The sequence below is a fragment of the Choloepus didactylus genome, chromosome 13 (assembly GCF_015220235.1).
Source record: "Choloepus didactylus isolate mChoDid1 chromosome 13, mChoDid1.pri, whole genome shotgun sequence".
NCBI lineage: Eukaryota > Metazoa > Chordata > Mammalia > Pilosa > Megalonychidae > Choloepus > Choloepus didactylus.
This window is the reverse complement of record NC_051319.1, coordinates 49,155,522-49,443,879: the sequence shown is the minus strand read 5'-3', so window position 1 is coordinate 49,443,879 and position 288,358 is coordinate 49,155,522. Positions and strand designations below refer to the sequence as shown.

Sequence of the window (288,358 nt, the reverse complement as noted above, 5' to 3'; positions counted from 1 at the left end):
GTCTCAGGAAACTAGAAGGGACTTTTAGAGATTCCTGAATCCCATTTCCTTATTTTGAAGTTAAGATGAAATTACTTTCCCAAGAACACCTTACTCTGTTCTTATTAGAGAATCAGACTAGATGCACAAAAGTAAATCTTTCATCAAAAGAGATTAACCGAACACAGTGCATGGGGTCCTTGGTTTTTCAGTTTCATCAGCATGAGAACATGATTCTCTGCTCTCCACTGTTGTCTCAGGGTCTGGGTGTATCAAGATGTTCACTACAGCTGTCCTGCAGTGGTCAGTTCAGGAGCCTGTCCAGCTGCCATCTGCCACTGTGGTCACTGTTATTTCTCATGGGAAATCAGCTCTGATTTGAGAAGAGTTGCCATTTGTCAGGGGGGAAACACATCACCAATATTATTACATTAGAATCTTTAATTTTATTCAAAACTTGTGTTTAAACTCTAGCTTGAGGGTCAGAAGTTAATCCACACTTACGTGCATGAGCTTTATGACAACCAGTTTTCCTCACTTCTCAGAAACATGGAAGCAAAGAGAGTGGCCCCTGCAGATAGACCACCTGGATTGCTGGTTATATGGTCTTAGGCCAATATCTGTGACTCATGTGTGAGAAGGGGGCACTAATAATAGTACATGTGACATATGGTTATTGCAGGATATGAATTAGATAAAGCAAATAACACACTAGTATATGCAGGCACTAAATAAAGGAAAAGTAGTACCTCAAGGCTGGGGAGTAGACATACTCATTTAGTGTAATTATGTAAAAAGAGGAAACACTATGCTATCAGGAGGCTAACCTTTGTAATGCAAGGCATCTATTTATATTTTTTTAGATATTCCACTTTGAGGACAGACTTTCTCCCTCCTTCCAATCCCCTCATGATCTGAAATTCTCACTGGGAATTCATTTGCTCATGGTTTTGAGACCAAGAAAATGTCCAAACCAAGGCACCATCAGGGCAATGATTTTTCCCAAAGACCAGCTGCCAGCGATCCTTGGCTCCTCCGTCACATGGCAAGGCACATAGTGGTGTCTGCTGGTGTCTCCCTTCTCTTCCAGGTTTCGTTGATTTCAGCTTCTTGCTTCCTCTCCTTCTGTCTGAATTTCATTCTTTTATAAAGGACTCCAGTAATAGGATTAAGAACCATTCTGATTGAGGTGGGTCACACTTTAACTGAAGTAGCCTCATCAAAAGGTCCTACTTCCTTGAGAGGCATGTGGGCTTCTCCATATTTCACTTAGGACTGTGTGGCTGAGTTTCTGTATTGTAGCAGTTTGCAGCAGTGTGACTGCTGATCATTGTGCTTTCACTACAAATGTATACTCCTGATTTTGTGTGGCCTTAATTCATTTTGAATGTACTAATTTTATTTTGCAAGAGAACTCTCTTATGCCACCTAGCAAACAGAAAAAATGGTTGATTGGTTAATTGAAGCCAATTAATTTGGCTTTAAAGTTTTATAAGCAGCAAACTACTTTTTTTAAGTATACACATGTGGTTCAAATATTTTTTCCTTTGTAACTTTAAATGTTACATCTTTGAGTGGGCTTTTGCCAGTTGGATTTGCACGTTATATTTCTTAGATAAAGTGCAACCATACATCGCTTATTTCCAGATTCAGTTTCTTTAAAGTTGAAAGCACATTTATCCTAGATTTTTACCTTCTTTTCAATCATTTACAGGTGTCTCACCTGCTATTTTAACCTGAACTTTTAAAGTGCTTGCCTTTTTGCATTACTGAGTCTTTCCAGAGCATTCAACGTGTTTTTTTTTTTTTAATAACTCTCTGTTCTCACATATTTCATCGGTTTTTGTAATATCTAATTAAATCATATAACTAAAACCATAAGGACAATTGACTCATAGTAAGCATCCAGGCATAGGCTTAACTTAGGGGACAGAACAAGGTCATAATGCTGTGTGGCTGTTTTGGTTTGCTAAAGCTGGTGAAATGCAATATACCAGAAATGGGTTGGTTTTTACAATGTGGATTTATTAACTTTTAAGTTTACTATTCTGAGGCCATGAAAATGTCCAGATTAAGGCATCAACAAGATCACACTTTCTCCCCAAAGACTGGTTACCAGTGATCCTCAGGTCTTCTGCTGCATGGCCAGGCACATGGCAACATCTGCTGGTCCATCATTCCTGGGTTTCATTGCTTCCAGCTTCTGGCTTCAGTGGCTTCCTCTGTGAGCTTCTTTGTGTGTCCTTGTCCCTCAGCTTCTCTGGCTCTCTTGGTTTCTTTGGGGGTTTCTCTCTGTTTTCTACATGTCCTTTATCCTCTTATAATCCAGTAAGGGAATTAAGACCCACCTTGAATGAGGTGGGTCCCAGCTCAACTGAAATAACCTAATCAAAGTGTCTCACCCACAATAGATCTCCAGCCACAGGAATAGATTAAAAGAACATGATCTTTTCTGGGGTACATAACAACTTCACATTACCACAGCAGCCAACTGGCTATAAGCATTCACTGTGCCATGAGCATCAGTTATCATGCTTTAGAGAAGAAATGCAAAAGCATTGGTTAATTCCACGGGGAGCTGGATGCCTGTTAAATAGGTCATTAAGAAACCCCTTATTGTATTTACTTACTTTCTGCCAGCACAAAAAAAAAAAAAAAAAAAGATTTGTTACCCTCCAAGGATAAAATCATCCCTTCCAGTGATGAAGAATATCAATTCTCCACAAAATGCATGACTTATCAGAGAAACTAAACTTCGGAGTGGTGAGTCAGTCAACATGCCACAGCCAAGAGCCTGCTCTGTGCCAGGCAACGTTCTGGGCCCCGAGAGCACACAGCTGCCCCTGTAGACCTTACATCATGATGAGTCAGGCTCGTGAGCCTTACTTCCGTGCCCCAGTAGAGTCTGCAAAATATGTCTGCTTGACTCAATAAGTAAGGAATTAATTCAAGGCTGTCCTTTTTCTCTTCTGAGCGACTAGAAGGATGGAAAAGAAGAAGTTTTCTACCCTGTGTCGAGTTAAATGATGTTATCATTTGCCGCATGTACAACATGTTGCTTATGGCAGAGTCAATTGATTATGATGCCTGAAACCAAGTGATAGATGGGACATGGCTGTAGTAGCAGCAGAAAAACGAGGAAAAATAGCCATAATTAACATATGCAGGCATATTGGTACAATTTTGTGTGTTCTCTTATTTAAGCAATTTTCTAAATTTGAGATGATCCCTTTAATTAATCATAGAGCCAAGGTCTTTTGGTTTTCAGTTTTTATTTCTGCCTTTTTACTGAAAAGAACTGCAGTTGCCTTTAATAGAAAGAACCTTTTCTTAAGGCTCAAAAGGCACTGGGATATTTCTTCAAATATTTGAGTTAAAGAACATAGCTTGTGGATTCAAGTGTTGAACTCTGCATTCTCTACCCTCTTCATGGGTTCTGCTGGTCTCTCTGCCTGCAATCCACACTCGCTCTGTTTGGAACCCGTTCTTACAAGGCAGGTCATGCCCTCTGCAAACACACACACACCTCTGAGGCAAGCAGTGTCCTTACCAAGAGTGGCTTCCTCCTTCTCCCCGAGTTAAATCCCATGCTTTAACTAAATGCCAAAGCCAAGGCTCCCTTCCTTTAGTGATTTTGTGATTCTATCCCCGTTTCATAGATTCCTAATGTGCATTTCATGAATACTTTTTAGCAATGGCCAAGTTCAAACTCCCTCATTTTATAAATGAGAAAAGAGACTGTGAGAGGATGAATGTCACAGCCACTACCACATGGTAGAATTAGAGCAAATCCCAAGGTCTCCTCTCTCCCGGCTCAGTGCTCCTTTTACAATACTACACTCTCCTGTTTTTCATTGCTTTAGCACTTATTCAAGCAGCCTATGCAGTACTGCTCTGAACTTGCTTTCCACCAGGATCAGTGGATTCGGGTATATAGAGTGCACCCACCCAATTAGCAGGAAGGTTCTTGGAGGGGAGGGACTGTGCCTTTAATGACTTCCGTGTACACAGAGAAGACACTGACTGAAGGACAGATGAATTTAATTAGCTGAATTTCAGATCAGACGTCATCATATCCTTCCTCCCAGCAACTTCCCAGTCCCCCAATAATCTCAGCCAGCACATGTCTTCTGATTGCTCTTCCAGGCCCTCTTGTGCTTTTGATTAACTTCCGTATTTTTCTGCTTTTGCATTGCCGAAGCATACATTTTGTTTCCCCAAGTGGGACATAGAGCTGTAGGTAACAGGCAGTTAATAAGCTTAACAGGTAGGGACAGGGGCTCATTAATGGTTGCTCTGTGATTTGTGACTAGTTCCCTCAGCACCTAAATCTCGAAATAATTGTATTCAGAGACTCCGTTATCCCGGAAGAGGACATGGATCATTTTTCTTTCATTAACAATGGAGCCACTACAGCAACATTTTTATTTATATGCACATTTCCAAGACTAAAAGCTTGTCCCTTTAAACCTGCTGGCACTAAATTTTGATCAACCCTTGATGAAAGAAGACTTATGGATCGGAGACAACCTGGTAACCATCTGTGCCCAATGCATATTAAAGGAAATGTAAATTCACAAAAGGCTCCCCAGAATATATCAGCTTCTCTGCCTTGGGAAGACAGAAAATGATTAGATAATCTGGGACCAAATCTCCCAATTCAGGAGGGCCATGTTAATGAGGAGTTTTGCCAAAGTACACAGCAAGGAGGTGCCTTCATAAAAAGAAATTTCTAGATGAAGGGTGAGTTCACCTTTCCTCTCTATCTGGTTATCTAGTTGATGTGGTAAACAATTTGGAGGTGATATCCACCCCAAAACCACACACGCACCACACACACACACACACACACACACACACACGCACACACACGCCTCTGTGCTCTAAGCACAAGTGAATGTGGGTCCAGGCTGCCATGTTAAAATTCTGGGGTCCTCCAACCCCCTCACCCCGTGACCATAATGTTGGGGTCACTCTCAGACTGCTGAGCATATACTGTACTCAGAACTCAGGAAATCACCACATTCATCCCCTTTGAACCCTTTTGGCTGCTTCGACTTAATCTAAACTAATCAGATTCCTTTCTGTGAATTTGGAGTTGGCTCCAAAAGGACCAGCTCTAGTGTTGGCATGAACTGAGGGCTTTGTAAAATTGGGAGCTAAGAGACAGTCATCTTCTGCCATGTGCTTGAAGACATAGCAAAAATTGGTGCAGTGACAGAAAAATAAAGCATCTACAAAGTGAGAAGCAAAGAGCCTGGCAAGCCTCAGAGAGAGACAGAAGAGAAACTGTGTTGGTTTCTGAATATTTTCCAGGTGCTAGGCCCAGCCATTCCTGGACCTGAGCTCAGTCACATGTTCATGTCTTGGGGTTGGGGTTTCAGGGCATAGCCCCAATTTTTAGGATCACTTCTCTCTTCTGCTTGAGTTTGTAGGCAATCAAACGGAGCTTTCAGGAAGATGCCTGGCCCAAATGAGAGCAGGGCCCAGTCCCAACTCAAGAGTCACCCCTCAGCCCACAATTCCACAGGTCTTCTTTGCACCACTGAGTGGCTGGAGCCCTGACATCAGTCACCTGGCTTACTTCAGATTTGGATCTGGGAAAAATCATTACAAAATCTCTATCCTTGCCAGGAGCACTTGGAGTTGGAGGGCTAAGGCATCAAGAATGAAGGAGAGAGCCTCGGGCAAAAGAGCAAACCAGAGATTGCTGCTACAACTGCATCACCCCCTGGCTGTTCTCAAACTGTCACCTACCCAGGCTCCACTGAAGGGTCCCTGAGTTCGGCCCAGGGGTCGTGGGCAAAGAAGCAAGCACACATCACCAGCTGCTACCAGCAGTCGGGCATACCTGAAAGCTGCAGACTTGAGCCCATGTGGCTAGAAAGCAATCCTCCAGCCCAAAAGCCAGAAGGAAAGACAGATGAGTGGTTCCTTTCCTCTCCACCACATAGAAGACCTGCTCTTTTTTTCAAGGCTACGGGTACACTATTCCAATTTTAATAAAAATGATCAGTATCAACCTGGTCAAGCTCTCTTTCCTTGGCCCTAGCACATGCCTGAGGTATCTGATCACTCTCTGTTCCTGGAATGAAATCTGTGTTGAAAGAATTCCACCTCTCCCAAACAAAGCCAGAGCATGTCCACTCTACCCACAGCTCCCTCGGTCATGCTCTCTTCCTGCCCTTTCTTTCCCCATCATACTTCCTGATAAGCCTCCCCATTCATTCTTTAGGCTGCCTGAGCCAGGGGGAGTAATTTAGTACCGCACACAACACCTCATTCTGTTAGTGATAAATACAAGTTAAGACTCGTGACTCTTCAGCTCTAATCATGGACTAATTTCTCTGATAAAGCCACTGCAGCTTTCTGTTCAGCTCAGACCCTTGGCATAAAGCCTTGGAGCTGCTCTGGGCCCAGGCTGCCCGGCCATATCCTGTGATCTGAGCTAAGGCAGTCACCACCTTCCTCCCCCACAGAACCTCTTAACCTGCTTTGTTTTGATTCTTTTCAAATCCTGCCAAACCCATTAGGGCTAATGCCCAGTTTGAAATAAAAGCCACAACTTCCTGTCAACTGTTGGCCCTGAGGGAGTCATCAGTGATGAGGAAGAAGTTCAGGGTCTTCTCTGAGAGAGGACAGCACCCTTTGCTTTGAAAGGTGCAGGGGAGACTGTGAAGTTGAAGGTTCACCTCCCCCTCCAGCTCAAGTCTCAGTTCTTTGAAAGATTTGAGCAGCTGCAGAAGCAACTGTGGCTTCATGATTCAAAACAGTCCCACCAGCAGTTCTCTAAGTTTGTAGTCAAAACAAAAGCGCACCTGTGTTTTGGCAAGCTTCAAAGGGGTTATCAGTTGCAAGCAAATGCAAAGTGGTTAAGAGAGAAGTGCTTGGAGGCAATGGCTGCACAGATCACAACAGCCTTCTGGCACCAGGGCCTCCCAGCCAGGAACGTGACCTTGAGGAGTCATCAGGTGGCCCCTTGCTCATTGGACATTCACAGCTGATGGAATTTGCCCTTGAACAAGGGGCTTCCTCTGTGTCAGGGGCTCAATCTAGGGTTAAAGACCCTCACAGCCAGTCCTTTGTGTCTTAGCTTTGTTTTCTTTAACATTGAATAACGAGGTCCTGTCTCCATTCCTTCTCCCCACCCCACCCCCACCCCCAAAATGTCCTTCCATCCCCTATTCAAATATAACACATTCTTTAAGATCCAGCTCAAGTCACCTTTTCTCAAAGCATTTCTTGGTTGCCTCAGCCCTCGGAGCTCCTTCATAACCCTTTCAGTTAGTTGCACACAATTCTGCAGCCATTTTAGACTCCTTTATGCTGTTATCAGTTTTGATGTTGGTGTTAATTTTGTGTCCTTAAATATCCTAAGATCCTCAAGAAGAGTGCCCAAGTCATTTTAGCACACTCCTAATAGCCCTGCTAGATTACCTGACTGACTGGAAAGAAGGGGAAAAAAACAAACACAGTGAATAAGTACATCCCAGAACATGATTTCCCAGCTGCTCTCCCTTAGCATTCACACTCTGAGCCAAGAGAACGCGGACCTCTGTATTTCCCAAAGGCTAGAAAAGGTACTGTGGTCAGCCAGCAAAGGTCTCACAAATCATGTCCATCTGGAGGTTCCTGCTGTCTACTTCTGTGTAATCCCCCTTAGCAGGGTAGCCAGTGATGCAAATAGTGGCGGCTTTCACTCCATAATTGCTGCATCCCCGAGTGTGGAGCAGCTCCTGGGCCCTGCCCTGGCAGCCAAAGTTCCATCAGCCCCATCAACTGCAATAGGTATTGACAGAACCACAAGTCTCTTGCAGTTGGAAGACCAGGGGTGGCCTAGCAACCACCAGAAATGGCCACAAGAACTCAAGGGCTCTGCCTGTTTGCGTCACCTCAAGTATCCTTGGAGGACCAGGCCTGTTGGGAGAGTTGCTGGGGAAAGTGGAAATGAGTCTTTGTGATGAAACTGAGTAAAGCCCCTTTACTTTATTCTGAGGAGGAGAAACCAATCCCTAGAGGAAGCAGTTTTGAGGAAAAGGAACACAAGCATTAAGGAAAAAAAAAAAAAAAGCTGTAGAAAAAAAATTGAAACAATGCATCCAGAAATGCCTCAGAGACTTAAAAGAGTTTCTTGGCACCTACCTTGGACAGAACTACATTTGCCCTAAGGGGCCTAGCCCTGCCACAGCAATACTTTCCTAGTTCCTTCTTTTTCTTGGAAGCGTCCTGTTCTGTACTCACCATTTTCTTCACACCCGAGGACTTCCGTAGACCACTCAGTTCACTCACCACTTCCGTACTGGCCTAGCAGCTCCCAGGCTGTCAGAAGTGCCTGTAATCAGGCTTATTTGAGATTAAATTTAGTCATTATTTTAGAAGAGAGTTATCTCATGTTGACAAAATCCCTCAGAGTTCACTGTAGAGAACTTTAATTTCCACCTTCAAATGAGTCTTGAATTTTATCAGGCATCAGTTCAACACTGTGCGTTGCACAGCGACCTAACTTCTGAAGAAGGGACCCTGCCTTCTCATGCTTATGCAGCACTGAGAATTTTGTTTCCTTCTCAAACCATCATCTGAAGTTACATGTCAGACACAGAAATAATGGGCAAAATGTGTAGAATAATACATAGGGGTTTTGATAAAAGAGCCATAATGTTCTAAACTACAGGCTTACTTTCTTAGGTTAGTTCAGTCTCAATGAGGAGATCACCAGGTGGCAGTGAAGGGCAAAGGCTTTGGAATCAGACAGACCTGGGTTCAAATCTTAGCAGCAACACTCTTAGCCATGTCAACTTGGTCATTTAATTAACCTCTCCAGGCTCAGTTTCCTCATCTACAACATGGGGACTAATAATGAGATAATGAATATTAAAAGCATAGCACAGCACCTGACACAGAATAAGCACTCAGTAAATGGTAGCTGCCACTTAGCAGTACCTCTCTAAGGTATTAATCACTTTTGACATTTAGTTATTTGCTTGTTTCTTCAACCATCCAATATTGCTTGAGCAACTACCAGAATTTGAGAGAAAAACGGGGATAGAGAACTAAAAATATGTTGTCTCTACCTTTAAAGTGCGTATAGTTTGGGGCCAAGAAATGTTTTCTAGAAAACATTGGATTACAATATAATCATTTCCCTTATGGGACTGTGTATGCAAAGTGTTATGGGGATATAGGAGAAAGAACATCAAATTTGACTGAAGAAATCAAGGAAGGCTTTACAGAGGAAGTAGCTCTTGAGCTCAGATTTGAAGGATAAGCATTTTTTTCTTTTTTTAGCACACAGATGCAGGGAGGCCATTATAAGCAGAAGGAACAGCATATGCTGACATCCACAGACTTGAGAAATACAGTTCTTTGACGTGACTCCAAGCTGGTCCATCATGCTTGGTGAGGAATAGTAAGGGGAAATAAGAAGGAATGAGCAAAAGCTGGATAATAAAAGGCCATTGTAGGCTCCCTGCAAGAAACAAGAGAGAGATTTTAACAATTTTGTACAGTGAGGATAAGGCCCAGCTCTTATTCATTTGTACCCAGCTCAGAAAATTGCACAAAACTAGATGCTCAGTAAATGTCACTTGAAAATATAAATTAATAAATGAATGGAGCATCCTGAGGTTACAGTCTCACTTTCAGGAGTCAGATCAAATTTGGAGAGGAAAGGGATTGAAGAGGGGGAAATGGAAGTTCTGACATAAATCTGGTCCAAAGTCCTCTGTAGCTTCCATAGGGAGAGCCCCAAGATCCTTTTAATCATCTCACACATGTTGGACTGTAGGAAGTACCTGAACGCACCTTTCCAGCTCTGTGAGTATAAAGTGATCAGTTCATGCTCAGGTGAGATTGGCTTTCTCTGAACATCCTCATTTGTGCCTCTAAAGCAGGGATCACTGACTGTAGGGTTTAGGTATGAATCAGTATCTCTGGTAGAGCAATCCAAGCTCCTTTCAAAACAAAGGATTTAAACATATAGTCCAGGAATTCAGAAGAGCCAGAGTCAGTCCTCAAGTCTGCAAGCACATCTGAGGTGGGAGCAAAAGAAGGGTTGTACTGATGGATGAGAAATGGATCCACGAGGAAAGAAGGCTTCTTCCAATTTTGTTTTGTTTTTCGTTTTTTTTTTTTTCCTGGAGCAAGGGAAACAGAAGGAAGCCAGGTACTTTCCCTCATCTTCTAAGCTCAGCATTTCTTTCTTAATTATTTTGCTCTTATATTCACCATGTGCATTCCCTAGGGCAGACATATTATCTAAATTTATTTTCTGTACTTATTATTGGCACTCAAATAAATATTGAATAATGATAAAGATCTTGCACACATAGCACCATTCAGTTGGCTCTTAAAGGGGGAAACATTCCTGCCACACAGCAGGAAACTCGTGAAGCTCCCATTTTCAGGATTCAGCTATGCAAGATTACACAATAAATACAGTAAACCAGAAGGCACAGACAATGTGTTTTCCATAGTCATTGTTTTTGGTAAGCACTGAAAAGTAACTTTAGGACTTGGTAAAAGGGCAGGGTAAGGTGGCTGATTTCAAGAGGTCAGAGGAGTATAACCCTATTATGAGGGGAGAAGAGCAAGAATGCTTTGCTCGGTGGACTGTCCCGTGAAGGGTTTGTCAAAATCTCTTTACAAGAGAGAGCACAATTTGGATGCTATTTCCATTGATTTTATTTTGCGTTCTCTCAAAGCTCTGCTGTGAAAACGATTCTGAGAAGAAATTAACCTCCAAGGGAAAAGTAGCAACATTGGTACTAGATGGTTTTTAAACTACATTTATAGCCCATCCCTTCTCTTGACGGGGGAGAACAGCAGACAGAAGAAAAGTATTTTGAAAGCTAGAGTCTTTTGTTCTTCACATGAAAGCGTTAGTCCTGGATCTTCCAGGCCGCACAGGCCTGCCTGGGCTAGACTCAGACAACCAGTCTGTCTCTCTCAGAAATGACCATTTTTGCTACTCAATGAGACCCCCTTTTCCTCAGAAATGTCTCCCTGGCTCTGTAACCACAGATGTAGACTCTTATTCTCATGTGTTGGTCAAAACCACACTTGTTTAATTAGATTCCTTGGTGGCTGTGGTGATGGTCAAAATCACTTCGCATTTACCTCATTAACAACTTCACACTTGGAGTCAGGCTTCCAGGGAGTCACAGCTGCCTGGGGAGCGGGATGAGAAAGGCCCCACTCCCCTTGTCCAAAGATATCTGCACAACCCTGGAGCTGCAAGGCTAGACATTTTGCCCTTCTCATTTTGTTCTTTGCACTGTTAGCATAGCCCTTTCAGGGAGTTCTTTATTTTGCATTCAGCAAACATACAATAAGCATCCTCTAAGCACAGGCATTGTGGGAGATACAGGAATACATAAGATACAGGGATATCTATGCTATAGAGAGTCTATGTGGAAGATGGATATGTGTTGATAACCATAATCTAGGATAGAAAGCATGAATGACTTGAGAGTTTCAGATAAAATGGTTCTCGGAATTCAAAAAAGGAAGTTATTGACTACTTCTGACTTGGAGGATCATTTGGCATTTCAGCTGTGCCTTAAAGAGTAGATATCAATTGGGCTTATACGGAAGGCATTCCAGAGGTATTGAAAATCACAAAATTTTGTCTATCTTTCAACAGTAATACTCTAAAATAAATAAGTGATTTTACTTGTCGATAAATTTTCCCTGTGGCAAGAGCAGTCTCAGACAGCCCACCAAGTATACTTCAAACAGTGGGAAAGCACAAGAAAGAACAGTCAACTTTCCCTGATTCACCTTTTTACTTGCATCAGGCAAAATTTTGACTACCTCGGATTTCTAGTCAAACTAATGTTTCTCAGCAACTCCTTTGGGGGATATGTGAGCAATGTAGATACGGTCAAACCTCTGCCCGAAAGCAGCAGGGCACCCAAAGCCCTGTCTATGGCTGGGTTGGGGAGGGACTGCCCTGCAGGCTGTAGGCACAGACATGAATGGAGCCAGAAGACCTGCCTGCTGGAGCAGCCAATCCTCAGACAGTAGGTGTGAGACCGCAGAGCATGTGGGCACAAGATCAGATCTAGCAGCTCCCTGAGCCTCTGAGGCTGGTCATGGGACCGTAAATGTTGTGTCTGGAGGTGTGGGGAGGGAGCTATTAAAGGTGAGACTTGATTCAGACAAGAAAAAGTAGATGCATGCCAAAGACGAGGTGCAATTTCAGTCTTTTAATGTAACGATGGCTCCTTCAGCAAGCCAGCAAAATAAGACAAAAGGTACCAGGTCCCCACTCCCCTCTGAAGCCCCTGAGGTCTCCATGTACCCTCTGCAATCTGAAGTAGTTGTTCTGCAACTCAGTGAACAGCTTCACAGGTAAGGGCTGTGTGTGGCAGCATTGTGGAAGGGGACCGTGCTTCTCAAAAAAGCAACTACTAGGACAAGTGAAGGGGTAAAATGCCTAAACCCTCCCCAAAGGCTTGAAATCTGAGCAGGCAGCCATGCTGGTGGTATTTCCAAAGGAGTTGTAAGCAACGGGTGGCAATGAGAAAGACTGAAAGCATAGCCAGTTCCATCCTAAACCTAGAATAATCCATTGGTCAAAGGACCTTAAACTTTCTAAGTGACACTGGATAATACAATTAGCCCATCCTATTAGACTAAGAACTCTTAAGGGAGGCAGGTACTAAATATTTTTTTAAAACTTGGAAGAATATTTTTGATGTGGACAAACTGGTATTGAACCGTTTATCTGCCCCATTTAGAGAAATCCCCAGGATTCTGAATAGAAACTTCAGCCTACAGAAGCATGACTGAATATAGAATACTGAATATAGCTAAGGCCCTTCGTGGACGGCATCTCTAACTCACGGATCACACTGAAATTTCCCCTAAGAGTCACTCTTCCGTTAAATAAGCCACCAACTCCCAGCCAACTTGGAAACTCTGTCTACCCATGGCCACAGCGTCCAGATGCTGGGCTCCATCAGTGCAATCTGAAAACACAAGCATCTAAGCAATTCTTCTCCTGGCTCCTAATGATATTTTTGGATATGATTTGCTATTTAAAAGAGATGTTGTTGACTTACTTGGGACACATGCTGATGGTAGGTCAAATGGAATGTCATGCAAACTTCTCCAAGGAGTCCTGGGGGCAGAAAAAGAGCACTGAATGTAAGAACAGACTTTATAAACATTTACCTACATTAGAAATCTCTGTATAAAATTTCCAGACACTCTGGGAAATGATTTGCCTATTCCTCCAACCTCCAGTTTCCAATTCTGTTGCCCATGCTCCTATGCCAACGGTGAAGCACTAATTTCAGTGGTGACAATAAATACTGAAATAATAATAATATCAAAAAGAGGTGGTAATTCATTATTATTTTTTATGAACGGGACTCTTCTTTAATAGGAAATTTTTAAATATTCATTTTTCTTCCTGAAATTGTATTTTATTTCACCTCCCCTGCATTTTCTGCCCTTGTAATAGATTTTTTAAATTCAATTTTATTGAGATATATTCGCATGCCATACAATCATCCAAAGTGTACAATCAGTTGTTCACAGTACCATCGCATAGTTGTGCATTCATCACCCCAATCTATTTTTCGAACATTTTCCTTATACCAGAAAAAGTGAAAATAGAATAAAAAGTAAAAGTAATGAAGAAGACCCAAAACACCCCCTTACTCTATTTTTCATTTAGTTTTTTGTCCCCATTTTTCTACTCATCCATCCATACACTGGATAAAGGGAGTGTGATCCATAAGGTTTTCACAATCACACTGTCACCTCTTGTAAGCTACATTGCTATACAATCATCTTCAAGATCAAGGCTACTGAGTTGCAGTTTGATAGTTTCAGGTATTTGCTTCTAGCTATTCCAACACATTAAAACCTAAAAAAGGTTATCTATATAATGCATAAGAGTGCCCACCAGAGTGACCTCTCGGCTCCATTTGGAATCTCTCAGCCACTGAAACTTCATTTCGTTTCACATCCCCCTTTTGGTCAAGATGATGTCCTCAATCCCACGATGTCACATTCAGATTCATCCCTGGGTGTCATATTCCACGTAGCCAGGGAGATTTACACCCCTGGGAGTCAGGTCCCATATGGGGGGAGGTCAGTGATTTTACTTGCTGAGTTGGCTTAGCTAGAGAGAGAGGGCCACATCTGAGCAACAAAGAGGTACTCAGGGGGAGACTCTTAGGAACAATTATAAGCAGGTTTAGCTCTCCTTTGCAGTGATGCGCTTCATAAGGGCAAGTCCCGTGATAGAGGGCTCGGCACACCAAACTGCCAGTCCTCAGTGTTTGTGAGAACATCAGCAACAATCCAGGTGAGGAAGCCCAACACCTCTGCATTTTCCCCCAGCTCCTCAGGGAGGCCCTGCATATATACTTTTAAGCAATTCATTATTCTGAAGGAGAATACTTTTCCAAGTCTTCTCTTTTCTGTTTCCCCTTCCTTTTGTGTCCTAACCTCAATCAATTTCCATCATTTTTATCTTCTCTGAAATTAAACCAGGTTTATTTGGCTTAACAAAGATTTCTGGTGCAGCTAACATTTGTCAAGACAAAGAACTGTTTTGGATGCTAATCACACCAAGCTGTGAGCACTTTGAGGACATAGGATGGGTCTTAGAGCTTCTTATCTCCAGTGCCTAGCACAGAGCCTGGTAGATGGGGTCACTTAATAAATTCTTAAATAGTTAATTAAATTGAATGAAAAATGTGGATAATGCCCAGAAAGAATTATCTGAGGGACTCCCTGGGTGGACGTTTGTCTCACCTTCAAGGACTCTGCACCACTATTCTCCTCTCTTCTGCAGACAGCTAACTGCTCCACTGGCCCAGCTTTGTGATCACTTCTTTCAGCTTGCCATTGTCCATCAGTATCTTCCCACCTTCCAGCTCTGGGCCTCTTTTCTCTGCCTCGGAAACTCCAATGAAGCAACTTCATTATATCCAGAGTTCAGAGAGAGGTTGAGGCTGGAGACACAGGGCACAGATAATATTTAAATTGACGGGACTGGGTGGAATTACCTGAGCACCACGCTCTCAACGCTGTTCTCCTCCGTGTACTGGGGCCAACACCTGAGCTGGCTTACTGCTTCTCCAGCTCACTCTCCTCCATTCTTGACCTACTTGCCTCAACCCCCAGACCCTACACTGACACATTCGTCAAACAAAAGTATCCAGGTTTTTTACAGTTGAACAAAAAGCCAATTGCAGAGCACATACAATAGTGGTCATTTTCCCTTGTGGTATACGATACACTAACATATCTAGAACTTTTTAGTGGGAACAAACACAGGAGTGATAAGGAATCAGTCATTAAACAAACTCAACTACTAAACATCACCATAAGAATAAAGACTAAGACAGTGGAATCAGCCAATACAGCAGGCATCTTCTGACTACATAAAGAAGACCTGACCTCCTTATGCATCAAAAAGTTAAACATACCAAAGCAATTTTCAAAGAAATCTAAAAGGCATGGTGAACTAAAAAGATACAAAAAAAAAAAAAAGAAATCACTATTGAACCCCTGCTGTATGCTAGGCTTATTCTGGATAGTGAGGATACAACAAAAAATAAAACAAAGTCCCTCCCCTTATGGAGCTTACATTTATTTGGGAAGACAGAGAAAAACAAGGAAAAAAAACTAAAAGATATAATTTTATAGGCTAATAAATGCTCTGAAGAAAAAATAATCAGGTTGAGGGAGTGTGGTGAGACAGAGGGGAGCAGTGACTATTTTAGATTTTAGAGCAGGGCTCTTTCTGCAGACTGTCAAAGATCTAGAGGAGACACTCCATGCAGAGGGGAACAGTAATTGCAAAGCCCTGAGGAGGAAATAAGCCTGGTATGTTTGAGAAACCCAAGAAAGCCTTGGTGAGTTGAACAGAATCTGTAATGGGGAGAGAAAGAGAAATGAAATTAGAGGTAACTGGAAGCCAGGTTATATAGGACTTTGGGGCCATGATAAGGAATTTGGACTTTTTCATAGTTACGATAGGAACATATTGGACAATTTTCAAGGAAAAATGACAAGATCTGATTTAGGTTTTTAAAAGAACACGAGGCTCCTCTGTGGAGAACAGATTTGGGGCGGTCAAGTGTGGAAGCAAGAAGATCCCTTGGGAAGTTTTTGCATGATTCAAGTGAGAAATGATGTGATTTAATAGATGGTGGTCTTAAAATTGGTGATGAGTGGCGAGATTTGGTGTGTAATTTGAAGAATGGTCAGGATTTGCTGATAGATAGGGTGTAGGATGTGAAGGAAGAAGAGTCAAAAGTGACTCCTGTAATTTTAATCTGAGTAAATGAGCAGATGCACTGGAATGCTATATTTGAGAGGCATTCTTTATAACTCTATTAAACATTGGAAACTCCAGTGAAGCAACTTGATAAGTATCCAGAGTTCAGAAGAGAGGTTGAGGCTGGAGACATAGGGCATAGATAATATTTAAATTTCTGGGACTGGGTGGAATTACCTGAGGATGTAGGAAAGACAGAAATCTGAAAAGTATCCTCAGAGCATCCCCAAAATGGTGGTCAGAAAGAAGAGGAAAAACCAGCAGAGAAGCCTGAGAAGTAGTTGAGCATACAGAATGAATATCAGAAAATTGTGATGTCCTAGAAGCTGAGCAAAGAGTGTTTCAAGAAAACTAAAGGGAAAAATTGTGTCAAATGATGCCAAGAGTTCAAGAAAGGCAGGGGCTATAGGATGATCACTAGAATTGGCAACATGGAGGTCATTAGTGACTTTACCAGAATAGTTTCAAAGGAGTCGGTGAGGATAAAACCTGATGGAATGAGTTAAAAAGATGAGCAAAGATGAGCAAGTAGAAGAAGAATATAGACAACTCTACTTGGCATGTTTTGACATCAAGGGGAGCAGTGAGAGTGGGCCTTAGCTGGAGGAAGACATGAGACTTGGGATCAAGGGAGTTTTTTGTCTTTGTTGTTTTACGATGGGAGATAGTAAGAATATTTGTATGCCTGTGGGAATTATCCAGTAGAGGGAAGAAACTGATGATATACGATAAAATTAGAGAATTGCTGCAGTTAAGTAAGTAAAAGGGAATGAGCTCCAGTTCCTAACTAGATAGGAAATAGCACCAAGTTTTCTAATCTAAGTGCTTTAATTTCAGAATAAATGTACTAACCACTTTCATTTTTCCCCCTTTGATAAAGACAACCCCTGTGAGCTATATATATGGCAGATATTTCTTTCACCTTTTTACATTCCAGGAAGCTGAGACAGCATGGTTAAGTGACTCACCTGAAGTCACACAGCTAATATCCATATCAGAGCCAGGACTCATGTCCTAAACTTCTAATGCCCTCTTCATGGTTCTTTTTACTTTTCCACACAACACATGTCAGTGACATGCAATTGAAACGTTGCTCTCAGGGGACCTATTGAAAGCCACTGGTTTAGTATCTTGTGGAAATTAAATGAAGCAAACTTTTGACAAACTCATTCAAAATGAGTGTTTTAACTTCGATCTGCACCTGTCTTTTCCCCAATCAGCCTAGCCCAGAGACTCAGCGCTGACAGATGGTCTTTACAACTTATCAAGGGAACACTACTATCCCTTCTCTTCTGCCAGTCGTTCCAGATGCATTTCTTCGCAAATGGCAGTCTTATCGAGTATATAGTACATTCTGCTAGCAAATGGTCAGGGGACAGGCTAGAAACATGTTAGACAGCAGAGGGGAGATGGTTTAGAATTATCAATTTGCTGGTTCTAATGCTCAAATGGATAATTAAGAGTTGAAAATTGTTCTGGGTTGGACATAGTCCTGTGATAGTCAGATCAAAGCACAGTCTATGGTGCTTAAATCTGGGCATTTGAAATTCTTCTTCCCTTAATATAAATTAGGAAGTTGGAAGCTTTCTCACTCAAACAGATTTTTCTTTTTCTTCCTTTTTTTTTTCCTTCATCTTTCCCACCACCTACTTGCCCTTTAAAAATATGCTCAGATTCCTCCAGGGATAAAACCAGAGTGAGAGACAAAGAGAATATGAATCTGAGAGGTGGTCTTTGCTGTTTTGCCACATCTGTTCGAAATTCCACAGCTGGTGCTGAATCCTAGAGATTATCAGAATGACTAAGAATCACACAGTTCACAGTCTTAAATGTGCTTACGAAAATGTTCAGGGATTTGACCATAACTTTTCGACTTCAAGAACGAGAGGTGTGAGAGCTTCCAGACATCAGTTTGCTCATCTCTTGCTAGGTCTGGCTTTTTCCCTTCTGGATAAGGTTCTAGCAGATGCTTTAGCTCATCTTGTTTTAAATATCTTAAATGATGGCTCTCCCTCCCTTTCTGCTGAAAGGCTGTTTCACAGTCCAGTGGATCTTATCACCAGACTGTGTTTTCCAGAAAGTTAAAGTTGCCTGAAGTTCATCTTTTGTTAATTTCTTAACATAACTCACATTTATTCACTTTGGCAACCCGCCTGTAAGCAGCCTCTTTCTCTCATTGGAAATTAGGCAAGTGAGTCCACAAATGAGAGATCATCAGCCAATCCCCTCCCTCTATTCATTTTGCCTGCTGGATCAATCCAGCATGCCAAGAGGCTTTGGGCACTGAACATCCAGTGATTTTCTGTGCCTTTTCCTCTGTCTCTTCAATTACCACGTCATCACTCTCAGCCGCTGCATGGACCGTTCCCATCTACGGGGCTTGGAAGGGGACTCAGTCATCAACATGATGCAGTTATTCTCAGATTCCCTTCCTGGCCCCAACCCCACAAGGATTCTTAACAAATCTCAGTCTGTCACAGATCAGAAGGGGGACAGTCACCAGAGTGTACACACTGTGGAGAAAGTTGATGGAGAAGATTCCAGCCGTCTCTCTCAAGTGGCTCCACATTTCCCATGGTCCCTTGTCCATTCTTGTGCCAGTTCCTCTCTACTCACCCAAGAAACTAAAAACTTTCATTCAGTCCATCCTCCTCTGTCCAGTCACTACTCTTGGCCCTTTTGTGCCACCCCTCAAAATTTCCTCTCAACAGACTTCACTTGCTTATTCTACCTTACAACTCCCATTCGGACTCTTGCTATGTGTTTTCTCACCTGAGGCTTTGGCCATTGACTCCTCTATTTTTCTAGGAAGGTGCTGCTTAGCTAAACATGCTTATTCTTCATGCTCTAAGGAATCAACTTTCTAGCTTTCCTTTCTACAAGAATCGTGAGTCTCAGTCGTTATTTCTGAATGCTCAAGAACAAAGAACGGTTTCTGGCAAAGTTAAATCATCTTTTTTTTCCTTTACATTTAGGCCAAATGTGTTTCACTCTCCAAAAATGCTTATGTAATTTATACGATGAATGAAAAATAGTCTAATAGAATTTACATTTTGAATTTTTAAAAATCCCATTATGCTAAGGATTTTTAAAATAACTTTTATTTTGCTCAGTTCTGGCTTGAACTAAACACCCACCCAGCCACAAAGAAAAACTTCTGTCTTCATGAACTGATGTTACTTGAGTTGTTAAGCTTTAGAATGCACAGGACTAGATTGAAAAAATTCTAATTTTTCTAGCAGCAACTAGAAAGTAAACAAGCTGAGGGGAATGTGTCTAACATACCTGCAATAGTAGCTAATAAATCCCTTTGAATTTCCTACACAATATGAACTATGGTTTGCTTCAAGTTCTACACTGTATTTTAAGAATTTTTGCTTCACTACACTGGTTTAATTTCTAAAAAACATAGGATTTAACAGTTATGGCCAACTGCTTATCCCAGGCAAATTAAATTAAGCCCCTGGCATGCAACTAAAAGTTTGTTTCGCCTAATTGAGCAGCTAATGGATATGGATGAATTTGAAGTACAGATAAAAATATTGTTTTCAAAGAGCCTTTCTGATTAGCATGCTCTGAAATGGGCAAAGAAAAATATTTATGCAACCCTTTTTATAAGCATGCTCAAATCCATTTTTTAAGCCCCAGAGATTTCAGAGGGTTCTGTCCTGTTTTTACAAGAGGTGATCTGCTTATTGCTAAGAAAAACAAACAAACAAACAAAAAACAACAACAAAAAAAACAGCTAAAACCAAAGAATATTCTGTGCTATAAGGGTACTTGGTCATCTTGAATTTGTCTTAAAATGACCCCTTCCTGTTACCAACCTGTGTTCCACTCCAGGGCTGTGTGGGGCTCCTCTCTAAGGAAACACAGCGAATTTCCTCTGAGTCTCATCTAGTAAGCGCCCCTAATTATAGGACACTACCTCTGTGCCACTAAAGCAACTGTTTGTGGAATGGAGGACAGAAGAAACAAATAGCTGGGAAGGATTCACTGAAATATTAATGTTTTGGAACTTGCTTCATCAGTTACCTATCATTTTGTTGTTTTCACTTTTACAGTATTGAATGTCAGAGCAGATGGTCGTTTCTCCCTATGAATCTCCTTCTCCATCCCTGTGTCCTTTGTAATAAGCTTTCATTAACAATGACACACTAATATGTATTATTGCCCACATCTTACAGTCATAAAAGAAACACACACACAAATCACAATGCTCATCCAACTCATATGCCATTTTAAACTCAGTTAAGCAAATTTTAAAGACAGGTATTTTAAATGACAGTGAGCTCTGTGAAGGATTTACTGCAAATCCATCCATTGTTCTTAAGTATGTGAGTGTATGAGAGTTTGTATTTGTCTATTTGTTTGCTTTAGGTTTGTTTTCCTTGTTAGATCTCTCACCATTTGTCAGTGGAAGAATAAAGGAGATACTCTGGAGGTAGACTTAGGAGGTGAAAGCCTCCCAGATAACGTCCCAGAAGTTATACCCGCTGAAAGCTAGTTAGGTTGTTGTGAGGATAGTTCTCCAGTAAGTTGACCATCACAGAAGATGGTGCTCGACCAGTCATTTACATAGTTTAGTTCATAGATGAACTTGTGCCATCACATTTACAAGGACAAACAAACCCTAATGTTGCAAGTACTTCCTGAACCTTCAGTGAATTCCTATTAGAGGTTTTCTGTCTCCAAGTAATCTGTTTTCCATGGCTAGATACATATTAAATTCCTTTCTCTCTTCCCTCTCATTGCAGGTGAGAGCTTTACCTCTGCCCAGCAAATGATTGCCAGAAAGGAAGGTAGAAAGATGACCATCTTTACGTTAGTAAATTGGACTCTCTTTTCCTGGTCTAGGGGCATAGCTCCTGGAGGAGACCTTCAAGTTTCAGGCACTAATTTATTCATCCACTTACTAAGCTATTTAATAAAGAATAGAGTCTGACCTGAAAAAGGATTCCAGATCTACTCATGGAAATCCCTCACTCTGGCTATTGCATAATATTTTAAAAAGAAATTGTAATTTTTCAGATATAGTCCATCAGTTTGTCTGAGATTAAACTCTTTACTGGCTTGAGTTAGAAGATTTCTCCTTTGCTCCTTTCAGGCTGTAGAACTTTTCTTCCCACAAACTGCCTTAACTCAGCAGGTCACCTCCCTCCACACTGAGATCCAGGCTCCAATTGCATTCTCTTCTGGATGCAAAAGGAACAGAATGCACATCATTTAGTTTGTTGTTTACCTAATATGTCAGAAAGCATAACAAGTACAAGCACATAACATGCTTGTACCCATGAGGCATATGGATGTTTGCATACACATGAATACACTAGTCAGTCTAACTTTTCCCCTTTTCACAATTCTAATTTTGTCCCCTGGTGTGGTCCATCCTGGAGTTACAGGTAGAGCTCTCACCTGGAATGAGAGGGAAGAGAGAAAGGCACATGTATTTAGCATCTACTACATGCACATAAATTTAAAACACATATTACCTTATTTGATCTCCAAAACAACCCTGTGAAGTATGTATTATTACTTTTACAGATGAAGCAAAATGAAACTTAAAGCAGTAATTGTCACTCACATTGGAGTTCCCTGGCCGGGGCAGACACCTTCCTTTTTCCCCAAGTCTTCGCTGTGATCCCACCTACGCCCATCTACCCAGGCATTTTCCATTCCTTCCTCAAGAGAAGAAAACTTCTGAAAGGTCGAGAAAAAGGAGCGTTGTCCAGTCTTCCTGCCCACAGCTGTTTCCTCCTTGACAGTTTCCGTGACAAGGCCATTAATTGGGGCCGGAGCAGTCTAGGAGCACCTGGAGGCAGGAGAGTTTCTCTCCCTGCCTGTCAGGACTTCGCTCACATGCCATCCATCTCCCAGGCCCACGGAGTGTTTAATGAAGCCGATTTGGATCAGTGGAAATTGGTGTTTAGGCTGTTCTCCAAGACCTCTAAAATGACTGGGAAATGTGCCCAGTTTTGGCAAGGAGTCCAGTCCTCATTGTGGTTTTATTTTTAAATAAACTCCTTTAACATCTTTTTAGTTGAATTTTCTATTGAAAGCTCTTTCAATTATTCAAATCAATTCAATCAGAATTTGTTGAGATGTAGTCTGTGCCAGGCACAGCTGGAAGACACAGAGCTGGGTAAGATGCTCCTCCAGGAACTTGAGGAACTAAGAGGACATAATAAACACAAATAATGCCAATAGGCAGAATACAGGGATTAGAAAGGAGATACAGATAAATGCTGGAGGAATTTAGACAAAGGAAGACTTCACTTTTGGTTGGGAAAGATCAGAATAGATACTACAAATGAAGAGCTAGCATTTTATAAGACCTTTAAGAGTCCATTCATTCAGTCATTCAGTCAACAGATATTTAGTGCACATCACTATGTGCCTGGCATGTGCTGGGAATTGAAGCTACAAAAGGGGTGTAATCCCTGCCTCAAAGCATTTGTGTGCTGGTGAGGAGTTAAACAGTGAGCAAGCAAACAGATTAATTAGTTAATTATAGATTGTTATGGATACTATGAACTGAAAGAGCAGGATGCATTGATAGAAATAACCGTGGTGGGTGGTGAGGCAGCTACTTTGGAAAAGTGGTCAAAGAAGGTCTTGCTGAGGGAGCAATTAATTCATGGAAAGCTAAAGAATAAGGAAGAACCATCCATTTGAAAAGCAGGAGTAAGAATGTTGAAGTTACTGAGAACAGTAATTGAAAGGGTCCTAAAGAGTAAAAGAATTTGGAATTATCAAGAAAGCCTGAAAAGGTCACTGTGGTTGGAAAATGGAAACAATGGGCAGACTGGCATGAGACAAGGATTGGGAAGTAGGTGGGGGCCAGTTCTTGCAAGGCATTTGGTCATGGAATAAGTCTGGATTTTTCCCTAAATGTATGAGGATCTTTGAAGGGTTTTAAGCTGGGCAGTGGCATGAGGCCAATGTGCATTTTGAAAATAGAAATTGGAGTATCATGTGGAGAATGGGAGATGAATTAGTAGACTATAATTTTGGTCCATGTGTAAGAATATGTTTTGCACAAGGGTGAAGCTGGGAGAAAGAAAAGTAGATAAATTTGAGATGAATTTTGGAGGTAGAAACAACAGGAATTTGCTAGATTGAGGTGAAAGAGAGCTTTTAGGTAGAGAAAGCAACATAAGCAAAGATTCAGAGGAGAAAACTGATGGATCTCATGGGCTTCAGTGAGACTGCAGTCTTGTAACTCTTGCAACATTCCAAGCATCAGCACAGAGTTACTAATTTTGAGAAAAACCAATGAGTCTTTGATCCAAGACTTTGGCTGTAAACTGTTAGGAAAGAGAAAAATAAAATGGAAAAAAAACAAACAAAATACTTTTCTTTTCGAATTGGTTTACTGGTAGAATGTAGGGCAAGACCTACTGGGAACTACCATACGGAGAGGACCTGACTAAGAATGCAGCCCACGTAGAGGAGAAACAGAGCTGAGAGAGATGGATACGGAGAGAGAGAAAGAGAGGAAAGAGTAGCCAAGTCTTGTTGACAGGATTTGGTTTGAGCCCCTGGACTCAACTTCACCTGGATGTTATTAGTTGCAGTAGTTAACATGACTTAGTTACTTGAGTTCCATTTTGTACTTAAGTTGGTTTAAGATAGGTCCTTGTCTTTTGTAAGCAATGAGTCCTGACAGATGCTGTGAGCACATTATTTTAAAAGACAAGCCAAGGGAATAGGCCTCCCTTATCTGAGAAGCAGGGACCTGGCAGCTGGTAGCTCTGCTGTGAAGCGGTCCTTTCGAACTAAGTTACAGCATCACTGGAAGGAGATGAGTGAGCCAGACTTAGCTCTGCTAAGTCTGCTAAATCTACCAACTACTCATATCACACTATTAACTAAAAATGATTCTGAAATACCATCATTGTGACAATAAAAATCATCTTGAAGTGTTCAATATGAGCATACACTGTGTACTCTAGGGCTAGGATTGGACAGAGTGAGCAGAAGTAAAAATTCCATTCCTTCTGCTCTGGGTGATGGGAACACAATTTGGGACATGGGATGGTTCCAGGGATAAGTTAGAAACATGCTGGGAAGCCAGAGGCATCTGCCCATTAGTGCTAACTTCACACAAATCTGGGTTGATTGCTAGATTGCTTCCTTCTTTCCCTTCTTCCATTTTTCCCTTCCCTTTTTCTTCTTTTCTTCCACAAACTATTTTTTTAAGTTAAATTCAGTTTTATTGAGATATATTCACATCCCATACAATCATCCATGGTGTACAATCAAGTATTCATAGTACCATCATATAGTTAAAGCATTCATCACCACAATCTATTTTTGAACATTTTCCTTACACCAGAAAGAATCAGAATAAGAGTAAAAAAATAAAAGTAAAACAGAGCACCCCAAATCATCCCCCCATCCCACCCTATTTTTCATTTAGTTTTTGTCCCCATTTTTCTACTCATCCATCCACACACTGGATAAAGGGAATGTGATCCGCAAGGTTTTCACAATCACACTGTCATCCATTGTAAACTATATTGTTATACAATAGTCTTCAAGAGTCAAGGTTACTGGGTTGGAGTCTGATAGTTCCAGGTATTTACTTCCAGCTATTCTAATACATTAAAACCTAAAAAGGGATATCTATATGGTGTGTAAGAATGCCCACCTCAGTGACCTCTAGGCTCCATTTGGAATCTCTCAGCCACTGATACTTTATTTCATTTCATTTCACATCCCCCTTCTGGTCAAGAAGATGCTCTCAATCCCATAATGCCAGGTCCAGACTCATCCCCGGGAGTCATAACTTCCAGGGAGATTTACACCCCTGGGAGTCAGGTCCCACGATGGTGGGAAGGGCAAAGAGTTCACCTGCCCAGTTGGCCTAGCTAGAGAGAGAGGGCCACATGTGAGCAACAAAGAGGTACTCAGGGGAAGACGCTTAGGAACAATTATAAGCAGGTGTAGTCTCTCTTTTGCAGTAACAAGCTTCATATGGGCAAGCCCCAAGATAGAGGGCTTGGCATACCAAACCACCAGTCCTCAATGTTTCTTCCACAAACTATTTTTGAGCCTTCCATTATTTCAAGCGCTGGGCCAGGCACTAGGGCTATGAAGATAGGCACCAAAGAAGTTTACAGCCTGGGGCTGAGAAGACCATGGTGGTAGAGAGAGAGAAAAGCATATGCATCTCTACTGTAGTACAGTGCAGCGAGTGACGCCACAGACACAAAAGGCTATGGAAGTACAGGGAGCAGAGGATTCACTCTGCCAATTGTAGGCTTGCCACTAAAAATGTTTTTCACCACTTTTAGAGCTCCATACCAAGGGAACAATACTTCTGGAAAGATGATTTTTCGTATCTCATAATGGCTTTAGAATCTTGTAACTGGTCACGTTTTCTTCTTTGTTTTGACCATTAAGATACTAAGAACCAATATGTGGTCTATTCTTTAGTAAATCTAGTTCATTATGGTAATCATTTCATATGTTAACCTCATCCATGGATTGATTTTTTTAAATTCCTCATTTATTTTCATTGTGTCATGCTAAGCACATTTCTGTAAAATACCCCAAATTCTTTTGGTAATGAAGGGTGCATAAATAAACTATGTAGCTACATATCTTAATAAGTAAATCTTCCAATTACTTAAAACAAACAAGAATCTTTAAAATGATATAGTTAAAGCCTAGATAGTAGCTCTTTTACAGTAACCCTGTAATTCTTGTTTAAATAAATAAAGTAGTGTGTACTGGTTCAAAAAATTACAGGTATATTAATAGAACAAAACAAATAGTCAAGAAACCAACACTAGTATGCATAATAATTAAGTCTAAGATAAATGTAGTATCATAATTTAAGGGGGAAAAGAATGAACATTCAATAAAATAGTGCCGAGATAATTAGATCACTGTTCAGAAAAAAAAGTTCACCTTAAGTAAGTTAAAACTTTTGATGGCTTAAAAAGTGAGATGTTAAAAATTAGCTTCACATCATGGGATTGAGAAAGACTTGTGGACCAAAAGGGAGAAGAGAAATGAAACAAAATAAAGTTTCAGTGACTGAGAGATTGCAAATAGAGTCGAGAGGTCATTCTGGAGGTTGTTCTTAAACATTATATAGATATCCCTTTTTAGTTTTTAGAGTATTGGAATAGCTAGAAGGAAATACCTGAAATTGTTAAACTGCAACCCAGTAGCCTTTATTCTTGAAGACGATTGTGTGACTATATAGCTTACACAGTGTGACCACATAGTTACGAAAACCTTGTGGCTCCCACTCCCTTTATCCAGTGTATGGACAGATGAGTAGAAAAATGAGGACAAAAAGTAAATGAATAATAGGGATGGGGGATGGAATTTGGGGGTGTTCTTTTTTACTTTAATTTTTAAATCTTATTTATTTATTTATTGTGGTAACAAAAATGTTCAAACATTGATTGTGGTGATGAATGCACAACTATATGATGGTACCGTGAACAACTGATTGTACACCATGGATGATTGTATGGTATGTGAATATATCTCAATAAAATTGAATTTTAAAAAAATAATATATATAACTGAATTCTACTGTCATGGGGTTTATGGATCTAACAGAGAAGGCATTACACAAATAAATCCACAAATAAATGTAGAATTTCAAATGCAGTTAAGAACCTCAAAGGAGATGATCCTATAATGAGATCACATAACAAAAAGAACCCGATTCTAAGTGCAGGGGGTTGGGAAGACTTCCCTGCAGAAGTGAAATCTAAAAGACAAGCCGATCTTAAGTAAATGAAGTTGGGAGGAGGAAAAGAGGATTCCAGGAAGAGGAAATGGCCAGTGCAAATACCCTGTGGAGGGTGGGGAGTGAGGGGTGAGGAGCAAGGCACATTTAGAAACTGGAAAAGGCTGACGTGACTGAATCACAGAAAATGGGGGCAGGCAGGTATAAGAGAAAGCTTGAGGAAGAGTTAGAGGCCAGATAATGCAGAGTATTGTTCATCATGCTAAGGATTTTAGTCTTTATCATAAGAGCGATGGTTGTCAAGATCTGTCAAATCTGATTAAAAATCTGATTAGATGCCTTGGGGAGGAGGGGACAGATTGGATACAGAAACACTAATTTTTAAAGCACAGTAGATATGATGATATTTTGAGCTAAGATGGCGACTGTATTTAAACAATAAATGAAAGGCCTTTGAAAGATATTTTGGAAGTGATATCAATAAGGCTTGGATATGGACTGGATATCAGGATGGTGGAAAGGAAAGGGACATTGCCTAAGTTTCTGGCTTGATCAACTTAGTGGATATTGGTGTGATTCACTGCAATAAGGAATGAAGGAAGAGTACCAGGTTTAGGGACAATTATAAGTTCAGAGAGTTGGATGTATAAGTTTAGCTAAAGATTCAAATTAGCTAGTCTTGAGTTTATAATAATAATAACTGAAGTTGTGAATTTGGATGAGATTAAGAAAAAAATACAAACTGAGAAGAGGGGAGGGCCTAGGAGAAGAACACCAACATTCAGTTTCTGGGTAAAAGGAGAACTTTCCTCAAAGGAAACAGAAAAAGAATGGCCAAGGAGATAGGAGGAAAACCTAGAGAGGGTTGAAACATGCGCACTGCATTTAGTATCATTGAGGTTATTGGTGATCTTAGCAAGAGCTGTTTCAATGGAGCAATTAGGCAAAAGCCAGTTGCAGTAAATTGAAAAGAGAACAGGAAGTGAAGAAATAAAGATAGTGAATCTAGACAACTCTTTCAAGAAATTTGGTTATTGTGTTAATCAGCTTTTGCTGTGATAACAAACAATGCCAATATCACAGTAACTTATAACAACCTACATTCATTTCAGTGGGTTAGCAATGGTTCTACAGGGTTTCACTGGGCTTCACTCAACTATACATGTTTTCCTGTTCTAGAATCCATTGGATTACTCTTCGCTTCTAGTGGAGGATAAGAGCATGAGAACATGAGCTGAGCCATCCTATAGCATTTAAAGCTTCTGCTGAAATATGACAAATATGACATTGGCCCAAACATATCACCAAGGCAAGCCCAAAGTCAATGAGGCAAAGAAGAATACTCCTCCCACAAGAGGCACAGGGAAAGGTCCGTGGTGATGGTAAGGGATGCATAATGCCATTATTTATCACAGCTGTGAAAGAAAGGAGAGGGAGAAGGAGATGGCTAGAGAGAGACGAGGGGTCAAAGGAGGTTATTTGCTTTTTTGCTTCATTTGTTTGTTTTTAATATAGGAAAGATTTGAGCATGTTAAACATCATTGGAAATAATCCAGTTTAAAGGTAGCAGATAATTTGCTGGAGACAGAAGAGAACATTAAGGGCATAATTTTCTTGAGACTATAGTAAGCTATAGACACCAAAGCACAAGTCTGACCTTAGATATCTAGGGAATCTCTCCCCGTCTCTCTCCTTCTCTCTCCATATATAACCACACACACATGTGTAGTGTATTGTTAACATTTGCCTCTTCCCAAAGCAATATATATTATGTTGATTTATCCCATTTTTTTCTAACAACCGTGTCCATACATTAATTTAGCTTAATGGTAACCGTTCCTTTGTACATGAACAAAGGTTGTTCACAGTTTTGTAACTCTTACAATCAATTCTTCAAGGAACTTCCTTCCACATATATCTTTACTAAAGATATTTATAAATGAAGAAATTGGGAAAGCCTAAATGAATAATACGGAATTTTTAAATAACATTTTGGTAATCCATTTAATGAAATACCATGTAGCCATTTAAAATTATTTTGCATAAGACTGCTTAACAGCATACACTGCAAAATACCAAGCAATTTAAACATGACCATACATATATAGATAGGTAGATAGATGGGAAAAATTAGAATATGATAATCCAAATTTAATGGTGGTTGACTCTGCGTGGTTAGATATTTATTTGCTTCTTTAGGCTTTTCTGGATGTCTACTTTTGTTTTTTAAATGAACTCATGCCATTTTTTTAATCAAGGGAAAAGTGAATGTTACTCTTCACTAGATCAAAGAAGCACAAAGCAAAACAGTACAGCAGAGAGGCTGAGAGAACCAGCCCTACAATAACCCGGTGTGTGAACCTTAAATCTGGTCCGTATTGCAAGCATGATGTAAGGCCAGTTACACTTTCTCGGCCTCAACATTCCATAGCTATAAAATAGAAACAGTAATTTTTCCATAGGGTTTAGTCAGTATTAAAGGAAATATTATCCTTTAAATACTAAACCCAATACCTGGCAATAGTTCGTGCTTAAAAAATCTGAACTATTATTAAAAAAAGAGAAAAGATACTATTTTTCATGTTTCAGATTGGAAAGATATTTTTAAATGATCAGTGTTGGCAAAGGATGATATGAAAGAAGGTAGTTTTATGTACTGCTATGGATGTGGAGGTTGGTTCTCTCTTTCTGGAAAGTATCTGTGCAATATATTTATACTCTTATCTCTGTAATCTCAATTTTATGATTTTATCTAAGGAAACAGTCTGTGGGAGTCAAAGATTCATGTTACTAGGATTTGAATGGGGAATTATGTATAGTGGTGAAAGATGTCCTAAATGTTCAACAATAAAAGAACAAACTGAATAAATTTCAAAGATAATGTAGTAAAATTGGAAAAGACATATAGATATTTTTAAAAATAACTTTAAAAACCAATAACTTCAAAAACAACTTTAAAACTCTAAAAAGTATGATTCTAAGAGGATATAAGTAAATGTAGTACAATAACAGCTATCTACAGGTAGTAGGATTATAAATAATTTTTTCATTTATAAAATAGCTATCTTTTTTTTTCTCAGTTGTCTACAATAAGCATATGTTAATTTTACATACAGCACAAAATTTTAAAAATGGCCAAAGAGCTGAAATCATGTAGGGAAGAAATTTAAAAAGGAAAAAGAAAACTCATGTCTTTCGTATACTTCATCAATCTTCTGAGAGAAAGAGGAAGAGGGAAAAAAATACATATAAAGAGGAGTATTTTCAGTCTCTTGTCCCAACAGCAACCTCAGAAAAGATGGTCCTGCGGACTTCCATATCTTTTCAGGGAACAAAGCCATTGAATGGACTCTTACACAGCCTAAAAATAACCTGGGTCTCCCGCTCTTTGGGAGAGGTAAGGCACAGGGTAGTAACGGCCTTTTTCTTTGCACAAATCTGACTCCCCAGTCTTCTTGTAGCCTTTTCCAGCCAGGCCAACCTCACAGAATGAGGAAGGGCCAGAGGTTACTTCTACACTTGGTTCGACATCAGAGTACATGATAAGGGTTGGATAAATGTGGGCCTGGCTAACAGAGATGCTGCATGAGGTAGCGAAATAGCCTGCACTTTCGCATCTTAGAAGCTGTCTTGGCCCCCAGGTTCCACCCCTCCTTGTCTCCTAGTGGGGTGACCATAGCAACATTATATAAACTCTTTGAGCCTCAGTTAGAGGTTATAATCTCTCCTTCACCATGTTGTGGGCAGGACTTCTAACCAGGCAGCACACATTGGTATAGCTGTGTCGACTGCTAAGATATGGAAATACTTCATTGCAAGTTGGTGAATAACCAGTGCCCTAGCCACACCATGCTCCCATGATCACCTACTCATACCTCTCCGTATCATCTACTGGAGACACAGACAGGGCCTTCAGGTCCCTGCTCCACAACGATTGCCTGGTGCCATTTGAATCATCCAAGAAGGAGCCTAAGTAGTAGTTAAAGATTTTGGATATCATCCCTAGTTGTGGGAAGAAAATATGAATGAGGTAATTCACATAGGTACAAGTGTAGAATGGAGAGATTCACAGCTTTTTTTTTCAAGAAGCATATACCTGTAGTAATCTATCCAGGTCAAAGGGTTTTTTTTTCCCACCTTTGGGACCAACGTACTTCCCTTAAAAGGTGAGGAAGATGTGAGAAGAGGGTTAGAGAGCAGCAAGTGGAGTGAACCAAAAGCAGCTCTCTTGGCCTTCAGGCACTACCTCCACCGAGTCCTGAGGAGTGGGTAAGTTCAACCATTCATCAAGCCTTATTATGAAATCACCAGAGGTGACCTTCTGAGCATTATTACTTGCATATGAAGAATGGAGCTAGTTCTTTTACATTAAAAAGAGTTTTTCTGAAGAAAAAGTGCATGGCCTTATATTTTAATATATCATCTGAGAGTTTTTGGCAATGATATAGTTTAAAAGCTGAACTTCTGGCCTATATTACTTCCAGACTGGGTTGTCAATGACTCAGAAAACAGGGGCTGTAGGAAAAAACATCGTAATTTATTATTCTGGTCTTTTCCTGAGGGCATTGATTCCATTCTTTTAAAATGACATGCCTAGGAGAGTCTGCTCAGAGATAATTCATGGGAGTGATCACTGATTCTGGAAGACTCCCCCCCTTAAAGGATAATCAGCAAGCAGTGATATCCTTCTCCTCCAAATTAAAGTAATAATTTGACTTTGTATAGAGACGATATTGAGAAATCTTCTGGATGATGGAATCTATCACAGATTTGTTAAGAAAAAATATCAAATCTAGGTTTTCTAGAAATTTGCACATCAATGACTCTGAAGTGAATACAACTTACTCAAGAATTACTCCTTTCTTGTTCTTACCTAATGTGCTACAAAGAATAGCACATGGTATTAAATTGGGGCAGATTCCAGGGCAGCACTATTTGATTAGAGTGAGATTTTGCTAATCTGAGTGGCATTAAAATTGTATGGAGTTCAGATACTTTTTTTCATGTACTAGATTTCCTGTTAAAAATGTGACTGTCTTAAAACTACATGTTCTATTCCTTCTCCCAGTCCTTTCAAAGTCCTTGATGGGGTGGGGGGCAATCAAAATTCTTATACCTGTCTTTTTCTGGCTCTTGGTTTGTACACCTATTATCCCAGTTGGGAAACCTGTTACTCAGAAGGATAGCCTGACCAGGTTTCAGGGAAGATGGCAGAGTATGGAGCACCAGGACTCAGTCTTCCTGTCAAAAAAGCTATTAAACAGACATAAAATGTCTGAAATAACTATTTTGAAACCCCAGAGGCAAGAAGAAAGAATACTATAGCATCCAGGGAAGAGTGGTGAAAGAGGCTGATAAATTACAGTTAAGAATTGTAAATCACTCTCTCCATGTTTCACTTTGCTGAAGTGCCAGAATGCAATATACCAGAAATGGGTTGGTTTTTAACAATGGAGATGTATTAAATTAACAAGTTACAATTCTAAGGCCATGAAAATGTCCAAATTAAGGCACCAATAAGAGGATACCTTCTCTGAAGAAAGGCTGCTGGCATTTGGGTTTCCTCTGTCAGATAGCAAGGCACATGATGATGACTTCTGGACCTTCACTCCTGGGTTTTGTAGCTTTCAGTTTCTGATTCCAGTGGCTTTCTCTCTGAGCTTCTGTGAGTTCTCTCTTAGCATCACCAGGGAGTTTCTCTCTCTCTGCTCTCTCTCCAAATATCTCTGCCTTCTATCCTTTCACAAAGAACTCCAGTAAAGGATGAAGACCCACCTTGAGTGGGCTGGGTTACCTCTCAACTAACAACCTAATCAAAAGGCCCCACCCACAATAGGTCTGCCCTGACAAGGATGGATTAAAAGAAATAGGCAGCAAGATGGTGGCATAGAGAGGTGTGAAATTTAGTTAGCCCTCTAGGTCAACTAGTAAATAGCCAGGAACAACTAGTAAATAGTCTGGAATAACTGTTGGGGAACATTCATGACTAGACACACATCATACACCATCCTGGAGTGGGTGGAATGACTGAGATCACAGCATAGAACTGTAAGTAAAGCTCCCCAAACTACAGAACTGACACCCCTCCTCCACTGACATGGCACCCTGAATTGGAACACTTCCCTGTTGGAAAAAGAAGCATATTACTAGGAGCAAGGGAAGGTAACTCAACCAAGCTCCAACTGCAGTTTTAATTAACAAATATGGACTACTGAATGCAACCTATAAGCACAGATAAACCCAGAGAAAGCAGGAAAGGAAGCCTGAAGTCTCTTGTGGCAGAGAGGAGGTGGGGCTGACAGAAAATAAATAAATAAAAACAGAGGCTTTTGGAGACAGCTGAGCACAGAATACTGTAAAACAGCTGTGTCCCAGGAAGAGGAGCACAGAGAACTGGGTTCCAACTCCGGTTGGCCGGTGAGACTGAGGACTGGCTCTGAAAAGGGGCTTCCTTTCCTTTTCCTCTTTCTCTCTCATTCTAAGTAGCTCATTTGTGAAAACCTCAGGTATTTTCAATTGTCAGCAGTTAAGAGAGTCAGAGAAACAAGGAGGAATTCCAGTGTAGGAGAGAATTCCCTAAGGGCATATCTTCCCTAAGAAAAGGGGGTGGGGTCAAGCTCAAGTGGCTGCCCTCCCTCAGAGAATTCAGACTCCAGGGCTTAGGGGGAAAAAAAACAGAAACAACTTAAGCTTGGCTTCTGACCCCCTCTGCCCCTGGCCAGGACAGGAGCTCTTTACATCAGCAGGGAGCTGTGGGCTGACAAGTACACCTGCTGGACAGGATAGGAAAAGCACAGAGTTTAGAGGCCTCACAGGAAAGTCTGACAAGCTTCTGGGTCTCCTCTTCAGGGAAACTTGATACTGATTATACCTTCTTCCTGAGACCTGGGCCTGTCTGGTCCGGGAAAATCTGATTTGGGTAACCAAGAAAACAAGATGCCTAGACAACAAAAAAATTATGAGTCACATTAGAAAAAATGAAGATATGGCCCAGTCAAAGGAACAAACTTTCACTTCAAATGAGATACAGGAGCTGAAACAACTAATTAAATATGTTCAAGCAAATCTTGTAAATCAAATCAATGACGTAAAGGAAAATGTGGCAAAATAATGAAGGATATAAAGAAGACACTGGATGACCATAAAGAATAATTCATAAGCTTGAAAAAAAAATAAATGGCAGAACTTAGGGTAATGAAAGGCACAATAGAAGAGATGAAAAACACAATGGAGACATACAACAGCAGATTTGAAGAGGCAGAAGAAAGGATTCAGGAACTAGGGGACAGGGCATCTGAAATCCTACACACAAAAGAAAACATAGGGAAAAGAATGGAAAAATTTGAGCAGTGCCTCAGGGAATTGAATGACATGAAGCACATGAATATACATGTCATGGGTGTCCCAGAAGGAGAAGAGAAGGCAAAATGGGTAGAAAATATGGAGGAAATAGTCACTGAAAATTTCTCATCTCTTATGAAAGACATAAAATTACAGATCCAAGAAGCACAGCATACCCCAAACAGAATAGATCTGAATAGATCTATGCCAAGACACTTAGTAATCGATTATCAAATGTCAAAAACAAAGAGAGAATCCTGAAAGCAGCAAGAGAAAAGCAATCCATCACATACAAAGGAAGCTCAATAACCCTATGTGCAGATTTCTCTGCAGAAACCTTGGAGGCTGAGAAGACAGTGGTATGATATATTTGAGATACTGAAAGAGAAAAACTGCCAACCAAGAACTCTATATCCAGCAAAACTGACCTTCAAAAATGAGGAAGAGTTTAAAATATTCTCAGACAAACAGACACCAAGAGAGTCTGTGAACAAGATACCTGCTCTACAAGGAATACAAAAGGGAACAGTACAGGCAGATAGGAAAAAACAGGAGAGAGGTTTGGAGAAGAGTGTAGAAGTGAAAACTATCAGAAAGTGTAAAAAGAAAGAGAGAAAAAAATAAAAACAAATAAAATATGACATACAAAATCCAAAAGACAAAATAGACAGTAGACATTACATTGAGTGAGATTAGCCAGAAACAAAAGGACAAATGCTGTATGGTCTCATTAATATGAACAAATGTTATCGAGTGAACCTTCAAAGTCTGAGTTGAGAACACAGGTTATCAGGAGATTGAAAGAGGGTAGAGATCAGGCATCTGATACTGAAGCAGTACAGAATGTTCAAAAGGATTGATTATATAGATCCAGAAATAGTACAATACTGTGTGATGGTAGCACAATATTGTAAGTACTCTGAACAAAGATGAGTGTGAGTATGGGTGAAAGAGGAAGGCTAGGGGCATGTATGATACCAGAAAGAAAGATAGAAGATAAAGACTGGGATTATATAATTTAGTGAAACCTACAGTGGTCAATGATGGTGGTTACGTGTACTAATATAAGAATGTTTTAATGTGAGGGAGAATAAATGAATGACAACATTGCAAGGTGTTGAAAACTGGATGGTGCAGGGGGGAAAATACAATCAGTGTGCAAACTAGAGTCTATAGTTAACAGTAACAGTGTAATATTCTTCCATTAATTATAACAAAGGAAATATGCCAAAGCTAAAGGTCTATAAGAGGGGGATATAAGGGAGTGATATGGGATTCTTGGTGTTGTATGACCTTTTTGTTGTATTTTATTTTATTTTATTTTTTCTTCTATCTTTTTTATTCATTTTTTTCTCCTCTTCCTCTTTCATTACGGAAAAATAGAAATGTTTTCATATAGATCATGGTGGTAAATGCATAACTATGTGATTATACCAGGAGTCATTGGTTGTTTACTTAAGATGGATTGTATGGGGTGTGAATAAAACTGTTTAAAAACAAACAGAGAGATGCAAGTGCTGAAGAAATTGTGGAGCAAGGGATGTACCTATTCACTGTTGGTGGGGAAGTAGAATGGTGCAGCCCATCTGGAGGGCAAGACTCTCTTTCAAAAATGAGGGAGAGATTAAGACATTCTCAGATAAACAAAAGCTGAGGGAGCTCATCAGAACTAGACCTGCCCTAAAGGAATACTAAAAGAAATCTTCTGAGTGAAAAGAAAGGACATTAGACCTTTGGGAAAGTAACCATTTGGGTAGTTATAAATGCCAGTGTTATTGCATTGTATTGTTTGGTGAGTAACTCCACTTCTTACTTTCTACAGTTGCTAAAATGCAAATGCATAAAATGTAATGATAAATCTATGTTTCTGGAAATACAGTGTACAAATACATGTGGTAAGAAGTAAAAAAAAAATGATGGGGGGACAGAGAGCTATAGGAAAAAGTATATGTACATGATATTAGGTTAAATTGGTATCAAACCAAATATGATTGTTATATATTTAGGATGTTAAATTTTAACCCCATGGTAACTAAAAGAAAAACATGAAAATATATCCAGATAGAAATAGAAATATATCCAGATAGAAATGAGAAGTGTATGTGCATGCTATTAGGTTAAATTGGTATCAAACCAAATATGATTTTTATATATTTAGGATATTAAATTTTAACCCCATGGTAACTAAAAGAAAAACATATGAAAATATATCCAGATGGAAATGATAACTAAAAGAAAAACATATGAAAATTTACCCAGATAGAAGTGAGAAATGATTGTTGTACCAATCAATATGTTACAACACAGGAAAGCAAATAAATATAGAAGTAAACTTTTATGGATGGGAAGGACTAAAGGGCTCAAGACTTACAAAAGCTAAATACAAAATGACAGAAATCTTGTATTATTGGCATGACTTTAAATGTAAATGGATTAAACTCTCCTGTCAAAAGGCAGAGATTAGCAGAATGGATAAAATAATGTGACCTAATAATAATAGTCTGTCTGCAAGAGACTAACCATAAAGTAAAAGTAGCAAGTAGGTTGCGGGTAAAGGGATGGAATATATATATATATATATATATATATATATATATATATATATATACTATGAATGCAGTACCCTAAAGAGCTATCAGATAGAATAGACTTTAACTCAAAAGCAGTTATGAAGAAGGACAAAGATGGCCATTATATACTGATAAAGGGGACAATTCAATAGGGAGAAGTAACAATTATAACTATATACGCACCTAACAATAGACTCCCAAAATATATGAAGCATGTGCACATACTGACAGATCTGAAGGGAGAAATTGACAGTTTTACATTAATAATAGGAGACTTTAACACTTGACTCTCAATGAAAGATAGATTATCTAGTCAGAAAGATCAATAAGGAAGTATAATAGTACTTGAGTGATACACTAAACAAACTAGACTTAATAGAGATATATAGAACACTGCACCCAACAGAAACAGAATACACAATCATCTCGACTGCTCATGGATCATTCTCCGGAATAGACCATATGTTGGGTTGCAAAATAAGTCTCAATAAATTTAAAAATATTGAAATCATTTAATGTATATCCTCAACCACAATGGAATGAAGGTAGAAATCAATAATATATATACCAAAACTTACGGGATACAGCAAAGGCAGAGCTAGAAGAGAAATTTAGAGCTCTAAATGCTTACACTAAAAAAGAAGAAAGACTTCAAATCAGAAAACTAACCTAAAAACTAGAAGAAATAGAAAAAGAAAAGCAAACTAAATTCAAAGTGAGCAGAAAGAAGGAAATAACAAAGATCAGAGTGGAGATAAATGAAATAGAAAACAAGCAAACAAAAAACAATAGAAGCAACAAAACCAAAAGCTAGGTCTTTGAAAAGCTCAACAAACTTTTAACTAGACTGACAAAGAAAAAATAAGAGGATACAAATAAGGAAAATCAGAAATGCCAATAAATTAGATAACCTAGGTGAAATGCACAAATCTTAGAAACAAACATACTACCTTCATTGACTCAAGACAAAATAGAAGATCTCAACAAACCAATAACTAGCAACGAGAATGAATCAGTCATCAGAAACATCCCCATTTGTTGTCCTGGGCCCAGGGCCAGACGGCTTCATAGGGGAATTCTACCTAACATTCCAAGAAGACTTAACTCCAATTCTGCTCCAGCTCTTCCAAAAAAATGAAGAGCAGGGAATACTCCCTAACTCATTCTCAGAGGCCAATATCACCCTGATACCAAAGCCAATAAAGATTCCACATGAAAGGAAAACTACAGACCAATATCTCTCATGAATGTAGATGCAAAAATCCTCAGTGAAATACTAGCAAACCAAATCCAACAGCACATAAAAAGAATTATACACCATGATCTGCGGGATGTATCCCTGGTGGGCAAGGTTGGGTCAACATAAGAAAATCAATTAATGTAATACACCACGTTAACAGAATGAAGGGAAAAACCACACGATACCTATATTGATGCAGAAAAGGCATTTGACAAAATAAACACCTTTCTTGGCAAAAATAATTAGAACAATAGGAATAGAGGGACACTTCCTTAACATGATAAAAGGCATATATGAAAAGCCCACAGCTAATACCCTAGACTGAAAGCTTTCCCTCTATGATCAGGAAAAAGATAAGGATGCCACTATCACAACTGTTATTCAGTGTTGTACTGGAAGTTCTGACCAGAGCAATTAGTCATCCAAATTGGAAAGGAAGAAGTAAAATTTTCCTATTTATAGATAATATGATCCTATGCACAGAAAATCCTGAAAAATCCACAACAGAGCTCCCAGAGCTAATAAATGAATTCAGTAAAGGGGTGGGTACAAGATCAACATGCAAAACTCTCCAGTGTTTCTATATACAAGCAATGAACAATTGGAAGAAGAAATCAAGAAAGCACTCCATTTACAATAGCAACTAAATCAAATAACTAGGAATAAATCTGAAAAAGGATGCAAAGTACTTGTACAAGGCAACTATAAAACACTGCTAAAAGAAGTTAAAACCTAAGTAAACAGAAGGACATCCCATGTTCTTGGATCGGAAGACTAAATATTGTTAAGATGTCAGTCTTACTCAAAGTAATTTATTGATTCAATTTGATCCCAATCAAACTTCTAACAATCTTGTTTTCAGAAATGGAAAAGCCAATCATCAAATTCATATGGAAGGGTAAGGGACCCTGAATAACTAAAACCACCTTCAAAAAGAAGAATAAAGTTGAAGGACTCACATTTCCCTATCTTAAAACTTATTTCAAAGTCACTTTAATAAAAACAACATGGTACTGGCACAAGGAAAGACATATAGACCAATGGAATATAATTGAGAGCTCAGAAATCAAGCCTCAGTTTATGGCCAACAGATTTTTGACAAGGTGGCAAAGACCACTCAACTGGAAAAGAATAGTCAAAAAAAAAAAAAAAAGGAGGAAACGTATCTCACACAATATATATAAAAATCCACTCAAAATGGATGAAAAACCTTAATATAAGAGCTAGAACTATCATATCAAACACCTAGAAAAAAATGTAGGGAACATCTTCAAGATGTTGTCTTAGGCACTGGTTTCTTAGCCTTTACACCCAAAGCATAAGAAACAAAAGAAAAAAAGAGAAAAATGAGACCTCATTAAAATTAAAAATTTTCATTCCTGAAAGGAATTTATCATGAAAGTAAAATGATAATTTACACAATGGGAGAAAATATTTGGAAACCACATATCCAACAAAGATTTGATATCTAGAATATATAAAGAAATTCCTTCAACTTGACAAAAAGATAAACAACTCAATTAACAAATGGGCCAAAGCTTCCCCACCTCGATGGTTGCTGGTGTGCTCACAGACATAGGGGACTGGTGGTTTGATGGGCTGAGCCCTCTACCATGGGACTTGCCCTTTGGAAGACTGTTGCTGCAAAGGAGAGGCTAGGCCTCCCTGTAATTGTGCCTAAGAGCCTCCTCCCGAATGCCTCTTTGTTGCTCAGATGTGACCCTCTCTAGCTAAGCCAACTTGGGACAGATGAAATCACTGCCCTCCCCCCTACATGGGATCTGACACCCAGGGGAGTAAATCTCCCTGGCAACGTGGAATATGACTCCCGGTGAGGAATCTAGACCCAGCATCATGGGAGGGAGAACATCTTCTTGACCAAAAGGAGGACATGAAAGGAAATGAAATAAGCTTCAGTGGCAGAGAGATTCCAAAAGGAGCCGAGAGGTCACTCTGGTGGGCACTCTTATGCACAATATAGACAACCCTTTTTAGATTCTAATGAATTGGAATAACTAGAAGTAAATACTTAAAACTATCAAACTGCAGCCCAGAACCCTTGACTCTTGAAGACAATTGTATAAAAATGTAGCTTATGAGGTGACAATGTGATTGGGAAAGCCATATGGACCACACTCCCCTTTATCCAGTGTATGGATGGATAAGTACAAACATGAGGGCAAAAAAAAAAAAAGACACCCAGTGTTCTTTTTTACTTTAATTGTTCTTGTTCTTTTTCACTTTAATTTTTATTCTTATTATTTTTGTGTGTGCGGTAATGAAAATGTTCAAAAATTAATTTTGGTGATGAATGAACAACTATATAATGGCACTGTGAACAACTGAATGTATGCTTTGTATGACTGCATATGTGAATATATCTCAAAAAAATTGAATTAAAAAAAAAATGGGCCAAAGACTTGAACAGATATCTCTCAAAAGAAGATATACAGATGTCTAGAAAGCATGTGAAAAGGTGTTCAACATCATTAGCCATCAGGGAAATGCAAATCAAAATCACAATTAGATACCATTTCACCCACATTCGAATGGCTGCTATTAAAAAAAAAACAAAAAACAGAAAATAGGTGTTGGAGAGGATGCAGAGAAATAGGAACATTCATTCATTGGTGGTGGGAAAGTAAAATGGTGCAGCCACTGTGAAAGACAGACCAGTGATTCCTCATAAAACTAAATATAGAACTGCCATATATCCTGGCAATCCCACTACTAGGTATATACCAAAGGAATTGAAAGCAGGAAATCAAACAGATATTTGCAACTGATGTTCATGGAGGTACTATTTACAATTTCCAAAGGATGAAAGCATCCAAAGTGTGCATCAATTGATGAATGGATAAACAAATGTGTGATGCACATACTACGGAATATTATTGAGCCTTAAAAAGGAATGAAATCCTGATACATGTGACAACATAGATAAACCTTGAAGACATCATGTTGAGTGGCACAGATGGACAAATATTTTGTGATCTCACTGATTTGAAACAACTAGAATAAGCAAATCTATAGGGTCAGAATCTGGAATACAGGTTACTAGGTGTCAGAGTGTGTGCCAGTTTGAATATATTATGTCTCCCAAAACACCATTATCTTTGATGTAATCTTGGGTGGGCAGAGGTATCAGTGTTAACTAGATTGTAATTCTTGAATGTTTCCTTGGAGATGCACCCCACCCAACTGTGGGTGATGACTCTGGATAGTTTCCTTGGAGGTGTGGCCCCGCCCATTCATCATGGGCCTTGATGAGTTTACTGGAGCACTAGATAAGCCCAGGCAGAAGGAGCTGAACTTGCTACAGCCAAGAGGGACACTTTGAAGAATGCACGGGAGCAGAGAGAGGAACTGCAGTTTACAGAGACATTTTGGAGACGGCCTTTGAAAGCAGACTTTTGCTCTTGAGAAGTTAAGAGAGGACAAACGCACCAAGAGCAAGTGAGAGTGACATTTTATAGAGAAGCTGAAGCCTAGACAGGAACGTTCTGGGAGAACGCCATTCTGAAACCAGAACTTGGAGCAGATGCCAGCCACATGCCTTCCCAGCTAACAAAGGTTTTCTGGACACCATTGGCCATCCTCCAGTGAAGGTACCCAATTGCTGATGCGTTACCTTGGACACTTTATGGCCTTAAGACTGTAATTGTGTCTTTTTATAAAAGCCAATCCATTTCTGGTGTTTTGCATTCCAGCAGCATTAGCAAACTAGAACAGGGTGGGTATAGGGAATGGGAAGTTAAGGCTTAAAATGTACATAGTTGCTATTTAGAATGATGGAAATATTTAGGCAATGGCTGGTGGTGATGGTAGCACAGTATTGTGAACTCAATTAACAGCACTGAAATATATGTCTGAATGTAATTAAAACGGGAATTGTTAGATTGTGTATATGACAACAGAATAAAAAAAATATTTTTAAATCCATGGAACTACACTACATAGTAAGCCCTAAATTAAACCATGGACTTTAATTAATAGTACAATTAATAAAATCTGCTATCATCAATTGCAACAAATATTCCACACCATTGCAGGGTGTTGGTGATGGGGTGCATATAGGAATCCTGTATTTTATGCATGATTGTTCTATAAACCCACAACTTCTATAATAATAATAGTAAAAGGATTCTCTAAAGCCAGTTTTGTGAACTATTATTGTTTTTCTTCTGCAAGCATCAGAAAACATTGTGAATCACAAATCCAGAGCTTGGGTGAGGGCAACCCGTGCTTTTCACAGGTGTTCTTGTCTATGACAAAGGACAAATTAAGTCTCCAAAAAGACTCATCTGCTTGCTTTTTCCTGATGACTTCTATTTCAAGGTCTTCTCTCTCTAATTAGCCTCCCCAAATGGCCTGTTTAATGCATAACTAATCTTGAACTTGCTCTTTTCTCTGACTGAAGGGAAAATTGCACTTCCTTTTGTTGAGCTATGGTGCTTATGTTGCACATTTATCAATGAGTGATATTTTAGAATTCTAGATGGCAGCTGTTCAGAGTTTCCCCTTAGATTGGGGATTACTAATGGTGAATATATAAACCCTCTTTAATATGCAATCTAATCAAAAATTTTAAAAATATTTAGCTTCCTAAATTCTAATGATTTTCCAAAGTATGTTGGTCTAATGTGCACGAGAAACATTCTTTTTAAGATCTGGAGAAATGTTGAAAGCATTTATATAACATTTATCAGGTGGCCAGATAAATCATAGATAACACAACTTAATATCTTGATTTGAATGTCTTCCTAGCTCTGCTTCCACATTGTTTCAATCAATTTCCATTATTTTCTCTTTAACAGCAAGTAAAAAGTTCACAAAATTTTTAGCCTGAAAAAAAAAATGGCATGCTTGTTTTAATTGTGTTGATTCAGCAAAGTTTATTTTAAAAATTTATCATTGTTCTTCTGCCACAAGAAAATAAAAGGAACAAAGTAAGTACACACAAGCTGAAAGACAACTGGCAAATAGATTTCACAAGATGATTCCTTTCAGTTTTTGATACCACACTTATGAAAGCAACAAACAAAAGGGTCTTGTCCCTTTGTACACTAAGGAAGAGTTTCCTTGAAGAGAGCAGGAATCTGTGAATGGACTGGATGATGAAGCATTGATGATGAAGTAGTGGAAGGACCAAGGGCCCAGGATGTTGGAAAAACTTTCCTAATTTCCCTTTCTAAGAGTTGCAGCCTTACCTTTTTATAGGAGATTTGAATTGAGTAGACAGTAGAAGAGACAAGAAAAATTCCCAGGTTTGTGGGTGGGGAGATATAAAGCACAAAAATATCGTATTGGAAAGAGTCTTTACTGGATATGTGGTTTCTGAATATTTTCTTCCATTGTGTAGGTTGTCATTTTACTTTCATGATAAAGTCCTTTGAGGCACAAAATTTTTTTAACTTTGATGAGATCTCATTTATCTGTTTTTCCTTTTGTTGTTTATGCTTTGGGTACAAAGTCTAAGAAACCATTGCCTAACACCGGGTCCTGAAGACGCTTTCCTACATTTTCTTCTAGGGATTTGATAGTTCTAGACCTTATACTGAGGTATTTGATCCATTTTGAGTTACTTTTGAATAGGGTTTGAGGTGAGGGTCCTCCTCTTTTTTGCAAATGAAGATCCAGTTTTCCCAGCACCATTTGTTGAAAAGACTATTGCCAGAAAGCACAAGAAAAGATGCTCAACATCATTAGCCATCAGGGAAATGCCAATCAAAACCACAGTGAGATCCATTTTACCCCCATTAGAATGGCTGCTATTAAAAAAAGGGAAAGTCACAAGTGATGGAGAGGAGGCGGAGAAATAGGAACACTCATTCACTGCTAGTGGGAATGTAAAATGATGCAGTCACTGGAAGACAATTTGGTGGATCCTCAGAAAAAGAAGTCTAGAATTACCATATGACCTGGCAATGCCACTACTTGGTATATATCCCAAAGAATTGAAAGCAGGGACTGGAACAGATATTTGCACACCAATGTTCATAGCAGCATTATTCACAATTGCCAAAAGGTGGAAGCAACCGAAGTGACAATCAACCAACGAATGGATAAATAAAATGTGATGTGTACACCCATGGAATATTATTCAGCCTTAAAAAGGAATACAGTCCTGATACATGTGACAACATGGATGAACCTTGAAACATCATGTAGAATGAAACAAGGCAGACACAGAAGGCGAATATTTTGTGATCTCACTGATTTGAAACAAGTAGAAAAACAAAATTCATGGAGTCAGAATCTAGAATATAGGTTACCCAGGGACAGAGCTGGGATGAAGAATGGGAAGTTAAAGCTTAAAATGTACAGGGTTACTATTTGGAATGGCAGAAATGTTGAGGTAATGGATGGAGGTGATGGTAACACAACATTGTGAACATAATTAACTAACATCGAAATATATATCTGAATGTGATTAAAAGGGAAAATGTTAGATTGTATATCTGGTAACAGAATAAACATTTTTTAAAAATCCACAAATAGAGGAGTGGGATCAAAGGCCTCTGATAACAGCAACTGGAACCAACTGTTTCTTTCAAAAGAAATCATCTCTAGACTGAAAACTTAACTTTCTTTTCTTATGGAACATGAAATATGAGCCAACTACTGATAGGAATAAGCATTCTTCAGCCAAACCATCAAATTAGAAGGGAGTGACACTTGTGGATTGATAACTAGTCTTGGTTCTGGGGCCACAGGTACCTCCCATATAAAGCAGTCATGTGTGAGTTTGGGTAACAAGTCAGTTCTTCCAGAACCTTATCACTGGAATATGTCTACCACCAAAATTCCTGCATCTTTGGACTGAGAATCCGTACCCCCAGCTAAAATGTTTTACTGCCCTAGCCACATCCATCGGCACAATAGCTTCAGGAGGGCCATACAGGTAGTACAGTATGAGGGAGATTTCCTCCTTTACGCTTGCATTTTCTCACCTGAGGAATGATAGATTGGTCTAGTTCAGTGGAGCAAGGGACAGAAAACTAATCTCAAAGCTTATTTAAAGTGCAGACCCCAAGCCCATCACTAGAGATTTGTGATCCAGTAGATACAAGGGCAGGGGCCCAGAATCTGCATTTTAACACAGTTAGGATGGATGATTCTGATGCAGGCAATCCAGGGACCCCACACTGAGATACATTAAAATACATGACCGCTAAGATCTCTTGTAATTTTAATTCTCTCCTGTTCTAGTCTATCGCAAATATTTACCGAGCACGGACAGAATGTAGGGTGCCTTACAAAAAGAAGTACGTTCAATTAATATATTTTTATTTGAAATTTAGACTCACTGGGTGCTGGGATTAGGTAACAAGCCTTCTCATCATCATAGCACATCATGGTGTTCTGCTGACTGCACACTGTAGGCTTGTTTCTCCACTGGGAATGAAATGCTGTGAATCTGATTCCAGTTCCGTCATATCATTACATCCATCCTTATGAGTTGCCCGGTTTTCTCAGCTGTTTGGTGAAACATACACTGACATCTCCAGAAGGCCTTCAAGAAGTTCTCCATATGGTTAAGAATCCAGGTGTAGAGGGTTCAAAATTTACATACTGAGCAAAAATATAACTTTCTTTGTTCTCTGTCTATTCTTAGATGTCTTTGGTAGTTCAAAGGTGATCTCCCTCTAAATATTGCTCTGCCCTCTTCCCTTTACTTCATCCTTCCCAAGATGGTTTCTAGGCTTAGGGAGATGCTTATGTGCTATGAATACAGAAAACGAAAGGTCCTCAGGGTCAGTACTATCCTCTGGGCCCTTGCTGATCTCTGATACATTGTAGCTTGTCTGATCAGGTGCCCAGCTAACCACTGGCGGACCCACTGAAGTGTGACTCATTCTACCTGGTTCCTTCAATGCCGTGCTGGCACTCTCTGCTGAAGTCATAGCTTGAGTTGTCAGCTACACCTGTGACCCGTTCTTTCTAACCCTACACCTCTTCTAGCACACTGCTTCTTTCATTGCCCCACCCTGCCAGATGTGGCATATAGTAGGACATGAAGAAATGGGTTGATATCTAAACTCAGCTCTCTAGACAACTCCCTCAGCCATTTCTAAAATCCTGTCTGGCACCATGGTAAATACAGTGCCATGCCAACCATGGGGATTTTCTGAAATGTGTGGTAGGATAAGCTTGCTGTTCTGCAACGTTTCTACCACAAACTCCAAAATAGTTTGACCGCAAATGGGGCAATGAGCTGGAGTATTCATGTCTGGTCACTTGTTTTTCTTCTCCCCTCTCCTCCCAGTCACCTTCTCTCAGAAATATTAAGGACTTTCCCGATTTGTCTCAGGTGAAAATATCCCTTGTGGCATAAATGTCTTCTCTACACTGAGGTTTGTAATAAAATTCAGTGATCTAGCTTCCCTAGGCTTAACATTTGATATGTAAAAGGAATTTTGGCAAATTTAAACAACTTTTTTTCTCAGTAAAGCCTGGATTTCAACACTATGGTCTCACTGTTAATTTAAAAATACATGGTTATCCACTGACAGCCAAGAAATAACTTTTTTGTTTCAACCTCTCCTGAAATGATAAAGTCCATTGATTCAAAAGGTGCAGAGCCACATAGCAGTATGGTTTATAAGCATGAAAAATGTCAGGTTAATGTTTGTAAAACTTTTATTCCTATTACAAATAACAATCTAAGTATGCCTGCCTCCGCAAAACTGTAAGTTAAAGAAATAATGCATGCAAGTGTAAACATATGCATCTAGGGCCACACCTGGTAAACTGCTTAAGATCAAGTATTGGCGAATTTCCCCCCTTTTGAGTACCTTGCAGATGCTAGAATCACAGAAACATAGGGACCACGGGACCCTAGAGATCATTACAGCGAAATCTGGCACAATGAAGAGAGATGACTTCTTCTGGGAAAGAGATTAGATTAGTAGTCTCAATTCTTTCACAAACTGGCCCCAATTTAGCGCTACTACCTTATTTCCCACCCCTGGCATGTGCCAGCCAAACTTCTCTTCCAACCAGCCCATGGATCTTCAGATCCACCCATTTTATTCCTATATCTGTGTCTTCACGCTCACACCCTCGCAATGGGAATGTCACAGATTAGTGCTCTAAAGAGCAGTGCACAAATCCATGAGGATTCAGTGTCAGAATACTTGCCTCCTGTTTATACTTCCACCAAACAAGGGAATCCTGTGTTGTCACAAGAATGGAAGAAACAAATTTGGTTAGGTGCCTTTTAGGAAAAAAAAGTGGACCACAGTGGTATCTTACTTTGAGGGGAAAAGATTATGTCGATCACAACTTCCATTTCATAATTCGTCTCTGCCTCTCAAAAGGACTTCTGAGTGGGAGCCACAAAGCCGTGTTTGGCTCTGAGGAGAGGGAGAAAATGGGAGAATCAACATTGGAAGGAAGCAGAGAAACCACGGTTGTTACCATAGTGATGAACATCCAGGCCGGATGGTGCTGCTGCCGGCTTGTGTTAGTGAGTGGGAGAAAACCACCTTCCTTCTGGCCTGGTGGAGCTGAGGACAGAAAAATCTGAGAGGACCAAATTAACTCTCCATCTGACAACTTAAATTATTATCTTTGTAGATATAGCCACTGTTTGTTAAGCACCTATTAAGTGCTTGTCAATGTGCAGGGTGTATTAGAGGATTTAATGTGTGTGGACACAGAAAGTCAGGGAACAACATCCCCATTTTAAATATGATGCAGCTAAGGTTTAAAGAGGGTAAATAATTGGTTATTTAAAGACCTAGTTAGCAAAAACGCAGGCCAGGATTTAAATCCAGGTCTTTAATGCAATCTAATTTATCTTCAATGTAAACTTATTTCTACCCAGACACTACTATGACTGTCAAATGACATGGCATGAAAAGCCTATCACTATGAATAATGCACACTTAGGGATTCCATGGTGGTTACCCCAAACTCTTGACATTTTACAGTTTCCCCTGTCTAGCAAATTTCCAAAAAATAATTGATGGTAAAGGTTTCTTTCCTTCATTTATAAACTGAATGGGTTTTCTGATAACAGCTTAATTAATTGATTAGGAACTGATTTCAACTGACAGCTTTCAATGTATTTAGCGTTAATGTGACAGCATCACAATCTACTGATTGTAAACGTTGGCTTGTAGACCAGTAAAGATCATGGAATTTTATCTCATGCATTATTTTTCTTTCTAAATGGAGAAGCACCTTTGAATTTTTAGCAACAATCACTTATTCTCAGTAAACACAATAAACAATATCAAGGAATTAAAGGCCCCAATAGTTCTGTTTCTGTTGCCACCGCTAATCCCCAAATAAGAACCATTGTTTTCTCTCCTTTCCAGGTATTTCATGCATAGTGTGGCAGTTAAAAGAGTGGATTCAAATTTCAGCCTTGTCACTTACTAGCTGTATGATTAGGCAACTCAACTTTCTGAGCCCTCAATAATTTACCCATAAAATAGTGATAATGATATAATCTACCAATATGGATATTATAAAGAATAAATGAGATAATGAGATAATTTACGTATAGTGCTTAGCCCAGTACTAGCACACTGTAGCACTTTATAAATGGCAACATACATGTGCATGTCTCTCTCTACATATTGTTTCATAAATGGATCATGCTATATATATATATATATAGATCTAAAATCCTTACTCAAGAAAATATCTTAAGATCTATTTACATGTCTACATATAAGAATACATCCTATTAATCACTGAATAATATTCCATACTATGTATACAAAATTATTTTAACCAAATCTAATTGGTGGAAAATTAAGTTGTTTACAATTTTAATCTACTCTATAGGGGAAGGGTTAGTAAATTTTCTGTAAAAAGCCAGATAATAAATGTTAGGCTTCGGGGGCCATACAGTCTCCGTTGCAACTTTTCAACTCAGCCATTGTAATGCTAAAATAGCCATGGATGATACACAAATGAATGGGCATGGCTGTGTGCCAATAAAACTTTGTTTAAAAAACAGGGAGTGGCCTGCATTTGGACACATCTTGTAGTTTGCTGGTCCCTGATAAAGATGTTCTGATTGATACTGACATACATAAATCTTTTCGCACTTCTATTTTTTGCTTTTAACAAAATACATACATACACACCCACACGTTGAATAAAGTAAAAGGCTTTTACATTGTAAATGTAGGTACGTGTTGTCAGCTTTTCTACAATTTACACTCCCATCAAAGTGTGTGAGACTGACCAATTTCCTATAGCTCATCGGCAGGGATTTTCTTTTGTAACTCATTTTGTATTTGATAATTTGATAGGTAAAACATTATATCTGATTTTTATTTGCATGTATTTGGATTATTCATGATGATGAACATCTTGCCATGTTTCTTGAGAACTGCGTTTTTTCATTTGGGAATTGCCAGTGCAGATATTTTGTCAATTTTTCTATGTTAATAATTTTCTCATTGATTTCCATGAGTTTTTAATACATTAGAGATGTTAACCTTTGACCTACAATCCTTGTCTACATCATACCTTCTCACAGCATGCAGACCTTCACCTCTATAATAGCCATCATACCTGAAAGTACTCGTTCAGTGTGAGCTCCTCACCCACTAGATCGTAAGTTCCATGAGGTCAAGAATTATACTTGCCTTATTCAGTTTTGTTCCAAGCACTGACTAGTATCTGGCTCATAGTAGGTGCTTCAAAACTGTATTTTGAATAAATGAATGAATAGCACGTATATCGCAAATATTTACTACTGTTGGTTTTTTCTTTTAACTTTATGTATGTCATCTTTGGTCAAATCATTTTCAGTTTTTACAGTCAAATTTTCTATTTATGTTTACAGCTGTGACATTCACACCATGCTTAGAAAGGCCTTCTTCACTCCCAAATTATTAGAATATTGTCCTGTATGTTTTCTATTAATTGATAGTTTTAACTTTTATAGTTGAATCTTTAATCTGACATTTTTTTTTGCATGTTTGAGGTAGACATCCAATTTTATTTTTCTGTGAATGAAGACCATTTCATTGAATATTGATCTCTTTACCACCAATGTGAAATGTAATCCATATATACATATATAGCCATGTGATAAATCAAATCTCTATTTTTCTTCTTTAAAATTTTTTTTGCTGTTCTCATGCAAGGACATTTCTAGCTAAATATGGTATCAATTTGTCAAGTCCCTATTGGGTCCAGTCATTCCCTACAGAAGAGGCCAATGAGCAGAGCAATGGATCGAGGAAATTGTCTTTCAATCTGGCTTCATTAACAACTTGACTTTATGCTGCACAGCTTTAAAAGATCCATAATCATATCTGCCTGGCCTGCTTCACAGTCACTGTGAGATCAGAGAGTTCAAATGTATCTGCATATTAAAAGTTTGGCTCTAAAAATTAAAAAGTTAATAAGTGAAAATTATTCATATTCCCGATTAGTGACAAGTATACAGAGATTTCATTTTGAGATTTCACTTGAATTGATTGGAAGTAGAGAGTAACATCCTATGGTAAGGAGAAGCAAATCACTAAAGATAATCTTCCAGTTTTTATTTCAAGTTGTATTCCAAACTACCAGTGGATAAGGAATCCCCCAAAATGAATTGAATACCGAAGGGGCTCTTGTCTAGTTTGCTCCTCTGTCATCTTGGCACAGTTTTATGTTGTTCTCGAATCAACATGGTCACTCAGTCTTTCAATCCCTAACAGGATATGGTGGAGGCTGGGAAAGTCCTAGTGTGCTCTCTGCCAGGGCAGTGAGATGTAATAGATCCAATGTATTTTGTTGAACATGTAGAGAAACCAGATCCTTCTTTCATTACCAGTGGGGATGTAAACACGTACAGCCACTCTGTAAAAAAAGTTTGGCAGTTTATGAAATAAACAAAACATACACTTGACCACATGACCCAGCAATTGCACTCTTGGTTACTTATCATGGAGAAATGAAATCTTAGGTATGCACAAAAAGGTGTATACTAATGTCCACAGCAGCTTTATTTGTACAAGACTGGCAACAACCAAAATACCTGTCAATAACTGAATGGTTAAACTGTGGTATATCCATACCATGCTAAACTACTGAGCAATAAAAAAGGGAACAAACTATTGATACCTCTAACAACTTGGATGAATCTCAAGGTCATTATGCTGTGTGAAAAAAAGCCAATCACATAAAGCCACACGCTATATGATTCCATTTATGTAACATTCTTGAAATGACAAAATTATAGAAATCTAAAACAAATTAGTGGTTGCCAGAGATGAGGGATGGTGGGGACAGGAAGGGTGAATATAAACTGGTAGCAAAAGAGAGCTTTGTGGTGATGGAATAGTTCTGTATGTTGATTAAGATGGTGGTTACACAGAGGTACAAATGTGAGAAAATGATATAGAGCTCCCCGCACACATTGTACCAATGTCAAATTACTAGTTTTAATATTGCACTATAATTATGTAAGATTGAATCATTTGGGGGAAGTTCTGTACACAGAAAGGTACACAGGAACTATTTGTACTATCTTTGCAAAGTTTTATGCATCTACAATTATTTCAAAATAAAAACTGAAAAAGGGTTAAGTAAAAAATGTATTTTGAATAGTGCATTAGTTTCCTGAGGCTGCTGTAGAAATCATCACAAACTTGGCAGCTTAAAACAACAGAAATCTATTCTCTCAGAGTTTTGGAGACCGATGTCTGAACTCAAGGTGTCAGCTGGGCCACACAACCGCTGGAGGCCCTAGGGGAGCTTCTGGTGGCTGTCGGCATTCCTTGGCTTGTGGTCGCATCACTCCAATCTCTGCCCCAAAGACCACACAGCCGCCTCCTCTTCTTGTGTCCTCTCCTCCTCTTCTGTCTCTTATAAGGACATTGTCACTGGATTTAGGGTCCACCCAGATAATCCAGGATGATCTCATCTCAAAATCCCTACATTACTTACACCTGTAAAAGCCCTATTTCCCAATAAAGTAACAGACATACTCTTCATATGCCTATTTCTCCATGGAGGCTGAGGCTTTTCTGGAAACCTGAAAGATCGGAATCATTCTCATACAGCAGGAGCATATGTTTCTGAGGGTCACCATTCAACCCGCTTCAAGTGCCTTGTATTATAAGAATAGACAAATGCAAAGCAGCCTGATTACATGCAGTGGTTTATAACTTTGAGGCCACAGTTGAGATTAGCCAAATGGAAGATTAGCCAAATCCTCAAATGATGGACTTGAAGTTCTGACATTTTGCTGTTCCTAAAATATGCATATAACTTCTCTCAGAATCCAACTTGACTGAAGTTGATTTCAAAGAAGATATACCATTTACTAACCTCTTTCTGCATTTTATAATCTAAATAAAAAAGTCAAGACAAGATCACCAAACTAAAACCTGGATCCTGCCTCAAACCAGCATGATGCATCAGGAAACAAGTAAAGGTCCTGTCCCCTGCCTTCTCATCAAATCCCGTTTGTGTAAGGGATTGGCTCAGACACTTCTCATGAGGCAGCCTTTATTTTTTTCCTAAGCAGTCCTTTCCCTTAGTCTTTCAGAGCAAAGCTACACCAGGACTGATTTTTAACAATAGACAGCCAAGGACTAAGATTTCTTGAGGTCTGAAGTGATTTCTCATCTTAGTCCTTCAAGCTAAAGGAATATCCTCTGCCACAGGTCTCTGGACTGATCTGAAGCTCCCTGCATTTAGCAGCTGAGGGTACTGACTCATAGGTTGAAACTCAGTTGTTTTCACATAATCCTCTCAAGACTTTAAATACCCTTCAAATTCGGGCTTCAACTTCCCCAGTGAAAGCTTCAGGTATATTTTTTTCAGGGTTAGGTTGTTTCAGAAGAAAACCCTGGCATTCTCAAACACAAGACAAAACAGAATTCAGTATTTGCATCCAACAAATAATTTTATTCCGATCTCCAAACAACCATCTCCCAAAGGTGCGTTAACCAAAACATGAAGAAATAGGACTTCAAAATGTTATTTGCAAAGAGCTGCAAGCATTGCCACAGAGAACCAGTTAAAATGCATTTTATTTCATCTGCAAAAGTATCCTTCTTTTAAACCAGAAAAAAAGTGTTTAGGAAATCTTCTAATTTGGGAACTTGGCAGTGTGGCTTTAATTAGAAGATCAGGAAAATGATTTCTCAGAAGGTGGAGTGTCTTGTCTAAGGTCCCCCAGTTACTCTGTGGCAGAATTGAGACTAGAGTCCTGACTGCCAGACTCCCAGTGTAGTGCTCTTTCTACCACTGCTGCCACATCTTCCATTATCTTCTATAATTAAAATATTCCCTGACCTGACAATTCTAGGCATTCCATAAAAAGCCTAGACTCTACAATCAGAAAGAGAGAAGGTTGAGGAGGTTTTTCTCTAAAGAGCCAAATAGTAGAGTTTCTACTTTGTAGGCCATATGGTCACTGTTGCAACTCTTCAACTCTACTCCTGTGTGAGAAAACAGGTAGAGATAACATGTAAGCAAATGGTGTGACTGTGTTCCAATAAAACTTTATTTACAAAAACAGGCAGTGAGTTAGTTTTGGTCTGTGGATTGGAGTTTGCCAACCTATTGGATAGACCAAGGTTGGAGTCCAATGTCATTAATCTTCAGTTTCTTGTTCTGTAAAAGTGGCAATAATAGCCTGTTGTTTAGAAGGTAGCTATGAGGATTAAAAGACATAAGATATGCCATGTGTTTACAATGCCCGGCATGTGACACCCAGTAAATTTTGGCTGCAATTATTATTATTATTATTAACACTACCATTATTATTACCATTATTTTAATTCTGGCCACGCTTTCTGAAAAAAAGAAAAAAAAATTAACGTTTAGTGATCTTTTGCCCCTGCCCTCAGACCAATCAAGTTTTGCCCATTGCCAAGAGACCACTCCTTTAGAAATAATATCAAGTAGCTGATTGTCACAATCACATGCATGGTAAAACTCAGGCTCTAAGCTTGCACACATCCCAGGGTTGTATATGGCAGTAGCAGCGGAGTTTACATTCTATGTGGAGCCTTGGCAAATTCTGAATTCCTGTAACTTCCTGGCTCCTTGATACCAGGTCCTGAAATAGATAGTTTTCTTTTTAAATAGAGAACAGTTTTCATCTTCATTGTTTATTTCTAGAGATTATAATGAAGGGAGGTACGTGGTTTTCAGAGACCAGCCACTTTTGCTGGTGCCACCCTGACCTTTCAGTTCCCTTCCAGTTTGAAAACACTGTATTCCAAAGAATTTCACTTTTCCTATTCTTGTTAAGGCTCCGTGAACTGGGGCACACACCTATGTACTACAACTCTGTTGATACCTCACTCATCAGGCAAATGGAGAGGGACACGGATAAGGTGGCCTAAACTCTCATCTTACGTACTTTTTACTGAGTTATAAGACCTCATCATTCTTACGTACTTTTTACTGAGTTATAAGACCTCATCATTATTAAAGTTCAAGGAAACAGACTCAAGGGACTGCATTGTGACGAGGTTATACTAAATTTTCAAATAATAGAACTCTTTTAAAGTTAGTAAGTATTTTTAATATTGTGTCTCAATTCATTACCTCTTATCTGGGTGACAAATATTCCTGAGTTTATGGTTTACAAATTAAACCCTGTGGAGGGTCCTGAAGTAGATTGACTATGGACTAATAAGAGGAGCTAGTTATTTCAATACCTGTAAATTTGTTCTGTCCAAGATTAGATTAGACTCTACTATTTCAATTATAAGGTTTCATTGTATCACTACAGAGCTTTGGAGTCAACAGGCTCATATATAAGAAATTTGAATATCATAATTACTTTAATCAAGTATTACAAGGCTACCATGAAAAAATTACATATCCAGAGATATATCAGTCCTCTTCCTCACAATTATTGCACTAATACATAGTTATATCAAATTCCCCTGAAAACTACGTATTTGCTTCCTTCCTTTCACAGATTTAAATGTTTACAAATCAATATTAAGGCACACACTTCTATTTCTAGATACAGATTTTGGAGACTTTAAGCAGTTAACAGTTCCAGTCTAACTTCCAATAATTTTTTTCAAAGAACTTTTACCAGAAATGAGATTTCTTGTTGTTGTGCCTTTGGGGTAATGCCACTCCCCATCCCCACAGCTCCTTGGGGATACACTTATCCTTCCAGGATCAGCTCAAATCTTTCCTAAACCTTACCTTCCTTCCTTGTCATTCCAGATACAAGGAATGTCTTCTTCCTCTGTGCTCCCAAAGTATTTATTATTTGTGCCATTAACATGGCCCTCTTGATCTCTCATCTTATGGCACCTTAAATGTCTCTTACTAGACTGGGACAATAAAATTCTCATCCCTAAGAGCCTAGCACAGGTAACCTGCCCAAATGACAAAGTCTGTTAATGTTTATTAATTGAAAACATAATGCAAAATTTAAAAACAATTGATTGCTTTTGGGTGCTATTAAAATTACTCCCATAAATTCATTTACAATGGATTTGCAGATTTTACTTAAAGAAATAGATTTAACTTGAAGTGGTCTTTTTAACTGCACTTTAAAAAAATCCAGTTAGGAGGACTGCGGGAAGATGGTGGAGTAGGAGCTCCAGGACTCAGTCCTTCCACCAAAACAATTACTGAACAGGCAGGAACTGTCTGAAACAACTATTTGGAAACTCCAGAGGCCAGAAGAAAACAGCACAGCATCCAGGAAAAGCAGGATGAAGAGGTTGATAAATTACGGTAAAGGACAGTAAACTTCTCTCTCAGCACAGTAGCTACCAGCATCCACCTCGCCCTCTTGCAGCAGGTTGCCACGGGGTATGGCCCCTGGCTAGCTCGCTGTTGACGGAAAGGAACATAGAAATCTCCTTCCCCAAGAATGGCGGTGGGTAAGGCCGATCACTGATCATGGCTTTTGATTGGTGAATTCAGATCAGTGGGGCCCAGCTCTGAAGGCAGCTATTGTTTCAACCCACCCTGGACAAAGGTGGCAGCAGCCATTGCTAAAACCCTCCCTGGACAGGGGCTGTGGCTGTGGAGACCTAAAGATGCTGTGTGCTTCCTCAGGGCTGTGGGGCACAGTCAGTAGAAAGACTGCATTTGCTGGGCAGCCAGGAAATCTCAGTTTGGGACGCCACTGGAGGAGCTCTTGGTGCCCTTCCTGATCACCCCTCAGGTTACTTTCGAGTCTGTCTGCTCCCCCTTCCTGGGTCCCTGGACATGTTTTGGCTGAAAAAAAACTGACTTGGGAAAGCCCTCTCCAGTGTGCCCCTCCTCAGAAAATCTGCCCTCCAAAGAGGCAAAAGAAGCAGGAGATAACAAAAGGAGTGTAAGAAACTATAAAGGTGGACAGTCTGGGACAAAGTCCTTCCCTGGGAAAGTCCCTCTTCCCAGAGAAGAGGGAGGGCTGACCCCTGGGAAATAGAGGGGACAACCAAACTCATGTAAACAGGGAAACTCCAAAATCACCACCAAGTAAATGCCCAGGTCAAGACAGAGAGCCAGAAAGACAAGGAAAACCCTGCACACTGCTTTTGCCTTGGGCAGACCTATCTGACAGGAGGGCTAAAGCTCAAGAGAAGCAGTCTTTTCATCAACTGATTACAAAACCAATGACAGACATCCAAAATTAATATATTAAAATATTAAAATGTACAGTGTGCCACAAGAGTACAGGACAAAGAAATAGGAAATGATGGCCCATCCAAAGGAAGAGGATAAAGATACAGAAAACACCACTGAAGAAGACAAGAATGTGGAAGTAACAAACAAAACATTGTAAAAAATGATCTTAATGCTCACAGACAGCAAATAGTGAAAGGGGAACAATAATCTAATAAGAATAGATAAGTTACTGAGGGTAAGCTTAATGTTCTGGGAATACTCAGGAATGACTATAGTTTGTTAATTTCTGGGGGGTATGGCAGAAACAAGTTCACAGAAATGTAGTTATTTTAGGATATTTGTTTTTCTTATTCCTTTGTTGGGTTATAGTCTGTTTATTTTCTTGGGGTAGGGTAGGAACATGTTGGAGGCAATGTAGTTATTTTAGGTTATTTGTTTTTTCTTTTTCCTTTGTCTTGGTTTTGTTTGAAATGTTTTTTATTGTTTGCTTTTTAATTTTTGATAAAGTTAAAAAAATGAGTGTGGAAAAAAAGTAAATGAACAATGGGGGAGGAGAATGGAATGTTTTGGATGTTCTTTTTTATTCTAATTTTTATTTTATTTTTTGGAGTAACGAAAATGTTCAAAGATTGATTGTGGTGATCAATGACAACTATGAACAACTGACTGTACACTACGAAGGAGTGTATGTTATGTGAATATATCTCAATAAAATTGCATTAAAAAATGCTCATAGAGATGAAGGAAAGTACAGAGAAAGAACTAAAGGATATCAGGAAAACAATGAATGAGCAATATGGGAAACTTAGTAAAGAGACAGAAATTTTAAAAAGGAACCAACCAGAACTACTGGAGTTGAAGACCATAATAACAGAAATGAAAAATGCCCAGGAGGGTTGCAAGAGCAGATTGGAGATGGCAAAAGAAAGAATCAATGAACTTGAGGACAAGACATTTGAAATGAGTCAGACTGAGAAGCAGAAAGATAAAAGAAATATTAAAAAAGTAAAACAGCCTAAGAAAGCCATGGAACACCATCAGGTGCACCAAGATAAACATTATCGAACTCCCAAAAGGAGATGAAAGAGAGAAAGACTCAGAAGGAATATTCAAAGAAATAATGACAGAGAACTACCCTAAACTTAGCAAAAGACGTGAATATGCACATCCAAGAAGCTCAGAGAAAACCAAACAGAATAAACATGAAGATAAAGTACACTCCATCGTGTCTTGATCACACTATCAAATTGCAAAGGACAAGGAGAGAGTTCTGAAAGCTGCAAGAAAAAAGCAACGTGTTAGATACAAGAGAGTCCCAATTAATTGCGTGTAGATTTCTCATCAGAAACCATAAAGGCAAAAAGGAAGGGGTTAAAGAATTAAAGTGCTGATAGAAAACATTACCAACCAAGAATTTTATATCCAGAGAGAACTTCTTACAAAAAAGGAGGGAGAAAGTAAGATAATTCTCAGATAAACAAAAGCTGAGAGAGTTCATCACCACTAGACTTGCCCTGTAAGCAATGCTAAAGGAAGATCTTGAGACTGAAAGGCAAAAACACTAGAAAGTGGTTCAAACAAGCAAAAAGAAATAAGGACTGGTGGTAAGGTAACCTGTAAATGCCACTATTTTTGTAGTGTATTTTTGGTATGTAGCTCCACTTCTTACTTCCTACAGGTACTAAAATGCAAATGCATGAAAAGTAACAACAAATCTGTTTTTGGAAATATAATATGCAAAGATATAAGTGGCAAGAAGTGCAAAAAAATGGTGGTGGTGGGGGACCAGGGGTTATAGGAAAAGTGTATGTGCATGCTACTGAAGTCAAGTTGGTATCAAACCAAATACGATTGTTATATATGTAGGATGTTAAATTATAACTCCATGGTAACCACAAGGAAAATAGATGAAAAATATATCCAGATAGAAATGAGAAGGCACTCAATATAGTACAACACAAAAAATCAAATATGTATAAAAGTAGGCATTAACAGACATAAGGGACAAAAAAAGATATAAGATTTACAAAGGCTAAAGACCAAAATGGCAGAAGAAAGTCCTGTATTATCAGCAGTGACTTGAAACATAAATGGATTAAATTCTCCAGTCAAAAGGCAGAGACTGGCAGGATGGATAAAAAGCCAGGACCCAACTATATTCTGTCTGCAAGAGGCTCACCAGAAAGTAAAAGTAGCAAGTAGGTTGGAGGTGAAAGGATGGAAAATATATATATACCATGACAGTGGTAACCAAAAGAGAACTGAGGTAGCTATACTAATATCAGATAAAATAGACATTAAGTCAAAAACAGTTATGAGGGACAAAGATGGTCATTATATACTGATAATGGGGACAATTCAACAGGAAGTAACAATTATTTATAAAGACTTATGCACCTAACAGCAGAGCCCTAAAATATATGAAGCAAATACCAACAGGTCTGAAGGGATAAATTGATGGTTCTACACGAATAGTAGGAGAATTTAATACACCACTCTCAATAATGAATAGACCATCTAGTCAAAAGATTAGTAACAAAATACAGGAGTTGAATGATAGTCTAAACCAACTAGACCTAACAGCCATATACAGAACACTTCACTCAACAAAAACAGAATACACATTCTTCTCAAGTGCACATGAATGATTCCCCTGGACAGACCACATGTTGGGTCACAAAAGAAGTCTCAATCAATTCAAAATTATTAAAATCATACAATGGGAGGCGGGGCAAGATGGCGGAGTGGTGAGGAGCAGAATTTCGTCTCTCCCCTAGAGCAGCTGGCAATTACCCAAGAACTATATGAAACAGTGTTTTTGGGGTCTCCAGTAACCAGTCACACATTGTACACAAGTTTGGAATTGGAAGAAAAGCTGAGATCGCAGCGAACATTGTAAGTTCCCCGGACCAGGGGTCTGGCGCCCCTCCCCACCCAGACCTCACAGACTGTTGCTGCTGGCTCCCTGAAAGGGGGGAGGGGGGGACCCAAAAAACAGCAATCTGCTGAGGGCAAGAAGGGAGGCTCAACCCAGCCTCAACTGCAGAATTAATTAACAAATTAATTAACTAACTTTGGGAGCTGGGGTGCTAAAGAAGGGCTGGGCTCCGAGAAGTGGGGGCACGTAAAAGTGGGCACCCATTCCGACTCCAAAAAAGCCATTTTTTTCCCCCTACATTTTGTCCCTTCTGGCTTCTCACTGATCCCTTATCTTTTTGCATTTCAATAGCCCCTGGCAGGGGTGGAACTGAAGCTGTTGGAGAGTAATTATCAGACAATAGCCCAAAGCATATCTTTAAATGCTCTATTCTGACACTGACAAAACTTCCAGGCTGGGGAAAGACTTTTAAAAGAGACTCTGTTTTTTTTTCCTTTTCTTTTCCTTTTTTCTTTTTCTTGATTTCTTTTCTATTTTTTTTTTTAAATCTAAAAGTAATACATGTGGTTATTTTCTATTGGAAAGCCCAGGTTGAGGGACTAGGCTGGGCTTGGGGGAGACAGAGTACCCACAGTGTCTTTGAGTTCCGTATTCACTACTGAAAGCCTCCACCCCCATCTTTAATTGGCAACTCAGGCTGACCAAGGAATCTACCTGGAGAGGCCCCAAAGAGGAGAGGGGAGAAGGGAATAGTGCCCCTGAGAGACAACTGGAGTTCTGAGGACTGGGAGAGTGGAGGGAGGTCCAGCTCAACTGGCAGTCCTCCTTCTGGGAACTCAGACCCCAGGAGCTGGAATTCAGATTCCTGCTTCAGTCAGCCACGCCCCTGACAGGATCAGAGTCACCAGGAGAACTAAAGTCTCCACACCTCCTTACACTGGTGGGGGAGCTGTGGGCTGGCCAGCGCCACCTGCTGGACAGGAGAGGAAAAGCACCAATTCTAAAGGCCTCATAGGAGGGTCTCATTCTCAGTAAAACTCCACACCCTCCCAATGAGACCTGGGCCTCACTAGACTGGGAAAATCTGACTAGGGTCGACCATATCTGAGGAGACCCACTCACAAAAAGGTTACATAGAGGCAGAGCAAGAAACAGAAAAAACAAGAGGGGAAAAATTCTGATCAACTAAATAGAACCTAAGTTAGAGGTCTAGAATAAGTTGAACTGAATAACAGAGGCCAGAGAACAAAGCCAACCAACAAGAAAACCACAAGGTGAAAGACAGAAAACAAGCTCCAAAATAAACTAATCAAGAAAATCAGATGCCTAGACAACTTAAGATAACAAGCCATACCAGGAAACACGAAAACATGGACCAGCCAAAGGAACAAACTAATAGCTCAGCTGAGACACAGGAGTGGAGGCAACTAATGCTAAATAAATTTGATGAAATGAAGGAAGATATAGCAAAAGAGCTGAAGGATATAAAGAAGACACTGGCTGACCATAAAGAATTCATAAACTTAAAAAAACAAATGGCAGAACTCATGGGAATGAAGGCCACAATGGAGGAGATGAAAAACACAATGGAGGGACACAACAGTAGATTTGAACAGGCAGAAGAAAGGATCAATGAACTGGAAGACAGGTCATTTGAATTCATACACACAAAAGAACAGATGGTGAAAAAAATGGAAAAATATGAGCAGGGTCTTAGGGAGCTGAGTGACAACATAAAACGCACAAATATACGTGTTATGGGTATCCCAGAAGGAGAAGAGAGGAGAACAGGGGCAGAAAGAGTAATAGAAGACATTCACTGAAAATTTTCCAACTCTTATAAAATCATACAATGTATTTTCTCTGACTGTGGTAGTTTGGAGCTGTTATGTATCCCAGAAAAGGCCATGTTCTTTTGATCCTTTCCTGTGTGTGCAGACTATTGGGGGTGGGACCTTTTGGTTAGGTTATTTCAATTGAGATACAGCCCAGCCCATTCAAGGTGGTCTTAATCCTTTTACTGGAGACCTTTATGAAGGGATAAAAGACAGAAAAAGCCCAAAGAGAGTTTAGAGAAAAGCCATGGAGGAGCTAAGAGAGAACACACAGAAGCTGAAGTGGGGAGCCACTGAAACCATAAGCCCAATGCAATGAAACCCAGGAGAGAAGGACTAGTAGACGCTGACAATGTGCCTTTCCGTGTGACAGAGGAGTCCCAGATGCCAGCTGTCTTTCTTCAGAGAAGGCATCATCTGGTTGATGCCTTAATTTGGACATTTTCATGGTCTAAAAACTAAAAATTGTAAGTTAATAAATCCCCATTGTAAAAGCCAACCCGTTTCTGGCATATTGCATTTTGGCAGCTTTAGCAAACTGAAACACCAACCAAAATGGAATGAATATAGAAATCAGTAACAGAGGGAGAAACGGAACATTTCCACAACATTGTGGAAATTAAACATGTTCTTAAAGAACCAAGAGGTTAAAGAAGAAATAAAATGAAATTAGGAAATATTTTGAGGTGAATGAAAATGAAAATACAACATACCAAAACTTATTGGATGCAGTGAGGACCATGCTGACAGGGAAATTTACAGCTGTAAATGCTTACACTGAAAACAAAGAAAGACTTAAAATCAGAGACATAACCTTAAAAATGGAATAACTAGAAAAAGAAGAGCAAGCTAAACCCAAAGTGAGCAGAAGGAAGGAAATAACGAAGATTAGAATAGAGATAAGTGAAATAGAAAAAACAATAAAATCAACAAAACCAAAAGTTGGTTCTCTGAAAAGATCAACAAAATTGATAAACCTTTAGGTAGACTGACAAAGAAAAAAGAGAGGATACAAATAACGAAAATCAGAAATACAAAGGGGGACATTACTACCGACACTGCTGAAATAAAAAGGACTATAAGAGCAAATTATGAACAACTGTATGCCAATAAATTTTTTTTTATTTTTTATTTTTTTTTATTTTTTTTATTATAATTCAGTTTTAGCCAATAAATTTTATAGCCTAGATGAAATGAACAAATTCTTAGAAACAACTACCTAAATTGACTCAAAAGGAAATAGAAGATCTCAACAAACCAATTACTATTAAAGAGATTGAATCAGTCATCAAAAACCTGCCAACACATCAAGGCATTGAGAAAGCTTTCTTGACCAAAAAGGGGTTAGAAAAATGAAACAAAATAGTTTCAGTGGCTGGGAGATTTCAAATAGGGTTAAGAGGTCATTCTGGAGGTTATTCTTGTGGATTATATAGATATCCTTTTTTAGCCTTTAGTGTATTGGAATAGCTAGAAGGAAATACCTGAAACTGCTGACCTGCAATCTAGTAGCCTTGATTCTTGAAGACGACTGTGTAACTATATAGCTTATATGGCTGTGAAAACCTTGTGGCTCACACTCCCTTTATCCAGTGTATGGACAGATGAGTAGAAAAATGGGGACAAAAAGTAAATGAGTAATGGGGGGATGGGGGATATGGGATGCTTTGGGTGTTCTTTTTAAATTTCATTTATAATCTTGTTTTTATTTTCTTGGAGTGATGAATGTGTTCAAGGGCTGATTGTGATAATGAATGCATAACTCTATGATGATACTGTGAACAACTGATTGTACACTGTGGATGACTGTATGGCATGTGAATATATCTCAATAAAATTGCATGGGGAAAAAAACCTGCCAACAAAGAAAAGCTCAGGACCAGAAGGCTTCACAGGAGAACTCTACCAAGCATTCCAACAAGATTTAACTGCAATTCTGCTCAAACTCTTCCAGAAAACAGAAGAGGGAATACTCCCTAATTCATTCTACGAGCGAACATTACCCTTATACCAAAGGCAGATAAAGATACTACACAAAAAGAAAACCACAGACCAATACCTTTTATGAATACAGATGCACAAATCCTTAGTGAAATGCTAACAAACCAAATCCAACAGCATTTTAAAAGAATTATACATCATGATCTGTGGGATTTATCCCTGGTAGGCAAGGTTGGTTCAACATAAAAAAATCAATTAATGTAATATGCCACATTAACAGAATGTAGGGGGAAAAAAACAAATGATCATCTCAATTGATGCAGAAAGGCATTTGACAAAATCCAGCACCAACGCATGATAAAAACCCTTCAAACACTATGAACAGAAGGAAAATTCCTCAACATGATACAAAGCATATATGAAAGCCTACAGCTAACATCCTACTTAACGGTGTGAAAGACTGAAAGCTTTCCTCTAAGATAAGGGACAAGAAAAGGATGCCCATTATCACCACTGTTATTCAACATTGTTCGGGAAGTTCAGGCCAGAGCAATTAGGAAAGAAAAAGAAAAATAAAAGGCATCTAAATTGGAAAGGAAGAAGTAAAATTTTCACTATTTGCAGATGATATGATCTTACATACAGAAAATCCTGAAAAATCCACAACAAAGTTCTTAAAGTCAATGAATGCATTCAGCAGAGTGGTGGGGAACGACATCAACACCCCAAAATCTCTAGTGTTTCTATACACAAGCAATGAACGCTCGGAAAAAGAATTCAAGAAAAAAATTCCTTTCACAATAGCAACTAAAAGAATCAAATATCTGGGAATAAATCTAACCACAGATATAAAGGACTTGTACACAGAAAATTACAAAACACTGCTAATAGAAAATAAAGAAGACCTAAAATAAATGGAAGGACATTCTGTGCTTATGGATTGGAAGATTAAATTTTATTAAGATGTCTATCCTACCCAAATAGATTCAATGCAATCCCAGTCAAAATTCCAACAACTTTCTTTGCAGAAATGGAAAAGCTAATCATCCAATTTATATGGAAGGGCAAGGTGCTCCAAATAGCTAAAGCAATATTGCAAAAGAAGAATGAAGTTGGAAGACTCATGCTTCCTAATCTTAAAATTTATTACAAATCCACAGGAAGGAAAAAAAAAAAAAAAAAGCATAGTACTGACACAAGTAGAGACATAGAGACCAACAGAACTGAACTGATAGCTCAGAAGTTTACCTTCCCATTTATGCCCAACAGATTTTTGACAAGGGGGCAAAGACAACTCAATTTTTTCAACAAATAGTGCTGGGAAAACTGGATCTCCATTTGCAAAGAAAAAAAAGACTCCTACCTCATACCATGTACAAAAGTCAACTCAAGGTGAATCACTAAAGTGTGAACTATCAAACTATCAAGCTCCTAGAAGAGAACACGGGGAAGCATCATCAGGACCTTGTGTTAGGCACTGGTTTCTTAGACTTTACACCCAAAGAACAAACAACAAAAGAAAAAACAGATAAATGGAACCTCATCAAAATTAAAAACTTTGGTTCATCAAAGGACTTTATCATGAAAGTAAAATAACAACTTACATAATGGGAGAAAATATTTGGAAAACACATATTTGATAAATGTTTAACATCCAGAATATATAAAGAAATCCTTCAACTTGACAAAAAACAAATAACACAATTTAAAAAGGGGCAAAAGACTTGAATAGACAGCTCTCCAAAGAAGATACACAAATGGCCAGAAAGCACATGAAAAGATGCTCAACATCATTAGCCATCAGGGAAATGTAAATCAAAACCACAATGAGCTACCATTTCACCCCCATTAGAATGCTATTTAAAAATGGAAAATAACAAGTGTTGGAGAGGATGCAGAGAAAGAGGAACATTCATTCTTTGGTGGTGGGAATGTAAAATGGTGCAGCTGCTGTGGAAAATAGTTTGGCAGTTCCTCAGAAACTCATTTATAGCCCTTCAATAAAGCAAATCTATTTGAAAAAGGCTCAAAATATTTAGAGAGTTGGCTGAAACACTTCAAGGAAACAAGCCCTTACTGACTCATTGCTCCCACTCCCAACCCTTCTTCCTCTTCCTCTCTGCCTCCAGTTTTTGCTTGACACTCCAAAGGGTCATCCTACCACAGGAGACAGTCCAAATCCACATTTCACTTGAAATGCACACTATACCTGTATGTCAAAGCACTGTGCAATCCTCAGGCATTTTGCTAGATGTCCTTGATTCACTTTGTACTTTAAAAAATCTTTCTTCCCCCACTAATATTTAAAAAAAAAAATCTCCACATGATATAATTAATTAAGCAAAGTCATATTAAAACATTTTGAAGAAAATGTGCAAGGTGTAAGGGTTACCTGAGACACAAGAAGAGGCTCCGTTCTAAGAGACTGATTTTATGACCAAATCTTTGTTACTCAAGTACATCAAATGTACACATACCCACATACCACTTAGGCAAGGTATCCAAAGAAGAGAGTATGGTGCTGAGGCAGTGGTGTGGAGGGTATCAATTAAAATGCTTTCCAGCTGTTTGCAACATAACACCAAACCCAAAATGGCTTACATGGTAAAGTGATTTGCTATTTCCTATAACAAGGTTGGAGTTGGTTTATTCAGCAGCTCAACATCATTGAGGACACAGGCACTACTCATTTTTCTCTTAGCCATTGTCTTAGTTTGCCAGGGCTGCTGTAAAAAATACTATACAATATGTTGGTTTAACAAGAGGAATTTATTGTTTTATGGTTTTGGAAGCCATCTTGTTTACAAAATAGGATTAAGAACTACTCTAGAGGACCATGCACATGATAAGATTATCTTTTATTAGAGATCTTATATTACATATTCCCAAAAAGATATAAAATCTTCCAAGAGAAAATATCAAAACCTGTTGATTCAAGGGGATCAACATAAACAAAATGAAAGTGAAGATTTTTTTCCAGACAAAGGCATGTGAAAACATTTCGGCACAAATACAATAAAGACATGGAAAGATAATTACAATGTTGTACAACACATTTTTCTAGCTTCTTATTTTAATCAGTATTTGTAGAAAACAAGGATGCCGAGTTCTCAAACACTGCAGTTATGACCCCAAATCAAAATAATAATAATAAAAAAAAGACAAGAGAGAATAATGAACTATTTGGTCAACGGAACATCTGCGGTAATAAATGTAACAAAACTTAAGCAAACAAATATACTACCAAGACCACAACTGAAATGTATGGTTTTAGTATATGCTGGAGACACTAAATTATTTAGTCAGTTCTTGACCACAATCCAAAGCAAAAGCATCCTCTCTTCATTTCCCTGATGACAGATTCTAAAAATAACTTTTAAAAGCAGAAATCTGCAGGTTAAAGAGAATTTCTACTTTACCTTTGAACAGCCAGTGGTAACATACACTGAATAAGACCCTGACTGACATGGGACAGATATATCTCAACCAGAAGTGGCAAAACCAGAAGTGGCAAAACCACTATTATTGCAGCAAGATTTTTTTTATTTCAGCTGATCAGAATTTACGGAACAATTAAGCACACCCACTTAACCACAGGACACAGTTAACTCCCCTAGAAGGTTTTACACTTAAGAAGCAATGGAAATACCTGTACTATTCCTGGGATTTGCTTCTGGAAATTCTAACATCTGTAGATGTTCACAAAAAGGATGCTTTTTTCTTTTCATATTTTAGTTGTTTATCCCCCAAAAACTAGGAAGGAAACTTACAGTACATGTTTATTGCATGAAATTACCCTCTTGTAATATCTTCATCAACACTGGTATTATTTCCTTAGGTATTAAAGGCAAAAGGAGTTTACGAATTTAACATAACTTAACAAAATATCTTAGGGAGCTGCATTTTAAGTGAAAATCAAGATGATAATCAGACTACATGGTAAAATAGAAATTAGGCTTTGTCTATAAAGATGTTTGAATGACAGGAAGTAAATTGAAGTTTATAGCCGGATAAGACTAAATCTATTAGTTAACACAAAGAGAACTTTCAAAATTGCACATACTCAAAGGAGTCTTTCTATGCTTAAGCTGTGAATACTCTAAATGTTGCTAATGTTGCTATCACCTTAATGTTAAGGAAATACTGATCCCAAATACATTTTATTGAAAGTACTGCAATGGTACAAGGGCGTAGAACTTCACTTTGAGTTCAGCACATATAAAAGTTTGGAAATGAACAGACATATTTTTTAATAAGAGAAATCATAATGAGTTATGCATTACTGGGTTTCAAAACAGGCTCTATTTTAAAGCATTCTCTCTTCAACATGGTTTTCTACTGTGAAATGGAAACAGTATCTGGATTTTGCCTGCTACAAAATCCATACATCAAGTTGCAGTTTCCTTGGCAGCAGCATATTTTAATTAGCAATATTTTTCTTTCTTGTTTTGTTTTTTGACATCTCGGTACATTCAAATAGTCAAAATGTTTAGAGCAACATCAGCACAAATTTAATGAAATAGATCAGAATGTGGCCAGCATTGTCAGGCAAAAATTATACAATTTATGTATCATAGAAAGTCCCATCCCCCCCTCCTCACTCCCTCATCCTTCCCCCTCCCAGACAGCAATATGGACACCAAAAGATTTAACAAGACATATAAAAAAATAAGGCACATTTATTTTGATATGGTAATTTTAAAATAGAAAACCTCATCTCAGAACACCTGTATTCAAATAAGCTGTGTAAAAAGACACTTTGTGGTACCCAAAATAGGTTTTTGGTACCTATGGATTTCCTTCTTCTATTTTAGTGACAATGGAATAAATTGCACCTATCCCACATTGTCAAGTAATGAAAATATGCCTCTTTTTTTCTACTGCTGAATGAATGAAAATCTGATAGTTCCGGAACTACTTACAAAGGGTGTGAAAATCCACTTTGTATATTATAATGGTTGATGGATTGCACTTTTCCACATATTTCAACACGCAAATTTTCTAACTTGTATGAACAATTGCAACCATTTTGGCCATTAGCTATTACCCACCAGCTTTTTATTCCATTTAGGTCAGATGGGAATTTCCATAAAACAAAGCATCAGCAACATGAATACTTATAAGAACCTCTTCACAACCCCCAACACAGATATAATTAGTTAGCATTTAACCTGAGATACAATCTGTTGAGAGGTTGTCTTTAGACATTTCTTCTTTTATTTCATCAGATTATACTGATGGTAGTAGTTCAAGGAAGGAACTTAAAAACAACACTAAACACTGGTTTATACCATGGCTTTTATCACCCCCCCAAACTGTACTGGTTAAAAAAAAAAATCACAGAATTCATATTCTCACAGTAGCCAGAAGCTAAAATAATGTGCTTCCTTATTGCACGTCAAACCAAGAAGGTATAAAAACCAATGTTTCCCAATCCAAATTTGAAAGCCAGGTTCACCTCAAACGGATTCGGAATGTGCTGATTTCCATGGGACTCAAGTTGATTTCACTTATATTCCGGGCGTCTGGAGGTGAATGCATCAAGGATAATGATGAAGGTGTGAGACTTTCAACAGCAAACTTGTTAAAAAGTTTCTGTACCAACATCTAAAAAGTAAATGATAAAAATTTAAAATCATATTTAAAGTCAACTTTGAACAGAAATTTGTAGTACATCTCTACATTCAGTAAAAAGGATGGGAAAGAGTAAAATACTGTATGTTTAGGTTGTTCTCTTTAAGTAGGAAAAAAAAGGCAGGGGACATTATTTACACATATATGTGCTTGACCATGCAGACTATCCCTGGAGGGAAACATTAGAAACTGGTAATGGTGAGATAATGCCTTGTTCTCCATTCCTTTCTGTACTGTTTGGAAGTTTATCATATGCATGGGTTATTTTCTCAAAAAAGAAAGGTCATCTGTGGGCTGACAAGCTTAAAAAATATCCTTAATCTCTTTCAGCCAACATGTATCCCTCACAATAGTGGTTCTCAACTATTTTTCTCTCCTGTTCCAATACATGTGAGAGATAGGACACAGGCCCATCAGCAAAGGAAGCTCACTATGTTAGTTAGACCCAGAGAGCTGCGTAGGGTAAGGAGGTCATTTAGAAAACAGCCTCCCTCACCCCTGCTAGGTTATCCTAATGTGTTTCTCTTGAACTTATAACCCCTTTAAAGAAGCAATGCCTTAATGTCAGAATGTTAATGTTCACAGCCAAGAGTATTCAGATCATCGGTAATAAAGCAGAATGCAAATATAATGAAAAAAGTAAAGTATCAGTGCCTTCTTAGCAACATCTCCCTGGAGGGTGGGTGAAAGAATGGTAAGCTTTTCTATTTCCCATACCTGATTTTCCTTCTCTTCTTTTCGAGTCCTATGCACATACTATTAGTATGTACGTTTGGAACTAAGTCCTGAGCCTGGTCCATAGTGTGTCGAAGGGGCTTTGGAGGATGGCTTGATCCACTGAGTTACTTGGTGGGGCAGACCTGCCTGAGTGCTAGAACTGGCCTGACTCCCTTCTCTAAATTACAGCCTGCTCTGAGCCAGGGGCTGAAGACCAGAGGTTTGTTAACTTCCAGGGAGGCACTTGATGGAACTGCCAGCAAGACCAACTTACACAGAAATTTAAAAAAGGGCATCCTACAAGCAGTGTTCAGCCCGATGATCTGTTTGGCCTGCAGCACTGGCTCATGGGCAAATCTGGGGGACTGTGAAGATCCAGACTTGCATTTATTTCCCCTGAGGAAACAACTGACACTAAGTCCAGCTGCAACCTGGACTGTGGATGATTATGCCACTGGCCACAGTCTAAACACTCCGTATTGATCCCTTGTTATGGCACCCAACCCACTTCGGTCACCATGAAACTTGCCTTGGTCCCTATAGAACTTGGGTTTGCCATCGACGAACTAGATTGTATGTGAGTGTGTGTGGCTGGGGGAAGAGGACATGTGGGGAGTGGTGAGAAAATGCTCTGAAGATTAGAAATGGATGGCCTAGGAAATGATGAGAGAACTGCTTTCAAATGTTCACCTGCTCCAGCTATGAATTCCAGTGTTGACAAGGAGAGGAGACTGAAGGTCAAGAAAGCGTTTTCTTAAGATGGGGAGACTAGTAATTTGCAGGCTGAGGGGAACAAGCCACGGAAGGGGAAATAAAACATTATCTTGTTTTCAGGATTATCTGCAGAAAGTGAGGATTTCAAAGCACATTAACTTGACAAGCAAAAACAACTTACCTTTCCCTGAGTAGTGGAGCAAAGCAGCCCTGTGTTTCTGCTAGAGAACCGGCAATCAAACCCTTTTCTGTGGAGAATCAAGGCTGCCTCATCAGAATATCCAACGCTCACCTGAAAATGAGCAGAATGTCAATACGTTACAGAGACATTAAAGCAAGTATTTACAGTACTGCACATACCACTGTCTTGATTTTACCATCCCCAAACCTCAACCACTCATTTGTTTTGCAGTGAAGTTAGGCAAAGCCATTTGCCCCTCAGGTTGCATGTTCACTGTGCTCATCTACTTGCAGGTTATATGTCACCATGCTCGTCTACCTGCGACATGCCTGCCTCCCCCTTCTACCCTGGGCTCAGGAGATATCATGTTCCAAGGTTACTTATTAAGTACCCTCATCATTTTGTTTCCCTCTTGGTATCTGATGGCTTTGGTTTCTTCTTGTCCACAATATTGCAGATGGTCTTATCAAAGTTTCTTCAAATAAAGCGCTTCAATTTATTTTTGACACATACATCAGTTGAATAGAGTGTACCTGAGTTTAGTCCTTATCTGGTCACTGAATGGTATAACATCAATCTTAAGAATGAAACATGCTCCTTTATTAAAAACTAAATTTTGTAAATTGCATTAACATTGTTAATTTTTAATGTAGCTATTCATTATTTTTATACAAGAAACATATAAATTGAATTAGTTATGCTCATCATTTGCCAGGTCAATCCACATTTATTAGCTAGATGTATCATTTAAATTCACATCACAGAAGCTATTCTCCCTGTGTAGGCAAAAAGCAAAATACTAAACATGGCAAGTCAGCTATGGGTATCAGTATACACTTTCTTGCAGTACAAACTCTTGCATCCATTTAAATAATGATGTCATGTACGGTTCAGGTCTTTGAATATTTTAAATTACAATTATATTAATAAATTTTATATTTCATAAAGTGGAGAGATACTTATGATAATTAGCAAAATGAATTAAAAATCCTCAGGAGAATTAAGAAAAGCATAATTATTCAAAAGAGACATGTATGCTGCTTGGCACTGATTTGAGAATGAAAATGATCCGTTTCTCCTTTCTCTGGCCACAGATATTAATATGCCCAAGTTCTTGATCATCCTCACTAGGGGATAAGATTTCGTACTGTGCTATAGAGACATATTTTCTGAGTAGCTGCCAGCATCCCCACCACTGATTTGATTTTAATGTGCCTGAACAGTTTAAAGCTGTCCTTACCTCAGATTCTTGGCTGGAATAACCTATGCTAAGATGTTTCACACTGGTGTTTTGCAGTGGTAATGCTAAGATTTTGTTTGAAGGGAGAGAACAAAGTCATTTAAAGAATTCTGAGTCACCACAGGACTACTTAGGATACACACAGAAAGTATAAGTCATATGATAATGATTTCTGACACAATTTTAATAAATTTCACATACTACTAAAATAGCACAAAAGTAGCACATAAGAAAAATCCTTCATTTATTATCTATACAAGATCTCCAGAAGACTGACAAGAGAATTCTATCATGTGCCAATTGTGAAACCTTAGAATGGTCATTTATTCTTCCTGAGCTAATTAATACTGTCCACCTCCTTCATGGGATCACCGTGTGGGTTAACCCTTTGAAAATATTACTCTTAGGGGCAGAAGGTGCTGGTGCAAAAGCTGTAGAAATATGTGGTTCAGAGCCTGGGCTGGGAGTCAGGCAGCCTGTGATCTGGATCCTAGCTCTGCATTAACTAGCTGCTGACTTCAGCAAAACACAGTTTTCCTTTTCCATAAAAAGGAGATTAACTGAAATGAAATAACATAAGCAGCATTTTGCAGAGTGTCTGGTGAATAGTAAGCCCTCAGTAAATGTTAGCTATTATTATTTCTATCAGCATAATCCAACAAATAAATATTGGCAATTATTCTCATAATAGTTACAAATTATATATAATACTCTCATTTATGTTCTTATTCACAAATTTCCTTTCCTGTCATTATAACTTTGCAACTCAGCAGAGAACCCCCAAATTATATGTTTACGATTAGACATCAAAATCATATCAAAGTCCTGATTCAGTTTCACAGATTAGATTATCTCTTAATTAGACTCTTTTAAAAGCACTTATCACTATTCACCTATGGAATGTGGCCATTTGTTAATTGCCTGACCATCCTATAAAAGCCACTGATAGCACTCATCGCTGAAATTCCTGCAACACATTTACTCTCCGAATAAGGAACGTGTAAGGCCTTAGCAGACTTAAAGGGGACAAAAAATGTGGGAAAGGGAAATACCTTTGGAATCTTACCTTTGAATTCTACCAAGGGATTTACACCAACAATTCAAAAGTAGAGATTAAATTGTTAAAAACTTAACTTTCACTGAGGGAAAAAAATTATGCCCTTTTAAAAAACTGAAACTGCATTGTTTTTGTAAGGACTAAAACACTAACTGAAATAACAATCATCTTTTCCAAGTTTTTAAGAATCAAATATTCATGAAAGTCTCAGTTTTCATGGAAAAATACCTGAGGCAAAAGCAGCAGTTTTTCAGTTTCAAAGTCTGTCCAGACATTTTAATTCCAAGAAAACTGTTTTTCAAAGTAGGGAAACTGTGAATTTAACTTGAATATGCATGCAGGAAAACACACCTTTAAGCAGTCACACGGATAGAGTTTACTCTAGGATAGTAAACAGACTTTGGAAGAATGTTTTTCACATTCATTAACACATTAGTAGTATCTGGACCACAGAAAAGAAGGGGAAAAGACTACAATTTTTGAAATATGATCTAGTGTCCAAGCACTGTGCTGAGTGAACTTCTAATTAATTGTCTTTGTGAAAGAGGTCAGATTCCTCTTGAGGCTGAATCACTGGAGCAAGGCTGAGGTGTTCAAAAGTCACATAAGGAAAATCCACTGCAGAACTTATTTCAGGGGACAAAACCCATGTCCAGACAAAGTTGGGCCTGTGAGGCTTTTCCAGCAATTCGGTGGAGTGTGGGGAAGATGATTTGGCTTGCAGAAAAAAGCCATCAGGGCTTAGAGAAAAGCCGGATCAGAGGCAAGGTTTGGTTTCACCATGAAACAGTTATGTGACTTCGCGTAAATCACTGACCTCCGTAAATTTGGCGAACTAGGTTAGACTCATTAAGAGTCCCTTTGAGAACTGAGATATAACAAACTCTTAAAAAAGAAAACAACACAGTGACAATAACAGTAATTGAAGCACTTATCTAGCATTCGCTCAAAATGTTTTCAGGGATTAAATCATTTAATCTCACAACAACCTTTGAAATGGTTGAGGAGGTACACAAGTTTGTATTACTATATTTAAGTGTATAGGATACCTCTATCACAAAGCATTCTCACTTATACTCAACTAGCAATGATCACTAATGACCCTATATTAGTTCTTCATCATTTTTTCCCAATGGTTCACATTTGATATACTCTTCCGTGGGTGTCCCATAATTACTGAATAGACGAGAAAAATAGGCTATGTTCCCCAGATTCTTAGCACTATCCCTCCCCTGCTCCCACGCAAGAGGCCGTACAGGGATCTGGAGTCAGGCACACAGGGGTTTGCCTTCCATACATCCATTTACTGGTGTGTGACCTTGGACAAGTTACCATCCATGAGTCAGTTTCTTCTTCTGTAAAATGGGATAAAAATAGGGCTACCAATAAAATCTTGCTGTGATGGCTAAATAAGAATCACATAAAGGACTTAGCATAATGCCCAAGTTATAGACAATTGCACATATGTTGTTTACAACAATCTTAGAAATTAGAAATAAAGGGTATCTGGAAAACAGGTCAAAGTGGAATCAAGATTTACTTTGGAAATAAACTTTGACCTTTTCTATTTTATGAAAAATTGCAAACATTTGTATTTCTTTAATAGTAACAATCACAACTGCTGATGAACGGAACTATGACAGTTGAGAAACTTCATTCGTCAAGCACTCAGAGTGCTTACGTGTGCCACTGTTCTAGGTGCTTGATAAATGTTAACTCATTTAACTCTCGGAATATGTGTAAGGTGGGTACTATTATTATCCTCGAGTAACTAATGAGGAAACTGAGGCTCAGAGATTTAAGTGACTTGTTCTAAGTCACACGGCTAGCAAGTAGAGGAGCTGCATTCCAAACTGAGCAGTCTGGCTCCAAAGTCTGGGCTCTTAACAGCGTCGTTCTTTGCTCTGTCCATGGATTGGTGCCAATAGACAGCTAGTGAGTAGGGGAAAAAGAAAGATATTTTTGATATAACAAAATGTTGTAAACAAAAGGAGATTACTGTTCAAAAATAGATTAGGGTGTTGAATGCACAACTATATGATGGTACTGTGACCAGTTGATTGTACACCATGGATGACTGTATGGTATGTGAATATATCTCAGTAAAACTGAATTTAAAAAAATGAGATTAAACTTCTGACTTAAGCTTGGAGAAATGGAGTATTTGGTCAATGGTTCTGGCAGAGCTAAAATCCCAATTTTTCAAAATGTATTATTATGGAGAAAGCAAGATTTGGAAATTTTAAATTCTATACATCCACATCCCATCCACCCATCCATTTATCCCCTTTCAAGTAGGATTTAAGCCTTTCTGAAAATTATATACCTGTATATGACAGTCTCTCCTAAGGAAAGGAATAGACAAATATTCCTCCACCAAAGTGGATGAGAACTTAAAATGTGAGAGTTGTGCTATTCCTCTCTCATGTCAAAAGAAACTTGCTTTGCTTTTCAATAATGTGAGCCCCCCAACTCAGCAAACTTCTACAAACAGCAATGGACATTGTGTGTGCAATTTCTTTTCTGGGGAAGACAGGAACCACTGCTTTGAGCAGATTCCCCAGGAGGAGTGTGAGTACACCTCTCCCGTACTTCTACGGTGCACATAGATTACGGTGTGGCCAAACACCTGGTGGGAAAATTTCTTTATCCAGCCCAGATTCTTTGATGATGCCTAGCAATGCTCATTTTTAGTACATTCTGGAAGCTGGAAAGATTAGAAAATTGGACACCTAGCTATAAGTCCTGAGACAGGAAATAACCAGTGGAAAATCATTTTCCAGGGTACTCATTAAAATGTCTGATAACAGCTATCCTATTTTGATCAATGAGATGAGATAACAGAAAGGGAAGGCAAATGGTTATTCTTAGATAAGTACAACAAAGGAACATTTTTTCCACAATTTCCACCTTTTCTGAAGATAAGGAGATCAATAAAACTCTACTCAATTCTTATAAGAAAGGCAAAATAAAATAAAAACCTTAAACTGTCTCTTATAAAGAAAATAAGAGGTAGTGTAAACAAGTAGGGAAAGAAAATCTCATTCAGTAAGTGATGTTGGTGTTGAAATGATTGGCTAACTGCAAGAAACGGTTAATCATGAACCAAAATAAATTCCACAAGGAATAACGAGTTAAATGCTGCATGTTTTTTTTAATTAAATAAAAACATCTGAACTCAGGCTGCAAGAGGACTTGTTAAACAAAAAAGCAGAAGTAGTCAGAAAAAAAAATAGTTGTGCTATATATAATTTCTTAAAACATAAAAGTGGAATGGTTCTGTGAAGGTTAGCTTAATGGGTTAATCAAGTTCCTCCTTGCCAGTCCCCTGGCCCCTCTCTCTATTCCAGGCTGAAACTGCAGCTGTACTTTTCAGAACCCCAAGTCCTGATCTATCCCCCATGACAGTCTCCTAGAATCCTCTATACCAAGACCCCCTTCTGAAATGATTACCTCCTGATGGCCCAGCTTTCCCGTTTGGTGCCCTGGAGCGGTGCTCTTCCTGTATCAGAGTTTTCAGCCCCTATTGAAGCTTCTTTTTAATACCTCAAGTTCTTGATATTGCAGGAAAAGGGGGTGGCAAAGAGAAGAGAATTGGAGGATGGTCTACAGGATGAGAAGATCAACGGTAAAATTCCTAGAGAGGGGCTGGAACAGGCTGGAATGTGCTGGACCACGCAGCACGCTGTGTGAGGAGGGTTTCAAGAGATGTTTGATCCCCTCTTTATCTGACTTCTAAAATAAGACATACATTTTTTCCCCCCAAAAATATAATTTTTTTTATATACGCCTATATAAAAACATAATGTAAGCTTATCTACTAATATAGGACGATTCTGGAAAAATTAAACTTTTAGGAACCGACTTATTAACTCTCAAAAGTCAAACACTACCTCTGAGGTCATGTATAAGTAAGTCCTCAGATTCAGTCCTGGATGTGGTCCTGACTCTGCTGTTTACTTGCAGAATAACTTTTATTTTAATCATTTAATTTCTCTAACAATTACTTTCCCCATGTAGCATATTGAGATAATGCAGCAATTTCTGGAATCATAAGGAGAGTTTTTCAAATTAGCCATTCCTGGGCTTCCCACACCAGACCTACTGCATCAGAATCTCAGAGAATCTATATTAAATAATATAAAAATAATAATGATGACTATTATTATTATCTACTTTAGAATTTATATTTTAAAATTCTTCCCTGTGTGATTGGGACACAGTAAATCCGAGGATTGGTAGTTGGAACTGCTAACCCACCAAAGTGGGTTATCGCAGCCCCAGTCCCCACCCCTCCTCTCTCATTGTTCCTGGAGCCCACAACCCTTCTCTCCACCAGGAGTCAGGAGGAGAAACTGAGGTTTAGAATGGAAGAACCACCACATGGCAGCTTGGGGATGGGTGAGCAGGACAGGGCATCTGGCATCCCACTGTGAGAGAAGAGGCCTTATCACGGCAAGGAGGGACCCAGACATATTCATCACAGAAATACTGTCAGGTGGTCCACGAGGAAAAGACTTACTTAGGGCAAAGGAGGCTTCTCTGGTTTTGCTTAGAACCTGATCTCTATGTTGACATTATTTCAGTGGGAAAAATGAACTGCAGTCTCCAAATGAACAACACATTATTGTATGCTGGGAGTTGCATGCTTACAAAAATAGGAATACAATCCAAAATACTTAGGGTTGGCTTCTGGATTTAATCAGAGTTGTTTTTGTCTTCCTTGTAGTATAACCACAGAATTATCTTGACACCTTTTAAGCAACACACTTTCTTCGAATCAGTATCCATCACCTTCCTTCAATGATTACCTTTCTATTACCAGAGGTTAAGGGACAGAAAGCAATTCTTTAAAGAAGACATTTTGAATGCACCAATCCCTATGGATTACCATTGGGTTTTAGAAATATGTACTAAGAGTCAAAGGCTAAAAAGGGCTAAAAAGGCTAAAAGGGACCAACTGATATGATAATGCAAAACAGCCCCAAATATTTACTTCTGCTCATGTGCCAGCATGGTAGTTACTGACATGCACTAAAATTTCAGCCTTTACTCCTCATGGTCAAATCTCTACAATTTGAAACTACTCTCTATTCTCTCTGCCAAAAATCCCAACTTGCACCTGAGTTGGCATTTCTAAAGCATCATCAGGATAACAACGTATGTTTACAAAGCACCTCTGTTTGCAAAGGGCTTTCACAACATTATTGCACGTATTTCTCACAATAAACCCGACGCAGGCATAACTGACATTTGTCCCATTTTATAAATGGCAACTGAGTTGGCAGTCACTCAGTCAGCAGGCAGGGAAGGTGGCCCACCTGTCCAAAGGTGAGCAGAGGAGAGGGAAACAAGGCTGTGCGAGCGGGTGGAGGCCTCCCTGCAGAGGGCCTGAACACTAAAAGGTATGAATTGATTCAGTAGGCAGTGGGATTTTTACCCTGGGAAGTAACGAGATTTGTATCATAGGAAGATAGTAAACAGCAGAAAGAGGAATGTAAGGGGTTGGTAACCGCTAAGAAGAGGTGACCTGGGAAAACGTGCCAGCCTGGGTCTGCAGGAGGTAAAAGCCCACATCCACTGACTCCAGGCAGCTCGGGCCACTCACAGAAAATAATCATATTTCAAAGAGTCATGGGGGAAGAGTCATCTGGAAGTGAGGCTAAAGAACAGTGGCTGCCTCAGGTTCTACAGGTCACTAATGTTTTCCACCTTCTATGCTGGAAGGTGGTCATCTGAGGCCCAGGGTCTTTGCTGTCCTCTACTCCATCCTTTTTTCCCTTTTAGCTCATGAATTAATGACCTGTCACCTCAGGGAGGCTGCCCACCCCTAGTCTCTTCTTTCCATGAGTTGCAAAGTAGACCTGGAAAAGACCATAGCAGAATCTTATGTCATTGAGCCCCTACTTCGCACAGGCATCTCTCCAGGGAGGGGGATATGGCAATGAATGAAACAAAAGCCCTGATCTCATGGAGCTTACATTCTGACCATATCTCCTACCTCAGAGCCTTCAAGCTTGCTTTTAACTCCACCCAGAAATCTGTCTTTTATTTTGCTCTCCTTCAGATTTTACTCCATTATCACTATCTCTGCAACCTTCTCCAGCCATCCTATTCAAACTGGCAACACATTCTTTCCAATTGCCCTACTCTTCCTTTCCGCCCCCTCCGTGGCACTCATCACCATTTAACATACTATTTGTTTTTCTTATTTTTTCTTATTTAATTATTTGTCTCCTCCCACCAGACTCTAAGTTCCAGAATGGTAGGGACATTTTGTTTTGTTTTATTCACGACTGTATCTCTAGTGCCTGTAGCAGTAACCAGCACATAGCATGCTTATTCACATAATCAAACATACTTTTCAACACATTGAGATACATATGCAAGCCTCCAGTATTACTTGTATTATTACAAACCACATATATTTTCTTGCATGGCCAGACACAAGTTATTTACCTTGCACATATAGTTTTTAAAAGCCCTGAGTGACTTATTTTGTGGACATCTGTCCTTACTTTACTTGGTTCACTTTAGTTGTTTGTTCTTAAACTAAATATTTATCTCTTGTTATGTTGTCTTCAAACACAAGCATCCTCTTCTTGTCAACTGAGGCCGTTTACTATAAGATGTTTATCACAGAATCCACACCACTTACCAGTGCCAGCTAAATGTAGGTCAATTCACATTTCTATAAACTGTAAGAATTATGTGAAATGTCTAATCCTATTTTCAAATGCAAGTTCTTTGACTTTAAAAGTTGGCACATATGTAAACTAAAGCTTTCTAACTGAATTAAAATTCCATACCTAATAATACTGTCCCATGCTCTTCTTTCAATATATCTTTATACTTCCACTAAGCAGCTGGTTTCTCAATATGAAGTTTTGGGTGGCAGTGATTTTCAGAAGAATATAAAAATACAAAGCTTCTGTTGTAGAAATAATTAAGTACTATGCTTTCTATTTCTCTAACTCCTGGGAAATACTGCTAATAAGGAGGAATGAATGGAAACAGAAGAACTGATATTAAGCCCTGTTCTCCCATCTACTAAATATGTAACCTTCATTAGCATTTGCTTCGGTATCTGTGAAAAGAAGATAATATTCTTGATCTGCTCACTATGCAGAATTTTTCTGAAAATCAAATAAATTCATGTCAGGATATGCTCTAAACTATAGAGCAATCGTCAATGAAAGGCACAATGATTTTGCCTAAAGGTGGAGGCTGCTTCACCATTCCTTGAAGTATAAAAATGCTCACAGTATCTTTTTCCTCTCCCCACCCCCTCATACCAAGTATATTTTTTAAAAGTGATTTTTTTTTATAGATATGTTTTGGGATATACCTTTGACTGTATTGTCCTCAGATTCACTAGATGAATATCACAAGGCAAAGATGACAGTAATGGAGAGAATTCGTCCAGCAGCTCAGAAGTGGGTGAGGGGACTTTTTCTGTCATTGGAAGGACAGGATGATTCAGGAAAGAAGAAGTTATGTGGCTGAGGAGAGAAGGATAGCTGACTGAATTCTTTTCTTCTTCCTACCAAGAAAAAAGAGAACATTCAAGAGTTACTTATGTAATTGCAATTCTTGTCACATTAATTGAATTACTTGACAAGGCTTAAATGTAAAATAAATATAGAAAAACACAAAGACTTTTATTTTATTTTATTTTATAAATAACGTTCTTAGCATAGTAGATTACCAAGTTCGTTTCTAAGCAATACAGGACCACAAATAGTGTCCACCTAACTTGTTATGTTTTAAAAAATCTCTTTTCCATTGATTTAATACTAAAATTAATGACAACATTTTCCATAAACTCTTTAGGACCAGGCATAACTTTTCATGGAAGCTCTTTCTCAACCTGCCAGAAAACTCTTAAAAGTAGATGGTTTGGGATGTTCATATATCTTGCACATCATCAAATGTTATCTCTCTTTTCCCTCAGGTTTTATCCATCATATTCTCATGGTTCTATTTATACACTTAATAAGACTATAAAGGCAAGTTCTGATCCAAAGCTATAATCTATAAATGTTACAAAATGATAGAAGCTAAATTCTACCTAATTATAGGATTCACAGGTAGCATATCTAGATTATCTATTTCTTTAAATTTGCTAAATCATTGCCAACTGCTTAAATCCACTTTATCTCCCAAACAGGAAACATTATATATGTTAGAGGAATACCAACCACACATTTATATAATACAGGATGATTCAGTATAATTTAAAGGTACTTTATAGTCTTTGCTATGGTGTATAAATATACAAAAGCATTTCGATGCATGTTCAAACATTAAATGAGTTGACCAGGATTGGGGATATACATATGCTAGATGACATGCAAAGTTAATTAAATCAATGCTTAAGTAGAATTTTAACCAACATTGCCTGAAGAGTAAAAACAGACACAAAGAAGCACTGAGAAGAGAAAATAATGTATGCGGAAAGGTCCTCTGATCACTAGCTACATTTGAAGCAAATTTAATTTTGCATCATATTTTAAAAAATGACTATTTCAGTGGTTCTATTCTGATTTTGCATCCTTTCTGGTAATACCAGGTTCAAATAAAAGGCTTGGCTACTTATCTGTGAAAAGCAGGATTTATAGAAGATACAGAGCTAAAATTCAGAATGTCAGATTAGCATTGGACAGAAGGGTGCTACCAAAGAGTGAACTAGCATCTTGCCAGCAGCTACCCATAGATGTCATTACAATTCAGACCATGAAGGGAGAGAGGGAAAAAAAAATAAAAATAAAAGGCAGCAGAGGGACACTACAATATTAAGATGCTGACAAAAAGTATTAGGCCTGAAAGAGCTGTAAAAATTGCATCTATTCCATATTCTCTTTTTTAAGGAAAGATTAAGTAAAGCATATAAAATAATACTCTCCAACAACACTGAAATATAATGCAGCTTGTAGCATAACATGAATAGAGCAGCAACATTTTCAACAAAACACTATAAATTTACTCCTAGATCAAAGAACTTTACAATCTAGGTCAGGATTGCTGACAAAATAACTTTTTGAGTAAAAAAGAGAAAAGATTTCAACAGAAGAGAAAACACCCATCTTATCAGATTTAGGAAGCATTAGGTCCATTCTAGGACAGGAAACATTTAGGAAAAGCTCCCTGGCTTTGCTCTCTGCTCTTGGAGGAATTCCTGGATGCTTTCTGAGAGTAAGCTGAAAGCTCCTGGGTTCCCCGGGCTGGGAAACAGTAACGTGCGAATATACCACCACTTCCAACCCAAGTCACTTCTCCTGACCCTCAGTGCTACTCCAAATTGACTACACATCACAATGATTTGGGAAGCCTTTTATAAATACAGATTTCTTGGTTCTAATCCAAATCTACTGACTCTCAAATCTCTCCCAGGAACATGAAGTGTAAAAAGCCTCCCTAAGTCAATCTCAGGTAGGCAGCCCCATGCTGACCTGCAGTCCTGTGTCGAGAACCGCCACCCCAGAGCATCCTCCCAACCTTCTTAGAGGGACTGGATCCCTTTGGAAACAAACGTATAAGCCTCATCCTTTAACTACTTTGGGATTAAAAAAAATAAAAGATTCAGACTCAAAGACATTTTGAAGAGAACTCTCATAAAAAGGAAACAATGCCATGAATGTGAATACTTCAAGAATTCAAGAACTGTGCAGTATATTGTCCTTAGCAAAATAAGGAGGCGAAGTTTATACAACAGCTGTGGTTCAATGCTCTAAGAGTACCTTCCATAAAGAAGGCAGCTGGAAGCCAGCCAGCTGGGTGGGGCAGTCTCACCCAGGGTTAAGGGTTCCACCATTCAGTACTTTCTTATCCTTGTCACAGCAACAAAGGGCTCAAAGAGATATCTGCCTGCTGAACTATCAGTATTTTGATCAACTCCTAGAAAGGTAACCTTTTAATTGTAAGCCTTCTGATAAGCCCAAAGTTTGTAAAACATGTTGTAACTAATATATTACTATACACCTTGTTGATTGAAGGCTTCAGACTACATGAAGTCAAGCTTTTTCCCTACAGCCTCTCTGAAACTAAAGAGTTTCTGGCACATTCTGATCCAAATCACTCAAAATTGAGATCTCCAATGGGTTCTGGTCCTTATGCCAAAGTCAGAGCTTCTTGTTTGGCTCCTTGGTGCCCTTCATCAACTCTACTTGAGTTACCTGATCATCAAAGTCTTGCATTACATCTACCTCAAAACTTGCTAAATTATGTAGGATTTTAAGAGATTGTATTTTTAGTCACCTTTGTTTATTCAGTATGACCTGAGACATGGTGGGAACATGATCAATGTTTGTTGAACTTAATCTGTTAACTTTAAAGTAAATGCAATACAAATAAATGAGAGAAAATTACCACCTGGGGAAGGGCTGCGGAGAGAGAGAGTGAGAAAACGAATGAAAATATAAGTGAATCATAACATTTAGAAATAAAAATATTCAGAGTTGAAAACTGCTGGTCTCTGGACCAAATCTGGCCTATGGACACATTTTGGTAGATCTGTATGGTATTAAAAAGTTGTTTGTTTCTCAGCGGACCTTAAAAAAAAAATCAAGATATTTTACATTAAAAATAACAAAAAGAAATTTCTGGCTTAAAAAATAAAACAAACAAAACTCAAAAATCAAGCCACAGTGGGACTGCATTCTCACATGGAAACAATCAGCTGGAGCTGGGTTGTGGCCTCCTCCCAGGGGGGAAATGTGTCCTCTGGTTCACAGATCCTGTGGTCACCTAACGTAAGCATCTGCCCTTACACCTGGCCAACCTCCGTCATGCCATCACTTTCCTGACCCCTATAAGCATTTCAGTATTTAATCTGATCTCTCCCAAAGTCCTCTCCTTATAAGTAAAGAACTAGGATCCAGAGTTAAAATGGCACAATTTTAACACTTGAACTAAAACCTGAGGCTTCAAATGTCCTAGCTCAATGCCCCTTTTACCATACCCAATGCCAGCTAGAAGTGCGGGGTGGGTAACCAAAGAACAAATTCTAAAGGGGTCAATGCGAAGGAGACAATTCCTATTTCATTCTCCCTTGATCCTTGAGGAACATTTCCATGGATGACAGTCAACCTCATGCAGCCACAGGCTTCCCACTGGGCATCTGTACTTCTCCCAGGGAATGTCATTCTAATACTACTTCTCATGGCCTCTTGGCAGAACACTCTAGGAAGAGGACTCACTTCTATTTAGTCACCCAGGATTACTTCCCTGAGGTTCTGGCAGACTCAAGGCTTACCACTAAAATGCTTTCCTGTCCAGGAAGCCCTAAAGAGGCCTTACCTCCTATGTCAGTTTCCACCACCCGTGTGTTATAGAGTCTTAGTTGAAAATAAAAACACTTACTAGAAAAATTAAGTTACACAATATGTAACATTTCTTAATCAAATGTCTTTTTAATCAACCTCACTAGAAATTAAAATGCATTTTCTCTTCTCCAGTTTGTTATTTTATTCAAAAGAAACAATTGATTTAAACTTAAAAATCTATAGTTGAACAAAAGAAAAATTTAACAACATAGGAATACAAAAAATTAGATCAAATTTAAATCAATTACTATCCAAGCAGCTTTGAATGGGAATAAACAAATTGTTCAACTTCTAAGTGAAAGTTTTATAGAGCTGACATGAAAATTTTTATTGCCACAGTTAACAGAGGTTTGGTAGATTAGTGTCTCCAGAGACAGAAAATCAAGTAAGTCAGAAACATTTTCAAGAGAAGCAAATGACAGTAGTGGCTGCACTTAGACAATGATTTACCTATGTGGTATTAGTCCTAAAACTAAGCTATCTTGTCAATAATTAATTTAAACCACGAGTCCCAACAACTGGTATAAATCTGAATGTCTAAAGTGGATATTAAAATCTTTTTCCTAAAAGATTCTAGATACTGGGAGAAGTCTTTGCTTTAATCAGCTGTCATCACTTCATTCAATCAACCAGTATTTTATATTAGAATGTCTATCACAGGCAGGGAGGCACTATGGGGCACATGAAAATCAAGTAAACAAGTTACTGGCGTCTAGAAGGGGGAACAGAACATGCATATGATTTCCTGGAATATAAAGTAGTAAGCAGTAAGTGGGCTAAATACAATGGTGCAAAATGCTGTAATACCTCATTCATTTAGCACTTGTGTATTTATTCATTCAAACAACATATACTGGGTGCTTCCTTTACTGGAAAAATCCTAAGAGCAGAGAGACATAGTCTCTGCTTTCATGGAGTGTATCAGCCAGAAGAGGAGAAAGGCATTACTCACACATCTACATGAAGGAGAGATGCAGTTCTGGGAATAGAAAAAGGGCATTTGACCTGGCCAGGGTGAAGCAGCTGATGGAACGCTCTTCGATCTGAATGATTACTAAGAGTTCCCTAAGCAGACAGGAGGAAAGGGCTTTTGCAAACATACTGTGGTAGGAGAGCAAATGGGAATTACTTGAGATCAAAAAAAACAAAACAAAACATAACAAAAACAACAGTGGGCCTAGAACAGAGAAAGTGGGAGAGTCGTGCCAGATGAGGATGGGACACAGGCAGTGCCTATATCATGAGCGGCCCTGTGGCCAAGGTAAGGATTTTGGTTTCTATACTGACATCAGTAAGAAGCCATCAGAGGGTTAGCAAGGGGGCCATAAGGTCAGATTTAGTTTTGAAAAACACAAGGCCAGATTTAGTTCTGAAAGACACACTCTGTCTCCAGGGTAAAGAACAGATATGGCAAAAGGGAAGAGCAGAGCAGATGTGCATAGACTAGATCCAGCAAACATGTTAGTTTAGTCTAGGGTGGCAGAAGGAGATGAGATACACAGGCACTGGTGACTGCTGCAATGAGAAGAGGGCCAGAGCAGTGTTCAACATGGATGACTTCTATTACCCAGCTTGGCACTGATAGACGGTGTCAGAGAGAGAGAACACTAGGAAAGGGCCAGGACTGATGGGAAGAAAGACCTTAAGGTTGATTTTTGGATATGTTGAGTTTGAGGTGTCCTTGAGAGATGTAGAAAGAAATATCAGGAAGCAATAGGATAGGTGGGTCCTGGAGGTAAGAAGAAGACCTAGCTGAAGATATATACTTGTGGGGCAATCTGTGTAGAGAGGGTCACCAAAGCCATAGCAGTAGAAGAGACTGCCAAGGGAGAACATACAAAATGAAGGAAGGAGAAGGCCTGGGTCTGGGTACTGCGGGCTCCAGCATTTAATAGCTGGATAAAGAACGAGCAGAGAAATCGAGAAAGAACTGCTGGAGAGGGAGGAAGAAAACGTAAGTTAGTGTGGCACCATGGAAGCCCTGGCTAGGCAGCATTTTAAGAAACGACAATGGGCACTGTCCAATGCTGCTGAGAGGTTAAGATGCTGATTAAATATGCCCACTGGATCTAGTGACATTGGCGAGAGCTATCTCAGTGTAGGGCTACAGGTTAAAGCCAGAGTGAAATGACTTCAGTGTGAGTGGGAAGCGGTGAGATGAACTTATTTCACAAACTGGCTCTGCCGAGTAGGATGGATAGGACGGTGCTGTAGGGGAAATGGGAATAAAAGTCTGAGTAAGGGTTGTTTTCTATCTTTATTTTTAATAAGAGAAAATGAAACGTGTTTAAAAGCTAACAGAAAGGATCTCCTCGGGAAATGATGGCTGTGAGCGGGGAGTATAAGGATCCTGTGGAGGTGAAGGAGGTAGGTTCCAAGGAGAAGTACAGGGACTGGCCCAAGATGAAAGGAAGATCAACTTCTCTATTGTAAGAGGAGGGAAGAGGGAAAGGGTGGGAGTGGATGTTCGGTGTCTAGAACAGACAGCTCTGTCTAAAGGTTATCCTTTCTGAAAAACAGAAGGTGAGGTCACTGCCTGAAAAGAGTAGGAAAGATGTGAAATGGTTAGTGTGGAAGAGGGCGAGTGGAGTAAACGGAGAAACAGGGCAATGCTGAGGCCCTCTGAGGCTGGTAATCGTAATTTATGGAGGATTCAAGGATAGTTTTGCTGCTGCCTGAACAAGAGACTGTCAGGTTCATTCAGGTCTGGCTATGCTTTTCCCATACTGTTTAATACAGAATACTTGATTTTTGCTTTAAGGAATGAAAATCAAATGAAGTAGACAGAAAAATCCATTTTCAAGAGACGAATCTAAGAATAGAATAAGTACCTTTATGAAATAAACTTTTTTCAAATAAATTTCACTATCAAATTTATGCTAAGTATGTGATTAAATTCTACTCTTTGTCTTATTTAGCTCAATTCTTTAACTCTTATTTCTTTCAAAATAATTTCAAGAAAATGCACCCAAACTGATTCCTCGACATAGCTTATATCCACATAATAAGCACAAATAAAAACATAAAATGACCTAAATGAAAATCTTATAAGAAATATACAACTGAAGAAGTTCTATTTCTGTGAATGTGGGTTACATCTACCACAAAGATATCCTGAAATAGCAAATTGTAAAATAAAAAAGTAGGAAATCATAAATTCAAATTTTAAGAGTTAAACAACAACCAACATCAGAACATGCCAGTTATTTTTTCCTACCATATTAACAGCACTTCTTTTCTCTAGCAGTATTCGAAATAAATTAGCTGTAATCTTGTTGTCATGGACACCTTGCCCAAGGCCACGATTATCGTCTTGCATGAGTCTGCGATCCATGATGACTTCAATCTGACCTAAAACATAAACAAACAAAAAACTCACCACAGTTACTTAATACAATTGTTCACTGAAGATCAAATAAGTACAAGGCATATAGTCTCACTTTAGGAAGTGTCCTGTCCAGTCAAGGAGGCAGATCCAAACAACCCATTGTTCTATGGACTTTCTCTTGATAAAAGCTCAAAACAGATGGAATGAATTCATGAAACAGGATGGTATTTCTACTTTTCTTCATTCATGTCTAATCATATCTGATAGGACATTTTAAAATGTGACAGAACAGATTAAAATTAAAATTAATTTTTTCTTTAATCTGAAGAGCAAATTAAGTCCTCCAAAATTTTTAGTGGCAGCACTCAGAATTTTAAAAAGTTTGTAAGATTCATTAGGAAATGCACATCACATATGGAATAATGAGATAAATAAAACAGGCAGGAAGGATCTAAAAAGGATTTGCAAATAAAATTTAAGTATCTTGTATGTGGTAAATTTTCTGAGGAACCTCTAGAATCTGGAGACAACTACCATGCATTCTTTCCCTCTTTGATACTGTGTTAGTGACATCAACACTGTCCTCTCTTCTCTGGCTCAAAAGGAGTCATATTTGATTCCTTCTCTTGCTATAAAATAATTCCACATTTCCTCGAGTTTAAGTTGTAAGCTAATGATTAAATTACCAGTGATGGTTTGATTTTTCTTCATCAATCTCTCAACAATTTCGAACTCTTTTCTCCCTGCTTCCAAATGTTCCTCTGTAAAACACATAATGACACTTAATAATTCTCTGGATTATACTCAGATTGTTTTGATATTGTAGCTATTCAAATAGCTGGGCATTTTGTGTCTATGCATGGGCAGGGGAGCTTTATTTCTCAGCTTGTCCTAATCAGGCAAGTAGGATAATGCCACTTGGTTTGTTACTGCTTGGGTCCTGATGTCTAGTCTCCTATGTAGAGCACAATTTTGAGAATTTAAGGCAGGGTTTAAAACAGGTGCCTGAAGAGTCATACCCAGAACAAAGATGCTGCATGTCTTATCTACAGTGTGTTTTTTTTAAATTACGTCAATATTTACAGATTGGGTAACTCCACATAAACTTCTAGATTTCTGGGGTCTGAAAAACTGAAAAATTTAGCAAGACTGGGCCCATGGCCCCACAGTGACAATGAACTGTCACTACATAGTGGCTGTATGTGGGGAACACACTCTCAGTGTGCTCAACTCCCTCCCATTCCTTATTGTGTCCCTCAAGCAAGGCCCTCATTTTCTTTAATAACAGAATTCATATCTTTATGCTATGAGTTCTCATGATTTTGTCCAAAGCAGATCACAAAGACAAGTGAGAAGTTGTTTATTTTCTTGTTGAAGTACAGAATGCATGTAAATGCCTGATATAAAAAGTAGATTTGTGTCAAAGAATGCATCAAGCACCTTCATTTATTATTTCATTTACCATCTCCCTGGCTTCTTTGACATTTAACTTAGCAACTCTTAGGATGTAACGAAAAAAAGAGCAAATCGCAACAGGTAAATAATAACCAATTAAAAATATGTATTGTAAAGGATAAATGCCTCCCAACAGAAAGTTTTACAAAAATAGTGTCTACTGTCTATTCTCTCTCTCCTTTCTCAATCACTTTCTCAGGGAATTCCTAAAATCATGTCTGGCACCTCCTTATCCCCAAGTCTTTATCATCTCTACTCCCTTTCTTCTTTCAGTTAATGGTACAGTAGATGTGATGGTTAGGTTCAGGTGTCAACGTGGCCACATGATGGTGCCCAGGTGTCTGGTCAAGCAAGCACTGGCCTAACCATGACTGCAAGGACATTTGTGTCTGGTTAATAAACCAGAAGGCTGGTTTATTAAATCATCAAGTCAACTGGCTGCAGCTGTGACTGATTACATCAATGAAGGGCATGTCTTCCACAATGAGAGAATGTAATCAGCTGGATTTAATCCAATCAGCCGAAGAATTTTTTAAAAAAATTTTTTTACCAATTTTATTTAGATATATTCACATCTCATGTAATCAATACAAGGTCTGAAATAATTGTTTTGTTTTTTTTAAAATACATCCACAGAGTTGTGCATTATTCACCACAATCAATTTTGGAATATTACAATACTCCAAACCAAAAATCCCCATACCCCTTAGCAGTCATCTCTCAATCCCTCTATCATTCAGCATCCCTTCATAACTACTAATCCATTTATGTCTCTATAGATGCCACTATGAACAGTGGTGCACAAATCATCTGTTCATGCTTCTGCTTTCAATTTTTCTGAGTATATAAACCTAGTAGCAGGATTGCTGGGTAAGATGCTACTTCTATACCTAGCTCTCTGATGAAATCCCAAACTACTTTCCACAGCATCAGCTGAAGACTTTTAAGCAAGAAAGACAGAGGACCTTCACTTCTTCTTTGGCTGACCAGCGAAACATTTCTTGAGGAGTTCATCAAAGTTGCCAATTTATTTCCTAAGGAGTTCATTGAACACATTCATCGAAGTTGCCAGTTCACTGCCCGAGGAGTTCATCCAACACCTTCATTGGAGTTGCCAGTTTGCTGCCTGCCCTACGGAATCTGGACTCATGCATACCCACAGTTGCATGAGACACTTTTATAAAATCTTATAGATATCTCTTGTTGATTCTGTTTCCCTAGAGAATCCTAACTAATACAGTAGAAAAGACTGTGATTCAGAGAAAGATCTAAGTTTAGACCCTAACTTCCCACCTTTGCAAACTTAAGCAAGTTATCTCAACTCGGAGTCTGTTTCTTCATCTGTTAAATGATAGTGAAGACAGAGACCTCTGCAAGAAACTGGCTATCAGGAGAAGTAAAGTGTCTTTTAAAACAATAGGGTTTTAGGACCCCTTGTCTCCATCTGAAGATTATTTTCTGTTGTTTTCATAAAACCCATGATTTTACTGAAATGCTGATTCTCAAAAGAAAGCCAGAAAGAAGACAGGGAGGTTGTGACTGAGATGATAATTAAGACACTTAATCAGCACAAAATTACACACTTGGAACTGAAAGCTTTAAGAGCAAAAAATAATTTAAACATACATACCACTTTTCAAACTCGAAACCCCTAAAGACTGAGCAGAGAGAAGACTCAAGCGGTGTTTAGCATCCTGGATATATGCCATTGTTGTCATTGGATAGACATTTGCTTGAAGAGGCAATTTGCTCATTGTCATTCTAGATTGAATCTATAAAATCAAAGAATTCTTTTTTAAAAAAATGATATTTTACATATGTATTTTTTACAAATTAGTACTGATTACAGACAACTTTCCTTCTAAAGAGAAAGAAAAATTCAGATTCCTTTCTTGTTGAAGGGAAGAGCTAATTTAAAAATTAAAATATTCTTCAAAACAATTTTAAGAAAAATCATGAGGAACTTAGAAAACAATATTTAAAGTAAGAAAGGTGGAACTTATCCAGATTTTAAAAACAGCCATATGTATTTAAATTCAGAACAAAACTGCTTAACGAAAGTCCTCTAGCTCTCCAATATTTGCATAAAACAAATTATAAAGGTATTAAGTATTCATTTCTCATCTAAATCTAACATACTGCTTTTGTAAGAAATGTGAAGCATAATAGCTCTCTATTCTCTTTCAAGAAATATCTCACATTATACTTGAAAGAATCAGTTTTGGTAAACACCACAGATCTCCCCACCAAATCCTCTAATATAATGCATTACAGTCAAACGCATATTTGTATTTAAAAACCACTCAACGCTTGCTCTTCTTGTTCAGTTTCAAAGTAGATAGCCCTCTATTCCAATTTCTCTCTGTCTCGTGTCTGAATGTATAAAATCCAATTCTAACTTTACTTTTAGAGAAAGACTGATACAGTGCCCCAGAGCCTGTGACTAATTAACCCCAGGTGACTAACTAACCCCAGGAAGAGACTTCAAACAGAGACCCTGTTATCAGGGAACCTTATTTACACCACTTACAAATGCTATTTCTTCTTTTAATCTCAAGAAAGTTTAACATGGAACCCAAGAAATGGAGAGGTATGAAGTTAACATAATAGTTAATAAATACTGAGTGTCCATTATATGCAAGGCCAGTTCTGGATATTTCGACCAGTATGATCTTTAATCTTCACAAGAACCTTGGAGAATGTCCCATAACTTACTTTTGAAGAAACAACTTTAAAATGTTTTATAAAAAAGAAAAGCTATTTTAAAAGAATTCTTGCTTCTCTTTTCCAGTCCTGGTAACCCTCCCACCTCAATCAACTTATATAACTGACATTTAAATGAAAACAACCATAATGCTGCTACCTTCACCCATGACTATCTAGTTTTGTTCAAATACTTCTCTTTCAAAAGTTTAAAAAATGGCATATTTTAAATGTAGACATAATTAGATTGTAGACTTAAAAATACTATTTTCCTATTTATTCAAATAATCTTTGCAAAAGAGAATCACATTTTTAGTTATTCATTTTCATTGTTCATTCATGTATACACCCACATACACAAATAATTGCTTCTGCAGGATTTTAAGAAAATACTTTCTTTCTTGGACAGGGAAAATGGATCCCCAAAAAGTCAGGGTGTCATTTGAAAACCAAACAGCTGTAGTACAATTAACGTGCTAATTCAAAATGCTGTTGCAACTTTTATGTTTTGGGAAGGGTTTATATTTAACTTTTGGATGAAATCTTAGAAAAATTATCGCAATCCCTTCTACTCATCCCCATTTGAAAATCAGACAAGTAAAAGCCTTTGTTGTGGAATTGTGAAATTGTTTCTATTCATAGCCAGAAGTTTCTAAAATACTGTTTCAAAAACATGCTTTAGTATTATTATTTTAAAGACATGATGTCACACACAAAATCTGAATACTAAGATTTAGGTAACAATCAAGAGTTCTGTTAAATTAGAGAACTAACAATCTGAAAGAATTTTACAAATTAATTTTCTTATTAATTTCAAATAATTTCCTGAAACTTTTTACTAAATACATATCTATCCATATTTCTAAACAGAAATGTTTGTGTATATATTTATATATATATAAATATATAATGTATATTTATATATAATGTGTATGTATATATATGTGTGTATATATATGCATAAATGCACACACACATATGGGGGTATTTCTGAAATTTAAAACAGCACATTATTAGATCGTACATTTAAAAATATTCATGGAATAAACTAAATATTCATAGACTAATTCCTTATGAGGAAAAAAAAAGATATACTCTACCAATTCCTAATTATATTTCCTTTCTATTAGACAAATTCGTATTTTTTTTAGAATAAAGGTATTTAACATCTATAGTGGTCATTAAATCTTCCTTTAAAAAAATAAATTCCTATGAATAGATGTTCCATAAAGCGGTCTCTCAAATATATGTTCCAACTCTGGAAATTCTAGTTGAATACAGAACCTGCAATAGTATGCTCAATTCAGTTTTCTTTTAGAAATAATTTTCAACCTTAAACATTATTTTCAAAGGATTCAAAATTAACTGGCATATTACCATATAAAAATTACACAAGGATAACAACCATTCCTTAGACACTTTAAAGGAAAATTACCTGGTATCCATTTAGATCAGTATAAAATCTATTTTGGTTATTTATGCCAGAAGAAATTCTCATTGCAATCTCACGATTATATTCTTTTCTGATGTCCACAATATTTGCAACTTCCACAGACTGTCCTTCTATTCCTAAATTTAAAAGAATGTATACTTTGATAGAAAGAAATTAATTGGCCCTTTTCTCTTAAATATACCATACAAAGCTCCTTCCAAAACTTAAATAAATTTTCCTCATGTCTACTTTACATCTTTATCATCCTTTATATGCTAAATGTGACACAATTGACCTTTTTTAAAAAAAAAAACAAAAACATTACATGGTAGATAGCATTTATTCAGGGACACATATAATTCAACAGAAGGATGAAAAGGTTGGGATAAGATAAATGTAGATGGAAGATAACATGCAAATGACCTGCCATTAAGTTCTAGAGGGAGAGAGGACAAAAAATGAGAAAGAGTAAACACCAAAACAGGCCAGCCCACCTCTTACCTGTATCATCATTCCCCTATAGAGCCATTCTACCCCACTTCACCAGTCCCTCCTTACACACTAGAAATTAACCATCTAAAATTTCCACTCAATTGGTTTAAGAGATGGTGTATTATTGCCCACAATCTATGTCTAGGAAATGAGACAGGACAGCCAATGAGATGATTTATGGCTGAAATGGTTATTACCAGATTAGTGTTTATGGAGTATAATCTAGAGAGCTCCCCAGAAATTAAGTTAATTTTAATTGAGGGTGATATCTCTTAGGACCTTATTTTATGGAGTGACCCATTCTGCCCTTTCATATTTAAAGCAGAGGACAGTTTGAAAAGTTCCAGAAGGATCAAAAACAAATTTTTTTTTTTTTTGATAAGCCTAAGGTGTTTACTAGTTCCTGCTATTCTACCCTAGCTGTGTATTTTCGGGTCCTTGGTGAAGCCTTCAACTTATGAAGAAACCTAGCATTTTTAATACCGACAAGTATGTATAAGAGAACTTAGGGTACCTTCTAAGAAAGAGAAAAATTATGAGACTGGCCATGAGAAAGTTTGGTCCTACTTCATATAACTGAAGCTTTTTGAGAATCCGAGAACCTTGGGGATTTATCTATGTATTCTACTGTCATACATTTCTTCCTACTCTGCACACATGATCTGTAAATCTGTAGTTATAATCAATGCACCCTTTAAGCCAAGAGGGCTCTGTAAAGGAAAATGGAAGAAGGGAATAAGGAAGATGGTTTCTAGGAGCCAAGAAAAATCCTCAGAGTTTTCAGAAGGTGACAGCAAATATCTGAAGAAAAGAAGATTGAATTTGTGGAACTTGTGAAAAGGGCTGTTAAGTGCTGGTCCAGGTATTACATGCTGACGTGAAAAATACACCAGACATTTTAAAATACAGATATATGGTGATGAATAATACTAACTGGGCAGAAATCTCCACTAACAGAATTTTGGGGCTGCTCCCAGAACTTATTTCCTAGTACATGTTGCCCTTACAACTCAACAACCTAAACCAGAGCACTAAGCCAACTTCAGTTTCTTAGTATGTTCATAAAGCTATTATGAATGTGCTCTCCATGAGTGAGTGAGGGGGAAACACCTTTTCCTCTGTTTTGTGGCCACAGTCTGAACCACTTGCCAGTTAAACACAGACAAACATTTCCTTCTGAGAGTTACCAGAAATACCTGCCAAAATAGAGAATTCAAGTATCTTCACCACTTCTGGGAAGTTTAAACAACAAAAAAACACATAAGCTGATGACAGAACAATTATCACCTTCTTAAAACTAGGAAATTTATTATTCCAAAATGCAAACTTTCCATTCAGCATGCTTATGTTAACCAGAACATTTTTCTAAAGCCAAATGAAAAAGTACATGAAATTTTAACAGACAAGCTTCTACAAATGAAGCAAAGATGTTCACAACACAAAATGTAGCAGAAGGGAGAATAGCAGGTTTCGAAGTAGACTCTCATTCTACTGGAACATATTTGTAGGGGTTTTAGCATTGTTTTATGTTTTCTCCTCTCTGGATTGCATATTCTCTCAGGGGTCAACAGAAAACATGAAAAAAAATTTTAACAAGGGAGAACACCATTAATTTCAATTCCCCTCTCTCTGGAAAACATTTTAAAGAATATGCTTCAGGAAAAAATAATAATTTCATGTTACCTTTAGCGATAATAAATTATTTCAGTTGAGAAAATCATCTTTCTCAACTTTAGCACTCTGCTCCAGAGCTTGTTGTGGCAACAAATGCTTAAAGCTCTTTAAAAGGAGCCTCTTTGTTCATTCACAATTAAGCAAGACATTAATTTAAATTCTGTGCAAGGACAGACTTTTAAAATAAGATCAGACTTAATAGTCTTATTATGAACAAATCAAATAAAATAGTAATAAAAGGCACTATTCCTGAGTTTCTCAAAGTGAATTCATTATTTTCAAAGAACAATATGTATGAAGGAGATGGAGGTTTGTCAGCTTTTCCTACTCTATATCAAGAATTCCCTGAGGTGTGTCCTTCCCAAAGAGGTTCAAGCAATTAAAGGGAGAACTTTCTGACAAGCATGGATACAAGCCAGTGGCACCCAGCACTCTGCTGACTTTGTGTGGTATGTGGCATCACAAAAATGGTTCTACCTATTTTATAAGGAATCTGTGAATGTAACCTTATTTGGGAAAGCGTCTCTGCTTATATAATTAAGAATCTTGAGATGAGATCAGCTTGGGTTACCCAGGTGAGCTATAAATTCAGTGACAAGTGTACTAATAAGAGACAGGAGAGGGGAAGTCACAGATTAAAGAGAAGAAGGTCATGGGAAGATGGAGGCAGAAATTGAAATTATACAGCCACAAGTCAAGGAATGCCTGGAGCCACCAGTAGCTGGAAGAGGCACAGCTTTGCTGACAATTTGATTGTCTGAGCAACAACTGACAGCCTTTGAAGAATCCTACATCATTTCCTCTGCACAATCTACTTTCTTCATAGACAGATCTTTACAAAATGAGGATCTATCTGTAATAGCCTAATTCAAACCGGAACTGCAGAATCTTGATTTTGGACTTGAACCCGGAAGACAGAAGAGACAACACTGCTATGTGCGTTACCATGTGACAAAAAAGTCAAGGAACTCCAAAGACAGCCAACTAACAAAAGATACCGACCTCAGGGGGAAGCAAGCCTTCTAGCCTCTGAAACTGCGAGCCAATAAATTCCTGTTGTTACGCCAACCCAATGTACATTTGTTTTAGCAGCCGGGAAACTAAAATAGCATCGGCAATGTCTGAAATTTTTATCAACAGAGGGCATGTAAAAAGAGCAAATACTGTATGACCTCACTAGTACAAAATAATTAGAATAAGGAAACTCATAAAGTCAGAAACTAGAATATAGGTTACCAGGGGATGGGATGAGGTAGGGAATAGGGAGTTACTACTTAAATTGTGTAGTTTTTATTTGGGTTGATCATAAAGTTTTAGTAACAAATAGTAGTGATGGTAGCACAACATTGTGAATACAATTAACAACACTGAATCATATTATTTGAATGTGGTTAAAAGGGGAAATTTTAGGTTGTAATAATGTTACTAGAATAAATTTTTCTTAAAAATCTTCAGGCCATATAACACAGTGAACCCTATTGTAAACGATGGACAATAGTTAATAGCACAATTATAAAAATGTTCTTTCCTGAATTTCAACAAAAGTACCAAACTAATACAAGGTGCTAATAATAGGGTGGTATACAGGAACTTTGTATTTTATGCATGATTTTTTCTGTAAAGTTACAACTTCTATACTAAAAAAATAGAGGATGTGTATATATTATTTGTATTAGCATACATAAAATAATTTTAAACACTTTTAAGGGAAGAATATTTTCTAAAGGACATAAAAGAAATGAAACCAAAAGGGCAGGGGTGACTAATCAGGATTCCGGGCTGCGTCACAGCTGTGATGCTTCGGGAGTGTAGTGGCCTCAGGCTTACGGGGAGTCAGGGTCTCCTAGGAGCCTTCCCCCACTGGGTGGGTTAGCGGAGAAGATGGAAGGGCATCACCCTTCTATGGTGTGAGAACAGAAACCGGAGGGCAGCTCCAAAACCTCCCCTGAATCTGAAAGATGAGGTGGAGGAAACATTTGGGGGGTGTGTAGCTGTTTCTAAGGAATGCAGATGGAAAGCCTTGGGTAGCAGCTCTGAGCAACAACTGACACCCTTTGAAGAATCCTCCATTATTTCCTCTGCACAATCTACTTTCTTCATAGACAGATCTTTACAAAATAAGGATCTATCTGGAATAGCCTAATTCAATCCGGAACTGCGGAATTTTAAGAGTTAGCCCATTCCTCTCCACCTCTCCAGATCATCTTGTTCTAGGCAATTGTGAAATGCAATGTATACGTTGCAAGGAATGTACTCTCATAAATCATACACCACTCTCACAACACTCAAATGGTTATAGGACTGAGCAGCAACAGCTTGAGAGAAAGACAAGAGATTCACATTACAGTGCAAAGAGAACCCTCACTCATGCTCCAGCAAGACTCCAGTATCGTATCAGTGGCCTCCAATGTATGATTAGGACAAGTAATTAAAGCAAGAAGGGATAATATCACCTGGACCATACCCACCTAGGAAAATGGAAAGTGATGGAACACTAAAAGAGGTATTCAAGCCTTTAAAAAAGGACTTACTTCAAATATAACATTGATATCAAATCATATAAAATAAATCCTCAGAAAACTCAGCTAAGATGCAAAGCAAGGTTCTACTTTCATTGAAAGTTCTTAAACTATGGGCTCTCAGACAAAAATGGAACCTTCCTGTCTAATTGTTGTCTCACCCCTTCTCCTATAATCTGTGTCTTCTCAGAGAGGGTGACGAAGACATCACTTCATAGAAGAAATAGGACAATAATGGCTGACATGAAAAACCAGGGCTTCTGATTTTGAATACCTCCTTCCCCTCAATTTTGAGAGTATTTTGTTTCGCATTTAAGTCATCAAAAATATAAAAATGTATTTCCCATTATGCATTTACTTTTGTGACATTGTTTTGGTGAACTTTATCCAACTTAACTTGAAGGTGATGTACAAGGATAATAATTAACACACACTACTTAATTCAACAAATACACTTACATGACAATTGAAAAATTGAGTAAGTTGACATGGAGGTATTGTCTCTAAAAAGCAAATATTATCATAACTCTATTTCTTAAAAACTGTACTCATATTTGAAAGCACCAAGAAAAAAAAATGATAGTAATTCCCATGCCTGGATGACCTTTTTTCCATGTTGACTTACTCAATTTATCATCCATCAAACATTCTAATTTATCCTCTGAGGTACTGCTGATTTTCAGGTCTGTAAATGTTCACATGGATTATTCTGCCACAAGTGAAACATTTTAACATCTGCTTTCATGAATACAAATTTTAGTAAATTTCATTCAGTCTCAAATTTAAGAAAATGATGATGCATCACTTTGTTCTATTTATAAAGCACTAAATCAATAACTCCTATTACTTACTGAATACATTATCAGTTAGACACTATCCTATGCATTTTATATATTTCACTTTAATAATACTCACAAGAACGTCACAAAAGTAAATGCCTAATAGGAAAGGTACAGCCTTTTGATCATACGGATTGCAAATTTTGGTTAAAGATTATACAAGTTAAGCATGATATACTTGAAGAAGGCCTTTCAAAATATACAACAAAACTGGGAAGCCACCCCCCCCCCCACAATTAACAGTGATTTTATGAAACAATAGATTTTTTTTGGAAGCTCTTTTTTTTGGAGGAAATGTAACATCTACACCAGTAACAGAGTTTTCATCTTCAAAATGGGTAAGGTCTAACTAAAGCACTCCTGGGGGAGGCACATAAAACAGCTCTCAAATCTGGAGTTTTCTTGGTACCTTTCCCCCAATCCAGAGTATGTGGAACAGGGAGGGAAGAATGTTGGGAAAATCACCATGCTCTATCCATACCCTCAGCAATGACTGCCATTCTCAACTCACCTACTTCCTGTTCTCCCAAATGTGCTCCGTTCTCAGGAGACTTGGGCAGGATACTCAGATTCCATTTATTCTCTTTCCTAAAACCAATCTACCATGTTTTCTAAAAACACAGAGGCACGTGGTTCACCCTTTTCCATTTTCCATTACCCTTTCATGACTCCTTCTTTCATATAGGAAAAAAAAAAAAAAGGAGAAGCAGCATACCTCTCACTCACTGTGCTGGTTTGGATATACTACGTTCCCCCCAAAAGCCTTGTTCTTTAATGCAGTCTTGTGGGGGGCAGACTGATTAGTCTGCTGATTAGGGTGGAACCTCTGACTGAATTCTTTCCGTGGAAGTGTGGACTCCACCCATTCAGGGTTGGTCTTGATTAGTTCACTGGAGTACTCAAGAGAGCTCAAGAGCAGACCCAGAGGATGATGCTTGGAAATACCTGGAGATGCAGACAGAAGGATGTTTGGAGATGCTAAGCTAAGAAACCAAGTCCAGAGTTTGCCCTAGAGAAGCCAAGAGAGGACCCCCAGATGCTTAGAGAGAAACGCCCCTGGAGAAAGAAGCAAGAAAGCACAGGAGCTGAGAGAGAGGAGACCATAGACATTCCGGAAAAAGCATTTTGAAACATAGCCTGGTGTCAAAGGACCAGGAGACACCAGCCACGAGCCTTGCCAGCTGACAGAGGTGTTCTGGATGCCATCAGCCATTCTTCAGTGAAGGTATCATCTTGTTGATGCCTCAATCTAGACAGTTCTATGACTTTAGAACTGTAACTTTGTGACCTAATAAATCCCCTTTATAAAAGCCAATCCATTTCTGGTATTTTGTATAATGGCAGCATTTGCAAACCGAAACACTCACCCTAACTCTAGTGAAACTCTTGTGAAAACCTGTATGTTGCTGAAGAGAGACAATTTGAATACTGGTGTCTAATTGGACTTTTATGACTGGGTATCAAATAATTTTACAAACCAGGCAGTTCCCAATTGTTTGCTTCCAACAAAATTGAAGGCATACTAATTGAGTTGTCAGGCAGTAGGCTATTAAAACTAATTGATTAAAATTAATGCTTGATAATAGATCACTGTGAATTATGGTATATAACTCAGGAGGAGATCAAAGTATTGAATGACATTCCTGTAACAAAACTCCTTTTTTCCCACCTATTTATTAAAATGAATGACATTCCTTTGCACTTACATTTATAAAAACAAAAATTCAGAATAAAATTGATGCTGAAATCTATCTCATTGTAGCAATACATAACATTCATCAATGCATACATGAACTTATCAGGAATAAAAAGGGTCCAATCCATTTTACTGACAGAAATGTTTCCACTAAAATTAGACATTGTATAAAATGAATTATCAAAATGACATATCTTTAGGTTATTTTGATCAATTATACACTACCAATAATTTTTATAACACAATTCAGAAGAAATCTAGTACTTAGAGCCTTAGGATGACAGTTTTAAGATTTAAATTTACATATACATATGTGTATATGTAAAATATTTGCTTTGTTTCAGAGAAACAATGAAAAGTTGACCAATAAAAAGTCTCTCAAGTATAAAAACATCACATTAAGATAAAATTCAGTGGGGAAGGTAGTATGGAAATATGAGTTCAAGGAGAAAAGAATAATGTGAAAATTTCTGACTTAAGGAAGAGCTTGTGCAGACTTTTAAAAAATGCATGATTTGATATAAAATTGCTACCCATTTGATATGCTTATTTTTAAACATCAATATTTATGGAATATTGTTCTGGTTTGCTAGAGCTGCCATTATGCAAAATACCAAAAATGGATTGGCTTTTATAAAGGTAATTTATTAGGTTGCAAATTTACAGTTATAAAGCCACAAAAGTGTCCCAACTAAGGCATCAATAAGAGGATCCCTTCACTGAAGAAAGGCCAATGGCATCTAGAACACCTCTGTCAGCTGGGAAGGTGTGTGGCTGGCATCTGCTAGTCCTTTGCTCCTGGGATCTGGTTTCAAATGGCTTTCTGCAAAATGTTTCTGGGCTTCTGTCTCTCTCACCTTTTCTCTCTCAGCTCTGGTGCATCTATGCTTGTTCTCCCAAGGTGTTTCTCTCCCAAGCGTCTGGGGGTCCTCTATTAGCTTCTCCAGGGCAAACTGAGCTTCATCTCTTAGCATAGCATCTCCAAACGTCCTTCTGTCTGCATCTCCCATAGTCTCCAAAGGTCGGGTCTGTGTTAGCTCTTAGCTTCTCCAGGGGGCAAATTCTGGATTACATATCTTAGCTTCCCTCCAAAATGTCTCTTTCAGCTTCTCTGAGCTCCTTGTTTCCAAGAGCTCTCTTAAAGGACTCCAGTGATCTAACCAAGACCCGCCCAGAATGGGGGGGTTCACATCTCCATGGAAATAATTTAACCAAAGGTCAGAATGGGTGAGTCACATCTCCCTAGAAACACTCAATCAAAAGGTTCCACTCAGCAAGAAGGATTAACTGTTATGGGGTCCATAACAGTTTCAAACCAGCACAAACAACAAACATAAGAGTCTTTGCAATTACTTAAATCTATAATGAAAGTGAAAAACACTGATATAACAAACCCGACTTCATGCTTTGTGACATTCTTTTCATCCTTTCTGCCCATTCCAGCAAGATTTCTCTAATACCTGGCATCTCAACCACTTCTTTCCTTCACCAAATCTTCCCCAACCCCCCAACCCTCAAAGACCAGGCCCTCTCTTGTAACACTTATTGTCTAATTCTTTGGGCACTTTGTGTTAGCAGGCATTATTATTTTTACCTTGAGATTTCTTTTTCCTACCTCCTTAGAATGCAGGCCCACTCATTCCTGTACTCTGTGCCAGGCTTTATATACACACTCATTTAATATTCAGGACATCTTTATAAGGTAGACACTAATACTGTCACCATTTTCAGGATGACAAAACCGATGCCAGATCGGCAGTAATCTGCCCATGGTCAAACAGATAGTAAGTGGCAGATCTGGCAGGGGAGCTAGGAATGGAATCAGGCACATTGACTCTGGAGTCTTATCTGAGCTCTTAACCACTACACTTCCCCTTTGTTTGCCATCCTTGTGCCCTTTAACTGAGTTCAATGCAATACACATGTGTGGATGATGATATTTCCCTGCTAAGAGGCTGTGCCTTCAACACAGCAGCTGCTGCCAAACAGCCAAGATAACTTCTGAGTTCTGAATTTGTGTAACCAAATTGTGCTTAAAGTCCCTAAAAATAACCTCTTTCATGCCAGTAGGGAATAATCAGGTAGGAAACATAGCTATTTATTTTAATTTTTAAAAGTTCCAATTAATAGGAAAAAATCCTTACCAGTCAATTGCAGTTATGATATTCCAAAAATGTTTTAATTACTAAGTCTGCCTAACCATAACTTACTTAATGCTTTTTACTCTTAAATCAAACTAAATACGGAACATAGTCTTGGAAAAAAAAAAATGAGAGACTGATTGCAAACGGTTCTAATCCTCATGAATCTTTTTATGGATATAAAAACAACTTCAGGTGATGCGCTGAGGACTTGTTTACAAGTGGGGTAGTGGGGGTTCAAAAATCCTTAGGAAATGAATTTAGAAGCAGGGAGTTCAGAATGGGGATTTCATGGAATACTAAGTTTTGTGAAGATTATTTGACAGCTATACCTAATTGAACATCTAGTCTTTTTATAGATTAAGAAACTGAGCCCTTAAGAAATTAAAGGGAAAGCTCAAGATCACTCTAGTTTGCCTAGAGGGTAAACTAAGGATTCAGATCTCTAATATGTGTTTAACTACATGAAGTTCATTTTGACTCTCTAAAAGTTATAGGCCATATCATGAATCCATATAGGTTTATATATTCAAAATTACCCAGAGAAAAACCATGCAACCTCTCGCTGCAAAATATGCCTGTGATGGGTTGAAGCTGCATGTACCCCAGGAAAGTATGTTCTTCAAGTTAATCCATTCTTGTGGGCGTGAACAAATTATAAGTAGGACCTTTTGGTGAGTAGGATCTTAGGAGGTTGAGATGTGTCCCACCTCATTCAGGGTGGGCCTTAATCCTCTTCCTAGAGTCCTTTATAAGAGAATGAAACTCAAACAAAGAGTGATAAGGACATGGAAGCAAGAAGCTGAAAGCAATGAAACCCAGAAGAGAAGGGAGAGACCAGCAGACATTGCCATGTGCCAGGCCACGTGACAGAGGAGTCCAGGATCCCCAGAAGCCAGTCTTCAAGGAAAAAGCATCATCTGATGATGCCTTGATTTGGACACTTTTCTCAGCCTCAAAACCGTAAGTTTGTAGGCTAATAAATTCCCACAGCTACAAGTCAACCCATTTTATGGTATCTGCTTTTGGCAGTTTAGCAGACTAGAACAATACCCATGAAAGGAAATTATTCAGTCATTTCAACCAAAGAAAGTTGTTTTCTTCCATACTTTCTGACAGTAGTTCATTACATTTTACCTCCAGGCTGCTTGCTTTCTTTTAGCAACATCCATTACATATAGTACTTTTACAATATCTTGGTGGAAAATAGGGCAAAAGTATTTGCATTTAAGATTCTGCTCCTAAAGGTTGAAACATGGTTTACACACACCCTGACTCACAAACAGCAAGCTAGGAGAACATTGTCCTGGCTTAAAAAAAAAAAAAATACTTGAAGATACGTACTGTAACAGACCTGGGACCCGAACCTTGTTGGTGAAAATGTACATGACACACTGGCACCCCAAAGCAACCTAATTCTTCAAAGTAGCTGTTGAAGTCAGAAAACCAGGGCACCAAAATCTAATAATTACAACTCTGAAGACAAATGAAGGCACAGCCAGCAAATATAAATTACAGATCATTATGTCACTGCAAGGTATGCACTTAATGTGAAGATACAATATCAAATATAACACAAGGGGATACGGGGACTGTAGAAATTGTACTCAATCTTCTAATCCAAGATTAATGGAAAAAAGTTAAAATAGCCCTTTTGATAATATTTAAAGCATTAAGGAAAGATGATTATATTACAAGAAAAATTAATCCCTACCCCCCCACCATTTCCTCCATAAAAGTATTATTTTCTATAAATGAAATAAACTTGAAAAAAATAAAAAATAGTTCTATAAAGGACATTTCATTAAAATATGGCTACTATTAAAATGGATTTCTTATTTAACCTGACTCAAGGCAAAGGATTATATTTCATTAGAAATTTCCAAAATTACTCTGATCTTGTAGAACTTTTAAAGCTAGTGAGTACAAGATTTCCTCTAATTTAATATTTCCAGAAATCTTTTGAACAAGATGTGTGAAGCATAATATAAACAAAAACAGTGGGTTTTTTTTTAATGGCTTAAATAATGTTGAGAGAGACTTTAAACTGCACTTCTTATAGTTTTCAGAATATTGAAAGAACGCAAAGAAACTAAAGTTAAATACCAAACCAAGAACAAAACCAAAAGTGGATTGAGCAGAGTTCTCTCAACACAGATTGTTATGAAAACACAAATGGTCAAGTCATCTAATTTGGGAAGCGTTGTTTGACTTTTTTATCTTGATTTTGTTTTATAAGTACAAAAGAGTGAAAGAGCAACTAAATCAGAGATTAAGGAATTTAAGGTATTACTTTAGTTTTTTAAAAGAATATTTCAAGTATAAAATGAATTTGAAAGGTTTAATATAAGTTGAAAGATTTAATATAGACATTCGATAAAGAGATAATCTGTGATATTAACTCATTTTCTGTTTCTTTACCCTTTTTGCTGAGAGATAATAAAATCTTCTGTATAATTAACTGGGTTAGTAACCAAATACGATTACAGTATGTAATCATAAAATATTAATAATTCCTCTTTCCCAACCCCCATTTCTTTGTGGATTGTAAATTTGGAACTAACAACCAACAGGTTCTCTTCATTAATACTCACCCAAATAACTACATCAGGCCAGTTTAAAGGGGAGCAAAATTAGCATATATACAAAAATAGTTTAATATATTAAATTTAAGAACAGTTATTTTACTATTTTTAGAAATACTAACTAAAAGCTAATCCTACAAAAAGCATGAAAGTTGGCTGAAATTATCCTGGCACTTAGGAGCGGATGAAAAATCACATTTGACATTTGATCAATCATCCAGAACTGTGGTTTACATAAGCCAAAATTCGGAATTGAAGTTCTTTCAAGTATTTCTTAGTACAGACATTCTTTTAAGTATTCTAAGTACAAAGCTTTGGCACAATATAACCAAAACCCTGAAGACTGATTACTCTTTCAGGTAGTATGTAAAGATTCATATACCCTGAAGACTTCACATCTCTATCATAGGCCTTGATTAGTGATTTAATTAAAACTCCAGTGAACCACAAAGGCTACTAAGAAAAGGCTATCTCTACACAATTGAGCTTATATTTTTAGGGGAGTGAGACCGATTGAGAGCGACCAAAGTACAGTATTGTACAGAAGAAAATCTTTTGGGAAATTCAGTATCTCCATTTCCCAGCAACTACTTTCATTTTGAAAAATGAACTGTACTGTGCTAGAGGAAGGAAAAAGAAACATTCACATGTCACTTTGAATGTTTTTATATGTGCTGATTTCAGATTCAATCCAGACAAATACAGTTAAACTCATCTGGAGAGCATTTAGTTAACTCTGCATTATACTTAACTTATTTATCATTTCCCACAAACTTCTGAAGATTTCTGCATTCAAGCTACAAAAATCTAAAATGGGGGGAAAAAATGAATCAACCCAAGTTCATTCTATCCACTAAGAAATTCAGAGTCAATTTACGATTTGCATTTTTATTTTTAATTATGCTAATACTCTAAGTGTCCTACTCAGAACAACCTCTATTTTCTTAACTGACTAATTAAACTTTATTTTTTAAATACCTCAATTACCTAAAGGTCAGACTTCTGGCAATTTCAAGCACTAGAACACATTTTAACATTTTAAAATATTTCTCTAGCAATGAGTCAGCAGGCCATGAGCTCTAGGCAACAGTGAAAATAGGAGAGAACCAAAGATTTCAACGGTGGCTCAAGGTGCCAAGACTGGGCAGTCTGGTGGTAAGAAAGAGAGAGGCATCCATCCAACAGACAGTGCTCCTACAAGCTAAGCCTATGCACCAGAACACCAAGGAGAAAAAACACAACCTAGAAAGGAGCTATGAGAAAAGAAAATAAAAATATAAAGTGGAGAAAGGGGTAGAGATTAGAAACGGAGCTAAGTCAAGAGATGGAGAAATGCCAGGGTAGAGAGAGCCAGGCCTGCACCCTTGGAGGCCAGGAGCCAGTTCCATCTCAGTGACCCCTGTACTGCTGAAGGGCTATTAGTCAGCCACTGGGCGGTCCTTGGTGGTAAGGGGGAGAGGAGAAAAGACTTAGTTCTGATGAGTGTGTGTTGTTGGAATAAGTGAACGTGCAAGTCAGAGCCCATTAATTTCCATGACTGACTGCTGAGGAATGATGGCAAGCTCAGCTACAGTCGCCAGCAGGAGAAGAGGGCTGTTTACTCTACAGAAACTGTCTGTTGATACGGGATAAGAGGCCCTGGATGATCCCTTGAAAACACCATAGATGACAGAAGCAATTACACAAAAGCAAAAGCCAAAGGAATGAACAAATAAACCTGATTGAGCAGTGAGGATTTTCTGAATTAGTTGCTTCAACGTTTATTCTGAGATGCAGCCTATCCCTAAATTACCAACGAAGAACAACGGCACACCAAGATTGAGGACACAGTGTGTGCCATGCTGTAGTCAAGGAAGAACTTTTCCATTAGAAAACGGAGTTAAGCAAAATTAAAAACAGATAAGTGCACCCTATGCGTGATACAGCTGTTTTCCACCCAAAAAATGAAACCTTCACTGATAGCTGAAAAATGTAATTTTAGAGCTCTCAAGGGTATTGAACAATTGCTCAATCAAGGGTACAAGTGGATGGTCAAAAACACTGTTTCTGACTTACTAGAAGTTTGGGAAGACTCAATAAAAAATTATTTAAGAACTACAGGGCAGGCAACACCAACTACACACGCAAGCTTGGTACACCAATTGGACCCCACAAGACTCACTCCCCCACTCACCAAAAAGGCTTAACAGGGGAGAACTGGCTTGTGGAGAACAGGTGGCTCGTGGATGCCACCTGCTGGTTAGTTAGAGAAAGTGTACTCCACGAAGCTGTAGATCTGATAAATTAGAGATAAGGACTTCAATTGGTCTACAAATCCTAAAAGAACCCTGTCAAGTTCAGCAAATGCCACGAGGCCAAAAACAACAGAAAATTATAAAGCATATGAAAAAAACAGACGATATGGATAACCCAAGCCCAAGCACCCAAATCAAAAGACCAGAAGAGACACAGCACCTAGAGCAGCTACTCAAAGAACTAAAGATGAACAATGAGACCATAGTACGGGATACAAAGGAGATCAAGAACACACTAGAAGAGCATAAAGAAGACATTGCAAGACTAAATAAAAAAATGGATGATCTTATGGAAATTAAAGAAACTGTTGACCAAATTAAAAAGATTCTGGACACTCATAGTACAAGACTAGAGGAAGTTGAACAACGAATCAGTGACCTGGACGATGACAGAATGGAAAATGAAAGCATAAAAGAAAGAAAGGGGAAAAAAATTGAAAAAATCGAAATGGGCCTCAGGGATATGATAGATAATATGAAACGTACGAATATAAGACTCATTGGTGTTCCAGAAGGGGAAGAAAAGGGTAAAGGTCTAGGAAGAGTATTCAAAGAAATTGTTGGGGAAAACTTCCCAAATCTTCTAAACAACATAAATACACAAATCATAAATGCTCAGCGAACTCCAAATAGAATAAATCCAAATAAACCCACTCCGAGACATATACTGATCACACTGTCAAACACAGAAGAGAAGGAGCAAGCTCTGAAAGCAGCAAGAGAAAAGCAATTCCCCACATACAAAGGAAACAGCATAAGACTAAGTAGTGACTACTCAGCAGCCACCATGGAGGCGAGAAGGCAGTGGCACGATATATTTAAAATTCTGAGTGAGAAAAATTTCCAGCCAAGAATACTTTATCCAGCAAAGCTCTCCTTCAAATCTGAGGGAGAGCTTAAATTTTTCACAGACAAACAAATGATGAGAGAATTTGCTAACAAGAGACCTGCCCTACTGGAGATACTAAAGGGAGCCCTACACACAGAGAAACAAAGAAAGGACAGAGAGACCTGGAGAAAGGTTCAGTACTAAAGAGATTCGGCATGGGTACAATAAAGGATATTAATAGACAGAGGGGGAAAATATGACAAACATAAACCAAAGGATAAGATGGCTGATTCAAGAAATGCCTTCACGGTTATAACGTTGAATGTAAATGGATTAAACTCCCCAATTAAAAGATATAGATTCACAGAATGGATCAAAAAAAATGAACCATCAATATGTTGCATACAAGAGACTCATCTTAGACACAGGGACACAAAGAAACTGAAAGTGAAAGGATGGAAAAAAATATTTCATGCAAGCTACAACCAAAAGAAAGCAGGTGTAGCAATATTAATCTCAGATAAAATAGACTTCAAATGCAGGGATGTTTTGAGAGACAAAGAAGGCCACTACATACTAATAAAAGGGGCAATTCAACAAGAAGAAATAACAATCGTAAATGTCTATGCACCCAATCAAGGTGCCACAAAATACATGAGAGAAACACTGGCAAAACTAAAGGAAGCGATTGATGTTTCCACAATAATTGTGGGAGACTTCAACACATCACTCTCTCCTATAGATAGATCAACCAGACAGAAGACCAATAAGGAAATTGAAAACCTAAACAATCTGATAAATGAATTAGATTTAACAGACATATACAGGACATTACATCCCAAATCACCAGGATACACATACTTTTCTAGTGCTCATGGAACTTTCTCCAGAATAGATCATATGCTGGGACATAAAACAAGCCTCAATAAATTTAAAAAGATTGAAATTATTCAAAACACATTCTCTGACCACAATGGAATACAATTAGAAGTCAATAACCATCAGAGACTTAGAAAATTCACAAATACCTGGAGGTTAAACAACACACTCCTAAACAATCAGTGGGTTAAAGAAGAAATAGCAAGAGAAATTGCTAAATATATAGAGACGAATGAAAATGAGAACACAACATACCAAAACCTATGAGATGCAGCAAAAGCAGTGCTAAGGGGGAAATTTATAGCACTAAACGCATATATTAAAAAGGAAAAAAGAGCCAAAATCAAAGAACTAATGGATCAACTGAAGAAGCTAGAAAATGAACAACAAACCAATCCTAAACCAAGTAGAAGAAAAGAAATAACAAGGATTAAAGCAGAAATAAATGACATAGAGAACAAAAAAACAATAGAGAGGATAAATATCACCAAAAGTTGGTTCTTTGAGAAGATCAACAAGATTGACAAGCCCCTAGCTAGACTGACAAAATCAAAAAGAGAGAAGACCCATATAAACAAAATAATGAATGAAAAAGGTGACATAACTGCAGATCCTGAAGAAATTAAAAAAATTATAAGAGGATACTATGAACAAATGTATGGCAACAAACTGGATAATGTAGAGGAAATGGACAATTTCCTGGAAACATATGATCAACCTAGACTGACCAGAGAAGAAATAGAAGACCTCAACCAACCCATCACAAGCAAAGAGATCCAATCAGTCATCAAAAATCTTCCCACAAATAAATGCCCAGGGCCAGATGGCTTCACAGGGGAATTCTACCAAACTTTCCAGAAAGAACTGACACCAATCTTACTCAAACTCTTTCAAAACATTGAAGAAAATGGAACACTACCTAACTCATTTTATGAAGCTAACATCAATCTAATACCAAAACCAGGCAAAGATGCTACAAAAAAGGAAAACTACCGGCCAATCTCCCTAATGAATATAGATGCAAAAATCCTCAACAAAATACTTGCAAATCGAATCCAAAGACACATTAAAAAAATCATACACCATGACCAAGTGGGGTTTATTCCAGGCATGCAAGGATGGTTCAACGTAAGAAAATCAATCAATGTATTACAACACATTAACAAGTCAAAAGGGAAAAATCAATTGATCATCTCAATAGATGCTGAAAAAGCATTTGACAAAATCCAACATCCCTTTTTGATAAAAACACTTCAAAAGGTAGGAATTGAAGGAAACTTCCTCAACATGATAAAGAGCATATATGAAAAACCCACAGCCAGCATACTACTCAATGGTGAGAGACTGAAAGCCTTCCCTCTAAGATCAGGAACAAGACAAGGATGCCCGCTGTCACCACTGTTATTCAACATTGTGCTGGAAGTGCTAGCCAGGGCAATCCGGCAAGACAAAGAAATAAAAGGCATCCAAATTGGAAAAGAAGAAGTAAAACTGTCATTGTTTGCAGATGATATGATCTTATATCTAGAAAACCCTGAGAAATCGACGATACACCTACTAGAGCTAATAAACAAATTTAGCAAAGTAGCGGGATACAAGATCAATGCACATAAGTCAGTAATGTTTCTATATGCTACAAATGAACAAACTGAAGAGACACTCAAGGAAAAGATACCATTTTCAATAGCAACTAAAAAAATCAAGTACCTAGGAATCAACTTAACCAAAGATGTAAAAGACCTATACAAAGAAAACTACATAACTCTACTAAAAGAAATAGAAGGGGACCTTAAAAGATGGAAAAATATTCCATGTTCATGGATAGGAAGACTAAATGTCATTAAGATGTCAATTCTACCCAAACTCATCTACAGATTCAATGCAATCCCAATCAAAATTCCAACAACCTACTTTGCAGACTTGGAAAAGCTAGTTATTAAATTTATTTGGAAAGGGAAGATGCCTCGAATTGCTAAAGACTCTCTAAAAAAGAAAAACGAAGTGGGAGGACTTACACTCCCTGACTTTGAAGCTTATTATAAAGCCACAGTTGTCAAAACAGCATGGTACTGGCACAAAGATAGACATATAGATCAATGGAATCGAAATGAGAATTCAGAGATAGACCCTCAGATCTATGGCCGACTGATCTTTGATAAGGCCCCCAAAGTCACTGAACTGAGTCATAATGGTCTTTTCAACAAATGGGGCTGGGAGAGTTGGATATCCATATCCAAAAGAATGAAAGAGGACCCCTACCTCACCCCCTACACAAAAATTAACTCAAAATGGACCAAAGATCTCAATATAAAAGAAAGTACCATAAAACTCCTAGAAGATAATGTAGGAAAACATCTTCAAGACCTTGTATTAGGCGGCCACTTCCTAGACTTTACACCCAAAGCACAAGCAACAAAAGAGAAAATAGATAAATGGGAACTCCTCAAGCTTAGAAGTTTCTGCACCTCAAAGGAATTTCTCAAAAAGGTAAAGAGGCAGCCAACTCAATGGGAACAAATTTTTGGAAACCATGGATCTGACAAAAGACTGATATCTTGCATATATAAAGAAATCCTACAACTCAATGACAATAGTACAGACGGCCCAATTATAAAATGGGCAAAAGATATGAAAATACAATTCTCTGAAGAGGAAATACAAATGGCCAAGAAACACATGAAAAAATGTTCAGCTTCACTAGCTATTAGAGAGATGCAAATTAAGACCACAATGAGATACCATCTAACACCGGTTAGAATGGCTGCCATTAAACAAACAGGAAACTACAAATGCTGGAGGGGATGTGGAGAAATTGGAACTCTTATTCATTGCTGGTGGGACTGTATAATGGTTCAGCCACTCTGGAAGTCAGTCTGGCAGTTCCTTAGAAAACTAGATATAGAGTTACCATTCGATCCAGCGATTGCACTTCTCGGTATATACCCGGAAGATCGGAAAGCAGTGACACGAACAGATATCTGCACGCCAATGTTCATAGCAGCATTATTCACAATTGCCAAGAGATGGAAACAACCCAAATGTCCTTCAACAGATGAGTGGATAAATAAAATGTGGTATATACACACGATGGAATACTACACGGCAGTAAGAAGGAACGATCTCGTGAAACATGACAACATGGATGAACCTTGAAGACATAATGCTGAGCGAAACAAGCCAGGCACAAAAAGAGAAATATTATATGCTACCACTAATGTGAACTTTGAAAAATGTAAAACAAATGGTTTATAATGTAGAATGTAGGGGAACTAGCAATAGAGAGCAATTAAGGAAGGGGGAACAATAATCCAAGAAGAACAGATAAGCTATTTAACGTTCTGGGGATGCCCAGGAATGACTACAGTCTGTTAATTTCTGATGGATATAGTAGGAGCAAGTTCACAGAAATGTTGCTATATTAGGTAACTTTCTTCGGGTAAAGTAGGAACATGTTGGAAGTTAAGCAGTTATCTTAGGTTAGTTGTCTTTTTCTTACTCCCTTGTTATGGTCTCTTTGAAATGTTCTTTTATTGTATGTTTGTTTTCTTTTTAACTTTTTTTTCATACAGTTGATTTAAAAAAGAAGGGAAAGTTAAAAAAAAAAAAAAAAGAAAAGAAAAACAAGGAAAAAAAAAAAAAAGAACTATAGACCTTCCTGCAGATAGCAAAATGATTGCAGATAACTGCAGAAGTCACACTTAGGGTCTAAAGTTATTGTCTAGTATTATTTCTATCACCTTCCAGATTACCTTTTATTTCTTGATGCATCCTATGAATCATGGGTTATTTTGAAAGCATATTGTAGTATTACCTACGAAGTTGCACGAGAAAATTTGTCCACAGCTGAAATTCTAATGAAAAGCAAACACTAACGAAATCTGAAGTTTAAAAATGTTAAATAAAAGCAAAATAAAATTTAGACCCCGAAATTATAAAATCAAAGTGCAATGCATTCTATATTCAAGGTAGGCTGTGTGTGTGTGCGTGCATGCATGCACGTGTGTGTCACAACTAGTCAGTAGTTCATACCAATGGAAAGCCATATTTGACATAATTTCCATTTTATAAAAACAAACAAAAGCACTACACTATTTTTCAATCTTAGGAAAACTGTTTCTAGTTAATAAGCTTATGTCTAAGACAAACAATTACACTGAAAAGAGGAGGTATACACAGGAAAAGAACTTGTATATGCAGGGACCTAAATGTTTTACTATTTTTTTATTATCAAAGAGTAAATATCCAATCTTAAATCATATTAAAAGTATGATATCAAGTTTATAAAAATTAATATATTATCTTGAAAAACCAAATGCTAATTCATTAAAATGACACAATTAACAAAAGCAATAATTCAAGAACCAGTATACATGTTTCATAGCTATTGTTTCTGTTTTCTTACCCTGAACATTATATAGTCGCACTCTATGTGTAACATGTTCAAGAAAGCAAGTCACTTCCGAATAAATCCTTCCACGTGTCACTCTTACAAAGGTCAGTGCTGTGTAAACGTAAGGCTGAGAAGAAAATGACATTTTTAAGAAAAATATTTTGGCTTCCAAGCTTCTTCAAGAAACACTTATTATAGTTTCCAAAATGGCAAATATGTATCACCTGATATTTGCAATCTTAAATGAAAACCAAACCTTACAATGTATCAGAATGTGCACATGATGTAAAAAATTGAATATAAGATTATTTCTTAAATTGCTGAAAATAGAAAATAAAAATGTTTACACCCAGATTGACATAGATGATCTATAAATATTCCTCCCAGCTATAAAAATTTCCAATTAGAATTCTTCAATATTATCCATATGGTTATGTGGATCATTCTACAGCTGTGACATTTTCTCAGGCAAACATTTACTGAAACCGTGGCCCCCTAGTATTCAGGGGCCCGGCCAGACAGACAGGATGACCACAGAGAGTCATTCTAAGCAAACGGAAAGCAAGATTCAGAAACATATTTTAATCACAGTTAGGTTTACTAAGCTATAGAGCATACTGCCCTGCTACTTTAAAAAAAAAAGCTGAATTTTATAAGGCAAAATTACGAACTTGAAAAAACTACTTAGAAGTCACTTGTTTAACTTTCATTGTTTAGCATCTAAATTCAAGACAATATGACAATAAAGTACATAACTTATGTGATGTGGGAACAAATTTAAAACATTTATGAAGACTTTATTTCCTTAAGTATTAGAAGTCTTAAGAAGCTCAACAATAGCATAAAAAGGTCAGGCTTGCAAGGAGAACTATTTAAGTAGTATAATATTTTCAGAATTGTGTACTTTTCTTTCAAATTTACCTCTTTGGCTAGAGAAAAACATTCTGAAATTAAAATAATGCTTTATAGTTTATAAAGTGCTTGTACCTAACTACTGCATAGCAAGCGAGGGAATAGAAAGAGAGCCAGGGACGGTGATTACCCAGCCCCTGCCTTTTTACAATACCCCCTTCTGCCTCTTTCAATGATGTTTGCTTGTTTCCTCTTTGTAAATTTATAATAATTCGCTTTATCACTCTGACAGAGCTATTCAAAGATAAGTAGTATTACATAAATGAGTCCCTACTGTCCATGCATAATCTTCCAAAGCACAACTATTTAAAAAAAAGTCTAAGAAAATTCAATCACAACAAAATAGCTGTCCAATTACAAAAGCTGCTAAGTAAGAAAACACTGACACAGCTTACACTTAGGATCCACTGCCCATCCTGCAATGCCTACAATGAGCTACAGTTTGCATTTAATTCCTCACTGATTTAAAAACAAAACAACAAAAACAAACAAAAACTAGAGTCTTTGATGCGGTGTACATAATCCCCTACAATCTGATATTTGAAATTTTGGTTAGCAGGTTTGCCTAAATTGCAAAACGCCAGTAAGTTTTTCAGGATATATGTCTATATGCAATAAAAAAACAAGCTGAATATTTAACTGATCTTGTAGTGGGGAGGCCTATATGAATATGAAAGCAAAGGAAGAAACTCTGAAAAAAGAAATACAGAATTGATCAATCTCTAAATAGTGCTGTAACAGAAATATAAAATAAAAATAATAGAGAAATGAGGGAAAATTTTGCTACATATGGGAAAAAGGATTAATGCAATTACTATATAATAAAGACCACTTATGGATCAATAAGACATACCATTAGAAAAACAGCCCAAGAACTCAAATGGGCAACTCAGAGAAAGAAATATGAAATATAAATAAACATACAAAAAAGTTAAACCTCACCAGTAATCACACAAAAAAATCTTAACAGTAAAATATTTTTCATTTATTATGATTGGCAAAGCTTTTGATATGACAAATTCTCAGTGTTCACAAGGGTATTGCAGAGAGCTACTCTCGAAATGGTGGTGGGAGTGAAAATTTACATAGTCGTTCTGGAGGGAAGATAAATAGTATGCACCAAAAGCCTTAAAAGGCTTCATATAAGGGCACAAAGTGACTCTTCTATAAAGCTATTCTCAGGAAAACTGAGAACTGCATAAAAATAACGCTACAAAGAATGCTTACCACAATGTTATAATAGTGAAAAATTGGGGGAAAATATCCAACAGTGGGAAATTCTTAAATAAAGCATTTTAATAGTGTATGTTAAAATTGTATTTTGTTCTTTTAAAATTTAATTGAATTAATTTATTTTTTGCTGGGACACAGTTTATTTAACCTACAGGGCCAGGGTCATGAGAGGCTGGCAGGAATGGGTGCCAGGTGGTCAGCAGTGCTGGGTGGCCTTGGGAATCCGGGGCCCTTTTCCTGAATGTCAAAAGGAAGTCATGAGCACAGCTGGCCGAGAGACCTGGGTCCCTCGCCCTGGGCTCAGATATCGGGAACCCCCCTCTTCCAAGCAGAGAGGGAGAGGGGTCGCCCCGGGGTGGGATGGGGAAGGAGCCAGAGGAGCGAGACGGGGTAGGACTTCCCGGAGGGAACCTTGAGCTCTGTACTGACAAAGGGGCTGGAGACCAAGCAGGCTGGCAGTGGGGGGCTGGGAGAGGATCCCCCCCAGCCCAGGCCTCCTAGCTTGGTTTCAGGGAGGAAAAACTGTATTTTTAAATACACCATTAGATGGTGAGCATTTTCACAAATGTAAAATAAAATATGTAAACGCAGTAAGCCAAAACTTGGGAATCGGGGAGGGGGAAGGATAAGCATAATATAAAATACAATAAAAATACATCAAAATGTTGTCAGTGGTTTTCAGTGGGACATGGATTAGTTGGTAATTTTTATTGTTTTCATCAGTTTTCTGCATTTTCCAAATGTGCCAGAATTTGTATATACTACCTTAATATTCAAGAGTGGAGAAAAACCTCATAAGCTTCTGTTTCTTAAGTTCCAACAGTTAAGGAGCAAATAGGTCCAGTGGACAATTCATTTTTCCCATATGGCTAGATACTTTGTGTGTGTGTGTGCGTGTGTGTGTGTGTATACACACATAAAACACATATATACGACTGTGCTGCATACACATGTACAAACCATCACAACAGCACTCAAAGCCAAATCTATCTTTTTGCCCCTGAGAGCATTTGTTTACTGTAGCATCCTAGCTGAAATTCCACTCTGCAGAATTGTTTAATTTTCAATGACAAATTGCTAAGTCTCAAAAAAAGGAATGTAATATTGGACCCCAAAGTTCATCTATTCATAACAGTATATAAAATAATGAGACATTCTTATTTTTTATCCTCATACTCTTTCAACAAGTAGTTACTGACGTCTCATCTCATCAGCACTTACTTTGGCTTCCCCATCAGGTAAGAAGAGGTAGGCACCACTTTTGTCTTTTTTATTTGTAGTTCCATACCATGAAAATTCCACTTTTACCTTATGTTGTTTACCATCTTCTTTATTTATCATTTCCTAAGCATAAAAAAATTTGAAAGTCAACTCACTAATAAGAAATTAATTATGTTGTATCTGGTCTCAGATATATGATGATTTAAAATAAAATCACCTATCAGGATATACTGCAAAATGCTAAATTCGATACCTAATATTCAAAGTTCTTGGATGAACACCCAAAATTTTATACTTAGCCTTAGTATTTAAAACCTTCACAACGGGAACAAAAAGTCAGACAGCACTTCATCAAGGAAGAAAGAGATACACAGATTAGGAAATCTAGATCAGTGCCTCTCAAACATTCTGTCATAAAGAAGCAGGTTTATTTTTTATTTCCAATTTGCATGGGCCAATATCTTTGTAAGGAACAATAAAAACAAATTACTAGAAAACAGAAATATAAAGTGATATACCAAATACACGTCCAAATTTTTTATTACTAGATTCAATAGGCATAAATTTACTGTCAAATAGCTTTAAAAGTTTCTACAAACATTCACGATTTCCAAACTTACCTCGTGGACCAGTAACAACAGTTCATGAAGCAATGGCGGAGCACCCCCCACAGCCCACACTGTGAGTGGCCGTGGTCACTGTGACCAATTGGAAGGAATTCGTAGCTCCCCCATCCTTTCTCCCAGGGTAGGTGGTACAGTCCTACCTAAGTACAATTCCCCCCTTTTTGCATAAGTAATCTGAACATGTAATAAAAGTGGTAAAGCATCTATGACTTCAGAACTGTTTAGTTAACATACCTCCATAAGCCCAGCTTGACCAAACCGAAGTTTAATAAAGGAGTTCTCTAGAGTTACAGCTTCTTCAGCACTTTCTATAGTCTTTATGGTGAAAATTCCTTTATCTTCTGTTTTACCATTAAGCAGAGCATAATCAGCTAAGTGTGACTTTGAACTTGGTGATTCCAAAATCTTATACAGTTTCAGTCCCAATGGTGGTGTATGTGCTACAAAAGAGATCTTTAAATGACAGGGGAGGGCATTAATTAGAGACATGTAACCTACTGAGAAGATAACCATTTATACCATTACAACAACAAACTACCAAACTTTTTAAAAAGAGAATATAATATTATTCTACAAATATGTTTTGGGATAATTTATGGGTAGAGTATCCACATCTCAGTTTATCCTGAGAACCATGAAACCCCAAGCTGATAGGCCTATCAAGGGCTTTAATCGTTTCACCCAATGCATGAAATTATGGGACCATCCTCAGTTGTCCTACAGTGCCCTTAACGGACACCTCTAGGAGAAATTCTCCATCAAGGGAAGGGCTTATTTTGAACAATCATTTTTCCTAATTATTATAAATCTTTTTATCATATTATTATATTCAGAATATTAAAAACAAAAATGGTAAATGTGATATAAATATTTAAACACTACTGATTCAGTCAGCACCAGCCATCAAATGTCTGAGTTTAGCAGACACTGAACAAGGCATCAGACACAACCCCTGTCTCTTCCATGAGCTCCTATTCTGTTTTCCAAGTGAGATGTTCCTGGAAAATCTGACTAAAACATGCATTAAACTTTGCATTTGTACTCAAAGGATCATGCATTTATAACAGCAGTCAGCAATGGCTTTTAACAAGCAGAAGCAAGTCTCCTTCAGAGTTCCTAGTTTACGGCTACGTCTGCAGAAGTACAGTAAGTTAGACAAAACATTCAAAATTTATGAGTAATGATTACTTTACTACTTCAGAATAAGGTTACAATATACTCACTAACAAAGGTATACAATATACATACTAACAATACATAACAGACAACATATTACAAAATATGTATGATAGCATGCAATTTACATAATAACAAAGATATTATTATTTTGGGAAACATGGGATCTATTTTTCTTCAGCGTCATGTAGTAACTGGTCAGTTAAACCCTCTGGCATGTATAACTTTTAACAATCACATACACTAACATGATAGCCTAATGGGTCATGTGTATATAAATAAAATATATACTGACTGTGCTTCTTTAAATTCTGTAGTGACAACATACCTCATAGGCTGTTTGTGAAATAGTACTCGCTGTATTCCAAACTGCACTGACTTGAAGTTCCATGGGTTTTCCTGACAGGGAGAGCACCTGCACTGTGGGGGAACTCACATACACTGAGACCACTGAGTTCCGGTCTTGTTCTGAAGGATTATAGACCACAAGGTACCTGCAAAAACAGTGGCTTCACTATTGGGCTCTCAAACAATTTTTAGTTCTTTCACACTCTTTGTAAGACCCCAGTTCAAAACCAACCATCATAGAACTAACATATGGAGGACAATTATAAAGAATTATAAGGAATAATCTAGTAGAACTTTTCGAAAAAAGGCAATTTCATCCCAACAAATATCACACAGTATAAAGGGTAATGAAATAACAGATTTGAAAGCACTTTCTAAAGTGTAAAATGTTATACAAATGAAAGACGTTAATAGAACTGCAATCAAGCTATTTCTATATCCCAGAAAAATGACCTATGTAAATATGGTTTTACTAATCTGCCTAAAAGAGTCATCTCTGTATGACTGATACTCTAATCCCTGCCTAATCTCAACTGAATGTTAAATACATAATTTGCCTACTTGCAATTCAGCCATAATTAATTGCTACTAGCATTCATTCTAAACCATCAAAATGCAACAAAAATGTACTGCTATACATGCACGATCACATAATTCACATGTATACTTTACTGATATTCAGGGACCCTTATTATCCAAGCGAGTTGGTTCTGGAAAAAAGGATCCCTGAAAAGGAGTCAAAATTTTATAATAAATTGTAGTTGAAAAAGATTCAATTGGGCTCTAACTAGAAGATGGAAAATAAAACCATTAAAATAAGTTTCGGCATTATTTGCAACTTTATCTACATCTTAGAACAAACAAAAAATGAGTAAATTAGGATTTGGGGCAATATTTTTCCAATAATATTTTATACTAGCACATTATGACATCCTTCTCTTAACATTTAATTTTCACAGGATGGTTTTAAACATCTTATTTGTAAAAACTATTCAAGGACTTCATTTTTCTTAAAGGCCTCTCTCAATTCTTTGATTTTCAAATAATTCTCAGCTGAAACACCCAAGATCCTTGCTTTTTTCACTGGCATAACTCTTCCAGATCCTCATTTTTTCATGGCTTAGCCTGTAAGTAGAAATGTTCTAGAATATCATGTCATAGACTTCACAAAATTGGTATCTTTTGCAAGATTTATGAGTTTACTTTATAATCAATTTATACTGCATTATCTTCAAATAAATGGAGAGTCCAAGGATAAATCAAAGAATATTTGACTAATAGCATAACTCAATGATTCATTAGTGACTACATATGGAATATTTTGTTTTCCTATACAATTTTGTAACTGTAGAAACACTGAACTGAATAGTCAGCCAGTGAATCCTCACCACCCCCGCCGATGCACAGGAGCCAGATCGGCGATGGATGAATCCACATGGCATCAGAAAGCCTAGCAGCACTCTTTCAACCTACATATATATATATATCCTGTAAATTTTTGCTTTCAACTGCATTACAAACCATTCATTAAGAGAGAAAAATGAGTACATCCAGAAGCCAAAAATAAAGAGAGGGATAAGGAAAAAGAATGAAGGAAAAGAAAGAAGACATAGCATAAAATCTATTAAAAAGTTTTGACTTCTAAAATGTTTATTGGGAGAAGCATTTATGGTTTAAATAATATGCTGAAATACCAAAGGTGACAAGATGATCATACAATTGTCTCTAATTCCTATTAAGCTTATATTACAGACCAGCATAAGGAGAGCTAACTTATATCACTTATATTCATTGAGATATATGAAAAGTAGAGCAGAAAAAGCCAAGTAGTCACATGCATATTTCCAAAGGGCACTGAAACCTCTCAGTAGTAGATACAACCTCATTTTATCTACAGAAGCAATTCTTAAAGAGAATGAGGGTGATGCCCCTCGAGAGATGGGCTCAACAGACTTTCCTGAGGGATTTTTATTTGCACCTTCCCACTCCCCCTCCACCAGAGCTTCTGTTTTGCCTGGCTCTTCTCCCATTATGAACACACTTAGAGAATCACAGCTGCCAGGATTCACTGCTACCAGTAAGACTGAATTATATTCCTCAGGTGCGCTGAGGAAGAAAAACAATTGAAAACCACTCATCTTCAGCACCAAAGATGTTCAAACTAGCACCCCAGAAATCAGTGACTTATTACTGAATTCCAAAGACTCACAGACCTAGTATGTGAAGAAGTCTAGAAGACAGTGGCCTAAAGGGCCTTCAGAGACCCTCTAGACCAATCTTCTAATTCTGCTCGGAGAGCCCTAAGGCACACACAGGTGCCTGCAGCAAACTAAACCCAGAATCCCCACTGGTGAGTCCTTCGGCTGCTCCACTACACAGAGCTGGTCAGGAAGACTCTGATAATAAGATGCAATGTGTGCTCAAGCAATAAATTAGATAATAAGCACCCAGAACACTGATTCCTTTCCATGGAAAAAAACATGACTCACATTTAAAAAAAAATAATTTTAACCATATGTTTGGTTTTCTACAATATTAAATCTTTTTTTATAATAAGCAGTGAATTAGGTTCTGTTTTGTTTCGTTTACTAGCTAATTAGTATTTGACCATATTAATGTTTCTACTGTACCGAAAAATTATGTAATTATCATGCTAGGAATCTATTCAAAACCTAAATGTGTAGAGTATATAATGAGGATAATGCTGTACTAAGAAAACATTTTCTTAAACATAATTAGAGATTCACAGCATGTTCTTCAAGTGCATCACAGCACAAACTTATCTGACACATACACAAACATTTTTAGTAAGAGTACAGAGAAACTATGATCATATATAAATTTTATTTCCTTCAGAAATAAATACACTATCACAAATTAACCAAATTTTCATTGTCATGATCATGTTTGGTAGTGAAACATTTGCTATACTGCCAATATCCTGAAACTTGTGTCCTTCTAAGCTTTTCAGTTACCAGCAGGTTTCAATATCATACCATAATATCATACTAGCTTACTGAGAATTAATAGTATTTGATCTACCCTTACAAAAGAAAAGAGCAATATTTATGTCCTGAAAATGAGGAATGTTAATTTCTATTGCCTTGGAGGTAACTATATTGGAGGCAAAGAGCTTTTTTTTTTTCCCTCCAATTTCCCCCACATTACCATTAGCTTCCTACCTATCATCTGTCACCAAGTCACGTCCTGCCTGCTAGTTCTCATTGTAACATTAGACGCCCACACTTGGGTTTACAGACAATTATCTCAATTCTCTGTATACGTGCAAAACAGCACTCGTGTTACCTGTCAATCAAATTAGAGGGCAGAAGATGATCTGCTTTGGCCAAGGAGAAAAAAGAATGGAGAAAAACGAAAGGACATCTGTACGTTCATGTCAAATCAGGAATCACTTTACGGAATATTATGGATTAAATCATGTCTCCCACAAAGACATGTTCAAGTCTTAACCCTAGTCCTATGGGTGTCATCCCCTTTGTAAATAGTACCTTTAATGATGTTATTAGTTAAGGTGAGGCCAAACTCAATCAGGGTGGGACTTAATCCAATATGTCTGGATCCCTTATAAGCAAAGGAAATTTGGGCACAGTAGGTAGGAGTCAGGAGGTAGTAGGAGACAAAGGGGACAGATGGCCAGGTGAAAGAGGTAAGAGGAAACCACCAGAAAACAACAGACTTCATAGAAAGTGTGAGTCTGCTGACACCTTGATTTTGGACTTCTAGCATCCAAAACTGTGAGACAATAAATTCCTGTTCTTTAAGCCAGTCACTCTGCGGTATTTGTTACAGAAGAAGCCCTGGCAAACTAAGGCTTGGAAGAACTGGAAACTCATTCAAAAATTCTAAGCATGGTTTTGCCTTAAAGATTCTACTGAAGACAAGTAGATCACGACTCTCGTACTCCTTTTGTAGAAATGCTTCATGGCATGTTAAGAAAGACAACTGTGACAATACCTAAGTCCTCTCTTTGAGACAAATCTAATTGGTGCTCAATAAAATGTGAACAGTAGATGAGGACCCCATGGGCTTTCCTCCTAGGACACAGAGTGAAAGGAATGTGCTCCAGGTGTGAGGAACCTTGAGTTACCGTTCACAGAGTGCTCCCTGCAGGCCTGCTCCCTTCTCAGGCCTGTCCTTCCCACTAGGTTCGCTAAACCTACAACAGGGATTAGAACTCAGGTTTGCTAAACAAAGCCATCTTCTTAACCACTTTATGCTCATGCCAAGAGTCTAATGACTGTTTTGCCCCTAGTTCCAAATTCAAACATGAAGAATATTCTCCTCAACAATGCCTCAGGAAGCTCAGGATAAACAAAATAGTGATTCACATTTCTAGTATGTTGCAGTGGTGAAAAAACAAACTATAACTGAAAAAAAAGGTCTTTCAATATACTAAGATGCCCTATGACTTCATTGCAAGAGGTTAGCAAACACAATATTCAAGAAAACATTTCTAAAACACTATTTTTATAAAACACCATTTTTGCTGACTATTTTTATGACTGTGTAAGGAAGATTAAAAAAAAGTATATTCAAGTTCTTCCATAAATGCAGTTTAAAATCACCTAAACAAACACCAGAAGGTTATATGAAAACTAATCATAACTTCATGTGCAGAGCATAGTGCCTGGCACAGAATAATATTCAATAAATAGTTGATGAATGAGTAAAGCAGAAATATCCCATCAGAAGAATTGATCATTTATAAAGAATACCTACTTGTGTGGGTCTTTGTAGTTTTCTCAGAACATTTCATTTTGATTATGTTGATTCCTCAAAAAAAATGCTTAAGGTTGGCAAGGTAACTAATTAACGCCTTTGCAGAGATGGGGAAAATGACAGATTCAAGATCACAGACAACATTAAGAACAAAGCAAAGACTAGAGCTCAGTTTGTCAGATTCTTGATCAATGACAGCATATTAAAAAATTCATGTCAAACAAGAATATATTCATCTTCTCTAAGTAGCCTCATTAGCAGAATACAATCTAATCAAGAGTTGTGTTATACAGTATTCTGAATATGGAAATACATGGATTTATATGTTAAAGGTTGCAATTTCCAGAGATGAAGTTCTTTTGATTTATTCCACTTAGTTTCACTAGGTTTAAATGATGATACTGACCATATTAGTCATTAAAATAATCAAGATATTAAAAACAAAAGAAGCCTTTTGAGACATGTAAAATTTTCACAAATCACAGCTATGTGATTCATGGGCTCTGGAGTCAAACACATCCAAGCTCGAATTCCCACTGTGCCACTTAGAATTTGAGAGACTCTGAACAAGTTGTTTCGCTTCTTCAAGGCTTAATTTTCTCATCTATAAAATCAGGAAACAAGACTGTTGTTAGGGTTAAGTGATAAAACACTCAGAAAACTAACTAGCTCGGATGTGGCATAAAATACAATCTCAATAATAACATCTCATTTTTGGTTTATAAATACCCTCTTGGCTTCCTGACCAGAAGTGTATTCATAAGCCAAATAAAATGAGCAGCATGTGTATTAAAAATGACCAAACTGTACTAGGAAACATAAAAGATAAATACTTGAAGAGACATGTCATCCTTCTAGATGAGAAGACTAAGTATTTGGAAAGAGACCATTCAACCAAAATGAATTCACTAATCCTATACAGTGCTAACCAGAAACCTACTGAAATATTTTTGTTGGGAGAAGGAAAAGGATTGTGGGTTGGGCAAAGCAATTCCATAATATATCTATAGTAATAGATAAGTAAGACAAATGGTTAGGTATATGTATTAAAACAATATCCCAGTATAGATTCCAGATGAATTAAAATTTTAAAAATAAAAAATGACACAAAAAAATAGAAAATAAATATTTAATTTGTAGTGGAAAAGGCCTGTCTAATCATAATGAGAAAAAAACAGAAAAGTTAGAAGAATGGCAGATTTGATAAAAAATTATAGCTTTTTCTATCTTAAAAAATACTATTAGATAATTAAATAAAAAATAAAAAAGGGAATCAAACCAGGGAATCTTGTAAAGTAGCTTAACAAATTAAAAAAACAAGTAAAATTTTTCATTTATCAAATTGAAATTGGAAAATAAATGATGCTTCTACTTCCAGGAGGGATGGAGTAGCTGACAACGGACAAGAGCTCTCACTTCTACTGGCCAACTAGAAAAGTTGGACAAAATCCAATAATCATCTGCTTGAAGGCAACAGAGAACTGTTGAGGAAAAGCATTTTGGAGGGATAAATTGCTTTCTGTATCCACTCTCATCCTGGGATCTGCTGATTCTCAGCATGGGAGAGGATGAGAGTTCTGTGTAAAGCACAGTACAAAACCCAGAGTTAATTACTGGAGGGACAAAGGAACCAGCAGAGGGTTTAGTGGTGGCTTGGGAGGCTTCAAGGACACAGTTGGTTTTCTCATCAGGACATATGCCAGTAATGGGACTGCACAGAAATGGAAGTAGGGAGTGGGACCTAAGCAATACACCAAGCTATAAGCTGAAAACCTGGAGAGCTAGATGAACCAGAAGTTGAGTGAATCAGCTTCATTATTTCTGTGAGCAGAATAAGGGTAAACCCTTTCTACAGGAAGATATTTTCTGGCACCCCTAAAACTTTTATACACAATGTCTAGCATTCAAAAAACTTACTAGGCATCTCAAGAGACCTAGCCATATGACTAAACATGAAGAAAAAATAGGCAAAAGAAACAGACCCACTTGTGATCCAGACATTGGAGTCAGCTGATAAGACTTAAAATAAAGATTAATATGTCCACACAAAGAGGAAAACATGGACAAACTAAATGAAAATGCAGAGAATTCCACCACAGAATCTGAATACATTAAAAAAGAATCAAATGAAATTCTAAAAGGATAAATATTTGAAATTAAGAACTCAGCAGAAATATTTAACAACAGAGTAGACCCAGCAGAAGAGAAGTCAATTAAAAATATCTAAACCGAAGTAGAAAGACAAAAAGAATGAGGAATGTAGAAAAGGGTGATCATAGTGAAAACGTCTAACATATGTGGAATAAGATGTGCAGAAGGAGGCAAGAGAGAAAATGGCACAAAACCAAATATTTGAAGAGCTGAGAATTTTTTTCAAAACTAATGAGAGATCAACCCACAGAGCAAGTGAGTCTCAAACAAAGGGAAAAATAAAACATGGTGTCTCATGTTAAGTTTTCAAACTCAAAGACAAAACCTTAGAAGCAACCAGTAAAAATAAGACAATACTTTCAAAGGAATGACTATAAGATCATCAGCTGATCTACCAACAGAAATGAAGGAATCCAGAAGATAATGGAATGACATCTTTAAAATGGTTAAAAAAAAAAAAAAAAAAAAAAAAAAAAAGATTAACTGCCAACCTAGAAATCTGTATTTGGCAAAAAATTTCTTTTAAAAATTATAAAAATGGCTTCAGGCAAACAAAAACTGAGACTATTGGTTACCAGAAGTGTTATACTAAAAGAAATACTAAATCCTTCTGGCTGAAGGAACATAATCTCAAAGGGAAACATGGAATTGCAGGGAAATATGAGGGGCTAAAAATATGGAAAAATATAAATGAATATCAGCTACATAAATCAACATTTTTTGGAGTTTAAAATAAATGTAGAATTAAAATGCACAACAATGTAAAAGCAGGGCAGTAAGGGGATTGTATTCTAAGCTTGTAGCATTACTGGGGAAGTGGCAAAAGTAGTAACTTGAATTGGACTGTAATAATCATCCACGTATCTTTAAGGTAAACACTGAAAGAATAGTAAAATCTACAACTAGCAAGTTCAGAGGTTAAAAAAAAAAATGTAATAATAAAAAATAACTTTTCCCAAAGAAACGAAGGAAAGAATACACTTCAAAGGAGACTTCCTAAAATATTAGCAGTAGCTACTTTTATTGGTGGCATTCTAATTATTTTTTAATATTTTAGAAATTTTTTATATTTAAAATTTATAACTTTTTAATCAGAGAAAATATGATTTAAAAATAATTTCTGCCTTTTAATGAAATGCTTCATACTTTCAGAAATCTGTTGTAAGGAGATAAGTAGATAAGTAAGTAGAAAAACAAAAATATTCAAAATATTATATTTCATATTTAAACACCATAAATATCCAAACAAAAATATTCAAAACATTATATTTGATAGCTAGTCAATTTACTGATTTAGTGGAGGGAACACATTTAATAAAATTATACACATGGGTTGAAATAATAATAGCCATTAAATATTGAAGAATTTTTTTAAATACAAGAAAATATTTGTTATGATATTAAATAAAAAGAATATTTTGGATTATATGCAAAGAATTATCAATGAAGTACAAAAGTGTAAAAAATTCTAAAAGGAAAACAAACTGTTACAGAGAATCTTCCTCCAGGTTCCAGGATTATTAGTGATTATTCTGCAATTCCTTTTTCTACTTCTGGACATAAAACCCTATTCGATAAAAGAACGTCTTGTTTTAATAATCAGAAAACCACCACCAACAACAACAAATGACTTTTTAAAAAGAAAGGCAGAGGGAAGAAGGTAGCTAGGCAAAGGATATCAGGGAAATTTGCTCCAGGTAGAGGGCTGGTAAGAATAAAGGTACAGATGTATGAAAACGGATGTTATTTTCAGAATAAAGAGGCTGTTCAATACCATTAAAATTGATGTGACAAACTGCACCTATAAGATGCCAATATACAAAGCCAGAAAGAGGACAAATGCCAGGTCACATTGAGGAGTGGGTGTCTATAAGGCATTACAAGGGGCTTAGACCTGAGATGTGGGTAATAGGGAGTGACTGAAAGTGTAACATGGTCATACTGTCATTGTTAGTAGCTACTTCTAGTTGCCAAATGGAGGAAGGATTTAAGGGGTTACGGCTCAAACCATGACTACAAAGAAGATGGCTACCATAGCCCGGGTTGGAAAGGTGAAGACCTAAGTTAGAGCAGTGGTAGAAAGAGAAAAAGAGGAACAAATTTCAAAAGCACACAGGCTGTCATACCAGTGGGGTTTTTTTAATTCCTTGGAGAAGGCTGAGTGGTAAAAGAGAAGCAGCCCACCAAGACTCCTGGTTTCCAATTAGTGCGAGATGGAGATGGTAGTGACATTTATCAAGTTTGAACACCTAAAGATAGATACTGAGAGGTACAGATTTCAAGATGAAGGTGATGAATCCAGACTTAGACTTCTAGAATTTGAGTGCCTGAGGAACATTCATAGATCGAACCAGATTCTCCTAAATTGGTTACCTGAAACTCAGAATCCACTTTACCACTGGGAATATAAAAATTAGGTTTCCAGTTATGGCAGGCAGAATAATGCCCCCTCTCCCAAGATGTCCATGTCTGAATTCCCTAAATTTATGAATGTGTTACCTTACTTGGCAAAAGGGACTATGCAAATGTGACTAAGTTAAGGATCCTCAGATGGATCTGACAGGGACATTACTCCAGACCTAATGTAGTCACAAGGGTCCTTATAAGAGGGAGGTAGGGGACTCAAAGCCAGGAGAAGGGCTATGAAAACAGAAGCAAAGGCCTGGAGAAATGCAGGGAAGGGGCCGCAGGTCAAGGAATACAGATGACCCTCAGAAGACAAAAAAGGAAGGAAACGATTCTCCCCCCAGAGCCTCCAAAAGGAACTAGCTCCACCAACACCTTGACTTTGGCCCAGTAGGGCAGATCTTGTACTTCTGACCTCCAGAACCGTAAGATAATAAATTTGTGTTTTTGTAAGACATTAAGATTGTCGTGATTTCTTACAGCAGCAATAGGAAACGAATATACCAAGTTCTTGAAAATGGAAGCTAAGCTCCAGTTTCATACCACAAAGACCAAAGGCTTTTTACCACAAAAGAAAATCTTGAGCCTTGATTTTGCCACCTGGTGAGGTGGTCAAGGCTCAAGGAAAAGAGCTTGGGATGCTTTGAGCCCGCCCCAAAGACTGAAAGAAAGTGTATTGAGCTCTTGGGCCCTCTCTCCCACATAGTGCTCCCTCCCACTTCTTCACCCACTGATGACGGGCCACCTGATGTGACTCAGAAAACTCACACGTCCCAGTGCAGGTGTCCACAGCTAACTAGAAGGAGACAGCAGAAAAGAGAAAACCCAAACCTGTATTTTCCAAAGACCAAATGATTGATAGCCCTTTACTCTGACCAAAGTGGTTGTTCTTGACTTTGCAAAATTCTATTTATTTATTTTTCCTCTTTGAGTACCTTATGCAGGATTCCTTTCACTGGGGAAATGCACAAGATTTTTCATATATGTTCCAAGGCTTCCAGGTTTAAAAAACCCTTTCTATTCCTATAAAATAGGGCCTTCTTAAATAGGCCAACATTTAACCATTCTTCCATAAAAATCCCTCTAGAAACCATCCAATAATAATCTAGTCTATTTTAGATGACAAGAAATTGGAATTTATATTTCCAAGGGGGGAAATCATAAATGATGATTTTTTAGAAGCTTCCAGTTGATTAACAAATATGGTCTGTTCTAACAAGAAAAAAATTCAACAGTAAGGAACATAACATTCTCTTGTGACAATAAAAGTTAGGATTTTACTTGAATAGAGTAGTATTTAAATGTTACCTGACTTTTCCTAATACACGAACGTCTATGTCACCATTTTTTCTATATTTAGGAGAAATATCTTTCTTAAAATTCATTGACAAAATATTAAGAATCTATCATTCCAGGGAGAGCCATTTGTCCAAGGAAAAGATTGCAAAGGAAGGTAAACAAGTACACTGCATATGTGATCAAATCCAAATATAAACTACTCTTCACGAAACAATATGATAGCAGCACCCAAAACGTTCTGTTGTCAACTAAGTGTTTGATCTCTGCAAATACCTTATTCTCCCTAGATTCAAGAATTCCATAAAACGTTATTAGAAAAGTTCTTAATTTTGTTGAAAAATATGAGATTATTAAGTAAATATTCCAGAAATATTAGAAAATATTACTTTGGGTAGAAAACTATGTTTGTTTATAAAACTAATTGACAAAGCAGCAAATCAAATACATGTATCTCAAAGGGATATTTTTGCTACTTTTAACTCAGTTAATTTGACTTAGCAGATGGTAGAGAGTTTTTCAGATGTCATGGTAAAAATAACAATAATAGCAAAAGTAACATCAGTTGCCTTTAAAAAAAGTGCCTAGCCTTCAGTGTGTGCTTCACTTAACTCCCTTCAGCTTCATGACCACCCTATAAAGCAAGTCCTAACATCTTGCCCATCTTATACAGATACAGGGACGGGTTCAGAATTCTGCTCATGGTTATAAAGCCATTTCAGTGGTAGAGCCAGATTCAGACTTGAGCAATCAGCCATCCTGGAGGTAGGGAAGGAAGGTGGCCCTGCTCTTCTCCAGGAAGTAAGGAACTCAGGAAGCACAGCTGTGCATCTACAGCAGGCAAAAATCTCATCACCCTCCCCAAGCCTCTTTGATCTCTATTTCTTCAGACTTCTCCATATCACCCTAGCAAAGAACCTTCACTCTGAAAGCTTCCAACCACCTGCAGTGGCAGGACTGGGGAGAGATAATGTCTTTGCTGTGATGATGTTGAGGCTATCTTCCCTGGCCGTGATGACGACAACACAGGCAGTTCTTTCAGTAAATTCTTACTTTTTGTACAATATGGTCAGAAGGGAATTGTTTTATATTACGTCTTCATTTTGCAATATTGGGTGATATTCTGGAAAATAATTTCCTTACGCAGGTCAGGACTTGGTCATTTTCCAGAGTTGAGTGTTCTACCCAAAAATTCCCTTTGCTGGCCTTTATCCAACTGCATGCTTTATAAATGATTTATACTTTAACAGACCAAGAGAATCAAATGCCAATTGGAAGTGATCCTGGGGATCATCTACTTCCATCCTGGCAAGACACACAGCAAATGGAACTGAGGTTTCCAAAAACATGAAGCTGGCTAATGACAGAGACAGGACTAAAATCAGTCCCTTGACTCATCCTGGGGTTCCCTTCACAACACTAGTCTCTCTCCAGGCATCTCACAGTGAGATCTGCCCAAAGCGCAACGACATGGAAATAAAAAGTTACTATCATAAATATCAGATATTGTAGCTGCAAATGCAACTCAATACTATGAATTAAAGTGTTAATCCTCAAAATTTCAGGGCTTTCCCAGAATGGGAAAAGCATTTCTAAAAGCATAAAGGTAACCAAAGCAGAATCAACCTGTAATACTGCAGCTTGTATAAACAAAATAGGAGTAAAAAATCTTAGAACTACCTCCAGTGCATAACAGAAATGGAAGTCAATAAAAAGGATTAAAATATTCCTTTCTAACTATGCTAAAACGTTTGGTATTAAAGCAGTAAAAAGAAACAGATGCAAAAATTGTACATAACTTGGCTGACCCCAAGAGTCTTGTCACCAATTAAGTTGCTTTCGCTCTCAGAGTTTTGCCTAAAACAAAAATATCATCTGTTTTACCTAAAACATTAAAGTGTTCTATTTTCTTGTCAATTCAGAAATCTATAGCCATTTTCTGAAGACAGCAAAGGACATTATATTTATGGGTAACTGCACAAGGAATGATGTTCAATCAAAATGTAATTTCCATCTACTGGAAGAAAATTTCGTTTCTCCAACAAAAATAATGCTGTAACTTTGGAAGAACATGTAGGATATAAACAGGCTGATTTTTACAAATAAAAAAAAAAAGGACTGTAAAAGTTATTGTGGTAAGATAAAGTTATCTTGTTGTTAAAGACAGAACTGGCAAAATACGTTTCTATTTATTTTGTATATCTTTGTTGATAACTGAGATCTATCTTGCGTGAGATTACTAAGAGAACAGAAGAAAAAAACAACTTTTTATTGGTGCTATATCTCTTCATGCTAGCAAGCCATCTCATAAGTGGTATAAATATGAAAACAACAGAACTCAAACCACCTTCTATTTTGAAAACACTTACAGAAACAATATTGGTCCTGGGAAATTTGCTCTATTACAATCCAATGAACCAACTGAAGAAGATACAAAACACCAGAGAAAACATCACTCACGGTTAACGCAGTCACAATGTCACAAGGAAAAAGGAACACGTTTAGAAGAAAAATACACAGGCCAACCAACTACCTATAAGACTTTGAGTATATATTAAGAACCTACAACAAATCTGAGACCCACGTAGGTTTTAACTTGAGAAGTAAGTCCAATTTCACATATATTTTCTTGCCTAAAGAAAAATAAAATAAAATAATGCTACTCTCCAAATAAGGATAAAATAAATAAGTCCAAAGGCTCTATTTAAAATTTTTCTTTTACCACAAAGTTGTGAAGTGTTCTGAAGTCCAAGATGGGCTTGAAGCCCTCCCTGACTTTTTCAGGATCAGGATACCTTCACTAAAATCCTTTTCCTTGTTCCTCTGGTAGTGCACGCTTTATTAATCTGCATTTAGAAGGAGAAAAAATCTGGTTCAGAAGAATAGAAGACTTTGAAATATGCCACATCACTTCAGTCTATGCTCTGAACTGCTTTGAGTTAATTAGTTTTATATCAGCAATTTCAGAAGATATGATGGACAACTGGGAGGAAAAGAAGGTTGAGAGAGGGCAGAGGACTAAGTTTGCCAGAAACTAGAAACTATAAACTAAGGAATCTCTCTCATATCATCAATTCCCCCCACCCCAATACACACCACTTGAAAAATCACTCATATGACAAAAATCACTCATATTTATTTTACTTAACCACTTTCACAGTGAATTACGTAACTCAACTAATGGGGGAAGAAAACTTTGGTGTGACAACAATAACAAAACAGAATCATTCAAAATTTGCATTATCTGGCAGACATCAAGACTAATGTCAGCTGTTCACTGATACCATCTCATCAACTTCCCAAGTTTTTCTTAGGTTCTACAAATTTATGAATTCTCAAATATCTTAACTGGAAATTACTATAATCTTGTCTAGCTTTTAGATGGTAGTCCCCATGCTAATAATGCCTCATATTGTAAGGTATTATAATATCTCATCATAATCCTACATATGCAGGCACATATTTTTCCTCCCCATCTTGTGTATTTTCATGGTTATGGCCCTTGATGGGATAACTGCAGCATGTTGTCAGCAACAAGAAAAATCACTTTAATTTCATTAGACAAACCACACAACTAAAATACACTGTATAAACTTAATTCATTGTATAAATAACCTGACGACAATAAACTAGAACTGCACAGCTAGTTAAGAAAGTTTGATTTAAAGTATAAACAATAAAAAGGCAATTAAAACATAGACTAACCAGGAAATTTAGCAGGTGTTCAGTGAACACTTAACTACTTTGCCCCCGCTTTTCAAAAAATAAAACTTAAACCCATCATTTAAAATGCAGTCTGTTTTACCACTTCCACGAATAAAATTTAAAATAATTTGGTACGTCGGAGCAAAGTTACAGCAGACTAAGTTTAAGGATATGGGAAAAAAAGATTCTTTTCAAGTTCACACAAGATTGATGAAAATAATGATTTAAAATACCATGACATGAAAGCCTTAAGGAGGCAAACCCCGTGCTGCAAATCACTTAAAAATCGACATGTGAAATTGATAGTAGCCTAAAAACAAACATTTTCTTCAAACTTCTAAACTATGGTAAAAATATATACTTAATACACAGTTATATTTTTAAGGAAGTCTGTCATAAACTTGAAACTTCGTAACGCAAGAACTGTAAAAAGTGTTATTTCAGGGAGTTTAAGAATGAGATAAGAAATTAAAAAAAAAAAAAACAAAAAACAAAAAAAAAACAAAACCCTAATGCTGACAATCAAGAAGCTTGAAGTTCAGTTGAGAAGCTAGAACACTGAACAGGGTCAAGGTAAAGCCTCTTACAAAGAAATGTCAACACCAAGCAATTATTATCTATTTTACTTTATTATTACTCTATTACTTAATAGAGTGCAGTGCAGAGGTGTGAAGAGTCACCACTGCTCAACTACTAAAGATTTCTGAGCGATATCTTCTAACAGACTTTTGAAAGGGCTGGGAGTTGGGACAGAAAAGAAAAGCTAAGGCACCCAAGTGGTAGGATGGGCAAGGTGCAAGAAAAGAGCTTGGGCCCTTGATTCCCAGGCAAGGGATGCCCACGGAATAGTTCCAGCCAGTAAGTGGAGTCTAGTAAGTGGAGTTCCCCAGAAAGTTACTGTAGCACCAATTTAATGAAAGAAAACAGACTCAATTGGCACAGCTTTTGTCCCTTGTTCTCTCTTCCTCCTGCCTGGAACACAGATGCAATGTCTGGAGAGGCAGGAGCTATCTTGAGACCACGAGCACAACAGCCACAGGCTAAGGATGGCAGAGCTGAAAGGTAAAGGAGCCCGGAACGTCAATGACAACATGGAACACATCATGACTCTGAGACAACCTACCTCTGAACCTGTTCACAAGAAAAATAAAGTGCTTTCTTGTGAAGCTGTCATAATAGGATTCTGTTACTATGCAGCGGAATGCAATCCAAAGTGAAACATTATACATACAAGAAGTAATACTGGATAACATGAGGGCGACCTACAAAAACTGAACACTAACCTTAACATTAACTTTACAGGAAGATAACATTTAATGAAAGATTCCTCCTAAAGCAGAAATTTTCCCACAAAGATTCATCACTATAAACTTTTCCTTAAAGGGATGCTGTGCTGGTTTAGATGTATTATGTCCCCCAAAATGCCATGTTCTTTAATGAAATCTTGCGGGGGCAGATGTATTCGTGTTGATTAGGTTGGAATCGTTGGATTAGGTTGTCTCCATGGAGATGTGACCCACCCAACTGTGGGTAATACCTTTGATTTGATTATTTCCATGGAGGTGTGGCCCTGCCCATTCAGCATGGGTCTTGATTAGTTTACCAGAGCCCTATAAAAGCTCAGACAGGAGAGCAGAGTAGCTGCAGCTTAGAGAGACATTTTGGAGAATGCCATTTTGAAACACAACCTAGGAGCAAGCAGACGCCAGCCACGTGCCTTCCCAGCTAATAGAAGTTTTCCGGATGCCATCAGTGTTCTTCAGTGAAGGTGCCCTACCGTTGATGCCTTTGCTTGGACATCTGCATGGCCATAAGACTGTAACTTTGTAACTAAATAATCCCCTTTTATAAAAGCCAATCCATTTCTGGTATTTTGCATAATGGCAGCATTAGCACACCAGAAAAAATGCTTATTTAAAAATACATACGTTATTTAACTATCAAATATTACATGTAACTTCTTTCTCATAAACTCACCTTCTTCACTTGAAATTTTCAGCCGTTAATTTACAAAACACCTCATAAGTGCCAAGCATTTCGTTCTTATTTCACTCAACTATTCATAACTTCTCTAATTCAAACAAGTCAACTTCATTTTCTTCATGGAACTTTAAAGACAGATTTCATAAAAAACTTGAGCTAAAACCTCAGAATTTATCAATCCCATGCTGTCTCTGTTAAAAAAGGAAATGCTAATCTAGTAATCTTTTTTTAACTTTATATAAAATTTTATGAACATATAATATTTGTAAAATATTATATGGACAATGAGTGATAGTATCTTGTCGATATATTTTGAACATCTAAGTATCTTAAAATGTTTTGTCATATGATAAATAAAGCTGAGATGCATATCCTTGTCCACAGTTCTCTTCATCTCCTACGTGATAGACATTTCTTCTAATGCAATTACCTGGCATGCACCTGGCCCAGAGACTGCTGGGTGCTATGACAGAATGATGAACATGACCCAGCCCATGCCTTCAAGGAGTTCACTGCAAGTCTCTTGGGGGAAACATTTTACGTGTGATAAGTGGGACAGCAGTAAGCAAGCACACAATCCCATGGGAGCATACAAGAGAGACACCTAGCCCTGACTCAAGCAATCCGGCAACGTTTCCATAGGATGTGACATCAAGCTAAGTCCCTCAAGGTAATCAGGAATTAACCACACAAATTGTATATGTGTGTGTTTAGGGGTGGGGTGGAAGGGTTTTTATTTCTAGGCAGCAAAAGTCTAAAGATCAGAGAGAACATAACATGGTGGGGAATTAATAGTTGCTAAGGGGTTTGAGCACAGGCTGCCATGATGTGAGAGATGAGGCCAGAGACCAAAATACACACTTACAAGCTGTGTTAAAGGGTTCATAGTTTATTCTTAGGGCAATGGAGAAGAGAAGGGTTTTGAGTAGGGAAGTTCCATCATCACTGTTACATCGAGTGCCTACTCTGTGTTAGGTTCTACACTATGAAATGTATTTACATAATCACATTTAATTGCTCCAACAAATGCATGAGGCAGGGATTCATATGAAAAGGCTGTCACCATCATCTGGAGGAGAGAGAATAGCAGCCTGAAACAAGGAAGTGGCAGTGAAGATGGGGAGAACTGAACAAAAGTGAGATACATTTAGGAAGCAGAACAAAAAGACATGGTGCTTGTTTGGAAATAAGCTGAAAGTAAAAGAGAAGAAACAAAGATGCTCAGGGTGACGCTATCACTTATTGTCTAAACAGATCCACTTTGGAGAGTGAGAGGTTGCACTAAAGAAAAAGTAGGATATATGGTCACTCTAAAGTTGAGGCCCAGGTTTCTAGCCTCTATCTCTTCACTCTTTGCAGGGAAACTGGATAATGAGACTGAACATTTATTAAAGAGCTTGTGACCACAGAACAGTTCTAGAGAGGAAAAGAAACTTGCTTTTAAACACTTTGAGACGGAGGTATTTGTGGGCCATCCCAAGCTGTCCACCTGGCCATTGAACACTCAGGTTTAGAACTCAGTGACTTTTCTCAGCAGCGATATATGTATTTGGGGAGTCAAAAGTACATCAAGAGTAAATGAAGGCAATGGAATAGGAGAGATCACTCACACCAGAAGCTTCTCTCTTTTAAATTTTCCCAATACAAAATTATTATTTAAGATCTACACATGCCCCTGCCTTGCTCCCTCTTTCAGGTATTAGCACAATCTGAAATTCATTGTTAGTAAACTACGTTTACATTATAAAACTTCTGTCATACTTAGATGGACATTTCTACTTCCAATTTGGTAACCAAATCTACAATAATGATTTGGATTTGCTCATGCATTCCTCATTTTTGAATTCTTAATTTGATGCATCATCAGCCAGCTGAGCTAATTTCATCAAGTAGTTTTTAAATTTCTGTTTAAAAAGAAGGGAGTTAACTGTGGTATGTTTTTTAAGTGTTTTCATATTTAAAACTGTCTTTTTGTTGCATTCACATATGAAAGATCACTGTGAGTACATAATTTCTAAATTCCATAGTCTTGTCACAGAGAAGAAACCTGTCTAATGTTTGTTCTATATTTTGTTCCTATAGATGTCTTATTGCCTGGGCACCTTCACAATATTTCTTTTTTCCTCTGAAATGAATTAAGTGGCCAGGATGTACCAGAGGTGATTCTCTTTTCACTTATATTACCCAGAACTCAGGGCTTTTCATCTGTAAAGTGAGGTTGCCTCAACTCAGAAAACTTTTCATCAATTATATCTTCGATGATTGCCTCTGCTACGTTTTTTTTTCCTAAAAAAAAAAAAAATTCTTTTGTTGAAATCCTATCCTCCATACCTATCTTTTTTCTAATTGTTTCCATTCATCTTCTTTTATTCTGCATTCTTGAAAAGAATCTCGCTTTTGGTTTTCATGTCCCTTGTCAATATCACTAACGAAGATGTTCTATTATTGCCCCTCCAACAATCTTTCCTTATCACTCATCACGTTTTCATATCATCTTGTCATCTCTCCACCTCAATTTTTCACTTTGTTTCCTATTTCTTAGAGGCTGTAACTCTCTTGACTTTTTGAGAATTAAAGATAGTTTTTATTTTTCCTTTTTAATTTTATTCTTGTCTTTGTAATAAATCCTTTTAGGAGGTTAGTTCTTCTGAGTCTTCAGGACACCCAAAACTTTTTCTCATTCTACAGAGACTTTTTCGCAGGTTTCCTAGTGTCTACTTACTTATCCTAATGCAAGTAAACATCCATTCAGACCAGTGTTTGCCAAAAGATGGGTAAAGATTATCCTCGATCTTTTTTATTTTTGCATTGCTTAAAGCCCCTTCTCTTATCTAGAGTTAATTTTGATGAACACCTACAATATGCCAGGTATTCGCTAGGGGTTTCCAAACCAGACAAGTTCTCTACTCACATGGAGATTATACTTTAGCAAGGTAGATGGACAGCAAGGAAATAAGTGAGATAACTTGAGTCTGTTAATAATGCCATAACACATGCAATGACAAAGAAGAGAATGAGTGAATAACAAGCTCACATGCATAGATCCAGCCTGTTTCCCAAAGGCTTACATCCAGGGTGGCTGTGCCCAAGGGGGCTTTGCTCTTCTATACGAGGCTCTGATGCTCTGAACAAACAGAGGGCTTCAAGCTATGCATCTGGAAGAGACCATTACAGTACTCTTTTCGCACATCACCTCCAATAGCACTTGCCTGTGCAGCCATTTCCCCAGATGCAATTCTCCAGCATCCGCTCCCTACTTCCTCCTGCCTACTTTATTTTTAGAAGATTCCGTCTCTAAATTGGATATAAAATACAGAAACAGCATGATTTCATCAACATGATCAGGGCTGGCAATAGATCAGTTAACTGAAAGAGTTAAAACTGACTTTAAAGTTAAAGTAGTAAATCTTTAAGAGATATATGAACTATTTTTGATGTTTTATTTTACCATAATACATCCTAAACTACTGTTGTAAAAGCAGGGCCTTTGCTTTGACTATGTGACCACTAATTGGAGTTCCGTGTCATATTTTGTATATTACCATGCACATGTTAAATCATCTCTGATTTCTAGCTTAGGTTTCTCTAAAGTGGAACAAGGACTTAAACACTAAAAAAAATATTATGCAATCTGAGTATAGAATGCTTCTACATCTTTATGATTTCTCCCAAAATTTTTTCCAGTCATTCCAGCAATATTTATCGGTAACTCTCCTTTGTTGAGTATTTCCAAAGTAACATCATAAAAACAACTCTCTTTTTTGCATAACTCAGTTTAATAATAATTATGAAAGTAAAATAGCAAAAACAACTGGATTGGGAATAAATAACTGATTCATGATAACCACAACTCAATTGAAAGACTAGAGGGAGACGAGCACACCAGCCTGCTAGCTAGTATCATGTTAGTTGCAAGGTCCTGGGCATAGGAAGAGACCTGAGAGAGTCACTTGATCTAGTCTGTCAATTAAGTAGAGAGTGGTTAAATAGGTTTTTCTTATTGTGGAGGGGAGGGCATAGGCAGGGAGGAAAGACAAGACTAGCCTTCTAACTCTCTCCAAAAGTAGCCTTCCCTGTAGAAAAATATTTGTATTTTTCTAGGTGGTATAGTAACAGATTTTCTGAACCCTGGGGGCAGACAGTATAAAAAGGAAAAGGAATCTCCATGGTTGCTTTTAGGGGAACATGCTGCCTTTATTTCTAACTTTATCACTGGTCAGGGTTAATTGCATTTTTTCAGTACAGTCCATCAGCTTTGTAGTTTGTAGACATCTTAGATTCTGGTAAAAGGCTGACTGTGAAATCAGGGTTTTGGCAATCCTATGACTGTTCCTCACCTTCTCATGTTTTCACATGAGATTTAATAGGAAATTTACAGAAGTCAGTCTCAGGGATTCCCAGATAGCAATCATTTAAATTGGAAGTGTCAACTTTTTTTTTCTTTAATATAATAATAGATGCTATTTCATTTAAGTCAACATGAGATTGAAACAACATTTCAAAAACCAATACCCATCATTCCAGATATCAGACAAGAAATAGAGATGTCAGGGGTGGGGAGAACATTGTGGTAGGGGCGGGACGTTTTCTCCTCTCATTTCCTCCCTCAAAGACCTTCATATCTCTCTGAAAAATCAGGAAAATGCAATCCTGTGAACTACTGATTTAGAATGGCAAACACCAGCTAAGATTATTTTATGTTGCTAAACTGATATAATTTCTCCCAAAATAGTCCCAACCACTAGTTGATGAAAAAGCTTTAACATAAAATTAATGTATTGTGTTGAAGGCACCTTCAATTCCCAAAGAAACTTTTGGCTATTTAAACAATTCACTGTATACAACTCAGACAGACTTTTGCGCAAAACAACCCTTCTAAAAAAATACCAGAAGAAATAAACAGGATGAAACCTGTTTCTGGATAATCAGAGAATTGGTCAACCTAAATCTTGAAAAAGTCAACATTAACAAAACGCAGCTTCAGATAGAACTTTAGGTGAAAATACACAAACACCTTTTATAAGCAATTCATACTTAAACAGAAAAGCATCTTAGAGCAGAATTTATGAGTCCAATAATAAGAATAAATTCTTAAATACACCAATGTTAGTAATATCCAGATAGAACTAGACTAGAATAGAAAAGCTCAGTTTTTATTAAATTTAATAGTTTCCAATATTGTCAGTTAACAATTTCCATATCTAAAGAAAAACTGTACAGAAATGACATTCAGCTGCTCTCAGAATAATAGTGCCTATAGTGTGTCCAGGGTGTCACATCCGAGTCAAATCATGTATTCTATTTATTACCTTGAATTCCATTGGGATAATTTCAAAAGGTGGCCCACTATTTTTAAGAAAGGAAACCCTCAATCTTTCTGACATTATACTCTTATTTTTCTAACGCCTCACATTTCTGTACTAGTTTTCTAATACATGACAGGATTTGCACTTAAACCATTACAATACATAAGCAACGAGCATGGCTTTTACGCTAATTATCACTGCTAACCCTTTCCCATCTCTCCAAAAGAAAAATTTCAAGAACAAGGCAAAATCCATTTCGACATTTACAGCTCTCTCAACAGATACCAGTTTCTCAGGTGACGGAGTCTCAGTCCAGTCCATAAGCTACAAAAGCTTCTACTAAGAGTATATTATAATAAATAATATTTCCAGAATATGAGTGGGTTAGTAGTCTATGTCCCTAGAAAATCCATTTCTTAACAGTAAAAGTAAGAGTGTGAACTTGTTTTTTTCATTTAAGATTTATGTTTGAATAACTGATAGAGAAATTAGAAACTTTCCTAGGTACAATCTTACTTGGTATAGAAAATATATTGATGACCTATAGACAAATAAAAATGAACTAACTAAAGCCTTGAATCTGATTATGGTATTAGATACTGCAGTAATCTAATAGATAATTAGATTCTATAATATTAAAAGCACATACTCTATTTCAATAAAAATAAATTGCCATATGTAAAATCACATTTGATAAGGTCAACTCATTCAGATATTTGGGAATATCTTTTGAACCTACTCATTTTGAAGAGCCCTTTCCCCTACCCCCAAATGAAACTGCAACCAAATTAATTCCATAGGAATGCAATGATGCAGCGGTGCAGCCTAGAGTTTTTCAGATCTCATGGCATGAAACCCTAAAATCTCAAATGCGCACTTATCTAGACACGGAGCAAATTCAAAGTACTTTGAGTTATTTTTAATTTATTATTATTGGTAGTAGCATTTGTTTTAATAGGGAGCACTCTGGAATCCAACCTGCAAATATCAGATGAACGAACTTTCATCTGCATAGACTACATGCCAGGATATCACATTATCACATAGTATATCTGGCATCTAAAGCTTAGTATTCTTGTAAATCAACAATTAATGCATTTCAACGAATCTTTATTGAATTCTAACTATGTTGACTAGTGGAAACATGAAAGTGGAAATACATGAAAGAAATAGTTCCTACCCTCAAGGAGCTAACAATACAGTGGGATTAACATCGAATAAATATACTGACAGAAATAAGCCAGCAGTAACTGCCAGCCAAATAAGTGAGTCATTCTGGACTTGATTTAGATGAACTTTGTGAGCCAATACCATAATGGGATGAGACTTAGGGCACCTTGGGAGGAAGAGGAGCCTAGTTTTGTACATGGGAGGCATGAGAATTATGGTGTGCAACTGGTAAACAGTGGTAGTCCCAAAAGATGATTGCCATCATTCCCTTTGCTTCCTGTGTATGCTATTCACATCAAGAAATGGAGGATAATTCTGCTCCCTTTCAATCTTGGCTGACCTTAATGACTTGCTTGACTACTAGAATATAAAGGAAATCACCTTCTAGTGCTTCCAAAGCCAGATCCTAAGAAGCCTTGCAGTTTCCACCTGGACCTGCTGGAACTCTCACTTTTGGGACACTTTCTTGCAAACAGCAACCATGGTAAGAAAGCACAAGTCATGTGGGAAGTCCATAGATAGGCACTGACAGTCAACAGCCCCAAATGAACTAGCTCTCAGTCAACAGTCAGCAGCAAGTTCTAGCCATGTAAGTCAGCCCTCTTGGACATTCCGCCCAGTCAAGCCTTCGGGGAACCCCTGCGCCAGTCTCTGAATAACTGCAATGGTATGACAGACCCCAAGCAAGAACTGCCCAGCTGAACCCAGCCAACCCACAGAACCATGAGAGAGATAATAAACTATATTTTAAGGCACTCAGCTATGGGGTAGTTTGTTATAGGATAAGACTACTAAAACATTAGACCAACAGATCAGATTTCACTCAACAGGCAATCCAAATCTCTAAAGAATGTTGAGATTAGAAATAACTTTCTCAGAGGTGTGCCTTGGGTAGATGCCTCTAGCAAGTGCATGTGATGAGTTGGGGGATAAAGAAAATGAGGACAAGAGGGCAAGAAGCATTGCAGTAGTCCAAGCAAAACGTAAATGATGGCTGGGAACCAGAAAAGTAATAAGAAAAGAGGAGGGGATGGATAGCAGAGATGGATAGAGGAAGAATCCAAAAGACTCTCCAACTGATGAAATTTAGCAGTAAGAAAAAGTAGAAGTCAAAGATGGTTCTTCGGGTTCAGAACATAGACAACTAAAAGGAGAATGATACTATTAATCAAGATTATGATCCAGAGGAAAGCAGGTATGGAAAAAACTGGAGAAAATTAGAGGTGCTGGGAGGACATCTAGGGAGAACCACTCGGTAAGCATACTATGATATAGGTACAGAATGCCTTTTCTGGAATTAAGTGCTTTGTACCACCCAAGCCCAGAAAACATGAACTTCTTTTTAAATTATTAATGCCTTATTCTTCTGGCCAGAAGAAACAGATTAGGATTCCTTATCATTAAATAACTTGCTAAAAATTAAAAGCATTTAAAGGTAAATTTGTAATAGTGGTTCAAAGAAATTACTTTTAAACTAAAAATTTCTATGGGAAAAATTAAAATGTCAGATTTTCAGAGGTTATCTCAATATAATTTTGATTACATATCTGGTGGCATTTCTGTAACCGAGAAGTTAGGATTTAAGGGATGATTATGATTACTGAATCATTATTTAGATATTACTTTTTTTACTTTCCAGTATATTAGCATAGACAGAGGGAAATACCTGAAATCTCTGAACTGTAATCCAGCTGCCTTGATCTCTGATGATGATTGCATAGCCTTTATGCTGTACCTTTGTGATTGTAAAAGCCTTGTGACTGACCTTCACTTGTACCTATTTATCCTTTTCTTTTTTTTTTTTTTTTTTTACTTTACAGTCTTATAATCTACTAAAGACATGTTTATTAATGAAGGTCCTTGGATCAGTTCAGAACTAACCCACCCCAATTGCAAAGTTATCTTGATAACCAAAACTGGATCTAACCACAATGGGCCCACCTGACATGATTAATAGCTTAGACTTTAACTAGTAAGTAACCTATATCTCACTATAAGACTAAAAATCACACCTATCATCATTTTAAGGCCACCATTTGCTTATATACACTCTGTGACTAAGCATGTAATCAGTCTGGGGACAGTCAATAATTAGATCACTTCTAATTACAATGTCTAGAGCCACTGTGCTCATTATCCTAAAACCTGCCCATCTTTTGATACTATAAAACCACCAGAATTATTGAAGTTCAGGGAGATAGATTTTTAGGCCGACAGGCCATCTGATCTCTTGCTTCACGCCTAGGAACAAACTCTTTTTCTCTTTGAAACCCTGGTGCCTCAGGAATTGGTCATTTGAGCACAACAGGCAGAGAATCCACTGCTTTTGTCTGGTATCATTTCTAATTATCTGCCTTAAAAGAAAAGTACATTTTATACCTTGACAAATCATGAGCCCTCCTGTGGCAAAATTTGTTTCTTCTGCCTGAAAAGACAGAACGCAGAAGGAAGACTGGAATCTCTTTAGCTAGCTCAGACCCTTACCTGGCATCATCAGCACCTATCAAGTTCCTAATCCTCAAAGTCTTTGTATTAAATTCCTTTACAGTTAGTTTCCTCGAGCAATTATGAATGTAGCGAAAAACAAAAACGTGATTTCCATTTAAGGATTAAGGCCTTGTAAATTCATGACTTGCTAGGGTGCTGCAACTTCAAATCTTAATTATATCTGCTTTCTATTCAAAAACTTCGAATGCACACACTATATAGCTCACATAACCTAGTGAATTAAATTAGGTACATAGCATATACTATGCCTCTTTTAGCAGATTATTTACTACTTTTTAAACATTCACAAACTAAATTTTGGTAGGTTACAGATGTAACATGTTGTTACCAGCATGATCAAATTAAATATATTATTTAAATTCTATGGGTTTAGATCAGTGGTTCTCAACCTTTTGTTCCAGTATTGCCTCCCTAAAGAGGCTTTCTGAACCTTTTTTTTCCCTAATCAGCACCCCCATACAATTTTAACACAACAGAAAAACTCTATTTATTTATGTACTATATGTATAGCTTGCTTTATATATAAAAAAGAGAAAGATATTTTTCAAACTTCCTCCCAAGAACCAGTTTTCTCAACGTTAGGGGAATCTCTCCCTGTTGAGAACGCATGGTTTAGATTAATAATTTGTTGTTACTGAAACAGGAAATATGCTTATAATTAAAATAAAGCAAAGCCCTAGAGCATCACAGAAGACTCAATAAGAATATGATAAAGACTTATAGCTACATTTCTGAAAATTCCAATTTAAAGACTGAGAAGGGCAGACAATTATTTAACTTCCAGTACCTGCTAAATAAAACTCAAATTTTTCCACTGAAGGGCCAAGATCATTCTTTCATTCTTCACTGATTTTACTGAGAGATCAGCAACTCAGATAATTTGTGGCTAACAAGTAAAATATATTTTTAAAACCAAAATATAAGCAGTTGTATTCATGAGGCTCTAAAGTACAAAACGGATAATAACAATAACCGTAAGTATTTAACAATCAGAAAAACTCCCAATTTACCTAACTGTGGAACTAGAAGCACCGACATTTGATAGAAAGGAACTGCAAAGAATAATATTAAGATGAAGAACACTATTTCAATACAAACTGTTTGAAGAAAAATATCATAAATTTCATTAATAGCCTCAAAAATTCCATTCATGTTTCTTATAATTAAAACTCCTCAATATAAAAGCTGCGAAGCATTTTTCTTCCTAATTAATACACTTGTATCTGCTAACTTCCTTCCTTTAGCATTAGTAAGGCTATGATATCAGTTACTGCTGGTGAAGGCTGGGATACTATGGGAAGGAGGACAGCCACAGGACACATCTCTTCCTCTGACCCCTTATGTCCCCAGCCCCACACCCTCCCACCCACTCAGGCCACCCCATCCACTCCACCATGCACCCACAAGGGAATTAATGGTAGATTTTTAAGGCTACAAACGACAATAATAGGGTGACTATGGGATGAGGATGAGGCATGGGGGATGGGGATTTACTTATAGCCAACATGTTATTCTCATAATCAGCAAAAACAAAGCTCTTCCCCCACCCAAATTATAAACAAACAGACAAACAAAATAGTTGATAGAGAAGGATTGATTTACTGATACCATAGTTTGAATAGAGGCATACTATTTAAGGAACAGACATATAGCCCGAAATGCATCAAACCATTACTTATTTCAAGACAAAGAAAACCATAACATTTTTTAATTTTGCCATTGATTTTTCTTTCGGTGTAATTCTTTCATCCTATGATCTAGCTATTTGAAAGCCCGTAAGAGCAGAACATTACTGACAATTTAGCATTACTACAAAATACTTATCCTCTTGTTCTAAGGTGTAAGGTGTATGTGTCTTAAGTCTCTACTTACTGTTAGTCTATGCCCCAGCAAAATCCCAACTTTTCCAGCAACTGTAAATGTTTGCATTCTATAATATTTTGATTCCATGTATTTTTAAATAATTTTAATAAGGTATACCTAGTTAAAATCATAAATTGTTCTTATAATTTATAAGAATTATTTCTACAATTTGTAAGAGGTGATACTAAACTTCTCAATTTAACTTTAAAAAGTTAAATTAAAAAATACACTGGATGAACTGGAATAGCTAGAAGGAAATACCTGAAACTGTTGAACTGCGACCCAGTAGCCTTGATTATTGAAGATAATTGTTTAACTATGTAGCTTAAATGGTGTGACAGTGTGATTGTGAAAACCCTGTAGCTCACACTCCCTTTATCCAGGGTATGGAAGGATGGGTAGAAAAATGGGGACAAAAACTAAATGAAAAATAGGGTGGGATGGGGGAGATGAAATGATTTGGGTGCTCTTTTTTACTTTTATTTTTTATTCTTACTTAAATTCTTTTTGGAGTAATGAAAATGTTCAAAAATTGATTGTGGTGATGAATGCACAACTATGTGATGGTGCTGGGAACAGCTGATTGTGCACTATGGATGATTGTATGGTATGTGAATATATCTCAATAAAACTGAAAAAAATATATATATACTAGATATCTAAGTATACTGGTAACAACTGACTGATAATTAGTCATTCAAAATAGATGACTTGATGACTAAACAATTACCAATGAAAACATAAAACACTTCTTTGTAAATCAAAGGTAGCCACCAATTCAATGCTCTGCTTTTAGGTCAACTGAACTCTTTTCCAATTTACTTCCATATAAATCAATAGTGCTAAAACGAGCAATTGGTTGGACAAGCACAATAACACTATCTAGTGAACAATTTACAGTGGAAACCCTAATTAGTTTTCTTCCTTCATTTAAAAAAATAGGATCAGGGGTTAATAAAAACATGGTAACTAAATACAAAAGGTTATTCAACAAAGGATATAATCTAAAAACAAATATAATATTATGATAAAGGTTTTTTTTTTAATCATGAAACTACATGTGTACCACCTCATACCAAATATCTGTGAGAAATATTGCTATAATAGTTTATACAGCAATCAATGTACCAAGTACTATGTTAGCTATTAGCATTGAACATGACAGAATCCTTGCTCCCAAACTCATTCTGATGGAAGAAAAATCCATTTCTTCACAATTTTTTTTAAATTAATATGTTGATTAAACGAAATACTTTCCCCAAAATATATGCTGGCTAGAGAATAGAACCATTATAGGTTTATAGGAAATTAGGTATTTACCTTGGCTCTGCACTCAGTCTTATTATATTTTTTTGTGGCAGAGAATCCTGTGATTTTTGTTCCAAATCCTATAAAAATGAACAAGAATTTATTTTACTTTTAAAACTCAAGTTTCAAAATTAGGTATGCAATAGTACCTTAGAACAATCTTAAAGAAAGTCACAATAGGAGGGAAAAAAAAAAACCTCTTTCGGCCACATAAAGTCCATCAAAATTCAAAATAAATAACCTGTGTGCGTGTGTATTTAAACTGGGGTTAGATTCTGTAATGTGTAGTTCCAACTAGGATCCAAATAAATCAAAGTTCTGGGGACAATTCCACAAAAAGTTTACTATCTTACTTTTGTACCATATATTCCATATGCTTAAGAAATGCATGCCCATTTCATACATTATTTACTTGAATATGAACATTTGTAATCATGACTTAATTACAAACATCAGAATATGAAAATATGGAAACTATATCTCTGACTCCTGACGTGTCAATTAAAATCACATGTGAAATCCCAAAGCCTATCATTCACTATAGACTCTACAAATTTAAAATATCTGATTTGCCAAGTGGAAGTGTAAAGAGGGTTTGAATTAACTATTTGGTCAACGGTTCTTCCTTGCTGCAGATGAAACACTGAAGGACTAGCATGTTCTAACTTTCAAAGCACTTTCTGTTTTATTAGTTCACCTGTTCCTCCAACAACACAAGGAAAGGCAGAAATAATCATCCCATTTTACAGGTAAATGAATGAGGGCTCACAGATGCTAAGTAACTTTTTCAAGGCTCAGACAATCAGGTGCAGGGACTGAGGCTAATAGCTAGTTGAATAATTCTTCAATTATTAGAGCGTTTGCTCTATTGTTACACATATCTCAGCACTGCCATAGCACTCCAGGGATTCAGCCTGAAACCAGAAGACAATTTAACATCATTCAAATTCAAGTTTAGCAAGAATAGATTAAGGACTGACAGCAATTCAAATGCAAGGGGTTTCTAATTAAAGCCAAGCAAAATAACTAATTATCATGCTGAGCTTCCTGCCTTACAATATCATCTTAACAGTGTTCTGAAAGCCTATATGTTTCATACACCTTAAAATACGATTTTTGTTCTATTTTTCATGCTTAGATTTAGTCAGAAGAAAAACTCCATTTGAATTAGCCTGAACAAAATGTGTCATAAGTCAAATACAAACACACACTTACAGGAAAGGAGGACATACAGATAATTCATAGAGAGTGATACAAAACTTTTCAAATAATTTGCAAACAAATCATTTTATTTCAAAGTCTCTTTTCATTATGCTTCTCACTTCCTTCTACAGCCTAAGAACAAAAATATCACACATTTTATGGTAAATATAAAAGATATCAACTAACCATCTCTAGGAAGACATCAGAAAACTGATAGCTGTATTTGTCCTTCAAAATAAGAAGAAGTGCAGAATCTCCAATTATCTTCTTCAAATTCATGAATGAACGAAAAAGTCTGTGAACCAAAAATTTTACTCGGCTGAGACACAATTCAAAAATCTGCACACCACACTTTCAGTTTCTTTAATAATGGCCAAACCACCAAGGCCTTCATATTGTATTCACAAAGTGAAATCTATAATGAACCTATAATGAACTGGCTCTTTTTCTCCCAGAACTAAGTACTTGGGGCAAAAAGGTTAATCAGAACATATAACTGATAAGAATCCATTTAAAAGAGAAAATTTCCTAGACACCCCTAAAACAAATACACTTACTCAAATTTCTTATTATTTCTACCAAATAATAAGACTATCCAGCATGATCAACCCGATAGCTTTAAGGTGTTCAATATAATTTTTAAAAAAGTTTTGATTCTTCACAGAAATCTTTAACAAGGGTTGAAACAATAATGAAACAAGATACAAGATTTTACCTTCAGTTCACAAGAAAATTCAAATCATATACACCCCATTCCCCCCAAAATGAAACAGATATTTTGTTGTACTATTTCACATTCCTGTGCAAAAGAACTAGAAAAAACAGATATAGATAATGAAAGTTGCCTTCATCCTGTTTACTTTTCTTGGTCAAATTATTAACTGTATTCAAACTGGAATTTTATATCTGAAGAATCAAAGGATGTTTATGAATCAATTGATTCAAAATCAATTCTGCAATATAACCACAATATGTTCCTAGCTATTTATGAAGTACTAGCCATGAGAAAAGAACTTGCTTCAAGTTTATTCAAATTCAGTCTTTTTTTTTTAAGGCTTTACAGAGCAGGCATCTCTAAGTAAATTCACACCAGAGAAGTCTGTACAGAAACCTTGCTAACCATGTTTTCAACCATCAGAATGAATCTATTATGTTTATAGAATGATTATATTATTTTCTCCAACACAGAAAGAAACTCTGGATCTATGCCTTAAAGACAGTTGTATTGGCATGCAAAACGAAATTTGTAAATGAATTAGAAATAAATTCTTTTTGCAGAGCATTAAGATTTTCTTCAAAGATTTTAAATGATCATGATCAATAGACACTAATTAAACACATTTACACAACAATCTATAACTTCAGCTAAATAATCTATAAATTTAGCTAAATTTCTCAGTCTATTCAAATGTTTTCTTAGATGGGAATAAATGTTCTTACCAGATTAAAAGGCCATATGAATGAATACAGTTATGGAAACAAGTCCCTCAATCTAAGCCTCCTTTTATTTAACTACCTGGCTATCTTTATTCATTAGGCAGTCCAGATCTGCAGAATAAAGGTCATGTTTTTTACAAGCTAAAACCCTATATATATTACAGTATATTAAAGAGTCCTAATTACATATGTGTGAACCCCATGAATCAATGTTTGCACCCTAACAGCACGTAAGCAGTCTAAGACGAGCACCAAAGACTGCAGTACAGCATTCCCCAAAGGCTTTATTATGATGTAAAAATGCTTTTATTTAAAAAACAAAACACGGTAAAAAAAAAAAAAAGTCTGGGGAACATTTGGGTATTTAAAATGTTTCAAAACACTTCATCAATGCGGGATGACTCGGAGCCTCTAATATTCTAACATGCACTCTTATATGTAACATAGTTTAGGAAACATTACAATTTTCTAGTTTGTATCATTGCCGTTGTTTTAAGAAGTTGTTATCTCGGCTGTTAGTCAATAATTTGATCTATACGTTAGGTTCCTCATCTTCACCCTCTGTTCAGTTTCTCCAACCTATCTTAATTCCAATTTAGAAACTGGCAGATTTCTAGAGCCTTTCTCCAACTGATTTCATTGTCGTTTCTTCTTCCCTTCCAGATACTCCCCATTATCCACTTTTAAACTGAATGTCCAGTACAGTGTCCTACTCTAATTCATTTTTTTCACGTCATGATTAGAACTAACTTCCAAATATGCCATGATGTGTTTTTTTTTTTTTTAATTTTTTTTCAGGTACAACTTTTATTGCTTACATACATGGAAGTACTAATATTTTGAGCATAATCTCGTTTCTTTGCAAAATTGAATTATTGCAAAATTCTGCATTCAATATTTCCAGATCAATTCTCAATTCTACACTATTTAAGACATATTTTCAATAGGTCTCTTTCAAAATTTTGTACTCTTTGCTGGATTGTGTACAATACTTTGGAGGTGTTTTTTTATTGTTGTTGCTGTTGTTTACTTTTACAGTCTGGGTTTTCTGATGTGAAATCCAGCTGAAGGTTTTTCCACTGTGACTTTAGGATTGTTTTCTCCTCAGTGTAAGAATATTAATGCTGACTGAGGAGTAAGTCATCAATGAAGACTTTCCTCATTGATGACACTGAGAGTATAAGTCCTCACATGTCCCACAAGTGTTGCTGTATGAGTAATTTCTCACGATTTATCATTGAATAACTTCTCTAGCATGAATTATGAGGCACTCCTCCAAGAAGCTTCATCCTCATGATAAAGACTTTTTCCTCTGATTTCCTTTTTTAGAAGTTATTCCTGCACTGAGTTTTCTTGTGCACACCAAGGCTGATGTGTGGCTGAATAATAGTACACAGGGATTAAGACCAAAGGTTTCTCTATTTTTGAGGACATTCATTCTGTATAAAGGATAAATTATAAATTAAGGCATTTCAACATTGATTACAGGCAAAGAAGTTTCTCTCATATGTAATTTCTCAGGCTTGTTTATCAGTTAGAGGTGTGGATGCAAACTCTTCCCCATTCATTTCATTTATATTGTGAGTTCCCTCATGTTGTATATGGCCAGATCGACTAAAAGTTTTGCAACACAGATTCATACGGATTCTGTCCAGTATGAATTCACTTAAGTTGACTGAAGTAGTAAAGATGATTAAAGGCTCTTCCACACTGATTACATAATGTTTCTTCAGTGTTCATTCTCTGGTATGTTTAAAGATTAAAGCCATGGTTGAAGTCTCTTCCATATTAAAAATATTTATAGAACAGGTTTTTCTCATGTTGTCTAAGGTCATAACAGTGAAGGCTTTCTGACATACATGGCAGTCTTACAGTTTCTTGCCAGTGTGGGTTCTCTCATGTTGTCTAAGGGCAGAGCATCTACTGAAGGCTTTCACATAGATGACATTCATAGGGTTTCTCTCCAGTGTGAATTCTCTCATGTTGTTTAAAGTTAGAATGATTATTAAAGGATTTCCCACACATATGGCATGCATATGGTTTTTTTCCAGTGCAGGTTCTTGCATGTCATCTGAGGTCAGAACTTTTATTGAAGGTTTTCTCACATCGATAACATTCACATGGTTTCTCTTCTTTGTGAGATCCATTGTGTTGTCTAAGGCCAGAACTTTGAATAATGGCTTGACCACATGGATGACGTTCATATGATTTACTTCTACTGTGAATTTGCTTATTTTGATTAAAAAGTGACTGATTACTGACAGATTTTCAAATTGTTTGATGACATAGGGTTTCTTCCCCATGTCGGTTAACAGATGTTGGGTCATTGCAGATCTATGAGTGAAATCACTTTGCAAATCATTCCATTCAAAGGGATTCTCTCCAGTATGAGATATCAATCATATGATGACAGCTGTGTCCTTCCTGCAGGTATACTGCATAGGTATCATTTCTTCTTTTTTAAGGCCACTTTCCCTGCCTGCATTCTGGTTTTGGAGAAATCCTATTTCCTCCCTCCACAGTTCCTCTCCTTGCTCCAACTGGAAAAGCACAGTTATTATGAGGATATTCCACCAAGACCAGATGACTAACATTCTCCAGCACCACATCTTTGAAAAGCTTCTTCTGGGATGTGTCCAGCAGGGCCCACTCTTCCCAGCTGAAGTCTACAGCTACATCTTTGAAGTTACTGTCTCCAGTGGTTGTACTGTCAACAGTCCAGCTGACATAGCTCTTCCTCTAGGTTTTCATTCAGAACCAAACAAGCAACAGGTGGGCAAAAGCCCATGGCTCTAGGTCCGGGAGGGGCAGCCCACAAGATGGTGGGGTGGTACATGCACAGGACACTGTGGCCAGGGCCCACGTTCCAAGCGCTGCACATTAAACCCAGGACTACATCGACCGTCACCCCTCACGTCTACTGCTTCAAAATCTACGATGTGTTCTTGCTCTTCAGTTTATAATTATATCAACATTTTTTCTACTGTTGAGAGTATGACTCTAAAAGTCCCCCTTAGGTTGGCTCAGGAAAAAAGTAGATCACTCATGACATTTTGAAGCTGTCATACCTGAACAAGCTATCTGCAGACTTCTTTCATACAGAATAAAAATAAAAAGGATAAGATTTATTCTGTTTGAGATTGCTATTACTAGCAGCCCAAATGCAATCTCCTAACTCATTCACCTGTTAAAAAAGACATGCCAGCCAGTATCTGAATGAACAGTAGACAAGAGACCAAGTACTAGAGAGCTGCAAAGCCGGCTGCATCTGTTTATAATTCTCTAACTTGTGTTTTGAAATTTCCTACATAAGATGTCTGTGCTAATGACTTGATAATTGTTTGTGACTTTTCAATGAAGTGTGAAGTGCTCGCAAAGCAAATTTACAAATGTCAAGTACAATTTTAAAATTGTTTTTTTTTCTCTAAGATGTGATTTTGTACTAGGATGTTTTTATAAGTTGATAGCAATACAAAACATATGGAGGAACTAATGACAGACCTCCTGGAAAGGCCATCAGACAGAAAATTTCTGTAGCAAATACTCGATGACCTGTACCAAAACCTCTCAACGTGGCAGCCAGAGAACGAGCAAGTAGGCATGACTCCTCTGTTTCCTCCTAGGGGCTCGGTTCTGGTCTGATTCTAAGCAGCCACACATTTTAAACTTTCAATAAACCCAGAAGGCAGGAGCTGGTGAAAAGGAGAAATAGAGGATCTGGCCTTACTTTCAAAAATGCTTCCTATGGGAAAAAACATCAACATCATTCTCATCTAATGAGCATTCTCTACTTTAAGTACAGTTCAACCTCAATAGATGGATATCAAGTGCAGGTGCCACAGAAAACTGCTAGATACTACTTGGAATATATTTTTTAAGGATTCACTAACAAAATCTCAAGATTGTTTCTTTCCCTCCTTTCTAGAAAGGCAAGCAAAATCAGTAACTAAAAATTTAATTAATATTTATTACAATTAGTAATATCAATTGTGGATCAACTGTCTAATGTTGACTCTGTGCTATGTATACTATTCACATATAGGAGTACTTATGGGATTCACTATATAAATCCATATTATAAGAAATTCACAGCATATTTTTAATGACTTTAAAATATTCAAAGCATCACACTGTTGATAAGGGGGAAAATAGGCAGGAAGAAATAAACTGTAGCAAAACAATGGTCCAAATTCCTACCCCAATGTAGGAATCCCCTCTGCACTGATCCTAACTAATGATCACTCATACTGGCATGATAATGAAGGTCTCTTTTAACATAAAAGGCAAGGCTTTGCATTATTAAGAAGCACTGTTTATAAAGTCTCTATTTTGAGCCAAAGCCAAAACTCATTTCTAATCCTGCAATAATGGAAATAACTGAACTACTACTCCCATGTTCTTATGAGCAGTCCTTCAAAGAACTAAAAATAGCTTTGATAGCAAAACCAAGGCCATCCCTTTTTATTCTCCATTCCTTATATCATCCATACACGACAATTTTTCTAGCTCCTTCTTCCCGGCTAAGCTTCTTGGCTTGTTATTTTGTGTCAAAGTCCCTCTAAAAAATTCAGATATCCAAGAATGATTGGATATGAAATAGGATGAGATTAGGCTGGTATAGAGTGAAGTGGGGCTTTTATTCTCTGGATTATAACTTTAATTTCTTTGACGCAAATCATTGGTCAAGAAGGTAACTCCAATTACCACACTGTACTTATGAGAAAATAAGATCAACTTCAGAAAAACGTTTTACTACTCCATTTTCAGAAGTGCACTGCAGTAAAAAGTTGGGACAGTTAGCACTCTGTCAGCAGATTGCTTGAAACATGCTTTGAAAATTGCTGTTGTTTGCTATAGCAATACTCATAAGGGACACCATTATAAATGTGATCTGATACACATTAACTTCATCAAAAGATAGAGCTTATGATCCAATATTTTAAAAGCTCGCTTTTATTAAGATTACTTTTCAATAATTCCATACCTGGTACCATAATCCACCACTACCCAGTCTTTTGCAGTTCCTGTGATAGCATCATGATGTTGAAACAGTCCCAGATTCCTTCTGGCTTCTGTCAGTGCCACGTAATGCGATGACGAAAGAAATTTACTGATCTGGTATTTCTGAGCTTGTTTCAGGGCGAAATAGTAAAGAATTTCAGCAGCCCTAATGACATAAAACAGTCATTAATTTTCATTTCAAAACAAACATTTAAGTTTATCATCTAAAATATGTGGCACTGATATCTTTGAAAATGGGTTTCTTTTTTAATCCACAATTTTGGTACAATTTGTGAGAAAGATATTGATGATAAACATTTCTATGAAACCTTCAAGGCCTACACCTAATATCTGTAAACTGTCAATCATCGAGAACACCAAGTCTAGGCTGATATCGGTGGTCCTTATTCAACATGATGCTGGGGAAAGGCCAGCACCAGTTGGTAGCAAATAGGTTTATTTATGTACCTATGAATAAAAAGGTGAAAAAATATCTGAATACAGCAGGGAGAGGTGGATAAATCTCCATGTCCTTTCCTCTCTCCATGAACAGTGCAGACAGGTACCATGAACATCACAAGCAAGCCACTGGCTCCTCATCTGAACATTAAGAGAAGAGTTGTTGAGGAAATGCATGGTTATGTGAATGGGAGACTGAGAACAGAGAAGAGGCAGAAAACAATGGCCCAAGAGCTCAGTAACAAGGTTAGTTTTAAGTGTTGAATGATAACATGCAACATCTATATGCCAAACATGGTAAGGACAATGGAGAGAAAGTAAAAGAAGCTTGAAAATGTTTCATGGTACCAGGTAAGAGGAGAGACTGAAAGTGCCTTCTTATTTGGGGGGGGGGGGGGGGGGGGGGGGAGATGAATTCCAAATAACTTCCACTTTTAAATTCTAACACTTCATAAAATCATGGCATGAGACTCACTAAATCAGAATTAAGTAAATTGTGTATATGTGTTGCTAGCTATCCACAGCAAATATTCCTGGTTTTGAAAACAGTGTCTATATACAATATGTACAGACAAGCTAAAATGTCAAAAAGTTGATTTAAGTGAATTTTCAAATTATTTTCTTCTTTACACTTTTTTTATTCACATTTTTTGTACAGTAAACATGAGGATGATTACCATTATCAGACAATAAGCTCATTTTCAAATAAAATTATATTTCGAAATTTGTAATTATTTTGGTTTTTTCTTTTTGTTTTATTTTGCCTTAAAGCAGCAGAGCTTTCTAAATATATTACTAGCAATAACTACTTCATCTTAGGTATGTTCAATAAATTAAGATTGAGCCAACCTTTATAATTCTTTACCAATAAAAATAATCAAGACTTATGTATTACTAATGCAGTGGTCCCAAGAATCTCTGTATTATGTTAGCACTTGCTCCATTTTACAACAGAAAGTTTAGAATAACATAGAGATAAATGGTTGACATTTTATTAGTAAGTGTGCATAAATATCCATAATATATAAATACTATTTTATTATAAATAAAATAATATGTATTCACCTGGCATATCTGTGAATATCCCAAACCACAGCAAAAGGTTAGGCTTTTGAAATAATGATAATGAAATAATAATAATGACATGCACAATAACAGTAATAATAATACAAACACATACTATACCAAAGCGCAACTCCTGAAGAAATTCATAATTCCATAAAACCTTTCCAAAATATACTCAGTTTTCAATAGTACCCAGATAGGGACTGCCATACTCTTAATTTTTTTTTTTTTAAACACCAAGATTCATCATGAATCTGTCTCAGGCTATACACACACAGAAAAACCCTTTGGGAGTCCTAGGAATGGTTTATCTTTACTAAAAAGGAGTCAGACTCAGTTACTTAGAACTGTACTCTCCAATGTGGCTTTTTACATTTAATTAATTAAAATTAAATGAATTACATTTCAAGTGCTCAAAAGTCACAGGTAGCTAGTGGCTGCCATATTGAATAGTGCAGACAAAGAATATTTCTATCACTGCAGAAAGTTCTATTGGATAGTGGTTAAAATTTCTACTGGACAATGCTGGTTTAGGATGTTTTTATGTTTCCTATTGACTTTTCTGTCTTTTCATGTCAGTTTATTTTTTTAACCAATCACTCTGCCTGCTCTGTTTTCATTTCTTTCACATTTTATTCTTCTAAGCAGAAAAATCATACCTAGAGAAATGTTTTTTTCAAAGGAAATAAATAAGAACTGATATGGAGCCTCTACAGAGTTTCCATGAATAAAATATGTTAGTTTCGGAGTATGCACTTTGAGGTCCATACTTTGCTGCTGACAGGCCCTATTTGCTTCTTTTGATCCTTGCCTGTGTTTCTGACAATTAAGTTTCCCAGATTACTGACCTGAAGACACACATGATGACGTCACTGAATACTGTCATGGTGTGTGAATACAGGTAATTAATCAGAAATAGATAAAACACAAAGTACAATTCCCGAAAGAGCTAATTAGATAATCTGCTTTTCCTTTCAAGAATAAAAATCCATGTAATAATTAGACTATATTTGGAGACATATCCCTGATTGCATTAAAAGTTCACAGTTATGTTAAACACAACACTGCATAAATGTTGTATATTAGGCAAACCTCCGCAAAAATGCTATGATAACATAAAAGAAGTGAATAAATAAATTTAGCTATCTAAAGGCAAATGTACCTTAAATGAGATTCCATGAGTCTATCCATTCGTTTATAAAAGGGTCTTGACGTAAAGTAGCCACTCCAGTAATGATCATCTCGGTCAGCATAAGTGAAGAAATCCCCACTCAGAACAGGGAACACTGATTGGCTATTTCTACTGGCTGCATCTGCTTTATCCAGTGCATCAAAATAATCTGATAAAGTTCCAAACTGTATCTATTTAAAAAAAGTTATACATCAATCATTCATCTCTACTTTAAAATTATTCATCAATTTTTCATCTCTACTGAGATGGTTTGAAGCTGTATGTACCCCAGAAAAGATCATGCTCTTTTAATCTATTCCTGTAGACCTATTGTAGGTGAGACCTTTTGATTAGGTTATTTCAACTGAGATGTGACCCACCTCATTCAAGGTGGCTCTTAATCCTCTTACTGGAGTCCTTTATAAGAGGATAAAACATAGAAAAATATGCCCCCTCCCTCTCAGCACCCCCAGAGAATCTGAAAGAGACAAAAGCTAAAAGAGAGAAACTCAGAGAGGAAGCCACTGAAGTCAGAAGCTGGAAGCAACGAAACCTGGGAGAGAAGGATCCGCAGGCGTCGCCATGTGCCACGCTATCTGACTGAAGTGCCCAAGTTCACGGGTAACCTACCTTCAGAGAAAAACATCATCAGCTGATGCCTTAAGTTGGCCATATTCACAGCCCAAGAACTGTAAGCTTGTAAGTTAATAAATTCCCATTGTAAAAGCCAACCCAGTTCTGGTATATTGCATTTCATCAGCTTTAGAAAACTAAAACATCTACCTAAAATTCATCTTTACCTTAACTTGTGCTTCCAAGTTAAGTCAAACATATAACCCAGATAATATAAAAATCAGATGCAGGGGAAAATATTCAGTGACTTTCTTTTTGCTTGTATCAAGTACCAAGTAAATTAAAAGAAAACTTGTATACCTAAGCAATTATAAGGAGAGCTATTTAGAAATACACATTTGTGGGCATGGAGTCATCCAAAGATGGATGAAACCTGGGGGCAGCAGCAAAGCAAAAGACTCACATTTGGAACAAAATGTTCCAAAGTTTGAAAGAACTGTTTTGTTAGCCATAAAAATAAAGTACATCCATGGATGTGTAGCTACATACGTGAAGGATTCTGGGAGCTTCTGTGCTAAGAAGCAGGGGTGCTGCAGAGCATGTCCCTGTGGCCTCACCTAAAGGTTAATATACAACGCCTAAATAATAGAGGTCCATGGAAACATGTACATAAAGCTAAATGTTTCATATCCTTAGGAACAAGGCATCCTAAATAACATCAATAACATCATGAGGGAGTCTTGCCTTGGAGATGTGAGATCTGGCCATCTTCAACTTCAAGGGGACACTCTTAATTATGACAAATGTATTTTGGGCTTTAAAAGGGAAAGCGCCTCTTGGATTGTCTGAAGCCTTTGCCTGCAAGGTGGATGCAATTTGCATGGCTGGTGAATTTCCTTTCCGGGCTCCAAGGACCACTGTAGAGGGAGAGCTTCCTGGCATGCTGCTTTTTAAACCCATGGATGCTGCTGCCCAACTGGTGATGTATTCTAATTCTTTCTCTTTTGTTCTATTTCTATAATGTTTGAGCTAGTCATTTAATTCTAATCATTTAATTTAATATTTTCTTAATTTTGCTAATACCAGTAAAATTAGCTTTTGAATTCTAAAAGTAGTGTGAGAGTGTCTATTTCTTTCATTCGAATACAATCTTATCAATTAAGCAAAACAATGAACCATGTCATATTCAAAACCTTCCCCTCCTCCCAGTTTGAGTTCTTGTAAAGGAGGAAAGACTAGGAGGGCACTAGGTGATTAAAAAAAAGGACCTTCTCCACTAGCAAGTACACTGAGTAGAAATAAAACACACAGACTGACAAGAATTACAAGGTTGACTGCGCAAACAAAAAGGCCTTTCTGACTAATGATTTAAATTATCAGTTGTGCTGGTTTGGGACTGTTATGTACCCCAGAAAATGCCATGTTCTTTTGGTCCATTCCTGTGGGTGCAGACCTATTGTGGGTGGGACCTTTTGATTGTTTCAATTGAGATGTGACCCTCCCAATTCAAGGTGGGTCTTGATCCTTCACTAGAGTCCTTTATGAGGATAAAAGAAAAAGCCCAGAGAGCTCAGACAGAAATGCCCAGAGGGAGCTTAGAGAGAGAAAAGCCCTGGAGATGCTAAGAGAGAAGCCACAGAAGCTCAGAGAGGAGGCCACTGGAATCAGGAGCAGAAAGCAATGAAACTCAGGAGCGAAGGAGACGCCAACCATGTGTCTTGCTAACTGACCAAGGAACCCCTGATGCCAGCAGCTTTTCTTCAGAGAAGGTATCATCCTGTTGATGCCTTAATTGAGACATTTTCATAGCCTTAAAACTGTAAATTTGTATACTAATAAATCCCCATTGTAGAAGTCAATCCATTCTAGTATATTGCATTTTGGCAGCTTTAGCAAACCACCAGTACATAAATCCATTTTTATGAGTCCAAACTACTCTACAAATCAAAGGGAAAAAAATCATACCGGACCTTATAAACAGATATTAAAACCCAGTGTTGTCTAAAGTAAATAGATAATTTAACAGGGGCATGTTTTACTTTTAAGAATAAGATGCTATTACAGTTTTGTTTCTTATCATGTACAAATATACATACATACACACACGCTCAGATATTGAAAGACATTTTGACTCAATGTAGAGGAATAATAATTATGAATAGTTCAAAACAGTAGCATTCTAGCATAGTGGCTAAGAGCACAGACTCTGAATCAAGATGGCATGGGTTTGAATCCTATCCCTACCATTTACTTGGTGTGGTTTCGAGCATGTTACATAATGTCTATGTGCTTCAGTTTCCACAACTGTAAATTACAATTAACAGGGTTCTAAGTAAAATGCTTAGAACCATGATGGGCCACTAATGCTCTAAGTTTTAATTGCTATTTCTCCATTGCAAAGGCCAAGTTTCAAATGGAAAGAATTACAACAATGAGAGTAAGGGAAATACAAGCTATAATCTAATGTGTACTACAATAATTTTTGTTACAGCAAGATAGATGACTATTTCTAAATTTTATGTTTATATTAAAGACAAACAATTTTCAACTATATTATCTACCATCTTCATTTCACCACAGTGTGATCTTGGGCAAGTTATTTGAATTGTGATTCCATTTCCTCATCTATATTTGGGATAATTATAGTACCTACCAGAAAATGTTCAGAGAATAAAGTAAATTAAAGTAAAGCATTTTAAAAAGTTAATGACAAATAATAAGCATTTAGTACATGTTAGCTAATATTTAAGTATTATCACTCATTCAATACCATTACTAGGAAGCAGCATGCATTTATGCACATATAACCATACAAAAATGAAGGTCACAAATACAAGGAAACAAGGACATTAATTTTGTACCAACAAGTACAGATGAGTTCAGGAAGGTATATATAAGAGTAGTGACAAAATATTCAATGATCTCAATTCTCTGCATCTGCTTTCTTCACTGACATTATAAGGGATTTCAATTAGATAAAAAAAAAAATTACTTTCATTTGCAAATTTAGGAATCCATGGCATACTACAGAGTTAATAATGCAGTATACCCTTTAAAAATATTTCAATTAAATGTTGGTATTAACTGAATGAAAACATTTCCTTCTTGGCAATTTTCCAGAGCAAAGTTTATATACGTGGCCTAGTCGTCTGCCTTACAAACCTAATTCAGTCTTTAAGGACTAGAAAATATTAATTCATCTGTACTAGAACAGTTCCCCCTATAATTACTTAAAGTAATTTTTTCTGTAGAATTTCTTGGTAGCATAAAGAAGCACAAAGAAGAACCATATAAAAATATCTAAATGATTTTTCCATTAAAAATAAGATACTTCTATCAGAAAGACATATAATAAGCAATTAACAAATTTTAAATGTATAATGATCAATGGCAAACAGGCTTACTTGACTAATCCAATGCCAATTGCTTAGTAATCTAAACTCAATTATTACCTTTTGTTTTTTCTTCAATAAAAAGAGTATAATAAATGTTTGTTTCCATCTTTGACAGAGTAACTTTACCAAATCAAATGTTCTAATCTGTTTAAAGGTTATCAAAGGGCAACCAAAGCATTCAAAACTTGAGGGACAAAAATTCTGGAAAAAAAATGCATGAAGGTGAGCCCTACATTCTACCAATTTCACCTTAGGGCATTTGCTCAATCACTGCTCAAGGAATAAAAGGACTAACAGAAGGCAGTGCCCTAGACCTACTGGCAGCCTCATTGTACAGAGGAGACAAAAACTGGAAGCCAGGGCTACTGAGGTAGCCATAACTTGAGGGGTCAAGAGCCTGGGGAAAAAAAGAAAGTGCAGAAAAGGAAAGAAGATACCTTATGTACCATTTTTGCCTTGTTAAGCTGAACAAGGCAAGTATCTAAGAAGCTTATCAGGATGCTACTGCTTAGGATCTAAAAGCATAATAATAAGGACATACTTTTGTCACCTTGTGGTATTTGGAAAACAAAATTGAGTTCAGGGACTGGCAAAAAATAAAAGATCCTGGTAAACAACTCAGGCATTTACATGGGACTCCTGATAGTCTGAATGGGAAACATAAGGTCTTAGAAAGACTGAAACCCAGGCTCCAGGCACAAATCAGTTCATTTCCTATTGATTTAAATGATATGCCCCTAATATAACTTTGTCTACCAGAAGAAAATAAAATATGCTCTGGAGGAAGATAACATCATCCAGAACATACATAAATTTTCATACAAAATGTCTAGCATTCAGTAAAAAATTGTCAGATTGTCAGGTGGTAACACTAAATGACCCATAACAAAGGGAGAAAAACTGACTATATGCAGGGCCATAAAGAAAGTCAACAAATATCAAGGGATTCCAATAATACAGAATATGATTTATGACTGCACTAGAACTAAGCTAGAAATTAAATTAAAAAGTTAACATAACCATTATATCAAACCCTGACAAAGATATTACAAGAAAGGAAACTAGTAGACCAATATCCCTCCTGAACATAGATGCGACATTTCTAAATAAGACATTAGGAAGTCAAATCTAGCAATACACAAAAAGGATTTTACATCACAACCAAACTGGGTTTACTCCAGGAATGCAAAATTGGTTTAAAATTCAATGCAATTCACCACTTTACCAGAATAAAGAAGGAACAGTCATATAATAATCTCAATAGGGTCAGAAGAAACATTTGATAAAATTCAGCACCTGTCACAAAAAAAACCTCCGTGCAAACAAGGAATACAAGAAAATTTTCTTAATCTGATAAAGAGAATCTATAAAATCCTACAGCTAACATCATGGTTGATAATGAAATACTGAATGCTTTCCCTCTTAGCAAAGCATGTCTACCTTCACCACTTGTATTAAACATACTGGAAGATCCAGCCATTGCACAGAGCAAGAAAATGTACTGAAGGTTATAAGCTTTGGAAAGGAAAACATAGATATGCCATTATTCATACACAGAAAATTAAAAAAAAAAAAAAAATCCACAAATAAACTATTAGCATTAATAAGCAAAGTTAACAAGGTTACTAGATACAGATTTAAAACACAAAAGTCAACTGTAATTATATACAGGCTATAATGTTCATGACTTAGAAGGTCCACTATTTGTAAATACATCAATTCTACTCAGATTGGTCCATAGATTCAGTGTTATCCCAATCAAAATCCCACCAGTTTTTTCTATTTTTGTACAAGCTAACAGTTTGATCCTAAACTTATAAAGAAAAAAGGACCAAGAATAACCCACACAATCTTGAAAAGAACAAAATTGTAAGACATATACTATCAGATTTTATGTTCTATTTTAAGGCTGCAGTAATTAAGACAGCATGGTATTGTTATGAGACTAGTCAAATAGATCAATAAAACTGAATAGAGAAGCTAGACACTGACCCAAACAAATGTAGCCTCACAATTTATAAAAAAGGTGACACTGCAACACAGTGGGAAAACCATGAACTTTTCAATAAATGGTGCTGGGCATAAAAAGTATCATGACCCCTACCCCCCCACAATTCACAAAAATGAATTCCAGTTTTACTATAGATGTAAATGTTGGAAGTAAAACAAAGTTTCTACAGAGAATATCTACATAAGAAGTGTATCTTCATGACCTTTAGGGTAAACAAAAATTTCTTAAACAGGACTAAACACAATGGAAAATATCTATATTTAATTAAAACGAAGAATTTCTGTTCATCAAGACTGCACTGAGAATGAAAAGGTAAGCCACATTCCTGGAGGCAGTATCTGTATAATCTATAACTGAAACAAAAGGCACAATCCAAAATATATAAAAGAATTACAAGCAGTAAGAAAAAGACAGACAAACTAATATAATAAAAAATGAACAAAAAAGTTAAACAGGTACTTCATAAAAGAGGATAACCAAATGGCAATATACCTCATTATCACCAGAGAAGTACGAAATAGAACCATCACATATATCAAGAATGGATAAGAACGACGTTGGGGTGGGGGATGGATCTACTAAAGCTGAACATGTGCACACCCCATGATCAAAAAATTCCATCTCATTTCATACCCACGTAAACTCATATACGCACATACCAAAACATGCATAAAATCTTCAAAGCAGCTTTACTGGCAATAGACAAAAACAACCAAAATGTCCACCAACAGTAGAACAGATGAATTGTGGCATATTTATAAATGAGTACTAAAGACACTATACAGCATTATAAATGAAGGGACTACTGCTACAGGCAACAACATGGATGAATCCTGCAAACGTGAGTGGAACAAAAAAAGCCAGACACAAAAGTATACATACTTTATGATTACTTTCATGTAACATTCAAAAAAAACAGACAACACTAAATCATGGTAAAAGAACTGAAAACTGATTAGTTTTTCAGGGGTTAGTAATGACAAGGAGGGGATACTTTCAGGAGCGCTACAAATGTTCTACATCTTAATGTGGCTGGAGTTCCAGGGGAGTTTTTAAACTTGAAAAAAGTATCTGTAGACGTATGACTAGTGTACTTATATATTTTATACTTTAATTTTAAAAATCAAAAAATCATTCTCATGAGCGAAAAAAAAAGTAACAGGTAAAATACTAAAATCACGATCTAATTCTCCAGTTTTCAGGTATAAGATTCATCTTTGAGGAGAACCCAGAGATGATTTAAACATAGTACCTATGCTCAAAGTTCATAACCTTCTAGAAATTCAATTGTAAATATCTTGGAATACAACTGATATTTTATTTAAGTTTATTTGATGTTTACTTAAGTTCATTTAATAAACTTGAATGCTCACTACATAAAATGTAATCCATCATCAGCTTTCCAATTTCCTACAAGGTAACATTATGTCCTGTCTGCAGTCATTTCAAAGAACTTTCACTGTTTTACACGTTGGATAACTAATTTTCTGATATAGAGCCTATAAGATGCATTTTTAAAAATGCTTTAAAAGACTTATTGCACAAATGCAATATATGACTCTTGTTTGAATCCTGACTCTAACAAACCATTTGTCAAAAAATGTTTTTATGAAATGATCAGAAAAATTCTAATTTAACTGATCTTATATTATAGAATTGTTAATTTTTTAGATATGATAGCATTATGATTGTATTTTTAAACAGAATCCTTATCATTTACAGAAACATACTGAAATAGTTACAGCTGTAACTACATGATGTCTGGGATTTACTCCAAAATAATCCCAGGAAGAGGGGTGAGATGGCAGTAGGGCATAGCTGAAACAAGAGTTGCTCTGAGTCGTTGATTATTATAGTCCAGCCATGGATATGGGAAGAGGCTGTTCTTTGTGTTATCAGCACTGTAGGCAATGTTTTAAATTTTCCGAAAGAAAAGGTACAAAGTAAAAAGTTAAAAAAAAAAAAAACAAAGAGTAAGAAACACAGGGAAATGATTAATCTTAGAAGTCTTGCTTACCTAGAAAAAAATGCTAGTGTATTCTCTGGACACAAGATATTTGTTTGCAGAATTCATGACATGTTCATCTACAGCTGCCAGTCACACTACTAAATCACAAGGATGCAATTGTCAAATAAAAATAATAAACTTTCAATGCTGGTAGAAAAATAGGACATCACTGAAAAATGAAAAATCATAACTAAGTGCGTATTTTCAATGCTTCAGTAGGAAGGGGACAACTTTAGAAATGGAGCTATAGTACAAGATAATTATCTTCTTAATGAATTATAACTTTACCTAAGAACTACATAGTCTAAGAAATACTGGAAAGCAGGACAAGGAAACTAAAGATATTGTGTTTTAGCATCATTTACTAATGAAGGCTCAACTTCAAATATGAAATCATAAATAAATATTTTTATTATTACCTTAACATTTAAATGAGGTTGAAAATTCAAATAATCAAAAAGTTGTTGATAATTCTTGAACTGTTGATCCCACTCTGTGCGTTCACAGTAGCGGAAATCATCCCCTAGTGGGGCCAGGAGAACTTTAGTACGGAAAAGTTTTGACTTCTTTCGGTACTGATCTAGAAGCATCTGAGCCCTAGAAAAGATAAAGGGAAAATATGAATCTATGAAGAAAACAATAATGGTGCAACTCACTAAAAAGGAAATACCTAAATTTAAAATCATTAGATATTAAAGGAAATTACTGTTTATTTAACTATATACTAGGTTGTTTTTAAACTACCATACTAATTTTCATTATTCAGATAAACTTTTCATAAATCTTTATCAAAAATAATAACACTTGTTATTTTCCAGTAGTTCATCATCCTTAGAGAAAACAGTCACGTACCAACTTGGCATACGATTTGAGGGCATCAATGACCCCTAAAGAGCTTGGATCCTAGATTAACAGACCATATTTTTAAATAATTTAGACATACAAATTTCTAATCTATATGAACTTTGAAATCTACTTTGCCTTAATATTTCTTTCTCCCATTTAATCTAAAATGCCCGATTAAACCAGAAAACAAGAAGGTACAATATTTTGAACAAAATCAAAAAGAATAAATAAGTTTAAGCTATAACATTCTAGAGACCCATATTTTCTCTTCAAAAGGAAGAAAATCAATTTACTTAATATTTGCCAACAGTAATCTAAGTATTTGTCACAGCATCCTTTCCAATATTGATCACCAGATCAGGCTGAGAAGTTGAATTAGCTATTTCAGTTTCCACCTCCCTGTGCTCTAACCCATGAGACAAAAGGTCAGCTAAACACAATGTGCAGATGTGATGGAACTATATACCTCATATTCTTTACTCTGCAGAATACCCTTTGGGAAATGCTGGATTGGAGGGCAGTTTGAGGGAGTCTGGGAATACAAATGCTCTAAGTGGAAGGGCTTGTGAAAATAAAATGAGACAAGCATATGCACCCAGAGAAGTTCACAATGTTTATAATGCCAAAGAAATTAGTGATAAATGGCAAATATGCTCTTTAACCAGTACTCCAATTTCACTTCAAACATTACCCAGAAATAAATTCAAATCCACTCTATTAAAACTTATGAAGATATGTCAAAGAAAATCAATAACAGAAAGAGACATTTCATAGACATTACAAAAAAACATTTAACTAAAAAATTAGAATCTCCTATGGTCTTTTTAAATTGATAGTCTCTGAAATTCCTTTGCAGCTATCAAGCTATTGCTTAATTTAATGATGAGTCAAATATAACCATAATGTTCTTGAATAACATATAATGCTTAGTTTTCTGTGATTAGTAATCAGTAGAGTACTTAAATTTTACTAGTAATTTACTTATATCCCACATTTGTCAAAAACAAGCAAAAATATACGAGTTTAGCCACTTACAAATAGAATTGAGACCAAAAGAAATAAGAGAAAAAAACTAAAATGTAAATCACAAAATTAGGATATACCATGAGCATTTGACCTGATCCTCTAGGCAGCCAGCATAAAAAGATGTTTGGTAATTTAAATACAGCCCAAGGTTTACCACTAGATAATACTATATCTTATGTATTTATGTATAAAACACACAGAGGGAAGAAATCACAAACATTAATGGCATCCCTTTTTCCTTTGGCACTTATTCTAACTCACAAGCTCCTGCCCAGAAAGTGTCAACATTGGGAAAGCCAAGTGAATAATCTACGTCATGTGGCACAGGAGACAGACACTAAATATATGGTGAACTAATGACAAATGCATTGGCCAGCAACACATCTGAAGATACAAAGCTGCAATCTGCTCTTCACTTTTTCTACCAGGTAAGACATTTCAACTTAACTAGAACCAAGGGAAAAAAAAATTTCTGAAACATCAAATCAATTGAAATCCAACAGAAAAAGCCAGACTAGAATACTTCAACTTGACTGATAAAGAATGATGTTTCTTAATTTGCAAAGTAGAGGAACCTGCTGAATTGGGCACATCAAAGAATGTCACCTGCACATTACAGTTAAATCTCATTTTCTTCAGGGTATTAAAAAGTTCAGAGTTATACCCAAGCTGGAGTGGAAGTATTTGGTCTCCATTCATCAGCAGGTCAATAAAGAAGGTGATATCTGGATGTGAAGTAACCAGTAAAGATTTCTATTCTTATAATAAGTTTAAAAATAAGCCTACCCTCAGAGATTATTCCCTCATCTAAATTGCAGTCCACTTTCAGACATGCAAGGCTTTTGGCCTTTTCCTAGCCCAGTGTCCGCTTTCAGACATTCGGAGCTTTGGTAAGTCCCTGCTCTATCGTTTGTTAAGCCAGGGGACCTTCCGTGTCTCCACAGGTTGGAACCTATTGGTTCAGTATTTCCATGGAATTATGGCCATGCCCTTCCAGTGTGGGCCTTGATTGGTTTACTAGAGCCTTATATAAGCTCAGAGAGAAGGAGCTCACAGCTAGCTGTAACTGAGATAGACATTATGAAGACAGCCATTGGAAGCTGATGCAGACATTTTGGAGAATATCATTTTGAAATGCAACCTGAGAGCAAGTAAACATCAGCCATGTGCCTTCCCTGCTAACAGAGGTTTTCCAGATACCAATGGCCTTTCTCCAGTGAAGGTACTTTTGTACATGGATACTTTAAGGCCTTAAGACTGTAACCGTGCAACCAAATAAACCCCCTTAATAAAAGCCAGTCCATTTCTGGTGTTTTGCATTCTGGCAGCATTAGCAAACTGGAACATCTAGTGTTCTTCATGGAGGAGAATTTTGCTCTGTATCTCCTAATCTGTCATCTTGGACCATCCCACCTCTTGTAAATTGGAAAAAAGTTTTCTTAGACCACCCTTGGGTCAAAGAGGAAATAAAAACTAAAATTCCTCAAACCTAGGAAATACTGATAACAATATTTCTATTAGAACCTATGGGCCACAACTAATGCAGTTTTTTTTTTTAAAGCCTTAAATATCTATATTGATAAATAGGAAAGAATGAAAATAAATAAATCATTTCTCAATAAAAAGGTCATAAAAGGCACAACAAAATAAACCAAGGGAAAGAAGAAGGGAAAAATGAATAGGCAGCAACAAGATAAGGATGCCCAGTATCACTACTGTCATTTAACACTGCATGAGAGACACAAAGCTAATAAATTTAGACAAGAAAAAGAATTAGAGATACAAAAATTAGAGAAGAAGAGGTAAAACATAACAACAAAAATCTGGAAACAACCCAAGTGTAATCAATAAAAAAATAGATGAATAAATTGTGGTATATTAATAAAAAAAAAAAAAATAAGCCTACCTAAGTATTATAAAGACTCATTCATCCATGTGTCCCCAGGTGCCTAGAAACCACTTTCAGAATCACAGGAACTGATGGAGCATAAGTTACGTTTCTCGGGGGCAATCTTGAAAGAGTTAGATGATATAGCAAAAGATTATACAAAATGGCTTTCTTCCCAACAATGTGCCTCCAACAGGTGCTCTCAGTAGTAGCCAAAAAAAAAAAAAAAAAAAAGAGAAAGAGGGGCCTCACAATATCTCCAGTTGCACCAAGACGCCCCAGATGAAGCACTCAGCTAACCTTGCAGAAGTTCCCCACCCCTACCACCGGGGCCAAGAGAAGTAGGGTAAATAAATACTGGTTTCCATGACAGACGGCTATTTTTCAACTACACAGGCAAGATGTTCCCTCTTTCTTTCCCCTACACCTTCTGCCACATAATAATACTGGTTGATCCCCTTATGCCTATCTAGCAACTCTAAGTAACCCAAGTAAGCAAGCTGTTAGGTGTTCCTCACTGGTTCTCAGGACCTAGAATAAAACCAGGTTGCTCCCTAACCTTGCGCCAAGTTTTTCAAAACAACTGTGGATGCCAGACTTTGATAGAAGAGCCCAGATACATCAAGAGAGCCACCATGCTGAATTGCTTTTCTAAGTGCCACAGCGAGAGGCTCACACTGGAATATTTTCACAACCACAAGGATTCACTCAAGGCAAAGAGATCCACTCTCACCTTCCTCCTCACACACATTTTTTTAAAGCAATGGTTTTTTTGTTTTTTTTTTTTAACAAACAAATTTGGTAGTGGAAAGATCTTACTTTATTTAAAAGGCTGTACTATTTTTCCAGCAGTTTTGGTGTTTTTCTATTACAACACAATATTTTATTTTAATGCATTCTACCATGGCAATTTTTAAGTGAAAAATTAAATTTTAAAAGCACCCAAACTAGAAACTACAGGTAGCTTGGTTTAATGAGATGTTTTCAACATTAACACAGTTTTCTTCTAAAAAAAAAGATTCATTCTTTGATTTTTATTTTAATGCTCTTTAAATATATATATTCCTAATTAAACTTTTCTCTAAGTCAAAAACATCTGAAAGATGCAAAGATGAGTATTCATCAAGTTGGACAGCAATCACTATTATTGAAACTGTAATTAAGGGAACAGATAATTACACTCTTTATGTGTTCCATTTCAATGAATGTATTTTTGCAGTTGAGTTGCTTTTCTTACCATTTTTACAATAGGGACCAGAAGTTTTATTACCAACAAAAGTATAGAAAGTCAATCAAACACAGCAGAAGGCTTTTAATAATGAGGGCAAAGGAGATGGTAATAATAGTGTATTATAGGTTATCCATTGAATATTGATCTACTATAGTTGACATTTCATTAAATTATAATGCGTAAAAGGTATAGTCACAGCCCTGGTATGTTTAAGTTGCTTTAGATATGGTTTGAATGAATACCTTGATAATGTTGGATACTGTAGCCCATGTATTCAATCCTTCAGCAACCAGCAGTTGAGTAGCTACTTTGTTCAAGATATTGTCTTATGAAAGGCATAATCTCATACCTGTTTTGGACATTTCCAGAATATATTGTCTCTGGGGGGATTCCCCAGGGACAGCCAACTCTGCCTCCAGGAAGCCGTTTAAAATCAAACTGGCAGCATATTTTAGGATCAGGTCCACAAGTGTGAGGGATGTCATAGCTGTAGAAGGGCATCATGTGGCAAAAAATATCTGTGACAGATCCCAGATCTAAAATAAAGAGCCAACAGACAAAACTGCATTTGTAAAATCTGTTTTCCCCCAAAACTGTTCAAAATGCCAGTATTTTACACATACATAAATAAAAGGTATATCCCAAACCAACAATCCCTTTAGCTACCACTACCTACACACTAGCAGCATTTAATGGCCACCCAGTCCAAACGAGGATGCTCACGCATCTCAGTCTTTTATGTCTCCTATTGAAGCACAGCAGATACAGAGAAGCCCTGTCATAATCAACATCTGCTGACTTGGAAGGATACACACTGAGCAGAAGCAAAAGCTACAACTAGCTCAGCCATATCCAGCTACCAACTCCTGCCAAATCTGTTCCCCCCTCAGGGAGCAGGACATACTGAGAGAGACCCCTACATTAGCTGCAGAGCGGGTAAGAAGAGAGGAAAGGAGTGCAAAGCGGGACTGGAAGAACAAAGGAAGACAAGAGGTCTCATAAAACACTGGACAAATTCCTGTTCACTTCTTGTAGTCAGGAGAAGGGCGTTATTGGAGGCAACAACTAACAACTCTCTAACAACACAAGAGAGTTATTGGAGTGTCTCCCGTGTTCACCAATAAGAGCCAACGGGACTTTTCACCAAGAACAGAGCATAGGAAAAGAAAAAGTAACTTGTGAAAACAAAAGCAAAAATAAAAACAAAGCAAATTAAAAGATAGGAAAACGATCACTGATTTCTGATGCAGAATAGTTTTTAGTGAAAACCTTGAAGCCAGCATGTGTTAATATGACTGCCAACGAGGAGATTCAATAGCCGGCTACCAGGTGAGACTGCGTAGGATTAACAACTAGTTAACAGTATTAGCTTTGGGAGTGGGACCCTGACTTTAAATGCTCCCTCCTAGCACATTATTAAGTATGTAAAAGTGCTCAATAACTTCTTACTCACTGGATGATGTTTATGAGCAATTTGAATGAAGGCAATCATTTAAGTAGGGCTTCTTCAATTAACAATTATTTTTTTCAAATTAATATACTCCTTTGCATTTGATCAAAATATAAAGGATACAACCTCCTACAAGTCCTTATTTTCCCTATAGGTTTAATTTCCCAGAATAAAAAATTGTAATTGCTTTTCTTATTGAAAAAACAGCAGTACATATTCGAAAGCTACCATCTAGAATTACAAATGTGCTTTTTTTGAAAATCCTTAAGGGCTTCCAGATCACATAGAAAAGCAAATCTGATGTACTGCAGTAATTTCCAAACATCGTTTTAGCAAGGAAATCCTTTTTGCAGAAGAAATCTTACTGACAATTTAATGCTGGGAAGGTAGCATATTGTCAGAGATTAGGAGGCCTGGAATTCAGAACTGCACAGAACTGGATTCAAATCTCTACTCTGTATTTACTACCCATGTGACTTTTGGTAAATGGCTTCACACACCTAAGTCTCCATTTCCTCACTGTAAAAAAGGGATAATAATAGAACCTAATTTTAAGGGAAATCATGTAGACTAGATGAGAGAGTGGATATAAAGCAAATAACATAATGGATGGCCCATAATAAGGAATCAGTCAATCAATAAATAAAGTGTTCCAAATTAAACAAAGTACCACCCAGAAGGCCTAATCTTGCCTCCTCTCCCCAACAAAGAGCTACAGAATTCAAGTCCTTGAACCGAGGTGCCCACAAAACACAATGTGAAAACAAGTGACACAGGTAAGATGAGGTCTGTTCTGGGAGAACATAACTAAGGTTTGAAAAGGCAATTCCTACAAGATACAGAGGCAAGAGAGAAAGACAGAAGAACACAGGCTGAATATGAGATAATGACTGGCTATCAGTTCTAATACACGTTCAATTTTGTGTGAAAATGTGGCCTTTTCAAATAGAAACAAGTGAAAGCATTATTTGCAACATACTAATGCCTAACATTTGTTTACTTTCATTGGGCAAAAAAAGGATTTTATGGATAAATACCATCATCAATGCTTAAAAAAATCTTGACACAAATACAACACCTGAAAAATAATTATAAGAGTGTGTGTCTTTAGGCAACCTGATTTTCAAGGCTGACACGCTGAATAAAACCCCCAGTGTCATGAGTTCATAACCCTTGTGAATTAACTTTTAGGTCAAGTGAGAGCTTCAACTTTAATGAACTCCTACATACCCCAATTCTGTCTCCAAAAAAACTCCAGCGTCTTATGCAATGCAAAGTGTTTTTTAACTGCATAATGGACTCTCTGGATAAGCATGTGAGAAAATCCAGCACGTTTTAGAAGATAAGCCATTGTTGGTGAATGTCCAAAAGGATCAATAGACCAACCGGACCGAGGTTTCACTCCTGTCAATAAAGAAAACAAGTGCTATTTTTAAAAAATTGATAAATGAAATAAAAAGAAGTCACAACACATTCAGATCATCTGTGGTCTCCTGGGTTAAAAGACAAAGGAGATACCTGGCATTATCCTTTATCAAGCAGTCCCAAGAGGACTCTCTGAAGGAAGGAGAGTGTTCACTGAAGATTAATCACACTTTCTTTCGATGGTACTCAGCACATCATACTATTGTACACTTTATGCATTTAGCCATTTGGAGTTGAAATAAAGAGTTTTGTCATCTTACAGCCATTTTAAAGCTAATGTCATTCACTGGAGTTAAGAGTAACAAACAGAACCTGCCCTCAAGGATCTTCCACTCCAGTGATGTGTGGAGCTGGATAACACAGCAACTCTCTGTTAGGATATAAAAAATAACCCAACTCTTTCCAATTTGAACCCCCTATCCCCAACATGAGGCTGCCTTTTATACCTTTATGACCAAATCACTCTATAACACAGTAGCAGAACTGGCCCAAATTAAAAAAAAAAAACAGCTTTATTCATACACCATACAATCTATATGTATAATGACAAAGTTGTGTATTCATTACCACAATCAATTTGAGAACATTCTCATTGCTCCAAAAAAAAAAAAAAAAAAAAAAAAAAAAATCCCATATCCCTTATACTGCCCTTATTGACACAGCACTGGTATGGTACCCTTGTTACAGTTGATGAAAGAATATTACAATATTACTGTTAACTATAGCCCATAATTTGCATTAGTTGTATTTTTTCCCATATATCACACTATTATTAACACCTTGTAGTGATGTACATTTGCTCTAGTTCATAGAAGAATATTCTTATGTTTGTACTATTAGCCACATTCTTGTCCACAACAGGGTTCACTATGTTGTATCCTTTAGCTTTCCTTCTAAGGACATACACGACCCTAAACTTCCCCTTTCAACCACAATCACACCCATAATTCAGTGCTGTTAATTACACTCACAATAATGTGCTGTCATCACCTCTATCAATTTCCAAACATTTACAATTACTTTCTTAAAAATTCTGCACAAGTTAAGCAGAAGCTCCCATTCTTTACCCTCATTCTACCTAAGTAACCTAAACTCTAGATTTTAATTCCATGAGTTTGCCCATTATTATTAGTTCATATTAGTGAAATTATACAATATTTGTCCTTTTGTGTCTGGTTTATTTCACTCAATATGATGTCCTCAAGGTTCATCCATGTTGTCACATGCATCTGGACTTCATTGCTTTTTACAGCTCAATAATTTCCCATCATATGTATGTAGCACATTATGTTTATCCATTCATTGATTGGTGGACACTTGGGTTGTTTCCATCTTTTGGCAACTGTGAATAGTGCAAATGTCTGTTCTCATCCCTGCTTCAGTTCTTCTGAGTATATACCTAGTAGCAGAACTGCCGAATCATATGGTAGTTCTACACTTAGCTTCCTGAGGAACTGCCATACTGTCTTCCATAGCAGCTGCACCATTTTACATTCCCACCAGCAGTGAAGTGTTCCTATTTCTTCACATCCTCTCCAACACTTGTAATTTTCTGTTCTTTGAATGGTGTCCATTCTAGTAGGTGTGAAATGACATTTTCTTGTGGTTTTGACCAAATAAAAGACATTTTGATGCTGGCATTTTCTTTCTACCTAGAAGGAGTCAATGGAACTTCTTACACCTGGCTCATACCAATTACAAGGGGCATCGGTTAATGATATATCTCAATTTCAGAATAAAGTGTAAAAAAGTAAAAATAATAAATGCTCAGAAAACAAAGTCAAGAAAACTATTGTAATTTATGAGATGCAGCCAAAGCTACAATAAGAAGAAACTTCATATCCTTAAAGGTGTTTATTATCTTCAAAAAAAAAACAGAAAGAAAGAAACTAGGCCAGAGGATCTCCAGAGAAAAGTTCCCCAGGACCTGGCTTTTCTCAGCCTCCTGGAACATGCAGTTTAAAAAAAAAAATCATTTAAATGTTCAACAGGCTACTAACTAAATTAGTAGACATCTGTAGGCCTAAAATCATAAACAATTTTGTGATGATCTGTGTCAGTTAAGTGTATTCCACTATTTGGGATATGGAGCAGAGGGAAGCAGCTGGGGCCCTGTGAAGGGCCACGGGTACATGCCCTCAGCCTCCTGGATGGACAACACTGCTCTTCTCCAGGCAGCTCGGGGCAGTAGGAACCCTCTCTCCAGCTGACCCTGCCACACATCACAGCCCCATGCCTGGATGGCACAATCAGTGCCAACTCATTTTCTTGTATGTTTGTGCCCTCTCTCCTGCCATGAACGAGATGGATGGGCATGTTCTCTCACTAGAGGCCTCCTTTCCCCTCAACTCTGGTTTGTAGAAAGAGAAATAAATTGTACCAAAGTGTTTGTTATGTGTACACATATCCTCCTTACCAACTCCAAGAGGAGAAAAAAATAAGCAGAAGGAAAGAAGGAAGAAAATAAAGACAAGCCAGCATAAGGAAACACAAAAATAAGTGCATGCCTTTTTTTTCTTTTTTAAAGCTGCCTTTAAAAAATATATAAAGCAGACTAAAAGTCTATAAAAATGTCACACCAAAAGTTGGAAATGAGACGGATATAAGGGTTGTGGAGATTTTTTTAAAAGACTTTAAAAAATATATCTAGTAAAAAACAAAAACACAATTTACAAAACAAGTATGATACCCATTTTGTGGGGAAAAAAAGATTTATTCTTTCTGCTTTTTAAAGATACATATATGGGAAAATTGAAAATGCTATGTTATATATCACAAAAGTGGTTATATATGCTTGATAAGGATGGGAGATTTTTCCTTACTTTCCACTAGTATATATTATTTTTCCTATTTTTATATATTGAATGTATACTCTTTTGTGTAATAAAATACTCTTTAAGAATCCTATATACAATTTTTTTTATTTTCTGAATAATTAAAATCTTGGTAAGAAGGTTGGATTTCTGACTAAGGAATTTTTTTTTTTAACTTTATGTTTAAATATAAATCAGGAGAAAATTTTTAGGATTATCAAAAAATTTACTCCAATAAAAGACCCTGTAGGCATAGAGTTTTAGCAGAAAATACTTTCAAATGTCCACAAACCATTACAGGATACAATTTAATTATCACAAACCAATTAAAAATCATATAAATGTAGCACATTAAAAAGAGAAAACCAATCTCACTTATGAAAACAGACATAAAAATCATGAACAAAAAGCACTTAAATTGAATTCGATAGCACCAAAACCAAAAGGGATTTTTCCCAGGAATTCAATGAATTTTCAATTGAGCAAATTACCATCACATTCATAGAACTACTAAGAAAAACCATATGATATTAATAGATGTCTGAAAGGAGAAAAATAGTACAACCAGGTTGGAAAACACTTTAGCCGAACTTCCCATGAAGATAAACATGCATCTACCCCATGGCCCAACAGTTCTACTCCTAGTATTACCCAAGAGAAATGAAAACACATGTCCACAAAAAGATACATATATGGGATATAAATATTCATTGAAACATTATCCATAATAGCTAAAAACTGGAAGCAACACAAATGACCATCAATAGAGAACTGGATAAACAAGCTGTGATATATTCATACAATGGAATAGTACTCAACAATAAAAAGGAATGAACTCCTGCAAACATAACATAGATAAATCTCAAAAACATAATGCTGATGATAGGATATAAGATAAATATACAAACACCAATTGTGAGGTAGAAAGCCAGGAACTGCGTGGACTGGACACCACAGAGCAATCTCACTTTGGGCATACTTCATACAACATTCATGAAAATGCGGAACTGCTGAGATCAGCGAAATCTGTAAGTTTTTGCGGCCAGGGGACCCGCGCTCCTCCCTGCCAGGCTCAGTCCCGTGGGAGGAGGGGCTGTCAGCTCCGGGAAGGAGAAGGGAGAACTGCAGTGGCAGCCCTTATCGGAAACTCATTCTACTGATCCAAACTCCAACCATACATAGACTGAGACCAGACACCAGAGAATCTGAGAGCAGCCAGCCCAGCACAGAGGAGACAGGCATAGCAAAAAACAGCAAGAAAAACTCCAAAATAAAAGCGGAGGATTTTTGGAGTTCTGGTGAACATAGAAAGGGGAAGGGCAGAGCTCAGGCCCTCAGGCTCATATGCAAATCCTGAAGAAAAGCTGATCTCTCTGCCCTGTGGACCTTTCCTTAATGGCCCTAATTGCTTTCTCTCTTAGCATTTCAATAACCCATTAGATCTCTGAGGAGGGCCCTTTTTTTTTTTTTTTTAATCCTTTTTTCTTTTTCTAAAACAATTACTCTAAGAAGCCCAATACAGAAAGCTTCAAAGACTTGCAATTTGCGCAGGTCAAGACAAGAGCAGAACTAAGAGAGCTCTGAGACAAAAGGCAATAATCCAGTGGCTGAGAAATTTCACTAAACACCACAACTTCCCAAGAAAAGGGGGGTGTCCGCTCACAGCCATCATCCTGGTGGACAGGAAACACTCCTGCCCATCGCCAGCCCCATAGCCCAGAGCTGCCCCACACAACCCAGTGTGACGGAAGTGCTTCAAATAACAGGCACACACCACAAAACTGGGCATGGACATTAGCCTTCCCTGCAACCTCAGCTGATTGTCCCAGAGTGGGGAAGGTGGAGCAGTGTAAATTAACAAAGCCCCATTCAGCCATCATTTCAGCAGACTGGGAGCCTCCCTACACAGCCAAGCAGCCCAGAACCGCCCCGGTGGGACGGCACTCACCTGTGACATAGCACAGTCATCCCTCAACAGAGGACCTGGGGGTGCACAGCCTGGAAGAGAGGCCCACTTGCAAGTCTCAGGAGCCATACACCAATACCAAGGACTTGTGGGTCAGTGGCAGAGACAAACTGTGGCAGGACTGAACTGAAGGATTAGACTATTGCAGCAGCTTTAAAACTTCAGGATCACCAGGGAGATTTGATTGTTAGAGCCACCCCCACTCCCTGACTGCCCAGAAACACGCCCCATATACAGGGCGGGCAACACCAACTACACACGCAAGCTTGGTACACCAATTGGACCCCACAAGACTCACTCCCCCACTCACCACAAAGGCAAAGCAGGGGAGAACTGGCTTGTGGAGAAAAGGTGGCTCGTGGACGCCACCTGTTGGTTAGTTAGAGAAAGTGTACTCCACGAAGCTGTAGATCTGATAAATTAGAGATAAGGACTTCAATTGGTCTACACATCCTAAAAGAACCCTATCAAGTTCAGCAAATGCCAACAGGCCAAAACCAACAGAAAATTATACAGCATATGATAAAACCAGACGACATGGATAACCCAAGCCCAAGCACCCAAATCAAAAGATCAGAGGAGACACAGCACCTAGAGCAACTACTCAAAGAACTACAGATGAACAATGAGACCATAGTACAGAATACAAAGCATATCAAGAAGACCCTAGAAGAGCATAAAGAAGACATTGCAAGACTAAAAAAAAAACAATTGATGATCTTATGGAAATTAAAGAAACTGTTGACCAAATTAAAAAGATTCTGGACACTCATAGTACAAGATTAGAGGAAGTTGAACAACGAATCAGTGACCTGGAAGATGACAGAATGGAAAATGAAAGCATAAAAGAAAGAATGGGGAAAAAAATTGAAAAAATCGAAACGGACCTCAGGGATATGATAGATAATATAAAACGTCCTAATATAAGACATAGGGGACTGGTGGTTTGATGGGTTGAGCCCTCTACCATAGGTTTTACCCTTGGGAAGACGGTTGCTGCAAAGGAGAGCCTAGGCCTCCCTATGGTTGTGCCTAAGAGCCTCCTCCCAAATGCCTCTTTGTTGCTCAGATGTGGCCCTCTCTCTCTGGCTAAGCCAACTTGAAAGGTGAAATCACTGCCCTCCCCACTACGTGGGATCAGACACCCAGGGGAGTGAATCTCCCTGGCAACGTGGAATATGACTCCCGGGGAGGAATGTAGACCCGGCATCGTGGGACGGAGAACATCTTCTTGACCAAAAGGGGGATGTGAAAGGAAATGAAATAAGCTTCAGTGGTAGAGAGATTCCAAAAGGAGCTGAGAGGTCACTCTGGTGGGCACTCTTACGCACACTTTAGACAACCCTTTTTAGGTTCTAAAGAATTGGGGTAGCTGGTGGTGGATACCTGAAACGATCAAACTACAACCCAGAACCCATGAATCTTGAAGACAGTTGTATAAAAATGTAGCTTATGAGGGGTGACAATGGGATTGGGAAAGCCATAAGGACCATACTCCACTTTGTCTAGTTTATGGATGGATGAGTAGAAAAATAGGGGAAGGAAACAAACAGACAAAGGTACCCAGTGTTCTTTTTTACTTCAATTGCTCTTTTTCACTCTAATTATTATTCTTGTTATTTTTGTGTGTGTGCTAATGAAGGTGTCAGGGATTGATTTAGGTGATGAATGTACAACTATGTAATGGTACTGTAAACAATCGAAAGTACGATTTGTTGGTATGACTGCATGGTATGTGAATATATCTCAATAAAATGAAGAAAAAAAAAAGAAAATGAAAAAAAGTTCACCACTCAGAGGTAAAAAAAAAAAAAAAAAAAAAGACTCATTGGTGTTCCAGAAGGGGAAGAAAAGCGTAAAGGTCTAGGAAGAGTATTGAAAGAAATTGTTGGGGAAAACTTCCCAAATCTTCTAAACAGCATAAATACACAAATCATAAATGCTCAGAGAACTCCAAATAGAATAAATCCAAATGAACCCACTCCGAGACAAATTCTGATCACACTGTCAAACACGGAAGAGAAGGAGCAAGTTCTGAAAGCAGGAAGAGAAAAGCAATTCACCACATACAAAGGAAACAGCATAAGACTAAGTAGTGACTACTCAGCAGCCACTATGGAGGCGAGAAGGCAGTGGCATGATATATTTAAAATTCTGAGTGAGAAAAATTTCCAACCAAGGATACTTTATCCAGCAAAGCTCTCCTTCAAATTTGAGGGAGAGCTTAAATTTTTCACAGACAAACAAATGCTGAGAGAATTTGCTAACAAGAGACCTGCCCTACTGGAGATACTCAAGGGAGCCCTACAGACAGAGAAACAAAGAAAGGACAGAGAGACCTGGAGAAAGGTTCAGTACTAAAGAGATTCGGTATGGGTACAATAAAGGATATTAATAGAGAGACGGGGAAAATATATATGACAAACATAAACCAAAGGATAAGATGGCTGATTCAAGAAACGCCTTCACGGTTATAACATTGAATGTAAATGGATTAAACTCCCCAATTAAAAGATATAGATTCGCAGAATGGATCAAAAAAAAATGAACCATCAATATGTTGCATACAAGAGACTCATCGTAGACACAGGGACACAAAGAAATGGAAAGTGAAAGGATGGAAAAAAATATTTCATGCCAGCTACAGCCAAAAGAAAGCAGGTGTAGCAATATTAATCTCAGATAAAATAGACTTTAAATGCAGGGATGTTTTGAGAGACAAAGAAGGCCACTACATACTAATAAAAGGGGCAATTCAATAAGAAGAAATAACAATCGTAAATGTCTATGCACCCAATCAAGGTGCCACAAAATACATGAGAGAAACACTGGCAAAACTAAAGGAGGCAATTGATGTTTCCACAATAATTGTGGGAGACTTCAACACATCACTCTCTCCTATAGATAGACCAACCAGACAGAGGACCAATAAGGAAACTGAAAACCTAAACAATCTGATAAATGAATTAGATTTAACAGACATATACAGAACATTACATCCCAAATCACCAGGATACACATACTTTTCTAGTCCTCACGGAACTTTCTCCAGAATAGATCATATGCTGGGACATAAAACAAGCCTCAGTAAATTTAAAAAGATTGAAATTATTCAAAGCACATTCTCTGACCACAATGGAATACAATTAGAAGTCAATAACCATCAGAGACTTAGAAAATTCACAAATACCTGGAGGTTAAACAACAGACTCCTAAACAATCAGTGGGTTAAAGAAGAAATAGCAAGAGAAATTGCTAAATATATAGAGACGAAAAAAAAAAAATAAATAAATAAATAAATAAATAAATAAATAAATATATAGAGACGAATGAAAATGAGAACACAACATACCAAAACCTATGGGATGCAGCAAAAGCAGTGATGAGGGGGAAATTTATAGCACTAAACGCATATATTAAAAAGGAAGAAAGAGCCAAAATCAAAGAACTAATGGATCAAGTGAAGAAGCTAGAAAATGAACAACAAACCAATCCTAAACCAAGTAGAAGAAAAGAAATAACAAGGATTAAAGCAGAAATAAATGACATAGAGAAAAAAAAAAACAATAGAGAGGATAAATATCACCAAAAGTTGGTTCTTTGAGAAGATCAACAAGATTGACAAGCCCCTAGCTAGAATGACAAAATCAAAAAGAGAGAAGACCCATATAAACAAAATAATGAATGAAAAAGGTGACATAACTGCAGATCCTGAAGAAATTAACAAAATTATAAGAGGATACTATGAACAACTGTATCGCAACAAACTGGATAATGCAGAGGAAATGGACAATTTCCTGGAAACATATGAACAACCTAGACTGACCAGAGAAGAAACAGAAAACCTCAATCAACCCATCACAAGCAAAGAGATCCAATCAGTCATCAAAAATCTTCCCACAAATAAATGCCCAGGGCCAGATGGCTTCACTGGAGAATTCTACCAAACTTTCCAGAAAGAACTGACACCAATCTTACTCAAACTCTTTCAAAACACTGAAGAAAATGGAATACTACCTAACTCATTTTATGAAGCTAACATCAATCTAATACCAAAACCAGGCAAAGATGCTACAAAAAAGGAAAACTACCGGCCAATCTCCCTAATGAATATAGATGCAAAAATCCTCAACAAAATACTTGCAAATCGAATCCAAAGACACATTAAAAAAATCATACACCATGACCAACTGGGGTTCATTCCAGGCATGCAAGGATGGTTCAACATAAGAAAATCAATCAATGTATTACAACACATTAAAAATTCAAAAGGGAAAAATCAAATGATCATCTCAATATATGCTGAAAAAGCATTTGACAAAATCCAACATCCCTTTTTGATAAAAACACTTCAAAAGGTAGGAATTGAAGGAAACTTCCTCAACATGATAAAGAGCATATATGAAAAACCCACAGCCAGCATAGTACTCAATGGTGAGAGACTGAAAGCCTTCCCTCTAAGATCAGGAACAAGACAAGGATGTCCGCTGTCACCACTGTTATTCAACATTGTGCTGGAAGTGCTAGCCAGGGCAATCCGGCAAGACAAAGAAATAAAAGGCATCCAAATTGGAAAAGAAGAAGTAAAACTGTTATTGTTTGCAGATGATATGATCTTATATCTGGAAAACCCTGAGAAATCGACGATACAGCTACTAGAGCTAATAAACAAATTCAGCAAAGTAGCGGGATACAAGATTAATGCGCATAAATCAGTAATGTTTCTATATACTAGAAATGAACAAACTGAAGAGACACTCAAGAAAAAGATACCATTTTCAATAGCAACTAAAAAAATCAAGTACCTAGGAATAAACTTAACCAAAGATGTAAAAGATCTATACAAAGAAAACTACATAACTCTACTAAAAGAAGTAGAAGTGGACCTTAAAAGATGGAAAAATATTCCATGTTCATGGATAGGAAGGCTAAATGTCATTAAGATGTCAATTCTACCCAAACTCATCTACAGATTCAATGCAATCCCAATCAAAATTCCAACAACCTACTTTGCAGACTTGGAAAAGCTAGTTATCAAATTTATTTGGAAAGGGAAGATGCCTCGAATTGCTAAAGACACTCTAAAAAAGAAAAACGAAGTGGGAGGACTTACACTCCCTGACTTTGAAGCTTATTATAAAGCCACAGTTGTCAAAACAGCATGGTACTGGCACAAAGATAGACATATAGATCAATGGAATCGAATTGAGAATTCAGAGATAGACCCCCAGATCTATGGCTGACTGATCTTTGATAAGGCCCCCAAAGTCACTGAACTGAGCCATAATGGTCTATTCAACAAATGGGGCTGGGAGAGTTGGATATCCATATCCAAACGAATGAAAGAGGACCCCTACCTCACCCCCTACACAAAAATTAACTCAAAATGGACCAAAGATCTCAATAAAAAAGAAAGTACCATAAAACTCCTACAAGATAATGTAGGAAAACATCTTCAAGACCTTGTGTTAGGCGGCCACTTCCTAGACTTTACACCCAAAGCACAAGCAACAAAAGAAAAAACAGATAAATGGGAACTCCTCAAGCTTAGAAGTTTCTGCACCTCAAAGGAATTTCTCAAAAAGGTAAAGAGGCAGCCAACTCAATGGGAAAAAATTTTTGGAAGCCATGTATCTGACAAAAGACTGATATCTTGCATGTATAAAGAAATCCTACAACTCAATGACAATAGTACAGACAGCCCAATTATAAAATGGGCAAAAGATATGAAAAGACAGTTCTCTGAAGAGGAAATACAAATGGCCAAGAAACACATGAAAAAATGTTCAGCTTCACTAGCTATTAGAGAGATGCAAATTAAGACCACAATGAGATACCATCTCACACCGATTAGAATGGCTGCCATTAAACAAACAGGAAACTACAAATGCTGGAGGGGATGTGGAGAAATTGGAACTCTTATTCATTGTTGATGGGACTGTATAATGGTTCAGCCACTCAGGAAGTCAGTCTGGCAGTTCCTTAGAAAACTAGATATAGAGTTACCATTCGATCCAGCGATTGCACTTCTCGGTATATACCCGGAAGATCGGAAAGCAGTGACACGAACAGATATCTGCACGCCAATGTTCATAGCAGCATTATTCACAATTGCCAAGAGATGGAAACAACCCAAATGTCCTTCAACAGATGAGTGGATAAATAAAATGTGGTATATACACACGATGGAATACTACGCGGCAGTAAGAAGGAACGATCTCGTGAAACATATGACAACATGGATGAACCTTGAACACATAATGCTGAGCAAAATAAGCCAGGCACAAAAAGACAAATATTATACGCTACCACTAATGTGAACTTTGAAAAATGTAAAATGAATGGTTTATAATGTAGAATGTAGGGGAACTAGCAATAGAGAGCAATTAAGGAAGGGGGAACAGTAATCCAAGAAGAACAGATATGCTATTTAACGTTCTGGGGATGCCCAGGAATGACTATGGTCTGTTAATTTCTGATGGATATAGTAGGAACAAGATCACAGAAATGTTGCTATATTATGTAACTTTCTTGGGGTAAAGTAGGAACAGGTTGGAAGTAAAGCAGTTATCTTAAAAAAAAAAAAAAAAAAATTGTATTTCTATATGGTAGCAATGAACAATCTGAAAATGAAATTAAGAAATAATCCCAAAATACCTAGGAATATATTTAACAAAAGAAGTATACTGAAAGCTACAAAACACTGTTCAAAGAAATTTAAAGAAGATCTAATAAATGGAAAGACATCTCACATTCACGTACTGGAAGATTTAACACTGGTAAGATGGCTGTGGTGGTTTGAATCTGTGTGCGCCCCCAGAAAACCATGTTCCTAAATCTAATCCATTCCTGTGGGTGTAAATCCATCAAAAGTAGGACCTTTGATGAGACTACTTCAGTTAAGATATGTCCCACCTCAATCAGCTTGGGCTGTAATCCCATTACTGGAATCCTTTATAAGAGAATGAAATTCAGAAAGAGAGACAAAGCCACAGAAAGGAAGAAGCTGAAACGGAATCCGGAAGAGAAGGACGAGACCACAAGATGCCGTCATGTGTCTTGCCATGTGAGAAGCTAAGTAAGAAACAAGGGTTTCCAGCAGCCAGTCTCAGAATACCACAGTGTTAGGGAAAAAGCATCACCTTTATGACACCTTGATTTGGACATTTTCCTGGCCTCAAAACTGTAAGCTAATTAATTCCCATTGTTAAAGTCAACCTATTTCATGGCATATGCTTCAATGGCCTAGAAAACTAAAACAATAGCCATACTCTCCAAATTGATCTAAAGATTCGACACAGGCACTATCAAAAATCCTGCTGGTATACTGGAGAAATTGATAAGTTGATCCTAAAATTCATACGGAAATGCAAGCCAGGATAGCCCAAAAAAATGCTGAAAAAAAGAACAAATTTGGAGGATTCACACTTTCCGCAATTCCAAAACTACAAGTTATGGTAATCAAGACAATGTGGGACTAGCACAAAGATAGATACATAGGTCACTGGAATAGAACTGAGAGTCTATAAATATCTCTGATATTTATGGTAAACTAATTTTCAACAAAAGTGACAAGACAATTTGATGGTGCATGAATCATCTTGTCAACAAATATTACTGGCACAACTGGATATCCACTTGCAAAAGAATGAATCCGGACCCCCTACCTCGCATCATTCATAAAAAATTAACTCAAAATGTATCACAGATCTAAACATGCAAATGAAAAATATAAAATTCCTAGAAAAAAAATTAAGAGAATATCTTCATGACCTTGTGCTGTTTCTTACCTATGACATCAAAATCACAGGTGACAACACAAAAAATAGATTAACTGGACTTTCCTCATAAGCAAATCTTTTGTACATCAAAAGACAACATCAAAGAGTGACGTTATCAACATGGCAACTAAGACAAACTCTGGAACAGTCTCCCTAGGAATCAGAGAATAAAAGGACAAATTCTACTTGCTTGTAACTCTGGAGGTCAATAGAGACTGGAGAAGGATTCCAGATGCCGAAATGAAGAAAAAGAAAAGTAATCTCCAAGAACAGGCAGGAGATATGCTTCCTGAACTTCTCCCCCTCACTGAGTCCAGTGCAGATTGGGAGTCACACAGAGGAAGCACAGCCTGGGTCCTGTCTGCCCCTTCTGCCATGGACGCAGACCACAGAGCCACTCACAACAGAGTTAGAGCCCCACACAAACTCTGGGACAAGGACCCAGGTCTACAGAGACCCAGGGCAGGACACAATCAGCTGAGGAGTGCTGTATCAAAAGGGTCCCAGGAGTGCAAAAACAAACAAATGAATGAACAACAACAACAACAAACCATGAATGAATGACAACAACAACAAAAAAAACCCCAGACACACACAAAAAAGAGGCGGTGGGAGACTGGGGACACAGCAGAACTGCTGGAAAAAGTGCACATGCTCAATCCAGTTTCTGTTCGCTGGACTACCTCAAAACAAACAGACTTACTGAATTGAACCACCTTTCTGAATTGACACCATCAGGGTTCCTGGGATGGGATACCCTACCAGGGAAGAAAATGAAGGCAGAAAAGCCTCACAGGAAAAAAAGGGAAGGAAGCTGAACTACCGTAAGTAAGAATGGGTCCCAGAACTGAAAAGTATAAGGAAAAGGGAGCACTGAGTGAGGGAGAGAATGTAAACAAATCACAGAAACTGGGGAAAAAATTCTGTACCAAAACAAGCAGAAAAGACAAGATTCCTAGAAGGAAGAAAGGAAAGGAAGCTTCCTCCTTGAGGTGAAACAATTGCACAAAAAGTACAGTCTAAAAAATACATTTCTCCAAAGAGGATATACAAATGGCTCAAAAGCATGTGAAAAGATGCTCAAAATCATTAGCTATTAGGGAAATGCAAATCAAAACCACTAGATGCCATTTCCCACCCACCAGAATGGCTGCTATTAATAAAACAGAAAATTACAAGGGTTGGAGAGGATGTGAAGAAACAGGAATATTCATTCACTGCTGGTGGGAATGTAAAATGGTGCAGCCACCATGGAAGACAGTTTGGCAGTTCCTCAGAAAGCTAAATACAGCATTACCATATGACCCGGCAATCCCTCTACTACGTATATACACAAAAAAATTGAAAGCAGGAACTTGAACAGATATTTGTATACCAATGTTCATAGCAGCATTATTCACAACTGTCAAAAGATGGAAGCAGCCCACATGTCTAGCAACTGATGAATGGATAAACAAAATGTTTATTATTATTCAGCTATAAAAAAAGGAAGCCCTGATGCATACAATGACGTGGATGAACCCTGAAGACATCATGTTGCATTAAATAAGTCAGACACAAAAGGATAAACTTTATATGATCTCACTGAAATGAAATTAGAATAAGCAAACTCACAGAGTTAGAATCTAGAACATAGTTGACTAGGGGCTGGGTTGGGGGTAGGGAATGGGAAGTTAATGCTTAATTTACACAGAATTTCTATTTAGGTTGATAGTAAAGTTTTAGAAATGGACAGTAGTAGCACAATATATTAATTTTAATTAACACCACTAACTTATATATGTGAATGTGATTAAAAGGGGAAATTTTGGGTAACATATGTTACTAGAATAAAAATTAAAAGATACAATATAGGGCTGTACAACACAGTGAACCGTACTGTGAACATGGACTACAGACAATAATACAATTATAAAAATGTTCTTTCATGAATTAGAACAAATGCAACATACTTAAAAAAAAAATACCATCAAGCAAGTGAAAAGACAACCATAGACAGGGAGAAAACATCCAAAAACCATTATCTGACAAGAGGCTTGTATCCAGATTATACAAATAACACTTACAAGTCAACAATAAAAAGACATATAACCCCATTTTAAAATGGGCAAAGGATTTGAATAGATATTTCTCCAAAGAAGATAGATGAATGGCCATTGAACACATGAGAATGTGCTCAACATCATTCATTTTTAGGGAAATGCAAAACAAAGCCACGAGACATCATGTCACACACATAGCACGACAGCTAAAATAAAAAGTCAGACAATAACAAGTGTTGGTGAATATATAGAGAAATTAGAACCCTCTTACACTGCTGGTGGTATGGAAAAATGGTACAGCCACTTTGTAAAACAATTTGACATTTCCTCAAAATTCTAAATAGTAACCATATGACCATATGACCTAGCAATTCCACTCCTAGGTACAGAACCAAGAGAAATGGAACTATATATACACCCAAGGATGTTTACACAAATGTTCATAGCAGTATTCGCCATAGTAGCAAACAAGTGGAAACAGTCTAAATGCCCATCAAATGATGAATGGATAAAAAATATGATATAATCATAGCATGGAATATTATTCAGCAATTTTAAAAAGTGAAGTGCTGATACATGCTACAAAATGAACAAATCTTGAAAACACTATGCTAAGTGAAAAAAGTCAGTCACAAAAGACTATATATTATATGATGCCACTTATGTGAAATGTTTAGAATAGGCAAATCCATTCAAACAGAAAGTAAATTAATGGTAGCCTGGGGCTCAGGTGGGACCAAAGGGGAGAGGGAAAGACAGGTAAGAGGTATACACAGGAGGTATCTTTTGGGATGTTAAGAGTTCTAAATTAGATTGTGATGATGGTTGCACAACTCTGAATATACTTAAAATCACTTTACTGTACCCTTTAAATAAGTGAACTTTATAGTATGTGCAATACATCTTGATAAATTTATAAGAAAAAAATTATGCTGCGCAAAGGAAGTCAGATCCATGAGAGTACATATTACATGATTCATATATATGTAGTTCAGGAACAGGCAAAACTAACATATAGTGATAGAAACCAGAGAGCAGTTGGCTGCAGGGGGAGGGATGAGGATACGAAGGAACTTTCTAGAGTAATGAAAATGTGAGTTAAATGGGTAAATACATTTTGAAAACTCACTGAACTCCTAGAAAGGCCTTGTAAGAAGGAGAGCAGTCTCAAGCTGCTATGTTAACTCTTTTGCATTCAGGCTGGATGTCTACACTTACACTCAGTGGTTCAAACAAGAATAACAATAACAACAACAACATGGTTAGAGAATAAATAAAGCAAATATGTGACAAAATGTTAATAATTGGTGAATCCAGGTGAAGGGTTTATGGGAGTTCTTTGAATTATAATTTCATTTTTTCTTTACGTTTGAAATTATTTCAAAAGAAAAAGAAAAAAAAAATGAAGGCAGAAGAGATTTTATCCCTAAGAGCAAAAATTTTAAAAACAGTAACATATCTAGAAATAGCCTCAATTAAACATGGGTATCTTTATCACAAAGAAAACTACAGAATTGTATTGAGAGAGATGAAATATTTGAATAGTTACATACCATGTTGAAAAATGCAGACATTGGATATCAAAAGACTTCAATCAGTCCCAAGTTTTCATTATATTGGACTCTGATTTTACCAATCCAGTATCCTCTTCCCCATTCTCATGGTAACAGAATCCTTCTTCCCCATGGAGGTCAGGGGAGGCTGACCTTGTCTTTTACAATCCCCTCTACCCTACAATCACTTCCACCAAAATGACTAAGTCTTGATGCTTTCAGTTCCTAGCCTCTGGCCATAGTAACTTGCGCAGAGATAAGCACCTGACCTGGTCAAGCTAATCAGGTAAGGCATTAGGGAAAACCTTGCTCTTCCTTGCCAGACTGGGAAGATGACGGCCCTGGCTGCCTAGGGCCCATCTTAATCACCCTGTGGACAGAGCCTGGATGAAGACTGAAGCCAAGCAAAAACAAGTAGAGCCAACAGAGACAGTGCTCAGACAACATAATTTGAATCACCTGGATCCAGCCTTAACTGAAGCAAGCATATCCCTGGAATTTCCAATGGCATAGCTAATATCTTTCTTTTTCTTTTTTTTTTTTTTGCTTATATTAGTAAATCAGGTTTTTGGTTCTTATGCTCAAGAGTTCTAACTAATATATAAGGTAATCAAAATTTCACTGGAAAATTTTTAGAACTTAAAAAATTATTCTAAAATTAATTAAAATAATAGATAAAACAGAAAAAATAAAAGATGAGACAAGGTAGATGGCCCTAAAAGTGACCATAATATATCTGTGTAACTGAGTTTAAGACAAAATAAAAATGAGGAAAAGCTAAATTATTAAAATATAATCCATACTGAGAAAACTGGTTATTTGAAAAAATAAACTAGAGCCTCACCTGACATTCCCCAAAACTGACTGCCCAAAGTAGCCCAAATGAAGAGAAAAGAAATCAAATACATACCTAGATTTTTTTCCAGCCACTGATGTCCTTCAATTAGTTGGTCAATTAAGGCAAAATAATGTGGAGCAGCTTCATCAGGCATAACCCAGCCACCTGTCACAATTTCAAACTGACCATTTTCTATTAAACTAGGGAGAAAACAAGAATTTACATTAATAAATATAAGAAAAACTAAAATAAAAAATTAGACTACAATAAACATTTAGAGACAACCTTGAATCTAACCAGTATTTTTACTAGTTGTTAAAAATTATACATTTAAAACCAGTGAATTAATTTCAACTGAGGCCCCCGGATAAAGCACTCTTAGCAAAGGATGACCCCTTCTTCCCAAGGAAAAGCCATGCAGGAGACTTTGGAGGATTTTCCCCAGAAGGGCATAATCTCCCACACAGCGTCAAAGATTCTTGTCAGAAGTCACATCTGATTTATTTCTGAATCTTGCAGAACACCTAGCAAAGTGCTTTACTCAGAGTATAGGCTTGATGCGTGTTTATTGGAGGGCTGTCATTTTAAGCTAGATATTTACTTTAGCTTTTGTGACATTGATCAGTTAATCATGCAAACAAACTACCAGAAAATAATAACAATAAAAGTAAAGCTAGTAAATATCACATGCCTCTGGGAATTCAGAAAACATTATAAAGCACTTTGCTCCAGATTTCAGTGAAAATGCACACTATATAGTTTACTTCTCATTATTGTGTGAAAAGCCTTTAACATTAACATTATCTGTCCACTGGGTCCTCCTCTGACTTAATACCATTCAAGGTAACTAGATCTTAAATCCTATAAAATCGAATTGTTACAAGAAGATACCTTCCCCTGTGAAAGCAAAAAAAGAAAAGGTAAATTATCAAAAATTTGAAAAAGTGCCTTAGAAAGTATAAAAGTCAAGAATTCAAGCAAATATCATTAAGTACCACTGATTTGTAATAGTTTCCAACATGACAGTTTGGTCAATGGCATAAAATTACAGAAAGAAAAGAACCAGTTTTATGAGGTTATACATCACTGAATGCCTGCAGCTAATAAGTACCCAGCTGAGTTTAGCTGAAGCAGACCAGAGACACAAAGGATAGGTAAATATTCCCCAATGACTCATGTAACAACAAGCCATAGCATTAACATCTGACTTATTCAAACATATGCATGATCATATAACCAGTGACAGAGTCGATAATAGACACAATTTCTAATTATCAAAACAAAACAAAATTCTTTGAATAAAATAAAAAAGAAGTCATATGGAAAGCAAGATGACCTACTAAAGTGTCTAAAAAAAACCAAGTATCCAGTCAAATCTCAGAGTCTCACAGGCCCAAATCAAGAATCTGCAGTTAAGAAGCTGGAAATTTCTTTAAAAAGTGAATTTCTATTAGAACACAACTAAATCCAAGGCTACTGTGTCCTACTCTTGCTGCCAATCAGTATTTGCTTAGTTTGTTCTTTTTCTTATCTTTCTGGCTATAGCCTGGTTTAGCCACCCCTTTGGAAAATTTCAGAAATAAACTGGCCAAAACAAATTCTTTGTTGCTCTTGAAAAGAAATAGGAACCACAGATTAAGAAATCTGAAAAAGAAAGGGAAGAATCACTCCCATGAAGGAAATTTTTCTTTTTGTCGTCTACAGAAATCAGTTTTATTTTGCTACAGAATTCTTGTTCTTACTCATGAATGGTCTCCAAGAAACAACCAAGCAATCAAAGATTCATACACCTTCTATACAGCAGCTGATTTTCTCAGCCCTATTTGTGAACAATGCATCCCTTCCACGTGTCCGAGATGCTACTTTGATCATGTACTAAATTCATATCTATACACAATGGTGACTTTAAAGACTATCCCATAATTTTGGAAGGCATGAAAAGCCCCTTACTAAAATGTTTTCCAGCTTTCTCTTACCTCTTTTCTCCTCTCCTATCATCCCAACTTGGCTGGTACCAACTGCCTTGATGTCTCAACCCAAATATAATCTCCCCAGAGAAGTTTCCCTGACCACCCAACCTAAATCAATAAGCCCACTCCATCATGTCAGAGAATTTATCACAATCCAAAATGACCTTCTTCGTTTCCATGCTCCCTCTCTCTCCCTCCTCACTCTGACCCACCATTAGTTTGTTAGCTCCAAGGAAGCAGGGCCTAGGACACACTGTTCACTTTTACAGGACCAGCACTGAGAAGTTTGTTTGGCATATAATAGAAAAGCAAATATTTGTTAAATGAATGATGAATGAATGAATGAAACTGTCAGTTCAAAATGAGTATTTATATAAAGTTTTTATATTATATGAAACTCAGGCATGTGCAAAATAAATTGGATAGGGAAGAGTCAGTTAAAAAGGAGTTCCAATAATCTCTGTATGAGGTGATGTGATCCAGAATATGATACTAGTAGAAAACCTGCAGGAGGAAGAGGAAGGAGACATTTCAGGGAAAAGTATCAGGTGGAATTAACAAATAACTACAAGATGAAAGAAAGGGTTGAAGCAAACATGATTTGGGGTTTTAATTCCAGGTGTCTACTGGAGTGATAGCGTTACAATACATGGACAGTGCAGATGAGAAGTCACTTTACAGTAGTCTCTATGGATTTGAACAGGGTTATTTGATATGATGGCAGGATATCCAAAAGGAGCTAAATGAAAGAGAAAAATAAGCTTAAGAAAAAAGGAAAATGTAAAAACTAAGTTTGGTGGGGGGGAGGTGGGAACAAAAGAAAGCAGAAATGGAGAAGGATGAGAAGTCTAAAGGAAACAATCAAAAGGAGAGTCAAGGGCCAAGGAAAAGGTAAACATAAGAGGAAACAGAGGTGATGAGATGTTGAAGAAATGATAAAAAGAATAAATTAGTGAATACACTCTAAAACATTCTATAATAATGAGGGCAACAGCTCTTCCAGTCGACAAAAGGCATTAAAATGCTACCACATCTGAAATAGAGTGTGTGACTTCATAGAAATAGACAGATTAGTGGGCCACAATAGAATGCTAAGAAATAGATTTTCAAAACTTTATAGTATTAAAATAGCAATCAAATTAGTGTGGGGAAGTGAATTATTAAAGCTTCTTTAAACTTCAATCAGATTATTTAAAATGAATTGGTAAAAAAAAAGCCAGGAAATTACTTCATGGAAGCTAAGGGACTCATATTTTAAAACAGCATGCTCATATAGATTTTTAAGAAAAAGTACATGAGTAAGTCACAACAGGCCTAAATGACATCATAATAGCAGGCCAGAAAGGTATTTTTTAGCATAGTTTCTCTAATTGGGCAGAACAAAATACCCAGCGGAAAAAAACAGACAAAGTCACTTCAAATATGAAGCAACAGCCTAAGTAGTGTGACAATGACTGCATGACCGACAGAAAAATCAGGTTGGTGAGTACTATTTCATTGAACTGCCTGTTTTTCCTAGTCCATCACCCTTGAAACCATTCATAAAAATGGTAAAAACCAGATTACAAACCAGAAGTTTCTTAGAGGTAGCAAGGTTTGGTTTGAAATGAAATATTTTATTAGGCAAAAACACTTGCCACATGACTAATTTAACAACAAAAAAATCAGAAACTGAAGAAGTGTAAAAGTTCACTACATTTATCCCTTTAGTCTAGAACATATATGACAGGCACTTAGGACATTCCTGATACATGAAAGAAAAAACCAAGACGGTCCAAAAACCATGAGGAAAACAAGTGATCTAGTTATTGAGAAACATAACAATGATCACTATCATTTAGTGATAGGCACAAAAAAACAGGACTGACAATCTTAAAAGAACAACACTCCAGGAAATATTCAGTTGGAAAAATATTTATAAGCAATAACAGAAAAGCTATGTTAGCCTTAAAAAAAAAGTATGCTTAAACTGCTATTGTTAGTGATAAGGATAAAAATAAAATTAAGACAGACTGCAACTGTATATTCAAGACTAATTGTTCTTTTTTAAATCAAGTAAGTGATGAGAAATATCTTTATAGAAAAATTTACTTAGAACAAATACAGGCAATTCCAATTATTTCTATTGATTTTTGTGTTCAAAAAGCATCAATTGAGCTACTTCTCTGTGATAAGGAGGGAAACAGAAGAATCAAAAAGATATGCTCACCCCATGGGGCCTGCTGCTTAGTTTCTACTAAGAGACTTTCTGGTTTCTGGCAAACCTTTTTACATGTACACTTGACTTTTTTCCAATAAACTCAAGATCTAGAGGAAGAGACAGGTCATGGAGGCCTATAAGGAACCCACTAACAAAAGTAAAAAGACACAAGGAAAGTGTCTATGTAGCAAATTCAGGAACTAGGAAACCAGGCACTAACTTTCAAAATTTACACTACTCCTGTTTCACCTTTAAAATGATGAGTTGACCTGTAACTACATAACTACTGGTAAAAAGGCATTAACCAGTACTTCCTTGTTTTTACTATTTCATTGTTGGGGAGTCTGGAATAAAAAGCTAAGAAAATAACTGATCGAAATTAAGTTGAACATATCTGTCACAGCTCACTTTGCCTCAGAAGCAGAACATACACTTAAGAATTTACTGCAAAGCACAAAATCTACAAATCATTTTCTCCGGGTGTCACTTTTTCCTCTATGCGGAATCATAACACATCTGGAATCTGATCACACACAGGAGGACACACTCAAAGAGTAATTTTCTCTAATGAGGAAATTGTTACAGACAACTTAGTAGCAAACAACGGATCATTTAGTGAGCTTCAACGATTCCCAAATTAATTTCACATGAGAAAACGAGTTGAATTTGTAATCACACATCTGGGGAAAAATGAAATAATGGATGACATACAGGGGATTCATTCTTAAATAAAAAAAATTAGTTAAATGGAAAAGTCAAAAAAATGGAGGCTCCCAATGAATCAATTTACAGCCTGAAGACATTTGCTTATCAGATTATTTGATTCATATTCCTTTTATGGGGAGTATCCAGTATGAGGATAAACATAAGAGTCATTTAAAAACCCCCACATAATTAGGGAAAATGTTCATATACTTTTGAAAATTGTGGCTGTCTATCTAAAGATTTAGTATATACAGGGCAGACGTCAGTCAATCATCTCTCATCATTTTTTCTTCACTTTGCTCCATCCATGCCACCTTCATTCCATTCACTATCCATGCTCTCTCTGTGCCTAGAATGTTTTTCCTCCCAGTATATGCTCTTCTGGCTCTTACTGATCCATTAGGAGCCTTCCCTGGACACCACATCTCACCCAAATCCCATCTCAATTATGTTATCTTTCATAAAATCCAAAATTTTTCTTTCATAGTATTAGCAAAAAATTTAATGACATATTTGTATGTTTACTGTCTTTCTTCTCCCAATAGACTATAAGCTCCATCAGAGCAGGAATTATGTCTGTTTTGTTCACCACTTAACACTCAGTGTTTCTAAGTATAAAACTGTAAAAAAAAAAAAAAAAAAAAAAAAAAGAGTATCAATAACCTAAAAGAAAAATGGATAAGGACACAAAGAAGCAGACATTTCAGCAAGAACTGGCCTCTAAAAATAGGAAAAGAACTTTAACCTCATAGAAGGAAAGGCAAATTAAAACTTCAATGAGCTGTCACTTTTCATTTGTCAAATGGGAAATGATCAGAAAGTTGGATATCATACTGCGATGTCAAGGGTATGTGTAACTGGATAATCGTATTGCTTGCAATACTATCAAATTCTAAAATGTATATATATTCTGATACATGCTCACACAAAATAAGTCAGAAAATACATAAAATTTAAAAATAAATAAAAGCACAGTATACCCTAAAGATACACTCTATACATTAGCAAAAGACCAGGAAAAAAACCTAAATGGCCATCAATTGAGACTAGTTAAATAAATGAAGCCCCATCCATAAAGCAGACTTTTATGAAGTCTTTAATAAGTAAGGTGCTCCTCTTTACTGAAATGTTCTCCAAAATATATTAAGTTAAAAAGGGACAGTATAGCACAATGTGCATGGCATGCTATCATTTGTATAATACATATACGTACATGTCTATGCATGTACAGACATATGCATATCTTTTCCTGTACATCTATAAAATATTTCTAGAAAAATAAACAAGAACCTGGTCACAGTAGGTGACTCCTGTGAGAAGAGTAGTAGATGACTCCCACACAAGAAGACAGAAGTGGTTGAATACCTTACTTTTCACTGTGCACCCTTTATTTATTTGGGGATATATTAAAAAATAAGTTAAATGAACAAACAATTTTCTAAACTTTCAATGCTACATCCTGATTTCTCCTAAGTGTTGAAGATTAACAAAACCGCAGCTTAAAAGTTATGAAATGTTTTTTAAGAATAGCGCTCACATTAGATGGTTCAATTAATAGTTTCTGCAAAGTTTTAATAAGCAGGGGATACACTTTAACTATTGCACTGTATATTAAACATTAGTTCATTTCTTGTTATTTTTCCAAAATAAAATTAATAAAGTGTTCATTCAAAATAAATCAGAAAATATGTAAGAGGTTAAAGAAGAAAAGAACAGACTCAATACCTTGCCACATATGCACAAGGGGTTATGGTAGCCTTAGTTTTCTCTTAACTCCCCATTGCCCCTTTCCCCACTTCTCATAACTCATATTCTACTTTTCATCTCTATGGTCATATTCTCTGATACTTTCTTTGTGTTTACCGTGGGGCTTAAATTTAACCTCTTAAATCTAGAACAATCTTGTTTTCCTTTGATACCAACTTCACTTCAATAGGACACGTAAACTATGTTCCTATACTCCTCCATTCCCCCACCTTTATGTAGTTCTTGTCAAAAATTACATATTTTACATTAGTCCAATACCACTGATTCATCATTACAATTTATGTATTTTAGATCCTGCAGGAAGTAAACAGTGGAGTTACAAATCAAAAATACTGTAGTATTGGTATTTGTATTTACCATGTGATCTTTACTGGAAATCTTTATTTCTTCATGTGGTTTCAGTCAGTTGTTTAGTGTCCCTTCCTTTCAGCCTGCACAATTCCCTTTAGCATTTCTTATAGACTGATCTACTGGTGATTATCCGGGAATGTTTTTATCTCCCCCTCATTTTTACTCTCCAGTTGTTAGTGAATTTTCTAAGTCTCTGATGGTTACTGACTTCTACTTGTATTCCATTGTGGTCAGAAAATGTGCTTTGAATATATTCAATTTTTTTTTTTAATTTATTGAGCCTTGTTTTATGTCCCAGCATATGGTCTATTCTGGAGAAAGATCCACAATCACTAGAGAAGAATGTGTGTCCTGGTGATTTAGGATGTAATATTCTATATATGTCTGTTAAATTTCTCTATATCTCTCTCTCCTTTCTTTGTTTCTCTGTCAGTAGGGCTCCCTTTAGTATCTGAAGTAGGGCAGGTCTTTTATTAGCAAAATCTGTCAGCATTTGTTTGTCTGTGAAAAATTTAAGCTCTCCTCAAATTTGAAGAAGTTTTGCTGGATAAAGTATTCTTGGTTGGAAATTTTTCTCTCTCAGAATTTTAAATATGTCATGCTCTCGTTGTTTGACTTTAGTTCTTTGATTAATTGTGCCAAGTACTGTCTCTTCTGATCTTTTGATTTGGGTGTTTGGGTTCTCCATATGGTCTGATTTTATCATATGCTTTAAAATTTTCTGTTGTTTTGGCCTCTTGGCATTTGCTTTACTTGATAGGGTTCTTTCTGGATATAAAAAATACCTAACTCTAATTTGTCAGATCTACAGCTTGGTGGCATAGACTTTCTCTAACTAGCCAGCAGATGGCGTCCGCGAGTCACCTTTTCCCCTCAAGTCAGTTCTCCCCAGCTTTGTCTTTGTGGTGTGTGAGGATCTGATTCTTTTGGGGTTCAACTGGTGCACTAAGTTTGGGTGTATTGTTGGTGCTGTCTGCCCTGAACATGGGGTGTGTGTCTGGGTGGTTAGGGAGGCAGGGCAGCTTTAATCATCAAACCTCCCAGGTGTTCCTGGAGATTTAAGGCTGTTGCAAGAGTCTAAACCTTCATTTTAGTCTCGCCACAGATTATCTCTGCCGCTGACCACAAGTCCTTGGTATTGGCATAGGGTTCCTGGGATTTCCGAGCGAGTCCCCCTACTCAGCCATGCTCTTCCAGGACCTCTGCTGACGGAAGGCTGTGCCACGTCACAAGTGCGCGCCGGCCCTCCAGGGAAGCCCTGGGCCGCCGGGCCGTGCAGGGGCGTTCCCAGCTTGCTGTAAAGATGGCTGAACGGGGCGTGTTAACTTCCCCCTTTTCGCACAGCTCCACCTTCCCAGATCCAGGACAATTAGCTGCGGGTGCACTAAAGGCCACTGTCCAAGGCCGATATTGTGGCATGTGGTGGTGCTGTGGGAAACACTCCCTGTCACACTGGGTTTCTTGGCACGGCTCTGGGCTATAGCTCTGGCCCCAGGCAGGAGCGTTCCCAGCCCGCCGGGGAGATGGCTGCAAGGAGCGAGGTTTCTTTCTCCTTTTGGCTCCCCTCTGCCCCTGGCCCTGAGACGATCAGCAGCAGGCTATCCTCCACGCCAGACACTGAGACGTTGGCACAGCCCGCTCCTGCCGTGCTTCACTGCAAGGTTCTCACTGTCGTAACCGCAGCCACTCCCAGGTTCTTTTTTTTTTTTCTTTTTTTTAAGGAACTAGTCCGTCTCCAAATGCCGAACCACGGTTTCCCACACTGCAGCATGGCTACCGGACTTTCAGCAGGCTCACACTCGTTTCAGAATGCAGACTCCCGGTCCACCAAATGCACGGTCCCTGCGGATTTAGCAGACCTTGTCCAGCTGGTGCATCACTGGAACTGGTGCTCTGGATCACTTTCTGGCTTTTATCTAGTATTTTTCATGGAGGTGTTTTTTTGCCCTGTCTCACCTAGCTGCCATCTTTGCCTTAGTTTTTAACCAACTTATTTTACTTAATACTCTATCATGAATACCTTTCCATGTCAATAAATAGAGACATATATCATCATGTTTATGGTTGGCTTGTATTTTTTAAGTTTTTTTTTAATTGAGCTATAACTAACATACAATAAAATACACAAAGTGTTCAATTTGATGAGTTGTGACAACTGTTTATACCCCTTTAATCGCTACCCAAAATTAAGATAAAGAAAATGCTCTTCAACTCAGAGAAGTTTCTTCATGCCCCTTTCCAATCAATTCCCACTCCCCCACTCCAAAAAGGAAAACATTCTGACCTTGTGATTTTTCTGACAATATAACTATTTATTCTTAAGACTCCATAAAATGGAATCATATGATGATTACTCATCCATGTCTGGCTTCTTTTCTTAACCTATTTCTTGAGACTGATCCATGCTACTGTTTGTATTTCAGTAGGTCATGTTTTTTTTTTATTGCTGAGTATTCCACTGTATGAATAAACCACAATATTAAATCCATTCTCTTGGTGATGGACATTTGGATTGTTTTCAGTTTGAAATTATTATGGAAAAGTGTGCTACGAAAATGTGTGTTCAAGTCTTTTTGTGAACATGTTTTCATTTCTCGTGGGTAAATCACTATGAGTGAAGCTGCTGGGTCACAGGGTGTATATTTAACTTGGGTAAACTCTTTGATTATTTTTCAGAATATAACTGTACCACTTTACATTCCCACCAACAATATATGTTTCCAGTTGCTGCACATCCTCACCAACATTTGGAGTTGTCAGTTTTTTTGATGTTACCATTGTAAAGTTTGGTTTGAGATAGTATCTAAAAGCAGTTTTCATTTGCATCTCCCTGATGACCATGCATTATTTGGCCTCTGCACGTGTAACCTCCTTCCTGTGTGGCAGTCGTAATAACCTTCTTTCAGGAGTTTGAGCATGCCATGTTCTCACTACTCCCTTGCCCATAATTGCAATTCTCTTCTCATAACCTAGAATACCTTTCCCATTCTCTGCCACTCCCTCTTAACTGGCTAATTTTAACCCTTCAGATTTCAGCTTAAATATCACTTGCTTCAGGAAACCTTCCAAGAGCCCCACTTTCTCTCACGGAAGAAAATACTTTATTGTAGTAGTTGTTTAATTACATGTCTTTCCTGTTCTGCCCTGAGGACGGGGACAGGTCAGTCTTGCTCACTCTTGTATCCCTGGAGCATGGCATCATAAATATCTTTTTTAATGAATGAAGGCATAAATACATGAGGGCTTTGGAGAAGAGTCTTGAAATATGAGTAGGACTGAGATTATCCAGGGCACAAAAGGGAAACAAATCTAAGTTGTACACATGGGCAAATTCTTAAGAAGCGTGAAATAGCACGCGCCTGAGAATAGCCTAAGAGTAGGGAGTGAGGCAGGAAGTGACAGGAAACAGGGGTGTAGAGAGGAATCAGAGAGAAAATGCCAGTATGTGCCAGGCAAAGGAGATTGGTCTTTAGCTTTTATCAATGAAGTATCATGGAAGCATTTTAAAGCAAACAGCAACATGGTCAGTCTCACGTATTAGAAATACTTCTGATGGTGAAATGAAAGACAACTTAGAAGTGCACAACTGGAAACAGGAAACCCAGGTGGAGATTTTCACAATATAAAATAAGATGAGGGGTCTGATTCCAGATAGCAAAGAGGCAGAATAGGCAAGGTTTATTGACAAAGATGTGGAACAAATGGAAGACTGAAAGGCAGGGTACCACAGTGGTCATAAGCACTGGTTCTGGGGCAAGACTGCTGGCTCTAGTCCTGATCCCACACTTGACTGACTGAGTGACCTTTGGCACCTTCCTTAATACCTCTGACTCGGTTTCCTCAGCAGCAGAAAGATGAAATCAAAGATTCTTAACTCATAGGAATACTGGAGGATTGACTGAATAAGTACATCTAAGTGCTTAGAACATGCCTGGCACATAGCATGCACTCAATAAATGCTAGCTGTCACCATTACCATTTACTAAGGAAGAAGAAAGAAGTCTAGATTGGTGCTTAGATCTGGAATAACCCTAATGCCTGAAAATTAAAACAGCAGTGTGGACAAGCAGGCAAACAAAAAGAGGAGGAACAAAGAATGTTTCCCCACACTAGACAACCAGGAGATTTAGGAACAAACAAAGGAGGAAATCAGAAGACGCAATGAAAAAGAAAAGCTCAGCAATGCAGGAATAAAACTAGGAGAAAAAGATCTCAGGGTCCTGGAAGTCAAAAGAGGAAAGAATTTAAAGAAGAATAGAGTGGTCAGTGTCAATGCTACAAAGAAACCCTCCCTGAGGAGTGAGAAAATATCCAATGGACAGAGCAGCTGGGAAGTCCCTGATATAAACAGAAGATAGCAGTTGGAGTGAATGAGAGGAGGAAGGAAAGTAGAACCGCCTCACTCAAGATGAACTGGGGTTGGGGGATAGGGGTGGAATACATACTTTCGAATATAAATGTACAATGCTGTTTGGCTATTAGAAGTAAAGTTATTTTATACACTGGTGCATTGCTTTGATTCATTTGATGAAATATTAAATACCTTTAGACTCTAAACTCACTACAAATCCACAATTTACTGTGAACATCACAAGACATACTGTAACTTCTCACTGCTCTGTAAATTTTACATCAGTCTTGGGTAAAATGTCATAAAATCTGACCTGTAAAATGTATAATAAATTAGCCTGGAGAAGAACTTTAAAGACGCATTTTTCTAGGAAAACTGAAAATGCCTCTCAATAAGTTTAAAGGTGCATTTTTCTAAGGAAACCCAAAATGCCTCTCAGTAAGTTTGGATTCTTATTATTTAAGAAAGTAATCTCAAATATTTCTGATTCCAATAAAAAGAAGTAAGTGACAACAGAGTAGAAGTTTCACTTAAATATACACCTGGAAAGAAAGATGGAAGAGGATAGTAGGAAGATTGAGTTTGCTTTCTTGGTGAAATGATGAAATGGTAAATATACAATATCTCTACTATTTGACAGTACTTACCTCCCAGCTTACACTGGGAGCCCAATTTCATATCCAAAAGATCTTCACAGAAGAGCTGGTCAAGACTCTTTGACCATGCAAACCGCTCTAGATTCCAACAACTCAGTGAGTTTCTCCATTGAGCATGGGTCCAATACCAGCAGCAGATGCAATGTAAAAATAGTTCCAATGTCTCAAAGCCCAGAAAGAAGCAAGGAATATGGAATATGCTGGGTAGGAGTCAAAGAAAATGCCAAGGCTAATGTTTCAGCTGCTTGATTCTGAATAAAGGCTTATATCTTGATGTATTATAAACATCATGCAGTATTTAACTGCATTTAGGAAAAAAAAAAGATTCAAATATGAAAGCTAAAAAGCAGAAAGAATATTAGCATGCCACTTATTTTCCAAATAAAACAAGCCTAGACAGAAAATCTGATTATTTAATGGAAGACAGTTTTTTTTAATACACTGGATATGTGTTAGAAGTGGGTATCATGACTATCATTTATTAAATTACTTCAAATTACAAAAAAATTTAAAATCTGGATGTTGTTTGCATGATTCTCCCTTTAGTTAACTAGATTTTCATTTTAAAAGCTTATAGAACTGCATACTGCTGCCACAGTGGGGGAAGAATCAAATCATTTCTAGTATAGATTATAGGGATCATTTGAGTTATGTTTCTGCTAAGTTCCCACAATCAATTCACATTCTTCAGGGACAGTGAAAGCCTACATGGAACTCTGCTGGAATTAACAGGTTCTGCTCTGCAATAGCTAGCCTGCAAATTTGGGTAGAGACATTTAATCCATAGACTTGTCTTCAAAAAGGGAAAAACAAGCCACTGTATAAACATTCCACTAGTAATCAAAAAAAAAAATTTTTTTTTCTATTAGTAATGTCACTTACTACAGGCTCAGAATTTTAAACAATGGGAGCAAACCTAAGTTTTTAAGTTTTCACAAAAGTATATATTTGGGCAAGGAACACTAAGGATATATGTTCAAATGAGTAGGAAAAAAATGCTATTACCCTGGTTCCACAGAATAAAAGTGAATGGTAATAGCTAGAAGGGAAAGAATTTTAGCAAAGCTTGACTAGAAACAAAACTCATTTGCCTAAATGTGGCTATAAAACAATTTTTCCTTCAAGTAAAATAATATCATTAAGGAGCAGGCCTACATTCCAGAATATTTGCAATGCCAAAAGAGCAGCTCCCAACAGGAATTTGAATAAGATGATGATTAAGCAAAATATTCCAATTTGCATTCCACACCCCTCCACATCTTGCCATCCTCTATTCATATCTATAATTTGGGTTGAATCATATAAAACTGCCATTTTTGTACTTCAGAAGTGGTCAAAAAAAGGCAGTTTCACGTGGATTGACCTAAATAAAATGGCCAACAGAATAGGAAAAAGAGAGAGAGAGAGAGAGACAGAAACTTGCATCCAGGTATACTCAGGAAAAGAAAGCCATCCACAGACCATAAAATTGGTGGCATTTCTGACAGCTACAAGTGCAGATGAAAACTAAAAGAATTCAACAAGTATTAATTTGTCCTCCCTTGAATGAAAAATCAACATGGAGTCTCAAGTCATAAACAGAGAATAGAACCTAGTCAACAGCTCCTAAACGAGAGGGTCAAGGACTGAGGCTGGCTCAATCTTGGAATACACCAATCCCTGTCGCCCTTCTTTACCCTCAGGACACTAAGTGAACCTCACTTTACAGGAGCCCAGGCACCAACTGCTGCAGAAGGCAGCTTCCAGATGCAAGCATACGGAGAAGGGAAATGTGCTGGTTTCTATTTATTATGACCCCCAGAAAAAGCCATATTCTTTGACGCAATCTTGTGAGGGCAGATGTTATTAGTGTTCACTAGGTTGCAACCTTTGGATTAGGTTGTTTCCATGGAGATGTGACCCACCCAACAGTAGGTGATAACTCTGATTGGATAATTTCCATGGAGGTGTGGCCCCACCCATTCAGCATGGGCCTTGATTAGTTAACTGGGGCCCTATAAAAGCTCAGACAGAAGGAGCTGGTGCTGCAACTTACAGAGACATTTTGAAGACAGCCGTTGAAAGCAGAATGTTGCTGATGCTTTGGAGGTACTAACCCAGAGTTTGCCCCGAGAAGCTGATACAGAGACATTTTGGAGAACGCCATTTTGAAACGCAACCTGGGAGCTAGCAGACACCAGCCACGTGCCTTCCCAGCTAACAGAGGTTTTCGGATGCTGGTGGCCTTTCTCCAGTGAAGGTACCTTATTGTTGATGCCTTAGCTTGGACACTTAATGGCCTTAAGACTGTAACTTTGTAACCAAATAAACCCCTTTTATAAAAGCCAATCCATTTCTGGTATTTTGCTTAATAGCAGCATTAGCAAACCGGAACAGAGGCCAAGGATGGCCTTGCCCTACCAAAAGCAGAAGGCACAAGCCCAGTTTCCAGATGTGGCTGGGTTCTGCCCTACATTCAGTGGAGCAGCACCTTGAGACACAGCCATATCTCCTACCTAGCTTCTAGGGCACACAAAAAGAAAGCTAGATGCAGAAAGCCAATCCCAGTCTCAGTACCTTCACCAAGCTCCACAGATTGCACACTCCCTTTCTAGGTCTTTCCACAGCCCAATGCCTCTCTTCCCCTCAGCCAATTCTACTTATAACCTGGGCACTCTCCCCAGCTGCTGGATCTCTAATGTTTGGGTAATCTTCCAGGATTCAGCTCTTCAGCAAGGAAGCTGAAGAGAAATGAATCAGCTAGCTTGCGTGTTTGCAAGCAACAGAAACTGACTCTGGAGAGGAAATGTATCGAGAGACCATCCGGGGCACACAGACTTGGGGGCAGGCTGAAAGTCTAGGCTTACTAAAAGGCTGGAGGACACTAAGGGGCCGGGTGCAGGGACCACAAGGACTGGTCACAGGGTAGGAATAGTCTCGAGATACACAGGTGCTATGAGGAATGACCCACAGCCTCCCTCCATGACTGCTTCCTTCATTCCCTTTGTCTGCCCTTGCTTCACTCTCTCAAGATTCAATGCCCTGGGAAATACTGTATTGATTAGCTGAGCTCAGGTCATAGCTGGCCTGTTTGACCTAGGGCAGCAAGAAGGAAGATCTGACTTCTGCAGGTGAAATATCATTTCCCAAAAGAAAATTAGGAGGAATGGAGTCTGGGCAGCCAGTATTAACTAATATCCACGACCAAAGAAACTTAACAAGTATTTGGTTATAAAAGGAAAGGATTCAAGGTATGTTATACCAACTGTTTTGGGACAAATCCCAGGTGTGGACACAGGTCTTCTTGCTCAAGGATGAATAAAAAGGGGGATAATACTTGAACCTATGGGCAACATATAAAGAACACAAAACTAAAAGGTAATATAAAATAGTTAAAACCAAGCATACAAGCCGTAAAACAACAGACTTAATAACAACAGAAAACTGCATCAGAAGGGAAGGAAAACATCCTTAACAAAAAATTCTCAAAATGCAGTAAAATTAACAAAGAAATTAAAGATGACACACATGCAAGAGACTAGAATCTCAATAACTGGTACCTATATTCCTAAATGGGGAAAAAAAAGCATAATCAATTACTAAGAGCAGAAAACATAAGCTGAAGAAATGTTTGAATCAATAGAGGGAACATTTCATGAAAAGTTATTTATACATAGATAGATAACTTGGTGAAATTTTAGATTTTCATGTATAAATTAGAAAAAAAAAATCCTAAAAGCATCTGAGCAGAGGAAGAAAAAAAGGTTATTATCAATGAAATATTTATATAAGGAAGCTTTTTAAAGATAGAAAATAAAACATTTTTTTTTATGGTTAAACTCTCCTATTAAAAGATGAAGACTCTCAGGATAACTTCAAAACTAAAATCTGTATACAGTGTCCAAAAGAAATAAAGGGGCAAATAAAAGTTAAAATAATAAAAGCAGGTAATATTTATTGAAAACTTAAATGTGTCAGGCATTGTGCTAAGCACTTGACTCACATTAACTTAATCCTCATAAAAACTGATTAAAACAGGTTCCAATATTCTTCCCAAATGACAAAGAAACTGAGGGCACTGAGAAGTAACTTACTAAAAGTCACACAGTATGTGGAAGTGCCTATCTCCAGTGCCCAACCTTTTAACCACCACTCTAAATTGACTGTCCTTAAGGAAGAAAGGGAAGCACAAATCAAGCAAACCCAAATAAATGAACAATGAAAGAGCAGTAAGTGATCATTTTAGTCAATAAAAAGAAAAAACAAGGTAATCTGTCAACAATGAAAGACACAATGTGTAATGAAGAAACAGAAATAACCAGCCCAGGAATGTCCAGACTCTAGCTGCGCCTGCCCCATAGCAGGTGTCTAATAAGTACTTGCTGAATGAATGAATGAATAAAGAAGTAAAGATCAACCCTATCAGCCCTGGACTGCTTAGACCTAGATTATTGAGAGAGATAAGCGATCTTGTCTTGCTTCTCTTCTTTGGGATCTCCATTAGAGCAGTTATTAATATCCTAAATAATACCAGGACCCTGTCTGAAGATCTATCAACTGTTTCACTCTTCTAGATAGATAGACTTTCCTTAGGCAAGAAGTAATAGCTTGAGTCATGCCTAATTCATCAGTGCTTAAAAGTAAAGCCATAGACTCCCTAGGCTGGACAACACTTGGAAGGTCACTTAGCCCGTAAGAAGAAAATATGTGAAGCTGGGACGATGATCAGAGCTGCAGCCCACCTGTGTCTAATTGGAGAGCACAGCCTCTACCTAAAGAAATTTAAACTCAATTTTAGGAGCGCTGACTCCAAACAAAACAAGTACTTTGGCCAGTTTTGACCCTTAGAGCACTAGTTTTTGACTTCAGAGTTGGTGCAGCCGATTAATTTTCCAGATGTAAGAGCTGGGGCACAGAGAGGTCAAATGGGGGGGGGGGGCAGCAAAGATCAGGTATGAACTCTATGTACTAAATTTCAAAAAATAATGAAACAGCTCAAAATAAAAAGAAGCTGACAGGAATGTGGGAACAATAGCAAAAAATAAATATGGTCAGTTTTGTTACACTTGTTTTGAAAACAGGAATTTGTCCCAAAGTGATCCATATATTAGGGGACAAATTTCATGTTTGCTGATGAGTAATTTTGTCCTTGAGAAATACTAGGTTAAGGCAGAAAACTGCCCCCAGCTGAATCACCACATAGGAATACACAAGACAAACATCTCAAACATCTACTCAGTTCTACCTGGTGTGTTATCAACCACACCCATCCCATCTGGTGTACAACTTTCCATCAGATTTCAGATAACCCTCTTTCCACCTCTTTGCAATCACTGACAAGTATACCCCTTCCAAAGTCACTTCCACAAGCAGACTTGAGGCCTTTTTCAAGGTAAGTTGACATATGTAGTATTTATGTATTCTTTAACTATTTAACACATATAAAACAGTGCTACCATGTTTATTAGGTTCCTTTGTCTTTTTTTAATGTATCATGAATGACACTGTTTAGTGTTGTGCCCTAAACCCATTTTTCCCATAAGCCTTGTAGTTCTTATTGCACAATATTACACAGCTCGGTGATTTTTAGGAACACCTATATTGCATTACAGCAGACCTAACCGTACACAGATAAAAACAGCCATTATAAAATACTAAATTAGCAGATCTCCATCAAACTCTATATCCTACAAACATCTTCTTTTCATGTACCAGTAGAAAGTCCACTGACATTGAGCACACATTAAGTCACAAAGAGAGCCTCAAAAAATTCTTAAGAATAAAAATTGGACAGTCCATATTCTCTGACCATAATATCTAAAGTATAACTGGGAAAAAACAGCACTTGGAAATTGAAAATAATTCTAACAAACTCAGGTCAATATTAATATTATTCAGCCATAAAAAGGAATGAAGTTCTGCTACTTAATACAACATGAATGGACCTTGAAGACATGAGTGATACAAATCAGACACAAAAGGACAAATAATGTATGATCTCACTGATATTAAACAATTAGAATAAACAAACTCAAAGAGTCATAATCTAGAATATAGGTTACCAGGTGACAGGATGGGGGTAGGGAATTGGAAGTTAAGGCTTAAAAGGAGTTTCTATTCAGGACGATGCAAAAGTTTGGGTAATAGATGGTGGTGATGGCAGCACAACATTGTGAATGTAATTAACAACACTGAATTATATATTTGAATGTGGTTAAAAGGGGAAATTTTAGGTGGTAATAAATAGTACTAGAATAAAAATTTTAAAAAAAATCCATGGGACTGCACAACACAGTTAACCCTAATAAGTAAAACCATGGACTATAGTTAATAGTATAATTATAAAAACGTGCTTTCATCAATCATAACAAATGTTCCACACCAATGCAAGGTGTTAATAGGGTGGTATATGAGAATTCTGTACTTTATGCATACCTGTTCTGTAAACTCACTATTTCTCTAGTTAAAAAAAAAAAAAGTTAGACTTCATTATGTCCTCTAGTTTTCTGGATATAGGATTCCTTAGCATCAGAAATAACTCCGACTGCTTCACAGAGATGACAGGTATCTGCCCAGTTTTCTGTTTTGAGAGGTACCTAAACGCACAATAATAATTGAAGTCCATGAGCTTCAATGAATGATTTCCTTCCGTTTCTTTCTCATTTATGACCCTTTCTCTTAACTGGCTAAGTTTGCACTCTGTAGTTCCCTCAGTTCTTTTGGTTTTTAGATCTTTCTTAAAAGACCAATCAAGTAATCAAAATTCCTTGTATATTTTCTTACTGTCAGATTGGCCTCAGATTAGCTTCTCTTTTCTCCTCTTAAATGATCTCACCGTATTAACTTCCCTTTACAAAGTTCTAGAAGAATTTGGGCAGAGGAAAACATCACAACTCAACCTGCTTTACTAAGCCTTTGTTCCTGCTGGTCACCCAATACTTTTATACAAGCATAAGTGTCTTTAAAAATACAGAAAACAATAAATACAATTACTGAATTTTTAGGGAAAAAAAACGAGAGCACTACACATAAAAACTTGAAACCTAGAATAACACTTAAAGCAAACACAATGTAAACATGCTCCTTATTAAAATAAATGAACTAGGCATTCAGCATCATGAAAGCAGGTAGAAGGAATTAGTAAAGATAAAAGCAGAAAGGACAAGAGTTGAAAACTTGTAATATAATAGTTTCTTTGGGTTGGGGGATAAAAATTAACAAAAAAGTAAAAGTGTTAGCCAATCTAACCAAGATGAAGAAAAATTCAGACTCTCAAAAGAAGTAATAAGTAATCAAAAGTAACTTGAGATGTGAGAAATTTTAAAAATCTTAACTTGAGCAAAATTACAATTTTTTTAGAAAATATAAAGTATTATTTCTACTCAAAGAGTAATGAAATAAAAAATATTTTGAATCTTAAAACTTAGTCAAAGAATTACCTACAAAACAAACAAGAGTTTCACATGGTTTACAGGCAGTTCTTAATTTTAAAAAGATTGCAAACTAAGAGGTAGCTGGATCGAAACTGATTCACATGTGCCAATATATTCTGTTTGTGTGTGTGTGTATGTAAATTAGCCGCTAACATGCACATTTGAAAAGTCAAGATATTTTACATAACATATTAGAATTCCAGCTTATCCTGACAAGTTGGAGGGCTATCCCAAGAACCCTGGTACCCATGACAGCACATGACTGGAGTGGAAGAGTGGCTAGCCCCTTTGGATGTGGCAGTTACTCTCTGCTCATCCCAGTAACCCACCCCGACCCCAGCCCCCAGTCCATCCCTCTCATTTACAGCCCTTCCTGTACAGGGGGGAAAAATGTTCCAACAGATAATGATGGAAAAGCAATTATCCCGCAATTTCCTTTCAATGTTGTATCGATTTCCATCAAAATCCAAAGGGAATTCTTTGCTGGGGTAGGAAGAATGTAACAAATTAATTCTATATTTCTTTTGAAAAATTAAATCCTCGCTCATTAAAAATTGTTTTCAGTGTAGGCAGAAATGGGAGATTTGTACTGTCAGTTAATGAAATACCTCCAAACCATAAAAAAACTAAATATTGTGGAATAAATACCACACCATTTATATATGGTGTGGTGAACTGAATTACATACCCCAACCAAAGACATGTTCTTGTGGGTGTGAACCCATCTGTGAATAGTATCTTTGAATATGCTAAGGTGAGTTGGGATGTAGACTCATTGGTGAAGAAGACCTTCTAAAATCCTGTTTAGGTGGGCCAAACTGAATGACAAAGGACCTCAATCCGTGTGACTGGAAGCTTTTTAAAGAGAACAAATGTGGATCAAGTCAGAGAAGCCAGAGAAAGGCAGGAGACCAAGGATCTAGCCATGTGAAGGGAGGCAGATATCAGCCAGGGAGCCCCAAGGGTTGTGAGAAAACCAGTACCAGAACGCTGCAGATATGGGGGAGAAAGCATGGCCATGTAGTCACCCAAACCATGAGCCAATAAATTCCTCTTGCTAAGCCAATCCACTGTGTGGTGTTTGCCAAAGAAGTCTGGCAGACTTAGGAAGTCAAACAAAAAAGGCAATGAAACAGGTAAAAAAGTTCTGAAATCAATGCATATTTAAAATACAAAAAAGATGGCACTTCAAATGAATAGACAGGAATAGGCTATTTAATTTTCTTAGGGAAGCAGCACAGCACAGCGTGCAAGGGAGCCTCTAGAGCCCATGGCCTGGAGGGGAACACCAGCTCTGATTCCTTGCACCTACACCACAGGACTGTTGTCAGCTTCCAGTCACACGGATTGAGGTCCTTTGTCATTCAGTTTGGCACACCTAAACAGGATTTCAGAAGGTCCTCTTCACAAATGAGTCTACATCCTGACTCACCTAAGCATATTCAAAGATACTATTCACAGAAGGGTTTGCACCCACAGGAACAAGGATTAAGAATATGTCATGCTAATTCATAACTCCTGGGAATGGGGGGACATGGTGAACAGGACCTCTAATCAACACATAAAAAATAAATTTCAGATTTTAAAAAGTGCACAGTTTTTTAAAAATGAAACTAGGAAAAAGAATTACCTTCTCTTGGGAAAGATCTTTATAAATTTGATAGTAAAGGCAATATCCAAAAGAAAAGATTGATGGATTTGACTACATAAAAATATATTTCTGTATACCAAGCACTAAGAATTAAAAAGCAAAGGAAAACCTGAAAAAAATATTATTTAGAAATAATAATCAATAAATTGTTCTTAGAAATAAGAAAAGTATATGAGCAAGCAAAACATACTTAGCTTGTATGTATGTGAAAATATGCAACCTTATTAGTAATCAAAAATACAAATTAAAATATTTTTCAACCATCAAATTGGCCAGGGTTTTAGAAAATTATAATGTTGGCCAATTAGACAGAAAAATTAGTACACTTCTATATAAAAGACTGAAAATACATTAAAACATCCTTTCCAGAGGTCACTTTGATAATATGCCTCAAAAAACCTTTAAAACATTAAGCCCTTTTGACCCAGTAATTCCACATCTAGGGCAAAGTTAGAACAAAAGAATTTCAATGGAAAATTTCAAATAACTTCTTTGGAAATGAACCCAATCAAGAAAAAAGGACGTGAAGAAATATTTTAAGTTTCAGATATACGACTAGGAATTTTTACCTTTTGAAAATTTAGTACATTTCCCTGTGCAATCTTTAATATTACCAAATTTCAGAAAAACAGTTTTAAAACAAACCTTTTAACAGCATCCTTCTTCTGATTATCTATTACATCCCACCACTTTGAAAGGTAAGAGATCTCAGACCACATAAATTTCCTCCTTGAGTCTTCTTTCAGCTTTACGACCATGTTATTAAAAATATACTGAGTCTTGTCTCTAAAGTAGTCATCGAAAGTCTTCAACCAACCTAAATCAAGACACAAATATAACCACAAATGTCTGATTCATATGTCTGATTTTAACTCAGTCACAATCCATTGCATCACCTTTGGATATCCTTAGCTGTTTCATTTATATAAAGATATTTTAAATTTTAGCAAATGTTTACAGTTAAAATCCAACCTCAATGGACATGAGAGTCAAAAAGCTACTCTCTAATATTGAAATTCTGAATACACTGAAAACTGCATAATTTCATCAAATGAGAAAGACAAACTAAGGCCAAAAACTGTTTCTTTATACTTAGCATAATTATAGCACCAATTCTATTATTTATCATTTATTTCTAGCCTAAGGATTTTTTAATCTTAAAAATCTGAGCAGTGTAACAAGCTGGCAGTACTGTACTCATAATAATGGATCAAAATTGTATCTTCTCATGCCACATCTAAAATTCCCTACCCATTAAACAACTTAAACTAAGAAAAAAAAAAATCAGAAGTATAAACTATACCTAAAAGCAAGCAGCAGAGCAATAAGGTAATTACATTAATATTAATAATACTGAGAAAAAGATTCTGCCAAAAATAGACATTAGTTCCAAATGGTTGTTCAATATTCCATTTGCTTGGAAGCACAAAGGGACACTAATCAAATAACAAATGTGTACACATCTATGTAAAGTTTTTTCAAAAGAAAATTGTAGCTGTTAACTTAGTTCTCTCACTTTCCTATACTTCTCAACTATCATGAAAATTTTATCCAAAGACATTTGCAAGTTGGCTATAACAAAAAGAAATAAAACCCACAACAAACATGCCCCCAAGTGTTGATTAATAAGCAATACAATGAATGGCCACGGCAAAACTGTTCGGAGCCACCGATTCTACCTACTGGTGGCAGGCAGAGTATATCCTCTGAGCATGACTTGTTTTTATCTAGGAAATTTTACAAGGAGGGGAGTATCTATATATCCAAGAAGAACTGCTCTATTGTTTCCAAATCTCAAACATGTGAGAGGACTAAAATACAAGGTCCAACTGGTTTTCTTTTGTCTACAATTAATATTCAATGTATACCATATTTACCAGCAAAAAAAAAAAAAAAATGCTAGAGCAGAGAAGACAATAAAACCATTTTGGCAGAGCAAATATGAGCTGCTAAAAAAGGCACTGCAGCTATAACAGCATTTATCACTTTTGCTTTAACTGAAATCCATTCATTCACTCTACAAATATTTACTGAGCATCTACAATGTGACAGGCATGAAGCTATGAGCCAGACAGGAATACAGAGTAAAAGATTCTTTATAGGACTTCCTTGACCTAGATCACTTTTAAAGCTGGTTTGTCACCAAGACTGCTTCCTGGATAATTCAACTTTTCCATGTTTAAATAAAAATCCAGTACCTATAGAAAAACTATGACAAACGGAGCATATTTCTACAAACTTACTATGTCTAAAGATATCTCATGAAATAGTGGTTTGCAAACAATCTCATCTTGCTTCACAGAGGTTTCTAACTTGGAGCCCTGCCCGGAGCACTGAGCCAAGACCCACATCCAGATTCCCAGGAAGAAGCAAAGAAAATCCAACCTACTCTTAAACAGGATGTCCTAAGTCTCTGCTGACTATGCCAACTGCACTGATTTTAAAATGTCAAGTGCTCAGAACTGAGCACAGGACCTAACAGCACCTAGTAAGTATTAGCTGCTATTATCATTATCATAATCACCATCACTATCATCATCATCATGTCTGTAATTGCCCTTTCCCTATCTCTAAAACCAAACCAGGTAAAAAGGGAAATAACAAAGGTACATCTAATACACAATTTTGAAAAGCATACAATTTATTTTAAACAGTTAGATACACTACTCCACATAAATGTTATACCAGAAATGCAATATCTTTTTTAGCTATTCTTAAACATATTGGCTACCCAAAATTTCAGTTTGCATAGAATTCATTCTACACCTTAGAGCAAATTAGTATTATCACCAACCAGAAAACAAAGATTGCAACACGGGTAGAAAATATTCTATCAGGTAGAACCATAAAACTTAATCTAATATATGACAGCTATCATATATTTTACAAGACTGAGCTGAACTCAAATATGTGTTACACATATTGCTCTTATTATATATGTGCAACAAGGACCAAATAAATTATTTAAATTGGCTCTATTAGAATCATCTTTAAAACATTACATATCCCTTTTAACTAAATTTTAACAAAGATCAAGACTAACCCCTAATTATTTAGCTATTAACTAAAATAAAGAAAAGAACCATGAGTAGCGGAATGCCTCCAAAATTAATTTAGTAATAAAACTCCAATAATCTAGCATAAAAGGCAAATTTAGAGGAAATAGTCTTTATGAAGATTGATAAGAAAAAGGTTTTTTTTAAAAGTGCAATCACTTATTTTCATCAGTTGCAATTTGTTATGAACTAAGACCATTTTAAAGAGCGGTTTATCACAGGAGTTTTCATGGAGAAATCACAATGACTGATTAACCCATTTTGCCTTGAACACTTCATTCGCCCTTCAAAACTCATGCAAAAAATATGCCAAAGACATTTCTGTGGGACGAAATACAAGCTCAAAGATGTCAACTTAAAGGTCTTCCATAAAACTCATCTATAATAGATACTAATATCACTACAATATAGCATAATTAACAAAGAACGAACTGAAAGACAGCCTCTTGCAATTTTCAATATTGAGTAATATAACATTAAATTATATTTTATTGTCTTCATACAATAGAGTAATCAGGTATTCCCTTTTCCATTCAATTGACTCTTTCTTTTTATAAATTACTGTAAAATAATTGTATATTAACATGAGACCAATCAGAAAGATAGCAGTTTATGAAAAGTTGTATGGGATAAAATTCATGACATTAAAAAATATATTCCTATCTCTAGATTTGATAATCTTAGAATGTTGAGTTCCAAACTGATTTACTTAAGTGGTCAATCTGGAGTCTTTTTCTTTGTCTTGAATATGCTTGGAAATCACACTAGGGCTAGAAGACCCTTTCAATTTATTCTTTTTTACTCTCACAACAATACTACCCACAAAACAGCTATTAGCTATTTTAAATAAGTGGGGGAATATTTAAAACAAAGAATGTACAATTAGAAGTTCTACAAAGCAGGTGTAAGTCCAAATTCAATACCACTATTGTATCATATAAAAAATTTAAGTTCTAAAATACAAAGCTAATAAAAATGAAAACTCTATTGCCTATTTTCATTGTATATGAACAATAAATACCCAGTAATTGTTCATTGACAAATCACAATTTAATTTTTAAATTTTGGATGCTTGATCATAGCTTGGAAACAATCTGATCCATTTAAGAAGCACAAAGTTTCATGTAGCTCAAGGGCATACATAGCGCCACCCTCAGACCCAGGCAAGAGGCGTCCAGCCCTGAGTCCTGGACTCTAAAGGGAAATCCCTCTTCTTCCTCTAACCACACCCCTTTCTCTAGGATAAAGCAGCAGGGCCAAAGAATTTGCCCAGTCAGAGCCTGCTCTGCCCATTATTCTGTACCCAAATAGCTCTACTGGCTTTTAGGGCCTGCCAGGGCCCCTTCTATAATCCTTCTTATCAGAGCAGTCATCCCTGAAGGGGAACCCCTCCAGCCTGTAGTATGTAAAGCTGTCTGCAAGCAAGACCCCTCCTGGTATAAGACAGGGCTGGGTCCGAGAGGAGAGGCCACTCTCCCCACACCACCACATTCAGTCGGGAACTCTAGAGTCTGAGCAATCTAAATCCACAGTTGACCTAGATCACTGAGAATTTGTCAAGGTAGGAGAAGAGGACCTAATTTATTAGGCAATTTATTGGGTGGATTTATAACTTCAAAAAAAAAAAGGAATATGGTATTCCATGTCCTTTTGCCCCAGGCACTGCAAATTTTAGAAACAGGCCTGAGCACACTATAATCCAAATTTCAAACCAACCATTCTTTCATGAATCTAGCACCTGGTACAAAACCTACAAGAGCAAGACTTCAATAAGTTTTTGACAGATGAATGTAATGTACGGACAAAAGGACTGATAAAAGGAGTGTGGAATGTAAATGCAAATTATTACTTTGAAATAAATGAAATGAAATCAAAGGGAAAAGACACCACACTGTTAGCTTTAATATGGTCAATCTGTTCTGAAGCTAATACAATGACCTTTAACCAATATCTTTAAGTTTCTATAATTATTATATTTTAAAAGGTTCCACCAGCCCTAAGATGATTTAAAACACCCATCACCTAAGAAGGCACACCCTTCATTTCATCATTACATGGTTACAGTCTTAACTTTTACAATAAAGTGCTTTTTGGGGGTTTTGTTTTGTTTGTTTTTTTTTAGTGACTAGATTAATTCCACTCTTCCACTCTAAAATTAAGTAAGCATCAACTGTCAGGAAAATATGAAAAGCTGTTGAGTCAAAAACTTATATTCAGATAAGTAACGTTGATAATAAACATTCAAAATGCAACTTAAGCAACTTTAATGTGTTTTTCTCAAATTTGAAAATAAACACAGAGTTCAGAAAAACAGAAAGCTCTTTTGTTTTAGTAATTAAGTTATTCTCTATCAACAAATGATCAACAGGTTTCTTCCAGCACTCTTCGAATCTTCCAATATTAGACTGCAACATCCAATCTTATTAAAGGAGCTTCATACAATCTTTATTATATTATCATAACTCAAGTACACTGCTGAATAATATTTTATTTCCAACATTTGTACTATAAGTTAAGCATGTTTTTATCCCCCGTGATAAACTGTGAAAGGGTTTTCATTAGCGGTCTGGTTTAGTCATTCAAACATATACTAAGTATCTAATTAAAGCAAAGTAATAAAGCAAAGCTAAATGAAAACCGATTCCTCAGTGGAAACATGAGCAAAATGCTGTGGGGATAAAGAAATAGTAAATTCCTACCAAAAGACCAGAGGAGAGCATCTCAGTTAAGTCATCTGGATAGAGGAGAAAGGTGGTAGTTTCAAAGTGAAGAGCTAAAAGTCACTAAGACAGAAGGTACAAGTCAACTGCAGGAAAGAGAAGGCAGTTGGATACAGGTGGATTGCAGCATTCATGGTGAGAATATGGTGAGAAATAAAAATAGAAATAGAAGGGGGGTCAGATCATTGAAAACCTCCTAAACCATTCTCATTTCTTACTGAAAACTTATGAAGAAGGGCGTAATATTTTCTGACCTGTGCTTTCCAGAAATAACTGTGTTAAGAGTGTGAAGGATAGACTGAAAAGGTAAGGTGGAAGCAGAGAAACAGGAAACGAGCTACTACAATAATTCTGTTTTTAAAATGGCTAAGTATCACAGCAGAAATAGAAATAAGAGACCAGGGAAGCAAAATGAAGAAAATTTAGTAACTGATTATAGTTTCCAGGAAACGGTAAGAAATAGTCAAAGACAAGGCTGAAGTTTTCCAAAGTTCTATAAGCATAAACCTGCTGATCCACAAATTGCTTTTGATCTCAGGTTTCCAAAACAATCTAACCTTTTTTCCAGGTGACTCAGTCACCTAATGGTTTTCTAAGCATATCATCCTCACTTCCATTACATGTTTGAGATACAGCAGTTTTTTAATCCATGTAAGATACTGGCACTGGAAATTTTATCCCATACCACAAGAATCCATTTGCATTACCAGCTGGGGTTTTGCTAATCCTGCAGCTGTGTACGTATAATATCCAACTGTGGCCCTTTACTGTATTGCTTTTCTACATGCCCTTTAAAAGACCTGCATACCTTGATACCTGATATGCGCAACTGAGAGATAAAACTTCAAAATAATTTCTAAAACTGGGCTAAAGTTACTTCCCTCCCTTGTTAAGGATTCCATCTATAAGCATCCAAAACTAGCACCAATTGAGGTCATTTCAGACCTAATGACTCCTCCCCAAACAGAGCGTGGTTGTCTGAAATAGTGGAAAAAGTGTCTACAATATTAGAGACACTGTTAGAAATCAAACAAAAAGTGACTTTGAGGGTTTACTCTAAGGGTACAAGATAGGGCTGGGCAAATTACCAATATTTCTAGAAGAAACCACTTTAAAAGCTGGAAAATACAGCTTCTAAATCACTTTCTAATTATTTAAAAAAAAAAAAAACGCAGCACTGAGGAGAACCATTTATCATCTCATTTACTGATGTACTATTTAAGGACGAAACATCCGTTTCCGTAAGAACAGACTGGAAAAATCAGAAGAAAAAATGATAGGAAATAGTGTGGTACGGTTTCTACTTTTGCAGGATAGTTAATAAAAGCTTTTTTATGATTAACAATACTTAAAGAGATGACATTTGACTTGAAAGACTTTCTTCTTAGATGCTCTGCCTGTGGTTTCAGAAGTGTTAGCCACAAGAGGCAATATTAAATAAGGCCTGATTTTGGAGCAGGGTGGCCTGGGTTCAAACTCAGCTCTGCCACAGAGAAATCATTTCTCCCCTCTTGTCCTTCAGTTTTCTCATCTGTGAAGTGAGAGTAATGATAAGATTTTTGTCATAAAGTTGCTGTGAGGAGAAACGGATGTAATATGTGTAAAGTACATTGAACAGTGCCTGGAACATAGTAAGTTCCACAAGCCTTAGCAATTATTTGTGTTACCAGGGTATTGGTGAGCTCCGAAGCGCCCAGACTTGAAGGACAGGCTCACCTCAGACAAAGTTAACAAACATGGAGAATCAGGGGATGTTTAATGAGCACCTACATTTCTCAGGCACTGCTAGACATGTATTGTTCAAGGAATGCAGTCTAGGGAGAGCCAAAATCATCTGGAATTTTTTCTCCTCGACACAACATTCCTGACTTTTCTCAAAAGCAGAATTCTAAATAGCCATGGAAATATTTAACTCTAAATGTTAAAATGTTCTTAACGAGGTTGGAGTATTTTTACTTACCAAGACCACCAATTCTTTTATTTCACCAGAAGGTACTGCTCAACTTAAAGGCCTACATCACAGCAGCCAAAAATTCAAAAGCAAAACTGCCATCACAACTGAAATTCACATATTGAATTTCACATATTGGATACCCATCAAGCTATTAAATTTCTTATTAGAAATTAAATGCATATGCCAATACATGTTAACTGTAATAGATTTTTCTTTATATATGTTCATGCACACCTTTAATATTGTAGCAGGGTGTTCAAGCTTTTTTGGATTTAACTATACTCTTTAAAAACTCTCCCCCCGCAAAAAAATGTTTTTTTCTTGACTGTTAACATTGTCAGATAAAAGACAGGATGCCAAGTTATATTTGAATTTCACATAAACAATAACTAAATTTTTAGTGTTAAGTATGCCCATGCAATATATGGGGCATACATGTTTGCTATGTCTGGCAATCCTATTACTAATCCAAAATTCAGATAAATACAATAAATTGGCCAATGCTCATAAAGCAAGAAGAAAAGAAACTGAATCATTTGGACTGAATACAATATCTTAAGAGACAGTATGGTAAATGGAAAGAACACGGGCTTTTTTGGAATCAGGCAAATCTGAGCTTCAATTCACCAGTTTCCGCCAATGTGTAAGTGACTGACCTTGAACATATATTACTATAACCTGCCTTAGCCTCACTGCGCTCACGTGTTAAAAAGGTTTAATTTACCACTCTTCAGGGTTGCAGAAAGGATTACATGAAATAACCACTCTGGAACTCCCTTGATGCAGGACTGGCAACGAATGCTAGTTCTCAGTTCTTTCTCACTTTATTTTAACTCCAGTAACTCAGATTTCCAATCACCATAGCCAAAACCAAAGAACCCACTTTATCCTGCAGTACCCAAACAGCAGAAAGTACTCCCAAAACAGTGCCCACACACAAACCTCTTCCCTTTCTGGGCATCTCATTCCAATCACTAGGCTCCTTTGGCAAATAGAATTTGAAGTCTCCACAGCCTTTCACCTTTATGGGCATTACCCAACCATGCTGACCAGAATTGTTTTCTTCTGACCAAACTTAACCACATTTGAACATAAAATTTCTAAAATAATTTTACACTGTGATTTTCTCGTGATTTTTACTTTTTTTTAATGAACATTTTTAGATTAAGGATACATATGCAAACTCATTTCAAATTACCACAGAATGATAAAAATAAATGTTTCTTTATCAAAAAAAAAGAAGCTAAATAATTCTAATCACTCATTTGAGTTTAAAAAAATAAGTTGCAAAAGAACTGCAACTACACAAAAGAAAATTATTTTCCAGTGTAATTCTTGGGCCAATGTCTTCTGACTACTTTATAGTCATACCACCTAGGGGATTATTTTCTAATATTCATTTTACATAATACTTAACTAACAATATGCTGTCCAACCTTCAATTTAAGTATACCTTATCTTCTCTTTACACACTCTGATTTCTTTGAAGGAAAATTAACTAAATATTTCAGCAGTTTAACTAGAGTGAAGCAAAGAATTAAGATCGTAGATACAAAGGTGCTGTAACTGTGTTTTAATCAGCTTATTAAATACAACATGAACATGTATCAATCAACTAACATTTAATTTCATGGTCTATGATTCAAAACTTTTTAAAAGCATAACAGTACAAAGTTATCAGCATTTACTAAAAATTATTTTCCAATTTTGTTTTAACTCAAGTAAACTATATAAAATGTTGTATAACAATTGTCACATGTCCTTACAGACTGGAAAAAGGCATAATTAGGAATTTTATTAAGATACAAACATAATTTGAAATTTACCTTTTCTTGTGAGATATTATACTAAGTCAGTCAAAAGAAAATTATCTATATATACACAAATACAGCAAAATGAATTCTTTAAGTTAGGGGACTATATACAGAAATCTTTTTAAAAATCTATTATAAATATTTCTATCCACAACAGACAAAAATTCACTGATGAAACAAACTACTGAGCTAAAGCTTGCTGTTAAATTGTTGCTGAAGAAAATGCAAACAAATTTCTATAAATCTCATTTAGAAAGTAAACTGCCTAATTACACATTCATTGAGGAGTATTATACAAAGATTTTGCATTACAGAGTCACATTTTGACTTAGAATGTATGTGCATATACTTTTCTCTTTTTCCCCAACTGGAAGAGTGTTTTTTTTCATTATCAGAATGATTCTGTTTTGCACAGATTAATTTAATTTATCTTAATTCTACTTTGGTTAAGGAGCGGTGCTATGAAAATATTAAGAAATGTCAGCGGGTTCTTTTCCTAGCATTTTGCTTTTTAGCAAAAGTTGCTTTAGTTTTAAAATGTCTGTTTCTGACCATTATTTTTTCCTCAAGTGGAGAAGGGCCTGAGGGTAAGGGTCATTAACATCTTTTACTAAGACAAAAAGAGTCAACTGTGGTTGCTAGGATACCAACAGACAGATCCATTTATTGCAGTTGGGAACAGTTATTAGGAATGTCTTCTCACAAAACAACATATTAAGTCTAGCAGGTACAGCACCGCAAAAAAAAAAAAAAAAAAAGAGAGAGAGATCTGAAAGGCAGAAGCAATCCCTGCCCTTGAAGAGCTTAATATCTTCTAAAGTTGGTATACAAAATTATGAAGTACATTTTAAATAAGATATTTTTTAAAGAATCAAATAGAAATAAGTAGACAACAGGAAGGAGGGAAGTTAAAAGTGTAGGCCAGGGAATGAGTCAAATGTTTCATCTGAGTCTACAGAGTCAGATTCATTTGTTCATTGACTTATTTTATATTGAGCACATACTATGCGTCAGTTACTGTTCTAGACATTAGAGACACGGTGGTTAATACGACAAAGGTCCAGCCCTCATTGAGCTCACATTTTAGGGAGGAGGCCAAACACAAATCCTGTCAATACTTACATCTGTGCCTATGTAAAAGCATAGGTGTGTGGGTGCACGGTGTGAGAAATTCGGGGACGGATGGAAATGGAGATAGGTCAAAGAAGGCCTCGCATGTTTTTAGCAATTACCATATGCCAAGTGATGGGCTAGGCACAGAGGACAGGGTTTAATAGGAGACACATTCTCTGTCCCTTGAGTTTACTCTAATAAACTAACAAAGGAGTACTCTGGTTCCACTTACTACCTACATTAACTTGGCAAGCTGGTAACATCTTCATGTGATTAGCAGCACTAACCTCCAAGTGTTATCATGCAGGTTACATGAGATGTTTATAAAACATCTGGCACACCGCCTGGTGGTAAACCACAGATTTTTATTTTTTACAGTTAAGAGTCCATGTTCTAGAAGATTGACAAATGAAACTGGAGGGAATTGAAGATGACAGGATAGGGGAAAGGATAATAAGGGGATTTTTTGTTGTTGTTAAACATCAAAAAGGGAGAAGTGGTGAGCTTCACACAGAGTTATAAGAAACACTGTGAAGTCTATAAACCTACAAGAAAGATTATACAATGGAATCACATCACACACCCAATTAAGTGTGTAAACCATACATAATCGGCAGGGAGAGGAGCAAACAATTTAAATGGTGCTCTGCAACTATTTCGCTCAAAAAGTGAATATTCCAGAGTGAAGATGACATATACTGAAAAAAAAAAAATCTGCAGTGCCACAAGCAATCTTAGATCCCACTGGTGAAGTCCAGTCCCCTCAGCGAGTATAAGTCTAGTAAGCAAACGTGTGTTTTATGTACACATTCCTTAAATGCAAATGTACTCCTTAATCCAGTGCACAAGTGAATAAACAGCAAAACTTTTCATCACCTTTTGATCTTACTTTATAACTAAACCATGCTTAAAATGTTTCTCCACTGTATGGTCCCCACTTTACAGACAGACAGACAAATGTGCAGTAGAGTCAAAACACCTGCCTCATTCTGTCTGGCTCCAAATCCCTAAAGTCTTTCCAAGATGCCCAGCCACCCCTAAGTTTGGATTTCAAAGGACAAGCTAAGACTAAGGAGGAAGACAATGCAAAATATATACAAGGAAAAGTCAGACTGATAGGTATTTGTAGGAAAAGATAAAGACATTAAGACTAAAGACAGAGAAACCAAGTCAGAAGCTGATGTGTGGCAACTGCTCATCACAGATTTCCAGAACAATATCGATTTCATTTATTTTATACCTCAGTGCATACAAAATATTGAAGTATTCTGGAAATTCAAACATTTCAACATCCAAACTCTACCTCCCAGACTGCCTCTCATACTCAAAAGTGGCATGCATGCACACACACAGACACAAATAAATACTATCCCAAATCATGTGTCCAGGAATAAAGTAACAAGTTCTTTTGTTTTAGAAATAAAAAGAAAGAGATACCAATAAACAAGTATGAAAGAATACAGTCAGAAAATGAATACTGGGAGTAAAGAAAAAACAATTCAAAATACCAGGTGAAGAGTGAGCCCTCTAATGGTAATGATGAAATTGAGAAAAATAACAAATAGAAACATAAGTAGGTCTTCCAAAAGAAGCCTTTAGCATTACACTGCAAAAAAAAAAGAATGCTGCAATTAAATTCAGTGGGCATTTATTCTGTGCGTATGTTCTCATACAAACATGTTTGCACATCAAATCCCATTTTCCATTATAATTTTAGCAATTTTCCCTTACCTCGGGGGAAAAAAAATCTCTGGCCCCAATAAATAACAAGGTCATCACATAAAATAACAACAATAATGATAATGATAGCAGCTACTTTTGAACCATGGACCATGCCTTTACATTTCAGCATAGAACGTAGTGGCTAATATCCCGATTCTCCCAATGAAAAAAAGTGAGTCTCAAGGGAATTAAGTAACTTTGCTTGAAGTCATCCAGCTAACACCAGTGGGGCTGGGACTCACACCCACGTCTGCCTGACTCCAATGCCAAGGCTCTTTAACACACAACTTTTCACTCCCGAATCTAAGACCTTCTTGCCTTTATTACTATTTCATACTGCACAAGTACTATCCTTGAATGGTACATAAATTGAAAAAGTGGGAACTAAAGCTCCAACGATACATACAAGGAATGTATTAGTAGTATTACAAGTCAGAGAATAATACCTCAAAAATTTGAGAAAGTGGGTTCTACCAGATTCTCATTTAAAAAGTCTGTGCCTAACAGGGGTTAATAACTTTACATTTTTTTTGAAGTTTTACCTGGGTCGTTATGGGAATGAGGCACCACAAAGACTTGAAGGGGCTCAGCATCCCATTCGTCAGATTTATAAGTAATGTCAAATCCTTGCTTCCAAACTCCACCATCTGGATTGTCAAAAGGAATCAGGCTGTAAACATCCAACATCTAAAAATATAAAAGACAAAAAACAAAACAAAACAAAAAAAACCCTTAAGTTTAAACATGTATAAGCATCATTAATTTAAATTTAATGTTGATGAATATTTACTCAAAACTATTTACTCACTGCTATACACTGAATATACATTTTATAAAACTAATTCTAAAGGCATTAATTAAAGGGTTTAAAGCAGAAAAGATAAATAATCCCCTCCCCCATCTGCCTTTCATAAAAAATAATTTCATTCAATTCTTTCTTCCCCTACTTTACTTCTAATACAATTTAACGGAAATTTACAGGAATTGAGCAGCAAACAAAAATAAAATTCTGAAGAAATCTGATTATGACCATATATTTCAGAATGTTCAAATACAGTATTAAAAATGATTTTTTACTTTATTTGGTTTGTCTTTACAGTAGAATCAATCTCAAATATTTTTAGAATTTCTATCAGTATGAAAATCCATTGGTAGCTCTTCTTCCATTTAATAAATGTAAAACCTACCTCTTTTACTCTAAAAATAAAACTACAACAGGATCAACTAGGAATAATTATTTGAAATGGAAGAATTCTTTTTTAATTAAGATTTAGCTTTTAAATATTTACATACGTTCTAAGTTTCCAGTACAGTATTCCTTCTTATTAGTACTCTATTTGGACCCAAAGGAAAAAATATTGCAAAAGCATAACATTACCTTTATTATTTTGTACTTTCTATACAAAGACACAACCAAACAACCTTCTGCAAACTTTAAATTATGTTAACATTGATTAGGCTGTAAAAAATAAACTCTAATTAAGATGTAAATGGGTTACAAAAAATGTGAAAGATAAGCAAATTATATAAAAGTGAATACAAAGTATTTTAAGGCAATAACATATCTCTCACCATGAGATCTATGACTTTAAGAACTAAAATGAAACCCTCCCAAGGATAGGCCAATAAATCCAGCTGGACAGAAGGATGCTTTAGTGAATTCGGCTATTCCTTCCGGTTCTATCTTCAGTCCTGCACCTCTCCCAGTTTCCTCCTGCCTCACTGAGCCTGATGTCCATGGTTGCTCTGCAACCCCTTTCTCTCCATCCCAGATATAGACAAAATGAATAAATAAATAAAATAATTGGGGAGTTGTTTCCCTTAGCACAGATGACAAGAGGCTAGGTACTTAATTAAAACCTAAACAAAGCCCCTCACAGAAACAGATAACCCTACAAAGCACAGGTTTCTGATCCTATCTGAATCTGGCCAAACACCAGCTAATGAGGTTGCAGGCACCAGGCCTGGCCAGCTCCACTGTCCCCAGCTTCCAGCTTGGCCTGTCAGCCATGGCTTCAAGATCTCATGCTCCCTGCCCTCAGGAGCTGGTGGAAAATATTACTATAAAGCAAGGCCAGAAGCCAACTCATTTTGTCTGACTTTAAAATATTCACCCCTTAGGGTCCTCCCACCAAGTTCTAGATTCTGGTCTAAGGCACAAGATAAACATAGCCCTCTGCTAATTTGCAGAACAGAGCAAATATGAATGCCATATCCTGAGTTTAAGGAAGGAAACCTTTCTGATCTTGGTTCCAAACTCCACTGCCCTCTAAAAAACAATGTCCAATAGAAATACAATGCAAGCCAAATATATAATTTAAAATTGTCTAGTAAACCAAGCAGCTGAAATCAATTTGTGATACATTTTATTTAAGCCAATGTATCCAAAATATTATCTCAACATGAAATCAATACAAAAATTTAATAAGATATTTTATATATTTATTCAGACTAAGTCTTTTGTGTACATTTTATACTTAGAGAACATTACAAGTCGAATTGCCCACCTTTTAAGTACTCAGTCACCACATGTGGACAGTGACTTCCTTATTGGACAGCACAGCTCAAGATTTCCCTTCCCCCTCACAAAAAGATATTCAGCAAAAAAAAATCTAACTCTACACTGCATGACACCTATACTATGTAACAGCTATACAGTAAAAGCAGGGCTTTTCTTGTACTTTCCAAAAGATGGTAAGAAAACCTCTCCGGTGAAATTTAAATCTCAAAAGGTTTTCAACTTTACAGAAAATAAGACCTAAAAAGTATACCAAAAGGCTGCCTTCAGCCAAGTATAAAATAATCAGGTAAATGGGCAGAGAACAGAATCATGGAATCTTATCACTGGAAAAGAATATTAGTGATCATAATCAAATCACCCAACATAGAGGAAACTGGAATCCAGAGAGTTTTTTTGTTTGTTTGTTTGTTTGTTTTATCCAGAGTTTAAGTATCAAGTTAGAACAAATTGCAGATCAAATCTTTTTTTTTTTAATCTTCATTTTATTGAGATATACCCACATACCACGCAGTCATACAAAACAAATCGTACATTCGATTGTTCACAGTACCATTACATAGTTGTGCATTCATCACCTAAATCAATCCCTGACACCTTCATTAGCACACACACAAAAATAACAAGAATAATAATTAAAGTGAAAAAGACAAAAAAAAAAGAAAGAAAAAAGCCCAGTGATTATTCATGAAGCACATTATTAATGTGCACATTACCTGCACATCTGAATTCTGACTTCCACTTCGTGAAGCAAACGGACAGTCCTGAGGGTCGACTGGGAGGGATAATTGTTGCGATGACAGAAGATGTGAGCCAGCACCTTGACTGAAATTGCCTTGTGAACTTTTCGGACCATCCTCCACAGACTCACTCAAATTGATGACCGAGTCTCTAATATTTGAGATGATCTCATTATTCTCAGCTAGCAAACGTTCCAAATGGTCTATTTTTTCTTGCAACATTGAGAGCTGGCCCTATAATAAAAAAGAAAAAGGCAGCTATACGAAACTAATATAGCTCTGCTGAGACACACACATTTAAAAAAAAATCACATGCCTACCCAAGAGGGCAGCCACTCACCCTTCACTTTCTACTTTTATAAGTGGGATCACAGAAACCATGGACAGCTGGCAGAGTTGAAACATCAATTTATAGCAGAATATCTTTTCCACGGCTGCAATCTCTGTTTAATCATTTTATAAAATTTTCAACAGAAGGACCAAAAATATTGGGGGATATATTTCTTATTAGCAAAACCCCAAATCCAGCTCTAAAAAGAAAGATCTTTGGATCTCTGCGATTACTAAGTACAACACCACATTATATTCACGTTTGAAAATTTCACGTTAAACATAACCAATTTTAGTTATTTCAAGGATCAAAAAGTACAAACCCAATAAAGATCATTCCATCTCAAACCATAATACCAGCGTACAATCCTAAATAAGAAATACCATCTACTGAAAAATCAATTTGTCAACTCTTATTTCTCCACGTGCATGAAAATGATTGGCAAGGAAGTACCCTGAGTCAGCACCCTATAAGTCATTTAGGCGGCTTTTAGTTTTTTTTTAATTGATTCTCACATTAACATGATTGCCGTCTCTAACCTAAACCCTGAATAGTACCTCAGCTTATGGATTCTAAGCACCATGAGAGCTAAGGGCAATGTCTTGTTCACACTTATATCCTGTATTCCAAGTACACGGTCAATGCTCATGTATTTGTCAAATGGCCCTCAGATTTCTGGAACTCAACAATAATTTTTCAATGAATACCCACTGTACTGGGCATAATGATACATGCTGGGAAGACAAGTATGAATAAGATATGGGTCTCTACCCTTGAAAATACAGGGTGGCACTGTAACTAATAGCCTACCCTCATGCCCCCAAAAAGCCCAAGTTAAAGTTTAAAAAATAGCCACATGCACACATATATGATGACGAACAAACCCTGAACTCCCAGAAAAAAAATTATACCAGCAGTAAATAACAAGAAGAAAGAATAGAAGAAAGAAGAGAAAGAGAAAAAGAACAGAAAAACATTTAAGTGTCCAAAAACAAGCATTGGTCAAATGGTTCATCTATATAGCATGGAATAGTTTTCAGTCACTGAAAATTTAGAAATATAAATTTTAAAAAGTATTTAAATAAATGAGAAGGTATTTTCAGGAGGTAAAGTGCAGGAAGACAGTTTAAAAATAGTATGCATGACATGATTCCCTTTTGAAAAAATATATAGTATATATGGAAGGCCGTATATCAAGATGAAAAAGACTGGTTATGTATATTTATATTCTTCTTTAGGCTGTCATGAAATAACGGCAGTGGAGAAACAAGTTTTTACTCACGGGTATTAGTTCAACAGGGAAGAAGAGGAGAAATAAACAGACTGATATTTATAAAGAAGAGGGTAGTCTTTTGAGCAGTGAGAAAACCGACAGAAGTCAAAGAGACTAGGGAAGAAATTTTGGAAAAAAAAATAAAAAAGGAGTCAACATTAGAAGCAAATTAGCAGCAAATTATCTTCTGAGAAGAAAAAAAAAAAAAACACTGGTTATGAAGTCCTGAAGCTCTTAAGTTTGAGAAGCAAGGAACACAAGAAGGCCATGTCCTCCAGAGCCCTAAAAGGTGCTCTCATAGGTGAGTTGTGTGACAGTAATAGTCCCTTAAGGTGACTGTCACCAGAGAGGCAGGAAGTACAAGAGTAGAACACAGAACTCATCTTGCAAGATGAGCCCTGCAGAAGAGCAAGAGAAAATATGCATCCATATATGATGGCAAATGGGAAAGCAAAGGAACTTGACAGACCCTTGCAACACTAGTTGAGGGCTCAAAAAGAAAAGTTAGTTGAACCATGAAGATTCCAAATCAGCAAAGCTGTTGAGCAGTATCACACCCAACAAAAACCTTTATTAAAAGCACACATTGATGTTGTTTATGAGTGGTTCTCAATGGAAAAACCAAAAGGGGCCCCCTTGGCATAATGCAAATTTCACCCCAAAGAAGCTAAAAATATTTTATAGTCAGCTACACAGATGACTAATCCGTGTATATTTTCAACAGACATGATACCAAAGTCTGACAACTACACTAAGGGAAAAACTTTTCTTCACTCATTATCACACCAAAGAACTTTGGCATTTTCAGAGAAATTACTTCTGATGGATTCTGTTGAATATTTCCAATACAGCAGAATCACATAACAGTAAATCAAGTTTCTCTGATTCCAAGCAGAATTAGAATGTGTTGACTTGGCTTGCCTGTAGTAAAGCTACACACCTCCATAAAATAAAACCTTTGCTTAGTCTAAAATGCCATCATTCCACATTTTATCTGACATTCAGTGTATAAATTAATTCACGGGTGCCCACATATCTCAGATCTTTCTGTACTTTCAGGAAAAGATAATTTTAGAGCCATGCATACAACAAAGTTACCTACAGCTTAACCAGTATATACTGAGAAAAAAGAGGGCTCTCTCAAGAATATTTTTACTATTGCCCTAGTCCTGTCATATAAATATGAGAGTATTATTTAAAACAAATATTACAAGGAAATGTTTCATGAAAAGGGATCCTGCAGGCACTGAAGATGATTTTCAATCCTTTTGCAGCTTTAAAGATCAATTAATGATCAGTACCTAGAATTCTGTACCAAATCAAGTGCATGGAGAAAACTGTGGCCTTGGGTTATATCAGCATAATGGTCTAATGACAATCATTTTTTAAATTATATTATTCAGGGAGGATAAAACATCCCTCCAAACAGTTGAAATTCTTGAAATAAACACACTTCACAAACCAATTCTGTACACATGACAGAGAAGACTGGTATGACCTAAAAAGGATGTGCTCGTGGTCTGCATTAAAGAAACGGAAATCATAGATGATGTTTCAGTTATGCTGACAAGTCAAAAAACACTGACAGTAATATAGAGGACAATTTTCGGTAGGGTGAGATAATTGCTTGAGAAAAAATCGCTTTATTCTTTGATTTGCTAATCAGTTCTCTAGAGAGGCCACGGTGTTGCACTGCTGAGGAGTGGGTAAGGAGGTCATGACATTGATTTATTCTAGTTTTCATGAAAGAGAACCGCTGAGCATAAAATCACTGACATCAATGTCTTTTGACTTTCAAGAGAGCAAATTTAGAGTCTACTACAACATAGATTAGGATCAGTACACATTCAGCCGTAAGAACTAAGCCAATCAATGTGCATCTACAGCTAAATCCACAGACATATTATGCAATTACATGCCCCAGGTACAACACTAGCTTCTGGGGATTCACATCACTGTGATCACTCAAGCATGGCTGAATCTTCTCATCACCATCTTCCTTCCCGTAACAATTACCTTCACCACTCCACCTCAAAGGCCAACCTCTCCTCTTGTGTGTGCTTGAATCCCATCTCCTCTCAACTGCTCAAAGGTGTTCTTCCTGTGGTTAAACCCTCTCAATACTGTTTGAGATTGGTTGGATACCGTTCCATCAAACTCTCCTTTTAAAAGTGACTCATTCTTAACAGTATAACTTGTACTATTAAGTCAAACTATATGCAATTGCCATACTCGTAGGTCAAAAATGGTCAAATATCACCAAATTCATATGATTAAACTTAATCCTATATCCTGTCTAAAAAAGCATATCAAACTCCAGTGCTTCCCTTAACCCCACAGTCCTTTCAAGGCCTCATTTCCATTCATGCACATACTGACATTTTCAAGGGGTTTCTATATTCATTATCTTTTCCTTACAATCTCCCATCCTTCTACTTGTCCACCCATTCCAATCAGCAACTGCCTACCATTCCACCAAAACTATCCTTGTAAAGTCCCCAAAGACTTACACATGGTCAAATCTGATAACACACACTCTGTCCTCAACTTTTTCATCATCTCACTGAGCATTTGGCACAGTGGATGACTCCTTCCTCCTGTAAACATTTTCTACACTTGTTTCCAGTACAACATGCTCTTGGTTTTCCTCCTACCAACTACTTATCAATCTCTCCTTTGCTGACTCCTCATACCTAACATGGGGAGGCCTATTTTAGATAGGATGGCTAGGGAAGGATATGAAAAGATAACATCTGAGATTAAAGTCAAAGCACTGTAAAAAGAGAGATGTTATGTACAAAGGTCTTGAACTGAGTTGGGGAAGAGCTGGCTTGGAAGTGAGATAAAAGTTCAGCGGCCTAAGCTAATTTGGATGAGACATGCAGAGTCTTAATGACTGTGAGGTAAGGGGTTTTAATTTTATTCCAAGTGTCATGAGAAGCCAGCATTGGATTTGAAGAAAGGTATTGCCCCTGAGTAGAATGTGGTTGAAGGGTTGAAGGGTAGAATGGGGAAAATCAATTAAGAGGCTGCTACTCTACGGTAGAAGAGATGACTGGTGGCTTGGGCCAAGGTGGTAGCTGTCGAGAGGGAGAGAGAGAGACAAAGAGTATGTAGACGGATTGGATGTGTGGACAGTGTGAGGGAGGAGGAGGAATCAGATTCGAGGGTGACCAATGAGGTAGTGATTAAAGCTACTTACTGGAAACCTGAGCAATGCAGAAGGCTTTTTGGGGGGAGGGTGTTCCCTTTTGGATTTGTTAAAAGTGAAACCCATGTTAAGATGCCAGGTAGATATTTGGATACGTGGGTCTGTTTTTCAGTAAAGAGGTTTTAACCAGAGATATAAATAAAGGACACATCAGTACAAAACTGGAATAAAGCCATAGAGTAGATGAGATCACTTAAGACAGTAGAGGGAAGAAAGAGGGCACAGGGGCTAACCTTGAGGTCCTCCAACATTTGGAGGCAGGGGAGTCAAAGCCAGAGAAGGAGATATGAGACAGAAGACGAGGTCGGAGTGATGTCATTGCCGGAAGGGGCCGCAAGCCAAGGAAGGTGGGCAGTCCCTAGAAGCTGGAACAGACACCAAATGGATCCTCCCCCAGAGCCTCAGAAGAAACACAGCTCTGCCGACACCTTGATTTTAGCCCAGTAAGACCCGTTTTGGACTTCTGACCTCCAGAACTATAAGATAATAAATTTGCCTTGTCTCAAGCCACTAAGGTTGTGGTGATTTGTTACAGCAGCAATAGGAAACCTGACGGGACTAACATTATCTAAATAAAGCTTAGACCTTGTCCTTATTAGAGGAAGTCTGCCCAAAACCCATCAGAAGAGCTGGAGGGACGTGAGCCCCCAGTGCTGTGAGGCCATGCAATAGAGCGATAGAGGGTGAGACCAAGTGACTTCAAAAGGTGTTTCCCTTGGGCTTAGTGTGGTCTAACAAAGCTATACACCCATTTTTGAATAAAGGAGGTAAGAAAAGACTGAGTTGAGTCAGTCTTTATGTTAAGAACAATTTTCAGGGAAAGATATGTCAATATTTTCACCTTTGATAGAGTGTTAGGCTCAATGAATAAAACACTATTTTAAAGAAATCATTCTGGAGTTATGGTGTGGCATGTGGAGTAAGAGGCTACTGCAGTCTGCCACGTAAAAGACATGGTGGCTTGGACCAGGGCAGTGAAGGTGGAGGAATATGAAAAAAAATGAGAAAACTGATGACCTGGGCATGGAAGGGGTTGGAAAGGAAGAGAAATGGCTTCTTGGTTTTTTGCTGTGGCAACTAGGAGGATGTTGGACAGCATTTTAGTGAAGCAGGTAATGCTGGGGGAGGAGCAGATGGAGGGATAAACCACAAGAAATCTGAGTGGTGATGTCAAGTGGATGGCTGAATGTGCAAGTCTGGAACTCAAGAGAAATCAGAATTGAATATACAAACGTGACTGGTCAGTAAAAATACGAACTGAAACAGAGGGAATAAATAGGATTACCTAGACAGAATGAACAGATCCTCATTTTATAACATGAAGAGGCTCACCAGGTGATTTTCACACATTCCCTGTTAAGAACCGCTACTTAAAAGCTATATATAGGAACTGTGATTTGGTAAAAGAAAGTCAGTATATTAGCCTTTATTATCAAGCAGGGGCATCACCGATATTGCAATAGTTCTGAGTCAGCTGCTATTCAACCTATATAGAAAAAAAAATCCTATACAGTCAGATCACAGGCACTTAAGAGAAAGCTTTTGTGTCTGGATAAAATGTCAGGTAACCCTTCAAGTGACCAATCCACCCCTTAAGACGTGTACTGCTAAGGCCAAAAAAAAGTGTGAACCAGGGTTGTAGTCACACTCATGTATATAACTCTCCTCCATCAACAAGCCACAAACCATAGTTTCAAATGACCTTTAATGGTATTTTCCAGTCCCAGAACTTAACACGCCTGGACTCTCTTCCAAGGTATTGTCTCTGTGCAGCCACTTGTTCATTCAAAGACATAAATGCCCTCAACATGTGCACATAAAGAATAAATTACATAATGCCTTGCCAAACCAGAAGCAACACACTCTTTTTCCTGGCAAATCATTATTCATAAATCTCACACCTGCAAAAGTGTGATGGCAATGGAGGCTGCTCAGGTGCAGGTATATGAGCAAGACTACCACATGACCGTGAGGGGAAGCACTGGGACTTCAAACACCACATCCCTTGCTCCAGTAGGGTACCAAAGGGACTCAAGAGTGCACCCTGGCCAACGCACTGCCCAGCAGCTGCTAGGCTCCAATTGAGCACTCCCAACCCTCACCTGGAATGACAATATTCCACACTAGTTTTCCCTGTGCCTGGCACCCTACAATCCCCACTGCCTAATCCTCCACCTTCTCACCACCCACCTCCAGAAAATGTGGTCACGGACTCAAGTTGCTTGCACTTTTTCCAGGCTCCAGAAGACAGCTCCATTTCCACCCTGTCTCCAAATTTCCAACTACATGTTTAGAATCAAACCACATGACCACCACCGAGCTGCTCAGAAACTGCCTCCTGTTGAGGCAACATTTTATGCACTAAGCTATTGTATAAAATGAGATTCTGCAAAACAGATACTTTAAAAAAAAAATGATTATTGGAAGAATGGCTTATAAGTAGGGCAAAATGTTCAGATTATGAAATATTTTTTAAAATGCAATTTTATTACTTTCAAATACATTTAATAGCTGCAATTAAGTGGCACTAAGCGAATTAAGTATTAACTAAAAGAATTCTTTTTTTTACACAGCACTTCCCAAACTGCTCTACAGAACACAACTGTTGTTTTTATTTTGTGGAAAACAAATTTTCTAAGCCCACACTGATTTTTCTTCTAAAACTTACTTTTAATGTATTTATATTCTTATATTTAGCAATCCGAGATAATCTGCCAAAGGGGCGTCACATCCAAGAACTTGCATGAAAGTTACACTTTCAGGCTGTAACAGTTCCCAAGTAACCTTCGTCATGGTGTCATATGTCATCTGGTCAACAAGTGCTGATCTATACTGGTAATCGGTCTTATATTTTTGACATGTATCTGACTTTGTATACAAGGTTTATTAGTCACTATCTATTTATACTTTCTAAACTCATTCCCAATGGATTCATGGCATATATTGTATCTTTGGATCTGCTGATAAAAGTGCCATCAACATACAAATTTATATAAGAAAATTTGAGAGACCCAATTTTAATGTATAGAGTGAATAAATGTAATAGAAAATAGAAAGTCAGCCCAAACAGTGTTGGACTATTAAAATAAATGAAGTTGACACATCCACAATTGTTTTTCATACAGAAAGAGTTTTAGGGCACCTCTGAAATCAGGGTTATATTAACTAGGTAATCACTCCCCCTTCAATCTTACTTACACTAATCATTTGCTGAATAAGCCCCTTCTTTTACTTACTGACAGAAGACAGGTACTTAGGAAGCACCAACTGAATTATAAATTCTGAATTTCCCAATTACCTTTTACAAGCATCAAAGATTCCAAGGTTTTTACAAATCTTTTCCTACTGCCTTTCTTTCTACAAATCCATCTGGACCAGTGGGTCTACACGGGCATGATAGGACATGGTAAATACCACAGCAGCAACAAATGCAATAGTAACATAATATATAATAATATAATAACAGCCAACTTCTAAGTGTCAGGCCATCAGCTATCAAAGACAAGCTAAGGATAACAAATGTCTTGGGTTCTTCTCATACCTTGTTTTTTCTTTTTCTTTTAAGTGATTAAATCTTAAACAGTTGGATCTGCTCCCTAAAAGTCAAAAGAAATATCTTGCATCTCAAATGTTGTCATCATTTGGCTCTACAAATTTTCAAGAGGTGGCCCTGAGACAAAGACAGTTCTTACTTCTCCAATTTGTGGGGTCAGTCACCAACAAAACAGGATGTCTCTTCTTTACTATAAACAAAAGGCAGCTTGGGGGATATTCTCAGAAATCTGCTAGACCTTTAGCTCTGAATCCCTATTTGGAAAGTTGCCTTTTGACTCTTGAATAAACATCTTTCTCTCCCTCTCCATTTGCTTCTCCCCCACCCCCCACCCCCATCCAAAAAAAAAAAAAACCCTAGTGTTCTCTTTCTTTTCTTACAACCTGGAAAAATAACTAATGTAGCTCCACAATTTGGGCTAAAGATGAGAAAAGTCTTTTTTAGTCTCCTACAGAAATGCTTCTTTGAAAACCTTCCTTATGATAATATAATCTTATCTTTTCTTAGGTATGCTGATCCATGAGTTGGTTTCTGACAATTTGAATACAAGCTGCTTCATTTTATTAACATCTGCTACACAATAATCTAATATAAGAAGCTTAGCTTTTGGCTATAAGAAATGTACTTGGCGCTCTGCTCTCCTCTTGCTAAGCACAGCCCCAGAGTGAGCTCATTCATGCTCAACTATGCTGATGACTACCAGATCGGCACCTCCCCTTCCCGGGCCTCTCACTCCAGCCCTCCAGCCCACGTGGCTACCTGCACTAACATCATAAATAAAACTGAATGTGTCTTCCCAAGTCAGCTTGGCTTTCCAGCTATTCACTTCTGCCAACAGGAGCACCAGTCTCCAAACACCCCAAAGGAAAAGGGTGGGAGAAATTTTTTGACTCAAACCAGCCATCCTTACCCTTTATCAAATCTGTCAGAAAGCCCTGGTGCTGCTTTTTTCAAAATGTCTCCACATTTTCCCTTTTCCTCTCTATTCTAGCCAATTCAATACTGGTATAGGATTTACTGCCTTATGTCTAAATTACCTCAAACAGATTCTCAGCTGCCTTCCTGCCTCTGAGTCTTCCTACACACTGCTACCAGAATAATCTAGATTGAATATTCTCTTAGCTCCCTAACAGGTCTGAAATTTTCTCTGAAACTAATTCTCTCACCCTGCTTTTTCTCAAGCAGCTTCCCAGTATACTCAGTAAACTTAGAGCTGCTCACTACCGTATAATTTATACAGTTCAGACTCCTGCAACTGGTTCTCAGAGCTGCTCACAATCAGATACCAGACAAACGAACCACCTTCCATGTTTTTTCCAACACATCTTTATGCGCATCAAAGACTCTACATTGAGCCGATCTCCTCACTTCTCACAGTGCCAAGCTCAATCCTGACTCCAAGCCTTCAGACGAATTGTCCTTCACCCAGGGAATCTTCTTTCTCCCTTCAAAGTCCTACCCAATCAGCAAAGTCTAGCTTCCTTCCCATCTCCTTTGGTCAACTTGAGCTAGGCCATTACCACAACTCAGTTCTGTTTCTGAATTCCCTTTGCTTTTATATTAGAAATATAAATTAAGATCATGGACTCTTGTTTTATCTGCTCCTGTATCCCCAGCACCTAGAACAGCACTCACTACATAACAGGTACTCAACAAATCTGTGTTCACTGGTAATAACTAAGACTTACTGAGCATGTACTATGTCCCCAATACTGTTCTAACCTCTTTAAACTTATTAATTCTTCTAGTGAATAATTAGTCTCTAATTGTTTCACAAATGGCAGCTGTCTCCCCAAATAAGAAGTTCTTTCAAAGCAAATAACATATCTCTTATGTCTATTATTTCCATAATACCTAACACATAGTAAGTTCTCAAATATATGCTGGGTTTAGTACAGTAGAAAGGCCATTGAATCATAAGTCAGGATACATGTCCCAGGCATGCCTTGAGTGGATATGGGATCTTGGACAAATTGCTGAGGTCCAGTTTATGTGTCTCAGTGCCTGAAAAAGCAAAGAACTAAATCATATGACCTGAAAAGACCCTTCTTACTCTAAAATTCTATATATAACTTTTTCATATGTATGACTTCTGGAGTGCTGGTGACAGTTAAAAGAACAACTACTGCACTGGAGTCTAAAAACTCAAATTTCAAACTTTTTTTTTACAGCGAATAAAAATTCTGACAATGATTCATGTTCTCAGGCTTATCTCCTCTGATGTTCCACAAGTAAAATGTGACCACCAAGGCCAGGACCCATAAATACCACAGGTCTTCACGTCTGAGGGAGGAACTGACAGAGAGGAAATGCTGCCAAGCACATCTTCAGCTCTAACATCATCACCCAAAAGAGGAAGGGCTTGCCAGCTAAGGACACAAAATGAAACACTATCAGCTTCCCTGGAAGAAACACAGCAATTTGAATAAACACTAAATGTGAACCACAAAAAAATACTTTATACTTTCCACCCTGAGAAGGCACTAGGGACCAAATATTGATACATTTGAGTTACAAAATGCTTTTGCAAATAATGAGATTCAACAGATACAATTCAATAACTTCCATTTCCTCCATCTGTAAGAAAGAGAAAGGAATTAGAAGTAGACGGACATAGGAAAAACAAAGTTATACAAGGAAGTCATGGTCTAGATATGAAGGAGACTAAAATACAGCATGATTCTTAGCAGCTGGAATAATGAGATAACAAGAATCCACTTGCTCTGATGCTGGGATATTTCCTTCAAGTGGCACAGTTTAATGACCCTCCTCCTCAAGGAGGCCACAGCCCCCTGGGCACACAGTGAATATTCACATTATCATAATTTTGAAAACGCTGCTTAGTGGTTTTCAGTTTTTGAACCAACCTATAGTCAAACCGTGTGAGGCATTAAGTCACAGAATGAAATGTAGATGATATAAGGCCTGTCCATGGGAAACAATGAGAGGGAAGAGAAGTGAGTGGACAAAGGTTGAGATGTGCTAATTTCCTCATCTGACATAATGTCTAAAGTTGACAGATCAAGAAAATAAATGTCATGTTACCATTGAAAGTTGTAAAGGAATATCAAACAGAAGATTTAAATAGAAAGCTGTAACAAAAAAAAAACTTGGAAAGAGAAGGGATATTAGTTAAATTAAATTGCTCATCTTTCATAAAGGGGAAAAAATAGCTCAAAATGAAAAAAGTCAAAAAAGAGATACAAGCATATCGCTTAGGGTTAGACAGGGAGTCACCAGTGGAATGATAAAGAACTGGTCAGAGGAGAACTCTGAGAAGAGGGACTGGAGCTGTGGAAGGAGGGGAGAGACTCAATTTTCAATGGACACCTTTCTATATCATTTTAATTTTTAATTTTATGTGCATTTATACTCTTATAAATGCTTAAGTGTTTAATGGGAAAAAATTAGTGGCAAATTCCCCAGCTCTCCAGCCTCCTGATTCACGATAATGTGGTTCACAGGTGAGAACACAGAATCGAGTCACATTTGGGGTCTGTTCTGCCCTTGGAAAGGGCATTTAATTTCTCTGCAGGCACCTACCTGCAAAGGGGGTCAATGGGAAATTCATTTGCATGTGAAAAATGCAGAAACATATACATTTCAAAATGGAGAAAAAAATTGTTTTTAACTTAGACACTATTCTCAATAAATGCATTACACCCATTTAGTTCAGACTAGGTGTAAACAGCAACCTAATGAGGTCACAAACGGGGTGGGTGGCCTGTGCCACAGTGGAGAAAGAAAGCCACACATAATCTTTTAAGAAGACTGAAGAAAATGATGAAAATTAGCAGGAATTAATTATTCTTTGATGAGTAGAGTAGCAGGCCCCCTGCAGACAACTGGTGGTTCTGCCTCCCAGACCAGAGACAGCTGCAAAGTTCCATCCTGTATTTATGGCTTATGAAGAAGTTACCGAGACTCAGCTCTCATGCCACACTACTAATGAACCCACGCAGTCAGGTTAGGCTAAGAATTCCGTCCATCTGTGAATCAGCAGATCCAAAAAATTATAAAATTAATTCCAATCTTGAGGCTATGGATCAGTTCTGCATAGTTGATTCCCCAGAACCCTCACTTCCAGCGTGGTCCCGTAGTGAGAAATCTTGAAGTGATGGAAGGGAAACAAATTAAACATGTCAAGCATGCCCACACTCCAGCATAGTAGTCCCCCAAGGATCCTTTGAAACATGTACATAACACTAGTTTTAAACCACACTCTAAAAATATAAACCAAGTTTGACTAATGCTTATCTAGTAAAAGTTTATCATAATTTTGTTTTTAATTAACCAACCCCTGCTTCTAACCATAGAACAATACTTTGCTTCCAATGTTCTAATATAGACATATACTTCAAACCAGGGGTGGGCAAACTTTTCTAAAGGGCCAGAGAGTAAATATCTTAGGCTTTGTGGTCCAGACAGTTTCTGTTGCAACTACTCAACTCTGCCATTGTAGCGTGAAAACAGCCAGAGACAAGCATAGATGAATGAACATGGCTGGGTCATGAAATTTTATTTGACCATTTAAAAATGAAAAAGCCATTCTTAGCTCATTGCCTACAAAACCAGGCAGGAGGCGGGATTCTGGCCCAAAGTCAGCCAAATTCGGCAGAGTTCAAACCAAGGCCTTAGGGACAAGGGGGAAGTGAAGGAAGCTATCTGCCAAGAATGTTATTCTTTTCCCACCCCCACTTCTACCCCCTTCTTTCTTAAAAATGTTAGAGTACAAAATTAAATGAACAGGAAAAAGATCTCTACCCACTTTTTTCTCTAGTTTCTTTCCCTTTATCTCATCTTAAGAAGGAATACAAAATATAGTAACCATAGCATAAGAAACAAGACAAAGTAATATACTGAAGAAAGTAAACAGCCTGCCTGAGAAAATTTCAGACATCTCAAATTATTTTTGCACATGACTAATACCACCTTATTACTAATCAATATATTTTATATTCCTGTGCTACAAGGCAAGGAGAAAATATGTAAATACTGCACAATCTCTAATTCAGCTTGCAGAGAGTAAAAAAGTGATCCATTTACTATGACCTGGCCACAAGCTTTTCTCAGAATAGCATGTCCAAATGGTAAAGGAAAAATAAAAATTTGTTTCATTATAATTTTCTATTTTATCTTTAACTTGCATAAGAATATAATCTCTGCTTGCATTTCTTTAAAATAACACAATTTAGAATCCTAAAAATGTAAGCAAATTTTAGGTATCCCGAGGAAGAATACTTCATTTCAACCATCAAAAAATTCTAGTGATCCTTTTGAATATTAGAATTAAATTTGTAGATCACTCCCTTTTCTAAAATGCAAATGCTAATAATGTATAATCGTTAATAGGACTAACCAAAGTCCCCAGGGAATGCTTGGCAATTTAGGGAGACATCACTGGTTGTTACAACTACCCATTTGGGATGCTAATGGTCTCAAGTGCATCAAGGCCAGAGATGCTTCTGAACAGCCCCCCACATCAAAGAATTATCCAGCTTAAATGCCAATAGTGCTGAGATTGAGAAACCCTGGGCTAGAGGCAGCCAAAGGCAAAGAATGCACAGTTTTCAACTAAAGTACTTCAAGGTTGACCATTTTTTTAGAAAACAGTAAAACACAAAGTTAACATAAAATATCTTCTGGATATCTACTATATGCATGTCTGCCTAAAGGTACAAATAACATTATCTTAAATACAGTCTCTCTCACCAAGAAGCTATGACATGACCTTAAGAGACCGAGTTCATTCAAATCAAATGACATTATTTCCTCCCAATCACAAGGCAAATTTAGCGCCATTAAATGCTAGTTGTGAACTACATTTCAGTATGATCAATCTTCAAGCATATTTGAACCTAAACATGGTTTTAACCTTAAAATGAGCATCTTGGCTTCAAATCTATAGTTGAAACAGAAACCTATCTTGGCTAAAGTTTGATACTTCCTCTCCTGATCAACTTACTAATGACAACTATGACAAGAAGCGAAATTCAGTAGTTTAGGGTTCCTCCTCCTGTTGCTAGTTCCATGAGCACGTGGAACATAACCAACAAGACAGCATGGGACAAAAATGCAATGAAGCCTTTGCAATCCAGCAACCAAATCATCAGAGATGTTGAATATTCAGCCCATTTTCTTAAATTGCTATATGGAAGTGGGGGAACATCAAGTAAAAACTAAGACTGCTGAATGCAAAAAGTGACGAATACAGCAGGCTATCAACAACAGTTACAGAACTACTACTTCTAGGAAAGTTTCAATGCTTAGTTAGAAAAAGGGTGAACATTTTAACAGCTATCACAAAAAGTAGTAGCTGACTCAAAGCAAAAAACAGCAAATAAAAGTGGTAATTTTGGTCAATGCTTTGTCTGCAGCCCAGATATCCCTTAATGCTAATTAATGAGTAACAGAGAAAATCCCCTTTGGATAAATAGGATTGCAACATCTCCCAGACAAAGGTTATTTGTTTGGGCTCTGACAGCAGTGCTGATCTGGGCACAGCACATTCAATTCAATTTAAAAAAATAACAAAAACTAAAACCTTCAGACCAGATGTGGTCATGAGGGTCTGTCTCAGTGGGTTTACAGGAAGTAAGCTTGGGTCTTAGTGAAATATGCTGGGCAAAGGAGCCCCACCGATACTGACAGGTGGGCCCTCAGGACGGTGGGACTCAGGAGCGAGTGGGGGAGACTTGCAAAAGGATTTAATGTTCTTGCATTCCTAAATGCTTGGCTGTCACCACTGTCAAATTTACATCACTTCCCCAAAGTCACAGATCTGTAAGCATTCTATCCCAAGAAATGAAGCAAATTCCCTTCATGCAAATTCACACAAACCCCAGAAACAAGTGCAAACTGGAGAGGGGAGAATGATATTTTTCTTAAATATGATTTTTAAGTTAAGATTAACAGACTATGAAAGCAAGGGGGGAAATGGAGGATAAAGGTCCTAATTATATTTTATTGCCATTGGTTAACTTTTATTAAACATCTACTGTGTTGGACTCTTAACAAGTACTAGTGATGTAAAACATCTTAGCAGATTTCTGTATGTGTATTATATTTTTTCAACAAAAGTTAAAAAATAAAAGACATAAAAGTCCCTACCTCCCAATGGCTTTCAATCAAATACTTATTTAAAGCCATTCTCACTTTCTTACTTTGAATGTTATCTGGACACAAAGACAAAGTCTTTACTTTCACATTTCCCATTGGAGACACCCTCTGTAGGGACTTTCACGAGTTAATATCAATCCTAAGGTTATATACTACACTAGTTATTTAAAGATTGATTATTTGTTTTACAAAACCTGGCTCATTAATTCTCTGGATCCAAACATGAGACATTAGTAAGATATCCTATTATACAAACCATAGATAGTAAGTAACTTGTGAAATCTGCTTGTAAAAAGCAATGAGGAATCTCAGGAAGATTTAACAAATGTTTTTCCTTTCCATATGCTCAAATTGTTACAAGTTACCACCAAGCAAGCATCTTCAGGGCATTAGGTCCTGGCCTGCCTCTCAGACAGTGGAATTTTTACTTTTCTAGCTGAGACTTAAAAGCCCTGAAGTATAACACAGGCTTATACACACAAACTAAAACAGATGAGATCTGTTGCCTACTGGCCTCATGAAGGTAATTGCCCCTAGAATCACAGGAGGAAAGCCCTGCAGAAAGCATCTCAGAGCCAGAGAGCTGTTCCAGGTGGGAAAAATGGGGGTGCCGTGAGTTAGGCCCACACCTGTTCCACAGCCTGGCCAGGTAGTTAAAAACAGAGTTGTGGGAGGAGGAAGAAGGAACCAAGGCCACAAAAAGCAAATAAATCGTCCTTGGTCTCTGATAATTTTTTTTCATATATCTTACAAGATCAATCTTATACCTTACTGAAAGTTCCCTATCAACTGAAAGAAAATAAAATGGACAATTCAGAATTACTCAACCCCCTTCTAGGTAAATCATTCTTCTAGATACCAAAAATGACATACGGTGACTGACTAGCTTGGCTCTGTTAGGAATCCAGAACCCAAATTCGCCAAAGAAATATAAGTTGCAACCTACTTTTGCTATGCTTAGTGTTTCCTCAAATTAAGGTTTTATAGGGGAGTTAGAGGTAGTGGGAAAAAAAAAAAAAAGAAAGAAAGAAACAGAGGAACTGAATAACACAAATATTGGACACTGTGTTACAGAATGGTTTTCACTGTAATATTTATTTCTAAAAGGAGCTAAACATTCTGGAAAAAGTATAAATCTTAAGCATTAAATGTTTCAGTAACAAGATCACATTCAATAGAGCTTACAATAAAAGTTCCTAAAAAAAAAAAAATGCATAGGCTAAGGACTTATAACATAACACACTTTAGTACTCTACAAGAGATTTTTCCACAAGCAGACTAGGGCTTAAACAGAAGGCAAAGGGTTCCTGAGAGGCAGTGCAGAATAGAAGCTGAGAACCTAAACTCCAAAGGCCACCTATGCAAATCTTGGCTCTACCACTTACTAGCTGTGTGGCCAGGGACAAGTTAATTAATCACCATGTGCTTCAGTTTTCTCACCTACTGGGTGGTAGTTGTGAGGATAAAAAGCAGACACAGAAAGACATAAGCTTACAGAGAGCTTACCCTATCCACATGCTTGCAGGTTCCCTGGCCCTCCAAACACTAAATTAGCAAAGGCAGATTTCTTTCTGCACTGAAAATCGAAAACAGAAAATCTGAGAAAGGTAACCTAAGTACAAATAGCTGCACCATCCAAACCCTCTCCTCTTGCATGCAAAACGATAGATACATGTTTTGGAGGACTGAGGGAAGATGCAGAATAGAAAGCACTAGGAATCAGATCCTCACCAGACCAACCATTCAACACGAAGCAACTGTCTGAATCAACTATTTCAAAATTCCAGTGTCCAGAAGAACACCGTACAGCATCCAGGGAAGAGCGGGAGGAAGAGGCTGGTAAATAAGAGTAAATACCAGTAAACTGCTCTCTCTGCAAGGCAGTTACCATCACTCAGCCCCCACTCTCGTGGCAGGCAGCAGTGGGGTCTGGCCTCTGTTGTAGCTTGCTGATACCAAAAAGGGACAAGTCTACTTCCCCAAGATCACAGGTGGACACAGGCAGATCGTTGATCACGGCTGTTGATTACCTACTTCAGATCACTGGGGGCCTGGCTCCGAGTGTGGCCATTGTTCCAACACACCCCGGCCAAAGGTGGCGAAGGAAACTTAAAGATGGTACACTTCCTCAGAGCTACAAGGGAAGGGCAGAATTCACTGGGAAGATCAAGAAAGCACAGCTTTGGGAAGCCATCGAAAAGAATCCTGGCACCCTTCCAGTTCCACCCTTATTCCCTTTCCAGGGCAGAGTGGAGCCAGCCAGGGCTCCCTGTATGTGTCCCTGGCCTTGTTCTAAGAATGACTTGAGAAACAGGTCTCCAGCATGCCCTCCCACCCAGCATCTGCCCTCTGGGGAAAAGCAGCTTGATACAAGGAAAGCAGTAGAAGAAACAACTGAGGCAAAAGGCTTGCAGCAAAGGCTTATCAGCTGTGAGTCTGGAATTGGAAGACCCTGGAAGGAGAAGATCTGCCTCCTGTTAAGTAGAGGGGGCATTCAAACTCCAGTTAACAGGGAAACTCCTAAGGCCACTAGCACAGCCCAGAACAAGACTCAGGCCCAGAGAAGAAGAGGAGGACCCTGAACTTTGCATTCACTTTGGGCTGAGTCTCCTCACAGGAAGACGGACACTCAAGAATATCTGCCATCTCACTAGCTGGTTACAAACTCAAGAAACAGACACCTCAGGGGATAAATCACAGAGTTAAAATTTCAAAATATTAAAACGCATCCAAAGGAAGAAGATAAAAATCCAGAAAACATCAACAAAGAAAACCTGACTGTGGACAAACCAGAAAAAGACTTCAATGAAATGATCTTCAGTATGCTCAAGGAGATGAAGTAAAGTACAGAGAAAGAACTAAAGGATATCAGGAAAACAAAGAATGAAAAATATGAGAATTTCAATAAAGAGATAGAAATTTTAAAAGGGAACCAAACAGAACTATCATAGTTAAAGACCACAATAACTGAAATGAATTCCCAGAAGCGTTTGAAGAGCAAACTGGAGCTGGTAGAAGAATCAGCAAACTCGTAGATAAAACAATTAAAACAAGTCAGGCTCAGGAGCAGAAAGAAAAAAAGAATTATAAAGAGGAAATATAGCCTAAGAGACCTCTGGGACACCATCAGGCGTACCAATATATGCATTCTTGAGGTCCCAGAATGAGAAAAGACAAAGGGGCAGAAGGAATATTCAAAGAAATAATGACAGAAAACTTACCAAACTTAGCAAAAAATGTGAATATGCACATCGAAGAAGCCAATAAACAGGAAAAATGTATCTCATCACATAATGATCAAACTACAGACAACAAAGGACAAGGAGAGAGTTCTGAAAGCTGCAAGAACAAAGCAACATGTTATTACAAGGGAGTTCCAATTAGATTAAGTGTAGATTTTTCATCAGAAACTGTGGAGGCAAGAAGGTAGTGAGTTGAAACACATAAAGCACTAAGAAAAAGTAATTGAGAACCAAGAATATATACCCAGCAAGCCTTTCTTTCAAAAATGAGGGAAAGATTAAGACATTCCAGTATAAAAAACAGCTGAGGAAGTTCATCACCAGTAGACCTTCCCTACAAGCAATGATGAAGGGAGTTTTTTAGACTGAAAGGAAAGGACACTAAACAGTGGCTAAAAGCAAACAAAAGAAATAGAGACCTCTAGTAAAGGTAACCATTTGGGTAATCATAAATGTCAGTACAATTAATACATATTTTTTGGTTTGTTACTCCACTTCTTACTTCCTACAGGTGCTAAAATGCAAATGCATAATAAGTAATGACAAATCTATTTTTTGGTCATAAAATACACAAAGACATCATTTGTAACAAGTACAAAAAAAGTCAAGTTGGTGTCAAACCAAAATGACTTATATATTTATGGTGATAAATTTTAAACCCATGGTATCCGCTAGGAAAATAGACGAGAATATATCCAGATAGAAATGAGAAGGCACTCAATACAGTACAACACAAAAAATCAAACAAATATGGAAGTAGAATTGAGGGGCAAAGAAAGGTATAAGATTCATAAAGACTAAATTGCAAAATGGCAGAAGAAAGTCCTACAGTATCAGTAGTGACTTTAAATGTAAACGGATTAAACCCTCCATCAAAAGGCAAAGACTGGTAGAGTGGATAATGCATGACCCAACTTGGGGCTGTCTACAGGAGACCTACAAGTGAAAGACTGGGATAAAACATACCATGTAAGTTGTAAAACACAAAAAAGCTGGAGTAGCTATACATATCAGATAAAATAGACTTTAAGTCAAAAACGGTTACGAGGGACAAAGATGGTCATTATATTACTGATAAAAGGGTAAATGAACAAAACAATGTAACAATTGTAAGTATATATGCAGCTAAGAGTCCCAAAAATTATAAAGGAACTGCTGACAGAACTGGAGAAACTGATGGTTCTACATTGATACTAGAAGACTTTAATATACAACATTCAATAATGGATACAATCTAGACAGGAGATCAATAAGGAAATAAAAGACTTGAACAATATTCTAAACCAACTAGACCTAACAGACAGATATAGAACACTTCACACAACAACAAAATACAAATTCTGGTGTGCATGACTCTTTCTCCAGGATAGACCATATCTTAGGTCACAAAATATGTATTAATAAACTCAAAATACTGAAATTATACAATGTATCTTCTCTGACTACAATGGAATGAAGCTAGAAAACATTAACAAAGGGAGAAATGGAAAATTCACAAATATGTGGAAATTAAACAGCGTACTCTTAAACACCAATGGGATAAAGAAGAAATCATGAAGGAAATTAGGAAATATCTTGATGCAAATTAAAGTGAAAATACAACATGCAAAAGCTAATGGGATGTAGGTTTTACCCTTGGGAAGACGGTTGCTGCAAAGGAGAGGCTAGGCCTCCCTATGGTTGTGCCTAAGAGCCTCCTCCCTAATGCCTCTTTGTTGCTCAGATGTGGCCCTCTCTCTCTGGCTAAGCCAACTTGAAAGGTGAAATCACTGCCCTCCCCACTACGTGGGATCAGACACCCAGGGGAGTGAATCTCCCTGGCAACGTGGAATATGACTCCCGGGGAGGAATGCAGACCTGGCATCGTGGGACGGAGAACATCTTCTTGACCAAAAGGGGGATGTGAAAGGAAATGAAATAAGCTTCAGTAGCAGAGAGATTCCAAAAGAAGCCGAGAGGTCACTCTGGTGGGCACTCTTACGCACACTTTAGACAACCCTTTTTAGGTTCTAAAGAATTGGGGTAGCTGGTGGTGGATACCTGTAACTATCAAACTACAACTCAGAACCCATGAATCTCGAAGACAGTTGTATAAAAATGTAGCTTATGAGGGGTGACAATGGGATTGGGAAAGCCATAAGGACCACACTCCAGTTTGTCTAGTTTATGGATGGATGAGTAGAAAAATAGGGGAAGGAAACAAACAGGCAGACAAGGGTACCCAGTATTCTTTTTTACTTCAATTGCTCTTTTTCACTCTGGTTATTATTCTTGTTATTTTTGTGTGTGTGCTAATGAAGGTGTCAGGGATTGATTTTGGTGATGAATGTACAACTATGTAATGGTACTGTGAACAATCGAAAGTACGATTTGTTTTGTATGACTGCGTGGTATATGAATATATCTCAATAAAATGAAGATTAAAAAAAAAAAGAAAAAAGCTAATGGGATGAAGCAAGGGCAGGGCTGAGAGGAAAATGTATAGTTTCAAATGCTTACATTAAAAAAGAAGAAAGATTTCAAATCAGAGACCTAACCACAAAACTGGAAGAACTAGAAAAGAAAAGCAAACAAAACCCAAAGTAAGCAGAAGGAAGGAAATAATAAAGATTAAAGCAGAGACAAATGAAATGGAGAATAAAAAGCAACAATTGAGAGAATCAACAAAACAAGAAGTTGGTTTTTTGAAAAGATCAATAAAATTGACAAATTTCAGCCAGACTGACAGAGAACAGAAATGTCTAAAATCAGATACGAAAAGGGAGACATTACGGTCCATCATACTGACATAAAAAGGACTAAAGAGGGTACTATGAACAACTGTCGGCCAAAAACTTAGATAACCTAAATGAAATGAACACCTTCCTAGAAACACACAAACTACCTATACTGACTCAAGAAGAAATAGAAGATCTCAACAAGTCATTAACCAGTAAGGAGGTTGAATCAGCCACCAATAATCTCCCAAAAAAGAAAAGCCCAGGACCAGATGGCTTCACAGGGGAATTTTTCCAAACATTCCAAGATGAGCTAACACTAATCCTGTTCAAACTCTTCCAGAAAATTGAGGAGAAAAGAACACTACCTAATTCATTCTACAAGGCAAACATCAGCCTCACCAAAGCTGGATAAGGATACCACGGGAAAATAAAATTATACACCAGTATCTCTTATGAATATAGATGCAAAAATCCTCAACAAAAAATACTAACAAATCGGATCCAAGAGCATGTTAAAAGAATCATACACCATGATCAAGTGGGTTTTATCCCATGTAGGCAACGGTAGTTCAAAATAAGAAAATCAATTAGTGTAGTACACTACATTGACAGAATGAAGGAAAAAACATTTTCATCTCAATTGACACAGAAAAAGCACTAACAAATGCAACACCCCTTCTTCATAAAAACATTTTAAAAACTAGAAATTGAAAGAAACCCTCAGCATGACAAAAGGCATATATGAACAAACCACAGCTAACATGATACTTAACAGTGAAAGATTGAAAGCTTTCCCCCTAAGATCAAAAAGAGAAAGATGCCCACTGTCACCACCATTTTTTAACATTGTACTGTAAGTTCTAGCCAGAGAAATTAGGCAAGAAAATGAAATAAAAGGCATCCAAACTGGGAAAGAAGATGTAAAACTTTCCCTATTTACAGATGACATGATTCTATATACTAAAAATCCTGAAAAATACACAACAAAGCTCCTGGACCTAATAAAAGTGGCAGGGTACAAGATCAATACCCCCAAATCAGCAGTGTTCCTATATACAAGCAATGAACAATCAGAAAATGAGACCAAGAAAAAAAAATGTTCCCATTTACAATAGCAACTAAAAGAATCAAATATCTAGGAATAAATCTAACCAAGGATGTAAAGGACTTGTACCCAGGAAACTACAAAACACCGTTAAAAGAAATCAAAGATGACCTAAATAAATGGAAGGACATTCTGTGTTCATGGATTGGAAGACTAAATATTAAGATGTCAATTCTACCCAAAGCGATTTACAGATTCAATGCAATCCCAATCAAAATCCCAACAGCCTTCCTTTCATAAACAGAAAAGCCAATCATCAAATTTATATGGGAAGTTAAGGGACCCCAAATAGTCAAAGCCATCTTGATAAAGAAAAATGAAGTTGGAGGACTCATACTTTCTGATCTTAAAACTTATTACTAAGCCACAGTAATCAGAAAAGCATGGTACTGGCACAAGGTCAGGCATACAAACCAATGGAATAGAACTGAGCGCTCAGAAATCAACCCTCACATGTTTTCTTTAATGCAATTTTATTGAGATATACTCACACATCATATAATCCATCAATGGCTCACAGTATCACCATTTAGTTGCGCATTTATCATCACAATCAATTTTAGAACATTTTCATTACTTCAAAATAAGGGAAAAAATAAAAATAAAAAGAACACCCAAACCATCACATACCCCTTATTCCCCCTATTATTTATATATTTTTGTCATTTTATTACTCATCTGCCCATACACTGTCAACTCTCGTGTTTATGACCAACTTATTTTTGAAGGGACAAAGGTCACTCAATTGGGAAAGAAAAAATCTCTTAAACAAACAGTGCTGGGAAAACTGGATCTCCATTTGCTAAAGAATGAAGGTGGAACACCACCACACACCATCTACAAAAATCAATTCAAAATGGATCAAAGTCCCAAATATAAGAGCCAGAACTATCAAACTCCTTAGAAGAAAGCACAGGAAAGCTTCTTCAGGACCTTGAGTTAAGCAATGGTTTCTTGGATTTTATACACGATGCATAAACAACAATACAAAAAAAAAGATAAATGGAACTTCATCAAAATTAAAAATTCTGGCATCAAAGGACTTCCTCGTGATAGCAGAATGACCAGCCATACGAGAGAAAACATTTGGAAACTACATATCTAACAACGGTTTAATATCCAGACTACATAAAGAAATACTACAACTCAACAACAAAAAGACAACCTAATTTCAAAACCGGCAAAAGACTTGAATAGACATTTTTCCAAAGAAGATATACAAATGGCCGAAAAGCACATGAAAATATGCTCAACATCATTAGCCATTAGGAAAATGCAAATTAAAACCGAAACACCACCTCACACCCACTAGAATGACTATTAAAAAAAATATTACAAATGCTTGAGAGGATCTGGAGAAACAGAAACACTAAGTAATAGTCATTAGTGGTGGGAATGTAAAATAGTACAGCCGCCATGGAAGAGTTTAGCAGTACTTTAGAAAGTTAGGTATAGAAATACCATATGACCCAGCAATCCCACTGCTAGATATATATTTAAAAGAACTGAAAGTGGAGACTCCAACACATCTTTGCAAACCAATGTTCATAGCCACCCCATCAGGCCCGGTTACGAGTGCGAGAACATGGCCACTTCCCCAGAGCGCGATTCCGCCACCCAATATCGCCAGGCACTTTGTTAACTCGGCGCGTTCGGGAAGAGGCGGCTCTTAGGTCACGGTCAGCGCCGTCCAACTGCTGCAGAGCCCCGGCTGGAGAAGGCTTGGATCGTTTTCCAGCTTGGCCTCGTCAGCCCTGGGCGAGCGGCCGCGGCAGGAGGCAGAGGTCGCCGAGCTGCGTATAACTATCGGCCCCCATGCCTATCCCCTTCGAACATCGCGCCCCGGCTCCCTGGGCTCACCTGGGGAAAGGAACCCTCGCGGCGCGGGCTCTTGGGGTAGTCTAAGTGACCCCGGTCCAGCATCAGGTAGAGCGAGAAGATCACCACGCAGAAGATCGCGCTGCCGAACACAGTGAACTGGCGGCTTAACTTCATTTTCCTCGATAGAATCGGAGCCAGACACTGTCCTCACCGAGGCCAGAGGAGCCGAACTGTGGACTCCAGGAAGCGGCTGCCGGAGGTTCCCTGTTCCCCGGCTGCACGCCCTCCGCGCTCTCGCGTGAGGGTCCCGGACGCGTTCTGCACCTTGTCTCCGGCGCCACTAGGCGCCCTCGGCCTTAACCCTGGCCTGTCGCCCTTCCAAGGGGCGGGCGTCCCTCCCGAGGAGGGTCCCGCCTGCAGCCGGGTAGGGGCCCCCACAAACTTGAGCAAGAGCCCAACGCTGTCACCCAGCAGAGCGCGCAAGGCAGGCGGAGAAGAGGTCGCTGCCCGGACTTCCTGCCACCGCCGCCCCGACCGAGTCGGCAGGAAAAGTTTTCTCGATGAGGGCAGGCGTGTCCGCACCCAGAAGGGCGCAGAACTCGGCGGCTCCGGCGGCCAACGGCGCGGAGCTGAGTCTCGAGAAACGGATGGGAAAGGAACCGGGTCGACAGAAGCCGGGCCCCACTATTTAGAGCCGGGACTGCCCGGCCCGCCCCCGCAAAGCTGCCCCCGCCTCCCCGAACCGAGCCCCTTCCTGCTGCCGCCGCCGCCGCCACCGCCGCGGCCGGGCTTGGGTGCACCCTGCGCGAAAGGGCGCACGAATCCGGCAGGAGTTTCCTGCAAGCGCGCGTTCTCTTGCCGGCCTCTCCCGCCCCCCGCCGCCCTTCTTTCTCCCTCCGGGATCCGGGCTGCGCGGGAAGGGCGCAGGGGGCGGGCGGCGGCGGCGCAAGAGAAGAGGGAAGGAGAAGGAGGAAAGGACCGTCTCCGGAGAGAAGCCCGCTCTAGATGCAGTCGCAAGCCCCCTCCCACCTTCCCGCCCCGCAAATGCGGAGATGGCGGCAGCAGCTCCGAACAGAAGCGCCGGTTCTCCAGCGCCACTCGGCGTTCCAGCACCGCCTGCCACAAGCAGGAAGAGAAGGCTGCGGCGTTGCAGCCGCTGGGTCAATAAGCGCCTGCCGCCCCGCAGCAGAGCAGGCGGCTGGCCCCTCCCCCTCCCTACGCGCCGGGATGAAGGGGCGGGCCCCCCGGCGCCCAATCACAGACCGCCGCCCGCCGGGCCCACCCCGCGTCTGCCTCCCAGCGCCCTGGCGGTGGGAAGACCTCAAACAGCTTTTGTGACCTGGGAGGCAGCTTTGCCAAAGGAGTTGAGGCAGTCAGAGGCATTCAAGCGCCTGCAGCCCACGTTCCACAGCGGCTGAACTTTCTCCCACTTCCCTTTGGCTGTCCAGGTTTTCTGTCCTTGAGGACCCCGGCCGGGAGTGTCTTGGAAGGGAACTTGGTGAGGGATGTAGGGAAAGGAAAAGGAGAAGGAGGCTGTGGATTCTGTTGGAAAGGCTCACTTTTCCTCTGCTTTTGGTGGCATCCTGGTGAAACCTGGGAGTGAGGAGTCTGCCAGAGGTCCCTCCGAGCAGGTGTGGGTTCTATGAGGGGAATCTGAGTCGCGATACTGCTGCCAGTTATTGATTTATTGTCTCTCTGCTCCAAATTCACCCTTTTTCACTGTACTGTGAAAGTTGATCTGGGCCTTTTAAATAGCTTTTCTTTTGCCACCTGGCCCTGAAGCTCTTTCAGTAGAGGGGGCTAGAGAGATGTTAAAGCAAGAAAAGGGGTTGCCCCCTTGTTTGGGTGTGTGGGTGGGCAGGATCTTGCCTCATAGCTGGTCTTCTCCAGTGCCAGACTCCTATAGTGCTCGGTTTGGCAGTCAGCAGCTTCCACACTCAAACTCTAGCGGTTTTAAAGTGAAGAGCCTAAGGTGAGACACCTCTCCACGAATAGCTCCCCCTCCCCGCCCCCAACAGCCTAAACAGATTTCCAGTTAAATTCCAGAGGGCAGATTTTCAACAAGTTCTGCTGGCACTACAGTGACTTCTCTGCCATTCAGTGAGTCACGGCTGTTTCCAGTAAGCCTGAATGGAGTGGGGTGGGGGTCTTTTTTGGCATTCTCTCTCTCTGCCCTAGGGTTAGTGATTGCTTCTTATAGCTGGTACCTCTATGTTATTTAGAGTTCTCTTCTTACTGGTGAATCCCTCATTATGCTAATCTCCTCTTACAGTTAATTATTCTTTATATTAAGCTTTCCCTGTCCTGGAAGCAGTTTCAGGAGATAAACTCACAAAAAAAATGGGATTTGGGGATTGGTTTGGTTTCAACTTCGGACTTGAGTGCAGTGCCCAACTCCTTGCCAAGGGAGTGGAATGCTAGTAATTCAGGGCATGCAGGGCATCCCGATTAATCAAGCTGTCACCTGTGGTTGATTTTGATGAAGTGCCAACTGAAGCATGTGCTGTGGGGGGCAATACATGTGATGGTATGGCATTAGAGATGACTGTAAGGGCTATGGCATAGTATAAATTTTTTCAATGTCCTGAATGTTTACAAAGAAAAAATGACAGGCACAGGTCTGTTAACTCTCAGATCTAATCATGGTCTGAGACCAAAGAGCTTCCATAACAACCCTGAAAGAACCTCTTATTTCTTTAGCTGCAAAGATGATATTGCTGAGAACCAAACACAAAAATTTAATTGTTCATGTCACTGAATTACAACAGTTGAATACACAGACATGCCACGTGTCTCATTGATTGGTCACTGCATTGATTGGTAAATAAGAGAGTTCTGAGATTAGAATGGGTTGGATCCAGAGGAGACTGACAATCTTGAATCCCCAAGTCACTCTGAGCCTTCCTTACAAGTAAAAGTAGGTTCCATCAGATGTTTGAGGAGACTAGTCTTCCTCAGCCTGAAAAACCTGTAATAACTTCACCTAGCGCAGATGCCTTGTGGAATGTATATTTCCTCAAGACCCACCACAATCACCCCCAATTGCCACAAGATCCGTAACTGGGATAAAATCTCAGCATGCTCCTGCAGGTGCATACTATGATGGAGGAAGCAATAACTTATACACCAGAAAAACTACCATATTTTACTAATATATGATGTAGAAACTTGGGAAACATGTGTAGAAGTGGAGTGGATTCTAAGGATATTAAACCAAAAGGGATGGAATATAACACTAAATTGTGCCAAATTTATTGCTATGGGTATTAATTATATGTGTTAGCTTGTGCAGCTGAAGGTGATTCTGACAGCATCCTTGGTCCATTGAAGGAAACTTGGACTCAATGGTGGCTTATAGTTTGTGAGTTTGAGATGCCAGAGCTTCCTCTTTCGGAAGAGGGAATCCAAATCCAATGCTTAGGAAGATAGGAATGTTATATTGGATGGATGTGTGACCTATGCACCTTTCCCTCAACTGTGTTCCATGCGAAAGCACAGAAGGAACTCTTCACTGAAGCACTGAGAAATACTTTAGGGCGGGGAACACCTGCATCTTGGAAAATCTCTGTGGATGCTTCCATCTGTAGGCCATGTACAAGTGTAATGGATGTCACCATTGAGATGGCTTCCTGAGTTTGTAGGAATGACAGGATCCCAAAATAGCAGAGGCCAAATGGAAGCACTTAACAACAAAGACAAGATAGTCACATCTCCCTTAAAGGGCAACATAATGTACAGGCAATTATAATGCCTTGGCCCACAGAGATGCCTTAGGAAAAAATGATACAGGCAGCCTAAGAGAGTATTACTTGATCATTATATCAGGAAAAGACCTGTCCTATAGGCAAAATCTGTCTTGAATCACCACAGTGGAGAGTCAGAATTTCTCACGCAGCTTTCAGACCTAATTCAATTCACAAATCCAGAGTTCTTGATTGAAGAGGAATTGTGTCCCCTTTAGGAGGAGCCCTACATCTCTGCCACAAGTACACATCACAGATTTCACCCAAGCCTTCTACAAAGAGACCTGTAGCTATTTACTAGAGTGACTGTACAATTGGGGAAAATGAAATGCCAGATCTTTCGAGGATAACTACATACTGGCTCTGAATTGACATTATTGCCTGGGGATCCAAAATACCACTATGAGCTTACAGTCAAAGTTGAGGTTTAAGGTGATGGATGGAGTCTTAGCTCATGTCCAACTCACAGTAGGTTCTGTTAGTTCAGTTGGTACATGCACCAACTGTGTGGTTATTTTCCAAGTTCCTAAAGGTATAATTGGAATAAACATTCTTAGCAACTTGCAGAATCCCCACATTGGCTTGTTGGCCCATGGGGTGAGGGCCATTATGATAGGAAGAGTTAAGTGGAAGCCCCCCTCCTCCAAGATAGCAAACCACAATAGTAAAAGTAATATTGTACCTTTGGGAGATGGTGTGATGGTTAGGTTCATGTATCAACTTGGCCAGGTGATAGTATCCAGCTGTCTGGTCAAGACAGCATTGGCCTAACAATTGCTGTGAGGACATTTGTGGCTGGTTAATAAACCAACAGGCTGGTTTATTAAATTATCAGTCAGTTGGCTGCAGCTGTGACTGATAACTCACCAAAGGGCATGTCTTCCAAAATGAGAGAATACAATTGGCTGGATTTAATCCAATTAATCAGTTGAAGATTTACAAGCGAGACAGATAGAGGACCCTCACTTCTACTTCGGCTGCCCAGTGAAGCATTTCCTGAGGAGTTCATCGAAGTTGCGGGTTCGTTTCCTGAGGAGTTCATCGAACACATTCGTCGAAGATCCCAGTTCATTTCCTGAGGAGTTCATCAGACATCTTCCTTGGAGTTGACATTTGCTGACTGCTCTACAGAATTTGGGCTCGTGCATACCCACAGTTGCATGAATCACTTTTATAAATTTTATACTGATAGATACCTCTCATTGATTCTGTTTCCCTAGAGAACCCTAACTAATACAACTTGGTACCAGGAGTGGTTCTTGAGAAACAGAATCTTAAAATGGGCTTTTACAATTTGTTTTCTACTCTGATTAGATTCAAAGGCACTAATGACTCTATTTCCAATAATCAACAGGGCACTGACAGTCCATGGCATGAATTGGCAAAGGAGACACGCAAAATAGCACCATTTGATTCTCCTAATCATATTCTTGTACAAAGCAAGGCTCTGGGTGACAGTGTTTTCGACACCTTCACAGAGTTTTGCAGAATTAAGAGGTATAATGATGTTGTCTGGCTGCTCTTAGATACATTGGATAAAGTTGTAAGAGAAAGGGATGAGCTAAAGGCTTCAAATTCAAAACTAAATGCCGTATGACAGATGTAAAGGTTTCTATGTGTGCTCTGAAAGAAACTCTTATTTCCTGTGCTTGCAGACTTGAGGTTTCTGAAAACCAGACGCAGACTCTCATTGTGCAAGTAGCAGATTTACAATGTAAACTAAAATCTCAACTTCTCAGAGTGTCTGCTGTTAAAGTAAGGGCATTGTGGAGAACATCTTCTTGACCAAAAGGGGAATGTGAAAGGAAATGAAATAAGCTTCAGTGACAGAGAGATTCCAAAAGGAGCCGAGAGGTCACTCTGGTGGGCACTCTTACGCACAATTTAGACAACCCTTTTTTGGTTCTAAAGAATTGGGGTAGCTGGTGGTGGATACCTGAAACTATCAAACCACAACCCAGAACCCATGAATCTCGAAGACAATTGTATAAAAATGTAGATTATGAGGGGTGACAATGGGATTGGGAAAGCCATAAGGACCACACTCCACTTTGTCTAGTTTATGGATGGATGAGTAGAAAAATAGGGGAAGGAAACAAACAAACAAACAGACAAAGGTACCCAGTGTTCTTTTTTACTTCAATTGCTCTTTTTCACTTTAATTATTATTATTGTTATTTTTGTGTGTGTGCTAATGAAAGTGTCAGGGATTGATTTAGGTGATGAATGTACAACTATGTAATGGTACTGTGAACAATCGAATGTACGATTTGTTTTGTATGACTGCGTGGTATGTGAATATATCTCAATAAAATGAAGACTAAAAAAAGAATAAATAAATAAAGTAAGGGCATTGATTGGAAAAGAATGGGATCCCGAAACTTGGGATGGGGACATATGGATTGATAACAATGGCATGAGGACATTGGAACCCTGGATTCTGCTGAGTCATTGTTAGATTTACCTGTAGAGGGCCATCCTGAGGAAACAGCTTCCCCATCTCCAGTCTGCCCTAAGGAGCCTGCCATCCAACCCCCACCTAAAGAGATTAACCCTTCAGTGCCTGCTAATCCTGTAATCACCTCCCCTGAGGAAGCAGCCCTCACTCCTCTGTCTGGAGAGATTAATCCTGTTTTAAGAGATGAAAATGCAACAGAATGTCCTGAGGTAAATGGCTTGAGGGATAATTCTAACTCTTTTCATGACCCACCCCCACCTCCAGTCTTTGCTTCAAGACCTATAACTAGACTAAAGTCCCAACAGGCCCTGAAGGGTGAGGTACAAAGTGTGACCCATGAAGAAGTACGCTATACTCCAAAAGAACTGTATGAGTTTTCCAACTTATACAGACAGAAACCAGGGGAATATGTGTGGGAATGGATATTAAGGGTGTGGGATAATGGTGGAAGGAATATAAGGTTGGATCAGGCTGAATTTACTGATATGGGCCCACTAAGCAGAGATTCTGCATTCAATGTTGTAGCTCAAGGGGTTAGAAAGGGTGTTAACAGTTTGTTTGGGTGGTTCGCTGAAACATGGATCAGAAGGTGGCTGGCATTATCAGAGGTTGTAATGCCAGAACTGCCCTGGTACAATGTGGAGGAGGGGATTCAAAGGCTTAGAGAGATTGGAATGTTGGAGTGGATTTATCATGGAAGACCCACTCACACAGCCCTGGAATGTCCAGAGGACACACCTTTAACCAGGACTGTGAGAAATAAATTTGTGAGACTAGCTCCATCATCCCTTAAGAGCTCTGTAGTTGCCCTTCTCTGTAGGTCAGATATTACTGTAGGAACTGCTGTCACTGAGCTGGAATCCTCAAACACTGGGGATAATCGGGTCCCGAGTCAGCAGAAGCCAAGTGGCTGCAGTTAACTGCCACAGACAAGGTGGGCATGGCTACCATAATGGAAAACAGGCTCAAAGCAGCAATCAAAATAATATGACTCACAGAGACTTATGGGATTGGCTAGTGGATCATGGAGTACCAAGTAGTAAAACAGATGGGCAATCGACTAAATTCTTGTTTGAACTATATAGGCAGAAGAATTCTAGGTCACATGAACAAAAGTCTCCCTTGAATTACAAAAGCAGAGAGTCACGGCCCCTGAATCAATTCCCAGACTTGAGACAGTTTACAGATCCAGAGCCCCTTGAATGAAGGGAAGGCCGGGTACCCTTGGGGAAGGACCCTGTTACACTGCCAAAAATTTATACTGTTAATCTTCCTCCCAGCCTTCCCCAGGGGGACCTGCAGCCTTTTACCAGGGTAACTGTGCATTGGGGAAAAGGAAATGATCAGATATTTTGTGGATTATTAGACACTGGTTCAGAAGTGACTTTAATTCCCGGAGACCCAAAACATCACTCTGGTCTACCAGTCAGAGTTGGGGCTTATGGAGGTCAGGTGAGAAATGGAGTTTTAGCTCAGGTCCATCTCACAGTGGGTTCAATGGGTCCCTGGACCCATTCTGTGGTTATTTCCCCAGTGCCGGAATGCATAATTAGAATAGACATACTCAGCAAACTGGCAGAATCCTCACATTGGTTCCCTGACTCATGGAGTGAGGGCTATTATGGTGGGAAAGGCCAAGTGGAAGTCACTAAAACTGCCCCTGCCTAGCAAAATAGTGAACCAGAAGCAATACTGGATTCCTGCAGGGATTGCAGAGATTAATGCCACTCTTAAGGATTTAAAGGATGCAGGGGTGGTGATTCCCACCACATCCCCATTCAACTCTCCTATTTGGCCTGTGCAGAAAACAGATGGTTCTTGGAGGATGACAGTGGATTATCATAAGCTTAACCAGGTGATGACTCCAATTGCAGCTGTTGTTCCAGATGTGGTATCATTGCTTGAGCAAATCAACACATCCCCTGGTACCTGGTATGCAGCTATTGATCTGGCAAATGCTTTTTTCTCAATTGCTGTCAGTAAGGACCACCAGAAACAGTTTGCTTTCAGTTGGCAAAGCCAGCAGTTTACATTCACTGTGCTACCTCAGCTGTGCCAGTTTGAATGTATTATGTTCCCCAGAAAAAGCCATATTCTTTGATGCAATCTTGTGGGGCAGACATAATAGTGGGGATTAAATTGGAAAGTTTGGATTAGGTTGTTTGCATGGAGATGCGCCCCACCCAACTGTGGACAATAACTGATGAGATATTTCCATGGAGGCATGGCCCCACCCATTCGGGGTGGGCCTTTATCAGTGGAGCCATATAAATGAGCTGGCTCAAGGAGAGGAAACTCAGTGCAGCTCTGAGTGACATTTTGAAGAGGAGCAAGCTTGCTAGAGAGGAACGTCCTGGGAGAAAGCCATTTTGAAACCAGAACTTTGGAGCAGACGCCAGCCACGTGCCTTCCCAGCTAACAGAGGTTTTCTGGATGCCATTGGCCATCCTTCAGTGAAGGTACCCGATTGCTGATGTGTTACCTTGGACATTTTATGGCCTTAAGACTGTAACTGTGTAACCTAATAAACCCCCTTTTATAAAAGCCAATCCATCTCTGGTGTTTTGCATTCTGCAGCATTAGCAAACTAGAACAGATTTTGGTACCAAGAGTGGGGTGGTTTTGCTGCTGAGTCTGCAAATACCAAACATGTCGGAACAGCTTTTCAAATGGATAAGGGGAAGATTCTGGAAGAATTGTGAGGAGCTTGATAGAAAAGGCCAAAACTGCTTTAAAGAGACTGTTTATGGAAATATGGATTCTAAAGATACTTCTGATGAGGACTTGAGCAGAAATGATGAATGTGTTGTTGCAAACTGTAAGAAAGGTGATCCTTGTTTTCAAGTGGCAGAGAATTTGGCAAAATTGAGTCCTAGTGTCAGGTGGTAGGAAGAATTTGAAAGTGACAACCTGGAATACTTAGCTGAGGAGCTCTCCAGTCTACATGTGGAGGATGTACCCTGGCTTCTCCTTGCAGCTTATAATAAAATGCGAGCAGAGAGAGATAAACTTAGAACTGAACTCTTAGGTTCAAAGAAACCAGAAGCTGATGGCTTGGAAAGTTATGAGCTTCCAGGGGGTGGAATCCCAGAAGCTACAGCCCAACGTGAGGATGTAACCAAACATGGAACCCAGCCACCATTTCAGTACAAGGTAAGATTGGAGATGGAATTATCCAGAAAGGATTTGTGGAAAGTCCTATTGTCTGATGGCTTTGACCCCTGTATGCTTCATGCAAAGTCAACAGAATTTTTGTGAGATCTTTACAGACAGAGCCATTGCCAGTCTGGACTGGAGAAGACAGACAAGGAACAAATTGATGGAAAAATTACTTCAAAGACAGAGCCATGGAGGTTGAGGTCTCGAGTCAAGAGGTCTCGGGCTGGGAGAGCAGAGCAGCCTACATGCATGGAAAGGGTGAGTTTGCCCTGGAGGTCGAGGGTGGGCCTTCCACCTTGATGCTCAGGAAATGTCTTGCCACCCCAAGCCCCAAAGAGGTTGGAGCACATTCCCAGGTAATTGGGGAGAGCCTGGCTGCCACCACAGTGTTCTGAAGGGTTTGAGCATGTGCCGCAGAGATGGAAGGGAATCCGGGAGCTGCCCCAATGTTTGAGGCGGGTGGGGCCGAGAAGGTGGTCTCCCCAATGTGCGGATATGTTGGAGCACTCACCCAAGTGTTTGGAGAGGAAAGGGCTGCCACAAACACCCTTAGGAAGGGTTAGACTCCTGCCCTCTCAAGCCCCAAGGATGTAACTTCGTTCTGTTAATGACTCTCAGACTTTGAAATCTAATGTAGTTTGTCCTGCAGGTTTTAGGAACTGTTTTGGTCCTGTTAACCCTGTTTTCCTTACTCTTTCTCCTCATGGCAATGGGAATGTTTATCCTATGAATGTCCCTCCTTTGTATGTTGGAAGCATATAACTTGTTCTAAGTCTACAGATCCAAAGCTAAAGGAAAAGTAGGCCTTAGGACTGACCATGCCTATAATTGATTTTGACAGGATCTTGTACTTAACTTTTGTTACTGAAATGATTTAAGTTTTTGTGATAATGTGATAGAATGAATGTATTTTGTATTTGGAAAGAATATGTTTTTCTGGGGTCCAGGTGGTGGAATGTGCCGGTTTGAATGTATTATGTCCCCCAGAAAAAGCCATATTCTTTGATGCAATCTTGTGGGGCAGACATAATAGTGGGGATTAAGTTGGAAAGTTTGGATTAGGTTGTTTGCATGGAGATGCACCCCACCCAACTGTGGACAATAACTGATGGGATATTTCCATGGAGGCATGGCCCCACCCATTCGGGGTGGGCCTTGATCAGTGGGGCCATATAAATGAGCTGGCTCAAGGAGAGGAAACTCAGTGCAGCTCTGAGTGACGTTTTGAAGAGGAGCAAGCTTGCTAGAGAGGAACGTCCTGGGAGAAAGCCATTTTGAAACCAGAACTTTGGAGCAGACACCAGCCACGTGCCTTCCCAGCTAACAGAGGTTTTCTGGATGCCATTGGCCATCCTCCAGTGAAGGTACCCGATTGCTGATGTGTTACCTTGGACATTTTATGGCCTTAAGACTGTAACTGTGTAACCTAATAAACCCCCTTTTATAAAAGCCAATCCATCTCTGGTGTTTTGCATTCTGCAGCATTAGCAAACTAGAACATCAGCGTTATATCAACTCTCCAGCCCTATGTCATAATATTGTCCACAGGGATCTTGATTGTTCTCCCTCCCAGAAGACATCACACTGGTCCATTATACTGATGATATCATGTTGATAGGACCTAGTGAGCAAGAAGTAGCAACTACTCTAGATTTGTTGGTAAGGTATTTGCATGGCAGAGGATGGGAGATAAATCCAACAAAAATATAGGGCCCTTCCACCTCAGTAAAATTTCTAGGTGTCCAGTGGTGTGGGGCCTGTCGAGATATTCCTTCTAAGGTGAAGGATAAGCTGTTGCATCTGGCCCCTCCTACGACCAAAAAAGAGGCACAACGCTTAGTTGGCCTCTTTGGGTTTTGGAGACAACATATTCCTCATTTAGGTGTGCTACTCTGGCCCATTTACCGAGTGACCAGAAAAGCTTCTAGTTTTGAGTGGGGACCGGAACAAGATGAGGCTCTGCAACAGGTCCAGGCTGCTGTGCAAGCTGCTCTGCCACTTGGACCATATGATCCAGCTGACCCAATGGTGCTGGAAGTGTCAGTGGCAAATAGAGATGCTGTTTGGAGCCTTTGGCAGGCTTCTATAGGAGAATCACAGCGCAGGCCCTTAGGATTTTGGAGTAAAGCTTTACCATCCTCTGCAGATAACTACTCTCCATTTGAGAAACAGCTGTTGGCCTGCTACTGGGCCTTAGTAGAGACAGAACATTTAACCATGGGCCACCAAGTTACCATGAGACCTGAGTTACCTATCATGAGCTGGGTGTTATCTGACCCACCAAGCCATAAAGTTGGGTATGCACAGCAGCACTCCATCATAAAATGGAAATGGTATTTACAAGATAGAGCTCAAGCAGGTCCTGAAGGTACAAGTAGGTTACATGAGGAAGTGGCCCAAATGCCCATGGCCCCCATTCCTTCCACCTTACCTTCTCTTTCCCAGCCCACAGCTGTGGCATCTTGGGTAGTTCCTTACAATCAGTTGACTGAGGAAGAGAAAACTCGGGCCTGGTTTATAGATGGTTCTGCACGATATGCAGGCACCACCTGGAAGTGGACAGCTGTACCACTGCAGCCCCTTTCTGGGATGTCCCTGAAGGACAGTGGTGAGGGGAAATCCTCCCAGTGGGCAGAACTTCGAGCAGTGCACCTGGTTGTTCACTTTGCTTGGAAGGAGAACTGGCCAGAGGTGCATTTGTATACTGATTCATGCGCTGTTGCTAATGGTTTGGCTGGATGGTCAGGGACTTGGAAGGAACATGATTGAAAGACTGGTGACAAAGAAGTCCGGGGAAGGGGTATGTGGATAGACCTTTCTGAGTGGGCAAAAACATGAAGATATTTGTGTCCCATGTGAATGCTTACCAGAGGGTGACTTCAGCAGAAGAAGATTTGAATAACCAAGTGGATAAAATGACCCGTTTGGTGGATACCAATCAGCCTCTTTCCCCAGCAACTCCTGTCATTGCCCAATGGGCTCATGAACAAAGTGGTCATGGTAGTAGGGATGGAAGTTATGCATGGGCTCAGCAACATGAACTTCCACTCACCAAGGCTCACTTGGCCACAGCCGCTGCTGAGTCCCAATCTGCCAGCAGCAGAGACCCACTCTCAGTCCCTGATATGGCACCATTCCCCGAGGTGATCAGCCTGCTACCTGGTGGCAGGTTGATTACATTGGACCACTTCCATTATGGAAGGGGCAGCTATTTGTTCTTACTGGAATAGACACATACTCCAGATATGGGTTTGCCTTCCCTTCACGATATGCTTCTGCCAAAACTACCATCCGTGGACTTACAGAATGCCTTATCCACCATCATGGTATTCCACACAGCATTGCTTCTGACCAAGGAACCCACTTCACAGCAAATGAAGTGAGGGATTGGGCACATGCTCATGGAATTCTGTGGTCTTACCATGTTCCCCATCATCCAGAGGCAGCTGGGTTGATAGAACAGTGGAATGGCCTGTTGAAGACTCAATTACGGTGCCAACTAGATGGCAATACCTTGCATGGCTGGGGCAGTGTTCTCCAGGAGGCTGTGTATGCTCTGAATCAGTGTCCACTCTATGGTGCTGTTTTTCCCATAGCCAGGATTCATGGGTCCAGGAATCAAGGGGTGGAAACAGGAATGGCACCATTCACTATCACTCCTAGTGATCCACTAGGTAAATTTTTGCTTCCTGTCCCTGCAAGCTTAAGCTCTGCTGGTCTACAAGTCTTTGTTTCAAAAGGAAGAGTGCTTCCACCAGGAAACACAACAATAATCCCATTGAACTGGAAGTTAAGCCTGCCACCTGGCCATTTTGGTCTTCTTATGCCTCTGAATCAACAGGCAAGGAAGGGGATTACTGTACTGGTGGGGGTGATTGTTCCTGACTATCAAGGGGAAATAGCACTGCAACTACACAATGGAAGTAAAGAAGAGTTTTCCTGGAATACAGGAGATCCCCTAGGGCATCTCTTAGTCCTACCATGCCCTGTGATTAAAGTCAAGGGAAAACTGCAACAACCCAATCCAGGCAGGAATACCAATGGCCAAGAAACTTCAGGAATGAAGGTTTGGGTCACCCCACCAGGCAAAGAACCATGGCCAGCTGAAGTGCTTGCTGAGGGTAAAGGGAACATGGAATGGGTAGTGGAAGAAGGTGATGATAAATATGAACTAGGGCCAGTTACAGAAACGAGGACTATGATGGCATGAATATTTCCCCCTTGTTTTGTTATGAGTATATTTGTATTTGTCTGTAAAGAAAATATCTTTGTCTTCTTCTCTGTCTTATCCCCTTTCATATGGCATAAGCTGTACTGTTCATTTTGCTGTATTTAAGCTAAAGGAATCAATTTTAAGATCTAATGCCACCCAAGGACTACACCCTATTCTGGAGAGATTTAGTGTGTTTCCAGTTGTACGCTGCATAATGGAGTATTGTTAGGCAAAATATATGTCTGTTACTGTTATCAGTAACAGAGATAAAGTATGGTTTTAGGTGACGTGTATAACTGCCAAGTTGACAAGGGGTGGACTGTGATGGTTAGATTCATGTGTCAACTTGGCCAGGTGATAGTATCCAGCTGTCTGTTCAAGCAAGCACTGGCCTAACAATTGCTGCATGGACGTTTGTGGCTGTTTAATAAACCAACAGGCTGGTTTATTAACTTATCAGTCAGCTGGCTGCAGCTGGACTGATGACTCACCGAAGGGCATGTCTTCCACAACGAGAGAATGCAATTGGCTGGATTTAATCCAATTAATCAGTTGAAGACTTATAAGCGAGACAGATAGAAGACCCTCACTTCTTCTTTGGCTGCCCAGTGAAGCGTTTCCTGAGGAGTTCATTGAAGTTGCTGGTTCATTTCCTGATGAGTTCATCGAACACGTTCATCAAAGATCCAGTTCATTTCCTGAGGAGCTCATCGAATTTGCTGGTTCATTTCCTGAGGAGTTCATCGGACACCTTCCTTGGAGTTGACAGTTTGCTGACTGCCCTACAGAATTTGGACTCTTGCATACCCACAGTTGCGTGAGTCACTTTTATAAATTTTATAGTCATAGGTACCTCTCATTGATTGTTTCCCTAGAGAAATCTAACTAATACAGATGGTAATAATTATCATGTTCCCATTTAACTCATCAGTTTGGCCTGTGCACTATTGTAAACTTAATCAGGAGGTAATTCCAAATACAGCTGCTGTCCCAGATGTAGAATCTTTACTAGAACAAATCAACACAGACTGTGACACTTTGTGTATACTGTTGACTTGGCTAATGCCATTTTCTGCATACCAATTTGCAAAAACCAGGAGAAGTCAGTGTTTACCTAGCAGGGCCAACAGTATACCCTCACAGCATTGCCTCAGGGCTGTGTCAGTTCTCCTTTTAGTACACAGAGATGTTGATGGTCTTCATGTTCCACAAAATATCTTAATGGTTCACCGCATTGATAACATTATACAGATTGGATATGATGAGGAGGAAGTAACAAAGTACTTCAGATACCTTAATTAGATGTATTAGAACTAGAGGGAAGGAGATAATGATCATGAGTATAAGGTGACAGCTCTAAAGTGGTCCTGGCATGGCCCACACCTCAAGGAGTGGGATATGTTGTATTATGGGATATGTTCTAGGATGGTAAACATGGAAGAAACTGCTGAGCCACTGAGGGATGCATCAAACAAATAGTGTGGGTTGAACATGATGAGGAAAAAGGATGAAGTGACTGCTGTTGTGCAAGTCATACCAACCACGAGGCCATGGGAGGAAAGCAAAAACCCATTATATGTCAGCTGTGGGGAGCTGTCACCATGCTGACATTGTTTTTATTATGTAAGTAATAAATTGTCTGAATTCAGTTGAGCTCCTTTGCCTTACTGGGTGACTGTGGAAATGTAGCAAGCCAACCTAGTAGCTACAGTAATGATCCTGTGGCCCTGTTAGCCCCCACACTGCTTCTTTGGGACTGCTTGACCACTTGTTAGTTAGAAAAGTAGAATTATTCTAATCCATAGGATGAATAAAACATGCAACTTAGGGGAAAATACTTGTGTAGAGAAACAGAGATGAGCAGAAGCAAGATTTTTGCATGCTGGGGCAAGCAAATGCCACGGGAAGGAGCAGACGAAGAGACTGATTGAAGACACAAGAAAAATAGAGTTAACTGAAATATCAAGGTGGTAGAGAATGGGATACAGTAAGGGGGATCAATAGCTTCAGTAGAAAATCACTTTGGAAAATAAGAAGACCCCGTCCCCCCACACTCTGAGACCAGAGAAGTCTGCTTCCTCCCTAGCTTATTCTATCATGGTGCTCCCATTATCTTCTGGTCTGCTTCTTACCAGGTCTTCTGACCAATCTTATCCTACTGTCACCACTTCCCCATTACTGCCATGTTGGTGACATTTTAAAAATGTCAATCACATGTTCTTGCCTAAAATCCACCAGTAGTTTCCCAGCATCTTCAGGACTGATTCTGAATATGTTAGTGTAGACCATAAGTCCCTTTAAGTTTCAGCCTCTTCCTTGCTGTCCAGCCTTATATCCTAACACTCTTTCATACCTAATCTTCATTCTGGTTATGCTGAACAATTTGCTTTCTCCCTAACAAGTTAAACAGGCAGGATCACCATCTATAGTTGAACAGACTACACATTGAACATCTCTAGGAGATGCCATTCATTTTGTTGATATTGTCAATTTGTATAGTTATTAGAATTATTTTCTGGCAGTAGAATATCTTATTCTAATAAAATTAGTATCATATGACAATTTTGTGACAGATAGAAGTAAAGGGTTTTGAGGGAAGGGCCACTTTTTTAAAACTTGCACCAAGGCTCACTTCAGATCCTTTGGATATTTCCATGTGCTTGGAATGCCCTCATCTTCCTTGTCCACCAGCAAACCCCTACTTGTCCTATACAACAAAGCTCAAATATTACCTCTTCAAATATTACCAGGTATTTATTATAGTATTTGTCACATTGTTTTGAAATATTTTGTGCTCTAATCCCTTCTCTGAATTGTCAACTGTTGGGTTTTTAATATTCATCTCTGTTAATTTTATCCTGAACGAGCACATGAGGTATTCTGGATCAAAGACACATTTATTAATTACCTCACAGTAAATAATAACTACATATTCCCCCTCCCTCTTCTGTTTGCCCCAGTCCTTGCCCCTGAGGTTACAGGATGAAAACCAATGGCAGTTTTTCCTACATGAGTGGCTGGACTCTCCATAGGCAAGGGACAAGGAAAAATGATTTTTCTCTGTTTATAAATGGGAGTCAGTTATCCCCCTCCCCTCTTGAAAGGGTCTCCTCCTTACTCCAGATGTCTTCAGGTTCATGGGCTTCATTGCTCTTTGAATGTAAATAGACAGATTATACCCCCAGCACCTTCAGAACTAAGTGTCTATCCAGGGAAGTTATCTTTTGCTTTGGGGAAGATAAGAGAAGTTGTATTATCCTTTTGGATCAGAACAATTACCTCTGTCCTTAGGGAGACTAAAGGCTAGTTATCTGGTCCTTATTGTATGTAAAATTGTCTCTAGGAGAAATAAAAGCAAACATTCTTTACAACTATACATTGCTGTGGCTCAGGAGGCTAGGTCTTTTTATAGGAACACTGAAAAATCCAGGGAAGTTTTATTCCCCACATCTAGAAGCTACTTGAGGCAGGGCTCATATCATAAAGATTCAAAGATTCAAATCTAATTCCTTCTCCAGGACACACACCATTTGTGATTTGGGAAAGTTACATACTCTAATCCTCCATTTCCGACAGTCTACATTGGGATAGCAATAGCAATTTGTCATCATTGCTATAGATCACATGAAGTAACAAATGACATGTTAGGAGAGTATTCCCCTAATACCTTATTTTCTCTGGGAAAAAGGACAGTAGGTTCAAATGAGAAGTGAGTAGGGTAGAAAACATTTGAAATTGCCACTATGGGAAATGGAGAATGGAGTCTACATGAATAATTGGACACCCTTTATTTGTCATGGAGCAAGTGTGCAGTTTTTCTCCCTGGCATTGATCTGTGGCTTGAGAGCCCAAGGAAAATGGACTGTGAGGACCATCCAGGAAGGGCTCTTTCTACCAGGATGCCAAGAGAAATGGCCACCCAAGGAATGCTCAGGGCTGGGAGCATATCAACTCTCTTCTCTTCCATACCTGCCTAAATATATTTTTGCAGGAGAAGTTATGTCAAAATGCATACTCATTGTAATCTTGAATAGGAAAGAGTGCCCAAGGAGAAGGATGAGGTTTCTGGAAGGAGTGAGGTCTGGACCCACGCTTCTGCTGATGAGAAGATCTATGTCTATACCAGAGCCTAGGTTATATCTGGTAATAACTGGAAAATCTATCTCTTCTGATTGTCAACTGCTATTTTAAGTCTGTCTGAGCTCCTCAATTGCCTAAATTCATCATATCTAAGGTGGAAGGTTGGAAGAGGGGTGGGGGGAGTGCTAAGTTCTAAAAATTTAGGACAATATAATTGTGATTGCATAAAACTGTGAAGGATGGGAGATACTATTACCCCCTCCTTCCATACCTAATAGGGAAAGCAATCTGCCCAGGGTCCAGATTATTCCTGCATGTTCTTGCTGGATATGTGAAGAATAGAAGGTCCTGATGACTCTTTACTTGAGCCATTTCTCAGGGTTGTGTTTGCAGTAAGCAATTTTGAGCAATCAAGAAATGTTTGCCCCCCAAAAAGAGCAGGCTTGCATACTACATACTATAAAAGCAGCATGTTCCCCCAAGTTCAGTATTCCTTGGGTATGATGCAAATACACTGTGTATGTAGCGTTCTCTCCGGATAGACCTTGTGGTATTTGGGGGGCATGAGAAACCAATGCCAACATCATGTCCATGCTGCTTTGACATGCTTCTTTGTCTCTGACCCAGAAGTCTCATTCCTCTGCCAACATCTTGAAACAATAACAGGCCCCAGGCCCCGCACAGACTCTGACACTACCCACCTACCTAAGAAATTCTTGACATAATTCAGCATAATTTCCATCTCCCTGTACCTTTCCCCCACATCCATTGAAAGGAAGTTTAAGAGGGGATGAGTCAAGTAACATAATAAACTGCTGAAAGGGACATAAGCAGAAGACAAGGAAAAGAGAACTGGAGGTGGAGTGCCTTTTCTTCATAGTCCTTATCACTATTTCAAAATATCTATTGTCCAATTTCATATTTGTCTCTCCCAGAAGATTGCAAGCTCCTGGAAATCAGGGACCTTTCTTTTCACCACTGTATCTTAATGGGTAAAGGAGTGTCTAGTAATATAGAGGCTTAATAAATACTTGCTGGATGAAGCAATGATTATCTGGGTTGAGTGACCAGTTGAAATGGTTCAGTAGTACTTGTAAGGGGTTGTCTTGGCTCATAATAGAAGCCTGTTTACTCTTGAGCTGCATTTAAATCTATTCGTCTTGCCTTTGTAAGTCAGCACTGAATTTTTGTATTACTGTAAGGCTTTTAAACAAACCCTTTAGAGAGAATTTCCCAAAAAGTCTTTTAGTAATCATCACAATCACTAAAGGGAATGATTTATGGAGACAGAAAGAAACAAACACTATTTAGTGAGTTACAAGAATATGCTAGGTGCCTTATTTATGTTGCCTTGTTTAATTTTTACAACTCTGCAAGACCAGGATATCAATATGTATTTTATATATAGGGAAACTTAGATACAGAGAGGTTAAATAACTTGCTTTAGGATACATATCTACTAAATGGAATAGCCTGATTTTTTTGGCTTCCAGACTTCTCTTTTTGCTACAGATTTCTGTAGTATAAATTATGACAACTTATACCTTGTGTTACAGTGACTAGATTTTCCAAAATAACATTTAGGATGTCTGTCAGTCAGGGTGCAATGTAAAAAAAATAAAAACCTTCCAGTTATTTTAAGCAGGAAGGTATTTAATAGAAGAATTTACAAAATCCATATCAGGATTGGAGAAGCCCGTCTGAGCCTCCAAGAATGACTCCTTGTACAATTCAGAGCTGACCTGTCAGTGGAGCTATTACCTCAGAGGACTATGGAAAACTAGGTTCAAGAACATAAACTTACGAAAGAAGTTGGAATTCAAGAAGCTACTGCTGTCACAATTGCCATAACTGCCTAATGACACTCAGGAAGCAGGATAATGGGCTATGAACACTGCTGCAGAAAAATATCATGTTCCTATGACCTTAATTGTAAGAGAAATAGAGCCAAAAGTGGTCAGGAGGGTGCCTTCACTTATGATTTATAAATCTTGCAAGGGTATATATAATTGGCAGAACCTAATTCACATCTATAGGTCTAGGTGCAAAGAAGTCTAGAAAATTTTTGAAGTTTCCAGTCTCTGTGGTATAAAAGTCACCATAAGAGCACAGTAGAATGGACATTGAGTGAATCAACCTGCAGTACTTACCGTAGGCAGTATTTATAGATGTACAAATACTTCTACAGAGAGAATGGGTTAAACTGTTTAAAACTATCTCTGTCCAGGGAAACCTATAACATTTGGTTAATGTTTGAACTTCAAACTTCAGACATTAAAATCTTTATGGTTATTATATAATCTAGGAAAAATATCCTCTATTTACATGATAGTTAAGATCAATCATATAACTAAATGTGCACGTATCAAAGATGGTAAAATTACTTGTGATTAAGGATCACCATTTTCACTTTACTATAGCCCTTTGTTGGATGTTTCTATTATTGGCCTGATTTTGGGGAAGAGGAGGCTTATTTCCAACAGTCCTCAGACCTTTCTCTGGATTCTCTTTGGCTCTGATTTCTCATATGCTAACAGGATACTCACATAGAAAGGGATTAACAATTTAGTACTCTAAAGCTTCAAAGATACTTACCATATCCAAACATTTTACATGGAGGCCCTGGAGAGGCAGAGAGATTTGCCAGAGGTCCCATGGAGATTGGACTAGAAGCCAAGTTCCCTGGCTCTCTATCCAAAGCTTTCTTTTCTCTCAAAAAAATCAAGCCTTAAGATTGTATACTACCTAAATGTGCAGTGATACCCTGTGTTTGTGTGTGTATATATGCATATGTACATGCGTGTATGATACTGTTTATATCTATTTCAATAGACAAAACTAAGCAATAGTTTTAGGGATGTATACTGTTAAACTATGAAGCAAAGCAAGGAAGTGTTAACCCTCAAAGTCTGGTCAGCAGCTGAGAGAGGAAGTTATGACAAGGAAAATGCAAAAAAGAACTTCTGGGGTGATGGCAATGTCCCAGAAAACTCACAGTTTGGTAGGACTCAAGATTTTTCCCTTTTTAATTTTTGAAACCCAGTATAATGTATTTGATTTTTTCATCTTTAATAATAATTTATATTTACTATATGTCAGAGACAAGCTAAGTGTTTCCCATGAATCATTTCCTCTCACTCTCACAAGAGCACTCTGATACAGGCACTATTATTATTTCCATTTTATAATAAGGACACTGAGGCATAGACTTTAACTAACTTACCCAAATCCACACGATTAGGTAGAATAGCTGGTATTTGATCCATCTGGTTTCATTGACCACGTTTAACCACTGCTATGTAGCCTCAAGAAACTAAGTGGCAGAGTAAATTATGGATCCCTTTTTATTAATGTTTTCCAATCATAAAAATGTTAGTTATGAAAACAACATTAACAATAGAAAAACATGCAAAATTACATGTATATTATGATTACATCAATGTTTTAAAAATATACACCAATCAGCGAACTAACCTCAAAACTGGAGGTACTAGAGGAAGAAGAGAACACTAAACCCCGAGCAAACAGAAGGAAGGAAATAGCAAAGATTAGAGTGGAGATAAATTAAATAGAGAAAAAAAAACAATAGAGAGGAGTTCTGGAAGATTGCAGCATAGAGAGGAGTGGAAGCTAGTTAGTACCCCTGTAACAACTAACAAACAACCAGGAACAACTAGTAAATAATCTGGAATAACTGTGTGGGACAAACGTGACTGTCCACTCATCATACACCAACCTGAATTGGGAGGAATGCCCAAGATCGCAGCATAAAATCTGTAAGTAAAAACTGCAGGCCTAAACCGGGGCCCCCTTCCTGCATGGTCTGAACTGCCAAGCCTCTGCAGCTAGAGAGCAGCACTCCCAAGCAAGCAAATATAGCTCAGCCCAGGTCCAACTGAGGTTTTAATTAACAAACATTGACTGCTCAATACAATCTGCAAATCCCCAACAAGCAGACAGAGGCTTTTGGTGATGACTGACCTTGGAGAGCTGGAGGACCTCTCTGGGAGGGAGGGGGAGCCCAGAGGACCAGGTGCTGTCTCTGGCTGATGGGTGAAACTGAGGGTGGCTGCAAACTGGTCCTGAAGGGGGGATTTCTGTCCCTTTTTTGGCTCACTAGAGAAAGCCTCAGCCATTTTCAGTTCCCAGTGCTCTGACCCAGACAAGGGTAGAGATAGCACAGGCAGAGAGACTATTCAAATGCAAATGACCTCTCCCTAGGAGGTGTATATTCCTAAGAGGAAAGAGTTGGCACCAAGCACTACTATCCGCCTTCCATTTAGAACCAGACCCCAGAGCCTGGGGGAAAACAGCCACAGGCCACACCTCCTTACACCAGTCTGGAGCTACAGGCTGACAGGCACCACTTGCTGGGCAGAAAAACACAGTGGCTTGAAGCCTCACAGGGTGTATCAATCTTCTAAGACACCCTCAGGGAAACTGAACATTATTGCCTTCTTGCAGGACTGAGCCAGTTCTGGTCTGGGAAAACCTGATTGGGATAACCAAGGAAACCAGATGCCTAGACAACAGAAAACTACAACCTACACTAAGAAAAACAAAGTTACGGCCCAGTCAAAGGAATAAACTTACACTTCAACTGAGATACAGGAAATGCTAAAGCAATTCAAAAAGTTTAGGGAAGATATGGCAAAAGAGATGAAGTGTATAATGAAAACACTGGGTGTACATAAGGTAGAAATCAAAAGTTTGAAAAAACAACTGGCAGATTCTATGGAAATGAAACGCATAATGCACGAGATGAAAAACACAATGGAGACATACAACAGCAGATCTCAAGAGGCAGAAGAAAACACTCAGGAACTGGAGAACAAGACACCTGAAAGTCTACACACAAAAGAACAGGTAGAGAAAAGAATGGAAAAATTTGAGCAATGTCTCTGGGAATTGAATGACAACAGGAAACATGACAATGTATGTGTCATGGGTGTCCCAGAAGGAGAAGAGAAAGGAAAAGGGGCAGAAGCAATAATAGAGGAAATAACTGATGAAAATTTCCCAACTCTTGTGAAAGATATAAAATTACGGATCCAAGAAGTGCAGTGTACCCAAACAGAACAGATCTGAATAGGCCTATGCCAAGATACTTAATTATCAAACATCAAAGATAAAGAGAGAATCCTGAAAGCAGCAAGAGAAAGGCAATCCATCACATACAAAGGAAGCTTGATAAGACTATGTGCAGATTTCTCAATAGAAACCATGGAGGCAAGAAGGAAGTGGGGTGATATATTTAAGATACTGAAAGAGAAAAACCACCAACCAAGAATCCTATATCCAGCAAAACTGTCCTTCAAATATGAAGGACAGCTTAAAATATTCCCTGACAAGCAGACAATGAGAGCGTTTGTGAACAAGATACCTGCTCTACAGGAAACACTAAAGGAAGCACTGCAGACAAAAAGGAAAAGACAGGAGTGAGAGGTTTGGAACACAATTTTGGGAGATAGTAGCACAGCAACGTAAGTACACTGTACAAAGATGACTGTAAGTATGGTTGAAAGAGGAAGGTTAGGAGCACATGGGACACCAGAAGGAAAGAGGAAAGGTAAAGAGTGGGATTGTATAACTCAGTGAAACCTAGGGTGCTCAATGATTGTGATAAAAGGCACAAATATGTTTTTACATGAGGTAGAACAAATGAATGCCAACATTTTAAAGTGTTAAAAACAGGGTGGGATTGGGGGGAAAATACAATCAATGCAAACTAGAGACTATAATTAACAGAAAAATTGTATGATGCATCCTTTAATATAACCAAAGCAATATACCAAAGCTAACTGCATATGAGGGGGAGGGAAATAGGAGAAGGGACTCTTGACATTGGTGATGTTGTCTGACTCTTTATTCTACTTTAATTTAATGCTATTTTTCCTTTTGTTGCTTCCTAGCTGTCATGTTTTGTTGCTTTTTTTCTCTCTTTCTTTTTTCTTTTTATTTTTTCTCTCTACTTTCTTTGACTCTTCCTCCTTCTTTGTGGAAGAAATGGAGATGTCCTTATATAGATAGTGGCAATGGTGGTGAATGCATAAATACATGACTTATACAAGGAACCATCGATTGTTTACTTAAGATGGAATGTATGGTGTGTGAACAAAACTGTCTTAAAAAAACGGGTTGATGAAAAAACCTTCAGGGCAATATACTGAGTGAAATAAGACAGACACATAAGAACAAATATTGCAGGGTCTCACTGATATGAACTAATTATAATATGTAAACTCATAGACACGAAATAGAAGTTACCAGGATATAGAATGAGGCTAAAGAATGGTGAATGGTTGCTTGTTATGAGCAGAATATTCAACTAGGGTGAACTTAAATGTTTGGAAATGGACAGAGGTGATGGTAGCACATTGTGAGAATAACTAACAGTGCTGAACAGTGCTGTAAATGTGGTGGAAAGGGGAAGCTCAGAGTCACATATGTCACCAGAAGGAAAGTTGGAGGTTAAAAGACAGGAATGTATAAAACAGTGAATCTTGTAGTGGATGATGTCCATGATTAACTGTACAAATATTAGAAATCTCCCTCATGAACTAGAACAAATGTATGACACTGTAACTAGAAGTTAGTAATAGAGGGGCATATAGGAAAAAAATATACCTATTGCAAACTATATACTACAGTTAGTAGTATTTTAACATTCCTTCATCAACAGTAACAAAATGTACTATACCAAAACTATGAATCATTAATGGAGGGGGGATGGTTAGGGGTATGGGAGGATTTGAGTTGCCCTTTTTTTTTTGGCTTTATTTCATTTCTGGATTAATGAAAATGTTCTAAAAATTGAAAAAAAAATTGTGATGGATGCATAGCTGTATGATGGTACTGTGGGCAACTTATTGTACACTTTGGATCTTGGGATAATTGTATGGTATGTGAACAATCTCAATATATATATATATATATATATATATATATATAAACTACATTAAATGCATAGGAACAACAAAGACAAAAACAATAGAGAGAATCAACAAAACAAATAGCTGATTCTTTGAAAAGATCAATAAAATTGAGAAACCTTTAACTAGACTGATGAAGAAAAAAAGAGAAAGTATACAAATAACCAAAATCAGAAATGAAAAGAGGGGCATTACTACTGACCCCACAGGAAAAAAAAAGGGGGGGCTAAAGAGGATACTGTGAACAACTGTACATCAACAAGTTAGATAACCTAGATGAAATGACAAATTCCTGGAAACACAAAAACTACCTATCCTGACTTAAGAAGAAATATAAGATCTCAACAAGCCAATGACTAGTAAAGAGATTGATTCAGTCATCAAAAACCTCTCAACAAAGAAAAGCCCGAGACCAGATGGCTTCATGGGAATTTTTCCAAACATTCCAAGAAGAGCTAAAACCAATCCTGTTCAAACTCTTCCAAAAAAATTGAAGAGGGAACACCCCCTAATTCATTCTACGAGTCTAACATCACCATTACACCAAAGCCAGATAAAAATACCACAGGAAAAGAAAATTACAGACCAATACCTCTTATGAGTATAGATTTAAAAATACTCAACAGAATACTAGCAAACCAAATCCAATAGCACATTAATAGATTTATACACCATGATCAAGTGGGTTTTACCCCAGGTATGCAAGAGTGGTTCAACATAAGAAAATCGATAAATGCAATATTCCACACTAACAGAATGAAGGGAAAAAAACAAAACAAAACACATGATCATTTCAATTGACAAAGAAAGGGTATTGACAAAATCCAGCATCCCTTCTTCATAAAAACATTTAGAAAACTAGAAATAGAAGGAAACTTTCTCAACATGATGAAGAGCATATATTAACAAACCACAGCTAGCATCCTACTGAATGGTGAAAGACTGAAAACTTTCCTCTACGATCAGGAACAAGACAAGTATGCCCACTGTCACCACTGTTAATCTACATTGTACTGGAAGTTCTAGCCAGAGAAATTAGGCAAGAAAATGAGAAGAGAAAAAAAAAAAGCATCCAAATTGGGAAGGAAGAAGTGAAACTTTCCCTATTTACAGATGACATGATTCTATATACTAAAAATCCTGAAAAATTCACAACAAAGCTACAGAGCTAATAAATGAATTCAGCAAAGTAGTGGGGTACAAAATCAACACCCAAAATTAGTAAACTTTCTATACTCAAGCAATGAACAATCAGAAGATGAGACCAAGAAAAATATTCCATTTACAATAGCAACTAAAAGAATCAAATATCTAGGAATAAATCTAACCAAGATGTAAAGGACTTGTACACAGAAAACTATAAAACATGCTAAAAGACAATTTTAAAATATCTGAATAAATGGAAGGACATTCACATTCATGGATTGGAAGACTAAATATTGTTAAGATGTCAGTTCTACCCAAAGTGATTTACAGATTTAATGCAATCCCAATCAAAATCCCCACAGCCTTCTTTGCAGAAATGGAAAAGCCATCATCAAATTTATATGGGAGGGTGAGCCATCTTGATAAAGAAGAACAAAGCTGGAGGACTCATACTTCATGATCTTAAACCTTACTACAAAGCCACAGTAATCAAAACAGCATGGTACTGTCACAAGATCAGGCATATAGACCAATGGAATCAAATTGAGAGCTCAGAAATCAACTCTCATGTTTATGGCCAACTGATATTATTTTTAATTTAAAAAAGAGATTTATTGTCTCAGAGTTCCAGAGACTAGAGTTCCAAAATCAAGTTGTCAGCAGGGCCGCGCTACCTCTGAAGTCTATAGCGTCCTGGAGGAGGCCAGGTGATCCTTGCTTGTTACATAATTCATGCTCTGCCTCCATCATGTGGCCATCTCTCTCTTTCTGTCCAGGCCCAAAATTCTTCTTCTTATATTGAATTAGAACTCATCCTAATCCAATTTGGCCTCATTTTAACTAATAAAATCTTCAAAAACCCTACTTTCAAATAAAGTCATGTTCATGGGACCAGGAGCTGAGACTTGAACATGTTTTTTTAATTAATTAATTAATCAGTCAATCAATTAGTTTTAATGCCGCTTTATTGAGATATATTCACACACCATACAAACCATCCAAAGTATACAATCACTGGCTCACAATATCATCCAATAGTTGTGCATCCAACCCCGTGATCAATTTCAGAACATTTTCATTACTCCAGGAAAGAAATAAATAAAAAAGAAAACCCAAATCCCCCCATTCTCCTTATCACCAACTCCCTACTCATTACTGACCCATAGTATTGGTGTAGTACATTTGTTACTGTGACCAACTGATTTTTGACAAGGAGCAAAGGCCACTCAATTGGAAAACAATGGTCTCTTTAACAAATGGTGCTGGAAGAACTGGATCTCCATTGTGAAAGATGAAGGTGGACCTGTACCTCGCACCACACACCACTGTGTTAGGTAATGGTTACTTAGACTTTGCACCCAAAGCACAAGCAAAATAAATAAACTGGACCTCATCAAGATTAAATATTTTTCAATCAAAGAATTTTATGATGATAGAAAAATGGCAACTTGCATAATGGGGAAAACTACATATGCAATAAGAATTTAATATCCAGACTACAAAAAGAAATCTTACAACTCAACAACAAAAAGAAAAACAACCCAATCTAAAAATGGGCAAAATGAGAGAACCTAGAAGATGGCAGCTAGGTGAGACAGGGCTAAGGAACACCTCCGTGGAAAACACTAGATAAGGACCAGGGAGTGACCCAAAATACCGGTTACAGCGATGTGCCAGCTGGATGAGATCTGCTAGTTCCCAGGGGCTGTATACTAGGTGAAACTGAGAGTCTGCATTCTGAAACGAGTAAGCTGGCTGAAAGTCCCGCAGCCGTGCAGCGATCCAAGGAAACCAGGATTTGGCGTCTGGAGACCAACGGGCTCTTTTAATGAAAAAAAAAAGAAGAAAGAAAAACGGGGAAAAGCCAGGAGCGGCTGCAGGTGCAATCGGCTGCAGGTGCGATCATGGGAAACACGCAGTAAAACACAGCAAGAGGGGGCTGGGCCAGCCTCTTGCTGTCTGGCCTGGAAGATAGCCCGCTGCAGATATCCCTGGGGCTGGGGGAACGGAGTGGAGAGCCAGAAGCTGAAAGAATCCCCGCAGCTAGCAGCTCGCTCCTGGGAAGGCTGGATAAACTCCTGCCTGGGGCCGTGCCCACAGCCCAGAGCCCCGCCAGTTGTCCCGGAGCTGGGAAGGAGGAACTGTGTGAGGAGAGGGGTGTGGAGATGCCCCGTCCGGCCATTTTTGCATAAGGCTGAAAGCGAGCCGGCTTGGCCTAGTGGCTCGGGGCTTCCCTTGAGGGACGGCGCGCGCTGATGATGTAGCACAGCATTACCTCAGCAGAAGTCCTGGAGGATCGCGGCTGGGCAGGGGGACCTGCTTGGAGATCCCAGAGACACTATGCCAAGTCCGGTGGTTTGTGGGTCATCGAGAGAGAGTGGCTGGGGCTGAAATGAAATGAAGGCTTGGACTCTTGCAGCCGCCTTGAACCTCTGGGAACAAGGGGGATTTGAATATTGAGGCTGTCCTTCCTCCCTGGCCACCCGTACAAGCGCCCCGCATTCAGGGCGGACAGCTCCAGCAACACACCCAGGCTGAGTTCTCCGGCTGGACCCCACAAGAATCGTTTCCCCATATAACACAAGGACAAGGTGGAGAACTGACTTGAGAGTATAGGTGACTCACAGATGCCATCTGCTGGTTAGTTAGAGAAAGTGTGTCACCAAACAGTGTTTCTGAAAAATTAGATAGGTTTTTTTTTTTTTTTTCACAAATTAAAAGAACCCTGTCAAGCAGAGCAAATGCCAAGGGGCCAAAAACAACAGAAAATCTCAATGCATATGATAAAACCAGACGATATGGAGAATCCAACTCCAAACACACAAATCAAGTTATCAGAAGAAATGAAATTCCTCGCAGAATTAGTCAAAGAAACACAATCGAGGAATGAAAGCATGGCAAAGGATTTAAAGGACATCAAGAAGACCATGGCCCAGGATATAAGCTACACAAAGAAGACCCTAAAAGAGCATGAAGAAGACATTGCAAGGCTAAATAAAAAAATAGAAGATCTTATGGAAATAAAAGAAACTGTTGGCCAAATTAAAAAGACTCTGGATATTCACAATACAAGACTAGAGGAAGCTGAACAACATCTCAGTGTCCTAGAAGTCCACAGAACAGAAAATGAAAGAACAAAAGAAAGAATGGAGAAAAAAATCAAAAAAATCAAAATGGATCTCAGGGAAACGATAGATAAAATAAAACGTCCAAACTTAAGACTCATTGGTGTCCCAGAAGAGGAAGAGAAGGGTAAAGTTCTACAAAGAGTATTCAAAGAAATTGTTGGGGAAAACTTCCCAAACCTTCTACACAATATAAATACACAAAGCATAAATGCCTAGCGAACTCCAAATAGAAGAAATCCAAATAAACCCGCTCCGAGACATATTCTGATCAGACTGTCAAATACTGAAGAAAAGGAGCAAGTTCTGAAAGCAGCAAGAGAAAAGCAATTCACCACATACAAAGGAAACAACATAAGACTAAGTTGTGACTACTCAGTGGCCACTATGGAGGCAAGGAGGCAGTGGCATGACATATTTAAAATACTGAGAGAGAAAAATTTCCAACCAAGAATACTTTATCCAGCAAAACTCTCCTTCAAATTCGAGGGAGAGCTTAAATTTTTCACAGGCAAACAAATCCTGAGAGACTTTGCCAATAAAAGACCTGCCCTACTTCAGATTCTAAAGGGAACCCTACCAACAGAGAAACAACAGAAAGAAGAAAGAGATATAGAGAATTTTAACAGAAATATATAGTACCTTACATCCCAAAGCACCAGGACACTCATTTTTCTCTAGTGATCACAGATCTTTCTCCAGAAGGGACCATAAGCTGGGACATAAAACAAGCCTCAAGAAATTAAAAAAAAAAAAAAAAAAAAAAAAAAAAATTGAATATACTCAAAGCACATTCTCCAACCACAATGGAATACAAATAGAAGTCAATAATTTTTGAACTGTAACTCCACTATTTACTTCCTACATGATATAAATTACACAAACCCTAATGACAAATCAGTGGTTTTGAACTCAATGTAAAATATGTAATTTTATACAGCTATATAAAGGTAGGGGAATGGAGGAGTATAGGAACATAGTTTATGTGTCCTATTGAAGTGGAGGTGGTATCAAAGAAAAACAAGAATGTTATGGATATAAGAGGTTAATTTTAACCCCCAAAGCAAACACAAAGAAACTATCAGAGAATGTAACCATAGAGATGAATTGTAGAGTTCAGGTTAAGAGAAATGGGGGACGGTGCAATGGGGAGTAAAGAAATGAGGGTGGAGTTTCTGTTTGAGGTGAAGGGAAATTTCTAGTAATGGATGGTGGGTAAGAGCATTACAACATTCTAAAGGTGATTAATCCCACTAATGGAAGCTAGGGAGGAGGTGGAATGGGAAGATTTAGGCTGTATATATGTTCCCACAACTAAAAAAAAAAAAAAAAAAGACAGTCTAAATAGATGATTGAATGCCAAGGATAAACTTGGATGGAATTAGAGGATAGAGGACAGGTGGCTCAAAGGGACACAGTTGAGACATAAGGTAAAGGAAATATAGAATGTAAGCTTTGTATCATTGTTGAACCTGTTGTACTTCTTAGCTGCGCTTAATGGGATCGCATAAAAGAATGTTCTTGTTCATGGAAAGTGTATACGTGAATTATAGTGTATGTTCAAGGATGTATGCAGCTAGCTCTCATATGTTCAGAAGACAGAGCAATAGATGATGGATGATAGATAGGGAGGGAGGGAAAGAAGTAGCAATGTGACAGCATGTTAAAGTTGGTGGATTGAGCTATCCGGGGAGGCGGTCAGGGTATGATGGAATTCTTTGTATGGGGTTAGTATTGTTTTTGCAACTGTTCCTATAACTTAGAATTTATTTCAAAAAAAAAAAAAAAAAAAAACAGATTGAGAACAGAAAATAAAAATGGGCAAAAGACTAGAATAGGCATTTCTCTAAAGAGTACACACAGATGGTCAAAAAACACATAAAAAGATGCTCAATATCATTAGCCATTAGGGAAATGCAAATCAAAACCACAATGAGATACCACATCACACCTACCTGAATGTCCAGTATTAAAAAAAAAAAAACAGCCTTAATATTTAGGCTTGCTGGGTGAAACTAATGGCCATACAGGGGAGGATAAGAGCACCTGTAATTATGCCTAGGAGCCACCTCCAGGGAAGCTTTTTTGTTGCTGAAATGTGGACTTTCTATCTCTAAGCCTAACTCTGTAAATAAATTCATCACCCTCACCCCCACGCAGGACAGGACACCCAAGATGAATGAGCCTTCCTGGCGACATGGGACATGGATTCTGGGAATAAGCCTGACCCTGGCACCAAGGGATTGAGGATGCTTTTTGATCAAAAGGGGGAAAAGAAGGGTAACAAAACAATGTTTTAGTAGCTAAGAGAATTCAAACAGAGTCAGGAGGTTGTCCCAGAGGTTATTCCTATGCAAGCCTCACCTAGATACACCAAATGACCATGATATGATAGGCCCAAGTCAACAGTAGTCCCAAAAACCTTAGAGTGCCCAGATCCCTATCCGAGACTCTATAATGGTTTCACTCACTAAATTTATTCTTCAGAAACTTAGATCCTTCAGAGAACTCCTATGTCAGCTAAGTCCCAAAACCCAGAGGCAATAGCCTCTTCAGGAACATCAACTAGATATGTCCCCTTTGCCCATAAAGTTGACACCCTTTTTCCACATGAACAGGTTAGGGTGGTCACTGCCTTGACATCCCTGAAGATCGGAAAAATGATTGAACTAAAGGAAGGGGTAGCAACAGACAAGATGGAATTTAATTAACGATTATGAATACTGAATCTTTATATAATTTTCTTTTTCTTAGTTCCTAGGGTATTAGCATAGTTAGAAGGAAAGAACTGAAAAGGTGGAACTGTAACCCATAGCATCCTTTGAAATTTGTTCTATAGCTACTTGTTAAATGGTAATTTGAAAGCTATACCTTTTTGTATATATGTTGTATTTCACAATAAGGAAATAAGTGAAACTGTGGTACTATAACTCATAATGACTTTGGAAATTTCCTATGTATCTACTTGTTAAATCATTTAAATTTGAAAGATACTACTTTTTTGTATATATGTTATATTTCATAATAAGGAAATAACTGAAAGCATGGAATTGTAACCTATAATATCTTTGAAATTTGCTAACTACTTGTTAAATTGTACTTGGAAGGTTGTCACTTTTATGTATATATGTTATATGCTACAATTAAAAAAAAAACAGAAGTTAAAAGTGTTGGAGACGACATGGAGAAATAGGAACACATATTCATTGTTGGTGGGACTGTAAAATGGTGCAGCCACTGTGGAAGACACTTTGGCAGTTCCTCAGAAAACTAAGTATAGAAATACTATATGACCTTGCAATCCCCCTTCTACGGATATACCCCCCAAAATTGAAAGTAGGGACTTGAACAGATATTTTGCACTCCAATGTTCATAGTGGCATTATTCACAATTGCCAAAAGTTGGAAGCAATCCACATGTTCATCAAATATAAGTGATATACACATGCAATGGAATACTATTCAGCCATGAAAGGAATGACATTCTTATAACATGCAACAACATGGATGAAACTTGAGATCATCAGGTTGAATGAAATAAGTCAGAAACAAAGGAACAAATATTGTAATAAGCAAACTCATGGAATCAGAATCTGGAATATAAATTACCAGGGCATGGGGAGTAAGGGTCAGGGAACGGGGGAGTTAATGCTTCATTTGTACAGTTTCTATGCAGGAGGATGGAAAATTTGGAGTTAAAAAAATATGTGCGTGTATAAACACACACACACACACATAGGTATAAAAGACCAGAATATAAAACACTGACAATGTTAGGATGATGTGGGTGCTTCTTTTTCCTAGTCTTCATTTTCCAAAGTTGTTTTAAAATGATCATATTACTTTCACAATGGAAAAAAAAAGCATTCTAAAATAAACTTCCCATTTACCTGAAACATAAAATTTCATTTCCGCACTTTTCTTTCCTACAGCTCTGTGTAATCTTTAGAAGCCTCTTCTGCTCAATGAGTGACTTCATTACTAAATTGATGGCACCGGATCATTCTAACTATGCAAATCACAAACCCACAGCCAGCTGAAGAAAAGGCAGATAAAAGATTACATTAAAAATTAAAGCAACATGTGGAGATGTGGAGATAATGTGCTTACAATTATTTCTGCATATTTAATATTTATGCAATTACAAAGCTAGTCATGACAAATCTTAAATCTTGAGTCATACTCCTTTTGCCCTCTGAGATTTCTGACCTTGACTGAGACTGCCAAATAATGTATAAAAAACGGCCATGGGAGAAGCATTTCCTTTGGCGTATAAATGAGAAATGCTTTTTTCTTAGAAAGTGATCTCATTTCTTCCTAGTCTTTGTTTATTTTCAATGCCTTGTATTTTTTTTACCCTGATATATTCTGATCACCCTTGAAAGTGCTGGGCTTTTAGTCTTCCACACTTGGTTGTGTTGTTTTCTGTTGCTGCTGCTGTGATGTGTTTTCTGTCAGAGTAAATTTACAGGCACATTAGCCGACTTGACAGACACAATGAGCCACAAGGCTCTCCTAAGGAGAAACTTCCATGTGCTGTGGAGAGGTTTTCTCTGTCTCTCCATCTCACGCTTCCTCTCAAACCTTAATACAGCACCATAATTTAGATACAAACCCTAACCACTATCACTTACGGGTATTGCCTTAGATCCTGGTTTTAATTCTCTGGTTCCCTTTAACAGCACAGCAGTTCTGCAGTAATTAATTCATATTTCTGCAACAATCTACAGCAATTTGCAGATGAGGTCAATATCTTCACTCACAGCCATATAGATACCAAATAAGGAATGGGTGGGGACCCTGTGATAAGTCATTGACACAGGGGGGAAAATAGCAGCCAAAACCACACAAGTGAAAAGCAATAAAATTAAACTTTATAGGGAGGGAGGGTGCTCAGGGAGAAAATACTAAAATATTTGATTTATTTTTCTAAGTATGTCATAGAAACATGGTCAACAAGAATCAATAAAACATTAAAAATTCAAAAACATAAAATGAGACATAACTGAAAGGGTAAATTGTTTTCTTGGCAGTTTCCAAATAAATTAGAATATTTCCCCACAGCCATTGGGAAAGCAAAGGCCTGTGCATTTTCAGTTTCTTATATATTATTCTGCCCCTTGGGAAGTAAATTTGCTAAGGCAAACAGTTCTGCACATTCATAGCCTGGCTTGATGTTAAGTTCTCTCTTCAATTTAAAATCTCCCAGGCCTTCATAATAATTTTTGAGGGGTGATTTTTCCTTTGTGACCATTCTCATTGTCCTAGATATGTTTGAACCATCAGCATGTAACTAGGTAATTTACAGAAGTTATTTGGAACAGTTTGAAATTGCATATATGCTTCTTGCTTGATTCTCTGCCAAGAAGCAGAGATTTTACCAAGCCAATTCACAATATTGTTCATAGCTACTCTATTTGTTGAATGAATAAATACATGAATGAACCTTGCGTTACCGGGAAATTAGGAATGGGTGGTTGCCCAATGGATTCATTCTTTGGAGAATCAACTAGGAACATTTTTAATGTGGCCCCCTTCTGTTTTTCTCTTTCCTCAAGCCATGCTCTCTAGAAGGTGTCAGGTGAGCCAACTACAGCTGTATTCTCACCCATGACCTCTGTTTCTTCCAGTCCTCCAGAGGACAGATAAAACTCCTTTTCGGTTCTGGCAGCCTAGTGGTCCCTCAGAGAGAATGACACATTCACCTGACTCACACAGATCACAGATTCCTTTCTGTAGAGTAGGTCTTCTTTAGTCTTGTTTCCTACAACAAGAGGAAATCTCACTGCCTTCGCTTTTCAGTAAAGACTGCGAGGACGAAGATAGGGGTCAAGTTTTCCAGAGTGTCAGGATGACCGGAGTTCCCTCCAACAAACCAAAGCAATGACAATAGGCTCTATTAATGCTGCCCACCATCAGGAAAATGTAGAAGACCTAAACGGGAATTATTTACCCTCACACATAGAAAACCAAGGTCACTGGACTTTCATATATAGCTACTTCCCAACTAAAGGCCTCCTGGAGCTTTTAGAAATAGAACAGGTACTCATTAATGTAGGGCAATTTGTGCACAACTTTTTCTGAAACAGAAGGCCAATTTAGATAACACCTCAAGGTGTCTTTAAATTCATTTTTGTATGTTTTGTTTTTAAGTTACAGCATAATAAAACAATGGCTAAAAGTTTCATAAACAATATATATTTAAGTCCACATCTAAACCAGTGGGAGATTTCTTTCTAATTTTAATTACTGAAATCTTTCAACAAAAAATTGTCAAGCAACTACTATGTGCCAGGCAGGCACTGCTGTAGATACTGGAAACAGAAAAACATATATATAGGCTGCATGTAAATGCTGAGAATTCTTTCGTATCTGTGATGAACCTATTCACATTTTCTGTATTCACTTATACTCTAAACTATACCCAGGTGAGCTTTCAAAAGAATTCCAGTTCCCTCATCCTCAATCCCAGCCTAGTGAATACATTTGCATTGTGATGAGTGTCTCCAGGAGGATTTTATTGTTTCCTCAAAGTCCTGAGGAATTTTTTTTATTTGGGTGCCAAGAACTCTTTACTGAAACTCAGTGTCCAGGTAGATGAACTGACAAAGAGAAGACTACAGTATGGAATTATATGCTAGTCGGGATATCTGAATTCATAGCTATCTAGGGAGCTGCTGTAAGATGGATGGAGAGGGAGAATTTCTCACTTGGAAACCTGGCTGTCAAGAGAAAATCCAAACCCAGGAGCTTTTCTCCTAAGAACCCCTATGACATTTTATTCTTTAAATAAATCTTTTCTTCCTCTCCTTAGGTGAGAGATTGACATTTTAAGATCAATCATGCCTCTGCTTTGTGGGATTGGTAGACTAGAACAGGATAAATGGAAATTAAGCAAAATTTCCATTTTTTGACTAAAAATGCTCAAAATAGCTATATTCCAACTCAGTACAACAAAGGGATGCTCTTCCCCAGTGGCTATTCTCATTGTTATGGTTATCTCAAGACTTTTGATGTCAAAATTCCACCCTGTTTTCTCTAAAAGAACTATTTCAAGCTGATACCTGCTGTTGGAATAGCAGCAGAAAGCAAGGAATCCCACACCATGTTTTTCTCCATCATAGACAAGGATGTTTTAGCCTTTCTGACGGAGTCACAGCTTACTAGCTTTTTTAGCCCCTCTCCATCATGAGATAAGTTTCACTTCTTTACTATCTTATACAGCTGAATCTTTCCTCCTGTGTATATTGTTCAATAATTCTTTGTGTTGTTCAAAATGGTCTTATTAGCAATTGGTTAGCTAACCAATTGGTTTTACCAGTTGAAAATTATTTTTTAAAATATTAAGGTTCTCAGGCCATTCAGTCAGTCAATAGATACTTACTGTGAGCCTACTAGGTGCCAGGCATTGGACTAGCGGCTGGGTACTGGAGAAATCCAGATGGCATGCTAGGGTTGAACAAGTACAGGGTGAGTTTCTGAGGGATGAATGATTTCATAAGGTTTCCCAAAGGGTCTAGTTCTAATCCAAGAATCAGTTTCAGTCTTCTTTCAAAGGCTCAATAAGAAGACATTTAAAGAAAGGGGTATATATACGTATTCCACTTTACTGCACATTTGAACATATTCTTCCCCCAAAATGCCTTCCCTACTTCCCTGTTGTTAGATAGCACAGGGAGTAATCTCCAAACTTGGAGGGTCAGTTGGAAGTCCAAGCACCATGGTCCAATCTCCCCAGGATAATAATAAAGCAGAGTTTCAAACACAAGCAATAACACCAGATATAATAGGGG

The 288,358-nt window shown here is 37.8% G+C and overlaps 1 protein-coding gene across 5 annotated transcripts; it reads right to left on the bottom strand.

Moving 5' to 3' along the window:
* Positions 1–66,127: 66,127 nt before the first annotated feature.
* On the bottom strand, positions 66,128–252,810 carry MAN2A1 (mannosidase alpha class 2A member 1). Of its 5 annotated transcripts, none has more exons than XM_037802306.1 (23): positions 252,739–252,810; positions 227,311–227,568; positions 224,619–224,763; positions 212,343–212,514; positions 190,707–190,834; positions 173,447–173,620; positions 171,116–171,302; positions 166,195–166,372; positions 157,780–157,979; positions 155,077–155,259; positions 148,842–148,950; positions 147,465–147,532; positions 118,997–119,162; positions 117,727–117,945; positions 116,867–116,989; positions 113,513–113,627; positions 93,166–93,299; positions 90,658–90,799; positions 88,259–88,333; positions 87,462–87,595; positions 80,269–80,463; positions 70,624–70,734; positions 66,128–68,984 (listed from the first exon to the last, which is right to left on the bottom strand). In XM_037802306.1, the coding sequence occupies exons 2-23, from the start codon at positions 227,554–227,556 to the stop codon at positions 68,832–68,834; spliced, it is 3,357 nt and encodes a 1,118-aa protein (XP_037658234.1). In that variant the 5' UTR covers positions 227,557–227,568; positions 252,739–252,810; the 3' UTR covers positions 66,128–68,831. The 5 variants fall into 5 exon arrangements, with proteins under 5 accessions (XP_037658234.1, XP_037658230.1, XP_037658233.1 ...); XM_037802302.1 differs by lacking the exon at positions 252,739–252,810 and adding an exon at positions 251,749–252,413; XM_037802305.1 differs by lacking the exon at positions 252,739–252,810 and adding an exon at positions 227,675–228,738.
* Positions 252,811–288,358: the final 35,548 nt, after the last annotated feature.

Bases quoted from the DNA above. Each gene is read 5' to 3' on its own strand.
- MAN2A1 (XM_037802302.1), bottom strand. From the start codon at position 251,883: ATGAAGTTAAGCCGCCAGTTCACTGTGTTCGGCAGCGCGATCTTCTGC. The intron at 173,621-190,706 runs GTATGTATTTGA...CTTTATTGACAG, and splicing joins GTGGCTGGAAAAAAATCTAG to GAGTGAAACCTCGGTCCGGT. The intron at 119,163-147,464 runs GTAAATACCTAA...CTGTTTTTGCAG, and splicing joins AGACTGAGTGCAGAGCCAAG to GTACCTTGTGGTCTATAATC.